Raw genomic sequence first — 283,468 nt, forward strand, 5'->3', positions numbered from 1 at the left:
TGTTACACGTCCAAGCATGCAACTCATTCAGAGGCTGGTGAACAGTGAAGAAGGCGGCGCCCCCGACCTGCCATTGCCAAGGTCGGCAGGGCAAACCACGCGCCACCCACGTGGCGCTGCAACGCCACGCAGCCAACGCCCAGCTGCGCCACGCAGCCATGTGGGCGTGGCTCCGGGCAGCCGGCCACGTGAGCGCCCACGTTACGTGGCAGCCTTGGATTGGGTCCTCTCTTTGCTCGGGCCTTTTTAGGGTGTGATTGTTGTTTTTACGGGTGATTTCGTATATGCAGTGTGAATGAAAGTACATCGAACTAAGTTATACATATTTATTTAAAAAAATAATATTTAGTTGATTGTATCTGTTTGGATAAGTTAATTTGAATTTCTATTTGTTTGATTGAATCTGTATTCGTATGAGCAGATTAAAAAATAAGAATGTGATTGATGGTTCATATGAAGATGATTTTAGGATAGATAAGTGAGATTATCTATATAAATATATACAGAGTATGTATCCACCGGACCAAGCTACGAACGTATATTAGCATCAGTAAAAACAAGCTAAAATAATATATACAAACAACTAAATACGTTTTTTCTTAATACTATAAGTTAAAATAATACATACAAACAACTAAATACACTTCTTTTTAATATTATAATTCTATTTGTCACATCTAAAACTTATGAGTTTTTTTTAAATGGTTTTTTAAAAATTGCTTATAATTTTTAGCGTTTGACTGTTTGTTTTTATGAGAAATTTTTATATTCTTAACGTAACAAAAATAAAAAATTCATTATTAATCAGGTTATCAGTTTTTAGTTTATTTTATAAAATTTTATTTATTTTAATTTATAACTTTAAAAAACAAAAGTCAGTAATAAACTGTAACAAACAGCACCTATATCCGCTGAGCAGGTTACTCGGACCGCAGGCAACCAATGAGACCGCGCTCCAGCCTGGCGCGCGCGAGGGAGAGTAGCTTATCCTGTCGTGGGCCACCGGCACCTGACGATCTCCAGTGACCGGGGAGCGTGGGAACGTGCAGCAGCGTCAATACACGATGGCACTGTCCACGGCCTTACAGCTGTGCAGAGCAGGGAATGGCGCTCGACGCCCTGAGTTCTGAGTCAACTACTGTTCACGCGCCTTGTATCCTCCCACGTATGGTGATATCTGAGAGGGTTTAGGCCATCCCAGGGAGTCCCTTCTCAAACGTTCTGGTTCCTTTAGTATTTTAATATTTTCTTTTTACGATTTCTACCATGCGATCATTTTTAGGTTTTTTTATAGAATTATCTCTCATTTTTCTTCACGAATTATTTTTAAAAAACTGTTAAAAATGAGAGAAAATAAAGTCATGAAGAAGAATAAAAAGAAAATAAAATAAATGGAATATATTTGAGGATGGTCTTATATTCAAAACAATTTACAACACTGAAAAATCGTATGATTTTTTTAGAGAGGTATATTATACGATATATATAACTCATTTACATCATACTCACATCAAACACACACACGTATATGTTTTAAGTATACACATTACAGATAGATACTCGCTAAACAAACACATATATACATACTTCTAATTATTGGGAAAAACCTCTGATGAGACTCGTGGTTGACTCCTGCCACTAGGAGCGAACCAACAAAGCTACCGCTCGGTCCTCAAATCCTATGAAATTTGAATAGGTCTATTCAACCGATTCGTATAGGTTTATTCAACTGAAAAATCCTATGATTGCATTCCTGCTTATTAAACGAAGATGGAAGTTAAAAACTCTTTATCTCAAAAAGAAACATGTAGCGGGTGTTCCACTAATCTAATCTTATGACTAACATGGACATCGCCTAAACCGTTTTCCTATTCATCAAGAAGATGACTGTAGCTAACTCTGAAAAGCTGCCCCTAATTTTCAGTAACAGCTATGTGTTGTTTTTAGCCCATCTGACACTACAAATTACATGTCCATAGGATTACACACGAATTTTTCTTGTGTTTGGTTATTACTGTACCATTAGTCCTATTTGAAGTGTCCAAAAGTATAAAGTTAGGATGCGTGATGTGCATTGCTTCACACTGCCAATCTGAGTCTTATGACCGACATCGTCACTGCCACATAGACACCTGTGAAGAATGCCGTAGGGCAACACCAGCTCAGTCCCAGGATCATCTAGCATGTCAGGAAGCGATGTCTGCACTGGTTCTGCTGGAGGAACACCTTTCTTCAATTGAGATACGTGCAGTCCCGGGTGGATTCAGCTAGTAGTCGGAAAGTTGAGCTTGGAAGCCACGGGTTCTATTTTGTCTGCAACCTGAAATGGATCATAATAGCGAAACGAGAGTTTATGGTTAGCACGATCGGAGATTGAGGGCTAGACATACGGCTGTAATTTGACGAAAACCCAATCGCCCGGTTGGAAAGGAGCGCTTGGATCTCTTCTTGTCAGCCTGCTGTTTCATCCTTTGACGGGCCCATTCCAGGTGTTTTCAGAGTAGACTGAGTTTGAGATGCCTTTCTGTCAGCTATTTTTTTTTAAAAAAAAGAGGCTTATTAATTTGCCAATGTCCCGGCCTTCATTGGAGACTATAAATAGGCTGACTACACCCATGGAGCAACCGAACTAGAAAATCCCGAGCTCAGACATCGAACCCGGGACCGAGAGGATCGAACTCAGTGACCCTCCCACGGAGCTATCGCTCAGTTTCTAAAGACGTACAAGTAACTGAATTGTCCAGACCAAAATGGCGCAGAGGATAACCATATAGAGCCTCGAAAGGTGAACAGGACAGTGATATATGCCGTGCTATGTTGTACCAAAACTCCGCCAATGGCAACCAAGCAGCCCATTGCATCAGACAGGTATGAATAAAGCATCGAAGATAGCGCTAAGACATTGATTGATCCATTCAGTTTGTCCATCCGATTAAGGATGATACGCTAAACTCACACAAAGCTTAGTACTTGCCAGCTTAAATAACTCCCTCCACAAGGTGCCAGTTGCAGTTGCAGTTGCAGTTGCAGCCAGCTGAAACCGGTAAACCCTCGACAAAATCTATAGTAACCACTTGCCAAGCTTGCTCGGGCACGGGTAACGATTGAAGGAGACCAGGATAGCGAACATGTTCATTCTTGACCTGTAAACAGATAGTGCAGGAAGCAATGAATTGTTTGATACAGTTCTTCATACCTGGCCATGCGAAGAGCTTCTTGATCCTGGCATATGTGATTTGAAATCTGGAGTGCCCGCCAAATGCATTGGAATGTAGCTCAGTCATAATTGTGTGCTGCACTGTTGGGTTATTTCCCACCCCAATTCGCTTCTTGTAACACAAAATACCTTTGGACAACGTGAAATGTCCTTCGGCAGTGCTTGACACACAATTTGGAGAGCAGATCCTTAGAGAATTGATCCACCTGATATCATTTAGAATGTGATTGTTTGCCCGCATAGATCGTATAACCATATAGAGCCTCGAAAGGTGAACAGGACAGTGATGTATGCCGTGCTATGTTGTACCAAAACTTCGCCAATGGCAACCAAGCAGCCCATTGCTTCAGACAGGTATGAATAAAGCATCGAAGTGATGTTTGCCCGCATAGATTTGCAGCTGCATTTAGTCATCGAGGGTTTACCGGTTTCAGCCCACGCACGCGAGCCGTGTGATCCACGTGTCGCCCATCTGATGGTCTGTCACTGTGTGAGAAACCATCTAAATAATATTCTAATTAATCATCAAGTCGATTATTTTCATAATCACGATTGCAATAATTAACCAGAATACTTTCCTGATAGTCCCAGGATGTGCTTTGTGACTAAAATCGGAACACACGTATTTCCAACATATATCATCACAACAAAGTTTAATAAAGAGTGGGTAATAACATTATATTATAAGTCTTTAAGTATTAACAATTTTTTACAATTTATAACAAAAGAGAGAGCTAGAGGGACAATAAAACATATCACTACCTAGCAAAAAGAGAAACTACACAACGAATGACAAAATATATTAATAACAAAGATAGGTGGAGCCATATGCCCTTAGGTTTCACCGCAAAAATAACGTCTCACAAGTAGATTGCAATACTCATCCCTGCCATCTACCTCGGCCGACGCGAAGTAGCCGAACACTACTTGCTCCACGTCGGTAGAAACTAAAAGAGCAGCATGGATACGAAGGTACTCATAAGACTTAATTCATATTAGATACATATAAATAACCCGACTCTAAGGATTATGTATTTGGATGAATTAGTAAGGATCGACCATAAGGTTAAGTAAAGTTTATGTGCAAAAGCAGTTTTCAAACAAATATGTGAGCATCTATTCTTAACCACGTGAACCTTTCTACCCTATAATCTTCAACATAAACCTATATGTAACTGGGACTATCATAAACATATTCGTAACAAAATCATCTCAACCACATCTCAACATACCATACCACATTATCCCATATTCGTGACTACGACTACTGCAAATATACAGAAGCATGCTCATAATCGAGAGTGCGACAATTTGAATTGTTCTTACACTCTGTATGGGGTGCATTTTACCCACACAACTCGAGGACCATTCGGCTTTCATGACCACACGAGCCCACACAAAAGGTACTCGTGTTAACCTTTCTCATACCCGAAACTACCCATTTGCACATGCCCTGATGTCACTGGGTTACTGCGAGTGTATCCCAGACACCTTCAGCTCCCCACCACCTGCGTTCTCCTTTTCTTTTTCTCTTACACGTCATAGGGCCGCAAGACAAGTGTTAGCACAACGTATGATAATCAACATATCTTACTATTAGATCGACATGTGGTTAATACGGAAAGTGCTAGAGCCAATTGCAACAATCGTCGATACTTAAATGGTGCAAGCGGTCTATAGCATCCGGGTTCCTCTCCCGACCTACCCCTAGCACCGTTCACATCTTGTCTCATCCTCACAACTCATCTATCTCAATGTAATTATCATTGTGAACCATAAGTAAACTAAGCTCACGAGCAATGGTTGAACAACCACTCAACTTCTGCATTGCTAAGCATTTTAGTTAACCTTTGAAGTTAGACATCAACATTATCATACTAAGTGTCGTGTTTCGAAAACATTTACAAATGAAAGCTAAACAATCCGGGTTAGAAAAGATTTAAACCTCGGATAGGACAACCTAAGTGCATAAAGCTTGAAGCTATTGGCGATTAGACTGACGGTATGATGGCGGTCAGACTAGTGGCATGCATAGAGTTTAGGGCCTTGGCGGTCAGATCGCCGGTACGGTGGTGGTCAGACCGACCCTAGTGATAGTCTGACCTCTGACTATTGGGTTTTATTATGGTTTTGAACTAACCGGCGGTCAGCCCGGCCTGAGCAGTGATGAAAGTGCCTAGAGGAGGGGGTGAATAGGCTTTTTTTGAAAATTAAAACTAAACAGCGGATTAAAAGCTGCCGGATACTCCGGTGAAGGTCGGATACTCCGGTCAGTCTGGAGTATCCGGTCTAGTCCGGAGTCTCTGGTCTATACAGAAAATTAAGAATAACTAAGAATTAAAGCGAGCAGCTAGAATATAAAGGTGATACTAAGTCTACTAGATATCACAAAGCTTAAACAACAATAAATACTAGCAAGATGATCACTAAGACAATTTATATATAAATTCTCAAATCTCCACGATTAAGTAAATTGCACAAATAAGAACACAAGAAATTATCCCGGAGTTCAGCCACTTCACAAAGAAGTGCCTACGTCTCCGTTGAGGAGCTCACAAAGAGCCGGGTCTTTTCCGACCTTATCCTCTTCTAGCGACCACAAAGATCAAACTAGAATTTTCTTACTCAATTTGAAGTCGATTACAAACTTTCCGTGGCACTCTACAAAGATTGGGTGCTCTACGGGCGACGCCTTGCCGTCTAGAAGCACAAAGCTTCAAGAGAAAAGATCACAGCGAATGCTCGATGAAGAACTCAATGCTCAAGTGCCTTAATCTCACTCCAAACCTAAACTCACTAAATTTTTGCAAAACTTAGCACTAGAGGTAGTTGGAGGGATTTTAAATGCTCTTGGAATGCTCTAGGAGTGTAGAGTTCAGCAGCAATAGCAAGCATTTAATGCCATAGGGTGTGGAAGTATATATAGCCCTATCTCAAAAACTAGTTGTTATTGTTCTGACAGACCTAACCCGGAGTATCCGGTGAACACCGAAGTATCCGGTCTCAATTCCAAAAACGGCGTGAGAACGGTCACATAACGTGTTAGAACTAGCCGTTACAATTCTGTTAAGTCACCGGAGTCTCCGGTGAACACCAGAGTCTCCGGTCCTAACAGGGCTATCACTCAGACTAAGTCCGGAGACTTACCAGACCCTCCAGCTTCTTTAGGTACCGGAGTATCCGGTAAACACCAGAGAGTTCGGTCTTTTTTATCGAAAGAGTAAATATTAACCGAGCCACCCTTACCGGAGTCTCCCTCGGAAGAGTACTCAAGACTCCAGTAAAAAACATTTTCTCCTACCGGAGTATCCGGTGAACACCGGAGACTCCGATCTTTTTTTAACAGAAATAAATGCCTAACCGATCGACTTCTGGTGGAGTCTCCCTCGGAGACTCCGGCCTTAAAACTCACCAACTACCCGAGTATCCGGTGAACACCGGAGACTCCGGACAATTAAAAATAAAACGGAACCGAGCACCCTCTGCCGGAGTCTGACTCGGAGACTCCGGACTAAATACTGAGTACCAGAGTATCCAGTGAACACCGGAGACTCTGGACTCAGTGAACTTCTGTCTAACATCCCGATGTCCGTGGGTGAGTGTGTCTCTCAACTTATTGGTTCTAAAGGATATCTTGAGCATTGAGACACTAAACAAGCAATCAAATGCAACCATCTTAAAAGAGCGGCTACCCTAGACTCAATTTCAAAATTAGAGAAATTTAAATTCTATTGAGTACTCTTTGTTGCTTCTCATTTCTTTTCGAAGTGCGTCAAACGTCATATGTCTTCTCAATTTAGACTTAGACATGTTCATGACTTAGATAAATATATTAGATTCTTAATCGTTTTATCATCAATAAACCAAAACCCACTTAGGGGGCCTAGATGCACTTTCAAGTGATTAGAATGCGAGACTCTCCCGACGCCACTTTGCGAGGCCACCGATGAAGGCTCCGGCGAAACCTTCGACTGCGAAGGGTACCAAAGTACTCCACAATACTAGAATATTATTTTTTATGATTGTTCGGACAACATGCACGATCCAAACACGTGAAACCCCGTGGATGAGATTTAGATCTAGGTTTAACTTGGGTTTCTCGATTGAAATCAAAACGGCGAGCGACTAGAGCTAGGAAATGATGAAAAATAGCATGGGAAGGTTTACCTCGGCGTAAGGGAACTTCCTATTGGATTGGTTCGCATCGGGGAAGCTTTGATTTGTGGATTAAACCACGAGGTGGTCGCTAAGCTTGAGATGAAGAAGCCTAAGAGGATGTATGCACATTACTTGATTGGGGGAGGGCAGGAGGCCAATTGGCTGTGCACTACGAGCACTATCCAAGCATGGTGTTGATGAAGGAGCAGATCCGAAGCTGGATTTGGAGGAGAGGGAGAGCTGCCCACACCTAGGTTTGGAGCAGATCCGTGGCCCTATCCTGTGTCCTGCCCCACTCAATCTCCTTGCTAGCCGGACTCCCAGATTCACTCAAGGAGCAGCAAGTTGTTCTAGAGCAGCAGCATACGATGAGTCTTGTCCCACTCGATCTCTCAATCAAATTTGGGGAGAGGGAGACCTAGATTTAGGGAAGGGGGACAGTATGAGAGTGGATTTAGTGGAGGGGGATAGTAAGAGAGTGAATGCTGGATCTAGGAAGATGAGGTAAGCTATGTTGGAGACACGTTCCTTGGACTCCCAGAATCTGCTCAAGAGAGGCGAAGAAAAGGGCCACGTTGGAGTTTTCCTGCGACTCTGCTGATCCGCTTCGCGCCAATATTTTCTGGGACGATGACGCTAGCTCTTTTCTTCCCTTCGCGCGTGTGCGTGGCCAAGCAGTGACGCCAGATTTGAACGCCACGACTACGGTAAAAATTTCTTTGGCAAAGCTACTAGCTAGTGCCTAACTTCTTAGAGCATCCTAAAGTTTGGAAGTAAAACAAATGGTAGGCTAAACTTATATGACACAGCTAACCTGAAATGTGGCATGTTGAGGCTTTAATCCAAACATCCCTTTGATCTAAAATACTACCCCCAGTACCTATGGCAGGTATGCCATGTTTCCCCCCCTCTCTGTCATTACATATTAGATGTCCATAGGATTACACGCCACTTGTCCTTGTATTTGAGGTATTTTTTGCTAAATGTTTTGTGTTGCAACTAAAATATAAATATTGAATATGGTAAATTAAGAATAAACTCAAGGTATGGAGATATGGATACACCATGGGAGCACCGTCGAACAAATACGTCAGGAGCGAACATAATTTGATTTTAGACGTGATCACAAAATAGGAGGAGATTATCCGCTAGTTTCTCTCCTAATTTATTTTTTATTTATTTATTAGTAAAATGAGTATCATATACGTAGCTGGTAACGAAGCGAGAAGACTAGATAACGAGATTGGATGGTTAAAGTGGGTAAATTATTTGAATTTTAGGATTTTTTATTAGATAGCCGAAGAGTAAAGAAAATGGTGATGTGATAACCAATTCATGTTATATATATTTGAGGGATTACTATATTATTAAGGGCACGTATAAAGACTTGCGACTATGACGTCTCACTATGTGGAGGATGGTTAACCAAGAGAGATAATAATATCGTTTCTTGAGAAAAAGGCATTTTGTAACACGTCAAACAAGAACAATTGTCAGTTGTGCTGCTTTTATTATGGATAGAAACCAACAGAAAATATGCGTTGTCTTTTGAGCTATCTTTAAATTACATGAATCGTGTTATATACAAAAGCTGTCTCAACGGTTGCACAATCTGTTGTTGTCCTTTGCTAGAACCTCGAGTTTGCGTAACCCTTACCATTTCTGTGAGCGAGTTGGCAAAATCACATATCTATTGTTGACTAGCCGGTCCCATTTTTCTAGGATTAAATTAATTAGCATGGTTTTATCACATGCAGGTTATGGGCAATTTGTCCAAGCATCTGACCGGATTTCAATTTCTGTCCCACCGTCACCGTGCGTGGCAAAACTTGTGCGTGCTTTACTCCATCTCCACGAATAAACAACGCAACAGACACGAACTTGTTTGTTGTCCCCACTTGTCATCCACCGGAATACAACAGTGCCTACCCTATCCAGCTAGCAGGTGGTTCGCTGCGCCCGCGATCACGTCTGCAGGCGCGACGTATCCCATTCCCACCCGTAAGCAGAGCAGAGGCCGGCAGGCCGCGAAGACGACTAGACGAACGGATACGCAGCGAGAGAGAGGGATAGATCATAGATATGCCCAACCGTTAGGCGACCGCGGCACTCGTCTGTCCATTCGTTTCCCCTACCAGCGAGGAGCAGGAGCGAGCCAACGGAAAATACATAATATTTTTAACTTTTTACGTTTTTCAACGTGACTATTTTTATTAGAATATAACATAATATCTAATAAAATATATTATTATAAAAATATTTTTTAATATAATTCTTCACTTATGTATTTTTAAACTAAATATTTTAAAAACTATTAATGATCAGAGTTTTAAATATTTAGCCGGATCTTGAACAAGATGTAAGTATTTATGACCGGAGGGAGTATGCATTTAGAATCTAATCCAATTTATCGTAAAACTTATAATAAAAAAATCATATATAATAAAATAAAAAGAAAGAAATTACCGTATGTCACGATATAAATTAGGTTTGTACCTAAAATGTACGAGACAACGTCTGGTATGATTATTTTCCGCGAGCCAACCATCCCACACCCACGTCGCGGCGCCATGGGCAGTCCCGTCATTTCCGCCGCTCCGATCCGGATAAGCCCCGCCGCATCGCACCGCCAACTCCCGGTCGCACCACACCGCCTCCCCCTCCCCCTTCGCTTCACACGACAGACGTATCCAGCCTGCCATATTTATACCTCCTTCCCTCCCCGGTCGCCTGTGCTTATCCCCGGAAGCTTCGTCAAAAGTGATCCAACTCCCACCGCACCGCCTCCTCCTCGTCGCTTCGCTTCTCTTCTCTCTCTTCATGCGCCACCGCCACCGCCTCCACCTCTGCAACACCCACAGATAGGAGGAGGAGGAAAGGTTGGCTGGCGATGCCTTCGCTCTCCTGCCACAACCTCCTCGACCTCGCTGCGGCCGACGAGGTGCCCCTGCCGTCGCCCACGCCGCTCCGCCTCCCGCGTGTCATGTCCGTTGCGTCCCCGGCCTCGCCCACCTCCCCTTCCCCGCCCGCCCCGCCGCGCCGCGTGATCGTCTCCCACCGGCTCCCGCTCTGCGCAGCGCCCGACCCGGCGTCGCCGTTCGGGTTCTCCTTCTCCGTCGACGCCGACACCGTCGCCTACCAGCTCCGCTCGGGGCTTCCCGCCAACGCGCCCGTCCTCCACATCGGCACCCTCCCGCCGGCCGCGACCGAGGCGGCCTCCGATGAGTTGTCCAACTACCTGGTGACGAATTTCTCGTGCCTGCCGGTGTACCTGCCCAGCAACCTCCACCGCCGGTTCTACCACGGCTTCTGCAAGCACTACCTGTGGCCGCTCCTCCATTACCTCCTCCCGCTCACGCCGTCGTCGCTCGGCGGCCTCCCGTTCGACCGAACGCTCTACCACTCCTTCCTCTCGGCGAACAGGGCTTTCGCCGACCGCCTCACGGAGGTGCTCAGCCCCGACGAGGACCTCGTCTGGATCCATGACTACCACCTGCTCGCGCTGCCCACCTTCCTCCGCAAGCGCTTCCCGCGTGCCAAGGTCGGATTCTTCCTCCACTCGCCGTTCCCCTCCTCGGAGATCTTCCGCACCATACCCGTCAGGGAGGACCTCGTCCGCGCCCTCCTAAACGCCGACCTCGTCGGCTTCCACACCTTTGACTACGCGCGGCACTTCCTGTCCGCGTGCTCGCGGCTGCTCGGCCTGGACTACCAGTCCAAGCGCGGCTACATCGGCATCGAGTACTACGGTCGCACGGTGACGGTCAAGATACTACCCGTCGGGATCGACATGGGACAGCTGAGATCGGTGGTCTCCGCGCCGGAGACGGGGGAGGTCGTACGGCGGGTGGCCGATGCGTACAAGGGGCGGCGCCTGATGGTCGGCGTCGATGACGTCGATCTGTTCAAGGGCATTGGGCTCAAATTCCTGGCGATGGAGCAGCTGCTCGTCGAGCACCCGGAGCTCCGTGGCCGCGCCGTGCTCGTGCAGATCGCCAACCCGGCGCGCAGCGAGGGGCGCGACGTGCAGGGCGTGCAGGACGAGGCCAGGGCCATCAGCGCCCGGGTCAATGCGCGGTTCGGCTCCCCCGGGTACACGCCGGTCGTGCTGATCGACGGCCCGGTGACGGCGCACGAGAAGGCGGCGTACTACGCGGCCGCCGAGTGCTGCGTTCTGAACGCCGTGCGCGACGGGCTCAACCGGATACCGTACATCTACACGGTGTGCCGGCAGGAAGGGGACGACGCGCCCAAGCGGAGCGTCATCGTGCTGTCGGAGTTCGTTGGGTGCTCCCCGTCGCTGAGCGGCGCGATCCGCGTCAACCCGTGGAGCGTGGAGTCCGTCGCGGAGGCCATGAACGCTGCGCTGCGGATGTCTGAGGCCGAGCAGAGGCTGCGGCACGAGAAGCACTACAAGTACGTGAGCACCCACGACGTGGCCTACTGGGCCCGGTCGTTCGACCAGGACCTGCAGCGCGCCTGCAAGGACCATTTCTCGCGGCGGCATTGGGGGATCGGGTTCGGCATGAGCTTCAAGGTGGTGGCGCTCGGCCCAAATTTCAGGCGGCTCTCTGTCGAGCACATTGTGCCGTCGTACCGGAGGACGGATAACCGGCTGATTCTCCTGGACTACGACGGCACCGTGATGCCGGAGAATTCTATTGACAAGACGCCGAGCAGTGAGGTCATCTCTGTCTTGAATCGTTTCTGTGAGGACCCCAAGAACAGGGTGTTCATTGTGAGCGGGCGGGGGAAGGACGAACTCAGTAAGTGGTTCGCGCCCTGCGAGAAGCTTGGCATCGCCGCCGAGCACGGTTACTTCACCAGGTAAAGATCTCCAGACACTTAATTTTTCGCCGGTGAAGATCTGCTAGTTGGTACAACGTTGCTTTGCTTGGATTCTGGTTCTTACTGTTCAATATTCGGACAAGGTCTCTGGGATGGTTGCGAATTAAGCAATGGTACAACGAGCAGCCGTACATTTAAGGATACATTTTACTACTGACTAACAACAGATCTAGAAGCTGAGCTATGGCATGCCTATGCCTAGTCTTGAATCATACTCCTAACTACTCTTCCGTCCAGAACAATCTTAGGAGCATTCCTACTTATGTTCAACTCACTAATTTAGTCTTAGCATAGATAAGATTGGGGGGGGGGGGGGGGGTTGGTTCCAAGGAGCATTCCTACTGTGTTGGCAAGACGTAGTGTTCATGTACTCTTTCGTGCCTGCAGGTGGAGCAAAGACGCACCATGGGAGACCTCAGGGCTGGCCGTGGACTTCGTTTGGAAGAAGGCCGCCGAACCAGTGATGCAGCTGTACACAGAGGCAACAGACGGTTCCTACATCGAACAGAAGGAAAGCGCGATAGTTTGGCATCACCATGAGGCGGATCCGGATTTTGGTTCCTGCCAGGCCAAGGAACTGCTCGACCATCTCGAAAACGTGCTTGCCAATGAACCCGTGGTTGTTAAGAGGGGCCAGCACATCGTCGAAGTTAAACCTCAGGTAAAAGCGCGTGCATGCTTTTTCTCTGCTCGTTCTGCAGTGCATTTGTTTAATATAATTTGTGCACGAAACATGCCGATCAACTAGACGTAGCTGTCAAACTAAAGGCATCGGCTATGGATTGATCTAATCCAATCCAGTCCTCATCCACCACATGCCTGGGACAATCTGTATCCTCTCTAAAAATTGGATATGAATCAGCATGGAGCCATGGACCATTTGCCCCTGTGGACTGGAATATTCGCGAAAAAGTCTTTTTAATTGTGTCCCTTGGAAAGCAACTTGTCCCACTACTGAACCATCCATTTGTCTCGTTGTCCGCAACCACTTCGAAATTTCAGGATTGGTAGTGGTAACAAGCGAAAAATATCTTATTGTCATGCAGGGCATAAGCAAAGGAGTGGTTGTGGAGAGCCTTCTGTCATCCATGGTCAAAACCGGCAAGCCGCCGGATTTCGTGCTGTGCATCGGCGACGACCGTTCTGACGAGGACATGTTTGAGAGCATCGTGTGCCCGTCGAACAGCAGTGTTAAGCTCCCGGCGACCAGCGAGGTGTTCGCCTGCACGGTCGGTAAGAAGCCGAGCATGGCCAAGTACTACCTCGACGACACCGTGGACGTCATCAAGATGCTGCAGGGCCTGGCCAATGCGCCGTCGCAACGGCCAAGGCCGGCGGTGCAGCTCCGGGTCTCGTTCGAAGGTTTACTGTGAGAAAGGATTTTACTGCACAGTTCTGTAAACCGAGGAGGAATAACCAATGATGGAGATTCAGACGTGTGGTTTAGGATTAGCTGCTGTTACAAGATCAAAAGGTTTTTTTCTTTCTTTTTTTCATTTCAAGCCCCCTTCTTTCGTGCCTGTATATGCCCGTATGTTATATGCAAGAAGGTTTCCGGTCACCTTGTATATGTAGTTGACGATGAAATCAGAAAAAAAAAATTGATTCTTTCACTTTGCCCTGTTGCTTCGCTTGATCTCTTGGCGGTCCCGTTCGTCCACGCTTTTCCCCTTTCCTGCATTACACAGGCCGGTAAGGATACCTGCCGGATAGCACCAGCCTGATCCGATGATAGCTGTGGAAACGACTAAGATTGTCAGATCTCGGTGAGGCGACGGGTCCGGACCGGACCGTATTGCCAACTTGCAGTTATCTATCTATTATATTATATAAAAAAGAAAAGTGTATCGATTATTTATTGTTATAAATATTTAACAGCCTATATAAACCAAAAGTCCATACAAATCTGATTAATTAATAGTTAAATTTAGAAACCAAAGAAATTATATTAAATATGATTAATAAGTACCTAAATTTGGAATTAAAAATTATAAAATTAGCAGTTCGATATACATATAGTTTAGGAAGTGAATTATCTAAATAAAGAGTCTAAATAAAATAAAATTGATAATAATTAAAATTAGAGGTTAAAATAGAAAAAATAAAGATTCATATCAAATATAAAAAATCAAATACCTAAATAAAGTGTCCATATAAAATACAATTAATCAATGGATAAAATTCGTAATAAAAAAATAATGATTTTTTTCAAAATTATTATTAAGGTACTCCCTCTGTTTATATATAGTAGGCGTATTTATTTTTGAAAAAGTTAAACTTTTGTACTTTGATTAACATTTGATCAAATTATAAGAATATATAGTGTGTAAAAAATTATACAACTAGGTTCATGACTTAAAATGATTTCACACTATATAAGTTTTTTAGCTATAAATGATATATTTTATGAGAAAAACTTAGTTAAAATTCAACTTCGAAGACCGAGTTTAAAAGAAATACGTCTACTATTTTTGATCAGAGGAAGTAATAGACTAAGAAGCATAGTGTAAATCAAGATCGTCACATCAAGTTGATAGCTAACAAGGCACAATCTGATTTTGATTAGGTTGCCTACACTAGACGTACAATTTTGACAATTAATCACAACATATTCAAATCAAACCAATACGTATATACGATTCAGATACAAACTTAGAGCATAAATAATTTTTTTTACTAACATAATTTTTATTTATTATTCTAATTTTATGCGTATTGTAACTAAATGACACTAACCTCGTAAAATAATAAAGAGACTAATTTTTAATTAACGATTATCATGATAAAATATTACAATAAGACTAACTACGTTATTAGCACGAGTCATATTGCTAGTTATTAGTAGTAAGTTAGGGTTTACTTTGTAGCTGCCATGATTTTTGTTAGATTATGAAAAATAAGTCTCGGGTCTTTTCACCGTATATTGAACACAGCCTGGTAACTGCATGATTAGAGTGATCTTTTTTCTCCTCAGGATCAGCAGTTTCGTCCTCCTGTTTGTTGATAGTATGATATGGTTGACAAGGTACACGCTGAGACATGATGTCGTTAGAGGGCACAGCGCAACGGGTGATCCATCATTTCACCTCGCCGGCAAGAGGCTTTAGGTGCAATGATTCAGATGTCTGGCTGAACACCTGCATTCTGTCGGTGAACGTACCTGTACATCCAGCACACTTACCGGGTCTCAATTTTGTCTCCTCGGATAAGCAAATTGAAGCAACCTAGAACTTGGTTAAAAGAGAAGGAAATGGCATATGTCCTGAAGCTTATCGGCCGGAAAGAAATTTCGCCGAGTCTGAAGCTGTAGATTTTCAACAGCTTGGCCTTGCCTTTGTTATGACAAACCTTTTTTTGACCCGGTTACGGAGGTTTATACGAATCTTCCATTGCTTCGAGCAGCCTCTTAACAATGCACTAGAAACTCAAGTCAACAAAGGTGGTCCGGGATAAGATAAAGCATCACTACAAACAACGCACGATGAGCTTTCTTGTTCTTCTCGCCACGTTCCCGATCTCCCGTCGATTCCATGGCCGCTTTTGCCTTGCCATAGTGGTACCAAACCCCTCAGCAAATCTATGCTGCCGTGTTGCCGTCTCAGGTTTCGTCGTTTCAGGGTCACTGCGATGCTAGCAGTAGCCTGATCGATCCTCATGCAGCGCACCGAGAAGTTTCTTGGCGGCCAACCTAGCGGATGGACCCGGACGTGGGCGTTGTCTACATCGTCTGATAGGTTGGACGGCCGGTTGCTAGCCAGGATGTGGCATCTGCCCGTCTCTGACCAGGTTCAGAGAAGTTCTGCATCGAGAGGCTCGGCTTTGATGGTCGAATCGAGACGCCGGGTGGCATGGCGCCTCGCCGCCTCGTGCTTTTACCAGTTAGGCAGCATTCCTTTTCCGACCGGGTGACCGGGGTCGCGAGGTTTAGGTAAAAAGGTTAGATCCGGGTTTCAAACACGTTGCTAATTGTCCGATGGAAAATAGTGATTAGAGGGGTGAATATGGGTTTTATAAATTTTTAATGAAATTGATGATTTTTTCTATTTAGATCATTTAACATATCTCAAAATCCAAGTAGAAGTAAAACGGATAGAAACACAATAGCTATAGAAGTTTTCAAGAAAGAACATGATGCTTATAGACGTAGATGAATACTATGTTCTATTTGTACTTGTCTTCTATGTCATTGCAAGATAGTAACTTTGACAGAATAAAAACTTAGGTCAGTGGAATTTAAGACTTATTTATATACATTCGTATGTGAATTTTATATCTCTAATAACAAGAAGAATAATTTCTCGACGTGAAAAAAATTTCAGCCTACAATCAAAAACGAAAATAAAAAAAACTCGCAATAAAACAAGATTGCCAATAAAAATGGACTAAAACAAGATGAACACAAGCATCTTAAGAACCAATCTCTTTATTTATTTATTTTGCGAAGGATAACACTCTTTTCAACATATTACAAGATGTTTGGACCCGATCATCCCATCATCGGGTGCCAAGTTGTATACATCACCTGCACAATATTAGACAAGCAAAAACATATCTTTATTCCATCTACAGTTAGCTCAAAATCAGAATTCTCAGTTCAAAGCATATCTCAGAGAAAACGTGAACGCCGGATGTTCCTGCATATACCCTTCCTGAGCGCCGGATCATCCGACGTGTGCAAACCATCAGACCGACCAACTTTCAATCATCTCTACAAGAAACAGTCCGACATTCTCTTCACATTATCACCAAACCATATGACGAGAGCATTCACCCCAGAACCATTCTGCAGCATCTCTGTAGGAAATGTTCCGACGTTCATACTCAACATCGCCAGACCATTCGGTGCATATAAGTGCACTAAGGCCAACTTGCACCTTCTCTGCAAGGAACTCTTGGTGTTCATAGTGCCCACTATCGGACTATCCGGCGTGTACTTCAATTTTTTCTTCTGTGTTGAAATGCTCCAGCGTGTATAACATCTGAACACCGGATCATCCGGTGAGTTCAAAATCCTAAGCACTGGACCATCCAGCGTGTGCAATTTTCCCGAACTCAGAGAAAAGCATGTCAAACTCTATTTGGTCTGCAACTTTAGTTAATGATGATCATAATTGTAGTACATATACATGCATATACAATCTAACCATCATCAAACTAAATGCACAAACTTTTAATCACTCATCACATATAAATTAAGGCACATTTTAACTTAGTTTGTCACTGATTGATTGGAGTTAACAATTTCACCGGACTGCTTATCTGCTGCAAAAGGAAATGGTTTGGTTTGTATTATGAAACCATCTATGTATGAAATGCATTTTTACTAGCACACGTCTATAGAATTTTCTCGTTTGTAATAGAAGCACTCTACGATAGCTTATGTAAGTTTATGAGGCCGTTTTATTCGTCAAACGCTGCGTTAGTGCATGTCGTTACTTGGAAACTATTGCGGACTCTGCACTAGCCGTTGTTCTTCAAAGCCATATCATGTTGTTATCCCCAAGTGGTGGTTTTTTTTTCGGTTTTCTCTATCCCTTATGTGACGTTTGGATAAAGATTCGGTTAGGGAAAAGGAAATGAGGTGGGATAAGAAGAGGTAGGTAAAAGATAGGGATTGGAGATTTTAACCTAATCCGTTGTTTGCCGTGCACTGAATTTGGTTTAGGATATATACAATTAAATGACGAAAATATCCCTACTAAAGTTAAGTTATAGAAGGGTCATAAGAATGAACAGGGGCAGTTTTGTGATTTCACCATCTTTTCCCACCTTTCCTGACCATAACCCACCTCCTGCCTTGGGTTTGAGACGGTGGAAAATAGGCTATCCAAAACCCATTCCTAAACCAAGCTTATTTCCCAATCCAAAAATCCAAACATTGAATTATATCTATCCCATCGCTCATTTCCCATTCCCAACCTCGATATCCCCATATCCAAACGCCACGTTAGTGTTGCGAGACATTAAAAGAAAACCTTTGATATCACGATCTTATCACGTTATCTGATGGGTGGTGCCGTCAGAAATGTCGACCTCCAGATGCCGTGGTGATCTGATTTCAGAGAGGTCACAGGAGTAAGCTTGCAATACTAATCCGATTATCCGAGAATATCGACTGGTCTAATCGAGGTCTAATACACTGGTCGATCGGTTTGCTACAACGCTAGCTAGGACAGATACCTGGATATGACAAGTTAGGCTTCCAACTTCATCAACTCATTTGTTCTGTCCTCATAAAATCCAACCTCGCAACCCATGCCGCCACTCAGTCTGACCTTGGAGTTTGCAGGTGATGCATATATATCTCCAGTCCGGCAAGTACTGTAGCAAGTAATAAGGCACATGTGAGTATGTGATGGCCGATGAGGACGCTTACATGCATCTACGAGTAGGCGTGTGCGAATAATTAGACCGATGAAGCTAAGAATATCCTTCCTTGCTTCTCGATCTGTTCCATCGTTAGGATCACGAAAAACATCCAAAAATAAATAATATATGTTATCGTATTTGCCAAAATAGATAATATATCGATGTATTTATAAATCTAGCATGTGTATTCGATATCTCAAACACCAAAAATTCGATTTCGGTACTAAGGAACCAAAAAATAATGGCACATACTGTTTTCAGCATCTAAGGTACCGAATGCGGAACTGTGCACCGTATTCGGCACCGCGGTGCAAAAAACGTCCTAAACCAAATATGATGCACAGTGCCGTATTCAGCACCTCAGGTGCCGCATACAAACTAGCATCATTCTTTCGCGTCTCCAAGTCGTGACCGCATCTTGCTTTCGGTAGTTGGCATCTAAATGCTTATTCACAAGGATATGTCACCGCATCGTAGGCCTCATATCATCTGCAATATCATCGGAGATGGCGACTAGATAGTAGCTTTTGAGCACCAAGGCTGACAAACCAGGAGGTACTCCCAGCTCCATAGCTATAAGAGGTGTAGGCAGCCTATAACGAACCATTTCTTCTTTGATCGTTGGGTTGCAGCACAAAATCCTCTGTAGATGGCAGCCAGCACAACAGATCCTCAACTGTAAGATGTCGGCTCATAAGGATGTGACGCGAGATAACTCACTAACCATACAATATGGGGGACGAATAATCGCATACCGTGTTGCAGAACATGATACCTCCCAGTAGGACATACAAGTACACCTCATAGTGTTGCATAACTGTAGCATCGTCCTCATCCGGTGGGCATGGACCGAACTGTGGCAGCCCATCAATCCAAGATATGGAGATGCCAACATCCTTCATGTCATATTGCACACCAAACTAATAAGATGCAAAGGGTCAATTAAGTTTGAATAGCGCTACAATATTTGAAGTGCATTACATAACAAATAATTATATACCCTGAACGTAACCCTTCCACAACTCATTTGCTGGTCACAAAACTACTAACAGGGTGCCCCTAATTGGCAACCCAGTCAGCATGGCCACATCTCTCAATGTTACGGTCATCTCGCCAAAAGGAAAGTGAAACGTGTGTACCTCAGGACGCCACCGGTCGACGAGACCTATGAGCAATGGCTCCTCAATCGGCGGGAGAGGTGTTCTGCCACCACCCGCCATAGGAGCTCCAGCCATCATGAGAGCGAAAGACAATAGTCCTGTCCGTGCGAGTGGCTCGTAGAATCAAGGGTCTAACTCCTTAATTGTGCGGACACTCCGACCTCGCAACGTAAGCAAATGCAAAAGGTATCCAATACATGTACTGAGTTAGTAGCAAATTTTTGTTGCAATTAAAAAGCACATATAATCGTGTTACCTCCTACCCCGTGAAAATCATCTTTCCCATATGGTTCTCGTTGCACCACTGCTGAAGAAGCTTAGAAAGATCACCGTAAGCCATGACAATTATTTCAGGCTTTATGGTTCAATAAGTATGTGAATAATAAATTAGAATATATGACAAGCTTTATGGTATAATAAATAGGTGAATAACAAGTTTCATGGTTTAATAAATAGGTAAATTACATGCTTTATGGTTTAATAAATAGGTTAATAACAAGTTTATGGTTCAATAAGAAAACATCGTTTGTGATATCAGTACCATACGATATATTACAAAATAAGTAGTATAACTAATAGGTGAATAACAATTTAGAATACAAACCATGACTGAGAATAACTTCAAAGAACAAACTAAAATGCAATAACTCTAATACAGTATAGTTCGATAGTGTCCTGATAGTCTACTCCTGGGTCGGGCATGTCCTCCTGTCATGGTCAGGTTATTTGCAAAGTTTGCATTTGCGTAGGCCGGTAATAGCATCTGCTTCAACCATGTCACCTTGCAACCTCGTGGCTCTAGACTTTCTAGGATCTGTGCGTTGTGCTCGGCGGTAAGGTACTCATTTAGGGCCGTCGATCGCTTTGAGCTGCTTCCGATGTTGAAGGATCGCATCTTTGGAAGCCATGTGCTCCTCAATGCATCGATCGTGAAATCCGGTAATACGTATTGTGATCCGTCATTGTTGCTATATCCCTACAAGCGGCTAAGACATACGAGCAAACGATATGGTGCAGTTTTAGCTTATTACATGTGCACCTAACTTCATGAGGCCTAAGTTGATATTACTGTACAGTGTCCCCTACGTTATACCATGAAGCAAACATGGCCAAATGGGCCATTCGGGCCGGCCCGGCATGGGCCCGGCTCGGCACGGTCCGAACGGTCCATCTATTGTAGCGGGCCGTGCCGTGCCGGCCCGCGTGCCTCCCCCTCGGCCCACGGTATGGCCCATCGGTGATCGTGCCGGGCCGGGCTGGCCCGGGCACGATTTTGGCCCGACGGCCCGATCGGGCCGGCCCGGGCACGATTTTGGCCCGACGGCCCGATCGGCCCGGCGGGCCGAAATAGATAAAAAATATATATAGAAAATGAAAATATATAAAAATATATTTATAGAAAAAATATATAGAAAATACATAAAATAGATAAAAATAGATACAAAATTAAATATATATATATATATATATATAATAGAAAATAACCAGTGTCGGTGTATCGGGAACCAGGGGTCCCTGAGTTCCGAGACCGGGCCGACCGTCCCCCACGTGTCACCATCCCGCGAGGGGTCAAACAACTAAGTGCTCGGGAGATAGTGCTCGGGGCTGCACGTGGCAGCCCCCGAGGACTCGGTTCCCCGAAGGGTCCTACAGGAGTGCTCGGGGCTGCACGTGGCAGCCCCCGAGGACTCGGTTCCCCGAAGGTTCGCGCAAGATCGCCCGACGACCTGAAGGGTCCCGTCGGCGGGGTGTCAGCCAGTCAAAGGTCCAATGCCGCATTTCATAGGCACGCGCGGCCTGACATCCTGATATCCTGACATTATCAGCTGCCCATGTCATGGTGTCAGTCCCTGCCATGCTTTGGCAGGGGGGTGTGGGTCAATTAATTGCGTGGGTCCCATCCCGTATCATCCGGGGTACCTCGGGATAACGTTGCTAGGATTAAAGCGTTCCGCCTGCCACCCTGCCCTGACAGAAGAACAAGACAGGGTGGGCGCGCCGGGCGCCTCTGTGGCCGCCCGGTGGGCCCTCTCAACGGCATCGGAGGACGTCCATAGTGGCGGGTGGTCGGATGCGCGCCGCATTTTTCGACCGCCTCTGTCACTTCGCCCAGACGGAATGATGACGCCTTTCTCCATGACGCCTTGGCACTCGCGCCCCCTCTTTCCCATTCGGGGTAAGCCGAGGTCGGCGTATGTATAAAAGGAAATGATGGAGAACACATGAAAAGAAGAGAACAAGGCGACGAAGAAGAGGCTGAAGACACTGAAGAACTGAGATAAAAAAACCAGAGACGAAGAACATCACAAACAAGCTCGAGCAGAGCTAGAACACGGGAGCCTCAAGCTCTCTGTTAGGCAATACACCCTTGTAACCAGACACGTCCTTGAAGAATTCCCTTCAAGGAAAGATATTGCACTCACACAGGAGTAGGGTGTCACGCCCCTGTGCGGCTCGAACCTGTCTAAACTCCGGTGCATTCATCTCTTTTTTGCAATAGGTCGATCATCCCCCACCACCAGCCGTTGCATTTATTTCCGTTTCCATTTATTTCTCCGACGAGCTCGTTCAGGATCATCCCCCCCGCCGAATCTTTAAAAAGGGGTCTCTCGAGATCCCTGCGACAGGTGTTCATCCTCCGACAACCGGGCATTTGCGTGCCGGGCCGGATCGTGCCGGGCCGTGCTGGCTTAGGCTGGGCCGTGCCCGTGCCGGCCCGACTCGGCCGGGCCGTGCCGTGCCGGCCCGTCGTGCCGCGCGCTCGGCCCAGGCACGGCCCGTGGCCTCGTGCCGTTCCGGCCCGGCCAGTCGGTGATCGGGTCATGCCGTGCCTGGACCGTGCCTACAATGTCGTGCCTTGGGCCGGCCCAGCAGGCATGGCCCATTTGGACGTCTTTACCCTGAAGCATACCTACAACGCCACATGACATCGAATTCATTATAGGCCAGGTCGTAGATCCTTGTCTGATGAAAGTGTGTCTTGTTCTCCCTTCTGGATATGATTTCCTCCACCTTAAGTGCGAACTGCGTGTTGCAATTTATTGCAGCATTACCACGATTTTAAAAGTAGTTTGTCATTCTATAGAATGTGATCTCAATGATGACACACAACGTGAGGCCATGTACTCCCTTTAGGATATTATTGAACGTCTCCGCTATATTCGTTATCATGATAGTGTACCTAACATGGGATACAATAACTTTAGAAGACATATTTGCACAAGAAAGGGTAAAATATGATTATTAAAACTCTATGTGCTAACCTGGCATCATGAGTATCATGAATTTGGACCCAACGCTCCGTCGGCTTCCCCGCTATCTACTGGCTAAACATAGCATGTGAATGGCTAACGATTGTTTGTCCCCAACCATTTGTGTTTGCATATAATCCTCCTGTGCTTGTTGCTCTGCCATCATCTTGCGAGGGGTCTCATCTAACTCTCTCCATATCTCGGTGAACTTTCGCCTACTAGTTCTGCAGATACAACCCTTTGAATCTCTTCACAAGGGACTTTATGCGGTACTTTGTGTATAGGTTCGTTCCCAAGTGTCTTATGCACCATCTTCTCTCCACATCAGGCCATGCAATAGAGTAATTTGTGCTATCATGCAGCACATCCAACGCATGCAGAAGGTCCTTGTTACGGTCTGCGATGATTCAAACCCATTCCCTATTGCCCACGACACGTGTACTCACTAAGGTGAGGAACCATAACCAACTATTATTATTCTCACTCTCAACCAATGCAAAGGTGAGATGAATAATCCGATTATTTGCATCCATCGCCATTGTTATCATAAGTGTACCATGGTACTTGCCGCTCAGAAATATGGCATCCGCGCATACAATCAGTCAGCAATATCTGAAAGCTTTGATGCATTATCCAAAGGACCGGAATAACCTAATGAGGTGTCAGTTGTGGTGCTGTATGACCCACCCTCTAGCTTGATCAGCTCATCCGCCATAGCCCACTGAGTTCCTAAATTCGTCATGACAATCTTCTGCAGTAGCCTCGGAGCATAGTTGTAAAACTCTTCAAAACTTTCAAACAACATCTTCAACGCCTTCTGCTTCACTCGCCATGCGGTGTGGTAATTGATCAGCATACCAGTCTTATTCTACACCTCCCCTATAATCGGTTTTGGCAACAAACAAATGTCTGTACCATCAAGGGTGATGAGGAGTTAGGCTATGAACCTCGCATCAACGGCGTGCCTCACATTCCTAATAGCCTCTTCACTGCATGTATGTGGGGTGTGTCTACTGATTACAAAATAGTCATATTTTAGCTTATATGCTCGTACGAAGTAAGGATAATTCGGATGCTTGGTACACGTGACCTCATACTCCGTAGGGTTAGATCGGGCACACTTGTGGTTCCTTCTTGTCATTACAATATAGTTGCTAATAAAGTGGATGACATCCCCATCTTACAAAACTATTATCCGATCTGGATGTCGTTATTCGGGTATCCCCAGTTAGATAAGGTGTTACACTCAACGATAGCACAATGCAGCAGCATAGCACCACAAAAGTACTGGATCACCGGCACCGGGTCATTGTTGTTAGCAGATTCTTCATCCCCACTACAACCGGCTTCATCATCCATGCATCCTACATCCACCTCAAAAGGGTACACTCTAGCTCCCTCTCTATCGAAACTGTCCTCCCTGACATGCCCTCCATCCTCTTCATGCATCATATGCTGGCCTGATCCTTCCACAATAGTCACTGCATCACCTTGGACCAGTTGTGACACTATGTTTATGTACACCCCCATATCAAAGTTCTACTCGAATGCCTTGCGTGAGTATAGAGCTCATGCGTTGTTCTTTCTCATCTCGAACAACGTATGAACAATGACCGAGCTGTTTGGAATAAGTCATGGCCGCACACGCTCTAGGGCAACAGAATGGGACTACTGATTCACACGCAAAAAGGCTCATAACATGTGATTTTAGGCCATTTAAGTCATTAGGAACCTCAACCGAACTCTCTATGTGCTAACACTTCTGAATTATTATGAGCCTCCCGTGCAAAACTACAGTACGTTCTCTATAATAAATATGAAAAGTCATACTGTAACTACTAAACATAGGTACATGTAATAAAATACCTACTTAGATGTATATACGATAGATAACTAACTACGTCCCTCGATAATAATAAATAAATTAACAATATAAATTAAATAGTACTTTACTTAACAATACTAAATATTTAAGTAATTAACATTGCTAAGTAAATCATCAAATAAAATTATTAATACTTAAGATTGAATTAAAATATTAATTAAATAGGCTTACACCACTATACATCCATCATTTACATCACATCCCATCTCTGACCAACTCTCTAGCCATGCAGCTGTTCGGTATGTACCACTATTTTAATGGATTGAATTAAAATATTAATTAAACAGACGCACACCACTATTAATTAAAAAAATTGACAATATTTTGGTGCATTATGATTTTAATCAAATCTTTTTATCCAACAAGTTTTTTAATCTTTCTTATATTTATTTTTTCCTTTCTTTTTCTCTCTTTTCTCTCATTGCAACGATACTCTACTTACACCTATGGAGAGCATGCATGCAGTAGCCCATCACCCTACGCCACCACTAGCACAAAGTGCCACTAGGAGAGGAGGCGCCCATGGGCATATGGGGCCACAACCATGCATCTTTGCTGCTGTTGCACACTATCTTCCACGATTCCACTAAATGAAATGATTAAATTACGTAAATACTCTAATTATACTGGTTAATAACATTCATACAATTATACTAAGAATATCGATCAAATATTGTTCAGAATATCGATCAAACATTGTTCATAATATCTATCACATATTGTTAAGAACACAAAACATAGTCATTTGCATATCACAAGGGTTATGAACATCACACATTTTTCAGAATACATAAACCTAGTTAGCTAAATACAATCCCTAGCTATACGTCATTGGCAAAAAGTAATTGACAAACTTGGATCCATCGATGCCGTCTTTAAAAAAGACGAGATGATAGACACTATCTCAGCCTCCTGTATTTTAGTATAATGTCGACCTAAACATCATCTTTAATGAGCAGTTTGTAGTCATCTGGATCAGACTACATCTTGACTAGCTCACGCATGAGCCAGAACCAGACTGCATTGATGTCAAACCGCCAGAAATGGTTCAGCAAGATATGCGCGTTCAAACATGTCTTGTAATTGTCAAAAATATCTTATTGTGATGAACAACAATGGAGAAACTTCCATTTGGAAGAACGAAATAGAGAACGTGATTCACAACATATATAGGGTCCACAGAGGGGGCCTTCATAGCAGCGAAGAACACGATGTCCACCCGGCCGAAGTCGACGCTAAGCATCTGCACCGTCAAAACAGTCATAGGGATAACCTCATCCTACCACCGTCTGATTGTCGTGAACTGCTCTATTATAGATCTACAATATAAACAAGACATTGACATCAATTACACAGATTGAAGCAATTAAAATATAACAAACTCTAACTAAACTGTGATGGGAATTATATAATACTCACCTTAGTGCGGTGGAAGTGATTCGGCCCCGAGATCGCGCTTTTCTGACCCCAGTATGACAAGTTAGAATAATGTTTCTCAGTGCAGTAGAAGATGTGAACACTGGAATGACAAGTGAGTAGAAGAACACTCATTGTCACTTCATATCGAGGAGAGATGAGTAGGTTATGTGTGTGGAAAGTTAAAAGAGTGTGGAGAGATGAGTGGTTAATTTTAAAAATGTTCATGGATCTTTAAAAATCTATCTGCCGCATTGTTCTTGAGCGCTAAACAATTATAGGTGGTAGTAGGAGAGCTGGTGATCCGCAAGCACGAGTTGGTGATCTTGGTAGCATCTCGTCTAGCTTGGACGACCGATCATTCCCCGGCGTCTTATCCGTGGTACCGGTCGGAGGAGAGCATATGCTCTGGTTGGGAGTTGAAACTGAGGAGCGGCCCCAGGCCGGACGGCGACGGCCACCGTTGAGAATTCATTTTCCTCGCGCCGTGCGCTTTGACGTGCGTCGTCGAAACGTGCCGGTGCCGTGTGTCCTTGTGGCTCGAGGTAGCAGCTGGGCCGGCGGCAGCGTCGCCTCGGTTGGTCCTAGTCGAAGAAAGCAGGGACGGCAAGGCAAACGCGGCGTGTTTATGTTATCCTCGTGCCAGGTCGAATCGTTTGTCCGTAGCGTTGTTCTGTGCTCCGATTGTTCTGGGCGGACGAACTGGCACTTGCACTGCCGAGGCATATTCGTCGAAGTAACGTGTTTCTTTGGTGTGCCAACTTTTCTGTGAAGATGACATCTTTGGTTGACAAGCGCCAAAGGAGATAAACATGTACCCAAACATTTGGCCAGATTTAGAAAGCTGGAATTTCAAACGATTTTTGGGAATTACATTATTTCCTCTCTCTCTTTTAACTTTAGCGAAATTACGGTTGTTTTTTTTTTTTACCAAGTATTCCAATGCAGCAGTAACCTAATTAGAATCAATACATTTTTACCTTTCTGAACATTAATACTGCACGTCATTAGAGTCTTTTCGTAAGTAAAATTCGAAACACTTCACTGGTAGAATCATTAGATATTCTCTGAACAGCACCCTCAGCAAAGCATAGTACCAAGCTATTGTAGGGCCGCCACTGACGTACCGGATGGTGGTGTCTATAGAAATGGGCTCAGGCCTAGTAAAAGAAAATAGCTGGGCCTCCAGGAAAGACTCGAGGATTTCTCGCACGAGAAAGGACCAACCAAGCAGATCGTAGATGCATGGACTCGCGATGTCTCGGCGTTCTCGAGGCCCATCACACATTTCTAGGATTCGTTTTATGCTAAAACTACGGCACCTGTTAGTTATATAAAAAAAACTTCGGCACCGACGACTAGGAGGCACATGAACGTAGATACGGTCAAAGAGATACTAGAGATCCACATGAGAAACTCGTTTTATGCATGGTGGTGGTGATCCACGAAAAAGAAGTAAAATCCTAAAAGGTGTTAGGTTCGAACTTTTGTAACGCAATCTGGTTGCAACGTTAATTGATTTTGTTAGATTTTGCTTGCCAGATACCCCTCCCACCTCAGCGTCATGCGATGCCGCTTCGTCCCGTCGAGTTCGTCGTCTCCAATGAGCGAGCTGCGAGCACCAAGCTACCAACACGCGCGAGCAATGATGCCACCAGATCCCTGATTCCAGCAATATCTTCGATGACAAGGTGCTCCCTCTCTCTCTCACCGGCGAGACAATAGGCATCAGATCTGACCTCACCCCTCTCTCTCATGTGGATGCGGCGGTGGCCGGGCAAGGCCAAAGTGGTGCGGATGCCACACCCCAACCAGAGAAGACATGATTTGTGTGCTGAGTGCATGGCAGCTACTTGGTCTCCGGGGAGCATGAGGCAGCATTGGTGAAGTGCTCGGGAAGACGGTGTGGTCGACAATGGAAGGAACAAGGCGATGCAACGAAGCCAAGGGAGGTCATAGCGGCGGCCATGGTCACCTCAAAGATGGTGCATGGGGGAGGTGGTGAGGAGCACACAGGAGTGGTCGGAGGATATGTCGATGACGTCGGCCTCCGGGGAGTGACGAAACTCTACTTTGAGTTTCCATACTGTGGTTGAACCAAACAAATCCTACTTTCACCCATTCCTTTACATTTCCAGTGTAACTGATTCCATTTGCGTTTACTTTTGCAGATCTTAACCAAACACCATCTAGTGTTAGCGCAGCACCACTCGTGGCGAGGCAAGTACTTTAACACAGAGCTTAATTACGCTGGCCAAATGCACAGATCACATACGTTGACAGTTCGTTTTTTTAAACAAAACGGCAGGAGAGTTGTGTATTATATTAATAAAATAGAGGGGTGCCGGATGGGCAACAGCATGCAAAGAACACCCGAGCTAGGGGTGTTAAGACTACATTGACAGCTTGTTGGGTTGAAGGTAATTGATGGCAGGAAATGGGAAATTAGGGGGCATGAAACGGGAATTTAGAGGTGACATCAAGTTAATCCTACACGGTTAGATGCGCTTGACTTGGGCGCAGCGCATGACACGCTTGCATTAACCACCTCTTTGGCCCAAAAGCGGAATAAAGAAAGAGAGTTGCAGAGATCTAATTATGCAGGGGAGCACTACACTCCTCCAAAGTGCATTAACTGTTGCAACAGCCTGTAACCTGACGGAGTCCACCGTTCCGTTGTCAGCAGTAATGGACTAACAGCTAAGAAAGCAAAACCCAATGTGATGCGCTCGTTTAGTACTTTCCTTGTATGTGACTCTCAATTTCATCCTTTTTTTTTCTCTATCTGTCGAGTAGAGAGCAGCAGGATCGGTTTTCTCGACCACTTTTCCATCACATGATAAAACCATTACCTGAATTAGAGCTCAAGTTCAGATTACTACATTTGTTCTATCTAGTTATACTCCACATTGTAAATATAAATTTTCAGAAACATTTGATACAGAACTTTGAGGATCAAATCCTAAGGTTCAGCACCTCATTTCGGGGGGGGGGGGGGGGGGGAGAGGTATATACATATACAGAGAAAAAGAATCTTTGTTGATCCTTTACAGATCAGGTTAAGATACTACCTTCCTAAAGTTGGCAGCACACCCGTGTTTCAGCTTCTGCAAAACAGAAAGCGATCCTGCCAGAATTCCATATCCTAGCAGGAGCAAACAAAGGAGCACACTGCACACTGGTGGCACAGCACGCTCACATAGTCACATGGCGATCACCACCGATGAGCGACCAGCGAGCCGACCGAGATCAAATGCGTGGATCAAACAAACTCCATTTCCATGTGTGCAGCAGCTCCTTTGTCCCGGATTCGCATCACGATCAGTATGAATTCTGAGAAGCAAGCAAAGCATCACCAGATGTCGTTGGGCGGGGCTCTACTGCTCCATTATCTGCTGGAGATCAGATAAACAATCGTACAGTTTCTGGGTTATGATCAGGAATGGATTTTGGATTGAATTTACCACTGCCTATATCACATTTGTTTCTGGGTTCTGATCAGGAATGGATTCTCACTGCTAAAACAAACCGGAATCAATTACGCAAGTAAAAGAAAGAATTTTTCACAGTTTATGGGGTTTTACAGATTACTTCCTGTTTCAATCGCTACCAATCTGCAAAAAAAAAAACACAAAAACACAAAAAAAGAGAGAGGAGAAAAAAACACAGCTTATGGTGATCAAGAACAGCTCCCGACTCTGTTGTGTTGCCTGCCTCCGACGACCCAGAGCAGGGTCCTCCTCGCGAAGGACGGCCTCTCCTCGGCGAGAGACGACACGACGCTGTTGCAGCAGCTTCCTGCCTCGACGTCCCAGTCCACCTCGCTCCCGCTCTTCTTCTCGTTGCCTTCCTCGCCCTTGGTCACCGGCCACCGGAACGACACCGCGCGCCTCTCGGCGGCCGCGTCAGTGTCTTTCTTGGACGGCACCATCCAAATCTTGGACACGGAGAAGCTGTCCTTGGCGAGCTTCGCCGCAGCCGTGTTGTCGGGGTTATGTTGCTTCTGGGTCGTTGCAGGGAATGGCAGGCGGAGCGAGGCCTCCCCGCGCTTGGACGCTCCGAACTCGCACTCCGACATGGCGCCGCGGCGGCGCGACTTGGAGACTGCTGGCTTCTTCTTGGGCGGCTTGATGGCCACGCGGAGCGACGCGCGCTCGTCCATAACGTACTCGTAGGACCCCATGGATTGGCACCTTCTCTGCCCGAGACCTGCCTTGGCATTGCCGTCGCCATTGCCGTCGCTGCTAGTGCCTTCTCCGTCCCCTGCGTTGGTAGTCGCATTCGCATTGCCGTTGCCTTCCACGCACATGAACTTTCCCAGCTTCACCTCGACCACCTCCTCTGCTCCCCCCTGCCCCAACGCGCCACCTCCGACGCCGCTTGGCTCGCCTTCGGCATCGTCGCTGGCCCGAGTTGCCGACGCGCCCATGTCGCGGGAGCTCTCTGACTCGAGCACCATCACGACGGGGCTGCACGTTGGCGAGAGCTCAGCGAGGAGGTTCCTCCGGCATAGCGGGCACGTGGAGTGGGACAGCAGCCATGTGTCGATGCACTCCAGGTGGAACGCGTGGCTGCACTTGGGCAGCAGCCGGAGCTGGTCGTCTGGTGAGAACTCGCACAGGCAGACGGCGCAGTCGAATGGGTCCATGCCCGCGCCTTGCCCGCTGGCGCCGCCCACAACGTTGCGGTAGAGGAACACCGGGAGCGCGTCGATGAAGGCCTGATCCACGCCGGCGTCGTGCAGGTGGAACAACTGTTGCAGCTGCCCCTGGAACGCCGTCACGCTCTCCGCGTCCTCCTGCGCGCGGCGCCGGCGGTGCAGCCGGAGCAAGTGGCGCACAAGCAGGTGTAGAAGCCCGCACACGAAGAAGACGATCGCCAGAATCGCCACGATGAAGAGGATGCGAGGGTTTATCTTGGTCTCCACGTTGTCAAGCACCGAAGAGGACGCCGGAGGCTGAGGCGGCGACGGCGGAGGCATCAACCACGAAGAATTGCTCATCCTTGTATCAATCACACAGCTCACGAAGTCAGAACCAACGAAATCACCAAACCAGTATGGATCGTAGGAGAGGCTTTGTTTTATGACTAATCCAAAAGATGGAATCTTTTGGGATACAATTCTTGCGCATGTCCTATGAGTTGGGGAAGGATCTTGGCATGGCCATTTAGGATTACTGTTCTCAAATTCTTGGACCTTTTTGTAGGCAGGTGGTGGATGGCGATGCAACAAGACAGAGTGGAGTCTGCAGGTGGTGGATGGCGATGCAACAAGTACTTGCAGTTGCAGGTTTAGAGGGGAGGGAAGCTTTGTGTGAGAATTCACGTTGGAATATAAATTCCAACGCTTAACCTAGTCCACGGATTGGAAAAGGCAATGGTATTAGGTATGGGTTAGCACAGGACATGCAAGAGTGAGTCAGTGTAGTGAGGTCATTGGGAAGGTGGCAGCAATGGAGGATTAGAAAAAACAAATCTGTGGTGCTGCTGCTGATGGCTGTTGATGTGTTAAGATCTGCTTGGTCTCTCTCTTCTCCCTTTTTTTGCTGGTTTTGTCGGTGTCTTATGTTCTTCTTTTTTGCTTCTTTTCTTGATCAAGTCCGTTGAGCTTACAGTATTATAATCACATTGACCTTTGCAGGATTAAGAATGACGCGTGTGATTCTCGCTTTGCCTAGTAGTCCAGTACCGTTCCTCGTGTACCCTTCCCGGAGGATACGGCATTTGTTAGGCTCATGCACTTCTCTTGCACTTTGGTTGCGTTGACCTGCAACCGCTGTTCTGCCAGTACAAATTGGAATCATAACGGATCACGCGATCCTGCTCATGGCGCCAAAACCTGCGAGAAATGACCGTCTCACTCACTGATTTGTGATCGTTTTCGCAGGAAGCACGTTACTGTTTGAAATGGGGAATAAGAATTAAGATAATCTTCTTTGCGTGTAAATGAGAGATGCAAACTGCCGGATCTGGTGATGAGCACCAAGCAGACAAATCGGCAGGCAGAATTAATGGCATGATTTGGGAGTAATGGTGCCACTGCAGTGCAGGCCTGTGAAATTGCGATGGCATTCTCTGTGATTTGTTCAGGTCCCCTAGGCGAGCAGATCAGGGAGACGGTGACAAGGGAGCACTGGCCACAGGGGGGTGAAGAAAAGAAAAGCGGGACGCGAATCCCGAGGCGCCATTCGAATCCAGATGCTGCTGCTTGTGATGGGTGATGGCGACGGTGATGAGAGGATTTACTGGTCACTCCACTGGGATTTGACTTTGCCAGTTTCCAGAATCCTTTCGCCGCGGCAGGCCCGAAAAGCGCCAATTAATCCCCTGCCCGTGCAACAAGATAGAAACCGCGCCTCATGGCGATCTGCTGCTATTTACTAGCAGTACAGTTTACTGTACGCATGAGCTCTGTCTTTTGATACCCTGCTGATCACTAGCAAGTCAGCCACTGTGCCTCAGGTCAAAACTCGGCCAAGTTCAAAATATTTACAGTCACTGTTGCAGTACGCACAAAACTACAGTCCTGCAGCACTGCAATAGTGATAATGTGATATCACTTTCCTGTATTTGGACGAAAAATATCCTCTAAAATTTCTTTTCTTTTCCTGAAAGAGCTTCTCCAAAAATTCAATAGTACAAACAGAAATCAACCACATCTACAAAAGACGGAGCTGAAAACCCAAGCAAGATCAACACGGATTCACCCAGTTTGAGCTCAAACCGTGCTGCCATCTGGACTGACTTTCTAAATGAAAAAGTAAACCAATAGTATAGAAGGAACTAGACGGTTTTTACTAGCAAGAAATAAACATTTAAATTTGCATCGAATATAACTTAAAGTGGGTGATCTAATCGTGCATTCACACCATCCACCAAACCAGCAATTCTCAGTTCCTTCCATTTGGACTCCAGAGTGTCATTGACAAGCTACCCAAGATTAGCTGGCATGCATGGAGGTAGGAGCACTAAGTACTACAGTACGTGGGCGGTGGGTGCTAGTGTTGAGGCCACTTAACTCTGCCTAAGAACAGTCAGGGGAGCCAGCTTCTCTATGCACGGATTATGGGGGGATTTGACGTTGGAAAGGCACCAAAACTGGCCATCAAACCTCGTGCCGGCAAAAATGGGGTCGACGGCCAACAACCAAGGCGACGATGATCCCATTCACGTTCGATTCGCCTTCCAAGGTCTTCTGTTTCTGTTCTGTTCTCTCCTCGGGTTCATGGCCACCCCCATGGGGTCTCGAGACGCGGGAGCCCTGTTTCGTGGGTCCCATCCCACCGTCAGTGCGCGAATCAAACTTAATTGTTCTTGCTGATGACGATGAGTCAGTAATGCAAGGGTCCGATGGCCTTGGGATTATCTACTTCCGCGTTCAGACTGTAATTTTTTGGCGCAGTTCAACGTACCAGTTCATCTCTCTTCATGGAATTTTCGCAGGAATCATATAAAATCTCCCTATTTCCTCCACGAGTTCATGTAAAATTCATGCATACTTCCAGAAATGCTCTTCTTGGTTTGCCGTATACTCGGACCACATTTGCGTTGTCCAACTGAAGTTTGCATGCGTATATACTAGCATAGCCATCACTTGATCTCGAAGTGTCACAAGCTCGCAACAACCTTTGCCGTGGCACAGATTTGGTGTACTACAATTCAGGTACCTGCTTGCGCTAGCTCATGAGCAGCAGCCAGTACACCACCAAACGGGTGGTTCCCGGTGGAGCCCCTTGTGCTTAGTTGGTGTTCGGCACCTTCGTCTTCATTGGAGAGTACTGTCTAACGCGCGCGATTAATTTGTTGGTTCAATAATCGACTTGCGAGCTGCTAATCTTGTTCTCTTCTGCTGCTGCTGCTGCATGCATGCTATCTGATCTGAACAGCTCCAGGGGCCTGCAGCCAAAGCATGCGAGGCCAAGGGAACAGTATAACCGGATACTTGCTCCCTTCAAAATGCGACTAGTCTTTAGACAAGGAGAAGGGACAACAGGAATTGCATGGATATCCGTGCTTGTTTATTGGCTTCTGCCATTTGTGTGTGTCTGTGTGTGTCGACGCAAAGCTGCTATCAAGCTCAGCCTGACTACTGGGAAGGCATCAAAGGCCCAAAGAGGAAATGGTTTTAAGCGGCCCGGCCCATGACCATCCCAAGCTATACTTTTTCTTCTGGTTGGGTTAGGTATCCCTCCTCACTTATCTGAAAAAGAGAGAGAAAGTATTCCTCCTCCCATTCCAATATGAAAGTGATTCTGTTTAAAACGTCAAATTGTCATCTGACGGTGACTTCAATCAAAACAAAAAATGACAAGTTGCTACTTGGAAAATTTGTTTTGTTCAACGTTGAAAAAGGAATTCAACTTGCGGATTATAAAATAACAAGGAAGCGACCGAATGCATATTTGCTTATTTCTAATGAAATGTTAATCTATTTATTATATTATTATTTTATAGGGGAAAAGAAGCAACCACTTTCGCTCGCTAGCCCAATTACCACATTAATTTTAAAAAAGAAATGAATCTAGACCACTCATTGTTATAAATATCTAACAGCATAAATTTAACCAAAGAGTTCATATCGAATATGATTAATTAATAAATAGCTAAATTCAAAAATCAAAGAGCCCATATCAAATACAATTAATAAATAAAATTCAGAATTAAAAATTATATAAAATTAGCTATTAGATTTTCATATGGTTTGGGAAACAAAATATCTAAATGAAGAGTCCAAATAAAATAAAATAAATAATAATTGAAATTGAGTATAGAAAAAAGAAGGTTCCACATTAAATATAGTCTTGAAAAAACAAATTATTATAAAAATTAAATAACTAAACAAAGAGTCCATATAAAATACAATTGATCCATAGCTAAAATTTGTAATGAAAATAATGAAAAAAATTCAAAATTGTTACTAAGATATTAGATTAAGAAACATTGTGTAGCTAAAGGTTATCACATCAAGCAGGAAGCGGTACAATATGTAGGTAATACAAATATATTTTGATTTTGGATAGCCTGTCTATATCTGACGCATAATTTATTCTAATTTTGGTTGGGCTGCCTATATCTGATATACACTTTTGATAGTTGATAAAAATGTATATGAATCGAACTAATACACGTATACAAGTACAATAATTTTTATCTTTTCTTCTAAATTTATGTGTTTTGTAACTAAATGACAGTAATCTCATAAAAAAAACTAAAAAACTAATTTTTAATCAAAGTTTACCGTGATAAAATATTGCAGCGAGGCTAGTCACGCTATTAGCGAGGAACATCTTGCTAGTTATATTATTATTTAAGTGTTAAAAAGAGTCACAAGGTTCACTCTGAAGGTTACAAAATTATCATGTTAATAAAAAAAGAAAATGTCTAGACTACTCTTTGTTATGAACATCTAATGATTTAGATTAAATCAAAGAGTCAATATAAATACAATTAATAAATAGCTAAATTTGAATTAAAAATATGGAAAATTAGCTGTTCAATTTTCATACAGTTTAGGAAAAAATATAAATAAAGAGTCTAAATAAATTATAATTAATAATAATTAAAATTGGTTTATAATAGAAAAAGGATCCATATCAAATATAGTCTTAGAAAAAAATAATTTATATGAATCAAACCAATATATGTGTGTGTTTCGGGTACAAGTTTCGGCTATAAATAATTTTTTATTTCACTAACATAATTTTTATCTCTTCTTCTAATTTTATGTATTTTATAATTAAATGACACTAACTTCATAAAAACTAAAATGACTAATTTTTAATTAAAAATTTTCGTGACAAAATATTACAGCGAGACTGATCATGCTATTAGTGTGGACAACCTTCCTAGTTGTGTTTCTATTATACAGAAAAACAGATCTCACGATCCAACTGAGCATTAAGGATGAACTATATGGACCAAATGAAATCTTTGAGGAAATTACTTATACGTACAGATAGTGACTTGAACAGCTATGTTACCCCGTATGCACCATAGTTACCGGAATTGCCTCCATGTTGCCGACGGATGCCTGCCTGCCGCGGTTCTACCGACGTTGGGGTGACAGCGAAGCCACCCGCCGCGCCACCTTTCTCACTGTCTTTGGCGGCGATCGTCCTTTCTGTCTTTCCTCCCGTTGTCGTCCACCGTCCGCCTACTATTCAATGGCCGGCTGCGTCAACGCAGCTGCCCCGCTCCCAGAATCCAGAGCCCTCGCGCTCCTAACCTTAGACCACCGTTGCTCGATAGTATGATATTGTGAGTCGGGGCACAAATCTTGAAGAAAATCGAAAGGTGAGAAATGTGGTTATTTCTCTGTATCTCTTTTAAGGACTCGTTTGGTAGAGTTTTAGGAGTTGATTCTGCGCTGAAATCGTTTCCAGCGCTGCTAAACGGGCTAGTTGAGGAGTGATTCCGCGCGAGAATCACTTCCTGTTTTATATAGCGAGGTGGGAGCTGAAAAAACTAGTTTTCACCTAATTCTCGATTGATTCTCCTTAATTTTAACACAATATTTTCTCAGGAATCACTTCCACCACTAACATACCAAATAATTTTACAAATAAAATTACTTCCACCCTACTTCCATCACATAATCACTCTCAACACAGAATCAGAGCTCTACTAAAAGACCCCTAAATAGTTTTATGCTTACGTGATAGAAGTGGATCGCTGCGTGCTGAATGCCTAAATCCATATGGAGAAGGGCAAAGAAGCACCTCGGCGACGAATGTGGCCCTTAAGATCAAAGACGATTTCTATGAGTCTACAAAGACAAAACTTGTAGAATACCATTGTAAATTTCACGAACTTGAAAACTACCATTGCAAAAACTGGACATGCGAAATACCACAGAAAAACAACTTTAGTTTGAGATTACCATTGCCGTCACATTTTCCATCAAATGTGAATGGGATGAGAGTCTAGTGAGAGAACTTTTTCACAAATGTTGGAGGTGCTCCTACCCTTTTATTTGTAAACCAGATATCACAGGAGACATAACTCCCTCCTAAGCTCCTAGCAAACCTGATCCACTGTTGATGGAAAAAAAATTGGCATAAGCCTAAATATATTGATGAGTAGCTGGACATTCAAGTTAAATTTGTACTTAGTTTATTTTGGCTGGCAAATGAACAATTAGCCGAGTTAAAAATATTTAATTGGCTTAATTATTAGTTAAAGCTTGTTGATTAATTAAACAATGCAATGGCCGAATTAGCAAATGTCAATTAGCTTGATTCGGTTATTAAATGAATAAGTAGCTGAATGGAAAAAACACATTGAACAATGCATGTGTGAGACTATGTATTGTTCTCGTGTTTGAAAAATGTGTTCAGATGTTGATTTCATGACTACGATTCACGTCAAAAGTGTTTAGTGCTTATATCTGCACGTCATGGCAATATCTGAACAAAATTGTAATGCATTTGGAATGTCCAAAGATGAACTGGAAATTCTCAGATCTCCAAATGAATCACATCATGTGCTAGCAGCCACACACAAGGGCATTTATGCCCTTTCCATGCTTGCTGTTACAATTTCACCCTAAAACTGACGGCAATAGTAATCTCCAACTAAAATTTATTTGAAATGGTATTTTGCAGGTTAGTTTTTTGCAACAGTAGTTTTTAAGTCTTCGAGCTTCGCAATAGCATTGTATAATTTTTCTCTTCTTCTATCAAGCCGTAAACTATTTTTAATCCTAAACCATGAGCTCGAGTGCTCTGGTATTTTTGTCTTCCTTTCTTTAAACTTCTATTTTTATTATTTCTAATCTAATAAAATAGGCAAAGCGCGTGTTATTTTTTTTAAAAAAAAGGGCAAAGAAGCACCAAGTACATGAAACAGCTAAAACTCACAGAAAGGAACAACTGTTGTGAATGACGGCGAATAAACGACGAAAAACACAAGATCAAATCACAGCGGAGACACAAGATTTAACGTAGAAAACCCCTCCAATTCGAAGGGGAAAAAACCACGGGCGCCAGCTAGCAAACACTCCTCGCTATTATCAAGAGTCGGGTTACAACGCCGTGCGGCGGCTTACAAGAGAATGAATGAATCAGTCGCAGTGAAACCCTAGCGACAGGTATATGTACCGTACCGCTTCGCTCCGGCCCAAGCCTTCGGGCGACGGGCCTCCGCTTCGCTCCGTCAGAAGTCGGCCTTTGTCTTGGGCAATGAATTTGGAACATCTTCAACAACAATTGGAAAGTAATTTTCACGTTGGAAAATCTAAATCAAACAGCAAAACATCCATTTCGCCTCCCTGCTTGCTTTTCCTTTCCAAGCTTCGACCTTCGAGTACACCAACAACACTTCGTCCTATAATCATCGCATCTTCTTAATTGCAACAACAACTACTCGTGTGTTCTGGAATCAAAAGAGGGGGGAAACAAGAAACAGATTTGGAGCAGCACACCAGTAATACGGACCAGGGTGACCAGGGGCGAGGAGATTTTGGCCGCTACCTGCATCTCCACGTCGCCGTCTCAATCAAGATCATTATTTCTTTCTCCTTCCTTGTCCCTGCCTAATCGCAAGGTTGCGTTCTTGCAAATCGCCTTGGCTTTGCCCCAAGATTCGCCATCCAGCGCCCTGGCTGGAATCGTGGGCGCTGAGGACTCGAGGTGGGCGTCGCTTGTCTGCTGAATCCCCCCTCCACTCACTTGTTTTCTTGCGAGGATTCGGCCTGATTTAGAGGGAGTTGTCGGTCTCGGTCCCGTTCTGCTCGCTCGGACCGACGATTCGGGGCAGTTCCGAAGGTGCGTTCTTGCGATCTTCCCCCACAATACTGCATCATTTGACTCTGATTTCTTGGTTTACGTGAAAAGTCTACGTTTTGCTCCAATTTTCAGGAAGACTCGTTGCAATTTGACGGCATTATGCCGGAATTTTCCAGTCAGTTTGTTGCTTTTCTTGCTAAATTTTGGGGTTTCGCTGGAAAAAGTAGATCTTTCTTGCCATTCCCTTAAGATTGTCCACGTGCCGCAATTGGGCGTCTGAACCTATTATCCTGGAATGCTGTTTGCGGCAGCCTCGTAGAAGATTGAGAAATTCACGAGGTCTTCCCGTGCGCAGTGCGCTGGACAAAGGTTGCTGTCACGTGAAGGCCTCATCTTGGGCATCCATGGGGTTCCTCAGCCTTGTGGGCAACTCCTTTGGCTGCTCTGCTTCCGGTGAGCGGCTTGTCTCAGCTGCCCGCGACGGCGACCTTCAAGAGGCGCGTGCGCTCCTCGAGTACAACCCTCGCCTTGCCCGGTACTCCACATTCAGCGGCCGCAACTCACCGCTGCACTATGCCGCTGCGCAGGGTCACCATGAGGTAGGGCCATTTGCCTGCTGAAGTAGTATCAGCATTTGAGTTGATGGCCATACCGATCGTATTCACATTGGTTTACTGCTTGCATGTTCAGATTGTTACTCTATTGCTTGAATCCGGTGTCGAGATCAATCTTAGGAATTACAGGGGCCAGGTAAGCTCAATTTCTGGTACATTTACCTTTATTGAGTTGTGCAAGCTAGATGACACATATAGTTCAATATGTTATATCTAAGTGTATGTTTTTCTGATTGTATCTAGACTGCTTTGATGCAAGCATGCCAATATGGCCACTGGGAGGTTGTTCAAACACTGATGCTCTTTGATGCAAATGTAAGCATTTTTCTTTTCATTCGACTGCAGAATTTCTTACAATTTCTTGGATATGTAGTTCTGACATGGCAAAATGGTTTATAGGTTCACAGGACAGATTATCTCAATGGTGGAACTGCTCTCCATTTTGCTGCACTGCATGGTCATGCCCGATGCCTTCGTCTTGTGCTTGCAGATTATGTACCAAGCATACCGAACTTCTGCACCCTGATGAATCATAGATCATCTGAAGAAGATTCATCTGCTGATTTTGATCATGGGTATGTTGAGAACCTTGCATGTTTGCTCTTTAGTTTTTTTTTAGCACACAAATCATGCAATGATGCGTCTGTGTTATCAGTTCTTTGGTCAAGATGGTAAATCAGAAGGCGGATGGAGGCTTAACTCCACTTCATATGGCAGCGTTAAATGGGCATGTAGAGTGCATGCAATTGTTACTGGACTTGGGAGCATCTGTTTCCGAGGTCACTATTGAGGATGGAACTGCTATTGACTTAATAGGTATTTTGCTATGGTTCCTTTTGTTATCTGCTATTTTTCAACTCATTAGTCATTGTCATGTATATACTTGTCTGTTTATCAGTTTTGCCTTTTTGGTAGCATACTCTTGTTGTGAGTGCTTAACGTGATTGGTATGACAACATTGTAAGTAGACAGCAAATGAACACAATATATTATTCTTCGTCTTGAAACGGTTTCAATCATTGTCCTGTATGTGTAATTTGTACATATGCTCATGGCATGGCATGGCATGAGAGGAAATATTTCCTTCACTGACTTGGAAAATCTTTACCAATTTGTCCCTCTTCTTTTCTGCAACATCATTCAGCTTGTACTTTATCGTTCGCTTCTCACATATTGAGATATGATACTTCATTAATTGAACAATTTGTCTCTGATATAATCATTTTGTTCATTACACTGTTTAAAAAGTGCTCTTGCTCCATGTGTCAGGAGCTGGTAGCACCCCACTTCATTATGCTGCTTGTGGTGGAAATGCTGTCTGTTGTCAAGTATGTTCTGCTAGTCCAAATTTCGTTCAAATGTTTGGTTGAATTCCTCAACTATGTGCTTACCAGAATTTTTGTTTAATGCAGCTTCTTATTGCCCGAGGAGCCTGCATTACTGCACAAAATGCTAGTGGGTGCGATTCTGAAGTTCTGATACATTACAAAATAGCTGTCACTATTCTCAGCATATGATTTGTTGAAGTACATTGTTCATTTGTGTTATGCAGATGGACCCCATTAATGGTAGCTCGTTCATGGAATAGAAATTCTATTGAGGAAATTCTGAGTAAAGAACCAGAGGGCCGAATACGCACCCTTCCTTCTCCTTATCTCTGTCTACCACTTATGAGTATCATGAGCATTGCCAGGTCAGCTTGTCCCTAAGATAGTCTTTATTCTGTTAGTTCTCGTTCCTTGGTCCATATGTGTAAAATACTAAAAAATACTGAGCAGTGCTTCTTGAAGGTTTCATGTGACACTATTCATATGTGTACTATTAAGGTGCCTAGTCATTTTTTCTTTGTGAATCACTGCGTAATTATTGCTTTCCTATGACAAGATTAGACAACATGTTCTCCCTAATCATGGGGTATGAACTACAACCTTTTAGCACCCTACCATATTGGACCACTGTGCTTACTTTGGTAATAGCTGATAATTTTCTGGCAATTCATTTTGTAGGGAGTGTGGATGGAAATACCTAAACCAGTCACCTGTTTGTATTGACCCCTGTGCTGTCTGCTTAGAAGGGAGTTGCTCTGTTGCTGCAGAAGGTATGCTGCCAACTGCCAAGTATACATATTGTTTACTTGCCACTGTAGTTGAAGCTAACTGAACATTTACCTAGTTTGAGCTTCATATGAAGTGTATCAATTAGCTTACACTTTGTGCTCTGGTTCATATTCACTTATTGATTCGAAGTCTCAAGATTTGTGTTCATAACTGCTAACCTTATAGTTAACCAGACATACCAACTTCAGCAAATGCTAAACAGAAGCTCTTCTACTATGTAGGTTGCAAACATGAACTCTGCACAAGATGTGCTCTATACCTTTGCTCAACCAGCTACACGTCAGTGAGCCCAGCGGGCGCAATACCATGCCCACTCTGTCGACATCCAATCATATCTTTTATCACTCTTCCTGGTACGAGCCCAATAAGAGAGCTACCAAGAAACAGCCTTTCATTGTCATTTTGCACGACATGCCCAACCGTGAACTCCGATTCTACTGCCTCAATCACTGCCCATCTGTACCGGACTGAATTCCAGTGCGGACGCATGCCACCGATGGGCTCATCCTCCTTCCGCTCCATGAGCTGCCAGAGGATGCCAGCAATGAAACTTAACCCTTCATTTTGTATGGGTGCCATGAATACAAATCCCTGCCTTGTAAGATGCTCAAGGTTCGGATCTAGCTTGCGGCGCTCGGCTTCCCAAGGAGAGGCTAGCAGAAGAGCATGGCCTGTAACCTTTAACCCAATGGTTGCTACTGGCAGCTGATAGAACCAATCACTGCATCTCCTCAGTTTTGTGCACATTTTGAGGTGTATTTTTGGCTATTCTTTTGTTGATTTCGTCTGATGTTCGTCGTTGTGATATGAATGAAGTTGCCGGGGTCCTAAGTCCCAATTCCTTGTTGATATCAGAAGTAGCATGTAAATAACTGCACCTTGGTTCGTAAATAACCCTGTGCTGTATATTTCCGGGAAGCAATGAAATGCAGAGGCTTCAGTTTTTCAATGCATCACCCTGGGCCTGGCTACCCTTTTGTTTGAATCGGTATCGGTATTTCTATGATTGTTAGTGTCAGGCACGAAAGAATCATGTGCTGTTGGTTGTTACAGCCGTGCATGCCCTCCTGTGTGCACTTTTGGTGGGTCCGATAACTGTCCATGTGCTGCTCTTCACGTAGTGTTTGTTTATTGCCAAGTGCTACTTTTGCTGTCATCAGGATGCATCACAGATCTGCCTGTCGCACTGACCGTATTCTTTTCAGCACGAAGAACTTGCCATCTGGACAAAGGCGGTTTTTTTTTCTTTCTTTGTAGGGGCCTGGAACATCGTTTCGCTGTTGGGTTGCCGGTGATTGTTGTTAAGAAATTATCTCTAATGTATAAAACATATTATCTCTTTCTTTACTCGTTTGTCATCTAATAAAAACTCTAAATTTAAATAATTTATCTTTTTTTTTATTTACACTTGCCCTTCAATCTTATCGTCTGGTTACTAACTACGATTGTGAAACATATTTTATTAATAAAAATAAATAAAAAGTTAGAAAAAAAATTAGTCGATAATCTTATTATTTTTTAATCATATCTAAAATTAAACTACGATTCGTATGTTTTCGTTACTATACACGCACACTTACCTAGTAGTACCGTCAAAGCATTGCTTTTGCGAAACCAACGAGCGCCGCGGCCGGACTGTATTGTTTTCGCGAAACGAACGGCCGCTGTGGCCCTAGTATGTATGTACATGTTAGCGGTGAGTGGTGACGGGGGGTCAAGGGTCATCAGTCATGGCTGGGGCTGGGGCTGGAGCCCGAGCGCGCGGCACGTCGATGGAGCACCCGCAACAGCTAGCACGCCACCGCCGCGCACGTCCGGGTCCGGGTGAGCAAACGGTGCCGAGCAGCCCTGCGCGGCCCCGGACAGTGCCAGCTCCCGACGCTGGATCAGCCCGAGCCGCCTGCCGAGCGAGCGGTGCCGTCTGCGCGTCGTCCCACTTCCCCGGCGGGACCGATGTGGTCGACGTCACGCGCCGGGGAACGAGATCCGCACCGCGGCGGCATTCACCACTCCCGTGGGCGCTGGGATCGGGCACGCACTCGATCGATCAGCACGAGCTATTTTCTGACGCCACAATTGCGTTTACCTTTACCACATGGCACGTTCTTGATAGCTCTAGCTCATCTCACGTACACCAGAGTCCGATTGTTACTTCGATCGATCAGGCGATAAAAATCACTAAGCGCCGCCATGCACTCGCAACGTTACAGCACGGTACAAGAATCCTGCTGTGATTCTGTGAACCAGGATTCCAGAGCAGGTCATACGAACAACGGAGACCCCAAAAAAAAAATGTTTCAGAATTTTTACAAGCTTGATGCATGAGTGCAGCAGAAGTTGTGCGGGGCATGCATAGCTGCGCCCTTTTCAACTCAAAATAAAAAATAACAGAAGCTCTGCTAGGCCTCACTTTCGATCGATCTAGCTGATCGGCATTTACGTGCGTAACTCCTGAGTACGACATGACGCTGCAAGGTCTGCGCCGGAGCTGCACACTTGTCAGTGCATTACGTTTCATCACAATACCCTGCAGCTGGAAATGCAGGTCCATTTAGAAAACTTTTAGACAATTAGAAACTTGGATGGGCATGTCATTCATTTCCTCTCTTTATCTGCTCTGTATAGAGTAGAGCAGCCGGAGCCGAACTGAACAGTGGCAAATGAAAATGAAAACGAGAACGACAACAGACACCACACGTGCTAGTACAAACAAGAAGCTACCACAGCTTCATGAACAGAAAGCACGACGCAGAGTTATTTACAGAACAATTTTAGAAGCACAGATGCTTTTTAGCATACAATTAGCTTGGTACGTTGCTTGAATGTAGAGAGACATAATCATTTACAAGCAAGCTAGCTCGGGAGGGATAGACGGGAGGAAAGAAGAGCGGCAAAGTAGGAGGCCGTAGAAGCAAGGACGGGGATGTAAGAAGAGCGTGGCAGCGGGGATGATGCAAGACGTAAGATAAAAGGTCTTGCAAGGTCAAGAATACTAATGAACAATGTCCGGTGAAGTTAAAAGAGAGAAGAAAATGAAGAAGAGGAAGGAAAAGCTCAGTCAGGATAGAACCGTATACATGCTAGCTACGGATGTTACAGTGGAGCCCATAAACCATAGTAGCGCTCGCAGTGTCTCGCCATCTAGCCATAGCTGAAAGAAACGAGCTGATCAGAACAACCAGCCACCATAAGCTAGAACCGAGTGTAGCGTGGTGGTGTGAGAAGCTGAAGAAGCTGGTATGATACGGGGGACAAAGGCCACGGCCTACCTAGTTTGTACAAGCCTGAACTCCAAGTTGGAGCGGACATCACATGAGATGGAGAGTACCTCTCTATATACCGCAAGGTAGGAAAGGCAAGAGCCGAGAGCCTGGAGCTGGAAGAGGAGTAAATGGCCGCGAGCTAACTCGCCGAATCGGCTTAAATGGTGCCTCTCTGCTCTTTGTGTTTATCTTTCAGGCCTCATCAGGCTAGGTTCGAAAATTCGTCCATAACCGGTAGATAATAGCGATAACCGGCCAATTCGCTCCCCATCGAATTCACAAGTCGCCGGTTTTTGAATTTGAATTAAAAAACTCAAATCAAATTTGAAAAAAAAAATACATAAAAAACTAGAGACATCTATCCGTGAAAAAAAAAAGTCAAAAAATATTGTTTACATCAATAAATACATGCTCAAACATTAGTATATCGAAAAAAGATCGAAAAAGTAAAAAAGCCAAAACAGGCCGAACACACAGCACTCTAATGGGATAAGGGAAGAAGTTACTTATCATCTTCTTCAATTCCCCTCACGTCCGGCAACAGCCAATCCACACAACCTCCACGAGCCTAGCTAGATCCACCGTGAAGCTGAGGGAATCCGATGGTGGAAGCAAGAAATTCGATCCTCACTGGGCGGTTACCGAGTGCACTTCAGTGGTTATCGTGATTTGCGGAGGCAAAAAGCGAGCAGCGCATTTCTACGAAATTCGATCGGTAATCATCTAAATCCGAGTAATTTTTTGTGTAATGTGGTCGGTATGTGCGCTTAGGAGCTCGTCAGGGCGGTTAGTTGGCGATTTGGTCGAGTACGACCGATTTATTGCTTGGTTCGCTTGTTTTTTGCTCGATGCGGTCGGTTTTTGATGTCGTGCGCTCGATTAATATCGTATCATGAATTGAAGTAGCATAAACACAACAAAACTACATGTTCAGTGCCACGTTGGTTTGGTCAAGGCAAAACAACAAGTTGTTTTCAAGATTCAAATCAAAATTGCATGGTGAGAAGGATACAAACAGTGATATATTCCTGTCAACTCACCTAGTGACATACACAGTGAACTCATATGATTTGCAATAGCAGTCTGGAGAACATATACTATCACAATAGACTGCTAAAAGTAGTAGATGGTAGACATATAAGAAAAGATGAAGAAGCAAATTACGCATTTAAAGAATGTCAGGAAGATTAAGGGTAAAGACAAAAGACAAGTGTAAAACGATGAGAGTACGGATAGTGGCTCAAAGAATATAATGACATTAGTTTAAAGATAGATAATGGTGACGATGGTAGTCAGAGAGGTATCGCTCCTCAACACCCATCCTCTGTCATTGTTCCCATGCAATTCACTGCTGAGAGTCAGCTTACGCATGCCACACGGAATTAAAACCACGGTGCCCCATCCTCACAAAGGCATATAATATAGGGTGATCATGATGGACTATAAGATAGTATGAGCTATTCCAGCAACTATGGCATAGAGAGTAGTTCTGGATTGTATTCGTATAACTATCATGTCCCCAATGCTTAGTCAGAACACTCTATTCAGTGAGTCTATAAGTGATAAGATCTTGAGTTTTATGTCATATTGCAAGAACAATGACCAACTATTTCTAAATGGACGGGGCAAAGCTAGGCAGAATTTAAGACAAAGTTGCTATCTACACAATGAATAATGCTCATATCCAACAAGTAGTACAATATAGTTGAATTCAATTGCCCCCGTTAAAAACTGATGATACTGAAGGTGATAATAATTTATTTTCTGTAACTATTTTATTTGCATATCATGATATTTTACTATTTTTTTTTATCTCGTAGGCTGTACATAGCGTGGATGTTATGAAAACTATATTTCAAATATAGATTATCACCTTGTTAAGTATTGATGTACGTCATGTTATTATGTTTTTAGCTTTTGCATAGATAATACGACATATTTGTTAATTTAAGATGATACTTACGTAATGTAAGTATATATTAATGAAACAATTATATGATCATGCTCGTATTGCTATTAATATATATTTGTTTTATTGGAAATATCTAAAATATAGCAAATATCATATTAAAAAATTTCGTGATCTTTTACAATGTTTCCCCCTATATATATGATATATGCATGGACTAGATAACGTGATTAAATAAAATATAGCAATTCTCATATCATATTTATTTCTATATTTTTTGATATTTTTTATTTTCCTTGAACTACGTAGAAATTCAAATAATAGGCCTGGTAAATAAAAAAATTCGTTTGAACGTTCAGGTTAAATCAATGTGAAAAATACAGAAAAATCGATCGATAAATCGGTGAATACGCTCGGTTTTTGGTACAATTTGCTCGGTTCCCGCTAATTCGATTTGGTTTGATTTTATCCTAGATTTACAAATTTGATCAAATAAATATATCAGAATTCTCATTAATTTTCAATTGGTTTTTATGATAATTACAAATGTCCGGTTACCTCTAGACCCCGGTTTTCGGGCCCAAACAATTTTGCAAACCTTGCTTCAGGCTGCGAGGAAAGAAAGAGATGGGCAGAAAGAGAGGCAGAGAGGTGAGAAGAAATGGCGTTGGAGCTGTTGATCTCTGTTCTGCAACGTGATGTTACAGCCACGTCGGAAAAGCAATTGGCCGATCTGTTGATCTCTGTTCTCGACATGACATGCGTTTTATTTGGATAGTACAGATCAGGATTATACTGTGCCCCTGTGTTGGGAGTACTATATATGATAAGCTTGACACGTAGGTCACTCCTAATCTTGTCTTGGTGCATGAGGTCTCACTGGGCACTCGCAGTTTTAGGTCTACTTAGTTAGGTGTATATATTTTAATTAGTTTTATGGGATGTAATATTTTGGTGTTTAGTTGTCCGTATTATTTTTGGAGCCTAGTTCATATGATGCAACATTCCTGTGCGAGTCTAGTTCTTGAGAAACAGATTTTAATTATGTTCCTTCAGAGTTAGGTTTACGGGATGCAGACATAGTTCAGCTAATGATAATATTAGTCTATAATTAATGATCATTAATTTATATTAGTACATTTTAAATTAGATTAAATCTTAATATGATAAATTAAGTATTATATAGTGTATTTATATAAAATAAATATCATGTTAACACTTGCTTTTTTATTTCAATATCTTACAACCTATACTCATACAGTCAACCAAAATACCAAACACAATATCTTTTTAGTCAATCAGACTAATCACACGTAACCACCAAACAATTAGTATTGCTTGCACTTAGTCTATCTGAGATGAGCCTGACTCACGAATAAAAGCCAGACTCCTACTTACGAGCAACCAAACCCCCATTAGTTGCTTCAGATCTGCAGCTAGTCCTATAGCTTCTCTTGAATAAAAAAAAATCTTTTTGGACCAAAGGCTAAATAATCCCTTTTTAACAAAAAAAAACGTTTAATCTAGCTACCTCAAATTTGGTAGCATAGCGTGGTAAATGTAAGTAGCTGCAACATCATCTTTTCTGCATCACATCATTGCGCAATGCTTCATGAGACGCTTCTGTGTCGCTGCACACTTTTCAGATTGCTCTACATACATATGCAAAGGTGAATCACCACATTTCTTGTCGCAAGAGATATGTTGTCAGCAGGTTCATGATTCATCTCTTTTCTCGGTACGTCATAATGAAAACCGATCGATCGGCAGGATCGGCTCAGGTAGCTGGCAGAAGTTCAGAAGCCTTTGATGGAAGTCTTTGTGCAACTGTTTGTATGCATGTAGGTGCGGCTTTTCTTTTAAACTTTCACACTCAAATCCTGATCAGAACCAAATTGTTGCATAATATTGCATAATTACATGTGAGATTATCACTGTAATTCCATTCACCACGCTGTGACTTTGCTACTGATTCACACAAATCTTTATGGCGCTTTGGGGCTACTGATGAAAGTCTGAAACGCTCGCTCATAAGTTTCAGGCATGTTACATGAGAAAGTGACCGGCAGATGCAGGGTTCAGGAAGAGAGCATACGACTTTATGGTACCATTGCTGCTTTTGCTCCTAGCCTCCTACTGCCATTAGCAACCTGTGAGAAATCTACTGCATGCTTGTAAGGCTGTAAGTATGGGCCATTGCCTGTGCCTGATCTTGAAATAAAGCTGAAAGAGAGAGGCCAGGGCTAGATCAAACGCTGAAACGCACAAGCAGCAGGGAGAAGAAAGCAACGCGCGTTCACGCACTGGTGAGTGACTGAGTGGTGACTGGTGCGCGCATTGATTGGCAGCATTGCTGCGCTGCGACCTCTCTCGATCGGCGTATGCATGCACGCAGACGCAGGATGGGATGTGACAAGTGCTCCATGCCCATCTGGTTGAGGTGAAAGGAGAGGCTGGGATTGTATTACCTGCAGGCCTACGGCTACGTGCGCGTGTGAGGTGATCTCAACATCGGGTGACTTTGATTGATCCCGGAGAGAGAATGGCTGTGCTCGCTGTGCCGGTTGGTCCGCCGGCTCCTGCACTGCACCGCGTCCCTGTGCTCTGTTCGCTTCTCGCGAGCCGCGACCCTGTTTCGGCGGCACGCAGGCACGTTTCCTTTTGTCCTGTGCTAGCTTACCCAGCTAGCGTCGTGCATGGTCGTGCATGCGTGTCATCGTGACCGACAGGGTTGGGTAGATGTGGTCTGTTCTGCATGGCAAATCACATTGCACGCATAGCTACCATATCATAGTTTTTAGTCAGTAGCCGTTTTTAACTGAACTGCCTGAACTCTGGACGTGCTAGCATGCACCACCCCTGAACTCTGCTTTGGTCGCCCACACCACCTCCTCTTCCCTGGATCGGTCGCCTCACATCACACCTCCTCCGTCTCCGGCACGTCTGCTTCGCCGCCGCCGGGGCTGCCAAAGAGGGTATGCGTTGTATTGACTGAACTCCGGCGCCGATTGACGATGATCCCCAGAGGAAAACGTCCCTAGTGGTGAGAAGGACGGGAAACGGAAGGCACCGCATGCACAGCCCAGGGATGCCACCAACAGCGGGACGGGCGGGCGAACAATTGCCAGCTCCTCTCGTTGCCGCATGTTCCCCGGATCATGCCACCCCGGGCGGGCCCTCCACGCACGCGACCCATCTCTTTCGAGCGAAAACGAGGTAAAGCAAGCAAGCGCGATCGAGTGGATGCACGCAGGGTCGGATCGAGGTGGACAGGAACACGGCACATGCACCAACCGAGCACAAGTTTCCGATCGTTCCAGCGCGGGCACTCTACATTGCGCTGCAGTACGTGTTTGGTGGGTAGCTACCATCTGCTTAAATTCAGTTGATTCAGTACGTACCCGTGCATGCACAGTAGTGGTTGTACACTTGTACCAGCTATATAGGCTCAAAAGTGATCGTACATTTTCAGCTGATAGTTCATTTAGAAGCTAACAAAACATTGTACGTACGTAGCTTATGGCCTATATCAACTTGGCATGGTTCGATTTTGTATAGGAGTTGCTTTACGTAAGATGGGAAGGCAATGTAAAAGGAACATATAGCTGTTCGTTCAAAAAACATAAGATGGGAAAAGGATAACAAAGCCAACTGCATACCTTGGACATGCAGTCACATGCGTGCCACCAAACGCACTCATAATATGAGGGATACGCTAGCCACCCCGCTAATCAAGGGATATGAGTATGACTTATATGCATGTCTAATCCACTGGCCAAGATAATCACAATAGTGTTCATTTGGCTCAACTAACCCTTTCTAGTTTCTACTGATGTCCTTGATAAAGCTAAAGTCGTATATATGCATGCATATATATATGTATATCTGGCATTGTGCCATGGCTGGTTTCACTGGCATTTTCACTGTGCAAACCGTAGCATCTATCAACACTGAAACTCCAATGTACGCACGGAGCACTGATCAATTATATACCGTGTTACTTTTAACTTGCATGGCACATTTTACTGTTCACGTAAGCCGGTAGATCTAGCTGCACATGCATAACATGGGAGGTATATATGTATGGGACCTCTCTAATCTCTTTTTGGGGACATGTCAAGTACTGGTACTTGCAATAATCTTATGCGAGTATTAATTCAAGGGGAGATGGCTTGCCGATGTGGACCTGAGCCTTGACCTCTCCCATAGTCCCATGTGCATGCATGTGCACTGTCTCCTTTCCTCGCCAGCCGCTTAGCGGTTTCAGGCCACCTCCTCCAGATCCTCTCTCTCCTCCCAACCAATGAAAGCCATGTATATATAGCACACACCACATCCTGCGATGATCATGCTAACAACCTTGCATTGCTTTCCCTTTCTCTCTCAACTCACAACAAATATCTCCGTCAGTAGCTGGGAACATCATTATTAGCTTGCTTGTATGTGTAATTAACCAGCCAATTAGCATTCGATCGAATTTCATGTTGCTACTAGCTAGCACATTTGCATCTTCTGTTAGATTCTTGTTCCATTGCAGCCATTTCATCATCAACGTACCGGTGTCTCTTGCATACTCATGTTCTCTTCACCTAGTCTAAGCATGCAAGGTTCCAAGAAATTCAAGAATGCAATCCTCAAGAACCTGCTTCTAGGGCTCAGGAAGAAGGGCGGTGTTGAACCGAGGGACATGAGCTTCGACGAGAGGAAGACTGCCATCAGGCACGCCGCCGACGCCGCCCTCGCCACCGCGAGGGGCGCCGCGCCGTGCTGGAGCCGGTCCCTGGCGGCGGAGCTCTCGCACGGCGGGCACCTTCGTCCTCGTGCCAGAAGGACAGCTTCAGAATGCAAGTCCAGCATGATGACGTGCAAAAGGATCTTGAGAAGGAGGAGCCTCCGGCCACGGCCGAGGACGAAAGCCACAGCGAAGGCGGCCGGCGTTCTTGCGAGGGCCATGGCGAGGAGGAGGGCAAAGGCGCTGAGAGAGATCGTGCCAGGAGGGAGAGGGATGGACGAGTGCACGTTGCTCGGTGAAACCCTAGACTACGCCGTGTCTCTGAAAGCTCAAGTCGATGCCATGCAGCTTCTGTTGAAGACTCTTCAGGCTCCGAAGAACCCTAGTAAGTTTTCTCTAAACTTTAGCCTTCTCTTCTGGTTGTACGCTTGTAGCTAGCTAGCATGATTTATGTTGTGTCTTGTGCTTCTTGCAGTGCTGAAGCAGCAGTGAGAAGAAACTATATACTGAAAGGTGAATGTGATCCAGATCGTTCATGGATTAAGCTTGTAAGATAGAGTCCCCCCCCCCCCCCCCCGGGTTTTATTCTCCTCCTTGTTCTTCTTCTTTCTTGGTTTCACTCATGCGCTTCTTCGTTAGCACTGAGATCATGAGGCATGAAGGATCACGTGTATCTTACGTACAGTGCTAGTACTACTATGTATATACGGCTCCTTTTAATACAAGCAAGCCGGGCATAAGTGCATGTACAGTTATGTAATTATTGTACGATCGTGGAAGTAACTTTTGTAGAGTTTGCGCCGTGTGCAGGTCATATATAGATAGATGCATATCCGGGATGCTATGTATATACGTCCTAGTGTTTGTTCTTATTTATACAAGGAAAAATATCCAACAGAAGAAATAGTAGTTTGTAGCACCCACACGGCCAAAATTGTTACATTAGTCTTCCAAATTTCAAAAGGAGTGTTTATTTGAATTTTTTTTTAAAAATATTTGTAGTTCTGATATTACAGTTCTGTTCAATGCTGCTCTTCGGGCCTGTCCTTTCTTTTTAGGGATGGGCCTGTACAGTTTATTTGTAGTAATCCTAGCAGTGCAATTTTAAGCCTGCAGTTATAATGGTGTCAGCTGTTCAGCATAGAAGCTCGATAACACCCAGAAATTCTTTAGCTAGATTATTTGTTGGGCAAAAAAGTATCCACTCGATAGGGACGGGGAACGATGTTTGTCGGAAGATCTAGCGAAAGAGAAGCTTATGCGGCTCAAGAGATGATGTGAAGCGTCGGAGAAACGCCTCTATAACTGCATTGACAAAAAAAAAAAAGAACAAAAATCACGGAGAATGGTGACACGCATGTTGGCGTAAAACAGTTTAACACTCATCATTTCTTGTGCGTAATGCCTTTACAGGTGCATCGGACGGTCACATGCATGATCATCACGAGATAGCTTAATTTGCATAGCAGTCAACAGACTGGTTGGTCTTGCATGCGCTGTGTTACTCCAACTTTTTTTTTTTTTTTGAAACGGGTGTTCTCAGTTCTCATCCTTTGCCAACACCGGGAATTGCCGGCGGCGTACTTAGGCGCCTTAACACCGCGTTCTCGCATTGGTGGCATATCCAAATCATGTACTGTAACAGAACGATACGTGGCTAATTAATCCTTTGCAGTAGTACGATTCCAAGGAACTTAACCACATCCACGACGACTAGGAGAAACAGAGAAACTTAGGTAGTAACCATAGATGTCAGTAGAAGTGACAGTGAAGTGCATGCATAAACATGCGTTGCTGCAGCAACATAGAAGCAGCTGCGCTGCAGCACACAGTTATAACAATACAAACTGCCTGATCACGATGCCAATCTGAAGAATTCGCGGCTATTATTGTTAGCTGTAGGCGACATAACTGACCGGAAATTCAGAGAGGATCACTAGAAATCAGTCGGGGCCAGCAAAAGTGTGCCGTTTTCCCTCTGTCCCTTCCATTTCCCGATCTGCAAAACCCAGCAAAGCACAACATTGTTCATGTCAAGGCTACTTAGCAATAGAAATACTTATGCATGCACAGGTGGGAAGTGGCAAAACAAAATGGTAACAGTCAAAGTAAAGACTGGAAATTTTGGAAGGATTGCAATGTTGCGTCACAGGAGCCCGTCTAAATGACTGTTTTTTCTTCCAGCATCTGTGGCACTGTCAGCATTATTTCCCTGGACGATTCGAGGATGAATGAACCACGGCAAGCAGGTAATTTTGCAGGTTCAGAAGAGAATAGAGTGACATACGGTCGCTTTGCCCGTATCGGAGGATGATCAGCCATAGAACTAGAACAGAACTGTATGTGACTCGATAACTAAGGATATGTTTGGTAGAGCTCTCAGAGTAGTTTCTCTGCTGGAATCAAGGTAACTCTACTAAACAGTAGTTTTTAGTTTACTGAGTGTAATCCATGGGAGTAATTATCTGAAATGAATTAGAAGTTGAGGAGCTGAAAAAAACAGTTTGTCCTAATTCACTTTCCGTACAGAATTATTTCCTCAATATAGAGAATCACTTTCAATCACGGAATCACTTAAATCAGAAATAGCTCTATCAAACGTACCTAAATATTTCATTAGATAGTTAGCAAAGGTAATTATACCTCATACATACTAGAGATCAAATCACAATGTCTTACCAAGATGATATTTTGTTTCAGTGGTAGATAATATACCTATCGATAATAAGATATCTGTGACTTTGTTAATCTTCAATATCCATATTTTTATTTTTAGTAGATGTTATTACTTAGTGTTGTGGTGTAAGTATGTATACGTGCTTCGACAAGTTGTGGGACATCTTGGTCGCGGAAGTAATCCATTTCGGCTTTCGTGGGACATCTTGGCCCACTCAGCATACAACTCTTGGGCCTGTTTCGACCGCCAGCACAGATCATTATACGCAATGCAGCATGGCCGTCGGCCGGTCATGGACGGCCCAGCGTCGCCCGTCGACCTACAGTACAGTTCTGGGTTTAGCCATGCTAATTGTACGCTTCCAAATCCCGTACGACGCACGTCGTCCATCACTTCTGCTCTTTAGATCTTTTTTTTTTTTTGCTATTCTTTAGATCAGTTCTTTTGTCCCTGCTCAAGTCTCAAGCTCCACAAATACTCTCCAAGCTTACGTGCAAAAGTGGCCGATGCAGCCCGTGTGTATACTTCAACTCGGTGTCGTCAGCATCGCACTTCTGCACGGACACGTATACGTGTGTACGAGAGGCAGGCAGATGTCGTCCCAGCGACAATTCGTCACCGAGATTTCTCAGCGCGAATAAATGTTGTTGCGGTAGGAAATTGGTGAACAGTAGACTAGAAGGTAGAGGGTGAAAAACTTGTATTTATTAATGATGATGTTTATATATTTATATTGGTGAAGAGATGTCAAATACATCTATCGAAAAGATCAGTTCTCCAGTAGATGTCCCTTTATTAGTTACACTATTACAAAGAGTAATTGTAATGACAATTTTTTTCAAGGAAAAAGGAATATATTAATCGTAGCCTGAAGAGATATCATCATCATGAATTAGTCTAGTTACAACACATTCTTCCTGCCCTACTCAGGACCCAAAAAGTACCATTGATACAGATATGATTAGCTAATTTATGGCTAACAATGTTTCGGCTACGATCTACTTTTTTTATCTCTAACACTCTATGGCTAGGGCCGAACAGTCCTTCTCACGTGTGGTAGCAAAATGAACAACAGAGGCACAATCTGTTTCCACCATAATTGGCTTTGACATGTATTGAAGCGCCAACTCAATGCCCACCTTGCAAGCAACCAATTCAGTCTCCAACGCATCATAACAGTATAGTAGTGTTTTGCAAGATGTGATAACTCTATTGCCAAAATCGTCCTGTAGTACCATACTAATACCTACCCTCCCATCCTGTAAGGAAAAGGATCCATCAATGTTTAGTTTTGTGCCATTCCGGGGGTGGACGTGACCAACATTTAATCACTTTGGGCACCGCCGTGTTGGTACGTTGCAGCTTCCAAATTTTCTCTAAGGAAACGCCACTAACCTACTTGCCTCTTGCATGTCCCTATTAGGATGTTGCTTGATTAATAATAAGGATTGTACATAGCTCTCCAGGAAGCGACAGAATGTTTCCACCGATGGTGCCGGCTTATGATGAACCACCTCGTTCTGTACATGTCAAACACGTCATAACAGCATAAGTAGCATCATACGGCTTGTGCAAGGAATATTGTCCGATAAAATTAACAACCACCGCGTACCTGACACTTGAAACTCCTCATCCGATGGCAAGCACCAAGCCTGCCTCATAGCATTCCAAAGAGCTTTGGCATTTAGGCAGCAGCACAATGCATGATAAGTATCTTCTTTTTCCATACCACAAATACCACGAACATCATCCAATACGAGGCAACAACGTAGTTTATTATCCTGAGTAGCTAAGCTGTTAGTAGCAACTTTCCACGCAAAGATGCGAACCTTTTGCGGAATAGGGCAATTCCACAAATAATTCCACAGAGGATTGCTTCCATCCGGATGCAAGCTAGCAGCTTCACTCCCAGCATCCTGCATCTGGAGAACCATGGCCAGTTTATATGCACTATGTACTGTGAAAATACAACTCTTCTCAAGATGCCATCCAACATATCCTCTTCATTCCTCCCAGCAATCTTGATCTTGACAATCGCTGCCACATCAATCGGTAAAAAATTTGGTTCAGCTTATCAAAGTCCCAAACACCTTGCTCATCCAAAAGGGCCGAAACTCGCTTAATCTCCCCTGTGGACTGATGACCCTACGTGAGGAGTCTCTCGGGATCCAAGTATCTCTCCAAATTCTGATCAAATTTCCATTTTTCACACGCCAAATCAACCCTTGCTTTAGGAGTTCCAATCCGTATTCAATCGCACGCCATGTAGGTGAAGAATTACCTGTAAAAATTGTATCCCCCAAGCAGCCATTAGGATAGTAGCGTGCCTTTAACACTATCGCCACAGGTTATTCGACTTCAAGATCACCCGCCACACTTGGCGCACTAAGAGTGCTTGATTAAGCAACTTCATATCTCTAAAACCCATCCCTCCTTTACACTTCAAATTAGTTAGCTTGCTCTAGGAAATCCAGTGAATTTTCCATCTCCTGTTCTCAACACCCCACATGTAGCGAAAATGACTCTATTAGGTCGCAATTATGATTTTTGTCATTAATGACAACATAGTCAATGAGACTAATATGTTTATCAAATATATGTTTTATTAGATCTCATGGATGCAATACATAAAGAAGCTACCGCAACTGGGACAAAGTTTGGTTGAATTGGAGAAGTTACAAGAAAAATGTACTCATCGGATGGTTCGGTACTAGAAGAATTATACGCACTGGAGCTTTGTGTCCAAAGGCAATTTTGCCTCACCGTATGGTATGGTGTTCAAATGGGAAGAAGCACCATAGCATTTCCAGACGAAGGCGGAGGAAGATGACCTTACTAGATGATTCGGTGCACAAGTTGTACTCATCGGAGTATTGCACCGGAGTATTTCCTGCAGAGAAGGTTGCAGCTAGTTGAAGAATGAAAATCAAATCACTAGATAGTCTGGTGATCACAGAGATTATTGCATCGGAGCATTTTTAGTGAAAAGAAGATAATGTTAAACTCACCGGATGGTTCGCTGTGAAAGGAATGAACACCGGATGAATGCACTAGAGTATTTTACACAAAGAGGCTACAAAAGGCTCGGATGGCTCAAGATAATTCACCAAAAGGTCCGGTGTTAGATTTGAAGGTACGCCGGATAGTCCGGTGTTCACAATGGATTTGAGTGGGTTCCAACTACTAGTTTCTGACAATATACTCATCGGATGATCTGGTATTAATACTTATATTGTTACCGGATCATTCGGTGTTAGCTGCTTTTCTGAGCCGTTGGGTTAACGGCTAGTGCACGAGTTTGAGACTATAAATACCCTTTCACGTAGTTATTTGAAGGTGTGGCATGCTACTGAGGTACAAAGAAACACAGAGACACTTAAGAAGACATACAAACCATAAAAGTACATAAGTGATCATCTAAAATGATTAAGCATAAATTTAGAGAGCGTTTAGTGCATATAGACCTAGAGTGAGTTGTAGCTAGGTGCTGCAGCTTGAAGAAATGATCAAAGAGTGATTCTAACTTGTACCAAGTGGTACACCGGGGCCAGATCCTCCTCCTTTGAAGAGGACACCACCACCGTCGGGCTGAAGAGAGGGACAACACCTCGACGGGCTGCCATAATGGGTGGTGGTCCAGAGCCAATTACTGTCATGGTGGTAGGTGCCGCCGTGAAGGACCCCACGCCGATGGTCGGTGCTGTAGGCGCCCGAACTCCAAAGAAGATGGGCGGCAAGGGCAGCGAGACTGGTGGCGGTGAGGGTGGTGGCCAGATGGCATGAGAGGGTGCCGCGAAAAATGAAGCACTTGTAGAGCCGCAATGGCAACCAAAATGGCAACAAGTAGTACCACGACATGAACGATAGTAGGAGCGACGATGGCGTGGGCGATGTGCCTGGACGATGATGAAAAAGGATGATACAGGTATGCCATGAATGGGGCAAAATAGATTTGTTATGGAGTGTTCACCGTTTGAGAGAGCCCTTCGTGCCTCTCTGATCTTGAGTATCCTCTCTATTCTTAATTGTTGTGGCATATCAGTGGTAGAACTTGTGACTGATAATATGTTTTGATAGGAAATTGGTGAACAATAGACTAGAAAGTAGAAGGTGAAAAACTTGTATTCATTGATAATGATATTTACATATTTATACTTAGATGAAGAGATGGCAAATACACTCATTGGGAATGTCGGTTTCCTCAACGAGTGTCCCTTCGTTAATTACATAAATTATAATAACTAATTACAATGGCAGTTAGTGATTAATTTATTATATACTTATTCTTTCAATGTCCAGTCGCAACAAATGCGAGCCCGGGCACGCAACCGTTACGTGCCCTCGCTCGCGTGTCACCACCCTCGTTCGCAGGCGTCGATCTGATTCTCGGCCTGCCCTCGATCGAGAAACCCCGCCCCCCTGTAGGCGTGCTCGCAGTCTCTTCCAGCGGAGACCAGGCGAATCGAGCCATGGCCCAGCCACTCACCGTCACTCGATTGGACATGCTTGCTTGCTTGCTTGCGTTGCGCCTCGAGCTAGGCTACAAATACAGCTTCGAGAAGGCAAATCAAAGAAAACGGAAGAAGGATCAGAGGAAGTTACTCTCATCTCGTGTCATTTTACGTCGCTGTCGACTAAGCTCTCCTGGAAACCATCTGTAACGACAAAGATTCGGAAAGTCGTTTTGTCACTTAATGTCATTTCGTCATCTCCTGTGTCCCTGTCACTGTTTCCTTTTATTCCCTCCCCTCTAGACGTTGCCGTACTATCTCCGAATCTATGTATTATATTATTACTAGCCATTGTACATGGATTTCATACGCATAGAATTAATTCAAAAAATCCAATACCTAAATAAACAGTTCATTAAAATACAATTAATCACTAGCTAAAAATCACAATGAAAAATAATGAAAAAATTCAAAATTTTTACTAAGATAAAAAATTAAGAAGCATAGTGTAACTCAAGATCGTCGCATTAAGCAAACGACAGGCAATACAAATATATTCTGATTTTAATTGAGCTGCCTACACTTAACATACGATTTTGGTATTTGATCAAAACGTATACAACTCAAACTAATATATGTGTATGATTCAGGTACAAGTTTGAAGCATGAATTTTTTTCTCTTCTACTAGTATAATGTTTATCTTTTCTTCTATTTTTATGTATTTTATAACTATATGATATTAACCTTATAAACATATGGATAGATTAATTTTTAATCAAATATTATCTTGATAAAATATTATAATAAGACTAAACACGCTATTAGCGTGTACCATCTTGTTAGTTACCAAATGAAAAAGAAAAGCGAATGAGAAACCAAGTTCAAATGTGTCTTGGTTTTCTTGTGATGAGTGATTGATATTGTCATTTATTTGATTTGATGATCTTCAGTTTTGTATGAGCTTTGATGTGATTTGAATTTATTTGAGATTTCATTTGAGCATAATGATTATGAACTAATTGGAATTGGAGTTGGAGATATGTGTTTGCTTGTCTTATGGTGTGTAGGTGATGAATGCAACTTGGCGGTCGACGGTGGGATGATCGGAGCCAAGCGGAGTGCTTGGTGCCAGACGATCAAGGAGGCCGGGCGGAGTCAAGGGTGATCCTAGCTGAACACGTGGAGGTCAAGCAAAAACATTGAAGGCGGATGGAGATGGCGTGTTGACAAAGTCAAGCGAAGAGGAAGCCGATGCAAGTAACAAGGCTGCCCGAAGGATCGGGAGCAGGAGAGACTTACCGGCGGTCATGATCGCATGACGGAGTATACGCGTCGACATCGAAACGCTTGCTTAAGGTGTAAGCAAGGCGGTGAGTCACGCTTTGAGAAGCGTGCAGGCGGTTTCGCGGTTTGACCTCAAAATCGTGGGAGGACTGTATGAGTATGTGGCACCATCGCGAAGCTTGCGTCGAGGCGAAGCTAAGTCGTGAAGGTGCCGCGGCCGTCCTATGAATGGAGAAGAAAATGGATCAAAATGCCCTCGATGGTAGGTAGAAGTGCACTACAAGAGAGGGGTATTTTGGGGAAAAGCTAGGAAACTTAAGGGCCAAGTTTTCTAGGCCTATAAATAGAGAGGTAAGGCTAGAGAGAGCTTTGAACCAGCCACTTGAGCCTCCTTGTGCCACTCATTTGAGAACCTTAGAGCTAGGTTTTTATAGGAGAGAAGGATGTGTGCTTAGCCTATGTAATATGTGAGAGTTTTGAGAGATAAATCTTTGTAATCCGTTTAAAATAGGGCTGACCTCTTTGAGTAATTAAGTTTATATTTTTGCATATGCTTGAATTCCCCTCCTTCTAGTTTCCCTCTATTGGTTCCCTTGCAAGTTTTTCGATTTTCGGTTTCGATTTTTGTTTTGGTTTTTGGGCTGAAATTTCAACACCTTGTGAGATCATTCTTCTTGTTGCTAGAGGCATAAAAACTCACATACGAGTGTATGCTCATGGGTCTTGAGTACCCTTGCCTCTAGATCATCAACTTGGAGATGTTTCTTGACCGATGATCTTTTTCTTTGAGCTACAGTATTTCACCTTTGCAGGGTTGTTTTTCTTGATGCTAGTGGCTTAAATACTCACATACTCATGTATTTGAGCGGGTCTTGAGTTCTCTTGCCACTAGACTATCATCTTAGAGGATAACCTTGTCTGTTGTCCATCTTATCTAGTTTCTTTGGAAGTTGCGAGTTTTTGTGCACAAAGACATATGAATTGATCCTGAATGTAACCTATGGTTTATACTCCATCTGTGGAGTCATATTGTCATGGAAGTAGTCTTCTTGCTTTGTTTATTTAATTCTTTTGCTTCCGCTTGAACGTTTTGAGGTGTGTTAGGTGAGAAATAGAAAAAGATTATCTATTTCAAAAAAAATTTGTTGAGACGCCTATTTACTCCCTCTAATCATCATTCTTGTTCCTACAGCGAAGATCTCCGAAAACTATATCAACTGCAATTGGATCGGTGTTGTAACTGAAATCAAGGGTGCGCGTGGGAAATGCAGATCGAGATCGGTGTTGTCCCGGGCTTTGCTTTCGGTAGTGTCATCCCAGCCTTCGTACGGGAACAGTCTGGAAGGCTTTGAGGACCCAACCAGAGCTGGAGTGATATGCCTAACGCACCCAGAAAAAGCTAAGCTATTCTAGTACTAGAAAAAAAGTAGCTCGAAGCTTTGAGCTTAAGCGTAACTAAACCTGTCCACGCAGGCACAGGCCATCATTGGCCCAGCCTTACCTATAGCAAACAGTGTCAGTAGGTGCTGTCCCCTGACTGGTACTGTGAGAATGAATCTAACCGTAAGTTGCAAATCAAAACGCATCGAGCAAACTCCAGCTTAATATATTCTACCGACGTCCATCGCCAGGGACAAAGACGGCAATCCGATGCTTTCTGCCTAAAATTTCTGGGACATGAGCATCTGTCTCACTTAGGGTCTGTTTGTTTCAATTAGAGATTCTGAAAAACAGTTTATAAAAACTGGATTGTGAAAAGCTGGATTGTGAAAAGCTGAATTGTGAAAAGCTTTTAGACTGTAAATTCTAAAAAAATTTAATGGACAGTTTAGTAAAATTAACTTTCACAATTTATCAAAAACTAAGGAAAATTAGCTTCTCAGATTCTCACAATCCAACCAGCAGATTTTAAAAAGCTATAACAAAAAATTAACTGTTTGTTTCAGTTTCAGATTATAAAAGTTGAAAGCCAGAATCCAAACCTGAAACAAACAGAACCTTAAAATACACTGTAAATTTCATCGGCGTACGCACGGCAGAATGTACGGTAACAAGTTGTCAAGTTGGTGTCTATTTCTGGACAAGCACAATAGCACATGCACATCCCTACGAGATTTGCGTCTCGGGGATCATGCCAGATTGCCAGGCTTTGACCACCCCACAATCTGGAAACGCGTGGCTCACATTTCCATCACGCTTGAACGCCACGTCAATTGGATCAGTGACGCTGGTTAATCTATCGTAAAGGGCTAGGGAGTAGGAGCTCGCACCAGCAGGTCACAGGCATTGGGTACGAGTCACATGGGGCACCTGGCAGGGGCGGATGCAATGCAGCAATGGCAAGTGAGCTGCCACTTGAGACGAGACCGGCCGGGCCGGAATGAACTGCGGCAGGAATGGTCAAAAGCGCACATGAAACGATCCATTTGCTTGGAAGCGCAGCTAGCCAATGCCAACGCCATCTGCCGCCGTGTGTGCGTAAGACATAGGGAGTTGTATTTCTCTTCACTAACTCAACTAATGCTGCTGGTGGTAGGCCACTCCCATGCGGATCCAGCTGCAGGCTGCACCGCTCTGCAGCAGCGCATGGATCGGATCACCTGACGTCGTGATATCGGTGACGTGAAGGGATCTCAGTCCGCAGCGCATGCGATCGATTAATAATGGAGGACGAGGCCGGCGGCGTCGGGCACCGACGGTGAATTGAGTGGCCTGGCCGCGACCAGCATCGTTGGCAGATTTCCCAGACGAGAGTGGCGCGCGGCAGAGGCTTTTGAACTGCAGAGGGGAAAAGATGTACTGGAGCGGTTGCAAATCTTGGTGATCGAGACACCGAGACGCCTTTGCAAAGGGCTAGTCGGTTGGTTTTGGATGATCCACATCACAAGACTGTGCACCAACCCGAATTGCAAGCGAAAGACGAAAGGAATCGGTGAAGTGAAGAGCGAGCGTGGAGACTGATACGAATAGATCTTTAGATATAATCATGTGATTAATTATTAAAAGTTATATTTATTAGGAAATATGTCTCACTAATATATATATCCTCTCATCATGTACAAATATATAAACTCTACCATCAATAAATACAAATATTACACTCTCTAATCTCTCTATCTCAATGTACTTTCTACTTTTCACTACAATTCACACCACGATATGTTATCCGCAAAGTTGATCTCCACATAGCAATCGCAACAACAAACACAGAGAGGCACGAAGGCTTCTCCGAGAAGGCCACACACACAACGGTAAGCATCACCATGGCTTTATCTTCTCCAAGAGATCATCAATATGCGTTTGGAAGATGGTGAGTGGCCCAGGCGTTGCACCAAATCGGCCACCAATTACACCGTTCCTAGGTTGATCTTCAACAGAAGGCAAAAACCGATAGACGAACATCAAATAAATCGATCAATCATGGTGAGCATTATGGAGCAATTAGACAGGAGCTAAGAGGATGAAAAAAATTGCGCATAAAGGTGAGACACGGAGCAATCTAACCTTCATGCTCTGATTCATGTCTACGACGACAACAGATAAGATTTAATCGAACTAGTGCGCCTCTTGCGTGTGGTGCTTCACGCCATTCACCGTCCACACCTTTACCCTACCGGTGCTTTTCCATATGTCATCTCCATACGATGCCCCGCACAAGGACGTCGTCTTCCACTAGTTGTGGTCCGCGTCTGATCCACGACGCCACTTCATGCAGGGCCACCTGCATGTGAGACAACCTCGGTGGCTACCCCAGTCATCACACCGCATCCGAGGTCAAAGAGCCCAGATCCGACGGATCCCTAATTGGACAACCCTATATGACGACGATTACACTCAAGCAATGGCGGTCGGCATCCAACTAGTGACAGATCCATCACCCTCGGATGGCGCTCCTTCGAAGCGTGATCCAAAGCTGACCGACGAGCTTCTCTCTAGTCGGCACTCCTCTAAGGCAAGGCTTTGCCCGACCAGCAGCGGCCACCAGCCCGAGCAACAGTGGCACTGGATCGGCATGGCATCGGCGATCGCCCGCACTCCAGTGAAGACCGCCCGACATCCCTGACAGCCAAGGCAGATCCACCACGGTGCACCCCATTAGGGCCGGCAGCAAATTCGACCGGGCCAATGCGCTGATGATCGTACGACCCACCACACCACCGCTCCTCGTGACCACCGTCTCGTCCGACGTGGCTGCTCCATGCGACGCGGCAAGGCACCAACAAATGGCACCGCACACAACAACGACGTTGACGCTCCGACCGACGGCAGTCACATTGCGACGGCATGCGAATGTGTGGCTGTCGGAGGGTGAACTCCTAAAGCAGGGATCCGGAGGGACCCCCTTTGAGATTCGGCCGGGGGGATGATTCTGAATCTGTTTGCGGGGGAAGTAATGGGCGTAAATGCGATGGCAGGTGGAACGGAATGATCGACTGCAGAATGCAGTAAATGCACTGGAGGGATTTTTAGACAGGTTCGGGCCGCACTGAGCGTAACACCCTACTCCTGTGTGTATGCTATAAATGCACTGAGAATGTCTCTCAGGGATGTTGCTGGTTACAAGAATGTTTGTCTATCCTAGAGCTTCGGGCTCCTTATTCTTCGACGGTCTCAGCTTCTATGCTTGTACTGGGGTGCTCTTCTATCTTTGGTCTTCGCTCCCGTCCGAGAGAGAGAGAGAGAGAGAGAGAGAGAGAGAGAGAGAGAGAGAGAGTCAGAGAGCTGGATCCGGCCCCCCTCGTTTCCATCGGCTCCTCTTAAATACTCACCAGCGGTAGCGTGCCCCGAAAGAGAGGGCACGAGTTCCAAGGCACCATAAATTGAAAAGCAGCCATTATGCGCTGCTGCGCGAAGTGACGGCGGGGTTGAAAACATGCCCCCCGCCCGGTCTCGGTCGTCATGATGGCGTTGGCAACGGGCACCGCGAATAGGGCCCACCGGGCAGCCACAGAGCAGCCTGGCGTGCCCGCCCGGTTTTGTTCGCTTGACATAGCAGGGCGGCAGGCAGGACGCCTTGGGCCTCGCGATGCTATCCCGAGGCGCGCCGGATGACGCGGGATGAGACCCGTGCATTAAATGTCCTCACGCCCTCCTGCCAGAATATGGCAAGGACTGACACCGAGCGTGGCTGGAGCAGTTGGAAGTGACAGGCCACGCGCCCCCTTAAATACGACATTGGGCCTTTCACGGGCTGACACCTCACCGCTGGATCTCTGTGGGGGCTACCGGCGAAGGACTTCTTAGGCCGTCGGGGAACCGAGTGCTCGGATGTCACTATTCACATCCCCGAGCACTCTCTCCTGGATATACCTTTTCTTGGTCCTCGGGGAACCAAGTGCTCGGGGGCCACTGTTCACGGCCCCGAGCACTCTCTCCCGAAATTGACTGTTCAGATCTTCGAGGAACCGAGTGCTCGGGGGCCGCTGTTCGTAGCCCCGAGCACTCTCTCCCAGAACTACCTTTCTTGGGTCCTCGGGGTACTCGGGTGCTCGGGGGCCACTGTTCGCAGCCCCGAGCACATCCTTCCCCGTACTCAGCTTTTCTGGTCGTCGGGGGACTTGGGTGCTCGGGGGCCACTGTTCATGACCCCGAGCGCCCTCTCCCAGGACTTATTCTTCTCGCGCTTCGGGGAGATCATCCCCGCGGGAGGTCACCACGTGGCAACCCGCTGGTCTGGCCTCGGGACTCGTGGACCCCTGGTTCCTGTGTCACCGACAGCGGCCCGAAGCGGTGGCGGCGTCGCATCCCACCCTATCAATGACAGCTGCATACAGTGGGTGAAAGTGCCTAGAGTGGGGGGGGGAGGGGGGTGAATAGGCTTTTTTGAAAATTAAAACTAAAATAGCGGATTAATTTTGCCGAATACTCCAGTAAAGGTCGGATACTCCGGTCTGGTCCGGAGTATCCGATCTAGTCCGGAGTCTCCGGTCTATACAGGAAATCTAGAACAACTACGAATTAAAGTAAGTAGCTAGAATTTATAGTTGAAGCTAGGTCTACTGGATATCACAGAGCTAAAATAACAATTAACACTAGCTAGATGATCACTAGAGCAATTTGTATGAAGAATCACAAATTCACACGATTAAGCAAATTGCACGAATAAAAACGCGAGAGATTATCCCGGAATTCGGCCACCTCACAAAGAAGTGCCTACGTCTCCGTTGAGGAGCTCACAAAGAGCCGGGTCTTTTCCAACCCTATCCTCTTCTAGCGACCACCAAGATCAAGCTAGAATTTCTTACTCAATTCGAAGATATTTACAAACTTCCCGTGGCACTCCACAAGTTTAGATGCTCTACGGGCGACGCCTTAACGTCTAGAAGCACAAAGCTTCAAGAGAAATGATCGCAGCGAATGCTCAAGGAAGAACTCATAATGTATCACCTAATTTCTTAAGCACATTTAAGAACATATATGTGGTTCTATTCAGTAATTATATGGATCACCTAGGTACTCTATAATGCTGATTGATGTATTAAGAAATAGTCTCACACGTGTCCCTTATACATAAGATACCACACATACCAAACTCATTGCTAAAATAAATTAGAGCAAATTATCCTAGACGCAGGATCACATCCATTCACATGGATAATGGCGTTCCTTAACATGCATTCAATTATTATTTGGTTTTTACGCACTACTGCATTAAGTATATCGTATGTGAACATTTATAATAGTCTAGCTAAATCTCTTATCAAGATAATAAAATCATGTACATAACCAACTGTAGAATTGCAATTAGCTAACATCTTGTTTGTGACATAAAACTTTACATATCGTATCATTAAACCAAATTCATTTAACTACAACCATATGGCTCCCTTCTTTGCAGTTAATGTGTGGAAATTTGGTCTAAGGCCAGCTCCAGCAGACCCCGTATCGGGCCATCATCCCGTATCCACGTCGGATACGGCTTCGCGTGCACCCGCAACGCCTCTCCAGCGGACTCCGTATCCAGGTGATCAGGGTTGCGGGGAGGGGTCCGGCGGCGGCAAAATTGCGGTGCGATGTAGCGTCGGCTTCACTGTGGGTGACGCGACTGGCGAAGGGGTCGTTGGTCCCGCGGAGCGGCGGAAGGGGAGTTGGCCAGCGCTTGCAGAGGCGAGGCGGGAGGCTTCGGTGGCCGGCGGAAACGAGCAGCGTCCGGCGACCCTTGTCCACGACCTGCAGACATCGAGCCCAACGGCCGTGCGGCGACATGAATCCTCCCACAGCAGCCGCGTCCACCGGCGGAGCAGATCGCGCCACGACCGCGCCAGAGTACGCGCCGTACCCGAGGCTCTCGCCGGAGGACGTAGCCCCGCCCCCGCCTCCCCCGTACCATGCTGCCACCGCCGCACCGCCTCCCTACGGCGGCAACCCCTACGTCTCCTTCCTCGCCGGCGGCGCCGCGACTGCACCGAAGAGTGCGTCTCCCCACACCCCAAATCTTGCATCGTTTGGATCATTCCTTACGTTTGGGGGGGGGGGGCTCTTGTGCTATGTGCTTTTGCAGATACGATGGACTCGGTGAAGGACGTGCTCAGGAAGATGGGGAAGAGGTTCGGCGAGGCAGCCTGCAAGACCGAGAACATCACAGGGAACTTCTGGTAGCATTGTGAGCTTCGATTCTATAGTTGTTTGATCTTTTGACAAAATTTGATTCTGAAGTTATTTCTTTGTGTTTTTCATCAGATTGTGAATGTGTAGTTTATAGTCAAGTAGATTTTGTTCTCGTGGTATGGAATTAATTTGTCAGTTGTACTGCTTGTTAGCCGCGATGAATTCTTATTGATAGGGTCAGACAAAAAGAGGGACAACTAAGTTGAGTTGACTCTAGTTTCACTTGATTCACTTGTGTACGTTTCATTTGGAATTTCTGGTGAGCATTGCAGATTTATGATGGAGCTGACTTAAGGTTTAACTGACTTCTTGGGTGTTTTGTACAATTCCTTTTTGTAGCATTGTTAAGTAGTTGAAGTAGACCTGCATTAAGTTCATTGATAGGGATAATGATTGATTATGCGGCTTCTAAGCTCATGTGACTGAGAAGTTTGGTTCCATGTATTTGGTTGTACGATGTGTGATGACATGTTTATGCATAGTTGTTAGATAAATTATGACTACGTTTCTTCAAGTTCTTAAAACGTAGAGAAGCTGAAGTATTAAGATCTTCCTTATATTTTTTAATGAATCAGATCAACTAATATAATTAGTGTTGGAATGAAATGTCACCTTTACATTGTTTGCCGGATACATTGATCCTGCGTAATCTTGTATTGAGTCATAGCACGCGCTTCTCATGTGGCATGTATAATTGATCTTTTTCGTGTTTAAACAGTGAAAACTGGACCAAGCATCACTGATGCAGCAATGGGCAGGATCTCACACATCACCAAAGTCATTGCGGAAGGTGGATATGAAATTTTTTTCCATCAAACCTTTGATGTTGCCCCCGGCGAAAAACTCAAGAAACCATATGCATGTTATTTGTCAACCTCTGCTGGTCCTGTCATGGGTGTTCTTTACTTGTCCAATGTAAAGCTGGCATTCTGCAGCGATAATCCACTTGCTTACAAGGTTGGAGACACAACTGAGTGGAGGTACTACAAGGTAATTATCAGGAACTCAGGAAGTATAAAGTATGTTTTCCGATATACAGTTCATATCGAAGCTTATTTTGTTAGGATAATCAGGCTTACAGAGTTCTCTTGAAATAATACACCATGCTTAATATATTTTATGAAAAGTAAAGTTGCAGAATTCGTAAAATCAGTTTTGATTCTACTTGTCATTATAGTTCCTTCTTTTTTTGCAAAAGGAATATGTTGGCAATCTCATTTGCTGGCATGAGTCATCACTTACTAATATCTGTACTTTATAAGAGAATATGTAACTTATAAACTGTTCTATATCTGAAAACAGGTGGTCATCCCCCTTGCTCAACTGAGGTCAGTTGATTCTTCGACAAGCAGAACCAACACAGCTGAGAAATACATTCAGGTTGTTTCTGTTGATAACCATGAGTTTTGGTTCATGGGCTTCGTGTACTACGACAGTGCTGTGAAGAATCTGCAAGAAGCACATCAGGAGGCTCAGAGCTTACGTCCTCAGTGATGTCTATAGATTAGAGCTACAGTTGTGCTATACTTTGTGTTTGGACAAATGGACTGTTGTCTCGGTTTAGTTGGATAGGTATTGGCATTTGCCGCGATTTGTACCTTTCTTAAAATCAGTTTTTCAATGTGTGACATCGTGTGCATCCTGTCCTGTTTGCTCTCTTCTGTGAATTGTCATCTATGATTTGAACCCATTTTGATTCAGAAGTAGTTCAGAGTACTTTGTAAATATTCCTATAAATTGTCATCTATGATTTGAGCCCATTTACGGTGTCATCTATGATTTGAACATGTGAAAAAACGATGCTGCTATGACGGTTATGGCGGTTGGGAAAAAATAGTTTAATATAGGGGAGAGAAGATAGTGGATGAGATATAGAGTAGCTGCTGGAGATGGCTGGAATGAGGGAAGCTGTAATAGTGATAGGGGATGCTGTAATAGTGTTTTTGAGGATGAAAATTTAGGGTAACTGCTGGAGATGGCCTAAGCCAAGTATTTTCTATTTACGAATCGGTTACGTTCTGCACATATCGATATCACCACCGTATATATAAAAAGGTATTGAGGATCTATATGAGGTACCATTATCCGTCAATTATATAATATCCCAAGTCACTCATAAGGGCCTTATTCATTTCTCGTATGCTCATAATATTTTGAGGACAATTTCAAGCATTAGGGGGATATTAATACTGCAAAGAATAATAAGAATCTTAACAGAATGTCACACACGTTCATATTCATTCATCATATCCATGTACCTAAAATTTGAATCATTATTCAGAACATCTTGTATTTACAACATAATACAAATAATCTGTCAGATGCATTTACTGTTAACAAAAATATCACCAAATGCTAAATTCCTACTATGAGTGTATCGGAAAAAGTGGAGATATCAAACAAAACCACGTAACTCTTAAATCAAAATAAGAGGGAGAGAAATAAAGTCATCAAGAATAAAGCTTCTTGCAAGCTACCGCGAAAACTGAGTAATTTCTCCCCCACAATAGTAAATGCAAACCAACATCAAATTGATAGACACCTTATATATATATTCAATATTCAAACGTCTATGAATATTCAGTATACAAATGCCTAGCATAAACATGTATACAAATTCAGACGTTGGATCATGAGAACACCTTAACTCAATTATTTTTAAAAATACATAGAGTTAAATAGGATAATATTTCTATAAACTATATTGATTCCATATAATCAATCAATATCAAAGAATACAAATTATCGACATATATTTCTTCTCAAATGGCCTACACCTTCAATTGAATTTAGACCAAAAGTCCAAGGCAGAGTGCTTCAGCACTCCAATTGGTCAATCCAAATATGGTAATTAAGGAGAATTACTTTCGCTCAATAACACAATATCGTCCCTATAGAAGCAAAATAGATTTTTATTCTATAAGGGTGAAATAGCGAGGCTTATAGCACAAATATTCATACAGAGACTCAGCATCAATTACGACGCTACATAACCCGATATGTGTGGAAATTATGTTCTCATATTCAATATCATTGGCAGATCAAATGAATTGGATAGATTTAGACATATAAGTCCCTAATAGACTTCGTATTCTGATTCTAAATACAAATCGTAATATATATTGTGACAGTTTAAAGTCACTCCATGACTTCAAGCAGTTAAGTTGAATGTGGTGCAACTAACCAAATGAGTTCCTTCCACAAAAGGGTTACTCCAAACACAACGATTGCATATGTGTGTTTATAATGAAATCCTAATTGGATTTTGTATCATCTCCAAACCATATACGACAAAATATGTAATCATCTTAATAAGAACTTAAGATGAATGATTTGGATAAAACCAAATTTCGCTTAAGTCTACAACTTGAGGATATTCCTTCATAAATATTTATCCATTAGTCCACCAATATCTAAATGATATTGGACAATCATGTGCAACAAAACACTTATGGTCAGTCATCAAAGCGCTCATGTATCTTGCAAACCGCAATAGATCTGATATTGTATTTGCAGATAACTTGCTTGCTTAAATAGTGTAACTCTAACAATACCATTAGACGGGAGTCAAAGAGGATATCTAAAGATATCTTTATGGCATTAAAGATCTATATTTTTTTATCAGAAAAATCAATATATGACTATAATGGGATATCCAGACACTAGCTATATAGTTGATCCCCATAATGTCAGATCATAGACTGTTTTTATAATAATATAGCCATCTCACATGAGTCATCAAAATAAATTTCAATGGCTATTTCCATCTATCATTTTGAAACATCACATACACATGTATGACTTTGCAGAATAATAAACCGCATATAACAATAATATGGTATTGGTTGCATTAAATTACTGAACATTATCTATGAAGATAATGTTGCATACATTTCTCAAATACAAACAGGTTACATAAAAGTAATAAAACCAAATTTATTGCTTCTAAATTATTCTATCATCATAATAGGAATATAGAAATCTTGCAAACTAAATCATGTGATAACCTTGTTAATTTATTCACTAAGTCCTTACCAACTTTTATTTTCCAATATTTATGGAATTGTTATGCGGTGACTTCGATAGTTTATTCCTAAATAATAGCATGTTAATAATCATATTACACTATTTTCCTTTATGAGTTTTTCCTATACGGTTTCTGATATAAGGTTTTTGATAAAGCAATATCTACATAAGATTAGATGTCATATCTCTTATTTTTACTTTCAGTGTTTTTAAAGGAGGTATCAAAGATATATATTGTTCTCTAAACTCGCTTATGAGTTTTTCCTTTTAAAGATTTTCTCATATGAGTTTTTAAAAAGACAATAATCAATATATATTATACCATTCTCCTTATTTTTCTACTGAATTTTAAAGGAGTTTTAACAACATATCACTATTATTCCTCATATTTTTCTAAATAGTTTTTGGAGGTTTTAATATGGTCCATAGATCATAAATTATTGCTCTGAATTTACCAAAATAAATTTTTTCTACCTAGGTTTCTCTCATGAGCTTACAATGAGGCCTAATCAATATATGTCATATCATTTTCTCCTTATATTTTCCATTAAATTTTAAAGAGTTTTAATGTCATATCAACATATTAAAATATCATATTATTTTCTTCTTATTTTTTCCACAAGGTTTTTTAAAGAGTTTCTAACAAGAAGTTTACAATTAGAATAATTGATCAAGAGCAAGTGTTATGAATAGATATATCTTTTAGATATAATCAGATGATCAATTAATAAGAGTTATATCTATTAGAAAAGAGTGTCTCCCTAATAAACATGTCATCTCATCATATTCATTCATCATGTATAAATATATAAGCTCTCTTATATCAACTAATACAAATAATTACACTATTTAATTTCTCCATCTCAATCTACTTTTTATTGTTTATTACAATTCATACCGCAATAGAGAGGAATGCGGATCCGGATCCTCTACCTTAATTACGATTAATGCAGAGAATCATTGTATAAACAGTGTAATGAGTCAACCGCTACAGTAGTCTGTATTAATTAATCAATATTACTGTAGTAAGTACTGTACCAACAACGATGTAGCATACTGTAGTCCCGCTTTTTACTGTTCATAGGTTTACTGTAGACTCTCTGTTTTTTATCGAACAGTACAAGTTCACTTAATACAGAGGACTGTAGCATATCTCTATTGGCTTCTCCAATGCAGAGGACCTCAGTCCGAGGAATGCCTTGTTCAGCGTTCACACCAGCATATAAAGCTCGAGCAACTACGTTAGCAGTTTAACACGTAAGCGGCGTTTGCTGAGTTCAGTACAAAAAAACTGCACTCTCCGTTAGAAACGAATCACGTCGTCACACGTGGAACTCGGCACTCTCTCATCACATCTTGTTTTGTAAACTTTTTTTGCAGTATGTACGATTACCTGATCTTTTTCTGGAGATCTGATCAAACTGGAGCCAATAATTTGTAGCCAATTTTGCTTCTCGTACAGGTACAGCTACAGATCGATCATCTGCAGTTGGAAAAAATTCCAAATCGCGAAATTCCCTTCACGCGCAAAAAACAACCATGCTCATAAACGAGCAATATGTTTTTATTTTAAAAAATTAAAGATCTATACATGTATCATCCGTTCAGGTTTACGTGGCACACCATCTGTAGTATTAAACATGTCCCCGTTCAACTTACCGTGTCCAGGCTTTTTACAAAATTCAGAACTAAAGAATATATGAATAAATTTTTCCGTCCATCCATTCCATCTCTGCACTGTCGAGCCTAAAAATCTAAGAGCCCACACATGAAAGTAAATTTTATAAAATCATATTATATAAAATATTCTCTCTCCGATCTAATTATTAAATTATAAAATAAATAATATAAAACTATCCTAAATAGAGTCTACAGAATTTTATCGCTCCCCCTCCCCACCCCCACCCCACCACACAGCAGAAGGCTCCGTTTCCCAAATCCCAGATACGGCCCGCCCGTGCGCCCCCCTCCGCCACCGCGTTCACGCGCTCCCGTCGCTGCCGGTCCCGCCCCTCTATTTATATCTCCGCCCCCCTCCACGTCTTCCTTAGGCAGGCGCACATCCAGCCCCTGCCCTCCTTCCGCTTTCCTCTACCCGAATAAAATTCCCTCCCAAGAAAACATACCAATCCATTCATCCAGCGGCCCACCATCCGTCCAGGGAAAAGAAGGAATAATCAATCAATCAATCGGAGGAGGAGGAGAGCCGGAAGCCAGCGCGGTTCGATTCCTTGCGTCTCCTGCCCTGCCTGCCGCGCGGCGACGTCTTTGCTTCCTTCCAGGTTGCGTCGCGGAAGAAGAATCTGAGTGTGAGGAGAAGAGGAGAGGTTCTTGGATTGGTATCTCGGTGTGTTGGGTTGGGCTGCGTTGCACGCCAAGACGGCGGCCAAGAAGATGCGGGTGCTGGAGGACGACCTCTTCCCCTCCACCCCGGGGAAGGTCAAGATCGAGAGGGCGGGCGCCATGAACCGGCAGCTGCACCGCTGCTTCGCGTCGACAAGCACCATGTTCCTCTGGGCGCTCGTCCTCGTCGCCATGACGGCGTCTTACCTCAGCTTCCAGTCATTCGTCGACACCTCCTCCAAGTACTTCGCGGTATCCTGGGGCGGCCTGCACTGGGAGCGGCAGATCCGCGCGTCCGCCGCGCCGAGGCGGCCGCCTGGGTCGGCGGCTGGGGCGGGGATGTCGGTGCTAGTGACCGGCGCGGCGGGGTTCGTCGGCACGCACTGCTCGCTCGCGCTCCGCAAACGCGGGGACGGCGTCGTTGGGATCGACAACTTCAACGCGTACTACGACCCCTCGCTCAAGAAGGCGCGCAAGGCGCTGCTCGCCTCCCACGGGGTCTTCGTCGTGGAGGGCGACATCAACGACGGCCGCCTCCTCGCCAAGCTCTTCGACGTCGTGCCATTCACGCACGTGCTCCACCTCGCCGCGCAGGCCGGCGTGCGCTACGCCATGGAGAACCCGGCATCCTACGTGCACTCCAACATCGCCGGCCTCGTCACGCTCCTCGAGGCTTGCAAGGACGCCGATCCCCAGCCAGCCATCGTCTGGGCGTCATCCTCCTCCGTCTATGGCCTCAACGACAAGATCCCTTTCTCGGAGCGCGACCGCACCGACCAACCGGCCTCGCTCTACGCGGCGACCAAGAAGGCCGGCGAGGAGATCACCCACACGTACAACCACATCTACGGCCTCTCCATCACCGGCCTCCGCTTCTTCACCGTGTACGGGCCCTGGGGCCGGCCGGACATGGCCTACTTCTCTTTCACCCGCAACATCCTGCAGGGGAAGCCCATCACGGTGTACCGCGGCAAGGACCACGTCGACCTGGCCCGCGACTTCACCTACATCGACGACATCGTCAAGGGCTGCCTGGGCTCCCTCGACACAGCCGGCAAGAGCACCGGCACCGGCGGCAAGAAGCGCAGGCCGGCGCCCTACAGGATTTTCAACCTCGGCAACACCTCGCCCGTCACGGTGCCCAACCTGGTGTCCATTCTCGAGAAGCACCTCCGCGTGAAGGCCAAGAAGAATGTGATCGAGATGCCTGGCAATGGCGACGTGCCCTTCACCCACGCGAACATCACCCTCGCGAGGGAGCAACTCGGGTACAAGCCGACCACCAACCTCGACTCCGGCCTGAAGAAGTTCGTCAAGTGGTACCTCTCCTACTACGGCTACAGCAGGGGACCCAAGAACTTGCGACAATAATCCGTGCTAATTCTTCGTCTGATTCTCTTCCTCCTCATTTTTTCCCTCTTTGGCCCGGCCGCGGCCACCACTCCCGACTCAAGCATTGACATTCTTGTCTCGATTTTTTGGTGGAAATATGTTAAGGTATTCTTTGAGGAGAGAAAAAATTACTTTGGGGGGGGGGGGGGGATCCTTGGTGAGGAGAGGGAGGAAGAAGAAAGCAATGGAGTGCAACATTTTCTCTTCTTTTCTTTCTTCATCTTCCCTTCTGTAAATTGGACAGGGATCCCTGACTTCATGTCGCCGTGACTCACGTATGAGACTGAGCCCATATGTCAGTGATGACATCATGACGTGAGGAGATCCCGATCCCTGAAAATTGGTTCTCCATTCCATGTAATCTCGCATTCTCCGTGAGCTGATGTGTTGACGCTAACTAGATTAACCGATGTCGGTAATTAGCTCAGATAATGCCAGGTTTAAAAATTTCAAATCCACGCTGTTCGTTTTGCCGTTCGAGTTACCGCCGGAGACGGGGGAGAAGAAATCGGCGGGACGGTCATGGCAGTCCCGTAAATAGCGGCGGACCAGGTGGGCCTTCACAAGGTCCTGGGTGGGGGCGATAGGCGAGCGAGCGGGAGGCGCCTCGAAGCGCGCGAGATGGTTGCCAGCTGGCTCCCGCTTTGTTCGGTCCCTTGCGCTGGCGGCGGGGCCCGGCGCGGCTTTATTGCGTCGTGGGACCACATGGCTGTGGGTCTGGCTGGAATTGGGACCGGTGGCTCTAGTGGTCAGTGCGTGTTACCCATGTAGTAGTCCACATTGGTGGGCCCGGATACGCGGTGGCGTTCGTCTGAGCTGTCGCCGAACTGCCTTTCTTTCCCTTTTATTTGTTTTGGCACAATAGTCAATTTCGTCCCTAAATTTTGCTAGGTTTAAATTAGTCTTTGAATTATCAAATCGGCTAGAGTTTAGAGGCTCAAATTAGTCCTTAAACTATTAAATCGTCTAGTATCTATTTTCAGTGAAAATGTCTTTCCTCGTGAAATATCCATTATATCCTTGCTTTATTGTGGAATATCCATTATATCCTTGCTTTATTGGAATCCAATGTATCTGATCCGACCATACACAACAAAAATTGCTTCTTCTGATGTAGATACGAAAACATACGAAGTGAGTGCAAATTATATTATCCATGTAAACATATGTGATTGTAAATTAATCTTGAATTTATGGACATTCCACAATAAAGCAAGGTTATAATAGGTATTTCCGGTAAGAGGAAGGACGTTTTCAACTGAAAATAGATACTTAATATATTAAACTGATTGATTTAATAGCTCAAGGACTAATTTAAGCCTCTAAACAAAGTTCAGGGATAAATTTGATTCTTGTGCCTTTTGTTTTAATTGCGGAACTAAGAACTGCCTGGAACTTGAATGTGTTTTGTTCTGACTTGTGAGTTCTAGGTACCTAGCGTGGCTTGAACTAGGGTATTTATTTGAAAGGAAAATTTAGGTTTATACCACGGATTCAATTGTTGTTTTGGTTTTTGTCACTGTCTTTTAAATTATTAGGTCGGTATCACTGTTTTGTAAAAAAATATTTGGTTCATGCTACTGGTTAGCATGTTTGGATGGAAAAATTTGTTCAATTTATGCCACTAGTTTAATCTAATTAATGGCACGAGCTTAATAAGTTTTGAAACTAATGACATAACCTGATAATTACAAAAATAATGGCAAAAGATAAATCGACATGATGGCATCTTTGTTTATTTTCAAAAATACTAGAAAAATGTGCGGCGTTTCCGCTCCACTGAGCCCGTCCTATTGGGACGTCCCATTGGGACGTGGCAGTCATATTGTGGGCTTCAAACAATGTCTACTAAGCCGATGACATCTACTGTAACTATACATGTGTATGAGAGACTGATAACATTTTGTTAACATCTTTAATGCGGAAAACGTTCATGTTTAAATCAACAATCAAATAAATCTCTAACATGTACTGATGTAGCCCACTTGTCATCGTGTTTAAGAATGTAAAAGGTGGTTCGACAAATTGATCTTGCAAGTTAGGCAACTGATTCTCCCAATATATTTGACAGTACTAAACAACTAAAGAATTAGATCTATAGAATATTTCACAGTACTAAAAAATTAGATCATCAAATCTGAACTTGAGTATAAACAATAGAGTACATGCCCAATGGTATGTCATGAAAGCTCACCAACTCCATGAAGACCTTGAATCCAATCAGATAGTCGTACTCATTCTACGGAGGTCAGGATAGCCAAACAAGCTAGTCAGCGTAACAAAAGTTAGTTGTCAAAAACAATGGCGAGAATTTTAATGATCACGCATAATGGTCAACTCAATACACCAAATGATCCGAATTGTCCCCTCATCATGAACTATATAACTCAAGAGAACCATTGTTTGTTTTCCGGACTTTTTACTTGGTTGCAAAGGGGAAAATACCACCCCAAGTATCAATTTTGGTTATTGGAGCAGCACCACTGTAGCAACCTCATGCAACACCTGCCAAGAGCAGAAGTAGCTGTTGGTTATGTGCTCTGCTGATCAGGTTAGATGCAGAGCAATAGGATTACCATCCAACTCATCGTATTTTAAAATAAACTTGACAATAGGACTATACTCACAATTTTCAACCTCAGCGAAAAGATGGCATAATCTCCATCTAATGCAGAGCAATAGGATTACCATCCAACTCATCATATTTTAGAATAATACTAACAATAGGATCATACTCACAACTTTCATGAGGGCAAAGCTATCTAAGTTTGAATATTGCTAGGTCAGTAGATTAAATCATTTTGACATGAATCTGAAGAGATTAAAAATGAGTGCACAAATATATTGCATTATCAATGTAATAAGAAGGGAATAAGACTATGCAGCTTTGGAATGGCCAGTTATATTTTGCCTATGTGATTTTGTAGCCACGATGCATTTTGAAGCTTAGGGAACTTGAGAGGGTATGACAGGATCATCTACCCTTTTGTCTAGCATCATAAATTAATGGTTGCAGTCACATGGTGTAACATCCTGAGTTTAAGTATATAGTTTATAGAAAAATTCACTCTAAAATAAAATTTATAATTAATTAAACCAACTAAAATCAATGAAATATACAATTGAATGTATATATATACTTGGGTGTATATATACAAACGAATTGTATTACTTTGGCTAAGTATTCCAAAATGCACTAAGTAATTTCTAAAACTTCTTCGGGCATTAATTGTTTCACATGCATTGGTTTATTGTTTTTATGGTTCTTGAGTGAAGATTTGAATTTGAAATTCTCTCAAATTCAAATCTTTTCTTAGTTTCCTCTCCGCTCAAATCAAATTGAATCCAAACTCTTGAATTCAAATCCTCTCCCAAATCTCAGAATCCAAATCCAAATCACAATTCTAATATTCCAAATTGAATTTAGGCCAAGTCTAAAGTCAAATCCAAAATCAAAAACTCCATTTGAATTTGTCTCAAAACCCTTTTCTTTTCTTTTTCTCTTTTCCATTTTCCCTCCCGGGTTAAATCTCTCTCCCTCTCTCTTCCCGCGCGGCCCAACCAACCGGCTAGCCAGCCCGGTTTTGTTCTCCCCCTCCACCACACGCTTGGGCCGCAGACACGCCGCTGGCCCAACCCTTCCGTGTGCTCAGCCCAGCTCTTGCTCACCCGCTCGCCACGCCCGCGCGATGCACCATCCACGTGTCACCCATCCCGTGGTTCCCAACCGACACCATCTCCTTCCTCCTCCAGCGCGACGTTGAGCAGCATTGTCCGCCCGTACCACCGTGATAACTCGTATAGAGAAGTGGAACAAAAACTCATTTTTAACAGCAGAAAAAATAATGCATTGGTATAACCGTATAATGCTTATAACAAATGTCAGATCTACAAGCAGATACTAATAAAAAGTAACTTCAGGGCACTATTTCTGTGCTCATAATTATTTCATTTCATATGTTGGATGATGGTTACTAAATTTCCCAATTCTATGTATTTAGGTTCTTGAGATGGATACCTACAGGTACCATGGCCACTCTATGCCAGACCCAGGAAGCACTTACCGCACCAGGGATGAGATTTCAGGTGTAAGACAGGTAAGGATGTTTTGATCTTTCAGTTTATGAATTTCCGTTGTGTTAAGAGTGGACTTCAATTAGTTGTGTTACAATGCCATCAGGAACGTGATCCAATTGAGAGAGTCAGAAAGTTGATCTTGGCACATGGCCTAGCAACTGCTGCTGAGCTCAAGGTACGAGATTCTTTTGGAAATATATAAAGTATAAATGTATAATCGAAGCCTAAATGATATTTGATAAGGTCAATAAATAGTGAAATATCATTTAACTTGGTCCATTTTCTAGTCCTTTATACGCTTGTTCTTTTCAGGATATGGAGAAAGAAATTAGGAAAGAAGTAGATGACGCCATTGCTAAAGCAAAGGTCCCTTTGCATTTAGATGCACTATATACCTAAAAAAAAATTCACTTCAAATTAGTTATGCTTACCACTACATTTGCACCTTTCAATATCTACAGGGAAGTTCTATGCCTGATACTTCTGATCTCTTCACAAATGTTTATAAGAAGGGCTTCGGCGTGTAGGTAAGTTGGTGCGAATACTGAAATCTATTTCATCTAGGTCCTTTTAATGAAAGTTGGCTCACCTGAAATACTTAAAACCTAACATACATCTAACATCTTTCTCAACCTGAAAATAGTTGCAATTTCTTAATTACATGAACTGAAAACATGGCGTGCCTATTTGCATTAGTAAGGAGTTGAATTTCGGCAACCTGTATTTTCTGCCGGTGCTTCTATTGTACTGTGTTGAACTATCCAGATGGGAGTTTTCATGATCTTAACTCAAGCTACAAATTTGAAACTTTTTGTTTGAGAGAATGTCTTCTTTGGCAACTACTACCTCTGGTCACAAATGGACATCGACACATCTCGTAACTTTGACCAGTACTTTGATTGTAATATAATTATTATATCAATTACGATATATCACGTTTCCAATCGAAATATCTATGATATTAAATACTCAATAGATTTAAAAGTTTGACTAAAGGTATGTCCAAATCAAACAAATTTTTGTGACTGGAGGAAGTACCACTGATTCCATTATAAATACTAATTTCCTTTTAGCAAGAAAATCACATCACAAGCGCTTGAATGGGTGGGTTTGGTTCTATCAGTTGATGTCATCATACTTCAACCACAATTGCATTTTGATTATACCTGGGCATGGACCAATTCTGACTGACTCGTTTGATTATGCAGTCATTTGGGCCTGACAGAAAGGAATTGAGAGCTTCCCTTCCATAGGCTGGCAACAAGGAAGATGGGCATTCCTTCTAATACGATATGATAGCCCGGAGAAATAATTATTGGTGAAGAAAGCCTCGGGCATTAATGGAATTTTTGTTGCAAAATGAACCTGTATAGAGATGCGCTGTCAGGAGGATTAGCTTGTTATTTGTTTTGCTTCTTTTTTCCTTTTCTGCAATTCAATTTAACAGCTGCTGGCTGGCTTCTTATTGAAGCTAGAGATTTGGCCCGCATAATTGGTCCTGATCGAAAGAACCTAAGCTGGGAATTATAAATTTGCTCGTGTCCAATTTCTCGTGTGTATTGGTTACGCTTGCCTACTCTTTACTTCTGTTAAGGTGATGATGGAGCTACGGATTTGAGCCCCACGAAGAACTAAAATAATCCAGCGAGCGATACTATGCTCTCCAATTTGACGCAAAACATGATGGTCTTTTTGCACTAACGACTGCACCCAGCAGAAATTGCTCATACAAACAATATCATAAAAAAAATATCAACTCATCACGTACCAATTTCCCCCAACAGAAATTTTCTGCTGTCTAGAATCGAATTTTGCTTCACAAAAAGAGCACAGTTCGCTTAGATGCAAAGGTATGATCTCGTACCTTGCTCAAGCAAGATGTCAACGATCTGGGCGTTGCCGATGCTCGCCGCAGAGTGGATCGGCGCGCACCCCTCCTCGTCCTTCGCGTTCACGACGCTGGCCGCGGCATCACGACCGGCCTCCGCAAGTGCGAGCACCACCTAAACCCACCACAGCATCGCAAAATAGTCAGAAGTCTAAACCCAGACACCCAACATATTCGATTCTAAACAGCAGAAGGCCTCTTTGCCTGGTGGTGGCCGGCGGCGGCGGCGACGTGGAGCAGGGAGCGGCCGTCCCTGTTGCGGAGGGAGAGGGCCGCGGCGAGGTCAGCGGGGGCGAGGGAGGCGAACGCGGCGGCGTCGTCGGATTCCGCCGCGAGGAAGAGGTCCTTCTCCGAAAGTTGCCTATGCCCTCCAGCGGCGGCGTCGACGTCCATCGCCGCGGCCATCAGGGGCGAGCTGGCTCATGTGCTGGTCCGGGAGGGGAGGCAAGCGAAGGCGAGAGAGCAAGGCGCTTCGAGATGTGTTTCGTTGATTGTGCCTTCCACCCGAGTAAGCGTCCAGTCTTTCTAGGAGACGACGGCGGCGCAGAGGGACGGGTGCGCGGTGAGGGATTTTAGCGTGGATTGAGGCGGACGTTGGCATGTTGAATCTCCTGTCGCTGACTCCGGGACACCCTTAGGATGGCTTCGAAGGAGGCGGCCACCGATCGGATCGGACGCCGCGCGGCGGAGGAAGTGACGGCGACAACGTGTGAGGGAGGAGCGATGGCGGCGGGGAGGGGAGGAGTTGGGCAGGCGGGCGGTGCGGATTTGGGCGGTTGGAGACGATCGACGAGCCGGGCGTAAACAGGGGAGCGACGGACCGGATCGACTTATCGGCGCAGCGGTTGGGAGATCTGGGAGAGGGAGCGGACTAGAAAGTCCGCCTGCGTGGTGCTGAAATCATTGTATATATTTTTAAGTACTAGGAATTAGTATCTAGTTTATTTTAATGAATTATTCTGGTAGCTAAAAACCTGGACACGTGGCAGGGAAGGTCTATTCTTGAGGTTGGCACTGCTGCCACTGCAACTGAATTGCTTAGAGTTAAAAGAAAAAAATTCCGTTGCCGGGACTCGAACCCGGGTCTCTCGGGTGAGAGCCGAGTATCCTAACCAGCTAGACTACAACGGATCATTGAGACTCGTCACTTGTTTAACTTTGATAAAGGATCGAACAGCTAGTGCGTCAAAAAAGGAAAAGAAAAGGACTCGTGCGTTGAAGACAACTTTATGAATTTGAAAAGGATAACTGCGGTATGATACTCCACGAAGAGAAAAACGTTAAAGCTTTTGGATGACACGTTTCATAGAACAACAATTTCCTTTTTTAAGATGCAACCGATCAGTACGGAAAAACCACGACAAAACGCTATTCAACAATGTTTCAATTTGAAACCGAGAATTCCATTATATTTACGCAAGATCGCTGCATCGCCTGCAAACGATGGTATGAGTTTCCGAGTCACGCCGTGCGGATCATTTCCACGAGGCAATTGCAGTTTCCACATCCTAACGACACATCGCGTGTGTGTGACCCGAAGGCTCAGCAAGCTCACACAAGTCGGTCCATCTGATGCTCGGTCTGCTTGAAACTACCCGAACCAGTGTCCAGCAGACTGAATTCACGCTCCAAAGTCCACGAAGATTCATTTGACTCGGTTGTGCTGATCACATACTCCCGGAAGTGTCCGTCATGTGTTACGATGTAAATTAAAGTCCTGCAAAATATTACAGGGGTATTTTTAAGTATGCGTGGCAGTTAGCAACATGCCACAAAAAAAGAACTCCTGAACGGAGGAGGATGATTCAGTACGATTATTTTCAGAGCGTTCAACTCAGAACCAACTGTGATTCAATGTCTGGACACTTAGCGGCTATGTCGAAAGAGATAGCATCATAGAAATGATGAACGGTTATTCTATTAGTGATTGAGATTATAAAGGCAACATTGATATTTTGAGGTTCTTACCTCAACGCAGGAAGCTTTGAAGAATTTTGGGAATTTTTGCACTATGTACTGCCAGACAGCTGCATTCCAAAGGATGAGATTAGCAAACTTAATGAGTTTATAAAAAGAGTGGCAGTAAAGAGAAGAGCTTGAATGGACCTCTTGATTTCTGCAGGGACAACATTGTGAATAACATGATGATTAGCTGCGTCCAAAGCATCAGTTACTGATCCAGGAATCACTGAACTGAGCAGCTTATTTCCTTGGCTCCTGAAAATTGGATATCGTCATATCAAATCATGTCTGCAAAAATAATGGCTAAAAAATTGTAGATAGCGGAGTAGGAAACGTAACCTTCCATTTCTGGCAGCATCAAGGAAAAACATGTGCAAAGAGCCTGATGAACTTGTGGCAGCAAGAATGTCAGGCAGATCGATAGATTTGCTAAATGGCAGTGAATAGATCGTTGATGGGTATGTTCCCCGCCGGTTACTACGTGACTGTTGAAGTAACAATGTAAAAAGAGATTAGGTTGATGGCAGAGAGCTCAATGTCTAATTGGTTCAAAGGAGAAAGGTTTACAATGTTAACTTCACCTTAGTTGATTGCGCAACAAGATGCACTCTAATGATAGTACCCTTTTCAGAAGCCGTTGCCAGGTACATGCCTTTTGAAGAGAAAACCATTGCCGCTAATGGGGACTGATGAACATCTATCTGTCAGCCAATTACACAAATACAGTGAAAACAGAGAATGATCGAAAAAAGAAGACAACGCATGTAACTTCAAATTGGTAGAGCCCTCTTTGAAAGAATTGGATGAAGGTTTGTAACTGGGAGAGTTGAAGGACTTAAGCTTATAACTGGATAGTCTCAACTCTCCAAATCAAAAGTTTTTTTTTCAAAACCTCGTAAGGTAGCTGAGAATTGTAAAGAAGAAGTCAAATGGAGTTTTTCTCCGTTTTATTGGGTATATCAATAAATATGTTCCATGCTGCCACATCAGCTGCATAATCACTGGCTCGTTTTCCATTTATTGAAAAGAGAGTAAGGGGTCTTAAATAATCACTAAACTGTAATAGGCTTTTGTAGTGCTACATGTCAACAGAGAAACAAGCCAGGAGAATAAAGTAATGATGTTACCAAGCTAGATGTAAGAAAATCACAGTAAGGAAGAATCTAAACCTGCTGGGGCCAATATAAGTATCACACAGGAAACAACAAATGCAAATTCCCAGTCAGAGATATAAGTATCATTCAATTTCAATCAGAGATTCAGATAATCAGATTCAAGAAACCAAACAAAGACCTCTCAGTGACTTAGTCTCTCACCTTGGCAAGGTGGAGCCACAACGCGCACCCATGGCCCGGCCCGTCTGGACTCCTGGCGACAGGTGACTCCGCTGAGCTCACCTCCTCTCACCACACGGTTGGTCAGCACCTCGGCAGCGGCACAACGCGACACATGTGTGGTTGGCGGTCGACGGAGGTTCTGCAGTACAGTGCATTGCGGTAGTGCGGCTCGACGGCTTTGCCTAGGGTGCAGGGTGCCGGAGTGTGGGTCTGCGGTTGTGCCTGTGTTGTGCGGGTGTGAGGCGACAGGGTCGTCTGGCTTAGAGGATGGCATTTGCCGCACTTTTGACCGGCCCAAATAGCAATTCCACCTCTTGGGCTACACAGACCCACCATTCCGGGCCAAGTTGGAGCTCGGGCAGCTGCCCAGGGTGGCCGGGCCATGGCTCTGCCCCTGTGATGGACCATAGTCCCGGAAATTCACAGCTACAACAATCGAATTTTTATTTTTTATTTGTTAAATTCAAAAATTGAAAATACACATATCTATTTTAAAATTTTGCAATTCTATACTTTTATCGCTCGTACATGTCACCCTTTCAACAGGAGGTGTTAGCTGGCTCGGCTTGAGCAATGAGGTCACAATAGCATCCACATCACATGTCAGCCACCTAAGTAGTCTGTCTACCTTTCAACAGATGACAAGGGCTGTGACACCGTGTGGGACCCACGAAAAAGTTGTTATCTATTCGAAGGGCTACAACTTTTTCTATTTAAGGGGCGCGTGAGCCCTCCCGCCAAGCACCATTTGTGCTGCAAATTGAGTGGGAGGGAGGGAGGGAAAAGCGACGAAGCCCTGTCGGAATCCATCTGTGGTGAAAGTAAATGTTTTAATTCTACTATTTTTTACAAACCAATTATATTAGCCATTTGATATAGTTTTGGACATTGGTTATGTATCAAGTAGGATTTTAGAGGAATGTTAGTTGCTTATCTTATTATGTGCTGTTATTGTAGATCCAGCACATATAATCGTTGTAAGCCGAAATAATAATATAATTTTTTTTTATCGTAGATAAGTATGTTAGATAAGTTGCATTACAAGATTTTTATGGGCAAGGGGGTATTGTTTATGGTCCGTAAGGGTATATTTATCAGGGTTTGACTCCGTAGATAAATATATGTCTAGACCAATGTAAAAAGATTTTTATGGTATTATACGATTGGTTAATGTAGTATTTTAGAATAGATTCCGAGCAACTTGAGTTGACCGTTAACGTTCTAGTGAACTGTGGAAGTGAAGATATTTACTTAGGATATCTTCTGAGATAATTGATATCTCGATTTCAAGGAGATACTTAAAGCGGGCAACTGATAGAGAGGTTCGTCCCCTATTGTTTGTGCAATAGAGGTACAGTGAGGGAGTTGGAGAGTTGCAGTTAATGTGGAGTTAGTGAGGGCTGTTTACCATGGCCGCCACATATACCTTTGCAAAATTTTAAAACAAATATATATATATATGCAATTTTTAATATAAAAATAAAAAACTACCGGCCCTACTAGTCACAAGTCTGAACGAAGAAACGGCACGTGCTTTTGCTGTGCTTCTGCTCGAGCCCTGATCGGCATCCTCAGCTCGGCAGCTAGCTGCCCAAGGAAATGCTTAGTTAGCCGATTACTCTCGTCACGTAGGCTCTCCCACAGTACAATTTATCTAATCATGATCTATTTGGAGTAATCTAATCATGAGTGATGTGTGCTTGTCTTAAGTGCAGTTTTGCAGCCACGACCAGGCTATCTCCTCGAGCCACGCACCAGTTGCTTGCTGCAGCTGCAGGGGTCCGGTCCAGCCACTGTACGAGGCACGCAATAATTAGAAGGGCATTATCATTCGTACACCGTGCAGTTTATCTACTAATAATGACTCCAGCACTATGAAACTGGTCCAAGAACCAAGACCACACATCCACAGTTGCAGCAGCTGCAGAGTACCAGTCCCGGCCCCGGGTGGCATGGAGCCACGCCGCCTGGCGCGCGGGTACCAGTCCCGGATGTACGCTTCGCTTTGGTGTGCCATGTGAATTCGCTTTCTGTTCCGGGCTGCTGGTACCGTGCTTTCAAAACGGCTAAGTTTTTAGCCCCTGCATGCATGCAACCATTTTTTCACTGAAACTCTGAAAGCGGGTGCTCCTACAGCTTCCTGCATCGAGATGCAATTTTCAGCTGATTTAAAACACCTCGTGAAATGCATTCCAAGTCCTGGCGTTTTCAGGTACTCTAATTTGGCAGTATTGATTAGCTGGTACTACTTCGTTCTTAGATAGATATCATTTTAAAATTTTGATTTTATTATTAAATAGATATTGTTTTAGTTTTTTAAGTCGTTGTTTTACTAAAGTATCTATATTAAAAGCTATTAGAAAGTTCAGTTTTAATTTAATAAGTGTGGTGGATTGGTAGCTTATACATCATTGATTGAATATTAGAGAAATCAAGAAGGCTAAATAAGTCATACATAAAAGAATTTATTACAACCTTATTCGGTGTGCTAAATGCTAAAACGAAATCCAAAAGAGAACATGATAGTACAACAATAAACTTTCTCCGTTGGAGGAGATTTTAATATTCTTAGATTCAGCTCAGAAAAAACAAACATTTTCAAGGGAACATGAATAATGATGTGTTCAATTCTATTATAAACTCATATAAACTTGAGGACTGTTCATGTATGGGGAAATACACCTGTAGCAGTAACAGAAGAAATCCAACCATAAAAAAAGTATATAGAGTTTTGATGACTAAAGATTGGGAATAAATGTTTCGCCTAACTCCTCTTACAAAGATCCCTAGATATACGTCGAATCACAATTCACTTGTGTTGAACACTGGTAATGACCCTAACAGAAGCCCAAGACATTTTTGCTCTGAATTGTCTTGGCTCTCTCTTGCTAGTTTTAGGCCTAACATTGCTAAAATCTGGAGTAAACCAATGAAGGCTAAATGTAGTCTAGATGTGTGGTCAATAAAAGAAAAAAGAGTTTTAAAAAATTCTTGAAAGGTTGGGCAAACGATATTAGATGAGAGACTAGGAGAAGAAAAAAAGAACTTAATGAAGAATTGCTTGCCCTTAAAATTAGTGAGGAGGAAGACACTTTGGATGATGCTCAACTTAGAAGAAAAAGTGAAACCCAAGTTTAGTTAATGCATATGTTGGAGGAAGATGAAACATACTGGAATAAAAGATCCAATTCTAAGTGGCTCTTAAAGGGGGACAATAACACTGAAATTTTTCAAAGAATTACAAATGGTGGGAAAAGGAAGAATACTATATTTTGCCTCTAGCAGGATGATAAAATTATTGAAGGTGATGAAAATCTACTCCATGCCACTGAGTATTACAAAGAACTTTTTGGCTTTGGAGAGGAACCCCTTTTTTATTTGGATGAGAACTACTGGAACGAGGAGAAAAAAAATAAAGAATGATGAAAATGTTGCGCTAACTAGACCCGTCACCGTCAAAGAAGTGAAGTTTGATGAAAATGTTGAGCTAACCTGACCACTTACCTATTGAATTCTACTAATAATGTTGCGATTTTATTGAGTTTGACTTCATGCAGATGTTCCATGACTACTATGACCATGACCTACATATTTGTAGACTTAATTATGGGATTATTACCCTCTTGCCCAAGCTAAAAGAGGACAACAAGATTTAACAGTACAGAACTACCTGCCTCCTAAATGTAAGCTCCATGATATTTACCAAGGTGCTGACCTTGAGACTAAAAAAAATATGTGCATAGACTGATAGATTAGTGCCAGAATGCCTTTATAAAAGATAGAAATATTATGAAAGGGATAATGTGCTTTCATGAAATACTGCATGATACCAAAATTAAAAAAAAATAGTTTGGTGCTGAAACTTAACTTTAAAAAGGCATATGATAAGATTAATTGGGAGTTTCTATTCAAATACCTTGAACACAAGGGGTTTAATGACAAATGGTGCCTTTCAATGAGAGCTGTGGTGACACAGGGTACTCTTAGTGTAAAAGTGAATGGAAAAATATGGTCCTACTTCCAAAGCAAAAAGGAGTAAGGCGGCAGGATCCTTTGTCCCCCTTCCTTTTCAATATTGCAGTTGACACGCTTGCTATGGCTAAATAGAATCATCTTATTAAAGAGCTGATACCTGACTATATTGAGAATGAGGTTGTTGCTCTTCAGTATGCAGATGATACTATATTGCTCTTGAAAGACAATGAAGAAATAATAATCTACCTAAAATTGCTCCTTTACAATTATGAGGCCATGTCTGATCTAAAAATTAATTTTTAAAAAAGTAAAGTCCTCATGATTGGTAAGGAGAATGAAAAGAAGCATTTTTTGCTAAAATGTTCAATTGTGCCTTTGGGGAATGACCCATTAAATACCTAGAGGTCCTTGTATCTTAGTAGTAGACTCCTTGTGACCCATTGGTTACCTTTGGTTGAAAAATTAATAAAGAGACTGGATGGATGATAAGGAAGCTCCCTTTCCTTGGGGTAAACTTTATTCATTCATGTCAAAATCATAAAGTATACTTTTTCTCATTATACATATTACTCCACAACCCACACGCTATCTAACTATCTCAATGATCTAGCGATTGTTTTGTCTTGCTTTCAGGGGCTTTGTGAAGTGACTCTGATTAATTACGCCCGTCTTCGGGCTACCTGCGATTAAGTTACGTTTACGGTAGTCATATCAAGATCATCTCCGAGTCTATAAGGTTGTAGTCATATGCAACAAAGACCAAGCAAAGTAAGCATAAGCAATAAAGAATAGGATAACAATCTAGCATGAGTTTTTTAGATTGTTTATGTATCCCGGGTCATCATCGTCCATGTATGACATCAAAATTATGTATGTATGTATGTATGAAGAGGTGAGCAAGGAGCATGACACGACGCGTAGCTTCTACCGGAAGCGACAGTGAGGCCATGACCAGGAATTCTGACGATGTTCTTAACTCAATAATTCTCTCTTCGGTGCCTCAGACGTATCCTCATCGGCCGACCGAAAGCAACAAGCCACACAGGAAAAATAACCACGAAGGTGGGGTAATCACTATGGGCCACAAAGGCTCCAGCCACGAGGGCATTCTATTCTTTCTGACAAGTGTCATCGAGTGGCCACACATGCACTATACCACAAGGCAGGGTGATAACATGTGAGCCACAAAGACGTCAGCCACACAGGCAACATATTATTTGTAACTAGCATCAAATCAAGTGAACACAACAAAGGGCTATCAATAAAAGTGCTCTCTCATCAATATTCAACATCATGCTGATAGCAATGTGGCCAGAGGGTGCCGACATAACACCATCTACACTTTTTAGCATCCAGTAATAACAAAGGGCAGCAAGCACTATATTGAAGATGATCATAACCTGCAACATAGGTAATAGAACAACAATCCACCAGGACCATAACCGAATTACTGATGGATCAAGCAGAGGGCAAGCACATCAGCGCCCATCAAGAACAAACGCAACCCAAAGCTTTAACAACACATGGCTGGAGCCCAGGCTGCGATGACATATGGCCGGAGTGCGAAGCTTCAACAGCGCACGGTCGGAGCCTAGTGTTACAACAGCACATGACATAGAAAGTAAAGGGCGTCCGGGGCTTAAACAACATAACAGCATACTCGGGCGGTGCGATGGCAAGCACAAAACAGAGACGAAGCCAAGATAAATCACAACGACTGGTCAAAGCATAGCACAAGATTCCATAGCACGACACCGGTACTGTCAGAGGCTTGCTGACTTGGCAATGGCTAAGGGTCAAGCTGAGCATGGTGCGGCAACGGCCAGTGGCCAGCGGTAGCACCACGACACTATGGCCGAGGACAAGCAGGAGCACAATAAAAACCGTAACCAACATTAGCATGGCATGATGGTCAGACACCACAACGAGCATATGGGAGGAGGGGATCACAGGTGGGCCTCACCTCGTGTTGGAGTCATGGCAGCGATGGTGATGGATCGATGACATGCTCTGGTCAATGGTGATGCGGCAAGGACACGGAGACGGCGAATCACAGCGGAGCTTCTACGTTGTCTGCGATCTCAAGGGGCGGTGGCTGCTATGTGACAAGGTGGTGGCAGCGATGGACTCTCAGTGCGATAGGGCATCCGCTCAACTCCCCAAAGATTTCCCCCTCCTACCGGGCAACCCCTCTTGGCCTTTTATAGAGGCGTCCCGAGGTTCCCACGTGGAGAGATCGAATCGAGGTCATCCGAATTTGGGGGAAGGGATAGAGACGGGGAAGAGATAAGCACGAGCGAGCCCAGAGAGGGTGTGATGCGTGCAGAGCCAAGACGACATGCTTGGGTGAAGCCAGGGCGGCGCATGTGGTGGCTCAGGCCCAGGGAGCGATACGACGCGATGTTGGAGCAGCAGGTGGAGGCGGCACACTCGAGCGGAGCCAGGGCGATGTGTGTGGGTGGCGCGGCTCGGTCGCGATGCAGCGCGGCACGGGGCAAGCGTGGCCAAGGTGGCACGCTTAGATGGCTCAGGCCCATGGAGCATGGAAACGGCGTGTGTGGGCGGCTCGGGCCCAGGGAGTGATGTGGCGCGGCGCAACAACGACAAGTGGAGGCGGCGCACTCGGGCGGATAGGCATGGGAGCGGCGCGACTCGGAGAGGAGAAGAACAAAGGTGCCCTTAGGGCTGGCTCGACGTGAAGAGGAAAAGAAGAGGGGAGCAGGCCGTTTCGGTGGCAAAGGAGAGGAAAGAGGGCTGGACCGGTTAAAAGGAAAAATGCTAGTCGATGCTTTCTCTTTTTTTATATATATGTATATATGTGGATCGTGCATATATATACACACACTACAAAATGTTAGCGTGCAGTTATTTTGTATTTTGCAACTTGAAGCTAATAGCACGTATCAAAGAACACACAACGATGTTTCAACCAAAAGGCAGTGGCAAGAGACGACAGAGAGAGATATGATCCAGAGGTCCAGGTGGTCGACAGAGGTCCAGTCCGCATCTCCGCTGGGCTGGCTAAACAACCATGTACAGAGGTGTAGACCGGGCCAGATGCTGTCGAGAACGGTGCAGCCTAGCTCAGCTAGCCACTGTACTCCTGCTACTACGACTTGCACTGCACATGGAGCAGCTATCAACGACGACCATGCAGCTGTGGAGCGGTCGTCCTCCATCTCCACAGCCGCACGCGCCCGGTCAATGCCAAGAGTGAACCCGTCAGGCGACCGGCCCGGAGCACGTAAGCAGCGCCATAACTGAGCGAAAAGACCAGTCCTCCAGCCTCCAGGCACCAACCTACCCAGCGTCAGGCAACCACGCCTGCAGCACTCTCCATCGCCATCTGCCGGCGTGCTTTCTCTCTCTCTCTTGGACCGTACCGGCCGGCCGGCCCGCCGCGCCCCTCCTCCCGAGGCTCGCTCGCTACTCCCGACCAGCACGCAGCTGCCGCGGTGCCAGTGGCTCAGTGGTGCCGTGCCGTGGTGGTGCACGCCGAGTCTGTGCCCAACTTGCACTTTCACGGCTGCTGCTGTTGCATGCATGCAAGGATTGCAGTGCGCGCAGGGCAGGTACTGGGCGGCTTCCAGGCCGGCCCGGGCCCCTCGGGCAGCCAGCCGTTCGGTAGTGTCCTTGCCTAGCTAGGTACTGCGGCCCCGAGGGGGCATGCAGACCTTAGGCTACAGCGCTCGCCACCTCCACGTGTATACATACGACGCACTCGCAACAAGGTGTCGCAAGTCACAACAACATGAACCGATCAGTAGCCTACCACTTCTACTACTCCATCTGTGTTGCTACATCTCGAGCTGCCGCAACTAGCTAGGGCTTTCCCCACAAAGGACCACGAGCTATTTTGATCTTTCAGGAGAGTGGCGACCAGGCTATTGCTCTGCTTGTTTCTTCCTCCTTGCCCTAAGCCATAGGGAGAGGCCGATGAGCAGGGTACTAGAAGCCTATTAGGCAACTGCTCGTGCATCCTGGTGATGGCAACACCAGATCGAGGTACGTGACATGCATATGCATTTTATCCTCCTTCCTATCGACATAAAGATAGCAGGAATGCATGTCTTGCATCGCCTGTTAACTAGCTAGTCCTTCTTGCTTTGCTGTGACAATGCTTCCTTTTTGTTGTACTCCTATATGCACCCCATCTGTTTTGAACATGCATGGAAAGATCATCACAAGAACATATAGCTAACTCTGTTGTACTACCATGTTGTAGTTCTGTGTGTCTTACATTCTTACGTGCTTTTGCTTCCTGCAGTGCATGATTCATTGGCTTTAGTCTGTACCTTGATAGCATCATTCATTATCACAATTTCACACAAACCATGGTCTGTCCCGTGCAGTTAACTTGTCGTTCTAACGCCGAAACACACACCTACACCGATGGCCCCAACAGTGTCCCCAGCTAGTTTTGACTCATGCGTTGCGAAATATCCGAACTGGCCCTGTTCTTACGTCTCTGCCCCACCGGGACTGTTCTTAGCCACCACTACAGAAAATGGTTTAACTGTCGGCTCTAAAACTCGCTTTACTGCTGATTTTGTAACTGACAGTAAGCAATAAGTAGTAACATTTAGACTATCACTGTTGGTCTCGAAACCAATAGTGAAGGGGTATCACTATCGGCTAGTGGCTTCAGCCGATAGTGATTACAGAGGTATCATTGTCAGCTGATGGCTTTAACCGGTAGTATTGTTATTTTCCAAAAAAATCCACCCCAAAATGATATTAAAAAAGCAAAATACATGAGTGTGCAGTTCGTGGCACTCGAACCAGAGAGCTCTCAGCTCGCGACATACGTCTTTACCATCCCACAATATAAATACTAATGACAGTAATAGCATATGTAGTCCTTTTTATCTTTTATGTGTAAAACTTCAAATATTTTTTTATAAAGTTTATCCTCATCCTATTTAGTATGAAAAAATTATAGATTTTTTAAGATAAACTTGCCGACCACGTCTCCTGACCACATCGACCAAGCTATCATGACCATGCCTCGTGACCACGTACACCATCCCGTTCGTCTTTGCTGTCATCCATTATTTGGGCACATAAAATATATTAAATTAAAATGCTTTCAAATACAAAGTTATAGATCTCATCAAAAACTATAATTTTGGTATAAAGTTTTGTCATATTCGATTTCGTATAAAAAAATTATATTTTTTAAGATAAAATATCATCTATTATCATTATCAATTCATAACACATACCTCACTGTCGGTTAGTAATAAATAGCAGCAGAGATAATGTATATCACTATCAGTTCGTGTTACGAATCGATAATAGTGCTTGATAAACTATTACTACCGATTTGTGATTAGAGCTGACAGTAATAATTAAATTTCATATTTTTTTTAATAGATTTTTAGTGTTTATCCTTATACGAACCGACATTTTCGTCCAGACAAGTCCTGCCAACTTAAGGGCGCGTCAAATCTTTGACAAAGGAATCACCCGCCCAAGAATGGGCGTCGTTTTCAACTGCGTGTAGGCATGGCTCCATGGGCGCACAGATGATTGGCACTAAACCAAATGCGTAGCTAGCGAGTGGTCAACCACCAAAAAATTAGTGTGGCGCGCTTGAGCGTTAAACCAAACATGCCCTTAAAGCGGAAAGCGAGCAACGCGACGCAAATCCAAGAGCGGCCGTCGCACGTCGCATTCGTATAGAATCCAGTAGCACCCCAACTCCTCTCGACGTCGCCCAAACCCGTGTGGTTCCGAGTTTTTAAATAATATTATTTTACTAAAAAAATTAAAAACTAATAGCTAAATTCAAGAAATTGCAAGAATAGTTATTCATCGGCACACGGAATACCAGCAATGTATGTCTTGGTACTTCAAATGATGACAGCTTATGTGGCGCAAGGCCTGAGGACCTGTCGGTATGCGGAATACTGATAGTTTGTGGGTTTGGCTAAACGGGGATGCCACGTAGGCTTTGTATGGAGCATAGTTGCCTGTCGGTATTCAGAATGCTGATAGATGACACGTTATGGTATGTCGGTACATGGAATCCTAACAGCTGCCACGTTAGCCCTGTCGGCATTTCGCGTGCTAATATGTCTCCCACACGTCGATTTCTCTTCCACGCATAATCGTACGATGGCGATGAGCGGCGACGATGAGTGTCGACAATGAGCGGGCGGCGTGGGGAGGTGAGCGGCGTAGGGTGGCACAGTGCGACGGCGGGTGGGCGAGGAGAGCGGTGTTGGTAAGTTTTTTTTCTTTTTTAAAAAATAGTTAGAAATTATGTTAGAAATTTATGAGTTGTTAGGGAGTAGATGTAGTTAGAAAAATTAGGAGTAGTTAGAAAATTATAAAAAAAATTAGGAGTAGGTGACTTAGGAAAAATATTTGAAAACAGTTAGAAATTAGGAATGGTTAGACAAATTAGAAAATAGTAGAAAATTAGTTAGAAAAATTAGAAGTACTTAACAAAACTGTATGAAAATTAGGAGTACTTAAGAAAACTGCATGAAAATTGTTAGAGAATATTAGAGAAATATCGAGTAGATAATTTAGAAAAATAAGGATATAAAATATAGAATAGAGTACGTATGGTTTAGAAATTAGTTAAAGGTACAAAATATAGTATAGTAGTCAGAAAATGTAGAATAGTTAGAAAAGTTTAAATATTTTGGTAATTTAGAGTTAAAATAAGTTATTTAATATGATTTGGAAATTGAATATTATTAGACGTACACATTTTTATCGATGTAGTAATTTTACATTTGAATTGTTGTGGATTTTCACAGGATTGTATTTAGAATGGAAAGGGGGAAATGTGATTGTTTTAAAATTTAGAGTTGAAAAATTTAGATACGTGTAGAATAGATAATGTATCATAGAGCATAGTAGTTAGGAATTTTGCAATAGTTAGACAATCTAGACTAGTTTCAAATCTAATTGTTATGAATATGTAGTACAAATATTTATAGATGTAGGATAATTATAATAGAAATTGAGTAATTTTTTTATAGCAATACATTTAGAATGGTATAGAGTATGTTGGCGTTGATATTTGATGGTTATATAGAATACAAGTTATGAGGTTGAATAGATATTTTGTTCATAACTGTTGTATATTGATTATAATTATTTAATCTGCCAGAGTATAGTATGATTATTGAATCAAGTATGTTAACCATAGTGTGGTTCATGGTTTTTTAGGGCTCTGGATATATCATATATTGTGATAGTGGAGTAGATTTGAGTAACTTCCAGTATGTTGACATAGAATTGTATAGTCCGGGGAGATTAGGCGATCCTAAGTGTTAAGTTGGTTATATAATCTGCTACAACTTAGTCTGGCACATCAGTGATTGACGATGAAGGTTTTGATTCCTAGACGTCGAGCTGGAAGTGAGAGCTCTTGGAGGTTACATGTTCGAAGCAATAGCAACAATTTATATCACTGGGGTTGAGACGGGGTTTTCCCCACTATATCATTGTAGAAGTCAGCGATGTTGGGTCCACAGAAGCCGGACCTAGCACCGTAGAAGTTGTTGGTGAAAATATTATCCATGAGGAGGTGTGGAAGGGTGTGGTTCCAGAGGTACCCTCGGAGACTAGTACACCAGTTGAGCTATAGAGTGCAAGAGAAGAACGTAACGACAGGGAAGAAAATTAGGCCACGACACGTGCTGATCAGGGAGAGCAGGATGAGGCATAGTTGACAAGATAGAGGTAGATAATGACGAGTTCCGCACATTTGTGGGCTTAAGGTGCAGGTATCCCAAAAGAATGGACCAATTTTGGTTTGGAGAAGTTGACGGTGAACGATGGACACGAATCGGCATCGGAGTATGATTCCATCATGGTGACCAAAGGCCAGATGTTTTATGATATGGTCCATCTGCAGTATGCAGTGAAGAGATAGTGTTTCTCGGAGGCGAGGGAGTTCAAGGTGGTAATATCCAATCATCGAACATATGACGTAAAATATTTAGCTAAAGGTTGCACTTGGCAAGTTCATGGATTCTTGTCGAGGTGTGACACAGTATGATTAGTGTCTATTGTTGAGCCACATACTTGCAACTCTAGTCGACCTCTGTGTGCGTACATGAACATGAGTGTTGATTATGTTGCAAATGTGATGTACCCAGAGATTGTGAAGAAGATTAGTATATCTCTGTTTGGAGTTATGCATGCTATGAATACCAGATTTGGGTATGAGATTTCATATGACATGGTATGGAAAGTAAAAGAGAAGGCGCTAGAGAAGAGGTTTGACACATATAATGACTCATACCACAACTTACCTTCACTGGTAGATATTATTCAAGGTAGAAACCCAGGCACCTGCATTGATACTCCTGATTTTGTCAATCAGGATGGAGATCGAGTCCTTCAGCAGGCGTTCTGGCCGTTCGACTAGATGATTGAGGCATTCCGACATTGTTAGTTAGTGAAGTCCGTGAACGAGACATTCCTCATAGGCAAATATAGGGGGCATATACTCATAGATATCGGGGTTGATGGTGAGAACTAGGTTGTGTCTTTGGCTTTTGCATTCGTCGAACGTGAGTCTACGAATAGTTGGATGTCGTTCTTGTAGTGGGTTAAGAGAACCAGGTTGTGTCTGTTCCACCGGGTACCGGATGTCGTCGAGCCTACCACATAGACGAGGTCGTCGTCACGCGCTCGGGCTATGCTGCCACGCTTCCACACGGAACTAGCCTCGTCGTCTTGGCCACCACTGGTGCGGTATCTGCTGACTCCTGGTTTCCGCTTGGGTGCTTCTATTCCAGGTTCGCCACTGTCAATGGTATCACTTGGGATTGTATCTTTCAATTTAACTATACTGTAATGCACGATAGTTATATCATGCAATAGTTCCAGCCTCCTTCGATGCAGTGTCCAGCTCATCGCACTCCGTGACGGATGATTGGTTGCCATTGCCGATCGGCGAGGAGGGCCTATCGTAGACAGCGGGGCAATCTACCGACGTAGGTGACACAGCCTGACTATGCACCCCTTATAAATGCTACACACCCTCGACCCCTCCGTATGACCCCTTGACGTACTCCACTGACCACATACGTCATAGGGTAGCAGGCATGCCCAGCAAGTGCGCCTGTGGCCATGACAACGCCCCTTGACAGCATCGTTATACAGGACTTGCACATGTTTATGTTATTCCTGTTGTATGATTTTCATGTCATGTAGGATGTTTATGTCAGATTTATGTTATCAACCATGGTTTTATTACTCGTGTTCTCCTTCCATCCTAAAGCGTAGCATCATGCAATCTTACCCACTTTCGAACGTATCTGCGTGTCATCCTATCATGCAATAAATCATTGACTTGCACCTTACGAAATCAAAACCATGCGCATTATGAACCCTACTACAATTACGTGTACCGGCCTATTAGGGGTAGCACTAAAAAGACTTTTTCGCTAGGCTGCACCACACTACATCATTGAATAATAGACAGGTTTTTCCCTGCCATTGCAGTAACACACGCTAATGATCTTACCAGAGTATCTGATTCCCCTTCATCAATATAATGCACTGCAGTATTGACTAAAGCATGTCATGAATCATACTTTAGACATGAAGTGACCACATGAAAGATCTTTAATCATAAATTAAATGACAACATATCTATCTTGACTCAAGCTTTAGACACAAAGTGACCACATGACATAGCTTTAAACATGAAATGTCAACACCTCTATCGTGAATCAGCCTTTGGACACGAAGTGACCATACGACTTAGTTTTAATCATAAAATAACAATACATTTGTCCGACTCAGGCTTTAGACACGAAGTGACCACACAAAAGAGCTTCAATCATAAATTAAACGGCAACACATCTATCCTAACTCAGGCTTTAAACATAAAGTGACCACATGACTCAGCTTTAAGTATAAAATGATAACATCTCTGTCGTGAATCAGGCTTTGGACATGAAGTGACCATACGACTCAGCTTTAATCTTGAAATGACAACACATTTGTCCTGACTCAGGCTTTAGACATGAAGTGATCATACGAAAGAGCTTCAATCAAAAATTAAATGACAACCCCTCAATCCTGGCTTAATCTTTAGACACAAAGTGACCACATGACTCAGCTTTAAGTATAAAATGACAAGTTAGGGGTTCATTTGCTAGAAAGCAGTAGTAACAACTACATGTCATTGTAACTTATTGTAGATTGTGTATGAGTAGGGTATGAGTCAGTGCATATTGCCTCATGTTCTACAGCTACAGACATGCACTGAATGCTTACGATGACCCTTATATGTGATATAATTTACTTTCATTGACACGTCTCAGCTTTTAGCATGAAATAAGAACACCTTTTTGCAGCACAACATCTCTGTCGTGACTCACACTTAACCATAAAATGACAACACCTCTATCATGACTCAGATTTTACACATAAAGTGATGACACGATAGAGCTTTAAGCATCCTATCTTATAGCTTTGACACATCCTAACTGCTATAAAATGATGAGGAAACACTCGCCCATGATCTTATCCCTTCTTCTATCATACCACACATCTTTCTCACGCTGTCAGCGAACGCTTTCGACATCCGCACGAAAGAAATCCCTAAGATCCACCCTAGCATCGCAATAAATCTCCCTCCAACACACTGAACAGTTCCTGGCAGTATACCCCCTGTGTATACTCTCCCTCCAACACACTAAACAATCCGATGCTCCAGTGTCACATCTGGTTTTAAGACCAAAACCAAATGTAAATTGTATGTATGTCAAGATCAATTTACACATAATAGCGGTGTCATTAGTGGATGACATACACAGTGCTCATTACAACGTTATCTATTACAAAAATGAATATACGGGTCTAAAGAAAATTACATAGCAGCAGAAAAGAAATACAGCGTAGTGCCCACTTCTTAGGCAGTTGACCAGAAGCTCCACAAGCCAAAAACTTTGCACCGTATTCAGGATATTCTTCATAAGTTTCACCTTCTAAAAAGAAACCATGAGTATTTTCAATACTCAACAAGTAGGGGTAAGCATGACATAAAGACTTAAACCAAGATTTCCAATCCTCTAGGGTTTAATTTGCATAAAGGCCAATTTAGCCTAAAGCTACAGAAAAACAGTTTTATTTTAAAAAGGAAAGAAATACAACAGATCTCCTTTAACCTCCGAGAATTCAACCATTTCTTAAATAATGGAAAACTTCCACCCGATTGATCATGTGAGGGTCCATGCTGCTTATAACCATGAGCACGGCTAAATATTCGGTTTGACACTCTGCAGCTATTGTACACTTTACCCATGAGTCATGACCAACTCTTTTACCGGTACCCATCGGGAGCTTACACACTTCCGAGATATGCGCTAAGAGATCATTACGAGACTTTTTCAAAGAGTCTCCTAGTATGCACTTGCTCACTGAGATTTCACCACTGTACATAAGTGGAGTAACCCTCCACCCTAAAAGCTTCTCCTTCTTATGCCAGGTAGAATCGGGAAGCACCTCTTCCTTCTTTACACATCTAATTGGCTCATACATCACTGGGAAAACATCTATTTATTTAGCTAAGTCATACCATATAGGTCTCACGGTTGTACTGTTGTCATAGGTGGTCGCTCCACGAACCGGTCCTTATTATGGTGTGATCAAACCGCTAGCTAGCCAACAAGGGTAAACACCAATCATATCCATATAAGATAACCATACCTGAAACACATCAACAGGCACACACCAACATACCTTTCTTGTCCAAACCCTAGATTCCTTGTTGCTAATTCCTTTAACAACAACAAATATCATAACCTACTTTTATCTCAACTTTTAATTTCATAGCTCATGATTCATCACCTACATACAACATAAGCATGGCTAAGCCGAAACATGACATTATTGAGAATATAGGCATCTACAAGTGTAAAACCTGTATATAAAGAAAGTGTTTTCTATACTACCCATTTCACCAAAAAATAGTAGGTATATTTTGTGAAACTGACTTTAAATGAAAACAGGGCTCACAACAGGATCAAGACACTTTCCTTCATCAAGGTGATACACGGTTCCTTCAAAGTCTTCTTTTTGGAAAACTACAAATTTTAGTGTTTATTTTTATACTGAAAACTAATTAATGCGCAAGGTATTACTGATGCTGACATCATAAATCAAAAAGAATTATTTTAAAAGGGAAAAAGGGTGTGGACCAGGTCTATATGGCCGTGGACCAAGAAGAGGCTTCAGTCCATGGGTCCATGGTGGACCGGAGCGGCTGGCGGCGGCGCTATGCGGCAGAGAGTGATCGGAGGAGGAAGATGAGCCGGAGCTCGACGGCTTGAGCTAGTCCCGCTAGACAGTGAAGGCGGAGATGGGCCTTGGCCTGGCAGGAGAGGGAGGGGAGGGCGGCTCTGGCTAGGCCAAAGGGAGAGGAAAAGGAGGTTTGGACAGATTTTGTAAAGGAAAACGACCTAAGGGGATTTGAGAATTAGAAAAAAAAAAGCCTTTTTTTTTACTTTTGAACCATTTTCACAAAGGTTTTTTTAATGAGCTCCTTCTAGTAAAATTTTGCAAATATTTTTCACCCATAAAAACCTATTACAAACTACATTAGCATGAATGCATCAAACATGATTATAACATATGGTAAATTAAATTTATAAATTAATTTTCTTTCTAATTGAACAAAAACCTATAGCCCCTATTTAATTCTAACAAAATTTTAACTATTGAGAAAATTTGAAAGTTAAGTTGTTACATCCAGCCCCCATGCAAGCTCATGCACTCAATCTATGCTCTAGCCCTAGCCACTATAAATAACTCCACCTTCATCCATTGATACACTACTCATTCCTCAGTTCTCTCAACTGCAATGTCATCCTCAGCTCCATCAAACCCACTTAAGAAATATTGGAGGATTTTCTCATCCCCTAGGAGGTCGAACTGCCAATGTAATTTTATGGTGACCCTTGTATGCTTCACGAGTCTCAGAACATATCCTACACCTATAGCCTATGCTTCTTCACGTGTGTCAACTTCCAGTACGACCCGCCTGGATATAGACCGTATGAGTACCCACCGATATAGTAATATAGATCACTCATATGACACTTTTCCATACAATTTCATGCACTATCTTTCTATTATCTCCTCTTATTTCATTTGTTCAGTCTCTTTCAACTATCTGTATCTTCATAGAATGTTTAGATATAGAGCAAAATAAACACCAGAAGCAATGGGTCGACGTGGAAATACGGTGGATGCGGGAAACTTACGAACGCCGTGAGTACAAGCAACATCAGGAGAAACAATAGATGAAGCGGCAAGAGGAGGAGCGCATCAGGACGACCGCAAAAGAGTGTGTTGTGACTGAAGCACGCGAAGCAGAGAGAGAAAGAAAGTGAGAGAGGGCCCGTCGCGCCTTAAAAAAGGCCAAATATCTTAGGTGCACTCAATAAAGAGAACCTATTGTAACACGGTATATTTTCATTCCTTAATTCATGTTATGATTAGCAGCGGTACGCTACTAAGTTTGTCTTTACGCGAACCGTATCTGTCATCGTTTGTTATCGTCGTCTCTTTATGTTATTAGCGTATGTAACCTCCATATCGGGTTTTATAATAATTGTGATTCACCACTATTATTGTTTGTAAATTATATTTTATATGCTCCTAACATTACTTCACTAAAAATTATTCACACAAATATAGATCAACTAAATAAATAAATATCGACAAAATCACATCAGACCAAAATTAGAAAAAAATGAACGACTCCCGGGTATCGTTAGCTCAACCTCATTATAAAACATTCGCGCGCTATTATTGCCTCAGCCTCTGTGTAACCATAATTGCTATTTTCGAAGGAGTTTAACTTTTTTTATAGGATATACACTGAGCTATTATTGTGCCTCATTAACATTTCCCAAATGTTTATTAAAAACAAAAAGTAGATATAACATGTCGGCATATAGAATACCTGACATATGTCGATATTCCAATTATCAACAAGTCTGTCATTATTCCACGTGTCAACAGACTTGTCGGCTGTCAACTGGTTCAATACCCATATTGGTGGCTACTTGGAGGTCTGTTGACACGTGAAATATCGACAAGTCTTTTCTACGCATTCCGCGTGATGATAGACCCCCGAGCCTAATATCACCCTGTCGATATATAGAGTACCGATAACTTGTTGGTACTTCACATACGGACAGGTAACTATTTTTTTAATTTTATTTTTTTATTATTATTTTTAGAGTGTTTTAATGAATATTATTATTAAAGAAAGCCAAGGGGTTCCCGTCATCCCGTGCCCAAATATCCGCACGGATCGGCCGCAAGCTCTTCCCTTTAGGTGTGTATGATTATAGGAATCTCACTGATCTGTATTAATAGATCCTTATAATCTCAGACAAAAATGTATTCAAATAATCATATCTATTATCCTAATTTGATTTGACAGATATACATATATGACATGTCAGGTATGATCTATGATAATAATCTTGGATATATCGAATGACAGATGTGTTGATCTGTATTTTATATGTGTATAACAAACTAAACTTAAGAATATCAGAATTTATCTAGGTTTGAATCTCTCGTAGCATAATAGACTTACGTTATATATATTATCTTATAAATTAAATAAACTTGTTAAAAGTCTCCACCTCTTTATATATCAGAGACAAAGATGTACAAACAAATAGATTGTGTAAATCCTATGGCAGATCTACTCTTAACGGAGCCAACTATCTCTAACTCATCATGACGTCGAATAAGCATATCCGCTCTGCTCTGACCGTCTTGCACGTTATGTCCCATCACCAAACGATGTCACGCTCACTCATCAGAACATCTCACGGTATTAAATACTAAAAAACTCCACACAATCTCACAACGATGCTCCCCAAAAGCAAGTGATTGAGAAAGGAAAAAATAATTGAGTATATGATATTAAATAAGACTTGTCCGGTTAGGTGAGTATCTCTCTGTGACCAGCAAAGACTGATCGCATGATCGTACTTTGTGATTAGAGGTCTAATCGCACGAGTTTCGCTCTGGTCACGCGATAGGTTTGTACTCTTGACAATACATATTGCTACTGTCACATAAGGCACCCCTTAGCTATTATACCGATATAATCTAATTTCAAATGCTAACTTGACAGATACAAGTTCTATATCTATTCATATAGTTAGACTCACTTATCATTATTTTAAAATTATTTTTTAATAAATATAGCTCTACTTAACTTATTTGTAGATACAAAACTCACCGAAACCTGTTCACTAAATCAAACACGCCCTTACGGTTTCTCACGGTGCCGCCGCCGAAACGGAACGAAGCTAGTCGGCCGGCTTCGCCTTGGCGCACGGAGTCGCGCTCACTTCCTGCAGTGCAGCGCATCTCTCGTGTGAGCCCCCGGCAGCCGGCTCATGATCCGTCCGCCTCGCGCAAGCGGCGGGGAAGGAAGGGGACGCCGCGTCCTGCCAACGACTCGCACGCGCGAAGGCCGATACTGCGGGCCGCGGCGTGTGATCCGCTGTTGCTGTGCCGCTCGTCTCACACGGATACAGCGGCGGGTTAATAACTCTCATGTGACCAGTGTTCTTGTCGCGCGTGCGGCAAGTTCACCTTGCAAACCACCAAGCCCTCGGAACGCAAGTTCAGACGGCACTGGACGAGCTTGTCTTTATTTATTTTGCATCTGGTGCAGAGCCTTATCGGAAATTGAAGATGTTCGAGGTGAGGTCAGGGGCCAAGCCGGGACCGATCTACGCCGAGCCTTGGTAGCAAACTGCTCAGTTTTTATTTCCCTTTGCTTGTGTGACTGCGCCTGAGTGAGTGCAGGAAGGTGAAGTGGGGAGAGTAGTGACGAGTTTCTTTTAGAAGGATGACGAGTTAAGGGAGCGAGCTGCTGGTCCCATCGATCTGGCGGTCGCGCCTGGTGTTGGGATGCGGTCGCCTGGGGGCAGGCCGGCACATGGGCGCAGCTAGCACACAGCAGCCTGCTCTGCGCTCCACGGCTCCAGTGCCACATGCCCGTCCCCAATCCTCCTCACCGTTTTCACATACACCACCCATCGCTACAAGTTACTCACTGTATTCCAGTAAAAAAAAATACGCGCTAGATGCTCTGTTATTATAGTACTGCTCCATGATTTTACAATTAACATGGGCTACATGACCGAGGTATTTTTTCTACTCCTACGTGTAGTACAGTACTATTGCTGCCTACTAGTGGTAAAAATTAAAAAATAGATAACACATCGTATTTTATTTTCTAAAATAGATAATATATTACCGTATTTATAAATTTTGCATCGTATTCGGTACCTCGTGTATTGAAAATCCGCTTTCAGCACACGAGTCGTCGAAAAACTGTGGGCCTAACAATTTTCGACAAGGTGTCAAATACGTTGCACCGTATTTGACATCTCAGTTGCCAAAAATAATCTGTATATGCCGAATACGGTGAGCAGTAATATATTCGACACCTTAGGTGTTGAATACAGCTAATATCCAGTGCTGTGACGCTCATGAAGAAGCTAGAACCGGTTTATTGTATGTGTTTGCTTATATTTTTATTTAACTCTCGATTTTGTTCAAAGTATAAAAGTAGTCAAAAAATTCTAAACGTTTTTATAAGCAACCTAGAGCTCAATAGCAATCCATTTTAATTGGTTTGATAAAAAAAACCCGAGCTAATATTTAATTAAAAGTCTCTAAATAAGCCTACTTTTATAAATTCTAGCAATTTTTAATACTCAAATAAATTCCTAAAATCTAGAAAATTTCACTAATATTCTTCTCATATGATGTACTAATTTATAAAAATATTTACAACCATAGTTATTTGATGAAAAACTAAGTTCTTTGTACTGCTCTATTTATATACAATTTTATCATTTCATGTGGTATTATCTTTTTAATTCAATTTGAATAAAAAAAATTAAACATTCATATTGATGCATATAGCCCAAAATATCAACAATTCGCTAATATTCTTCTCATGTGATACATGACATGTAGACAACTACTACTAAGATGATAAAGTTAGACACTTAAGAAGCATATAGTCTAGGAATTGCGAATATATATTTACATTCATCTTTTCAAAGCATGTAGTAATATGACAAGTTTTAATATTTATCAATAAAATATAGCAAATGGTATATCTAAAATTTAAACAAATAGATACAGAGCATGTATATGGGGATGTCATCTCTTAAAGCAATAAAAGAGAACTAAAAAAGAAATGAAGCACATAGAATAGTAAGAAGAGATTTAATATTATCTTAGAGGTTGCATGATGTTTTTAGCTTAGTGCCAGCAATAGATTAAAGAGAGCATGTTTGAATTAATCTGAGAAACAATGTTTTTGTGCATATTTGAATTTTTATTCAAATTGAATTAAAAAGAGAATATCATACGAAATGATAAAAATACATATAAATGGAGTATTACAAAGACTTAATATTAATATGAGAACCAATGTTTTGTTCATGTTTGAATTTTTTAATTCAAATTGAATTAAAAAGAGAATACCACATGAAATTATAAAATTGCATATAAATGGAGTATTAAAAAAAACTCACTTTTTCACCAAATAACTTAGGGTTGAAAATATTTTTATAAATTAGTACATCACATTAGAAGAATATTAGTGGATTTTTCTAGATTTTTGGGGTTTATTTGAAGCACCAAAAATTGTTAGAATTTATAAAAATAGACTTATTTGGAGAATTTTAATTAAATATTGGCTGGTATTTTTGATCAAACCAAACACTACAACCAACCCGTTCTACCTTCTTCCTGAGTGGCATATCCGTATTGCTGAGTACATGCCGTTTTAGGCAGCTGAGGTGTCGAATACGGTAAACAATATCATATTCAGTACAAATAGGCTCGCATGTGGAAATCAGGTTTTTGGTATGCTAGGTGTTAAATACATATATTAAATTTATAAATACGTTAATATATTATCTATTTTGATAAATAAGGTACCATATATTGTCTATTTTTTATTTTTACTGCCTACTGGCTGGGCAGCTATCTTGTGATTTGATTGGTTGTCTATATAAAAATAACTCGCTCAATAGATACGTATAGTCTCAAATAAACGTGTTTTGTTGCTCATATATACTGTTTTAAACTAGCTGGACGAATACAAATATATGTTTGCAGTTAGGCTTGATGGATACAGACTTTTGTATCTGCTCGTACAAATAGGCTCATCTGTCAAGATCCCAATTTTTCCATTCACTCATACAGCCTCAAATTTATCAAATAAACAGAAACTCAATTTATTGATATAGATACAACTAATCAAATATATTTTTTAACCAATCTAATTCCACTTATCCTATTACCCTTTAATCTGTATATATACGCGCAAGACTCCTGCGGACAACGCGAGGGGACGGCTGACTCGGCTCGAGCTCCCCACCGTGGATACGTAAAATCCGGGGGAGTGCGCCTTTCGATGCTGCGCTCACCCCGCGCCCGGTTCTGCCCTTGGCGAGTTCACCCTTGTTGGCTTACGGGTGCAGGGGCAGCCCGGTCATTTGCGCCGCCTCTCGTGTTGCCGCAGATCTAGGTGCCCTATTTCAGGCAGGGGAGGCCAATTCGTGTGGATTGGACGCTTCAAAGAAAGCGTAGCTCCCACTGAGAAAAGAGAGGGGTGGGTGGGAGAAGAGAACAAAAACTCACCTAGAGAGAGAGAGAGGCTGTGGCCTTGTGGGGGAGAGGAGAGAGGAGTCCTTTGCTGTTGCAGCAGCAGCCGAGGAAGGAGAGGGAGAGGAAAAGTAGGTGAGGGGAGCTTACTACTCATGAAGCAGTGAAGCACCTCACACCTGATCTCCCACCTCATGCATGTTGCATCGCCTGCATGTGTATGATCTTTTGGTCTAAAGCGTGATCTTTTACATGTCGACCTTGCATACAGGGCTCCTGCATTGCATTGCATTGCATTGCAACATCGATTTGTTTATTGTGCACAAGTCTGTCTCTCCGTCCTCTCGCTCTGTCTGTGCATGTGCTCTCTCTGCCCTGTTCAAAAGCTAGCCTTCAAGCTTTTGCTTTACCGGCTGCTTACACCTGCCTTTTCTTGCTGAGCTTACTGTAGGAGGGGGAAGGAGGACGAGCATGGCGGAGAGAGTTCAGAGTGGAGGTGAGCCATTGGAGGAGGGGAGGGCAGCCAGGCCGGCCAAAAGGAGATTTGGCGCGGTGAGCCCACCCCCCAGCTGAGGAAAAGAGGCGAGGGAGGAGGAAGAGGATCTCCTCTTACGTCGAAGGAGAGGGAACGCATAAAGGGTGGGGAGGGGGAAGGGGTGAGCTTCCAGGCCGCACAGCCCAGCCAAAGCAAGAAAAAGCTGCAGAAAGAAAGAAAGCGAGGAGGAAAGAAGGCTTTAGAGTGAGGCCAAGGGATCGAGTGGGTGAGATATATAGCGACTCCGACCCGAGAGCATCTGGTGCTCTTGCCACTCCTTCTCCCTTTTCTTTTGTTCTCCCTCCATTGTAGGTGTGTTGTTAGTGTGGAGGTCAGTAGCTAGGTGGTAGCTTAGCGTGCTCTTCGGTTCAAGCCGGTGATGGCATTGCAAGAACAGGAAGAGGACGGCGATGATGGCGAGGAAGAAGATGACAAGGAGGGGATGATGGGGGCGTGGGGGAGCTGATTTCTCCTTGTCTCGAGGTGTGCTGTCCACTTGTGGAGTAGTAAGATATTGGCACAATAGGCTCAATCACTTTTTCCCCTTTTCTTCTTGGTTTGATGTGCTTGCCTTTTCTTCGTCTAATTCATCATTACATACCCTTCCTGTGTAAGTTTATTTCGTTTTGCTGTTATTGGTGCTTTGCCCGGTTTAGAATGGAAGGAAATGATTGGTAAAAAAAGAAAAAAAAAAGGAACAGAAAAGAAGCTGGGGGAAAGAATGGAAGCCTCGCTCCCTACGTTGTCCTCTCCCGTCTTGTCTTGTTGAGATCATGTGCGGTGTTTGCTATTGTTGCGCTTCCCTCCCTGAGCTGAGCCAGTGTGAGTGCGCATCAGCAGCATGCATGAGCACGACAGCAAAATGCGTTTGGTTGCTTCGATTCATTGTTCGCCATGATGGCCTTTCCAGGCGTCCAGAAGCAAAGCTCCAAGAGGAAGAAGATGAACCGGCGACGGAATGGAGAATCGGAGATGGAGCCGTCCGCGCTTTCGCCTGCCCGTCCATGCGCTTTTAGCCGTTTCCATCCACGCCTCGTTCCCTCGGCACCGTCATGGGATCGGTGGACCTCTTGCTTGTTTATCTTCCCAATCCCCTCTTCCTGCGTCTCTCGCTTGTCCCCTCTCTCATGTCGTCTTGGTTTGACCAACCAACCTGCGTCATGGCTGCGTGAGGCACTGTGACCAGCACTCCACCCGGCTAGCTACTCGACTCGCACTCTCGCAGCGGCCGTGCCAACCTGATCTCTGGGGCCGGGCACGCAATGTTCGGGCAGCGCCGGCGATGTCAGTGATGATCATCATAAACGCCGTCCAAGTTAAGACCCATTGGTCGCGTGTCAGATTTATGAATCTCTTTAACGTGGGACTCCCTCATGATCATAGTGATTATGAATGTGGGCTGTGCTAAAACGAGCTGCCTGACAGCGACCTCTGCTGCCTGGTTTCAGGCTGCATGTGCCGAAATCAAATGCTCGTATTTAATCTGAAATAGTAGCAGCACTGCTGCTACAGATACAGTCTGTGTGTACGCGTATTATATCCGTATTATACAGATACAGTCTGTGTGTACCCATATTTATCTGAATTCATTCGGATTTCAAACTCAAACAATCCAAATTCAAGCTTCTGAACTCTTCATCTTCAGTGCACGGAAATTGGAGATGGTGGATAACGGGGTATTACCCAACTTCAAATGGCCCATGGGAATGGTGGGCAATGGGAACACCATTGTCCGTTGGAGAGTAGCGGCAACTCTGAGCTTAGATTTGTCAGTTTTTGGTAATCATGTAAGACGCCAATCCGGCGTGTTTAAAGTTAAAAGCGATCATCTGCTCCTATCTCAGGCTCCCGGCAGAGATGGTGGGAACTGGGAAGCAGAAGAGGACAGGCAGCTACATTGCGCCCGTGCGAGCCGTGCTGCGAAGAAGCGGCCGTTTTCCAAGTAACCCAACAGCCAAACGAGTGAGAGCTTTCCCCAGGCTACAGGGCACAGAGGCGGCTAAGGCGATCTTCGTTTTCGGCCAGATCCATTCCCTCTCCCTCGCCGGTGTCGTTGCTGGCGACGAGAGCGAGGCAGGCCGCCTAGTCAGCTGTAGTCTTATAGCTAGTTCTCCTCTAGCATAGGGCTTAGTTTGTATGTGTTTTGTTTCGGCCTCCGTGCATCGTCTGGGCAAGGCTTTCTCCGTGCCGACGGCGAGTTGCTGGGCCTGTCCGTGGTCCCGGCGGCTGTCGTGGAGGTCCCGAGGAGCGCTTCGAGCGGCTTCTGCGAGAAACCTGTGGTGTTCTTCGTGCGGTGTGCTGCAGGTGCATTGTTGCGGAGGGTGCTGGCCATGGGCCTCCTCGTCTCCACCACTGTGCTGGAGGGGTTGCCGTTCACGTCGCCGGTTTCATCGCCGGTGGCCTCTTTTGTTTGTGTTGTCTTTTGGTGTTACAGATGGAGCTTTTGTCTGTTGCAATGGGAGTCTGGGCGGCTTTGCCTGATGTTGTTGCGGCGAGCTATTGCAGATGGTATAGGTATGTTTGTGTGATGCTTGTCCGGATCCACGACGGACGGCACCGGGTTCTTTTTGGCCGGCGAGATTGCTCGGAGGGTTCATCGGTCTCAAGGTATCTTGGTTGCGGGATGCTGCTAGTGGTGGCTATGAAAAACCTTTTAGCCTGTTATGGCCCTTCTCGTCGGTGCAGAGAGCGGCTTCGGTTCCTTCGATTATGATGGCCGATGATGGATCAGAGATAAATCTTGAGGTGACAATGTTAGGACCCATGTTGTTTTCTCTGTTTTTCTTTGACCCAGGTTCCTGTACGCAATATGTATGTGCTACTATTGGTCAATGAAAGTCACCCTTTCTTAAAAAAAAAGAGGCGGCCGTTTTCCTGCGCCTACTCATGCCGCCTACGAGCCAAGGGCCGTGCAGCAGTTCTTGGCAAGAAAAGGAAACATGCAAACACTGAAGCCTCACATTTGCGGACGAGCATGAAGCACAGTGGTAAGACATGATGTTACGAGTCGAATCGGAGGGGGTTTGAGCACTCGTCCTGCATCTCTGGCCTCTAAAGAAGGTCGCACAATGGGGAGGTACTGCTAAAAAAAGTGGAGGGACTCATAGAGCATGCAAGCCACTTAAACCTGCTTACACGAACTCTTTCAGAGGCAAAGGTCTTGTAAACTTGTTTGAAAGACGGGAATTTTATCTAGACTAGTTAATTATTCATGTTTTGTAACAAAAATATAAATATTAGATAAAGTAATATTAAACATACATTTAAGGTATGCAAATATAGATACGTTATGGGAGTGTCGCCGAATAAAAACGTCAAGAGCAATGTTGTAGTTTTATTTCAGATAAGATTAAAAACGAGTAAAAAATTATCCATTAATTTCTCTCTAAATTTATTTTTATTAGTAAAACCGGTTATATATCCGTAGCCTGTAACAAAACGAGAAGTTGAGACGACGAGAATAGATAATAAAAGTGAGTAAATTATTTAAATTATTTATTTTTTATTAGATAAGAGGAGAATAGAGGAAGATATGATAAAAAATAACTCGTATTTTATATTATAGACTGTACAAAAAATCTCACAGGAAACAGTCCAATTTGTAAATGAACTTTTCGTGTGAATTTTCTTGGGTTTAAGAGTACATACCATGTGCCTATAGCAGCTCAGTACAAGAATCACATGGATGTGTTCAATCTTATAGGCAACAGCAGCTCGAGACGGGATGGAGGACTCGCGGCAACAGCAGCTGATCGATCGTGCATGGGCTCGGGTAAGGGTACTTTGTTTCAGGGTAGAACATCTCCAACCATATTTCTTTTATTTTGCTTTTTTCTGATTCTTTTTTTTGCTTTTTTTCTTTATTTTTTTTTATCTCCAACAGCTTCTCTTTGAGTGAAATCGTGAAGGAAAAGTAGAGAGAATCTTGTCCTGGAGGAAATGATCCTGTAAATCCCTTCGTGACGGGAACCGTGAAGAGAAACCGTTAGAGACTGAAGGGAACGAAAATCCCGGGATTCTGGATTCTGAAAGGAAACCGTTAGAGATGGTCTTAGAGACGGTGAATTATTATTTTTCTGATTTTTAGTTAAAATAAATAGGTATTTTTTTAATAGATTATAGCATTTTGGATTATAGAGTGTCACAATCTAGCAATCTATCTCTTACCGGATTGCAGAGTACAAAAGTCTAAAATACCATCAAACTTCCAAGAAATTTACTCCTCCATCACTCTCTAGGCTCAAAATAGCTAAGGGCATTATAGACTTTTAATATCTAAAAGTAACAATCTATCCAATTCAGAATTCAAATCGGCAAATAGCTATCAGTTTTTTACAATCTGGATTATAAGATTACAGTTTTTTTATAATTCATATTTTACGAGCAGTTTTTAACCCTTTGTAGTTGAAACAAGGAGCCTTCATTTGGGTGCGAGAGTGTCAGGGTCAGGACTCTGGACTGGCCATACTAGCAGCTCTGCCTGCACGGCGTGACGCTGAGTGACCACGAAAAATCTGTGCATCGCCTGCTCTGCACGCTCCAATGATCGAACGGAGGCCTCTTCCCGTTGGGAACTCAGGCCGGCCAGGTCAGTCAAAAGGTTGTGGTGAAAGTGCTTTCGCATGCGCCTCATAAAATTTCAAGAGATCACCAAACATTATGAAGTGAAACCATGTAAAATTTTGGTGGCTTCAGTTTCCAACAGGTTGGAGCTGGAGACACGCAGGGTCACTGGCCAAGTAACTGGTCAGTGCCCCAGCGGTCACGGCCTAGCCGTGTTCAGAAAGGAGACGATGCCGCGCACGAAACGATGCGATCGTGTGGCCGGGAGGGGCCGTCCACCGGCCCACGCCTCCGCGCGCTTGCGCCAACCACGGCGGGCGCCTATCAAAGAAAGCCAACGCTTGCACGTCAAAAATAGCCGGAACCACCATGGCTGGTTGCTTTCCTTCCTTGGCCTACCGAACCCGGCTCGCGGACGCGTACAGGAGACGACGTCGAGAAAAGAAAGCCGACGCAGCACCGAGCGCGATGGACCGCGCGACTCGGCCACCGATGGCGATCGATGGAGGCAAAGCAACCAAACAGTGATGGCCTAATTTGTTTTCCTGTCAACTCGAGCAAATCATGGGGGACAACCAAATCCATCTCCTGCAGTGTGATGAGTGCAGCAACAATGGCCTAATGATTGCATTCTGATGGTAAAGTGAAGGCGCTTTTTTTTTTCTTTTGTCGGGCAGTGATGAGGGGGCCGGGCCGGGATTAATCATGGCCTGGCTTGATAGGCTGGGCCTGAAGTACTAGCATGTTTTTATTTGACGGAACGGACCGGATCACTCCTGATATTTCGCGAACTGCGAAGGTTTTTTTATACACGCTTTCTAATCTTAGAAGGCCTGAAAATGAGATAATTTCAGGTGGGTTCACCTTCGATCGGAGTTAGATAAGAGAGGTTCTCTGAATAGTATAATTTCTCATATACCAATGGATGATAAAAACTAAATTCCTGATATACTCTAGTCAGTGATTGAGATGAGTCTCACGTGTAAAAGTCATATCGATTAATATATTCAGGTATTATGAGTTTTTTTGGCATATAAGGAAATGTCTCTTTCTAGATTTGGGAGGAGGGGATGTTCTAGATTCAGGTTTAAGAGGATTCTATGAATTCCAAGTTTAGAAGAAGCTTCAGGAGAGGCAAGTTGTCCACGGAGGAGACAGGTGTGGGTCAGGATGGAGAACGGTCGATGGGAGGTGCCGTAATGGGAGAGTGTGAAAATAGATTGGTTAGTATGATAACGGACGGTGAGGGTGGATACAGAGACGGGTAAGGTGGGGGCTTAATTCAGTCAATGCGCATAGAGAAGACCATTGCCAGGCATCCAGAGTAAGATGAAAGAAGAATGGACGTCTGATCTGAATCTAACGGCTGTGATTGATCAACGGAGAAAAATATTATTTTCAGCGTCTAAAGTACAGTAACACTCTTATAAATTTTTGCTGTAAAATTTATACCCGAATTTCCTTTCCACATGAATTGGACGTGTATCTAGAAGCTAAACGTGCTGTAAAATTGATCTAGTGTATCACAATCGCAGCTAATTCGTCCCGAAAATCGCGTGAAAATGTCGAATTCCGTCCCGGGATGTGCGTGAACTCGCGCCACTTGGACGTGGGAGTCGGGAAGCTCTGGTAGCTGGCAGCTGGAGTCGTCGTCTCCTGCCGGTTTTTATCCTGAGATCGAGCGCTCTCCGCCAACCAAACGCCAAATGGGGCCAACCGCCACACTGCCCCTCGCCTCTTTCCTCCTCCTCCGCCCCTCCGCCGCTGCTCCACGTCTCAAAAATCCGGCGGCGACAGCAGCAGCCCATGTCGTGCGGTGGTCGGGGGGCGGGAGGAGCAGGAGGAGGCTCCAGGCGGCCGTGGTGGAGGAGACCGGCGCGCAGGAGGACGGGGTGCTGCTCCCCAGGGAGGGGGATGAGGCGGCAGCCGCGGCGGCGGGGCCGTACGACTGGAGGGAGGAGTGGTACCCGCTGTACCTGGCGAGTGAGGTGCCCGACGACGCGGCGCTCCCGCTCACCGTGTTCGACCGCCAGCTCGTGCTCTATCGCGACGCAGGCGGCGTGCTCCGCTGCCACGAGGACCGCTGCCCCCACAGGTGCGGACTTCTTCTCTTGCCCCGCTTGATGCATGCAACTCAATTCTTTGAGCATCTTATGGCCAAGAAATCTGATTCCGCTATGAATGATTGGTTTGATTGAGATTTGTAACTGAAACGAATTCATCCCGAAATGGCCATCAGGTTAGCCAAGCTGTCGGAAGGCCAGCTCGTTGACGGCAAGATCGAGTGCCTCTACCATGGCTGGCAGTTCGACGGCCAAGGCAAGTGCGTCAAGATACCACAGGTCTCCCTCTCCTACCGATCCCATCTAATCTGCAATGATTTCCACGCTGCGATCGATCGAATGCCGAAACACTGGCTCAACTACTACATGGATGCAGCTTCCTGAGGGCGCGAAGATCCCGCGGAGCGCGTGCGCGCGCAACTACGAGGTGCGCGATTCGCAGGGCGTGGTGTGGGTGTGGCTGTCGGACGCGAACCCGCCCGACGAGCGGAAGCTGCCGTGGTTCGAGCCCTACGCGCGGCCGGGGTTCACGGACCTGTCCTCGGTGCACGAGCTCCCCTATGACCACTCCATCCTGCTCGAGAACCTCATGGACCCGGCGCACGTGCCCATCTCCCACGACCGCACCGACTGGACGGCCAAGCGCGAGGACGCGCAGCCGCTCTTCTTCGAGGTCACCGAGCGCACGCCACGGGGGTTCGCGGGGTACTGGGGCCGCACGCGTACGCCGCACCTCCGCAACCTGCTCCGCTTCGAGGCGCCATGCGTTCTCACCAACACGCTCGAGTACGTCGACAAGGACGGCAAGGAGCAATGCTTCTCCGCGCACTTCCTGTGCCGCCCCGCCGGGCAGGGCAAGTCCATGCTCATCGTGCGCTTCGGCTCCACCGTTAGGTCGCCGCTCGCCAAGGTCCTCCCGACCTGGTACTTCCACCAGAACGCGTGCAAGGTGTTCGAGCAGGACATGGGCTTCCTCTCGTCGCAGAACGAGGTGCTGCTCCGGGAGAAGGTGCCCACCAGGGAGCTCTACCTCAACCTCCGCTCGTCGGACACCTGGGTTGCAGAGTACAGGAAGTGGATGGACAGGGCAGGGCACGGCATGCCCTACTACTTCGGCCACAGCAGCCTGGCGCCGCCGCCCGTGCCGGCCGTCGTGGAGCAGGCGCCGGCGGGGGCCGTCGCAGGGATCTCGGCCTCGTTCCCGGCCAAGGGCGGCGTCGGCACGCTGCACGCGCCCAACCCGACCAACAGGTACTTCCGCCACGTCGTGCACTGCAATGGGTGCAGGGCGAGCGTCAAGAAGTACACCTCGTTGAAGAACGCCTTCGCCGCCGTCGCTGCGGCGGCCCTGGCCGCGGCCATCTTGGCAGCGACCAGGCAGTGGAAGGCCGTCTTGCTGGCGGCGTCGGCCGTGCTCGCCGCGGCGTCGTACGCGTGTGGCGCGGTGGTTTCTTTGATCACAACCAATTTCATTAGGACACACAGAAGGCTGTGAGTTGGTGGTGGATGTTGATACTGTTTTTGGGTAGAATGGCGGAGAGGGTCTTTTGCCCATGTATATTTGTATCTAAACGAGTGTGTTGCCATTATAGGTTGCAAATGTCAGCAGCAGTTCATAAGATGATTAGAGCTTTTACTCCTATCTCACAAGAAATAATCACTTTCCATGAAAAGCTGAAAACGTAGTGACTCTGTAGAGTCTAGAGTCATACAGGGCGTTGTGAATTTCTGAAGAACCAAATGACATGCAGCACACTTCAACTAATCAACTCTTTATAACATCCTCGCATGGTGGCATTCGTACAATGGAAAACACATCCAGCACTAGGAGACATGAACCAACTCCAATATATACAATACAATCAGAATGTATTCACTGTTCAAATACTGGCACATTTTGCTCACAGCATGTATTACAGACCAAATATTAAGTAGACAGACTTGATAACCATTGACAAACACTGACTTCATGCCATTATTTGCTCACAGCATGTATTACAGACCAAATATTTGATAGGATAGATCAGCTACCGCAGCAGACGCGATTGATGCTCCAAAAGGATGCATTCATAGTAAGTTATCCCGGTTGATCTAGAATTCCCTGTCCGGAAAGAGGATGGGAGCAACAAGGGACCATATGAACAGACCTGCCGTTGCCCACTGGGTTGCAATCCTGACCCAGACAGACGGCCACCCAACATCAATCAGCTTTCCACTCTCACCAACAGAAGTCGACCAGCCAGTCAAGAGCATTGCCGAGTACATGCTGGCCAGGGAGAAGATGAGGTGAAAGAAAGAGTAGGAGTATGACACTGGCCTTGGCACATCCTTCTTATCTTTTTGTTCATCTTCCTTGCTGAAGGGGAGCAATGGCTTGTCGGTGCCTAAAGATTGAAGAAAAGGCAACACAATTAGCGACAAAATTCTATACATGCGCAAAATAAGTTCATTAACCAGAGAATATGATCTAACCAGCACGTGGAGAGTCTGGCGGTGAGAGCACAGTAGCCGAAGAGCCAGCACGGACAGCAGAATAGACCACAGAAAGGACGGTGGCTACCAGTCCCATCGTAAGGCTACCAGTTGACACAGCTTTCGAGTGATTGTGAAGCCCATTGCATTCGTAATCCCTCGGCTCACTAGAAAGCCCACTGTAGCACAGATAGGTGCAGTAGAGAGCAATAACTGATGCGGGCAACAGGCTACCATTGATCTGAAAATCGCACAATTCAAATTCACCATTAGCACAAAAGCCAAGAGTTACATTCAATGGAAATATATATCAGCAACATTTTTTGGGCAGCAGCTATAAGTTCAATTCTAACATAAATCCAAAGAGCATCTAGAATAGCAAATATAATAATGAACAAGCACATCGAGTTCAAATTATCATGGTCCAACCATGGGCAGCACATTCTGGATGAATCAAATACATACTAAACATAGGCAAAATTAGTAAAAGAAAAGGCAAGTAAGACAATACCTTTGGGTGGAGGGCAACAATAGCAAACACAAAAACAAGAATCAATGTGAAGACGATGAAGAACAGGTTTAGTCCACAGTCATGTCCGGATGGAGTGAACCAGTGAAATAGAAGACCTGAGAAAGAGAATGTGGCAATGTAACAGACAACTGAGACAACCAACAGAGCCATGTACCTGCAGTGATAAAGAAGAAGTATAAATAACAGATTTTGAGAAATCAAAGCTCACACTAAATCAGCGCAACAGCAAGCAAGCAACCAACCAGAACTGCTCATCCTTAGCGACCCAGTTCTCATTCCATCCATGCACAAAGTCCAACAGAAGAACAACCTGGACGAGAAGGAACAGCCCAGATCCGAACTTGGATATCGATTCTGCAAAAGTACAGTTGCAGTAAGAATCCAAACTTCATAGTGATGACCAGTCTGCTCAAATAAAGCTGATAACATGGACATAACACAGATGACTGGCAGAATATCTAACAATACATGTTTGACCATAACTGAGTGGCCACTCAATTTGTTCAGGGAACTCAAAGCAATTCATCCTTTGTCTCTGAAATCTAAAACCAAACAATACATTCTGTTCTAAAATCTGATACAACACCTGCCAAAAATTGAACCAAAGAGGACACACTGTCCACTTTGGTTGAATCAGGACACGAGCCACATACACATGAACTAACAATTGGGTCCATCCATTGTAAATCCAGTAGGTCTCTAGACAATGTACATGACCCAAAACCAACATTTTGCTTTGCATATAATTATATTGGTTAGTCTACAATAGCGTATTTCTGACACAGCGATCTCCATACGAGACTAATTCAACTAGAAAATTTCTTCACGAAAGGGATTGTTTGGCTTAAGATGTTAAGAAGATTAGCGCCATCTCCTAATCAGTTGTCATCCTCATATATCCGCAAATCAATCAACCACGACATGTATCAAACAGTCTGATAAGTGACAAATAAAAAACGCTGAACTGGTGGGAACTGGGAAGGGCGTTAGCTCACCGTAAAAGCTGACGACGCCGTTGGGCACGAAGAACATGAGGAAAACGATGACGGCCCAGCAGAAGATCTTGGCCATCCAGCCTCCGTGGTGGATCTTGTCGCGGGGGTCCTTCTGGTCCTTTATCCCGGCCATGATGACGGCAAGGATGGTGAAGAAGAGGAAGTTGCCGAGGCTGACCCTGAGCACCGCGTCGGTCTCGAACCACTCGCGGTCCGGCGTCTTGTGGAAGTGGTTAATCCCTGCAGAAAGAGGGAGAAAGGAACAAAACCCCCATGAGAATTTCGATCAACAGAAGCGTCAAATCGAACCGATCGAGAGGGGGGTTTCGCGGCACGCACATGGGATGGACTGGAGGAGGGGCGCGGCGACCTCGCGGAGCGCCCAGGAGGCGAAGAGGGAGAGCGCGAAGAGGCCGCAGTAGGCGATGCGGGCGGAGCGGCGGCCGATGCTGCCCACCGCCGTCCGGCACGCCTCGCACGCGCATGCCGCGCAGCACGACGCCAGGCACGAAGCCGCCCACATGGTTGGTGGCTGCCCTCTCCGCTCCGCCGATCAGATCGAGTCGATTCGGGAAGGCGGCCGGCTGCCGATTTGGGGATTTTTCTTGGTGGGAGAATTGTGGAACGCGTGCTGGGAAGGGGAACGGGAAGAAGGGGTAAGGAAGTGGATTCGACAGCGAATTTGTTTATGCGCGAGACGGACGGACGGGGCCGGTGGGGTTGGACCGCATAAGGAGACCGAGTCCGTCTGCCTTCTGTCCTGTGGGCCAAACTTCAACGTCTTTCCTCGAATAAATTGATCTTTGATTATTGATTATGATATAACTTATGTTAATAAAATATGGAACTATCTGAATCAATAATTATAGATTAGAGTGACAAATAAACGAAGTTAATTCTTATCGGATACACGGCAAACTTGTTGCATTGACCTGGAATTCAACGAGTTCATGAGCCATGAGTAAAAATATTACATTGCAGGCCTGTTTCTGCCACAAAAGTTGGACATGAATTGTGTCGAATGTTACAAGAAAACAATGCGATATCCTGCATGATTGAGGGGTAGTATTCATCCAGGAATCACATGGAATGGTAGTTGCATGCGATATCCAGCATGAATTGTGTCGAATGTTACAACAGATCAGAGTTTCAAATCAGGAATCACATGGAATGGTAGTTGCATACAGCAGAATAGGCGTAGCATTCATCCATCTGATATACTGAAAGGAAATGAAAATGAAATGACCGGTTGTGTCAAATGATTGGATTCAGAACTATTACAGGATGATTATAATGAGCCAAAAACTCCTCTAAATAGATACCACATCCTTTAATAATTAGTATTACTATTTCTACAACAGATCTACTAAAACCTGACAGGCATAAAAGTGAAACAGCTGATGGAACGAAGAATCTTAAGTTGCATGCATCACGGCATCGCTAGATTCTTATCAGAAGAGAAATAGACGATTCTTATCAGAAGAGAAATAGACAAGCGGCCTGTCCTTAAGTTGCATGCATCACGGCATGCATCACTGGCACATGAAATTGATATCAGAATTTTAACCACTTCTTCTCTTTCTCCTTTCTAGCAATCGCGTTCGTTGCTGAAGCATGAGTAGCTTCAGCATCAGCGAGTGCCTTTCGAGTCTCTTCCAATTTCCTTGAAGCCGCTTCGTACACTGCCTTGTCTTTGCGGTTTCGGTTTTTCATTTCTTCCAGTTTCTCAACTCGAATCCTTAGTTCTTTTACTTCCTCGTCGTATGCGACCAAGGATCTTCTGTCCTCCTTTTTAGCATGCCCATTGGCCTCAGCAGATGGCCCCTTTCTAAATTTGGTGGCCGAACGTTCAGGCACATCTTGGCCCACTAGCTGACTGTTGAGAAAGTTGAAGACAGACCTCTCTGCTTCTTCAGCTTTAGCAGCCCTCGCCTGTTCTGCAAACTTCTTCTCACGCTTCCTTTTCCCACCCCGACTGCGCTTTTTCCCACTGCCAATACTTACGTCAGCCTCGCTAGCAGCAAATGCATGATCAAGTGATTGCTTTGGGGGTAGTACCTTAACCGGAATTGGATCAAGCATGCCTTGACCAGATACACCTAGCCCCATCCCCTCTCGGTATCCCATTTTTGCCATCATTTTAGAGGCAACACCCCTGGTGTGGTGCTCCCATTTTGCAAAGATCACGGTGTCTGTCTGTATGCCACCGAAATTTGTAGATTCTAAAAGGCCAATACCCTGATGAATGGAATCATCCTCTTGATCGCCATCTTCACTGAACTCAGATTCTTCCTCACTGGAGCTTCCTTCATTGACGTCATTGCTCATATCAGCATATTCTGGGATAGAAAGAGAATCACTTGGAAGCCTGGCAGAGCTCCCATCATCTTGAAAGACCACCTGGCCAAGCTTCAGATCATCATCCCATGACTCGAGTTCCGCCCTCCTCCAAAGGCCAGAATGATGCCCAGAAGCTGCCAGTATGCTGGAGCCTACCAAGGATTGCTGCCATCTAGTTGGAGTGAACTGTTTCAAGGCTGAGGTAGGAATTACAACACCTGAGAACAAGTTTTGAATTAGACATGCGTGTCTTTTTGTCTGATGGGACAAAACCAATATAAACATATTCACCACTCGTGCAAAAACAGAAATAAGCAAATATATGGATATTGATACGGTTTCGAACAATAATGCAATATGAATCTATTGAAGGAGCAACCAATCTTATGACATTTACACCACCAAATGGTATGATTATTGCTTTATGCGAAAGGTAAAGGAATGTATGGATATTGATACAGTTTCCAACAATAATGCAATATGAATCTATTGAAGGAGCAACCAATCTTATGATGTTTACACCACCACATGGTATGATTATTGCTTTATGCGAAGGGTAAAGGAACACAAACTTAATAACAAAGCACCTTTTATATATTGTTAGTCCTTTGAAAGGCCAAATAAACACATACATACCATGGGACATGCGGCAGTTACTACCAAACCGACATCGCTGCTGTAGAAAGAACTTGCACATCTGCACTATGGCAGACTTGTGTTAATTTAGTTTGTTCATAACAAGGGGCCATAGTGTTCTGAGCACTATAATCATGTTAACCAGCAGAAAGTTATGGCAGATGGAAAGGTAGCTGCAGGTGCAGGGTACCCACCTGTGACATGCTCTTAGAGTTCTTTTCTGCTTATGTTCATTTATTTTGGGTAGGGGTAGGATGGAAGAGGGCAGAGGGTGGAAAACTTAATTCAGATGGCTGTAAGGTTCTGATTCATTGCATCCATTCTAATCCCTAACCAGTAGCAGCAATAACAACGTCACCATAAAATACCATCCATATGTCAGCAAATCTCCATCAAAGTAATAAGGGCTTGTTTAATGCATTTACACAACAGCTGACAGAAATTATTCTACCTAACAGCATTGCAGCAGTAAGAGAGTTGAAAGAAAATTGAAATTGTTGGTAGAGATACCCATAATGCATATTCTGTGACAATCGGATTCTTGGTTGTTCACTCATGCAATAGCCCAAGGCCATTCCATAAAATAACAGCACAGGTCCAACCATTTGTTAAAGTATACGCTCGAGTGTTTTTGAAGAAGGTAAAACAAAAGAGCAAGTAATTATAGCAAAAATTGAAAAGTAACAAAGAGTTTTCCATAGACTGGTGTACCACTAACATATAGCTACTGGTACCAACCATATCAGCAGGCTAAGGGGCTAAAGTATGGTGATTACCAGGCATAGCACGGCTGGTACCGATAAAGAGAAAGAATGGTATATCAAGTTAGATAACTCACCAACATGTTTTCAGATGTTGGAGTCAGAAATGAGATCCTAGCATCACTTGAACCTTCAAGTCCTATAATACATCCATTGTACCAACGACCATCCTTGTGCCTGAATCTACACTTTGATCCAACTGAAAAATCATGTGGCTCCAACGGTTCTGGCTCAACATCATCTGCATCCAATGGTTCTATAGCAACTTCTGGTGATTGGGATGTCACTTCCTGATTCGGAAAGATCTCATCTATTTGCTTCACTAGCCTAGAGCGCTTCAGGTGGAGAAGTCCCTCCTCTGCATCCTTAATTGCAGCAAGAAGTTCCTCATGAACCTTCAAAATATAAATTCAGTAGCTTAAATTATATAACAATAATAAAAATTGAACTGAAAAACATTACCATGTTGTGAACATGCGAAAAAGAACTTCAGAATTTTATCCAACATTATTACACGGGCACATTCACAACTCAGGAACACAAAGTGCAAAAGGTAGTAATTTCTCCTAAATGAATTGATGTGATGCAGCAACTCTCATCAATGAACACATATATCTGGGTAAAAAGAAAAAAAGAAATAAGTGCTGGCCATGATCAGAAGCTGACAGGAAAAGTTTCTTTTGTAATAGTTTAGCATATTTTCTATCTCCGTTAACTTGTCTAGACTACTCTAGACTGAGTTGGTATGTGTTAGGTGCTCTGAGTACACTCACCATGGTGTTAACTATATCCCTCTGGATCTTATTTTTCTGTAGAAAAGATATGATTGGTGTTTTGTATAAAATAGAAAAGGGGTATCCTGTATCGAAAAAAAATCTGGAAGATATAAGCTGATAAGTGAGATATCACTCACTATTGCTATTACAGAACTCACCACTGAATTCTTCATTAAACGATTCTGATGTCTACAGATGTGTGCAGTGAATTAACAACCTAGATTATCCTAATTCCTCAACTTTGCAGTGATTAAATAGACCATAGATGTCTACAAAAGAGGCTACAATTTGAACAGACAAATAAACGGCACAAAGAACATCTGCCTTACTAAAGCAGGATTACAGAAGAAAATCCGACACATATCCTGTTTCCACTCAATTCATTCATTAGCCCAAAACATACTACCTACTTCCATTACCAACAAGATGGGCACGCAAGCTAACCATCCAAGCACCACTACATACGTACTAACCATCAGGTATATCCTACTCGTACTCCAGTCTCCGACAACTAGCCTCTCCCTTCTCGCTAATGATACGAATCACTGAGAACCCTAGAATCCCCACACCCTATGAGTCGACTCGGGCTCACGAGAGTTAACAATCGGAGGCCGCGGTAGGGGAGGTCACATCAGGGGCCTACGTGGAGGTGATAGATAACGCGGGCGCACCTCGAGGAGGTCGGCGTTGGAGGGGTCGGCGGCGAGAGCCTCGTCGACGGCCGCGAGGGAGGACCGCTGCTCCTGCAGCTGCTGCTCTAGCTGACACTCGATCGCCGCCGCCTCGTCCTCCCCCTCGGCCGCCATGGGTCACCAACTTGATCGGGCGGCGGGGCGAGGGGTGAAGGGTCGAGAGGCTTCTTCCTCCGCGCCGCGGCACCGTTTCTTCCTCCGGCTCGGTGGGTGGGGTGGGGTGCTGGGCGTTGGATGGCCAGCGCTGCGGGGACGATGCGCCTCGGCTGTCCGGGTTCACAAAGAAGGCCCTGAGTTTTCTTGATGGGCCTGACAGGATGGGCCTCAGGCCCTCAGCAAAGTGGTGATTGATTATCTGTATGTATTTTGGCTTGGCGCATACGTATAATCTTATAAATAAATATGTTTTTGTTGTCTACATGTATTGTTCTAATCTGATCTAGAGAATGCAAATGTATACCTATAGTCTAACCCGGCGGATGCAAGTCGCTGCATATATTTATGCATGTGGGCTCACTTATCAGTGTCACAAAATCACCTTCATACGAACAATCAATCAGAATATTAACTTTTACATCCACTCATAAGACATCAGATTCAGTCAATTAAACAAAAACTTATCTCAGTCTGTACAAATAGATACAATCAACCAAACACTATTTTTTTCAACCAACATGACTACGCTCAGCCTGCTTCCACTCACCTTGTGTCTATGATCCATATGAGCAACAACATATGCGGACAACCAAACACATCCAACGAGTTTTAGCTCATTGGATCACGAGTATTAGTCACCACCCTTTTATGTGTAAAACTGAATCTAAATATTTAGGGTTGTTTGGAAGGGCTCTAGCTTCATATTTATTTAATAGATCCACAGTGTAGCAGTTTTATCAGTGACTCAACAGTAAAAGTGGATAATATCCCCTTTGCTCAATTGTCTAGTTAGTTTATATGGGGCAGAACCATATTTAGAGCAACATTTTGATCGCTCCACAGAATTGCACATGGAAATAGGAAAATCCATGGATCGGACTAGCAGAGCTTCACCCAGATTCATCGTGGATCTCAGATCTAGAGTGCTACCAAACACCCCTTACTCTCGACCATACTTAACGATTTTAATCTGGTATATGGCCGGAATTGCTAGAATGTTGGATTCCATCTAGTAAACCTTGTAGCATCTAAGTCCTTAGGTAAGTGGTAAGTGTTTTAATGAGTAATGATAATCATATCATTATGACTAATAAGTGTGTTTTAAAGGGTATCATAAATTTAGTTCACAATGATAATTGAGTATTTTTAGTTCCTAAGATAATTCTATGGATGATCAAAGTATATGAGTATCAAGATTAAGAATTTTTCTTAGTCTTTTGACCGTACTATAAAGAAGGGCTAAGAGTTGTAGCTTGACCTAGATTAGTAGATTTGGTTGAATGCACACTTGTGAAATTCTAACACTAGATAGCTCAGAGGAGCCCTGGATGAGTTGTCGAGAAGTTAGAACTCAAGACTAATTGAATTGGACGATTTCAGAAAAAATTTGCATATGCCGGATGGTCTGGCGCCTAGTAGTTTGATTTCACCAGAATGTTTTGACTCAAAAGGAAAATTTCAAGTCAACACGTCAGATGGTCTGGCGTTAAGGATTAGTATGCCAAAGTGTTTTCATAATATGTGAAATTTCTGAAGAAGATGAAGTACAACATGTCGGATGGTCTGATGTACTTTTAAACGCTTCACCGGAGCATTTCTTACATAGACGATTTCTTAGATGGTTTTTTGTGGTTGTACCCGCCGGATGATTCGACGTGTGAATTGGAGGCTTCGTCGGAGTATTTCAGAGTAGTAACGGCTATTGACAACCGGCATTGATAGTGCTTGAAAAAGGTACACACCGAATGGTCCCACGTGTGTGAGCCGGTGCACGCCGCACCTTCTGACGTTCACAGAAAGTGTGTGTGGTTAGACAACGGCTAGATTTGGACCTCTAGCATATAAATATCCCCTCACCCGGTCTTACTTTAATATCTTGTAACTCAGAAGAGTTCATACACTGTGTGTGTCATCAAGAAGCAAGAGAGAGCACTAGAATGATTTGCAATATCATTAATTGAAGATTAAGGACGTCATTAGTGCTTAGAGAATAGCAAATATATAGCTGAAGTTTATGCTTGATCTGAAGCATCCCGGGTTATCCCCGGTGCTTAAAATCATTATTATACTAGTCCCTGAATCAGTTGCTGGTAAATAAAAGTCTTACAACAGGTAATATCAATACCATACAACTCGAGGGGCGGTAAGCATAATTCACCAACCTAATAAAACATACAGCACTAAGCCCAAGTGCATTATTATAAGGGTCCACGACAACAGAGTACACAACAGAGGCAACATGGAGAACACGCCACTCCACAGGCAACTCAGGTGCAGACGCGACCAAGCCTACTCGTCTTCCTCATCGTCTGTCTCGGTGAAGTCCAGATCATCCTCTGAAAGTATAAGCAAGGGTGAGTACAAGAGTACTTAACAAGTCTCAACCCTTGCCCTACGGTAGGGGTACGAATACATGCTTAAGAGGATGATAAGGATAAGCTGTAAGGTTGAATTTTGCAGAAAGCTAAGTTGTACACATGCATGGTTCATTTTATAAAGCTGTTTATGAAAATGACATCAGTAATAAAATATAGTTGTCCAAGTTTTATTGTTGCTGGATACCCCGTCCACATCAACCCACGGCATACGGCCGGACCTATATTCCAAAACAGGGCATACATTGCCCACTCACTCACAAGGAGAACACACGCAACCCAGCTAGTTGTTGCGACCGAACCATAGTTCGTCCATGACCTAGGACACTGCTATTTAAATAGTTTTACCTCTACAGAGTTATACACTTTACCCACAAACTGAATTCGACAACATTCCACCGCCGTGAAAAGTGTGACTCAACAAAGCCATTACCCACCACAACATCATCACACTAACCGCCTACGGGTGTTAACCAAGGGTTCATGACCTTTATCCAGGCCTCCAACCGGGTCGCCAAGTCTGCACCGCCTGCACCTGCTCCATGGTTCCCCACTGCACACCTGCCTCTAGACGATAGTAGACTAGCTGGGGGGATTTAGACTAAGCCATGTCCATACATGGTCGAGTGGTTGTACTGTATAGACTAGGTAGGATGTCACATCAACTCGATCCTTAAACGAGCAAAGGCAAGCATCTCCTCATGGAGCCTGTCACACGGGCAGCACTCCTCCCGAAGCCTGTCTCACTGACAACGCTCTGACTCCCTAGACATTCCCGAAGGAACCCTGATTTGCCTCAGCTCTAACCCCAACTTAGGAATTAACCCTATCACCCGACCATAACCCACACAACACTAACACCAAGTTTTATACCTTTGAAAAGCTTGATATGATTAAGCATAAAGTAACAGTAAAGATTATCATTCCTAAGCGTACTAGTACAAGATAATCGCCTAGGCATAAGTACTTTAGCTACGACGAGATCCTAGATTTACCAAGATTAAGCATACATGATAATACAAATGGCTGGCTAGGACTACATTAGGTTATAACTAGATCAACAGTTTAAAATATGCAAACTAGTAACACTGCATGCAATATATCGGAGTAAAACGACTGCTACGGGCTGTGTCGATAAAACTGGGTTCAATATGGTCAAAGGAAAACAGATTGAGACTTGCCTTCGTTGAAGTCCTCGAGGGGGGTCTGCTCGAACTCCTGGGTTCCTAGCACCTCCTCCTTCTCCTCAACGAACTCTCCGGCGTCTAGTCACGACAAACAAACAAGACAACACACAATAAATACAAAAAATTGAAATAAATATAAAAATGGTATGAATGGATAGATCTTGAATTTAGAAGAATATCAGTGGAAGAATCGTAGAAATCGGAGTTGAAACGGAGGATTTATGGGCTTTGAAAGTTAATCGGTGGAATAAAAGAAGAAGGGGGGTTATTCCACTGAATTTCGGTTTTCTGGAAAAGGTGAAATAGTACTATGCATGGCGGGCTGTATATAGCGTTGGGCTTGGTGATTGGGCTGGCCCACATCAGCCCGACGGGGAAGCTAACGGCCGGGCTAACGGCGTTAGCCGGCCAGGCCTGTCTGTCGGATTAAGTGAGAGAGAGAGAGAGGTGACGGGAGGGAACGGCGGGGAGGCGGCGCCGTGGCCGGTTCGGCTTGCCGACTTGGAGACGGCGGCGCGGAAGGCCCGCGGCGGTGGCTCACCGGAAGATGGCCGGAACGGCCTTCCCGGTCATACCTCACGATGGCGAGCACACTGGGAGAGAGAGAGAGAGAGAGAGAGGAGATGGTGGGGACTCCATTTTTGCGAAAATCCAGGCGAGGGAGGGAGCGGAATTGGCTAGCCGCGAGCCTCTGTTGATGGGGTATGCTTGGTGGAGGAGATCAAGGGGGGGGGCTGGCTCGATGGAGGGAGAGGGCAGTGAGAGTGGGAGAGAGAGATGGGAAGGGAGCGGCACTTGCCTCGGCGAGCGCGGTGGAAGGCGGTGAGGAGTAGAGGGTGCTCGATCGGGCTTTTATAGGAGGGAGTTTGCTGGCAATGGCACGACGGCAAGGACGGCGTGGCACGCTCTGTGTCCGACGTCTTGAAAGCGGCCGTAGGCGAGAGGACAACACTGCGGCCATGCGAGCTTCCGCACGCACGTACTGGGTGGGCGACACGAGGTAGGAGAAGAGGGGGGCCAGGGCGAGCGGTCGACACCGTGGTGTCCGTCGGTCGGCTTTCCCGGGGATGGTCGCCGTTTGTACTGTGGGAGGTGACAGCTAGGGTAGAGGGAGGGCAAGAGGACGGCACAGCGGCGTGGGCGCGCGCACCGTGCGACAGTGGGGAGTACGGCGAGGTACAATGGCCATGGAGCTCCACGCTCACGCGTGTACTGGCTCGGTCACGGCGCAACGCGAGGAAGGAGAAGGGGGCATGCGCTGGGTGGGTTGATGCAGCGCGGGAGGAAAGAAGGGAGAGGGGAGGTGGGTCGGGGAAGGAGGGAAGTGTTCGGCCCAGGGGAAAAGGAATAACCGGGCCGGGTGGATGGGTGGGCTGGCCGGTGAGAGGGAGAGGAAGGGAAGTTGGGCCAGACCAATAGAAGGGAGAAGATTTTGATATTTTGGAAAAAGGATTTCGAATGATTTTGAATTATTTTAAAAGGTTTTGTTTGAATAATTTGAGTTTGAGTTTTGGCCAAAAACTGGGATGTTACATGGGAGCATATTTCTATCTTGATGAATAATATGGAAATGACATATTCTCACTCGAATTTATTCCCTAAGTAAATACCATGATGATTCTATTCATGTTCATAGCTAATATCCAGTTGCTGCTAGTGCAATTGCAACATACTAAGAGTGTGACGTAAGTCCAGATGGTTGGATTACAAACCATGGTATCCTCCTTCGGATTTTGCCTAGCACAAAAAATCAAGACAAATCCTAACCTTCCCTGAGTGGTATCTTGACATCTCAAGCAAATCCTTTAGGGAACAAGCTATTGCAACTTGGGACTGAGAAATCGAACCGAATCTATAACGATTGAGCTGAAAATTCCAGATCGGATCGATGAATCTTACCGGCAAGCGTCTTCTATATCCCGAATAGAAAACTCATCTTGGATCCTTGATCCCAGGGCTAGGGTTTCGATTGGAGTGGATCGAAAAGAACTTGATTGGATTGGCTAGGATCGATCGCCTTCTGTTCTCTTGGGGAGCGCAATGGGTTGATTTTCTTATTCGATTCTCCAAACTCGTTCTCCTTCCCTTTCTTGTTGTTGACGCAAGCTATGATCTCGACGATTTGACTGTAGTGAGAATCCGCCGGTCTTGGCGATTCGTGCTTGGTGAGGGCAGGAGGGGAGGCGAGATTGAGATTAGGGATACTTGTGAGGGGGAACGGAGGCACGGGAGAACTACCGGGGGGAGAGCGGACGAGATTCGCTCGATCTCGTGATCGTTTGCTTCAATTCGCTTGATACGGATCGGAGGAGGGCTTCACGCGACAGTACCTCACTGGCGCCGTCATTGGACAGGAGAGAGGAGACCGTCTTCACGAGCGCGGAGGCCATGCCTGGATAGTGAGGCGGAAGAGGAATGCGGCAGTGCGCAGATTGCTACAGTTGCATGTTGACGCGCTTGACCGACGGAGAGTGAAAGAGGGTGATGGGGTGATTGACGTATGGGAGGAAGATCAAAAGGATGGAGAGGAATTAAAGGAATAATGGAGGAGCAAGATGGAAGGTGGCTAGATCGGGGTGTGAAATGGGGCAAGCGAGCAGGCGCTAGGCACATAGGCCCCACCTGAGAGAGGAGCAGGACGTGGAGAAGGCGGAACGTCGTACGTGAAAAAAGAGTGGAATGACAACCACTGCTACTTTTTAAAGTAGAGAAGAGATAAAGACAGAGATAAAGATTTTATTATTATAAAGTCCGGAAGGTTAGCCAACCCGTTTTCTGCTGCCATCGCCTTCTTCTTATGCCAACTGAATCAATTTAATCCTTCTTCCATACGGGTATACGACTCGTTTGAACAGTATACCCAATTGCTCAACACTTCGCTTCCTCGTACCCACACGATCGCCACCGCCTCGATGGCCGCCGCGGCGGCGCTGGAGGAGCGCCTCGACGTCCTCAACGCCACCGGGGAGAAGACCGGCGTCTCCAAGCCCAGGCATGCCCGTCCCGCCCGCCCGAACTCCCTCGCCTCGGTTGGATTCCCTCGATCGGATCGCGTGATTCAGCCGCTGATGTTGCTTGTTTTGCTTTCCGCAGGTCGGAGGTGCACAGGGACGGGGACTACCACCGGGCGGTGCACGTGTGGATCTACAGCGAGAGCACCAGGGAGCTGCTGCTGCAACGCCGCGCCGACTGCAAGGACTCGTGGCCCGGGCAGTGGGACATCTCCAGCGCCGGCCACATATCCGCGGGCGACTCCTCGCTCTTCTCCGCACAGTGAGTTCGCTGACCTCGCGATTGTACTGCTCTCTCGAAGAGCTAAAATCTGAACACCGCACGAGGAATTGCAGCGCGTAGAGTAATTTGTGCACACTAAGCAGCGAGCGGTGCCTAAAACATTTTAGCAGCAAGTGGAAACTCTGCTCAAAGCTACCTTTTATGCCTTCGGTAGGCTTAATGCTTCAAGTAACTGTTGCAAATAGCATGTCAGTTGTAATTCTGCTTTGGTTCATTTCCACGGAGTGTTCCTGACAGTGCTTGTACTTTATGCTGTATATTTCTTTTTCCGAGAACATTTATGCTGATGCTAGTTAATTCTTTTGTTTAAATGATGAATTATAACTGTACTACCATCTGACATGGATAATCAGGAGGGAGCTCCAGGAAGAACTAGGCATCAAGCTTCCAGTTGATGCTTTTGAGATGATATTTGTGTTTCTCCAGGAATGGTTAGTATGTTTATCTTGCATTCTATTATATTTTGCAACCAATGTGTGATACCATTGTTACCAGGCTTCAGTATAAGATGGCACAGGATATTCCAATAATAACTTCAGTAGACCTTTTTACCATGTGTTTTAATTGGAACACTGTTGGCCACTTGACCTAGTACCAGTTTGTATGAGCATTGGTATCCTAAGAGACTTGTTAATAGCTATTTCATCACATTTATTTTCACATGAATTTCACACCATCATGATCTACATTCTGGATATCGTAAAATAATGGTATCATCTGAACCTTTGATTCTTTGTTGCAGTGTTATCAACAATGGGACATACACGAACAATGAGTACAATGATGTTTATCTTGTGACTACTTTAACTCCAATTCCACTCGAGGCCTTCACTCTTCAAGTGAGAATGCTGTAATACTTTGCATAATGGTCTTTGGCCTTATATAACTGTATGCTCATCTTAGTCAAGATCACTAACTTTGTGCTTTAGAGGAAATTATTTACTTATGGTTTACCACCATTTACTCGTAAGGAAATATGTCTGAGCAAGTAAATGGCGTTAACATGACCAAAAGAGCTTTGCGTATTGTCCAGTATTTATTTATTTATTATGCTCTGCCTTTGTTCAATCGATGTTGCATTTTCTAAATTTTCTAAATTTCTTTTAAATTTTTAACATGCAGGAAAGTGAAGTATCTGCAGTTAGGTATATGCGTTGCGACGAGTACAAGAACTGCCTTGCAAAAGAAAGTGGGGAATATGTGCCTTATGATGTGAACGGGCAATATGGACAACTATTTAGTATTATTGAAGAAAGGTAAGCAGCATAAATGTTTGTCCAATTGTGCTTTTGTCAATATGCGGGCTTTCATGGTCTAAGAATATAATCTTGTTCAAGTTGAAATGAAATTTGAATGCGAGCGACACGAAACTATTATGAACAATATTCTGATTAATCAAGTCAAGTCCAAGATCCCTCCATGTGTAGGTTTAAACATCCAGAAGCCTGAGTGGTGGATTTGGAGTCTTGGGATTGCTGGGATGCCTACAACTTTATCTTTAACTTGTAGAACACTTTTGAGGTTTTGTGACCTAAAAGGCGCTCTCCGAAATTTCTTGGCTTAGCCCTGCCACAAATAAGTCGTGTGAGGGGGCTGAACTGTTTGGTTACTCTTGCACTTATGCACTGTATGTTTTAAGCAGCATATGCTCCCTGCTAACTGTCACTAGACTTGTAGCTTGGAAGGAATGATTTCTTTGTCTTTCCATTTTTGTCAGTTGCCACTTTAAAGTGGTTCAACAGATCCTAATCCTTTGGCAATACCTTTTACAATACAATTTTATCAAAATTATCTTGCTTCAATCTTTCATGCCATCTTTTTAGGTACAAAGACAATAAGGAGTCCCGCAGTTTAACCTTACAAAAGCAAATTAATCGATACACTCCCATCCATTTGGAACCAGATGTAAGTTTTTCTTTCAATCATCATGTAGCTTGGCATGCTGTTCTCAAGTATTTAAGTGTTTAGGTTTCAGAATGATTGTTTTGTGCATTTGGCAATCCTTAACACCAGCAAATTTGTATGTATGGCAAAAGGTAATCATACACAAATGCTTCATATATCCACATATCTAATTAACAACCGCAGATGCATTACCTGAGTTCATTGAACATGAAATGTTACTTTTAGTTCATGGAATGGATGTGCCACTGATGACACTAAGGATTAAGGAGATTATGCTTCTTTCTACTTTGCAATTACACAAACGATTAGAATACTCTTCATCATTGTGGTGGTCCAGTGTATGGATGGTGGATGGCAAACTGTGTTAAACTGTCAGCCAGTGGATGAAATCTACCAGTTCTCTTCCTCTCCTTTGCTAGGACAAGTCCTTAACAAGCTCTAGTTATACCAAGTACACTGTCCATTTCATCATAGAATTGTAAATTATCTGTGGTCATGTATAATATGCAAGGACCAAAATTCACATATATTTCCTCGAGCACGTCAAACTGTCAGAGTACTCTCATGCAGCAGTATTTTTCCAGTTCATGCAATAGTGTACCAATACATAAGGCCACTGATATATAGTGTATATGAAATTTTCTTGCTTTAGACAAAAATGACAGTTAGATCCCTATGCATCAAGTTCATGATATTTAGTTTGAGTAGCAGGAAGGGCATGGAGGAGATATTGATGTATCACTTTCCGCTATTATATATGGCACCTTGCTTTTCTTGTGGTATGCTTGACTTTTATACATTTTTCCTGCAGTTGACTAGTCTATCTGAAGGAGACAGGGAAGCCTTGGGATATATTCTTAAAGCAGCAATAGTTGTTGATGACATATTTTATGAGCAGGTTGCTTCTTTCATCAAATGCTGTTCAGATTTTGTTTCTATTTCTTATTGGTTGGATGTATCATTAGTCAGAATGCTATCTTCATTGGCTAACCATTATTTTGTAATGCATATTTCTTAAACAATAGTGATGAGGATTTGGTAATTAATAATTAAGGATTTACCATAAATACAATATGTCCTAGAGACGGATATCCACCGTACACATGTTCTTAGTCCGGTACGGTAGGTTTCATAACCGCCATGAGGTAAATAAGGCATGTGCCGATATTTCAGGCAATTCATCTTGTTCTACACAATAACCATTCCTGGATTAGAAAAGAGTCATCTAGATATTCGGAAGTAATACTATCCGGGAAGGTTACACTCAGAGACTCCGAGGACGATACGTTTCCCTGACATGACTATATAAGGTGGGAGGGGGTACATCGAGGGGGGTCGAAAGGAGGCGATTGAGCCAAGTGAAAGGAGAAGCCGGACAAGAAATACGAAACAAGGCTAGTCGGATAAAAGCAGAAACAACCCGTTGAAATCCACAAAAGAATCATGCCACAATTTGATTCATCCGACAAAGGCTTTAAGATTTACAACACGAGTGAACTTGCCGAGATCCTTAAGATTAGATCTAGACACCTCCCCCCCCCCCCATTTTAATTGTCTTTTCCTGAGAATAATTAAGGCGGAACATGACATAGGGCTATTATCCTAAGGAAGGCTTGAACCTGTATAAAATCTCGTGTCCTCCTCTTCAATATGCACAATTGATGATCATGTATCCATACTTTAAAGAAGTATTTGCATAATCGACTTTACTAATCGTCAACAAATAGTCACCATTTAATTTTGATTAAATTTCGCAAAACTACAGATACTTTGACAAAATTATCGCAAAACTACAGATTTAAGAAATAGTTTCACAAAACTACAGATTTAGTGCCAATTTTATCGCAAAACTATAGATCTTTGGCAAAATTATCGCAAAACTATAAATTTAAGCAACAATTTCACAAAACTACAGATTTAACGCCAATTTTATCGCAAAACTACAGATTTTAGAGGAACTATTCCCAAACCTATTACCATGACGATTGGGCCCCGCTTGCAGTCTCACAACAGCTGTCAGCTCATGAAAAGGATCGTCCGGAAGTTCATGAAACTACAAATATTTTGGCAAAATTATCTCAAATCGCAAAATTACAGATTTAAGTAACAGTTTCACAAAACTACAAATTTAGCGCTGATTTTATTGTAAGACTATAGATTTTATCGCAGACTTGTTAACCTGATGAATGAGCCCCGCTTGCAGTCACATGAATTCCCGGACGGTCCATTTCATGAGCTGACAGCTGTTGTAAGGCTGCAGGTGGTGCCTGGTCGTCATGGTAATGGGGCTGAGAACAGCTCCTCTAGAATCTGTAGTTTTGCATTAAAATCGGCGCTAAATCTGTATTTTTGTGAAATTATTGCTTAAATATGTAGTTTTGCGATAATTTTACCAAAGTATCTGTAGTTTTGCGATAAAATTAGCACTAAATCTGTAGTTTTGTGAAATTATTGCTTAAATCTGTAGTTTTGCGATAATTTTGTTAAAGTATCTGTAGTTTTGCGAAATTTACTCTTTAATTTTGTTCTGCAACCTCTTACTACTTTGGTTCTCAATTAGGTATGGAATAGCAACAGAATGCTGAGAGATTGGCTGAAAGGACATGCTGAATCCTCTTCCTTCGATAAATTGAAGTGGGCGTATTATTCTATTAATAAGAGCCCCTGGTAATACCTTTTTCTTGAGTGAAGATTCTCTTGATTGATTGGAATATCGTGACACATTATTCAATGAAAGTTTTTTCATGAATATCAACTACCTTTTAAAAAATAACTATTTCTGATTATCTGTGGCATGCCATCTTGCTTAAGACTCATAACTTTCTCATTGTGTTATGGTGTAGTGCTGCCATATTGCCGTACATGCTTCAGATTGTAATACGAATGAGATATATTTTGTTTCCTAATTGGCACATCCACTGTTTCATCTTACAAAATGAAACATGGTTGCCTGGAGGAATGCATGCTTTCTGAGTTTGATTTTTCAACTCTGCAGTGCTCCATGCATAAAAACGTGTTCATTCCATTCTGCTATCATCTTAGCCATTATGGACCAGTTACTATCTTGTCATGTTGGTCTTCTGAGATCAGATTTCCTTGTTAAACAAGGATATCATTTAATGCAGTGATTTTTCCTACTTACCTTGTTTATTTGATACAACTTTGTATGATTAAATTTATACGTAACTATTATATATTGCTTAGCATCTTGATATATGTTATCAACTTATCGTTTTGATATTTTCCATAACAGGTCCTGCCTTGATGAAAATAAGGCTTTTCTATCGACTGCAGATTCCGCGGTGAAATTACTCACAGATGCCACCAAGCCAGTTTCAGGATGGAAGGGGGTTGAGTATCGAGCAGCATTTCCTCTAGATAAGCCTCCTGGTGCTAACTTCTATCCTCCTGATATGGACAAAATGGTACATTAGCATTTATTCCCTTCTCTGCCTCCCAGTGCTCCATATATCCAGTAGAAAATATTTCTTGTTCATACTGCATATTTCATTGTGCTGTCTGCTTATTAGGGATGTACATTTGATGTACTCTTGATTCTGTACTAGCTGAAGTGGGTTCTTTTTTGTATATTTTTTCTATGGTTGTAGGAGTTTGTACTATGGAAGAGTAGATTGACTGATAAAGAACAAAAAGATGCCACTGGGTTTTTTACTGTCATAAAACGGCATGACTCTCTGTCGTCTTCATCATCAACACAGTCAGATGGATCAGACCAAACCAAGACTTCAGATGATCTTTTTGTTGTTCCATACTCCAAGGAGTACAGATCATCCCTTGAGAAAGCAGCTGAGCTTCTTCAAAAAGCAACAGTGTGCTCTGATTCTCCAAGGTAAGGTAGTACAGTTTTCAATTTTTGAAGTTCTAATTCGTTTGTGTGAAGATTTCATTGTTTTATCTTGGTGTAGCCTCAAGAATTTGCTGAGAACCAAGGCAGATGCTTTCCTTTCAAATGATTACTACGAATCTGATATAGCTTGGATGGAGTTGGTTAGTATCATAGTTCTTTTTAGTCCATTTCTCTGTAGATATAAGAATGCACCACTGGTCTCTCACTGGTCTTGATCCTTCTGTTCTTCAAATGTTTTACGGCAAATTCTGTCAGTTGTTACTCTGTCTTCTACCTTCCATAACCGTAATCATGATTTGGATATTATTGGCAAATATTTCTATAATTGATTTATGAGCCCTGGAAGTTCTCTTACTAGTATATGAAAAGAAAGTGTGTCTAGACTGGTTAACTACTATTTAAGGAGTCACTGAACAACAAAAGGGAGATTCTCCACTGAAAAAAGCACATTGCTTGAATATAATAAAAAAAATATTGAGAAAAATCTTTCTTATGTCTCTACGATTCATTTCAAATTTATTGAAATATTACTGAAGCGAATAGCTAATAAAATTTGTTATTTAGAAAAAACAGGCTGCCGTGTCATACTCCCTCCAGTCACGAATGTTACACTTTTGTTTGTGTGCAGTCAAACTATATAGATTTTGACCACCAATATCTCTTTGCATATTGAGATTGAACATTTGTAAATGATATCAATAGATCTGTCTCGAAAAGCATTTCATAATGTTAGAAGTTTTCTATACTTAAACATACTACGATAGAAATTAGTGGCCAAAGATACATTTTGGTGTCCGTGTCGATGCCCACATCACTTATTTGTGACTGGAGGGAGTATTTAGCAATAGCTTTTGGTTTCCTCTAAGGTATTTGCTTATATTTCCTCTATATTTGGCATGCTTGTCTTGTTTGCAGGACTCCAACTTAGATGTCACCATTGGGCCATATGAAACATATGAAGATGGCCTTTTTAGTTATAAGGTATTTTTCTCAGGATCCTTGTTCCACATGTTCTTGGCATCTTTGTTTGTCTGTCAAGTCTGAGCAACAAGGCATACTTACACCACATACAATTTTGAAGTTTATCATGTCTGTCCTCTTTGGAGCACTCTTCAAATTCACTTCACTGATGCTAGCAAATTAACACTAGTTACACTGAACTCAGCTTTCAGCCACCGCTTATTCCCAACCTTAATTTACCTTTTTAGCAACTTCAGATTGGTTTGCTCTCTGTTAATTTACTACAAGTCAGCAATATTGTTGGGTCGTGAGCTATTAATTTATGTTTTTCTTCTCTGGGTTAATTCTAGGATTTTGATATCTGCTTGGTGCCAGTTTTTTCCCCACTAGGCAACTATTAGCTTTTAGAACTATCTCTTATAGTTGTCACGCTGTACACAGTTAAGGATTACTATTTACAAATGAGTGCAGAATTGTGCGCATACAAAATTCCTGAATCTTGAATTATGTTTATTTTGCATAGTACACATAGAGTTCAATACAATTATCATTTGTTTTTCACTAGTATTTTATACTATTTCAAAGGCAACTTTTGAAGCATTTGTTGGCATACGTGATGACACAGCAACTTCTCAAGTTGAACTTTTTGGTGATCAACTCCAGGTAATCTCACTAAGTTTCTTTAAGAAAATATTAAGCTTCGCTTTACATCAAATTTGATCTGAGTTCAGGATTTGGAGAGAAACCTTCCAATGGATGATATGTTCAAATCAGACAGCGTATCTGCTGCTCCAATTCGCGTGATCAATCTTCTCTACAATTCTGGGGTAAGTTACTATTCTGATGTTGACAGCTAAAAATCTGGATATTTGTAGACAAAGAAAATCAAGTTTTTCTTCTCGTTCTGTTTGGTTTTATACAAAAAATTGACAATAACCTTATACCTTTGCGAATTTTAAGATTCAAGAAAACTGATGAAACACTAGGATTTCATGAGAGGGATTCATCTTGTTTTCTTAGCCTTTTTTCTTTGTCGTTTATGTGGTTGGCCACACATACTTGGATTTGTATTGTCTGTTGGAACCTAGCCCGAGGATCGCTATCTCTCTCTCACCGGACGGAGGTTGAAGATGATGAACAGTAGATGCGATTTTGGCGACGAACGCCGCGGCCGCCGTACGGCCGGTATCTTGGCTGTTATTTTACTCAAAGACTGGAACACAGAACACAACGATTACATCCGGCTTTATAGCCATGGCAACACACCACCCACGCAACTACTCAGCCGATCACCATGCGCACGAACACTTCTTCTAGGCGCCCCCCGAACTCCTCGCCGAGCCGCTGCTCTCCACGGGACTCGGTCTCCAGCTTGACTGCGCCCCTTGTGCATGCCGCATCCCTCCTCCGTCGCCACACGCCGAAGACTTGGCCATCAACCGAACCGACCTCAACTACCTAGTTGACGGACTCGAACGCGAGCAAAAACTCACGCGCCGTCGAACACGCAGACACACACACACTCACGTCCATGGCGCCGGCGCACACACATGCCCCATGGCGTGGTTTATTCTAACAAACTCCCCCTAAACCACGACACCGCCGCGCGTCCCGCCCTACAGGAGCGTCGGCTCATCGTCGGCGTCGGCGAACAACGCCTCCTCCTTCCTTGGCTTGGGGCACTCCCTCAAGAAGTGGCCACGGACGCCACAGTTGAAGCACTTGCCCTTGCCGGAGCTGCGTCGGCGCCTGGTTGCGCCCGAACTGACGCTGCTCCCTCCATCATCGTCGTCGTTGTCGTCTTCATAGCCGCCGTTACGGCCTCCCTTCCTGTCGCCGTCGTCGTGGCACGCGTCGCCGCTGCGTTTGCGCTCCTTCCCACGACGCTGACGCCGGCGCGCCTCCCACTTCTTCTCGGTGAGCAGCAGCCGCCCGGCGTCAGCCGTAGCTTCTTCGGCGTCGGCATCCTTTGCCACGCGCAGCCGCCCGACGAGGTCCTCCACGGACATGGCGTTGATGTCCACAAGCATCTCGATCGCCACCGCGACCCGCTTCATCTTCTTGGGGACCACGCGCAGGACCTTCTTCACCACACGGCTGTCTTCCATTGCCTCGCCAAGCTCGCGCAGGCTGCCGACAAGCCCGTTGATGCGCATCGCGAAGTCGTCGACGGACTCCCCGTCGCGGAACGCGACGTTCTCGAACTCCTTCAAGAGACGTTGCACGCTCGCGGACTTCACGCGATCATCGCCGACCCTCATCATCTTCACCGCGTCCCACGCTTCTTTCGCCGACTTCTTCACGGCGAGCCCGGCCTTCATCTCCGTCGGCACTGCGCGCAAGATGGCGGCCAACGCCCGCCGATCCTTGGCGCGATCCTTGCTGACCGCCTCCACCACATCCCAAAGCTCCATTGCCTCCAAATTCACCTGCATCACAAGCGCCCACTCGTGATAATTGGTGCGTGACAGCACCGGCAGCACCACCGACGAGCTCGACTCCCTGACGACGTGCTCCACCACGACTTAGATACAGGCCGTACGGCGGCCGCGGCATGTTAGAATAAACCACGCCATGGGGCATGTGTGTGCGCCGGCGCCATGGACGTGAGTGTGTGTGTGTGTCTGCGTGTTCGACGGCGCGTGAGTTTTTGCTCGCGTTCGAGTCCGTCAACTAGGTAGTTGAGGTCGGTTCGGTTGATGGCCAAGTCTTCGGCGTGTGGCGACGGAGGCGGGATGCGGCATGCACAAGGGGCGCAGTCAAGCTGGAGACCAAGTCCCGTGGAGAGCAGCGGCTCGGCGAGGAGTTCGGGGGGCGCCTAGAAGAAGCGTTCGTGCGCATGGTGATCGGCTGAGTAGTTGCGTGGGTGGTGTGTTGCCATGGCTATAAAGCCGGATGTAATCGTTGTGTTCTGTGTTCCAGTCTTTGAGTGAAATAACAGCCAGATACAGGCCGTACGGCGGCCGCGGCGTTCGTCGCCAAAATCGCATCTACTGTTCATCGTCTTCAACCTCCGTCCGGTGAGAGAGAGAGATAGCGATCCTCGGGCTAGGTTCCAACATTGTCGTTGCTTGCATGTTCACCCTACTACTCTCAGTGGCATGGTTGTCATCCAGGTGTTTTAACTTTTAAGCTCTGGAATGATAGATTAAATTACTTAATCTTGCCCTAGTCTTTACTATTGGGACCATTCTTTGGAGAACTTTTATGTTTCCATCCCATTTGTTGTCAATTAACAGTTATTCTCATGTTAAAATTGCTGGATCATGCCCACAACTTATCATTGACTTCTTGAAATGTACAGAAAGCCTGTATTTTTTTCTATTTGGAGTCACAGAACTATTTAATATTTCACCCTCAATTTCTTTTCAATAAAATTTGAGCTTCTGGGAACAGTTGGTAGGTTGAGGAGAGAAGAACTTTGTAGGTGTAGTGCAAATGATTTTTTTATTTGGTGTCAATGGTTTCATGTCCCTTGTCCAACAGCTTCATGATGCGCTAACAAGGACTGCTTGTGCAGGATGTGAAAGGTCCACAAACCATTGCTTTCAATTTGCCCAATGATGAGCGGATTGTGAATGAACGAGGAACTTCAATGGTTATGCTTAAAAACATTTCAGAAGCCAAGTATGCCTTTTTTGTTCTTATCTATAAATTTCAATTGCCAGTTAGGTTGCTTACACCTGAAAACAGCAAGGGAAATAAGGTGGGTTCATGCTAATGTTGTCAATTCTGGTTTTCTGTTATTTTCAGGTTCAAGCATATCTTGAAGCCTATAGCCAATGCCTGCGTCAGGGAGGAGCAGAAGGATTATGTTGATTTCGAGCCTTATTATACACATATTGTTTGTCATGAGTGCTGCCATGGAATTGGACCTCATTCTATCATCCTTCCAAGTGGTAAAAAGTCAACAGTTAGATTGGTACGTACTCAAATAGCAATTACTCCAGTTTCCCTCAAAATTATTCCAGTTTCTCAACTATTTTAATTGTGTGGACATCATTTCCAAATTCATCTTGTATGAAAAATATCTAAAAATGATCAAAGTTGCAGGGTATATTCTTGAGAGTAGCGCATTTCTTCCTATATGGTTTTAACCAGAAAAGTCACTGTAATGCGATTCAATATCTTTACTTCTACATAAAGCTTTTACTTCTATGACATTCTATTACATTTTTTAATATTTTGCATTTTTGCATGGTATCTCCTATATTGGTGCCACCAAGTTGAGCTGATTCGATATGTCTTCTTCATGAATGCATAGGAACTTCAAGAATTCCATTCAGCGCTGGAGGAGGCAAAAGCTGATATAGTTGGTCTCTGGGCATTAAATTTTCTTATTAAGAAGGTTAGTTACTTCCATCAATTATCAGGTTATCATGCACTTGTGTTAACCTGACCAAGCATTTGTCATGTTGTTTCTATAATGAATATGGAGAACCTATGACCTATTGGTTGTTTTCTTGTATTTTTTCTAATGCTCTTCTGTTCTATTAGGGATCGCTGCCTAAGAGCCTATCAAAATCCATGTATGTCTCTTTCCTGGCTGGTTGCTTCCGGTCAATCCGCTTTGGACTGGAAGAGGCTCATGGGTAAGGCTATATCTTTCCTGCTAGCGAACCGAATTACAATGGAAAATGAAGGACATGGATATTTTTTCATAGCGTTTTCATACTACCCTGAACACCTGATGATAAATTGACTGTTCTGTATATCCGAATGTAGAAAAGGACAAGCTCTGCAGTTTAACTGGTTGTATGAGAAAGGGGCTTTCATCTTGCACTCTGACGGAACATTCTCAGTTGATTTTACAAGGGTAATTATCTAAACATTCAACTATCTTGTTATTTTTTCTCCTGTAACTGTTCATTAGAATTTGTATTGTGGAAGGTTGAGGATGCTGTAGAAAGCCTTAGCAGGGAGATCCTTACAATACAGGCAAAGGGCGATAAGCCTGCTGCCCAGTCTCTTCTCCAATCCCGTGCAACCTTGACGCAACCATTGCGTGTGGCATTGGAGAAGATAGAACAGATGCAGGTACGTGCCGCTCAAACTTTTGCTATGTTGGTTTCTGCCCTGAGTTTCTTGCTATGTTGTGAGGCGATTTTGTCAATTTATATTCATTTTCATTCAGGTGAGCAGACTTTACACCCTTATTTATGTTCATTTCCAGGTACCTGTTGATATTGCACCGGTATTCGTCACGGCAAACAAGCTGCTTGCAAACTTTTAACCAGTCGAGCTCGGCAATTCTACAAGCGTTGTGCTTCAGTATCCCACAATTCCCGGACGAAACCAGTAGCTGCTCAAGAATAAGGTATCGCTCCATGTCGAGCGAAGCAGACGAAAATTACTGCAATAAGTGAGCAATTTTTCTTTCGGAAGGAACATCGTCAGCGTTCTTCTGTTAAGAGGTGGTGTTTGATTAGCGAGGAGGAGGCGCGCCCTCCATTATCGCTAGGAAATTGTATCCAGCTGCTGCTGGACTCGTGCCACGCTAGTTATAGGGCCGTCTCGTGCGATCTTTCGAACATCGGCTGGCTCGTTTCAGTGAACGGGCATTACCGCACTAGCCAAAGCAGTTGTGAAATACTTTTCTTTTCTTGTGGATCTCGTGGGGTGGGGTGGTTACGCTGTAGTGTAAATAGTTCTATTAGATTATTATGATTTTTATAATTAATAATAATATATTTATTGAGACTAACATATTTATTAAGAATATATGTTAGTAGATTTTATAGATGTAATATATCAAGAAGTCATTGCAATCGGGATAAAGATTGATTGAATTGGAAAAATTCTAAAAAGATTTGCTCCGTCGGAAGGTCTGTTATAGAGAAGTTTGTACTCATTAGAGCATTCTGCGTAGAGGTTGATAGTCTCACGGGATAGTCTGTTGAATATGATATGAACTCACTGAAGTATTTCTAACAAAGGGGAGAATACTAAGGATCTCATCGGATAGTTCGGTGATCTGCATAGGGTAACTGGAATATTTTTTCAGAGAAGAATGCAAGTATAGAAAATTGAAGATCAATCTACCGAAAGGTCCGATGTTTGGTTTGCGTACATGGAATATCGCACTAGAGCATTTTTTGCATAGATAAATGCAAATGTTGAAGAATGAAGAACAATCCGTCGGATGGTCCGGTGCTCCGAAGATCAATGCACAAGAGTATTTTTTTTAGAGAAGAAATGGTGTAGTCTGGTTTAAGATAACTCACTGGAAGTACCGGTGATGGATTTGAAGGCACAACGGAGTGTTCGGTGTTCACAGAGACTTTGAGTGGAAGTTCAACGATTAGTTTCTGATGTTGTACTTACCAGATAATATGGTGTTAGTATTACTATTCTCACTGGATTATCCGGTGTTAACAGTTTTTCTGAGCCATTGGAAAAATAGCTAGTTGGCGGGTTTAAGGTTATAAATACCTCTTTATTCAGTAATTTGAAGGTGCGGCATGCTACTAGAGTCTAAAGTAAGCTTATACACACTTAAGAAGACATCTAAGCTATCAAAATACTTAAAATGATTATATAAGGTAATTAAATACAAGATTAGAGAGTATTTAGTGCTTATAGGCTTAGAGTGAGTTGTGGCTAGGTGATGCAGCCTGAAGAAGGAATCAAATAGTGATCCTAGCTTGTAAAAAGTGGTATGTCGACGTTTTGAAGTCTTGGTGACTTGTCGATATCTTGGGTCTCAGTGGCTCAAGTTTGTTGATCCTCTGATTTAGTGTGGAGTAGCGGCAAGACGATTATACGGGGACATGAAAACCCTTGCCTTTACAGCTTAAGCTTCAAAGTGATCACGACGATAAATAACCGGAAGAGAGGTCAGTGATGAGATCTTGTCTTGATGGTTTGGTGGTTCATCCGGCTTGAGATCTTATCTTGGTGGTTTGATGGTTCAAGAGTTATGATCGGATGCCGACTGAAAGCATATATTTAATGGAGCTTCAATGTGGACTAATGGTTTAGCTTATGAATTTTTAGAGCTAATTTAATTTATATTTCTAAGTGTCCTAATTTAACCTGTCTCTTAGAACGTCATCATTCCTCACACATGTTTTTATCTCCAAAATTTTATGACCAAGCACGATTTTGCAATCCCGTGGGACCGTACTGATAGCAATCAATCACATATATACCAACTCAAGCAGATCATGATTTTCTAGTTATAATGTTATTGCTATTTCTAAAATTTGATCCTACATGCTCGCTATGTTCTAACTCCAAACAGTTTTTTAACTAGAATCGACAAGAGAGTTACCAATCTTGTATTGATAGAGAAGAAAAGCAACGTAAATACAAAACCCTCACGGCCTGAAGAGCGCTAAGAGAAACCACAAAAACAGAAAGAAAAAAAAACAAAGAAGAAAAAACGAGCTATAAGCATACTAGAGGCTCGGGATTAATTTTGCGACCTAGCACGACCTAATTTCAAACAGTTAACCGGACGCGTTGGATTCATCGAACCAAACAGGTCCTCCAATGCGAACGTGCCTTCGGCACGGTGGTAAGGCCAGAGTATTGAGCCGAGCCCACCCGGGCTTCAAGTCCAAGTGACGCACGGGAGGATCTGGTTTATTTTGGATTTCTTCAGTTTCTCCAGCATGATCCTACAGAAGTGATTACGACCTACGGGATTCTCGTTGGGTCTTTGTGATCTTTAGATGGATGCTTTCTTCAAGTTGTATGTAGTTGTAGGGTTAGTATGTGCGTGCGTTAGGTGTGTGTGGGGTGAGTGCGCGCGTTCATATTCAGATACTACAGCTGTATTCAATGGTGAAGAGTAAAAAAAAAACAGGTCATCCGATCTTTCCGCATCATGACCAACGCTGAACAAGGTGGCCAATTGGCCATCCATGCATGCACTCATGTATGTACCTACCTACTCAGAAGTTAGCTCCATTTCGACATTGTGATGAAGATTTTCCGCAAGCACGCACTTATTTGATTTTCGAAACACCTTTCACAGAGATATGATACGCAAACAACACGCAGCCGCATGCTGACCCGCCACATGCTCGGAGAGCTATTTTTAATGTAAATTATCACTAGATTCTATAGATTCTTTTTCATTAAATTGTAAATTGTAAGATTTTATAATACACCTTGGCTTGTGAAATGTGAGAATTAACTTTTAAATTGAGATCGTTGGTTTTTACTTTTGTTTTTGCTTTTGAAGCTAAATCTATAATCAGAATAAATAAAAAACAGAGCCTGATACTCCTTCCAAAGCTTAAAACAGACAACCACCCAGCACAAAACAACATCCCAGACCAAGAACTCAATGCTGAATTTTTCAGATGTAACCCAGCAGCATTCTTCGTTGTTGACAAGCTCGCCGCAAACTGTATCAAGCCGCAGAAGCAGCTTCACGAACCGGATTCCTATGGAAGCTGCTCGCTCTAGACGATCGCCGAGAAGAGGATCTGGTTGGTGCCTTCGTTCCTGTCCTCTCCTGCAAAAAGGGCGAGCCGCCATCGGTTCTTCCCAGCATCATATCAGTTCATCACACAACCCATGGCGAAGCAAAGGAACCTACCTGTGATGGGCGGTCCACTCATCGATCACCTTGTTGAGGCCCGCGTGGGCGTCCTCGTCGGCGTCGGCCATGGGAGGCAATCCGGACGCGGCGAGCAGCCGCTGCGTCGCGCCGCGCTGCGCCGCCACATCCGGTCGATCAGCTCCTGCTCGGAAAACGAGGCCACCGCCGGATCAATCGCGGGAACCTAGGAGGAGAGGATTGGGGGTTAGGGTTAGGTAGGGGAGCACCACCTGCTTCTGGACCGGCATGAAAGTGAATTTTTTTTGGAAATGAAGTTTTTTTAAGAGGATATGGACTTGTAAATGAAGTTCTTTTTAAGGCTAGCCCTAACGGATTTCTTTCGGAGACTAAATTCTCGTTGTGAAGAGATTTTCGTTCTCTTCAGCGCTTCAACAGTTTCTTTTCACGGTTTTTTTCACGATAGGATTCCCAGGTCATTCCCTTCAGGATGAGATTCTCTCTTATTTCCCTTCGCAATTCCCTTCGAAGGGAAGCTGTTGGAGATGAGAAAAAATAAAGGAAATAAGAACGGGGAAGAGAATCGGAAAGGAAACGAAATAAAGAGAATATGATTAGGGATGATCTAAGAGCATGTTTGGTTAACATGGCCTGCACTGTCTAGCCAGATTGAGGAGCTTGTTCAGCCAGAAGCCATGTCGGTTTGGTTATAGCACAAGCCTGATTCTTCCTAACTGCTCCAGTTTCCCTCAATTTAGCTAATCACTCCAGTACTACACTTTCATGCCGGTCTGAAGTATAGGAACTTTTCAGTAAACGGTTTAATTCCCATGCAATGCCCCCATTTCGAATGTGGTAATTTCTCACGATTGCTGTGCAAAAGAGACCGTTTCCAATGAACCTTTTGTGTTCTAAGCACGGCCGCGATATAGAAAAGGAGGATATTGCGTTCCAAACAGAGCCTGAACTGGCTAAGCTACTCCAACCAAACAACCTATAGGCTTCATTGAGAAACTAAATTATACATAAACAAGCCTCAAAAGTCCAAATAAATCTACAGCTCTTTATGTATTATTGTACACACTGAGTCGAGTAACCGTCATAGTGAGTCAAGAATGAGAGTAACCATCAAATTAACGTGCAGGTAAGAGCATCTCAACACTAGTTATAGTGGAAATTCAATAGAAAGCTTTCTTAATTCGATCTGGATGATATACATCTCGGATTAACCACGTTCGCAAGAGAAAGGATAACATCACTTTCTTTACATTTTACATGGTTCAACAAGTCTAATTTATCAAAGAGAAAAAAAACCTTCAAAGACGTTAAGTCGACAGTACATTCACAAAGGGAACAAAATTACGTGCACGATGGGGAATGATGAAATGTTAACAACGTATCTCTTGTTGGTACTTTGCAGTGGTCTTCTTCTCAAAATTCCTCGCAATGAAAAGGCAGGCTGAAACAAGGGCACAATGATGGACATTCTGCAAAATCTTCAACGTTCCAACGACCTTGGAATGCCACACAGGAGAACTGCAGAAGCATGCTGGAGATACTACACACCACGAAATGGATCAGAAAAGCAATTAAGTCTATCAAAAAAGGCAGCATCTCGGTTCACATTAGTATGCTTTATTGTATCTGTGCAGAAGAAAGGCTCATCTGTTTAAAAAAATACAAATTTCAGACTTTTGCTGACTATCTGAGAATCTTTTCCTCAGCTTGCAACCTCTACAGCCTCAACCTCTCCATCACTGTAGTCCGCCCAGGATTTGGGCTGCTCAGTTGCATTTGACTCATTGGTAGCATCTTATGCTCCTTCTGCTTCTTCTACAACTTCAGAAGCCATGGTTTGCTCAGGCTCCATTTCACCATCTTTACTTTCTGTTTGGTTCTTGTCGTCCATGTTCTGCTTTTCACCCCCAGCCTCAACATTGATTCCACTAGATGCATCATTTCCTTCAGGACTGGTCTGGCTACATTCAGAAACTTGTGGGGACGCAGTTATCGGTGTTTCTACAGTACTATCTGGAGAAGATGGAAGGCCATGTGGTGAAGATGGAATACCACCTGGTGACGTTAAAGGACCATCTGGATATCCTGGATGTCCATTAGGACTCTGAGATTGACCTGGCACAAACTCCGGAGCATCAGGGTTCATAACTCTGGGGGCAGATGTGTTTGTTTCTGTAGGGGCTTCACCACTTGGCAGCACAGGCTTGTTACGAGGTCCCCGGTGCCCTGATCTGTTGTAGCCTCCAGCCAGACGTGGACCGTAAGGGACCCTTGCAGTTGCAGATTGGTGAGGGTGCTTACGGAGAGGGATGGACAGCATAGGGGGTACATTGGCTGGTGATGGCAATAGTCCTCCATGCTCTCTGAAACCTGGTACAGCCATTGAACCAAAAGCTGGTACAGTGGATGGATTGAATGGAGCAGCGGCAGCGGAAAGCTTACTGGTTGTCTCTTTGGCACCTTCTGAAGGTGTATCGTTTTTTTCACTCTCAGATGGTGAAGAATTCTCATTTTCACCTCCACTGAACAGCTGGTCTGGTGTATCCTCTCCTAGATCTATTTCATCATCATTGGAGGAAGAATCACTTCCCTCAGTTATAGCCTCAGTTTGCGTAGCTAATAATTCAGATGATATATCTGAGTCCTCAAGATCTGTGTTCTTCTTCGCTATAGATGTCTCTGCTGGATCTGAGATCTTAGGTTCTGTTCCTGATTGATTCGAACCTACCAAAACATCAGTTTGGTCAGATTTGCCTCCATCTGTTGCCTTTGATACTTGTGAAGTATTACCCTTTGGTGACACGTCTATGGCTCCATCTTTCTCTTCAGAAGGGTGACCATTGCTTTCTTTTGGCGGCTTAGCACTTTCAAGATTTGCACCTTGGTTACTTGTATCTTTGTCCTCTGTATGTACATCATTCAATGCTTTTACAAGAGTTCCTGGAGCAGCTATCGCCACTTCCTTGTATGAAAGTGACTTCCTTACTGTTTGACTGGCAGTCGGTGCTGTGGATGGTATCACCTTGGCAGCAGCTGCGGTGATGGTAGGGCTTGCTGGCTTGGAGTTGGGATTGGACGAATTGTCACCACTGTTTGATGAGACAGCAGGGCTACCTGCTTTGGAATTGAAGCTTGAACTCTTCGCCAATTTCTTTGCAAGAGGACTAGAAGCGACAACAGCTGCAGTCTCATTAGGTGAAACTCGAGGGGAAGCGAAGTTAGATGGACCTCTTCCTTTGTACCTTCCATTCTCACTGTGAAGTGCATTGGTATTGATCTTTGCCAGATTTGGCCTCCTAGTGCCTGGACCAGTTTTACGGTTGCTTGTGGATCGTCCCTTTGGAACAGCCTCTTGCCACCCCTCATCAGATGTGTACTCTTCAGTAAAATCATCATGAGGTATGTGGATTGCAGTGTCACTTGGTATTTCATCTTTCAATTTAACATACTCAACAAAGGTTCCATTCTCTTTGACTCCAGAGTTTTCCTTCTCAGTTACCAAATGATCATTAGGTGAAGGGCTCCTTTGTTCTTCATCATTGACTATTTCAGATGGGTTTTGCCCAGTGCGGCCTTTGATCTATGATCCATAATGTGCATGTAATGAGAATGACCATTGGAGAAATATAAATATAATATAGTCTCAATGGAAGACCCTGAAGACGGACATACACATACCTTAGCACGGGCTTGTTTCTTTTGCATTTCCTTAGCCTTGAGCTCATCATCTGGATTGATGTAATCCAGGAGATCTGATACCCTGACAAAGAAAAACAGAAAATCAATACTTAGGCAGAAAACGATCTTCTAAAACACATCATCCCATGAATACAAAGATATTTTTCCTGTTTATTCTTTGGCCTCTACAGAGTACACTGTCCCTGATAGAATCAAGACAAAGGTAAACAATCTCAAGTTTGGAGCAAGCTATCACTTATATAGTCCATGTTGACACTTATAAGATTAATTATTCATTATCAAACCAAATAAAAACCCACTCCTCACTTTTGCAGTTTCTTCAATAGATATATTTGGCGAACACAATTAATTATGACATCTACCTCAGATGGCCTCTGCTTGCTATTGAAGCATCAGGCTTTGGAGTACCATTACGTGCTGCTTCCTGCTGCTCTAGTGCCTTGGACTCGAAGTATTCCAGCCAAGCAACAGCATCCTGTGGAAAATATGGTTATCAGATTTCTTTGTGCAATAAGAAAGGCAAATCATAAGCTGAAATTGATTGCTAAGTGGAAGAATGCATGATCAGGAAGCAGTTTTTGTCTGCTTACCTGTGTCCGAAGATCCTCTGATCCAAGCTTTGCTTGAAGTATTCGTAGAGTAGTTTTTTCATGTTGGACACTCAAAGAGTATGCTTCCATTAAAGACAAAGCAATAGCAATAGCATGATAACTAGCAGCAGTCTGTCAATAAAACATTGAGACATAAGATGACCTTTCAGTGTCAAGCTTTGATTAAATCATGGAAGGGTACTCTAAATGTTAGAAAGAAGCAAGTGTAAACATTGAAATCTATGTGAGAATACACTAGAGTGTGCAGCTGTGTCTTTGTGACAGAACAATACATAGTCACACAAAAATACCGGAGGAGGTTGAGTAGCACACCTGTATGTGATCAGCACCAAGCAACCGCTGGTTGCATTTTAGAGCTTCATGCAGGTAACGGAGTGCAACATGAACGTTACCCAACCCTTCTTCCATCATTGCGACATTGATGTAAGTTGCAGCAGTGTTAGGATGAGAAGGGCCACAGGTAAGGTGCAAAAGATATAGGGCACGATTCACATACCTGGAAGGTACAATCAGAACATAATGTAGTTGAAACTTAAAAAAGAGTAAATGAAGCAGACTCCATAAGTGGAAAAAATTATGATGTCATCCATCATTTAGCATGTCAGCTTAATTAAATGATACTATGCACTTACTTTAGTGCCAGTTCTGTATGTTGCAGGCGATAGTAGAAAACGGCAAGATCTCCATAGCTTTTCATTGTATCTGGGTGGTCAAGTCCAAGTTCCCTCTCATTAATATCCAAAGCCTTCTCTTGATAGATGGTTGCCTGGTCCAAAGAGCATCAACATTTATAATGCTAGCCTTCACAACGCACGATAGCATATAAAGAACAAAAAATCTATGCATAAAAGTTAAACATCGGACAGGTGCATGTCCACTCCAAGTAACTCAGATGAGTAACATTATTGCATTGATTACACTAAAGCAACTTATATGCTACACATTCAGAATGATCATCACGTTTAAGCGTTGGCCAAAATATTATTCCAATTTTATAATGAGTTGCCAATAATCATGATGAAATTCCATGACCAACTAACAATATCTGCACATACTGTGATGCCTATGTAATTTAAATTAACCAATACTGCAGAACACTATTAAAGAGAACTATTGGTGGAAGTCCTAAAAAGATACCTGGTTGAAGTCGCCAGTATGATAAAGCACTACTGCCAGAAGGCTGTATGCTCCTGCTGTCATTCGGTGATAAGGACCACAAACAGCAACAAGTTTTGCAAGAGCCTGCACGATCGGAAACTATCATGTCCAGATTTGTGTGAAGGAAACGGAATGCAGCATTGTTCAAGAACTCGTCACATACACATCTAAGTAAGACAGTATGGAATTTATACCTTTGTGCCATAATTAACAGCATCCTCAAGTTTTCCTTTATCCAGGAAAGTCTTGGATGACTCCAACAGGGTGCGACCATCAGCTGATGAGCATGCAGCATGCTGCAGATAGAAAAAAGAAATTTGGTTAATATCCATGAATTCTTTATGTATTTCTTATTCGACTTTTTAGAAAATCAAAAGGTTACCTTGTAGATAGGAATAACACTGATAATATCCGACTTTCTGAATGGATGTGGCATATCCATGTCATAATCTTTGGTTACTAGCTCAAGTCCTACCTAAATTGCAGGAGCTGTTATCCAAATCATGGTTCCAGAGTTGTAATCTAAAATATTGGACTTCAAGAAAAGAAAAAGGACAGGATCTAAGTTATTACTTTATGGCAGAGACCACGGAGAATGGCATATTTTCTTAGATCAAGGCCATATTTGTCTTTCCATGTCCAGCCAAATCTCTTTGTTAGAAAGACCTCCAACCACCTTTTCCTGAGATTATGATCCTCACTGCACTTGCCATCATTATTTTCTTCTGGAAATGGTCCCAGCAGGATATTTAAAGATGATGCAACCAAGTCAGCCATGTCGTTTATATCATCAACAGCTGCAATAACAGCCCGAACTATGTGCTTAAATGCTCGAACTACCATCTCATGTATACACAGGGACTGTATATGTGGGAGCTTATCAGAAAGTTCAACCTGAAACACAGCAAAATAAAAGAGCACCTCAGTTGTCATATATGAGAGGTTTCTTGCTATCTTAATTGTTCAAATGAATGAACATTCTTTTTTCTGTGGCTCAAAACAAATCTTGAACTTGATCGAACTACATAGTATGTACCACTCGACCCAGTGAGCGCATCTGAAGGCCCCTAGTGTGCATAAAATCAGTCAATGTCCTTCCATCAACAGGGGAAAGCTCAAGCGAACCAAAGTCTGCAACCTGATAACACAGAACACGAAATCAAATTACTGTGTGACTCAGAATATATGTTTGAGATTGCCGCAAGATAAGTATGCTACCAATTTCGGCAGGGCAGTATCATCATAATATTTGAGTGCCATCTCAATCAATTCGTCCAGTGACTGCAATAAAAGCATTGAATCAAAATGCATAATGCAACAACAAAAACTAGGAGGAGCATGTATAAAGTTAGAAAACCCTCCGACCTACATTACCATACCAGTCTGGTTCCTGAAGCAACAACCAAATGGGCTAATTCCTTGACACAGGTGATATGATCAACATGATAGACTATAGTGTACAGTATACACTAATGATGGACTTAGGAGTAAATTTGATGAACAAAAAAAATTGCAGTAAACTAATATAGATTTTCATCTGGACATCTAGGTGATGTGAAGTCATTTGGAGTAGGGGAGTAGTACAGGTAGCTAATTTTCCCTAAAAAGGTTTTAAAAATCTACAAATCTGACATGATGAGGGAAAAACCTTAGCATGAAGTCCAGTTTCAGATTCTCTTAGCCTTTGGAAAGCATCTTCTGGAAGCAATTTCTGCAGAATAGCCTCCCTATTTTCCTTTCCACTGGCAGTGCCGTCTGAATGTGCATCATTAGTATTAGGTGAAGTGTTTTCTTTTGAATATGCACTTTTTCCACTCTTGTCGTCTGTCTTCTTCTTGATCTCCTTTAGCTGGCCAAATTGTTTTCCCAGGCCCTTTACTGTTGGATCTTCCTTAATCTCCTCACTTTTCTTAGTTTCAGTCTTCTCAGAAGCCTGGTTCTGTAGATGCTGTACCCAGCAAGCACCAAGTTCCCATCTGATTGGTCTTGTTACCATTGGAGCCTCACTTTCAAGCTTCTGCAGGCTATCTGTAAGTATCTTCCTGACAAAACTTCTAGTAATCTCATTCTCTTGAGGATCATAACTCTGCAACCGCAGAACTCCTCCAGATGATTGCACACATGATTTGTGAAGCAGCATCCTTAAGCTGAAACAGGGAAAGGTGGTTATTGTATTGGTCTTATCTAAACAATATAACTTGACGAGATGAAAGGTGTTAAAGTTGACATTGATAGGTGCAAAAAATTGACCAAATAGACAGTTGTAGTAAATTACTTAAGACCAATCGGATGCACATATATGTCATGGTTAAACTTTTTCAGATGCTGCATAAGAATATATTTGTAAATCATATCAAAGTCCCAATTACTAACCTATTGACATTGAGAGCATCGCTACCTCCTTCAGGCTGGTCTTCAATGTGAATGTTCTGCTGTGCTAGAGAAGCAGTTGCCAGTTGAGTATCTACTGGAACTTGGACAACAGCTGTATATCCACAATGTTTTACAACAACAACACCAATAGTAGCAGTATCCTGTAACCAATAACTCAACCTCAATACTTAGAAAAAGAAGTAAGATGTAAATGCCCTTATAGAAGGAAGTCTTACATGTACTGTTGCACTCTCGTCAGCAGTGATGCCTTTTAACAAGTTTCTCTGAGCAAGCTCATCAGAAGACATCCCTCGAGCCTGACTTCCATCCAACTTAACATCTAACTTGGAACTTGCATCTGCTTTGTCCTTTGTGACCATTATTTTCATATCACCAACTTGCTCTGTGTGCAAATCTGGACTTGTGGTGCTATTTGCCGTTTCATGTGAACTCTTATGGTTGGAAACCAATTGCTGAATGGCTGCAACAGCTTTGAAGACTGCAACATCTACAAATAAACTATGGAGCAGGAAAGCCTTCCTGTCTCGGACTTGCCTCTCCTCAGCTGTTTTGCAAGGCATGGCAGCAAGGATTGTGAATTCTTTTGCCCATGGTCTATGGTCATGATTTCCATCCCTTCCTTGACCACCACCATTGCCACCCCAAGATTCATCTTCTGTTGGAAGAGGTGGGAACACTGAGGGTGAATCGGCAACAACAGGGGGAACCACCCAGGTGTTTGATCGGAATCCATAAGGAAGATTTCCAAACTGATTTGAAGCGTCAATTAAAAAGTGAACTTCAGTTTCCAGATTATAAAAGTGAGCATACATGCAAACAGTGGGTTAATGCAAAAACCATAACTACAGCAAATTCTTTAAATAAAAACAAATCTCACCTTGTTGTGCTCGACAAATGCCTTCATCAGAGCCTTGTAAGCCTACAGATTGCAAACGAATTTTCATGTCAGTAAGCAGCCGTCCATAAACAATCAGGCCATATAAGATCTAATGTTACTTACTCCATCAAACGCACGGCTCGTCTGCTGCAGCAGCCCGACAAGGGAGCGACTGATGAGTGCACACTTCCCTGCTGGATAGAATCCTGCTTGGGATGCCACAATCGTCACCGGTTTCCCATTACAAACCCTCAGCTGCACATCAAACCCAAATTCTAGATGATTTAGCAAACCACGTACGCCAATAGAATTAGCATGTTTTATGACTACTGTACAGTAGGACTCAGCCACATCTGTTCTATGACATGTAAAGTCATCATAATCAACTTCAATTTCACAGAAAATATAGTCAAGTTTCATCTGGCATCTGTACCGGTACCATCAAATTACTTCAAAAGAATTAACTCGGTGAGAAATTTTGTAGCAAACCCACATCGATCTGGAAGAAGTCGTCCTCTTTCTTGTCATCAACGAATGGGCGCGTCGACCTCCTAATGTCTGCAACCAACCACATTCCACTCAGATCATCGACAAAGCTAGATGCGACGCAAACCTACTCATTTCTGAATCAAATGTGCTCCGAAAAAAGCAAAAAAAAAAAAAATGCTTCAAAAGAGTGGCACTAGCACTCACAATGCAGAGGCGGCGAGAGGTGCGAGAACGTGAAGAAGTCGTAGAACTGCCCCAGCTTCGGCGGCGGGTACATTGGTTCCTCTCCTCCTCCTCCGCCGGGCGCCTGCTTACCGGGCGACCCGGACTTGGCGGCTTTGTCGGCCTCGGGCGCGGCCGCATCGGGGGACGCGGGCTTCTGCTCGGGCTTCCTCACCCCGAACGCGGTGGTGCAGGCGACGATGTCGAGCAGCCGCCGCACGTGCGCGACGGCGAGCTCCTCCGTGTAGTCCTCTGCGCACGACGGTGATTCGCGAGCGGGTTAGTCACACTGCGGCGGTTGTCGGCTTTTTGGGTTTTGGCCCCTGAGGAACTAGGTATTTACATATCTTACCTTGGACTATGGTGAGGTGGCAGGGCTTGAGGGAGGCGACCTCCACCGTGTCCTTGAGCTGGGCCCCACGGACCTGTATTGCGCGCGGAAAACACGAACAGCCGTCAGCGGCGCGAATCTCGAGGAGGATTTGAGCCGCCAGGAATTGGGGCTTCGGGCCGGGGTTTAGAGCCTCTCTAGCCGAGTTGCTAAGCCGCTTGCTATTAATGGATATAGCGATTCATGTTAAAAATAGGTTTTAGCGGCTTCCTATCTCACTCGTCATTTTCGCTAGCTCGTCATCTTCTTTACGGTGCTCATCAAATCAAGAGATCGCAAAACGAGCTCAGCATCAGAGTGTTCCACGGAAGTATTATGCGCACCATCGAAGCAAGATACGTCTTCTCCCCCATCCATCTTACCATCGTCACGTTATTGCTACACCCATCGGAGGGCGGAGGGGAAGGGAACGGGCTCCAGTCCATCGAATCCAGAGCAAACTAGGGTGAGGGAAGAGATGAGATTTGGACGAGCGAGAGGGGGTGAGAGGAGACAAACCTTAAGAGGGGAAGGTGACAGTGAAGGGTAAGGTGGACGGAGGCGGTGTCGTGAACCTCTCAATCCTTCTCATCGATGAGGTCACGACCGTCACAGGTGAGGGCGACGTCTCCTCCTTCCTTGCGTCCTGCCACAACATCTCCTCATCGCCCCTCGACTCGCCTCTTCCTCGCCCCTCAGCTCACCTCCTCACTGGATGGCATGATGACCACGATGGTGTTGATGTGAAGGTGTTGATTTGGTCGGAGATGATGCAGGTGGATGAGATGAGGGAGGAGGGGAGGAGTCAGCTGGAGATGGCACAAGCAGAGGAGGCGACAACACTCTAGGGACTTTGACGAGGCTTAAGAGTGGGCTTGGCCAAATGGATCCACTGTTGGTTCGTGTGGTAGGAATTTCGATTCTTTTAACCGTCAAGCAAGACAGATTGTAGGAGAAGTTTGGTCACGATAAGAGATTGAGAGTGTTGTGTTTCTAGTGCATCGGTGCTAGGATAAGAACTCTTTTAGTGCATTAGTGATATGATTGTTCATTTCGGCACAGGTAAAGATGCATCGTTGCCGAATAAAAAAGTGATAGGTGAAAAATATGTGGATATTAATAAGATATAGGTAAGTAAAATTTAGAGAACGAGATTTATAGTATATTTAGTTCTTTGAATTTCTCTCATCTTGGCTTAACGAATATGTAGAATCTTGGGGAAAAAACCATTTGGTTACTTGCAACCACGGTTATAGTTTGGTTTGGTGTGTGCAAATATACAGTCTCATTCTAGTCTGAGAGAGCTTCAATCTGCAATCTAGCTCGGCGGATACAAGCTCTCTATAACTCATGCAAACGGATCCACTTGTTAGTGTTACAAAATCATCTTTATATGAGTAAATAATTATAATATCAACTTTTACATCTGCTCATACGATCTTAGATTCAGTTAACTAAACAAAAATTCAACTCAAACTATCCAGATAAATACAACCAAATAAAAAATATTCTTTTCAATAAATATGGTTCTACCTAGTCTGCTTCCTCTTATAATTCTTATATGATGTAGCTCTGTAAAATCCCGTTTGAGAAACCAAATACACTCTTAAGAGTCCGTTGAAGCACGTAGACGTCGTTCAATGTTTTGGGGATGCTACTTATATGGAGATATAGAAAACAAGATTTATGAACTAAGCCGGAGATGCTCTTACCTCGTGTGACAACGAGTAGCTGGTGAGGTGGCAGGTGTCCACGTGGACGGCCAGGAGCTTCCGGATGTCGAGGATCCTGTCCGTCGATATGCCCTAGAAACAGCAAGCGGCATACATTGGTCAGCAAAATGGAATAAATTTCATTATCTACAGATTAGTTCGACAAAGTGATGTTCTTTGTTTGAGAAAAAAAAGTTGGCAACGTTTGTCCCTCTCAAATCAGGCTTAGTCGTCATTACTCTGACACTTAAACTGCTTAATTCTGAGTTCACAAAAAAGGGAACTGCTTAATTCTGCATTCAACTACTAAAGCTAGAAAACACTATACGACTCACAAACACGTCTTTTTAGTCACATGTGTGCATGTTCTTTATGTTTAAAAATGTTAGTATGCACATTTATTTTTAAGCCATCTGTTAGTACGCACACGAACTTCATGCATTTGTGCTTACATATTGCAAATTAGCAATTACGATAAGTTGGTAGCCACAGCTCGACTAAAGTTGTATATATATCAGATAGTATTGTGTGTGTATATATATAAATAACACGATCCCAAGCCGAACAGGTGGCAGAACCACCCATATATTGTGAACAATACATACGTGGTGCTTCCCGTAAAATTCGAGCAAGAAAAAAAGAATAAGACGCCTCACCTTGAGCGTGAGCTTCGTGTAGTCCGGCGTCTCAACGGTGACGTCCAGCACGGTGGGCAACACTGCAGCAAGAGTTCCATTCCACGAAATCAAATCAAATAACTTACAATTGCAGGCTGAAACAACAATCAATCACTCGCGACCGATATCTCTTCGTCAGCAATTCAAAACTCTAACTCAATGGAACAGTTTGCTTCTCGTTAATTTGCTTTTCCCTGGGAAAACCATTTCGGACAGACTAAAGTTCTGAATAATTTATCAGTAGGCTGGGCAATTCGCTGCACCTTTCTCTTCCTTCTTCTTCTTGTCCCCCTTGGCCTTGTGCGGCCTGGCCTTCCCTGCCTTGGGCGCCATGTCTGCTCCAAGCTAACCAAGCACTGCACTGAAACCTTATCGCCACCAGTCAAAGCTCTGAAAAAACAAGGCTAAGGTGCCCTTGGCATTGTAGAGAAGCAGAGTTGTTAGCTTGGAAGGAGGAGATAGCGAGGCAGCGGAGAGGTTAGAGGTAGAGAGAGGATAAGGTGTTTTTGGAGATATATAGTAGTCGTAGCGTAGGCTCGTAGCGTAGTAAGCAGGTAGCATGTACTACAGCTCCTGAACCTGAAGGGGTTCGTGCAGAATGTAAAGAGGACGAGAGAGGAAGATACTGAATACTCCTACAGATGGATGGACTGGTTGTAAGAATGGAATGTTTTTGTTGATGTTAGGTCCGTCAAAATAGACTATGTACAAAATATAGCAACTTTGTAATATTATGAAACTACTATTAAGACAAATATAGCTATACTATTTTCAAAACTTCAATCAAAATATTAAAAAGATAATGATGTTTAAAGTTTAAACGTGTTGACTACAAGAAACTCAAAATGAAATTCTTCCGTAATTAGAGGGAGTATATATTGTGACCTTTGTTTGTGAAGTTTTGTTAAAGCACGAAATTCTTCCGTGACTAGAGGGAGTATATACTATGACCTTTGTTTGTGAAGTTTTGATAAAGCGATGCGATTATCTGACGAACACGTGGTGCAGGAGTATCCACCTGCACATTTTTTTTCTTTTCTTTTACGGTGTCTGTGTATGCTCTAGAAGTCGGTCATGCGGGCGACGTTTTGTACTTTGTGAGGATTTTGTTTTACTGGCAGAATGGCAGGCATGCATGAATGATGTGAGCCACATAAACGCTGCTGGTCCTGTTTGCAAATTCGTTTTCTCAGAAAAAATAGTGAATCATCGACAGTTGTATTCGCACCTGCAAACCCAGACCCTTCACTTGACAAACTTGAACCATTAGTTCTGAAAGCAAGCATCATGCAAGTCTTCTCCTGCAGTCTGAGTTCATGAATTTTCAGACCCTTATATAATTAAAAGATGGCAAACACAGTACTGTGTCTGTGCCTACAGTTCTGAGTTCTCTCTGCCATTTTTAGCATGCCCTGTACCTGTAGTGCAGAAGCGGCAGAGCAGGGTGACCAATGGAGCAGAGCCCAGTTGCACTTGTAGGGTTGCGCGCGTGTGCCGAGAGCAACGGATGCGGTGGCATTGGTGGGACGCCCGGGAACCAATGGCCACAGGCAGCCCCTCATCCCGTCGCCCCCGCCTCTCCCTGTCGCTTTCGCGTCGCGCGGCCAATCCCATCTGCCACAACCTTCGCTCGTCTCGTCTCACCTCGCGCGCCTCGGCGCTCCGACGCCCCCCGAGTGGCCGCCGAGTCGTCCCCTCCCCACCTCCTATCTGCCGCCGCTGCTGTTCCGCTGACCCCGCGGGCTAGGCCTATCTCGCCGAGGCCCGTGGCCACACGTTTGTCACCGCGCCACGGTTTTTGACTGCGCCGGATCTGGAGGGTTCCACGACGCCGGCCAGGCCGGGCGCGCCGCGGGCGGGCAGTGGCATTTGACTGCGTAGTGGCGAACGGGAAAGCAAATTTTATATTACGTTATTTAGAAAAATTCTCGTGAGATTTATATTTAAGCTAAAAAATAGAAAGATAAAGTGAACACGTATTATCACAGAGAAAAAATATTTTGTAAAATATGATTCTATAAAATTTGCTTTTCACATACAGGACGCTATGAAATTCATGTCTAAAAAAATCCATCCTGCCTGTGTGACCTGTGCTAGAGCCTAGAGGGGAGCTCCTGCTGATGGCAGTGTTCGATTATCGCCAGGCTATGAAATTCATGTTCTCAACAAAAAGGAAAATGAATTATAATTTCACAGTCCACCAAGGCTTGTGCTAAGGATATGTTTCTGTTTGCTCATCTGTCCAAGTTCAGCCAGTTTCATGCTGAATGGCGTCTATAATTGACAAGTGTGAGTAAATCGCACATAGCAAAACGTCATTGGTGGATCCAATTCTATTTTTTAAGGTAGTGGACCCAATTCTAAGGTCTTATGGGCCTCGCCCCTTATTGCAGGTCTCAAATCTGGGGATGACCTAACAACACAGCTCTGTGTGACCTTTGTCGTTTCACCCTCCCAAGAGTCACTTGGGTCACTCATGAGCGGCGTGGCATTCACGCAGCAACGAACTTTATTTTATACTAATTGAATATCTATGCGCATTGCAATAAGAGCTAAAAATTTATACACGATAATATTATTGAGTCTTCTAAAACTAGCTAATCAATTGAATAAAATTAACGAATAGATAAAACAACTAATAAGAAGGGCTAAGAGTGGCAGTCCAATTTATCTCAAATATTTCCCACCGCAAGTGCAGCACAAGGATAACAAGCTAACAAACAACAACATGATAATTGAATAGGAAACTAGACTTCAGCTATAGGCAGTGTTTAGAGAGAGTAAGAATGGGAACATTTATCATGTTCGACAAGCATGAATCACCAATCTAGGGCACTTGATGAAATCAAATAACTAGAAACCAATTATTATATCACAAAGAAGAGCAATGAGTGTATATCTGCCTTTTTTTATCACCCTGAGTCTTGGATGCTTTCCCAACTCTGTTCTTACTCTGCATTCAAAATGGCTTTGCATGAATTATGGCTTCTTCCCAAAATGGCTTATGTAGCCACATCACATCACATATTTTTTTCTTATAAAATGTCTTATGGCAAAATACAATTCGCATCCAAACCAAACAACAGCATCCAAATTTTGAGAGAAGAAACACAAAAGCTATATTTTTTTACAGAAAAGGCATACACCATGATTAATTGATCATAGACATAAAAAACTGCAATAGATCATCAACTGTTTGTTAGGCAGAGGTTGTAGCTCACCTATATCATTTTACTTGATTAATAGATCATAGACATAAAAACCGTGATAGATCATCAACTGTAAATTAAACATTAAAACGTGATGGAATGTAGTGTTACTGGGAAGCACAATCCAAATCTATAAACATACTCTTTACTATGATAGACTTATTGGCAATGAATGGAATGGAATATCATGATTAACAAATAGGATTTACATGTATGTTAACCAGCTTACAAGGCGTAGAAAGAGTGTTGCATCTGCATGTTACAAAAGAACAGTTCCAAGATGACATTAGACAACAAAGAAACAATCCACTCTACAGAAGACACAAATGCAATCCAATAAATTCTAAAATTAGTGATAAAATATAGGATGAGCAAAATACAAAAAACATATACCTTTGTTACGCACTACACAGTTCACGAAAATTGATTTCGCAAATTTTTATGGGTATATAGGACGATACGACGCCCGTTGATTTCGTCAAAGTGGAAGAAAATGTAGTAGCGCATCGTAAAAGGCTACAAGTTTTTGCGTAGCTCCTCCAGGTGCAGCCACTGCATCTCCCATTCCTTCCTTCAAGATTGGAAATATAAGAAAAAGTAAGATTTATGAATATTGAAATTCTTATCGACGAACCTACATTAGTTTCATCTTACCCATTCCTTCGAGATTGGGTAAGATCTATCAACTGCATATTTATTCAGTCCTAATACGCTCTACATTTCAAAAAGAAGGGAGTACAATTTTGTGTGTCAACAATCACAATAATATTTTTCTATGGCCTCTGTAAAAGTCTGGCTTTTTGCAATTTTCTCTCTCGATATGTGTTTCCAAGTGTATGGAGTTAGATTGACAAAGGAAAAAATTAAGGATACAATGCACTTTTGATATCACTATTTGCAATGCAATTGGTAGACACTTATTGTTAGCTTGAAAAAAATTCAAACAGTAGCCTTCGGATCTCTAGCTCCATTGACAATTGTGCGAGCATAATATTTCTTTAGATAGTAACACGAGGGGTGAAGTACTTATCAGATAACCTTTCAGATGATGGTTGTGTTGATTGGCCTTGATTGCAACCTTGTCAGCAACATTTCACAGCATCTCCTTCCTTGGAATGTCTAATGATCAAGGAGAAAGAAAAAAAAGATCAGCACAAATAAAATAGGAATAAAAGCTCTTGCCTTGACACAGAATGATACCATGAAATGCAATAAATTGGTTCTAATTATGCTTTTGTTAAAACTAGTACATAACAAACAAGTATGATAAACCAAAGCTAAATAAATAGTCATATTGTAGTCATGAAACCAAAAAGAAAAGATAATGATTCCACATGCCCTAATGCCTAGATAATACATCATTTGAGACTGTTGTCCTTTCTTGAATTCACATTATAAAGCAAGAACACGGTGACTTAGTTCATATCCAGATGCATCATTATGGCTTAATCAAAGAAGAAAGCAGAATTTACGGTCACCATACATTATATAGAGAAGATAAGTAAATTTTCGGCTGTAGGACAATAACGATGACATATCACTAGCATCAACGACCTTAATGTCAATCATCGTCCTCAAATGTGCTACGCTCTTTGCTATGCTCCCACAATCACATGCTGCTATTTGGTGCCAACGCCCCTGACAACTCCCAATTTATGATGCTACATGTTAATATGCTCTTAGTCCTCAAAGACTAGATTTGAATATGCTAATGTATAGTTACCTCTACTCACTGACTTGATATGAATTTGTGGAAATATTGCCTGATACCTTGACTAGACAATTCAATTTTAGGGCTTACCTTGCTATAGGCTCGAGGATGGCGTCAAGGCTGAGGAGGACATCGACGCGACATACCCACATCGGCCTCTGGCGTAGGGGAACAGCCGCGGTGTCGGTCCATGAAGAACGGAGCAGCAGCCGACATGAATGGTGTCGAGAGGAATGGAACTGGGCATCAACGGCGGTAGCTGGCGAGGGAGAACAAGATATATGGTGGATGATCTACTGCAACGCTCCTCCGCAGTACTTGGCGGGCACCCATGCCCACGAAGCGCTGTCACGCCCAGCAGCACTGTCTGCGCCACCTTCGTGATGCTATCGAGTGGTAGCACCCTCAACGGTGACGAGATGCCACACCTAGCACTGGCGCCTGTGACGCTGCCCTCACCATCCATGACGCACACCCTCGCCTGGCCCCAGGCTACCTTAGCCAAATTTATGCACGAACCACGCCAATGCGCCACCATGCCCTCCTCGCGCGCCCTCACCTCTGTTCCATTAAATCCTTAGTGATGCACCAATCGCCCCCCACAACCTAGATCTGCCCCTTGTGCGCGAATCGGTAGAGGGTGGTGGTGTATGATCGGGAGTCGACGATGACTAGATCTGAAGCTGGGAAAGTAGGGGGTGAAGCCTGAGTGGACGAAGATGACCACAATAGCGGCAATGAAGCCCCAATCTGTGACGGGAGTGGACAAAAATGACCCAAGAGTGGGCGAGCGGTGTAGACGGACGGAGGAGAGCGGGCGAGCGAGCTAGCGGATCAGGAAAAAAGGACATGGGCATATATATTTAGGGTGTGAGGGATTCACTAGACGTGAGGCTCATTAGATATTTTTTAAGTAGTAGAAATATATATTTTTTTAAAAAAATGTAAATATATGTGTTTATTTTGAAAAAATGTAAGGACAACATGTTAAAAAAATCTCATTTAAAACATTATTAAAATAGTAATAAATTTTTCTAAAAACATTATGTGATGTAAATGATGATATTATCCATCTTAAAAAAACTTCAGGCAAAAATATAATTTATAATTTTTTTTAAAATAGACATATATATATATTTGTAATTTTTATTTAAAAATAGAAAGTTTCCGCAGCAACTCCACACCACAGTCCTCACGCCGCTAGTGCCCATCGCTTCCTTCGCCGCTTCAGTCGCAGCAATCTACGACACCTACCACGCAGCGGTAACCGATCCCCCTTCCCTTCCATTCGCCCACACCGCAGGCGCACTCGATGGCGACGGAGCTGACGGCGGCGCAGCTGCGGGCGTACGACGGCAGCGACCCGTCGAAGCCGATCTACGTCTCCGTCCGCGGCAAGGTCTACGACGTCACCTCTGGCCGCGGCTTCTACGGGCCCGGCGGTGCCTACGCCGTGTTCGCCGGCCGCGAGGCCAGCCGCGCCCTTGGCAAGATGTCCAAGGACGAGGCCGACGTCTCGGGGGACCTCTCCGGCCTCTCCGACAAGGAGCTCGGCGTCCTCGCCGACTGGGAGACCAAGTTCCAGGCCAAGTACCCCGTCGTCGCCCGCCTCGTCGGCGCCTGAACTCATAATCTGAATTGAACCCCTCCCCCCCCCCCCCCACCCAATCAGCCGCGACCACCACCACCTCTCTACCGCGGCAAGTATTACTGTAATTGTATCCTACCTCTTGAGGTTGCTTGATACATTAGCTACCCAATAATCTGAATGGAGGATAAATGTGCTTGCCACATTACTCCCTGTATGCAATGTTATCGGTCAGGATATATGTGCTTGCTTGCTGTATAAGTGTAACTACATGCCCAATAATCCGAATTAGAGATTGGGGTTGGTTTTAGTATTGAGCTGAGTGGTCTTTACAATTGCAGCTTGATTTCAGATGTAACAGACTGGTCTAGGTCTTGATTAAAGTATCCTTTTATGGAAGCAATGCTCAATACCCAACCGTAGAGTACACTAAAAGAAACCACGGAGGTGTTGTTTAAGTAGGCTCATTTCATTGAGTTTAGCTTGGCAATTTCATGAGGATACACACAGCCAGATACTCCTAGATGGGTCAAAATAGTCATACATACACCCCAATTTCCGTTGCCCACCTCATCAATCAACCGCGCCGCCTCCTATTTATACCACCACCCCATCGCCACCCTCCTCCACGGTTAAGTATTGTACCTCTTGTGCTTTTATCTTGTTACTCCCTGCATGCAGTGGTATCAGTCTGGAATCTGGATATGTACTTGCTTGCTACTTGGTTAACTATCCAGTGATCTTGATGGAAGGACTTACTGGGATGGGATCAGGTATTGAGCTGAGTTGTCCTTATATAAGTGCCACTTAGTTTCAGATGCAACAGGTTGTAATAAGGTTTTATGCCACTTAGTTTCAGATGCAACAGGTTGTAATAAGGTTTTATCTAACTCCTGAGTATCCCTGTATGGAAGCATGCTCAATGCCCAATTAACCATATAAATTAACGGTGGTTGTTTAAATATGTTCATTTCGCCTTGTTTATCCTGACAGGTCTTAAGCCAATAGCCAAATTAATCACACAGGCACGTTGAAACAGTTTCCTGCCATGTGTTTTTTGAGGAAACCATGCTTGTTTCTTCAGTTCCCTTTAGTAGCCAATCGATGGTTGGCCATGGTTGGGGGTTGTTTCTGTCTGGTGGATGGCTGGAATGTGATAACATTTGCAAGTTCTTGTTTGCTTTTTGGTGTTTGGGTAATCCTGTTGAGGGCAAGATCGGGGACTTCCATTGAGTTGTTAAAGCTTTCCATTTCTGAAGTCATCTTAGGCCATTGATTCTTGGGGCATAGGTAGCCATTTTGACCATTGAAGCTGAATCAGATATCTTGTCAAATGGATTATTGTTGCTGTTCGTTCTAGCGGAAACCAAAGAGGACGTAACGACTGATGTGGGCGTCTTAAGCTAGCTGATGTTAGCTGTGAATTCTGAAGTTAGTCACGCATGCAAAATGGATTGTCACGAACCGAATCCATAATACAAGCAATTGTCTCAGTAACTAGAGGATACAAATAGTTTTGAAAGGATTGCAGACTGGGAAGGGAAGAATCAAGACTGGGATTAGAAGCAAGCAAAGAATCAAGACAAAATGGATTCGTTGTTTCAAATTTTCAGCGGTCTCAGTTTTCACGTTTCCTTGTGTTTTTGCCAACATAGAAATTTTGTAGAATTCACAAGTGACAGTTTGATCACCGTACGAGCCGAGGGCAAATTTTGCATTCGAAACGGAGCTTGAGAACTAGTGACCATCTCTTATAGACTAGTGGGGTCAAAGAGATAAACTACTAGGTGTACCCATTGTATGGATCGTTGTCTTTAAGTTGTCTCTAAGTTTTTCTGTATCTATACTTCTATAAAAATAGATGAGTTATGATAGATTTGAATTGATTTACAATCAAAGTTAGTCTCTCGTCTTCTTCACTCTCAATTGTTTGGAAATTTCCAATAAATTTGGAAACCTGTAAGTTGGTCTCTCGTCTTCTTCACTCTCAGTTGTTTAGAAATTTCCAATAAATTTAGAAACCTGTAATTAATAGATACTATTAGCATTAAAAAGTATTAATATATCAATATTTTCTTTCATCCATAAGGTGCGTCCTAGCTTTTTATTTTTCAATTATTCACCTAATGGTCATCCTGGTGCACCGTTGCCGTCCAAGCCAAACTCTTTGAGTCGGAGTGATTTTTTTGTTGCAACAGGTGATTTCAAATGTTGAGGATTGTATTTCGAAGTGTAGCAACAACAGGATCTTGAAATGGGATTTTCTTTTCCATGGTGATTTTTGTTGCAGCAGGTTATTCAAAATGTTGGAAGTTGCGTATTAGAATGTTGAAATAGAAATCTTGAAATTGATTTCTTTCCTCGCAGGGACCATATTTTTTAATGTTGCAATAGAAGAATTATCATGTTGCAACCGTGAAATTTATTTCTTTTCTCACGTCGATTTGTTACAAGTGATTCAAAATGTTAGAGACCATATATTTGAATGTTGCGATAGAAGAATCTTGATATTGCAACTGTGAAATTAATTTTTTCTCTCATGTCGATTGGTTACAACAGGTGATTCAAAACGTTGAGGACCATATATTTTCATGTTGCAATAGATAAATCTTGATATCGCAGCTATTCTTACACACGCAAAACCATTTATTCTGTTCCTGCTCATACATCCTTGTGTTTAGTTGCAATTTGATGAGTTCTTGTGCATTGCATTAGATTGGACGATTTGTTGCGCCCAGAAGGATTGATTTGTTACCCTTCCAATGGGAGAAAGTTTACTGTATAACCTTTATACAAATCAGTTTGTATAACTAACTAACTAAAATATCATGTTAGGAGTTGTAAGAAAATCCTGATAAAAATATGATAGTGTAGAGCATGCTATCATTTATCATCTTATACATTTTGAGTTTAAACAACAACTTATATAAGAAGAAAAAAGAGAAATTTTATCTCTGTGGATACTATCTTTGTATGAATCACTGGATTTTATCTTTTTTTTTCTCTATGTACAAATTTTTGTTTGAGCTCAAATTTTCTGTGAAGATAGATGATAGCATTCTCTATATTATCATATTTTAAAAAAAATTATAACTTCTAACATATGGTTTTAATTAATTGGTTACACAAATTTCCTCTAACGGACGGAGAGGAAAATTACTGTTGCTGTGTTGCGGTCCTTTTTTTGAATGAGATTTACTGACTTCATCAACCGGTAAAGTTAGGTAATTTTAAATTGACGTGAATCGTTGGATTTGAGATGAATAGATCAGATCTGATGGTACAATACCGCTATATTACTGGTGCTACAGTATTCCCGACTACAGTATATTTTATGAAGCCACGACAATACTTATCCTCTCACATTTTACTATTCATCTATAACTTCACCGTCCTAAAATTAGAGGATTTTGATCCACATCTGGCTGAAATGGGATGCCTGACTTCACCATAGGTGGCACCTTAGGTCGTGCTGTGCGAATGGCAAATGGGGGATAAAAAATGGGACGGAGAATACGACGCGGATAAAGATGCGAGGTCCACGAGAAAGGCCACCTCTGGGTGGGCCAGTTCAGTTGCAAATATTCCCACCACCACAAGAAAATCACCGCTCGCAACAGAAAAACAGCCGAAAAAAAATCAAAATCTTCTAACTTCAGTACGATAAAAAGTACGATAAAGTCACAGATAAACATTGAAATGTGAGCGGACGTGGTCTCGGAGATTCCCGCCGTATTCCCCGTCCCATTTTTTTTATCCCCACTTGCCATTCGCACAGCACGACCCAGAGTACCCACCTATTTATAAGGATTCCCCACTTCCTCTACTTCACAGCCAGCCAGTGATCGAAATCACTGTGAACTGCCGAGCCAAACCCCTCCGCCTCCGCGCCTCCTCGAGAGCGCTGTCTCGTGGTCTCGCCTGTTTAGATTTGCCGCGCGTTCGCGTCGAGCGGACATGGAGGGGCGGCTGGGGGTTTCGGGGATCCCAATGGTGCAGCTTCCGGGCTTGGGGAAGCGTCGCGCGCCGCCGGCTGTCAAGGTGGAGGTGAAGGAGGGTTTCGGAGACGGGAACGGCCCTCTGCAGAAGCGCGTCAAGCCGCCGCCGCCAGAGGTAAATTTGATGGCCAGTTTCACCCTTTTTTCCCATTTAGAATGATTTAGTTTGTTATGACGGCGCGTAATTTTACGATGGGATTTGTGTTGAGTTGTCGGCGTAGGATTTTCGCCTACGAGTTATGTGGGATTGGAGTCTAGTTGTTGTATGCTTTCGATGATGTACTCCTTCGGTGGCTCGCGGATTAGATGCCCGTACGAGAGAGAAAGGTGGCGCTCTGAAGGGCCTCTTTGGCCGTTGCCCCTGTCGCGGATGAATCTGGGGAAGTTGTGCCAGGTTCTTGTGTTCAGTTTGATGCCGCATTGGTCTTGTTTTTAGTTTTCTGTGCGATTTACTGGGTCGCTGATAGGGAGATGATCCTTTTCAGGTTTCATGACTAGCAGATGCCACGTTGATTTATTGTTCGACTGCTTGCGATCATGATAGTTGCTCGGTCATTATCTTGAATGGAATTCTGAAAACATTAGTTAGCTTCCTTTTTTAGATTGGAGAATGTTCTGTTCGTTTGGTCAAATTGTATCTTCGTTCTTATGAGTCCATTTTCCTACAGTTGAAAGAAGCCATTGATAGGAATTCTACAACACATGAGTAAACTTTTCTTGACAGCTGCCTGTGTGATTCATGTTTTCTAGGCATTTCAGATATGTACCATTGTTCTAAAGTGCTTGCAAAAATATCTCTAATCATGCTAACTAATCATATATTTTATATTAAGTATTATTGGTTTCATCATTTATTTAATAACTAGACCGCAAAGCCCTTTAATTCATACTCTGGTTACCACATGACCTTTTGCAGGACATGTCTTGTGATGTACTCGATGAACCTAGCCCATTGGGTCTGCGACTAAGAAAAAGCCCATCTCTGGTGGATCTGATTCAGATGAAGCTTTCTGAGGCAAAAGCTTCTGCAGGACAGTTTTCTGTAGACAATATTATTTCTGAGCCACCCAAGAGGAAAGAGGTTAAATCTGGGGCTCTCACAGCTGGTGAACGACTGAAAGCTTCAAATTTTCCTGCAAATGTTTTGAAAATTGGTAGTTGGGAGGTAAGAATTTTCTTGTTTATTGTTTCTTCGGGAACATGCGGATTTCCTGTTTAATGTTATATATGTTACTGAAGGAGTGCATAACAAAGTACTACTTTGTAGCTTTCCTGAACAACCTTTAGTCTAACAGTAAATAATATTTCTGAGCAGTACATTTCACGCTATGAAGGTGATTCGGTGGCAAAGTGCTACTTTGCAAAGCATAAGCTTGTCTTTGAGGTTCTGGATGATGGTCTCAAGAGTAAGATAGAAAATCAGTGGTCAGATATTACTGCTTTGAAGGCAACTTTCCCAGAGAATGAACAAGGGACCTTGGATCTGGTGGTAAGTTCCTGGGAATGGCATATTTTGTTATAGCCTTTTGCATCCCATCATTATTTTCTCTGACAACCTTCCATTTCTTTTGTGAAGTTGGGCCGACCACCACCCCTTTTCTTCAGAGAGACTGATCCTCAACCAAGAAAACATACACTATGGCAGGCTGCATCAGATTTCACCAATGGACAGGCAAGCTTAAACAGCTGAAGAACTAGTGCATAATTGAATGTTCCATGTGGGAGGGAATTTCCTACATAAAGAACAGTCTTTTAGTAGTTGTTTCCTGAATGTGATTGCATTCATACACTTTCTTTCTAACTAGATTTGCTTATTTGGATTCAATCACTGCTTTGGTGCTATTCCTTTCTATAGATGTTGATTCCTTTATTTGATTACCGTTGCCTGCCTAAGGAACTAACTACTAAAAGGATCTACATGCAGGAGACATACTTTGCAGTGCCCCTTGACTTTGTTAAGCAAGAATTTCGAAAAGCTCATTCAGTGTGATCAGCGGCTTAATGAGTTGAGCCAACATGCAGATATCATGTTGGAAACTCCAGATTTTGAACATAGGTGCTCTATTTTTGAAAATCCAAATGAACCAAAGGACTGGCATGGTTTTAATAACTTGAAGTATGAACGTGAAACGTCTCTGCCCAAGTTCACTGATCCTGTTTCACCACGTGCCTTTTCCTCACCGTCCAAGAAGGTTGCACAGCTAGAGTTTCCTGCTCAGCCAATAAACATAGGTAATCTATTATGGCAAGCTGCAGAACAGATATGCTCACTCCCCTTCTCTCCCCCTCCATCCCTCCCTCCCTCTGTGTGTGCATGTGTGTATGATTGGGAATAGTTTTGGATTCAATTTTAAAAGTAGTATGATCAATATGACACAAATCTAAATTGCGAGGCTTATTTGTGCTGCATATGTTACCTTCTGATATAGTCGCCTCTAATTAAGGTGTTTCCACTTTCCAGGATCTGGTGCTGCCGATTTCCAGGCAAGTGGTGTTCCTGTTCCTCAAGAACCAAAGAACCCCAACTGGCGGAATCAGGTGAAAGTGCCTGGGCTGAGAACACCCGTGTCTGTGAATGATTTTGTAAACCATCTAGGTAATTGCATAGCGGAGCAAAGGACTGCGGGCAATCCTCCTTTGGCCAATAATGAGGAACAATCCAAAGAAGTGCTGGAAGACCTTGTTCAGTACCTTTTCAGCGACACACAAGGCCTGCCAGCCTCAGATGATAAGTATTTGATGGCAAGGGTGGACTCCTTTTACAATTTGCTTGAGAACGAGACAATGCCATCCGCAATGACAGAACCAGAGGGTAATCACAGTAGTAACATCGTGTAGTCGAACTGGATTCTGATGGCTCTGATGAGGAGCGCAAGTCAGCACCTGCTAGGAAAACTGCAGGAGGCACAGAACGCCTGCCATATCCAGAAAGTATCCAGAAAGGATTCAGTCGGGGATCTGCTGCTAAACCTGCCTCGGATAGCTTCTATTCCACAGTTCTTGTTTGACATACCGGAGGATTCTGATAAATAATGCATGAATGACTGCAGTTCCCGGGACACATTGTTTTGGGACTAGAGCCGCCGCTGTACAAATTGTTAGTATGAGCAATACACGTCAGAAATATGTTTTAGTGCCTCTGTAAATGATTCAGTAGATTGCTCCAACAGAATTGTCTGTTCATTAGTTCGTTGGCTAAGCCTCCACTTGCAACATTGAAATGGTAGTTTATTTACAATTTTAATGGATTTTCTTTTTATATAGTACATCCTTTCCCTCGTCAGATGCCCTTCTGTTTCTCATACTCAGCTTGTACTTGCATATGAGGTGTACATTATAAGCCCTCTCATAGTCAGATAAGTCCCAAGAATACCAGTTTCTTTTGGGATTGTGGTAGTGGAATGTTACACGCAGCTCATGACATATCTGTGACTTTGCTATGCGGGATGCTGCCAGGAAGGCATTGAACAATAGCTCGCCAAAAAACAAGGTTTGGTAAGGGGAAAATTCTTGTGACATGTACATACACTTCCATTCAAATATAATATGTCGCTAGTTTCTCACATACATTTGACACCTAGGAAGGAGCAGGTACAATAAACAAACAACCTTCATCTACAGAAAACAAGCCATGGAATGGAATAGGATAAATGAAATTCTACACAAGATAGATCTCTTGGATACTCTGAAACTGGTACCCGGAGATGCATGATTTGTAATTGTCGGAAATGGATGGTAATGCTTAATCGAAGGGTTCGGGCGGTGGAGCTTCTCCTTCTTCATCAAAGCCCTCATTTTCATCGAGCATATTCATCAGCATGGACACCTGCTCATTAAGCATGGAGTTCTCCTTCTCTATCTCTGTCCGCTTCTTGCGTTCATCTGCAAGCTGCTTCTGGAGAAGCTCGAGCACGCGGGAGTCTTCCTCTAGCTGCTCGTTCAGTCCATTGATCTCACGGTCCTGTTGCACCATTCCCGTGGTAACTAACATGCATCAGTCTATGATGTATATTTAGCAACAACAAAATTGCTTACAATTTACCTCATGCGGTGCGTACAGCAATGCATATATCATAGATTAAAGAAGAGTTAGTGTTTCAGGGTTTCCAGCCTTGATCATCGATGGAATTACCAGAAAACAATAGCATTTCATGCTGCACAATATCATGCTAGTATGTGGAGTCAAACCATTAGAAAGATCATGAACCTTTCTGTTCATCTCTTGGATTGCAATCCTCCGCATGCTCTCCACAACGTCGACATTGACGAGCTTGCGTTTCTTGCCCACCAACCATCCCTTAGGATATGATGCAGGCTCAAAGTCCGGTGGTGGAAGCAGCATTTCAGCAGAGCTGCGCTTGCCGTTGATTGGCTCCAGAGGCTCAAAGAGTGCCTTCCGCTTCTCAGATAAGTTAGGTTTTGAGTCTGGCTGAGCATCGTCGGCCGTAGCCATTGTCGCAGTTGCGTTGTCGATCTTCATGGACTCTTCTTGAGCCTGCTCGTTTGCTTCTTCAGTATCCTCTTTGTCAGGTTCTTGTTGCAAGCTCCGGCCGTTGGCTGGAACATACATATTGTTAGTCAGATCAAGAGTCAGTGGACTTCCTCAGTTAAAATCTAATGCACACATGGCCATTGGCTCTACAATATGATCAGATGGAAGTTCATTCACTTTGACAACCGGCGAACTAGCAAATAGCGAGAATGAGCTTGGCTGTCACGTGAAGAGCTTATGAAGAAGCCAAGGGATCTGTTCTTCAGTTCAGTGTCTTGCAGGTATGCTACATGTAGATTCCATCCTTGACAAAGAAGCAAAGCAAGAAGGGACAGAAATAGCAGAGTGTATTATTTTTCGCGAATACACAGGAGGACTGCGTATCATTGTATTAAGAGGGAGGGACGGTCAATAGTTCCAGTACAAACAGGACACCACATGGGAGTAAAGCCCGCTTAGTGGCTAGAGTCGCGATACATAGGGGATTACTCGCAAAATAAACGACCTAAGTGTCTAGCACCCGCAGCTATCCAATGATTCGCGTCCTCCTTGATCCGCTCAAGGACCTGCTCCATCGAGGAAGAACGATGATCGGAGAGTCTTGCATTGCGCTCCTTCCAAAGGTGCCCACCAATCTTGCAAGGAGGAGCACTGCACGAACGTGCACGAGCGCCGAGCCCAACTGAGAGACTCCCACCACACAGACTTTGCAAAAGAGCATTGAAATAGCAGAGTGTATTGAACATAGTATTCCCCACAAGATCTACTGACAAGCTCCGAAAAGAAGACTGGAGTCCTAATAAGCGCCATACAGTAGGGAATTCCACTACTGGAGTCCTTTAAAAAAAAGCTCTGAAAAGAAGACTGAAATAGCATTGTTTTTATCTATCTGTCAGAGTAATTCCAAGAACGGATTTATTTTGACCTAAGTCAATCGGTAAACATCATATGTTCTTAGAGAACATATTGGTCAGTATCAACTACATGTAACATCAGATTGGCCTGATTTAGCATTCAAATAAGGTTCACAAGGGTGCTGCTTAATCTGACCCACACAAGCATACCGCCGTCCAAATATATGCTATAAAACACTCATATATATAGGACTAGACTGTAATTTACCTGTTGTTGCATAATTGTCTGTGGCCATGCCTAGACGGCTAGAACCGTCGCACCTTGTCTGTGGCCATACCTAGACAGGTTACAAAGCTACAACGGTTGCACAGGTGTCTTTGGCCTTGCCTGAACAGCGGCAAAGAGGAAAAAGAAAGGCAGATACAGAGCAGCAAGCACACAGAAATCTCATTCCATAAACTTGATGCAAAGAGATATTACGAATATGATTTCTTGCTGCACGTATATTCGTGCGACCACTAACTACAGTACTGACAGGGTGATAGCTTCAGTCTTAGGATCTTGGCACATTCCAGGGCATCAGTACCAAAACTTATGAACAAAAAGGAAAATATTTTGGTAGCCAAAGGAAAGGGACATGTTTTCGTGGAAGGAAACTCCATTGGCTCGAAAGTAGCCGAGATTGGTGTAAATCTAATTGCTTTAGGACCTGTGTAATTTCTTTTCTCACAGGAATACAGATAAACTTGCAGACAATTGAACTGAAATTAACCAGAGTTCATGAAGAGAATATTAGAAAGGGTGGATACGTGGGAAGAACAAGATCCTTCGGGAGGAAACAGCACCTAAAATCAGTGAGATTTATGAACGTTTTTAAAAGTTCTAGCAAGGAATTGTGATAGCAAGCACCTGATCTCCTCCTCAACTTCCAGAAAATCCTGGGAGGATCAGCAGGAGCGGGCTCCTCCATGCCTTGCTGCTCCCTTCCTACAGCACAAAACAATTGGCGCCCATCAGCTGCTAAATTTCGCATGGACAAGGCAAACGCACAGCTCTGCTTCCTTCGCCTGAATTTCTCCTCTCTAGTAGCGTAAACAATCGGCAAGCCTCCATGGAAAACAGGGAGCATGCGAGAACAACGACGACGACGAAGTAATCAGAATCTCACCTCTGCTTCTTGGCTCTTGGCTCCAAGCGAGCTGGTTTTCCTACCCTCTCTCTCTCTCTCTCTCTCTCTCTCTCTCTCTCTCGCGGTGCCCTTCTTGGTTGCGTTATCTTGTGGTTCTTGGCTCTGGGATGTCGCCTTGGAAGCTACTCCCGTTTCTCGGCCGTGTCGTAGTAGTAGGCGCCGGTTTTACTTTTGATGGACGTAACGATGGCAGAAACAGCGTTGTACTTGGCTGGTTGACAGGAGGGGGCATCAGTGTCACCCGCCAACAGCCAGTAGTCATGTTCTTCGGATCCTTTGTGGCCAGCAGCTCACTACTCTCCGTTTTCTTTTCTTTTTGGAATCAGCTCACTGCTAATTTGTCCAAATCAGGATGATTCAGTCCTACTAAGCTCCACTTGTATGGCTTACTGGCGTAGTCCGGACCCTGATTGGAACGTCCAGCATTTTCCCAATCTCTATGGGAATTATACGGCTTCATGTGAAATTTCTGCGTGTTGCGAAGGGCCGCAGAGTCGTTCCAAAAGATCTTTTCTAGTTTCGTATATAGCAGCTAGCTGGTTGAATAATTTCCATACAAAATCTTAACACAATTAATTTGGATCCATATAATTACCTAAATTTCATAATACAACAAAGCAATATGGTCAAGGAAATAGGAACACTACAAAAGTTTCACCATCCAGAATGTACAGCTAAAAATTAGAGGCCAACAGCAGCAGCTGCCACCAATTTCGTCCATTTTGCTGCACTGGCAGTGTCACTTGCACGCAACGAATGAATGCGAAAAGCAGAGACCATGTGAATACTAACAGGTACATTAGCCTCGAGCACAACACTTTTCTTTTACGATGCATTGACATTAACAGCCGGGCCACCAACCGCCAAGCTGAGCCCAATAACAAACTGTGGGCTATGCCAGTTTCATTCATGGTATGGACAAGGCCTCACACACCATACAACACAGGCCAGGTTCTATAACAGCAGAAGCCCAAGCCACAGTGCCAGACGTATCACCTGCTGCTCCAACCAACCAATAAGCCGCAAGTTTATGATCACAACATACCATCAGCCACCAGGCAGCCAGCGTATAGTAGATTATCAGGTTCACTCAAAATGGCGCTGTCAATAGACTGCAGATTTCAGCTCCCTATTGAACTCAATGATAGCTAATTCCACCACCTAAAGCCAACAGAAAAGGGGTGTTCAACTTTGATTTCTGCCTCCTATACCAAAGAAAATTTCTACCAGTAGAGATGAGACCTCACCCTCTCTATATGCATCCTAAAAGGAACCTTTATCCTATACCATAGCTCATCAAGCTAAACTGATGCTTCTGGTTAGTGATCAGTGCGCTGCCCCAGAGTCAAGACAGGCGAGACACTGGGAAGGCTCAGCAAAGCCGTAAACAGATTCAATGCAGCTGCTGTGGAATGCATGGTGGCATGCCAGGACGGCGATGACCGGAGGAGCAGAAGCATCACGACCAGCATCCCCTTGTGGTCGGAAAGCGACATCGAGCTTGCAGAGCTGGCACCTCGTTCCCAACGGCTCAACTGGTGGCGCTTCATCGTTCCCTGACAGAACTCAAAATTGCAACGGGGAAGTTATGAAGGTCAAGACAGACAATCACCAACTATATCTGCTACACCATTGAAATACATGAAGAACACTTTGTGTAGCATTCTTGTAAGTACTTCCAGTTCAAGTAATAGAACTTTACCTGGCCCTTTGATGTGGAGCTGCTGCTCCTGCTGCTGTTGTGAACTCCCCAATTTATATTGCTGCAGCAGCTGCTCTTGCTGCTTGATTAACAGTGCCCTCGCGTAAGAAGGATTTGAGAGAACATTGGAGGTGTCCTTCACCTTCCCGATTTGTAGCTTAGCTGGAACCAAGGGAGCAGTTGCACCTGCCAACCCACTGACTTGGTTAGTCATTATGGGTACAATGGGAGGCTTCTTATGATCCATTATGGGTACAATGGGAGGCTTCTTATGATAATCAGTTTGAAGATTCTGCCTGGGCAATGTAACAACCGTAGCAGCCAACCGATTGACTTGACTTGTTTCATTGGTAATAGATTGTGTGATGACACTGGAGTTCTTTGCGGTGTCAGGTTGCAGCTGCTTTGCAAGCAATGGAACAGCTGCAACAGCTGACTGACTGCTATCATTTATATTAGCATCCACAACTTTTGCTGGAACACTAGCAGAATTCTTCCCAGTTTCAGTTTGAGACTTCCCTGTGGGCAGTGGAGCAGCTACTTTACCACCTAGGATTTTGATAGTTGATTTCTTTTTTGAAAGTGCATCTGAAGGGGCTTTGCATGTTTGCAGCTTCTTCGGGGGAGATGGGATGACTGCCCCATCCAACTGATCACCCTGGCTCATGCTTTCTTCATCTCTGTTCTTTTTGCCTGAAACAAGATAAGGTTATTAAGGATTTGGATTAGAATACAATAGTAAAAAAAGAGTTGGCAAAGCATTGAATAGGCACCATTGGGAACATCCGCGTTAGCTTTCGAAGCTGAATGGTTGGTCGAATCTTTGGCAGCTCGGGAGGAAGCAACTCTGGAGCGCTTAGCAGTAGGGTTGATTGTAGTAAGGCTTGCACATTTCTGCGCTTCACTCAGAGCAGCAGGCTGAGTAAGAGGCTTCCAAGCAGATGTTGTCACTTTATGAGGGGTCCGGACACGGGTTACAATCGGTCGTGAGGCAGCTGATTGAATGCTAAATGAAGCATCTGAAGTACTTTTGCGTGTACTTGTGCTAGCAGATCCTCCTTCCTTCAAATCAGATGAAGCCACAATAGCACAAGACACATGGGTCATAGAACGAGTAACAGGGCGAAACAATTGATGCACAGGTGCACTGCAAGATGGGTCAGAGTGGCCAGCATTGCTGCTCACTGTAAATGGAAAACAAGTAAAATAGGATTAGAATACACAATCGGACATAATACATTATCTGGGGGTGTACTATTAGCTGATATTTACTTGATGAAGTGAGGTGTGAAGCAAAAAAAAAAAAAAGCGGGAGAACTTCCATGTTAACAAACTCACAAGATTTCATGGCACTTGCAAGTTTGATTAAAATGAAAAGGGATTACTAAGAACATGCAGATACTCCTATAATAAAGGGCTGCACTTGTAAAGAATACTTCAGTCGAAATCCAGTACGATGCATATTGCTAGATAAGACAAGGAATATAAGAGAAAAAATCAACGCATAAACCACATCTTGTGACATTTGCTAAACAAATCAGCTGGCCAGCAGCTAAGTATAGTACAGGCGTAGTATCAGAGAAAAACAAAGGCACTGCAAGTTGAAACGACAAAATCACAGTAATGATTCCACAAATTTCCATCATTCTGGTATCTAACATGTCCAGGAATGCCAGCACGCAGAATGTACACTTCTATGTGCTATCCCGCAGAATCAACTTAAATATTTAATGGAATTGTAGCGCTGTTATTAAGAAAACACCATATTTGAATTCAATATCAGACCAAACTACTTGTTGGAAGACTCAATATCAGGCCAAATATCTGGACACGGAACTCAACATCAGGCCAAACAAATGGATTTGAAACAAATCAAAGTTCAGCGCATCAACATCTTTTTCACCTAGGAGCTTACGATTAATTTTCAACCAAGTGTATGAAAGACCAAACCAATCCTAAAAAAGACTGGTCCATCAAGGGGGATGAAGTTCAAGAATCTCACATGTCGTCCTATAAACAATTCACATGGACAAATTGCATTCCACAGCAAACGCACAAACCAGTTTTACGAATACTCGCACAAAACAAACCATCACAGCTAGCATTGATTCTGATGTGTTTCCCTATCCCACGGTTAAACCAATTCAAGAAACACTTGCCCAAATTTACAAAATTCTGGTGCAAAACAAAGCCATCAAATGAAGAACGATGTACTATGATGTTTCTCGATTCAAGAAACAGCTACAACACCCCCTATAATCCTAGAGGTGGCAAAATACTAGGATTCCCCGAGCCAAAAACCGGGCTCAATTGCTCATTCCACGGTGATATTTCCACTCGTAGTGTCACTGTCAGATCCAGGCACAATTCGACCAAGGGTCTCATCGACGATCCGTACACCGTATCGATACACCTAAAAGGGTGTGCGCAACTAAGCCAATCAGCCGCAAGCGTACCTAAAGGAAATCCCCGGTGTTTCTTCACCGATCCATCGCATTGCACCGAAAGACAAATCCGCCCGCCCGGAACCCTAGGGATTCGCCCGGAAAGGATCAAACAGCACCCCACCAAGAACCAACCCCAATAACCCGAAAACCCACCAGCGGGATTGGCCGCTCACTTACCATTCTTGGCGGCAGCGGCGGCGGCGGCCGGGGGATTAGAGTCCCCTGGGGCGCGCGGCATTGGATTGGACGAATCGGCGGAGCAATCGCGGAGAGGATCGAGGAGAAAACCCTAAGATTTTATTTTCTCCTTTTCTTTTCCCCTTCTTTTCCTCTCGCCCCTCGCGCAGTCGGCTCGCGGGGAAGGGAAGGAGGAGAAGCTCTGGGCGGTAGGGGGTGCCGGTTATATAGGCTTCGGGGGTGAGGCGTACGCGCCGGGCCCACGGTTCAGGTGGGCGATGGTCTGCGTGCTCTTGGGAGGGGGTGGGGCCCAGCTGGAGGTGGTGCGTCCCTTCGTTCAACCTAAATAATCCAGGGGTCACTTAAGAAAATGGTGATTTTGATCTCACGCTAGCCCAGTGCCACGACGCTCGTATGATATAATGGTAGAGGACAGTTATCGCTAATACGTAGATCTAAGTATGTGGGATTTATATATCAGTGATAATTATTTATTAACGTTTATGTTAGAAAAATCGGTTCTCCGCGTGGAGCTTTTGCTATAGAAACACAAAATTTGCGCTTAACATAAGTACATCCATTAAGATTCTTTACATTGATGACCATGTCGTGTATGCATATGCAAGCTAATGTTCACTTTGCTATCAAAAGAACGGGAAAACATACGTTGGAAATATGATTCTGAAAAGAATACTTAAGTTCATTAACGCTTGGTAATTCCGTAAAAAATTATTGTAAAATGATAGAACAAACAACTTTATTTGATTCTATTCTTCCTCGATGCATTGATCTTTTTTATTTTAGCTCCTACCATAATACAGGGCTCCAACACACACCAGCAGCACCACTCGGCACACACTTCGAATTTCAAGAAAAATCGCTCACTGAGCACACAATACTTTTTTGAAAGTATAATGATGTCGTTTAGACGAGGTGAATAGATGATTTTATAAAAATTCGTCTTCTTTTATTATTGATCTAAATTTATAGTAGGAAAAAACTAACATATTTTTTATAAGTAAAAAATCATAAATATGGTAGACTCAACTAAGTGCACAATCATCTTAAATAAATGTAAAAATTACAATTCTATGATGACAAAGATTATTCAAAACTAGCAAAAGATATGCAATAAAACTTTAGTTGAAAATTCTAAAAATATTGTTGACCTGGATACTTAAGGTTAATATCTCATTGTACAGTATTCAGAGTTTTCAGGTTAAATTCGGAATTTTTGGGTTCAGTAGAGAATGAACTCAAACTGAAATTAAAGTACATATAAAGAGTTCTAGCTCAAATCAAATGAAGTCGTGTGTTTCAAATGATGATTCTAAGTAGATCCACGAAGAACCTACAATTAATTTCACACGAGAAATTAGATCGAGCAATATGTATAAATATTGAGTAAGAACTTAAGAATAAGGAAACAAGAGAGAAAACACACGATTTATTTCTCGAAGTTCGGACACCTCTGCTAGAGGTTCCTACGGCTCTATTAAGGGGCTCGGTCACATTTGAATTGTGTCTCTCTCAACCATTGTTCACATCAACTCAGTCACACTTGAGCTTGGTTTTTCACTCTTGATTTATTTCTTTTCGAAGGTGAAATTGAAGCCTTCACAAACTTCCCGAGACACACTACAACCTTAGCTGATCGCCGGCGATATCTAGCCGCCTAGGAGCTCAAAGCTCTAAGAGTAGCAAATGCTTTGTAAACTTCTTGCCGATGAACTCAAATGCTCAAGATATGATTTAGCTCATTTGCATTTAATCTTTCAATTGAACTCATTTTTCTTCTCAAATCATACACTAGACTGGAGTAGGAGAGAGTTCTTTCGGCTCTAGAAGATTTTTCTTTTGTGCCCAAGTAGCAGCAGACAAGGGTGAGGTGATGGGTTATTTATACCCTTCCAAAAAACTAGCCATTATACAGTTTTTTTTACTAACCCAGAGTATCTGATTCAACCCGAAGACTCTGGTTTGGCACTAGAACGCTTAACCGAGAACCCTGACCGGAATTCATTCCGAAGACTCCGAATAGAGCACAAAAATCCGGAGTATCCAGGTCAACCCGGAGACTCCGGGTGAACTAAAGAAAACTCAAACCGAGACCCTAACCCAAAGTCTCATCCGAAGGGTCTGGAACCCGGAAAATACGGATTCCACTCGGAACCTCCGAGTTCAACACAACTGACCCCTGAAAAATGATGATAAATTTTGATCCCGAAATCCGATTTTGACGATTTTGAACTCTATGTAGCTTATTTAGAGGGCTACATATCCCAACTAAATTCATGACCTCAAATATATTGGATCAAACTAGGAACACTCTGAAAATATAATTCGGATACTTCTAAACTTTCCGTACCGAGCTTCTTAAGCTAACTCTCAATTTAGGTTAGTTAGAAAACTCTTGAGCACTGAGACACAATAATTAACTCTATGTTATATCCCTCTTGATAATGCGGCATACATATACTCAAATTCAAATGTAAAACTCGTTTGAATCAATTCGAGCCTTTGAATACTTTCAAGTACCACTTCTTTCTCTTCAAACCTTGAGGGTTGTCAACTTTCATATAATCTTCACTCCATCTCTTCTTGATTCTTCATATAATTGATGCGAGTCACCCATAACTTCTCATGGCCTCACACAGTCTATTGGCATAAAAAGCCTTCACTCACTCTTCACCATCACCTTAGTCCTTCGGCGCCAAGCCATTTGCTTACCCTTCACCACCGGATGGTCCATCATAGCCGAGTCTTGCTTGCCCTTCATCGTCTTGCCATATAAAACCATTTTGTATCCGACATTTTTAGTAAAATCATTTTATCATATATGAAGTCCAATCTTGTTCTTCACTCTTTGCATATATAATTTCAATTCAACTTATGTTTTCTTATGTATCCTAACCCCAACTCACTCTCAAACACAAAAGCACATGGGTTAGTCCATAAAACTTTATTGTCAATGATATACCTTTAGTTACTTAATCTCCACAAGTAACTTAACCTTCATTCTTCAAACTTCTTCTTCTTCTTATGAACGTCACTAAGATCTCAATGACTTTGATGCAATTCTTTGAACTCGTGACATTTCTCAATGAATCCATACTTCATTTCTTATGCATCTCCTTTGAAATAGTCTAATAATAATTCTCAACATCATTGTTAGTCCATAAGTATTGTCATCACTTACCTGAGCATTACTTAGAGCCCACTGATCTTGATGCATATATCTCCTTCATGCATCACATATGGAATATCCTACTAATAATTCTCAATAACATAGTCAGTCCATAGGTATTATCATTAATCAGCAAAAACACACGTAAGAGTTAAATACACTTTCACGTTGTACTTCGCTCTAATTGGCGCACTCAAAGCAGACAACAACAAAATCAAACAAAGGGAAAGGGAAAGGAATACAAGATCTATCGGAAGCAGAACCGAAGCCATGTGGTGGTAGTTGACTCCTCCCCCTATAGATCCTTCTGTCGTCTTCCTCCTCTTGCACCTCTAGATCCTCAATTCGCCCTCCTCCACCTCTTTCCCCATAGATCCGTCCATTGCCCTCCTCCTGCTCATCCGCCTTAAGCAAAGAACATATCTAGGGTTAAAAGAAAGAGGCTTTGAGAGAAAGAGAGATGGAGAGGAGGAAGCTATCGGTGAGATCATATCAGCAATGAGGCGGTGTGCAAGTCGTTGAGGGGGAGCAATTCGTGTGAGGAAAATGGGGACGTGAGCAAGCAGAGACACTGTTCGAGATTGGAGCGACGAGGAAGAGGAGTTGTAACGTGATGCGATACCAATCAGGTAGGGGGGAATCGGCTTTGAATGGATCAGTGTCAGATTACGTAATAATAGATCACGAGACACGCCGAAACAAACACCTGTAACATATGCCTTACCCCTCTGTAATAATGTTACATTACAAAATGTGAACCAAACACTATCTAAATGTTTGTCCAACACAACCCAAAGGCTCAAGTGTAATATCCTAAAATTTAATATAAATAAAACATGAATATTATGAAAATAAAACGTTGACCACACAAAGCATGAAGTGGGTGAATTTTTTTATCCATAGATTGAATAGAAGATTGGAGACTACAGATGCGTAGAGCTCATCGAAACAATTACATTTGACTATTTAAATGTCATGTTTGGCAACTGAATGAATCCATAGCAAGCCCAATATTTATACTAGAATGCATGTTTTTCTGATTTATTCAGATTATGGATGACGTTTTTCGATGGTGCATGGTGTATGCTATTTTTTGTCTAGTGAATCAAATCCATGCTATTTTATTAATATTAACTACGCCATTGGTCTCATGGATTGGTATGCATTTCATATAGAGATAAAGTTCGGTCACCACGAAAGTATCGTGACTAGTATCAGTTTATAGAGACGCATGAGAGATTGGTATAGTCCAGTATTAAACTATCAAATAAAGTTACATCATAAGATACATATATTTGATAACGTCTGGAGAATACGATATTATGGTTTTATAGGCATTTTGGGTGGATATACCATGAGGAAGTGTACTTTTAATTGTTCATGTCCTTGCCAATCATTGTGAACAATCTTTTGTTTTTAAGTCTAGTAATCAACTGTATGTGAGATATGTGTATATTCATAACTAATGCTTGTTGAGCTTATCTAACCCTCTTCTATCTTTTACAAGTGTGCTTAGACCGTTTTGACAAGCACGTTGAGCTTGGGACCTAGAAGTTTGCATGCACCACTTCAGCGCACTAATAATAATAATCCAGTTCATGGTTTATAACTCAGTTTAGTAGTGTGATGTTTGTACTTGTGGTAAGTTTTTGTTTAAAGTAGATTTATTCTTGTTTATGCTAAGAGGACTTACATTCAATAATATTTTGTTCCCGAGTCATCCTCGGGGGCCCTCGTATTCTAATCTGCCCGGTGAAATGGTCTCCTCGCGCACAAAACCCTACCGCATGTCTACTTTTTCCTAGAACGACAGAACGGCCCGTAGAAAGGTGTACCGTACGTGCGGTAATGTCCGATCGAAGTCTTTCATGGTGGTCGTGGTGTTCGGTCCGCTTTTAGGGTCCCGAGCACTACCGAGTCCCTAGGCGCCCTGGGTAATCCTATCGCTCGAGCTGCTCGAGTAGTCCGGAGCCTAGGCCTCAGGGGCGGGCTGTCGGTGCTCGGTCCGGTCCGTCCTAAGCCCAAGCACCACCGAACCATGGGGACTCTTGGTCGCATTCCTGCTCGCGCGTGTCTCCGGTCTGCTGACTGAGTGGTCGCAAGGCGGAAAAGTGTTCACCGGTCATGGCGTGCTCCGCGTTGGATCGATCTATCTTCCGAGCAAGGAAGTTCGTGCCTTTGTCTTTTGACTTAGCCGTTGCGGACTCGCAAGGGCTCGGGGGCTGAACACACCGAGAAGGACGATCGGGACAACTTCGTTCTCGGGGAAGGAAAGGTCGGGGTCGGTCCAACTGAGTACTCCTCGGGGCATCAAGTGAAAACAGCGGAAACTACACTAAGTACTCAAAATACTGGAGTTGCGACCCCAAAGAAAGGCTTCCATAATATTCACAAAGAAGGATAGCTGTTCTGAGGGATCACTCCCATATTTACATCAAGTCAAAAAGAAAAGAAGAGGGAAAAACTATTACAAAAGCCTAGTCGGAGTCGGAGTCAGAGCCTTCGTGGCCGCTCCTCGGGACTAGGGGCGGCGGCACCTCCCGCTTGAAGCAAGCCGCCACCGCGGCGGCGGTGCTCCGAACTGCCTCCCGGGCGGCCTCCTCCTCGGCTTCAACCACCCCTTTCCGAGCTAGCTCCAGCGGGAAGTTCAGATCTCGGCTCCAGTAGCAAGCCAGGACGTGCTCGGCCACTCCTTGGGCCAAGCCACGCCCCTCCCAGGCGGCGAGTTCCTGGACGGCCCAGGGTAGCGCCTCGAGGCGCTCGCAAACCTGCTGGAAGCCTAGGGTGTACCGACCAGGGCCTCCCCTCTTCATCTCCACGATGAGTTGCCCGAGCCTGGCCGCCGCCACGGATCGCTGCATCCGCCGGAGGGTGTCCTCCAGCATTAGCTGCAGGCTAGCCCGCGCGACCGAGGCGGCCTCGAGCTCCTCCTTCGCAAGCCGCAGCCGTTCCTCGAGCCCCTGGCCCCCGACCGCGCCAGAAGAGCCGGCGCCGGGTGCATGACCCGCGGCCAGCTTTACCTGCCCCGCCAGGATGGACAAGGCCTGCTCGCGGGCGGCCAGCTCCGCCTCGGACTTAGCGATCTGCTCCTCTCTAGCAGCAGCGGCCGCCGCCGCCTCGGCAGCCTCCGCCTCCCGGTGGGTCAACAGGTCCCCCCGGGCGCCCAAGTCCGCCGCCGCTATCTCGGCGTCGGTCTCCCGGATCGCGATATCCTCCTCCCGGCGTTGGAGCTCCCCATCGACGTCCTGGAGTTCCGCCGCCCCGTGCTGGAGCTCGGCGCGAGTCCGGTCAACTTCGCCTTGCTGGCGAGCTAGATCGGCCTGGAGGGCCTCCGCTGCCCTCTCGTGGTTCCCCGCCGCCTCCTCCCGCTCCTGCGCCTGCCTCTCCCTGGCAAGGGCCTCGGCAGCCTGCTGCCGCGACGCCTCGGCCAGGCGGGCAGCGTCTTCCCGCTCCCGCGCAACCTCCGCGCGGGTGTCCTCCAGAACCTTCCGCTCCCGTGCGACCTCCGCGCGGGCCTCCTCCAAGGCCTTCCGGTCCTCCTCCATGGCGCGCCGCTCGTCCTCGTTAGCGGCGCGCGCCGCGGCAAGCTGCGCTCTTTCCGCGGCCAGAGCGGCGCGTTCCGCCTCTCGCCGCGCCATCTCCTCCGCTACGGCCGCCTCCAGCCACCCGATCACCAACCGGGCGCTCCCCAGCACGACCGGGAGAGGTTCCGCGGGTTGGCTGGGCGGCGGCTGGGCGCTGGGTCCCCTGCGAGCCTCCCCCGGGGGGCTCGGGGTCCCCGAAAATTGCCACGCGATCGCCAGGCCCACGCTCGGTGCGTTTGGGGCGGGCTCGGACGGCGCCGAACGCTCGGGCGGCGGCTGCGTCTCTGTCTCGACCCCCTCTCGGCCGCCGCGTCCGCTGGCTTCGGCTCCGCCGCCGCGTCCGTCGGCCTCGTCTCCGCCGCCGTGTCCACTGGCCCCGTCTTCGCCGGCGCGCTCGGCTCGGGGGCTGGCGCCGGCCTCGGCGCCTCCGACCACCCCTGGCCCTCAGCGGCGCCCGTAGGCGGCCTTCAGGAGAAGGACAAAGATCAAAATCGAAATCCAGAACTTAGTTCGGGCGAAGCACGCCCAAGAAAGAATGAAGGACAAGATTTACGCGGTTGTGGGTCTTCGGTACTGCCATCGTGATGCCGGAATCCTGAACTCCGGGCTCGATGGCGCCGGCCCGGAGTCCTCCCTCCTCCTCTTCCGCCGGGGGTTATGCGGGGCCGCCGCGTGGTCTCCGGGCGCCGGATCGGGTCCAAGCCGAACAAGGCGCGGTTCCAGAACCGCAAATGCCGCCCCCGCCGACGACGGTGACTCTGGCACAGGAGTGAAGAGCCGGGCGCGCTTCCCCCGGTCCTCCGGCGCCGGCGCTGCTCCGCTGCCGGCGGTGCCTCCTCCTCCGGTGCGGCGGCTGCTGCCCGCAGCGATCCCACTGCTGGCCTGCGGCTCGCCCCTCGCGGCGCTCGGGTCACTAGTCTGCGCCAGACCACTTGTGGCCCCCTCTCCGGCCGCCTCATCCAACCCGGGGATCTCAGCGACCTCTGGACTCCGGTGCCTCGGCCGGTCGACCAACCCCTGGGCGTCGAACTCCGGCAGCATCGCCTGGATCGCCACCCGCTCAGGATTGGCGTAGAGCGCCATTTCTTTCCACGGGAGCTCCGCCCGGCTCATCTCATCCACCTCGGTCACCACCCGGAGCATGCCCCTCAACTCTGCCGTGCCCAGGTCCTCGCCGATCTGGGTCCGGGTGATGTCCTTAGGGCCGGCGTAGAGCCAGCAAGGCCGGGCCCGCTCCCGCAGGGGCGCCAGGCGGCGGCGCAGGAAGTCCGCCACCACCGTCACCGAGGTGAGCCTGGCGTCGCGCAGGAACCCGATGCGCTCCAAGACTGGCTCCAGCCGCGCGTCCATCGGCGGCGGGACCTCCCAAGTTGCCTTCTGGGGCTCCGTCGCCACCTCCGGCAAGGTGAGACGGTCGTGGGGGTCGACGTCGACGTAGAACCAATCGCGCCGCCACTCCTCCCACTTGCTTCGCAGCACCTCGGGGATGTATCGCTCCCCCAGGCCGTCCCGCAGCCGGAAGCTGCAGCACCCCGCGACGTCCGCGGTGGAGAAACCCCTCTTCTTCCCAGCAGATCGCAGCGCGAAGAAATGCCAGAAGAGTGTACCGATGGCAGCACTCTCACGAACATCTCGCAGAAGTGGGCGAAAACCGCCAGGATGACGACCGAATTGGGGCTCAGGTGCATCAGCTGGATCCCGTAGGTGTCGAGGATTTGAAGAAAAAACGTGGAGAACGGCGGCACCAGCCCGGCCGCCACGAAAGAGATGAATAGGACGATACGCCCCGGGCGGGTCGTCACCGGCGGGAAGCTTGCCGGCGTCACCACCAGGGCCCCTGCTGGCCCTCGGGGACCAACAACTTCCTGATCTTCCCCGCCGCCTCTTCGTTCGTCAGGCGAGACTCCGGTAGCACGCTGTCTGGAGTCCTGGCGCGGCGGCTTCCTCCAGCTCTCGGCATTTCGTCGGGGGGAGGGGGGGGGGAGATGGTCTGGACGGTGGAGAAGGAGATGTGCTCTGATCGCCTAGGGAGATTCTAAGGGCTCAAGAGCGTGAAGGAAGCAAGGGCTGGATCACGAGATGGTGTAAAGAGGAGGGCGGTTCGCTCCCCTCCCCCTTTTATACCTCAGGGAATTCAAATGTCTCCTGCCACAGCACACTCGGCGGGACAGTTTCCTCGATCGAAGCAATTGCCAGGCGTATTTTCCTCGATCTGCGCGGCTGCCGCGCGTGCCGCCTGCTCTGTCGTCACGCATCGCCCATCCCGTTGTCATGCCCTTCGGGAGTTGTGTGGACGCGTGTCCATTCATCTCCCCGTTGGGCCGTACCAAAGGCCCGGACCGAAGGGGCCACCTTCTGAAAGCTTGCCACGTGGCGTCCACACCGGCTTCGGCCTCGTTCGCGATGAAGGGCCCATCCGCAGTCTCTGGGCCATCGCCTGCCAATGGGCCCGGGGGCTACTGTCGGTGTATCAGGAACCGGGGGTCCCCGAAACCCGAGGCCAGGCCAGCCATCCGCCACATGGTGCCATCCCGTGAGGTCTCTCCTGTAGGATGGGAAAAGGTCAAGTCCCGGGAGAAGATGCTCGGGGCCACGGTCGGTGGCCCCTGAGTACCCCAGTTCCCCGATGATCCACGGAATCCAAGTACCGGGAAGAAAGTGCTCGGGGAGGTGTACGGTCACCCCCGAGCACTCTAGTCTCCCGACGATCAGAAGAGCTAAGTTCCGGGAGAGAGTGCTCAGGGCTGCACGCGGCGGCCCTCGAGCACTCGGTTCCCCGAGGATCTGTACAATAGTACTCGGGAGAGAGTGCTCGGGAGAAAGTGCTCGGGGAGGTGAACAGTACCCTAGAGCACTCGGCTCCCCGAGGACAAGGGAAGGCATTCTCGGGAGAGAGTGCTCGGGGATGTAAACAGTACCCCCGAGCACTCGGTACCCTGACGACCCAGAAAGACCCCCGAGGGGCCTGCCAATGAGGTGTCAACCAGTCAAAGATCCGATGCCGCATTTAATGAGCGTGTGTGGCCTGACGCCTCCAACTGCTCCCGCCACGCTCAGCTTCAGTCACTGCCATGTTTTGGCAGAGAGGCGTGGGGTCATTAATTGCACGGGTCCCGTCCCGTGCCATCCGGCTTGTCTCGGGATAACGTCGTAAGGATCAAGGCGTTCCGTCTGCCGCGCTGCTGTAGCAGGGGAACAAGACAGGGCGAGCACGCTGAGTTGCCTGCGGCTGCCCGGTGGGCCCTCTCCACGGCGCCCGTTGCCAGGGTATTTATGGTGATAGGCGACCGGGCGTGCGACGCATTTTCCACCCCCGGTCACTTCGCCCAGAAGAAATGATGACGCCCTTTCCATTTATGGCGTCTCGGAACTCGAGCCCCCTCCTTCACGTCGGGGCATGTCGCGGCCGGCGAGTACTTAAAACAGCCGGCGGCACAGAAGCAAGGGTCGACGAAAAAAGAGGGACGAGAGAACAAGAGACGAAGAATAGCAAAACAGAGACCAAGAGCCGACACGAAGAACACAGCGCAAGAGAAACACTGTGAGGAAGGCTGAGCCCAGTTCCAGCCGAAGAACAAGGAGCTCCAAACTCTTAGATAGACCAATATTCTTGTAACCAGCAACATCCTTGATGGACTTCCTCAGGACAGTTATAGCATCTATACAGGAGTAGGGTATTACGCCCCCGTGCGGCCCGAACCTGTCTAAATTCCGGTGTATTTACTTCTTCTTGCACTAGGTCAACACCCCCCCTACCGGCCGTTGCATTCATTTCCATTTATTTCTCTGACGAACTTATTCAGGATTATCCCCTCGGCCGAATCTCTAAAAAGGGTCTCTCGGGATCCCTGCGACAGGAGTTAATCCTCCGACAGACGTGCTTATGTGTGGTGAAGAGTTCTATTTTACTTCTTATATCAGGTTTGAAATTCTTATTGTCATGCTTGTGTTATTTATTCCCGTTTTGCTACATAATACAAACGGAGATACTATCGAAAAATTACATTCTGACGACTATATTATACTTATCGAAAAATTACACAAGCTCATCGGCGCCACCATCCAAATGACTCTACGCCCTTTCCCTCAAGAGATCAGGCCTGCCCACCCTAAACCAGGCCTCAACCCCAACCCTAGCCCATAAATATGGGCCGTATGGCAGCCCAGATCCCAGCCACCGCCGTAAAACGGGCTGCACAGTAGCCGCCGGGCCACCAAACGCGCGCGAGCCGATGAGGAGGCGGGGAGGAGGCGCTCGGCGGTCTGGGGGATCAGGAGGCGCTGCCGCGTCGGCAACTTCGTCCCCTCTTCACCCGCGCCGGGGACTCATCTGAAGAGAACGCGGAGGCAGCGAGGCGGGTTCAGGTGAGACGCTGGTGCCTGGTTGTTCCGCTTAGGTGTTTGTGCCGCGCTTGTGCCGTTTCGGGGATCAGGAGTGATGTTGATTCGAATTCGTGCTCGGAGTGGCGCCATGGCTGCTGATTAGGATTTCACAGCGTAGATGATTACTCGATCGGGGATTGAAAACTGAATCGATTGCGGCTTTGCTTCGGATGTTTCCCATCTGGTGTTAATCGCAGCAGTTTGTTCAGGTCAGTGGTCAGTCGTTCACGAGCCCGATGAAGCGGCAGTTTGCAGCGAAGCGTCAAATTCCGTTTCCTGACTAAGAGGGAATTGAATAGTCAGGCTGATTCCCTTTATCAAAGCCAGTAGTAGTATAATAGCAGTTGATCATTCAAGTGCTTAGGTGCCTTTCTCTGTTGAACCATGAGGTCCGCATTACTTACGCATGTTAGTGAACATTATCATGTCTCAAGTAACAATCGAGCAACTACTCATCAAGTATAAGTGTCCCACAACTGCTTTTTGCTGGTTATAACTAATTCCTGACACTAGTAACTCTGATGTCTTTCAGGCTGTCATGGGATTCAAGATTATAAATGGTACAGCAAAGTTTGCTTTTGGCAAGGCAGAGAATCACACATTATGGATGAATACAGACATTTATAATGGTGGTCTTTTCAACAGAATTTGTGTTTCAGTGTAGCTATTTTCAAGTGACTTCTAGCTGTTGCATTTTACTAACTCCTCATCTGCCTTGCCAATCTTCAGTTCGTCAACGTGGATCACAACCCCAAGGATGACCAGCCATCTTCAAGTGTCAACATATAGGCCTTTACTGACGAACTGACAAGGTCCTCGCTCCTCACTATTCTTGAAAAGAAACTAAGTACACAGGCGCATATGCACTGGTTTGTTGGAATAGCAAAAGGCTTGAGGTCTCCATTATTGCCTCTTAGGCTGTTCATGATATCACGTAACAATGTTTTAGACGCTATGCTAATGATTGCATGGGTGCTCAGTAACCATAAGTGATAACTCCAAAAAAACTTCCTTTTTCAAAAGAAGGCAAACGTCCTAAACATCTATAATAATATGGAAAAAAGAAAGACGTGTTTAAGTACATAGAGCTTTTTAATCAGCCATGCGGTATCTTGAGTTGAATTAACCTACTCTCACTACATTTTCTTTATATACCACGGTTCATTTAACATTTTTTGCTCGAGTGGCACTCCCTTTGAAACATTCAAGAAGCTCTTAGCTTATTTCCCCCTTGCTGAAGGAAGAAAAGTGTAGGAAAAGTGGTTTAGTACTTCAGTTTATTATTGCATCGGCTTTGGCAAGCCATGTGATTTATTGATTCCATGATAAATGAAACCAGAAAAAAAAAATCTCGTTATCTGTTAGTTTCTCAATCTCCTTGACAATGACCATCCCACCTTTCTGATTGTGATCAGTTACACAAGTTCTTCAGATTTTCTCCTGAAATTTCTTCACCTTTACTTGCCATCTCCCAGTGTTATGGTCCAGTTACATGGCTCCGTTGGACACAATAAAGCCATTCAGATATGCTATTATATCCTACTAGTTATGGGCTTATGACCCTAAATTGTACTATATCTCTTTCGTCTCCAGGCTAGGTAGAGCATAACTATCAAAGGACGTGTTACAGGCAGCTCACATTTGAAATATTTCTGTTCTGTGGTTCTCTAAAGGTGAAATTTATCGTCTCTGATTTTTATATTATGGACTCAATTAGTGATTTTCAGAGCAACATGAGGGTTTTCTTTGGTCTAGCTTCTGCATTCAAGTAGTAATATCAACGACATGCCATAACTTTCAGAGTTTCAGTCTTCTTTCCTGATTTATGATCCTCCTGATGTAAGATGCCGCTCAGTCTGTAACATTGATGATAGGGAGCCATAGGTGTCCGGCACATTTGCTAGCTGCGTTCATGATGACGTATGTTAGACGTCATTATACAGAACTAGGTGATGTATGAATCATTTGTATCTGCGGCGTTACCTTTATACCTGAGATACCCTGCTTTTTTTCGTGTACAGCCAGGAGCTCCACTTTGGCAGTCTGCCTCTTCTACTCCCGAAATTAGCCGGCAGGCAATGCGCGTTGCATTCTGCCAGCTGGAGCCCTTATCCAATCGACGCAGGTACTAAACTCACAAGTGATGGAATGTGTAATCAAGATCATGCATATCTTGTTGGATGAAGATGATTTGCTACAACCAGTAAGCTATGGAATCTGTAAGCAAGACCATACAATATTGCTGGCTCCCCTTCCATAGATATAAAGAAGCTAACAAAGCCATTGATGATTCTGCTAATTTAAACAATGTTGGCAACAGGAGTAGATCTCTAGATGATGACTGTGCAGCTTTCTACTTACCACTTAGGACTCGCCTATTTAGGTCTGATTTACTACTCTTTTTTTTGAACGACGCTTCCGAGACAGCGCAGCCTTCTAGGAGGTCAGGGGTGTGCGACGGGGGGCTCGAACCCTGCCGGTTCGCCTCCTCCCTTGGAATCTTACCACCGGGCTCCATACTTGATTTACTACTCCTAGAGCTGCTGCTTCTGCTCTGCATGGTTGCCATCTATCTTGATGTGTTGGTGTGATGACTTGCCATTGCTGTATCCGTCCATCACGGACCACTAGCTCTTGTGGGTTCAGGTAGCTTTCTATTGACATCTTGCAGCTGCTCTTTTTAGCTGGCCTGAACTGTCCGCCGTCCCAGTTCCCTGGCTCCAGGTACAACCGCTGCTCACTCTGCGTGCTAACAAGGTGCGTACTACCTCTCCTTCTGTTTTCCCTTTCACTTTATCTACTTGTGAGGGTGCAGGGTTTGTTCGAGTCCTTGTGCTGCTTTCTAACCCCATTGCGGCAAGCATCCCGATATGTGTAGTGTAGCCTGGTGATGACACGGCAACAGCTTCCTAAAATATGAGCTTGCTAGGTTTGCAAGCAAGCCGCGCTTATGGACGCTAGTGCAGATTTGGTGCTAAAACATAAAGGGCTGCTGTAGAGACTTAATCATGTAAGGTCACTAGGTTCGGTAAGTGGTTGGTATTAGACTGCATGCGTAAGTTATTTATTCTCGTCAAGATTTACACTCGACCCGACGAAATGCTTTACCCTGTGAGCGAATCCAATTACAAACATGAAAATTGTTGAGAATGTTGCATACTCAAACCCAAATCTGATAATACAAAGATGGTAAATGTAAATAGTAGCATGTTCATCTTTAACAGAAGAGATGTAAATCAAGTGAAGAACTCATTTGGATTTGGGGGAAGGAGAAATAAGGTGGGAAGAAAGCGCTTCTCCCCAACAGCAACACAACGGTACAATTGCAGTAGGTGGGGCAAGGAGAAAAAAAGGGTGGGAAGAAAGTGCTTCGGTTACGAACCAATTATCAACACCGGTAACTTTTTTTAGCAGTTGCTCATGTCCCTTTGGATGAGATGTCCTTTCGAAATGGTTGCCTTCTAAATGGACATGAACTTATCTGTTTATACTGTATAAATTCATAATTCAATACAATAAAATATAACAAATCTCATTTCTCGAGTTCATCTCTCTGTCTATAATGTCTTTACATTCTAGTCTACAATAGCTTCGACGGATTTCCTTTACTCGCTCATCAGCCATCACACTCAATCAATCAAAAGCAAGTAAATTTACTCGCTTGACGCAGGAAAAAAAAAATCAGAACATCATTTCATTAGCCCACCGGTAGACAAGGAGCAATCAAGAAAGGAAAAGGAAAAGAAAAGAGAGGTGGAAAGCTGTACCCTAGTGAATCGTGATCGGTTAATCTCCGGTTTTGTTGTTTTTACATTTGATTAATTAATTCTTCATTAACTATCATTGTTTCTGGACAAAAATCTTCATTTATTACCTCTCTCCTACGCGGAAACAAAAGCTTCCTCCCGATGCTTTACTAGGGAACAGCGAGACACCGTCGCTACAATTCTCTTCTTGTTTTTCCCCCTCCTCGCGTTCCCTCCCTAGCACTCGCTTGATGCTTCCTCAAGCTTTCCAGGTTCTCCAGATGGTAGCAACGACGTGTCCCGATTCTCTGGTGTACACCGAGGATGTCACAGGTCAGGATCAAGATCACTTTTTATTATTATTACTTCTTTCGTTTTTTAATACTTTCACTTTTGATTAAACATGCATATTAAGATAGTGTCAATTTTAAATTGAAAATGATAAAAATGTTCTTAGAAACCAACTCAAAATCCCACCGTAAATAGGTGAGAAAAGATATTATTTTATAAAGATAAAACTGAAAACTACGGTTTGAAAAACAAGAAGTGACAAGTATTTAAAAATAAATAAAGTGGTTAAAAGTGATAAGTATTAAAAATTGTTTCGGACGGCGGCATTTGTCGCTGGCTCGCGGAATCGTTTCCAGGAATCGAAGCTGCTTTTGTTTCGATCGCCTGTGGTGACGGTTGGAATTGGCGAAAGCTCGCGGGATGTTGTGCCGTTTCCCTGGACGCTTGTCTTGTCCGGCACCAAAGCTCGAGAAGAAAACCGTCAAATTCTCCATTTCCCCCCCTCGATTCCCATCATCTGGGGCGCGTCGCTTGTCGTTGCTAGCCCTTGGAATCTTCCAGCCATCGAATTATATGGGGTTTTTTTCTTCTGTCCGGGGCGTCTAGACTTTCTGACTTTGGCTTAGAACGAGGGAGCAAAACGCTGAAACGCGATTGCTCGCGTAGAAAATTCGGAAACCTGACGGAGAATTTGCGTCGCTTTTGTGCATTTTGCTCAGCGGCGACGGAAGACGAGGCCCCGCCATCTGCCGCTAGCTGGATAGCCGTTTTCTTAAGGAGCACCACCGCTTAATGCACTAAGAAGTTGCCTTGTATAAAGGGAAAGATCAAACTCAGTTAATTAGAGAAAATCAGACTTAAAACACAAACAGTACAGGCATACAATCTAGCTAAATTAGGCTAAAAACACCACCGCTAGCTAAACTAGGTTATATGGTCAAAGTCACCGTCAATACCAACGTCGAACCCAAGTCGACGGCCACCTAAATACAGAAAAGGACCTCCAAATGACGCCTCCTAGACACGGCGTAGAAGACCTTTGCCGACGGCGAGAGTCTGAGTGTTCCCGTGTCGCCTCCAGCGAGAGACGATGCGAGGCTTGTTTTCTGTTTTTATTGTTGTTTGCTGTTGGTTCGAGTCCTGGAGGATCGAGGCTGGCTAGCCGTTAGAGTCGCACCAACGGGCACATCTCCTCCTGGCCCAGAAGCCCCGCTTCAATGGCGGTAAACAAATAAAAATGTCGCCTTTTTACCTTGCCCCATTTGTTTTACCACAAAGAAAAGTTCTTTCTCTCCCACTTGCATTAGTTTATGCTCCACTACAGGAGCAGGCAGGCAACCACTAGCGAGACGGTACTCTTAATGGGGACTTGCCTGTACTAATCATCATAATCAAGCCACTGGTTAGTCGTCCTCGTCCTTAACCGCGGTGGCCTGGGCGACCGGGCACCCCGCTCCCCATTTAATCCGCTTCGTGTTCCTCTCTCTCCCCACCATCTCTGGCAGCTCGGCTTCGCCATTACTTGGCTTGCAGGAGCTGGCCGTGGAGTTCCCGTGAGGTGGAGACCAAGTCATGAGTGATTCACTCGCTCTCGCTCTCGCACTCGCCCCTACCCACACCCGAAAGAGACGCTTCAATTCCGAGGCATAAATAGGAAAAGGAAGTAAAAGAATTCGAGAAAACCACCACCTCTCTTCCTTTCTTCTTCTTCCGGCCCTTTCTTTTCTCCTTTTCACCTACCGAATCCCGTTGTTGGGTCCTCGATCTGGTTCGTTTGCTGCGTGATTCCGAGCTCCTGAATCGTCTTGTTGCGTGAGATGGATTGTATGTCCTGACATTGGATTGTATGTCCTGACATTGGATTGCTATTCGTGTTGTTGTTGTATTGGCAGGTTGGGACGGGTGGTAGATTGGTGGTGGCTTCTTGGCGCTGTCAATGCTGGTGGATTTGAGCCCGGGTGGTGGGTGCGCGGATGGACGCCTGCGAAATCCGGGCTCCAGAGGCATTGCTGCTGCAGAAATCTGAGCTGCCGGCGGAGAAGAATTATACAAATGGCCACAGCGATACCGCAGTGAGGCGCAAGGTGTCGGTGATGCCGGCAGCGGCACCTACTACTCCAAGGAGGCACCCGTCGCCGAATGCCGGTCGGGCGTCGTCCCCAGCGCTGGCTGGGTCACAGGCGAAGAGGTCCCAGTCCACCGAACGGCGGCCGGCAACTCCGTCAAGGCCATCTCCCGGCGGCTCGCGGCCGACTACCACTTCCAGGATCTCTGCGCCGACGTCGCCGTCGTCTGCGCCTTCCAGCCCGTCCTCCTCATCGTCCAGCTCGTCCACGCCGGTGCGTGATGCCGTTTCGGAGACGCAAAGTGCTCTGAGGAGGTTGTCCGGTGGCCGGGCTCCTGATGGGTTGTGGCCTTCAATGCGGAGTCTGTCTTCTTCTTTCCAGCTCGAATCAAAGGAGAAAAGGAGTAGCAGTAGCTCTTCTGCAGATCAGGCCAAGACGAGGGATGCAACATCAGCTGATAGGAAGAGGAGCCCGTTGAGAGGGAGGGCTGCCCCCGAGCAATCGGAGAATCCGCACGCAAAAGTGATTGATCACCATCGCTGGCCTGCTATGATGGGTGGCAGGGTGTCTGCAAGTGCAATGTCGAAGAGCGTGGATCTCACTGATAGGATCAGTAGGTCTGCTCTACCATCGGTTCCATCACGTGGGGTTTCACCGAAGAGAACACCAATGTCCTCTGCTGCAAATGCCTTGTCAAGAAGTATCGACCTTGCTGATAAAATCGACCGATTGGTCTCTTCGTCGGTTTTATCACGAGGGGGGTCACCAAGAAGATTACCTGCTTCTAATGGCACAAATGATGTGTCCAAAAGCTTCAGTGTTGGTAAAGATGTCAAACCTGCACCCTTGGCAATTCCATCAAGAAAGGTTTCACCAATAAGAACAGCTGCATCAGATGGTACTAGGGCCCTATCAGAGAGCATAGATCTTACTGAAAAATATAACAGTACACTCTCCTCGTCAGTTTCACCAAGTGCATCAATATCTAGTGTGTCTAATGCTACATCACAGACTACTACAAAATCTTCTGAGAGACTTAATGGACCCATTTCCACCCCGTCTTCATCAAGAGGACTTTCACCTGGAAGAACAACTTCTGGTGGCATTGGTACTATATCTAAAATTTTTGATTTCCCTGAAAAAGATAGGAGACCAGCCTCCTCATCAGCTTCATCAAGAGGGATTTCACCAAGAAGGCGACTTGCCTCTGATGGTGTTAATGATATTGTGAAAAATATGGATTTTGCTGAAAAGGATAGCAGAGTAGTCAGCTCGTCAATTCCATCCCGAGGGGTTTCTCCAAGGAGGAGACTTGCCTCTGATGGTGTCTATTCTGTATCAAGGATCACTGATTTTTCTGAGAAGGATAACAGACCATCCACCTCATCATCTGCATCGCGTGGGATTTCTCCACGAAGAAGGCTTGCTTCTGATAGCATCAGTGCTGTATCGAAAGGCATGGACTTTGCTGGTAAAGCTAACAGATCATCAATCTCTTCAGCTGCATCACATGGGATTTCACAAAGAACTCAATTAGCATCTGATGTTGTTGGCACTATATCCAAAAGCATAGATATTGCTGATAGACATGACAGACCATCAACCTCGTCTGCTGCATTACGAGGTATGTCACCACAACGTAGACTCGCATCTGATGCAAGCAATGCCATTTCAGAAAGCATCAACTTCACCGAAAAGGATACGACAACTGTAACATCTTCAGTTGCTCCTAGAGGTGTCTCAACATTAAGACGACTTGCCTCTGATGGTGTTGAAACTTTATCAAAGAGTATGGAATTTTCTGAGAAAGGTACCAGACCTACCACCTCGTCAGCTGCATTGCGAGGGCTTTCACCAAGAAGACGTTTTGCCTCAGATGGTGTCAATGTGATATCAAAGAGCATGGATCTTGCTGAAAGTACCAAACCCGCCACCACTTTAGCTGCAGCACGAGGAGTTTCACCAAGAAGACGACTTGCCTCTGATGGTGTAGGTTTTGTATCAAAGAGTACAGATTTTACTGAAAAAGGTGTTAAACCTTTAACCTTGTCAATGGCATCACGAGGGCTTTCGCCAAGAAGACGACTAGCCTCTGATGGTGCTAATGCTGTGTTGAAGAGCACAGATTTTGCTGATAAAGACTACAGACCATCTACCTCATCAGCTGCATTACGAGGGACTTCACCCAGAGGCAGGGTTGCCTCTAATGCCATATCAAAAAGCATGATTTTTGCTGAAAAAGATGTCAGACCGTCCACCTCATCAAGTGCATCGCGTAGGACTATGCAGAGTGGCAGGCTCAAACCCGATTGTGTTAATGCTGTATCAAAAGACACGGATATTACAGATAAAGATAGTGCACAACCTATCTCATCAGCTGCATCTGGTTGGACTTCAGACAGTAGACTTGACGGGACTGGTGCTTTAGTAAAAGGCATAGATGTTGCTGAGAAATATGCTGCGACAATGCAAGATGGTGGTGATGGTGATGATCCAGGAAGAATGGATTCTACTGACATAGGTACAGGTGCAGCCTCATTGTCCATTGCATCACAAGAGAGATCGCCGACCAGACCTGTTTCTGATGGCATTAAGAATACGTCAGAGAATGCTGATGCAACTCTAAAAGGTAATGGAGCAATATCGGTGAAGGTTCCATCTCGAGGAACTTCTCCAAGAAGGCGACTTGCATCTGATGGCATTGATACTATATCTAAAAGCATGGATTTTTCTGAGAAAGATAAGAAACCCTTGACAAAATCAGTTCCATCACGTGGAATGTCACCAAGAACTGCAAGATCTGATAGTGCTAATGTAATGTCAAAAAGCATGGATTTTTCTGATAAATGTAACGGGCCGATATCTTCATTAGGTCCTTCACGAGTGGTTTCGACAAGAAAAATACTGGGACCGGATGGTGCTAATGCCATGTCAAGAAGCATGGATCTGACTGATAAAATCAGACAGCATATCTCTTCAACTGTGCAACCATCCAGAGCTTCACCAAGGAAAACACCTTTTGCTTATAACAGAGTAAAAGGCCCCGAACTTTTGTCAGGTGATGCTGGGAGCCCTGGTTCTGCCGATGGAAATGAAAGTCAAGAGGAGAATGCTGCCTCAAGTTCAGATGCGCCTTCAAATATTTCAGAAAAAATTGCACCTCCAAAGCGGTTGGCTAGGACATCGTCGTCACCATCACGTGGTCTAATACTCCCTAAATCGCCATCCAATGCTTCATCAACATCATTGTTTGCCTCTAGGAGGTTGCCAAGCCCATCAAGGACGAGACCTTCAACACCTGTCTCACCATGTAGTTCTGGTAGATCTGATTCTGCCTCTTCTATTTTTAGCTACATCGGTGATGCTACAAGAGGGAAGAAGAGCCCCAGCCACATGGAAGATGCCCATCAGTTGCGCCTCCTATATAATAGGAACTTGCAATGGCGTTTTACAAATGCTTATGTTGATGAAATGCTGTCCGTACAGAAGATGAGTGCTGAGGTAAATTCCATAGCATTACTTCTTCCAATAGATTTCTGATAGTATCAGTGCCCAACTCCCCATTCATCTTCGATTTTTAATTTGCCATATCCAGTTAGGGAGTTGAAAAAAATACAATAATAATATTTTGTATAAACCCAAGCTCCTTTTATTCTGTGGTATCCTCATTCTTGTATGTGTAGTATTAGTATATGTGTCCCAGCTACCCATTTATCTTATATTCTTATTTTAACATATCCAGTTATAGAGTTAGAGAAAATGCTATATGAATGTCTGTCTAAACCCAAGACCCTTTTATTCTATGGCATCCTCATTCTAATATGTGGTTAAGCTGTATATATATATGCTGAATTCATTTTCTTTACTTTTTTGTTTGATGCAGACTATGCTCTACAGTGTATGGGATGCTAACTCAAGTATGTGTGACTCTATGGTTATAAAAAGGGGCTATGTACAAAAACTAAGGCAAGAGGTCAAATTGGGAATCGTGTTGAAGGAGCAAGTAAGATCTGTTGAGATTTCTGATATTTGTTGTTTCAATACCATTAAGGTAGAATTAGATCTATTTGATCTTCATGATCACACATGCACATATAATCGTTTGATGGTTACACTAAGATATTCAACATGAATGTATATGGGTTTATATAATAACTCAAGATACAACGTTCTGTCTAAAACATTAGTTAAGCACTTCCGTCCAAACAGATGCATATTCATTATAGTCACAAAAGAAGGGCAAAAGAAGATATTCATATTTTTACCTGACCTCTTCGAAAAATATAAGATAATAATTTTAAAATTATCTGATCATGTTTGGTTAGTTTAGATATGTAGTTGCTAAAAGATGTTTGCTTTGTTTGTGGAAATTCCTTCCTTATATTTGAGCTACTGAGAACCAAGCGATAGCTCAGTTAGTAGAGCCTCCAGTTGATAGGCGACCACCTGGGTTTGGTACTCCCCTCTCTCTTAGGACAAAGCCAGGGGGACGTCTTCTCCCCGTGGTCAAGTTTTTTAAGTTAAGTTACACACATTTTTTGGACACCCAGTTCAGTAAATCTTCTTGAACCAATTTTCTAGACAACTTTTTTTGTTTTCTTCTAATTTGACCTTGACCGTTGCATTTTTTGTTGTCATGATGTAGATGGATTACTTGGATCACTGGGCAGCGTTGCAAACAGAGCATTCTTCTTCTTTATACAGTGCAACTGAAGCTCTTAGAGCAAGCACATTGCGTCTTCCAGTTACAGGAGGAGCTAAGGTATCAACCGTGACACCTAGGGGGAAATACCAAGTTATTTACATGCTAATTAAGTTTTTCTTTTTGAGAACTCAATTTTTACTGTTTTATTTGCAAAATGTGAAAGTGATACTTATTGTGTACCTCTTGCAGGCTGACGTACTTACTGTTAAGAATGCTGTCAGTTCAGCAGTTGACATTATGCAAGCAATGGGGTCATCCATTTGCCATTTGCTATCAAAGGTTAGTAAAAAAGGCCCTTTTACCTCTACAACTATTGTTGCATAACACCTCTGGTGCATTTGATGTCTTTCAGTAGATGCAAAGTAACTTATTTCTGTCCTGAAATAATGACATGTGAAAACCTCCACTTAGCACTCTTAACTCAATTTCTCAATGCAAACAACACAAGTTTAATATTTAGCAGGGGTGAATAGAATAATGGGACAGGTGATGATTTTTGTGCTTGTGGTTAGGGGAAAAGAGTATCTGTAAGACTGTAAATAGTATGGGCATACTGCAGATAACCATTCAATCAGTATATTGCAACAGATGTCCTGTAGGTTCTAATTGTGGTTTATGCTTTGATATACTGTGTAGGCTGGTGTATTAATTGCTGACACCTTGTGGTTATTAGACATTCACAATTTGGAGCAATGACCTTCAGGTCTAACCATTGACTCGCTCTGCAGTTACAGGCTACACACTCTCTGGTTACAGAACTTTCGGCTGTTGCTGCTAAAGAAAGTACCTTGCTTAATGAGTACAGAGAACTCTTAGCAACAGCAGCAGCACTACAGGTACAAACTTGTTTCTTTTTCTCCATGTCATTTTCATTTCTTTTGTTCTTCTGCTGCTGGGAGCCTAGGGCTACAAAGAATAATCATGTCAATCATAATCAGTGTCCGCTGAGCAAGATAGTACATGATGCCGAGTCACTCAATGAAACATAAGTGCCTTTCACTTTGGCTAGAAACAGTTTTTTTACAAAAAAGAATATTATGGCCCTGACAATATTCATGTGATCACTTGGTGTACTACAGTAAATGTTGCCCCATTTCTGAGCATCCTATCTTTTTGTAGGCAACGCTTGTTCCGCATATGATTGCATCTGACTACTATTTTGTTACCATGTAAAAAAATCACCTTTTTTGGCATCTGCATATAAACATGTTTAGGGAACGTTTGGAATGCAAAAAATTTACAGTAGTTCCATGGGAAGTAGTTCAGTTCCTGCGATCCAGACGGGCCATTTTCTTTGTGAGGATATATATGTTTGTTATTTGTACGAACAGTTTCTGGAAACCATAGTCCTATTTTTTATGAAAAGTACAAAATAAGTTACTTCTTCCTACACTAGAGAACAATCATGATAGATGACTACACAAGAAAATGTGCTTTGATGCTCAATTTGAATTAATACTCATCTTACTCTGAACAGGTTCAAGAGTCCAGCCTAAGGACACAACTCATACAACAAACATAATGAATAGCTAAGGTCCTGTATGTCTAACTAAGAAGGTAGAGGTAACATCATTGATTAGTTTCAGTAACTGTACGGTACATATGTGTATCTTTGATTTTCTTTTCTCTTCTTTTTTGCCCCTTCTTTCCTTTTCTTTACCTTATTAGGTATCCCCACATTTCTATTCACCCGTGTCCTTTTCTATTTGAACAACTTACATGGAAGAGAAGTGAAGCAACACGAAATCATGGATTAAGGATTAATCCATGACGAGCCTGTCAATGTTCCCTTTATAGCAGCTTAAAAACTGAAGGTGTCAGTGTGCCAAAAACTGAAAGCTTCTTGTAAAGTTCAGCAGTTCTATTTCCTTCGTTGTAATGCCTTCAGATCTTCCTTAGATTCCGTAGAAGTCTAGACTCCAGTAGCAGATTGTTTTTGCAGGTTCCCAATCCAAGCAAGGGGACTTCTAACATAACACTGTATAGTAGACGAGGTTTCTGATACTGACTTCATTGCCAGCACTTGTAAGTACCATGTCAGGAGAATACGATATAATCTTCTTCCCTACTTGTATTCTTTCCTTATCGTAAGTTGTTTTGTCTATGCTTTCACTTGCATGTGCAATGCTGCACATGCAGGCACATGTGTGTCCGGTCTGTGGTCTCCTTTGGCTCAGGAGCCTGTGAATCCTGCATTGCTTGCACAGTTGATGTTGATAGCTGAACATAATTTGGTCCCCAAAGAATGTACTAGTTTAATTCTTACGCCATCATGGTGCATTGCTTAGGCTGATGGCTAGTGGCTCCTATTAATTTTCCACATCCCTTTTTGAAGTGTGGGACGCATGATGATAGCAGCACATTTTCATCCTTTATTTTTGCGAGGACATTTTCCTCTTGTGACCTTGGCTCTATCATAGCACATTGTTGGTCATAGCTTGGATTGGATGCCGTCATTCAGGGCGACTTTTATTCGAGCAAATCGGTTAAAATTATCACCTTTATACAGAGAAATCTGGACAACACTCTCCTAGGCTCTTACAGGCAAAGGTCTAAATTTTGAAGTAGTAAGTAAATGTCACACAGATACATTTGATCTTCTCTACAACGACTGGGCGAAAACAAAGCCATGTGCCAAGTACACCGTGCCAAACGATACTGTTTTTTTGGGGTCTTATCGTTACTGGTAGTTGTTTCATCCTCTGGTCGCACGCTTCACAACGAACTTCATTAGTGCAGTGCGAAGTAACTCGTAGCGCTCAAGCATCATCATCCTTCAGTGCTGAAATGGCAGGTTCCGGTTTTCTTTACGAACATCATAGGTCCATTGTTCTGTCTAACCACCTAGGAACCTAACCGAAAGCTTATGGAGATGATGTGAACAGATATAGCTGTGTACAACAGCACTAGCCTGTATTAACAAGAACAGCAAATACAGAAATGGTACCTGCATGATATTGGGCCAACATAGCCAGAAAAATTAGAAATGATCCATGTCATTAACATATAAACCTGGACACATTGTACAAAAGATCAAGAGTCAAGGAAGCATTTAATAAGATGGAAGTTTCTTATGTAAGTACATATAAAGGAAAATGATGTGATTACGAGGAATAAAAAATAAACATCTCAAATACATATCTTTATCACTATCAGTTAACACTTCGAACAGGGTTTAGTGATGTGCGATTTCCATTCCGATTTTGTGAGCTTTTGTAACGACGAAACTCATAAATTAGATTTCTCAATCTGTGCTTTAAGCCTCTACTTTGTTTTTCCAATGTCCAAAAGGATACAAAAAAAATTTAAATACATAGTGCAAAGGTGGACATATGGGATAAAATTCAAAGATAGTATTGTTTGAAAGTATAATATACCTTGTTAAATCAGAGAAGACACCCTGAGCCTTTACAGTTTAATCAAACATTTGCTGAGACTTCTGCCTCAGGTTCCTTACTTTCCTCCAGTTGTTCTGTCAGAGGTTCATCACCGCCTGATTGATCCTCTGTTTGGTATTTCTCTTCTTTCACAGTATCCTTTTTGTTCAACTCATCCTGTTCTTTCTGTATAGCTACCTTATTGGGAACAAGAACCACATATATATTCCTCTCTGCGAAATTTTTACTTCCTTCTGTCGCTAGCTGAAATATGATAACAAAATTTAAAGCTTGCAACTAGCTGATTCTACCAATATGAAAATAGGTACTGTGGCTAAAGGTGGATAGCAGGCATTCGCAATGAAGATGAATGAGTTGATTGCGAGAAAACTAAAAGCAGCTTTGTGCTCTTTATTCCATATATGCAAAATGCAGCAGAGATTACCTCACCAACATCATTTTGGAATCTTCTAATAAGTTCAATAGCTTCTTTTTTATATAAGTTTTCCCGTCCTTTCAAGTTTACCATTATCTTAACCTGAAAAGGCAGTCTCAAGAAATAAGTTACACTACAAAACACACACGTGCACACGCACAGAATTCTTATCACCTTGTCGCCAGCTTTAAGAAACTTTCTTGAAGCTTTAAGCCTCACACTGTAATCATGAATATCAATGTTGTACCTGCCAGGCAAATACATGAAGAATTCAACATCACAATATGTTTTAAATAGTTGAACACACACACACACACACACACATCTGCTGTAACATACGAGCCTTCCGATGCCATAAAAAAATATGACTACAAAATATATTCACCCCAATAACCCATTACATGAAATAGCTCGTGACAATTCCAAACAATCTATCTACGATTTTTTTTAATTCCATAATGTCAAATAGCTCGAACCAGCTCCGACCAAGTCTCCCCAACAGAAAAATAAAAAAGTCTACCCCAATAGTTCTAGTTTTTACAAAGTAGAAGCTACTCAGCTATGCAAAGTGAAAGTAAAATAAGACTTATCCTTCTGGTCCGATCAAGAAGTTCCACAAACATGCAACAATTTAGGTGTAAGGGTGAATAATTGAATGATTTGAAACTAAAGGGCACTCATTAGCTCATGTAACTTGCTGAAAGTAAAACTGACACGATTCATACCCCATTTTCAATTCCTTCAAGCCCATGCGTTTTGCTGCAGAGAATAAACACAACTATAGATCAAAATTCATCACCTTTTGAATTGTTATCAACAAAGGGTGTAGAAAAAAGATCAGGTTACGAAGATTACCAACAGATCTTTTCTGCTGAATTTTCTTCTTCTTCTGTTGTTCATACTTGTGTTTTCTGTACAAAACCAACAAAAATGCATTCATATGATCCTAAAATGAAGAAGTCTGAATCAGAAAAACTGTGTGACTATGCAAATGAACTTGTTTGAGAGCCTTCAAAATACAGGTTGGAACTGTATTAATTGCAACATACTTGTAATCTTTCTCTTTAAAGAGTCGAAGTACTGGAGGGTCTCCATCTAGTGATAATATTGCCTGAAATAAGATTATATCAGCAAAATCCCAATTGGTGTAAATTGCAGCACATTAGTGCCACCTAACAAATGCATGAGTATCTGTCTAATCTAAATGCATGTACTGTTAAATATAAAGGTAGCTTGCATAGTTAGCGTGTGTGTCTGCAGATATTGCAAAGAGCAGGGTACAGAAATCTATCATGAACTGGCGGGCTCCAGCTGCTAATACATTTTGTTACTCCAGTAGCAAGTAGCTGGTTTAAGAGCTAGTGTTTTAGGCCATCGCGTGACAACTCATAAATGTCTCAATCAGCATTGCATTACCAAAGTATGCATTTTTTTTCCTATTTAGAAGCCCTTGTTTGAACTATATTATTCAAACAGTTATTGTATGCTTCGTAGTGAACAGCCTTTCCTTTCTCTTCGTATAGCTTTATGCTGAAATATATGCTTTGGAGGAAGAATAATAAGTACAAACGTCTGAGATAAATAAAGTACCAGTATAAGATCATTGTCATCTGCAATTTGAACCGCCTCATTTACAGATACCACACCAACCTGTTGGAGGAGAAAGAAGTGGAATCACCAAATAAACAGATAGATTGATTACCATGCAATCATACGTGAAATTCATAGTTGGATATGAGCATTACCATTCTTTTCTGTTCATCCAACAGCCTTATAGTTGAGGACCTAGAAAAGAGAATTTACTCATGTAAATAGACCGAGATGAACACAGTAGGCGTGTGAATTTATACTGACGAAATCACACAAGCCTGCAATACAAAGCACAGTTGCTAACTTGGCCAACTAACTCAGTAAGCATTTGGAACACAAGTTCTCCAATTTAACAACCATAATTCGGCAAACAAAATAATTACTACTAGATAGCACCAAGAATTGAAACATTCAAATTCAACTTTTGATGCCACGACACACAGAACCTAGTGAAACCGAGAGCTGTCCATACTCGATTCGTTCGATGTCGAGGGTGGGGTCGTAGTCTGTGTCGGGCCCGCGGTCCCTCCTCCCCCACCGCCCGCCGCCACCGCCGAACCCCTCCTCATCCTCCTCCTCCTGGTCGCTCTCGTACGAGGATGAGTACCGCGCGACCACGACGAGCCGCGCACGCGCCCACGGTCTGGCCGGGAACCGCGCCGACGAAGAGGGCGCAGAAGTGTGCGGGACGGCGCCGGTCCTGTAAGCGACGCGGGACACGGACGGCGCGAAGGCGAAGCCTGCGGCGACGCCGACCATGGCCGGCGGCGGTGTGACGGTGGTCGAGGGGTCGCCTTATCTGCCTCGGAGGTTTTTGCCGCGAGAAGGGGAGGGAGCGAGTGGAGTGGAGGAGGGGATATCGGTGGGGGCTTTGGGCGACGCGACGTGGGAAATGGGGTCTCGGGTTATGGGCCATGGACTTCTTGGCCCATATGAGTCATTTACTGGGCTGGGAATGGGCTTGATATTGGTGGGGGCTTTGGGCGACGCAACGCGGGAAATGGGGTCTCGGGTTGTGGGTTATGGGCTTCTTGGCCCATATGAGTCATTTATGTAGTGGGCCAGGAATGGGCTGGATATTGGTGGGTGCTTTGGGGACGCGACGTGGGAAATGGGTCTCGGGTTGTTGGCCATGGGATTCTTGGCCATATGAGTCATTTGCGTAGTGGGCTAGGAATGGGCTGATCTGAGAGAATTCATGTTCAATGCACGATTTCCAAAGCTACGAGGTTGGCCATAGGCCTGGCAACGGGGTAGGTTGGAGTCAGGTGTAGCAAGAATACACTCGATCTGAAATCCGAATAGAAAAACTAAACCTGCACTTGAAACGTCTAACAGGTGAAAAATCATTCCCAGCCCCGAACCCAGTAAAGACCCGAAACCTGACAGGGACCCCACGGGTGGGAGCTACAAGCGGTGACGGTGCGGACGAGAGCGGAGGCAGGCGCGAACGGCGATTGTAACGAGTAGGTGCGCCGCACGTGAGGGCATGAGGATGGGCTGGGCTTTTCAGGCGCTCGTGGACGTCCCGTGGGCGAATACGTGCCCTTGACTTGAACCCAAATTAGGGCCCGACGTGAGACTCACAGGGAAAATTTATCTCGACCCTACCCTCATCAGATTTTAAATCTGTAGAGACCCGACCCGACCCGCTATATTGCCGGCCCTAGTTGGCCGGCTGTATTTCAACAACAAAGATGCTCGACTGGTGAGGCCTCGATATACATTGCCTGTGACGTATTTGGACGACATGAATGCTAATAGTTTTACTTTTTTCTGGGCGCATGTTAGGTGAAACATTGTATATGCCTTGTCTCAATTGTGATACTGCATTTGTTTTTATGGTCACTGGGTGAGAGCGTCCCCATCTAAATTTTCATCGATAAAGGGTGATAAGCCACGTATTACAGCAGCAACACAAATACAAGCACAACACATACAACAATCTGTAGTTTATCATTCACTCTATCTTAATTATCGTCCATAGGACATTTGGACTCTACTTATGTGTAAATCTGTCATAGTGGTTGTTTGCCTAGCTTTTGGTGCCGGTGGAGATGTGGTCCTAGAATACGTGTAGTTAATTTTAACACATAAAATTATTACTCTCTTCATCCTAAAATATATGACGTATTAGTATTTAAAAAATTAAACTTTATAAATTTTAACTAACAAATAGTCAAATTATACGTATATTTTAATATATAAAAGTTATATCAATAGATCCGTATTTCATAGATTTTTTTAATACGGTATTGATTTTGTGGCAATTGATAATATTGTAAAATAAATTAATAGTCAAAGCATTTAAAGACTTTTTAAAATTCTAATACGTTATATATTTTAGAGGGAAGGGAGTAGGATTTAGCACATAAAATAGTAATGGGAGATTTGTCATGAATAATACTGTACGTTATCGAATTTTTATCGATTTTTACTTAAAAGTAGTTGAAAAAGTAATGATCGAAATGTTTGTTGAAGGACATCCTGAATGACAGGTAGTGGGGTACTACTACATTGCTTGTGGAGGCATTCAACGTCACGGAACTCAACGGTAGTATTAGTCGTTTGTTATTCACTCTCGTCCATAATAAAGGTGTCTGTATTATTGCAGATTTGGACTCAACTTTAGTGTCAGTCTGTCATGCCGCTGTCTGCCTATCTTTTCGGTGCTCGTGAGTCGTGATCTTTTTTGGTATCCTGACAGTCTGACACGCTCCACTTCTGTCCAGCACGATGTGGCTGTCTGGTTGCCCCACTGTTCAGCACGATTCTCTCGCTTGGGCCACGAAAGGTACGCACTACGCATGCATGTCATGCCTGTTGTGAAATAACTAACTCTAATTTAGAGGCACCCTTAGATATTTAACTATATAATAAATTTATCAACTATCCAGAGGTATGTTTATTAGAAAAAATATCTTTTTAATAGATATGTTCATCATATTTATTCAAGATATATATATATATATATATATATATATATATATATAAATATATATAAACATCTCATGAATCAATAATAAAAGTTTTTATTTTCTCTAGTTTTTTTTGTCTCTATACAATTACTTATAATACAATATCATCACTTTGTTCTACTTCTAATCAGCCACACAATAACGAAGAAGAACAAGTAAGCACAAAGGCACGAAGGCCTTCGACTATCGGTGAGCGCCATGTACAATATGAATTTACCTCCCATGGTTCTCGCGTCTGCTCTTCTTCGTGCTTATGCCAAGATCGTTGTCGCCATCACCATTCCCACAGTCGCAGTCACCATGGCCGCCATTTCTACCAAGGTCGCGGTCTCCATGGCCGCCGCTTCCACCATGGACACGGTCATCGTGGTCCTCGCCCATTCTGTTGTCCTCGTGTCGACGCACATGGCACCGGCCCCAGCAATACTCCGATCGTGGCCAACACAGGCGACGACGTCCACTCGAGGTCGCCTCCGCGCACCCTCGGTTTCTGCCTCATCCACGACTTCACGCCGTTCATCTTCCGCCTTGGCAGCACCTCCGACCTGCCACCACCACAGGTTGATGTACCCGTCGACTCAGAACTCCTGTCCCCGACGCCCGCGTTGATCGCCTAGACCGAGTCAGGGTCGAGCCGCATTGCCACCAAGGTGGTGCGCTGCTTGAGCACCGGCGCACCCGCCTCCGGCTGCGGCACCATGGTAGCCTGTTGTGGGGCTTCCCCATTCTACACTAACGAGGCCACCGAATCTACTCACGACGACACCGGTGCTGCCTCACGCGAGTCATCCTCGACTTCGGCTCATCGAACTCTCTACCGCTTCACAACAGCGGCAGCGAACTGTCGTACCAGCCTTCGCTCGGGATCTTGGACCCTGGCCACCATGGGCCTCCCCATCGAGGCCTCCACTGATGGCGGCCACGACGACCCAGCCTCCTCCTCCAGTGGGGAGGAATACACGCCCCGTTGAGCGGCACGACGGCACACAGTGGCGTGACGGTGAGACAGCGCGATGCATTGGCCACATACGCAGTGGTGCTACAACGAGCACAATAATGCACGTCGCGGCAGCACACAGGCGTGCCGGTCACGTCGATGAGGTGGTGCGACGGTGCTACATAGGAGCGGACGATGGCCGGGACGGGGTAATCCTAACCCTAACCGTCGCCCACCCCTCTATTTATGTTGCGCCCCCCTCTGACTGGGCCTGCCGAAAGGCCAACAAGGCCCAGGCCCAAGTTGCATTAACCAGCCACCGAGCCTCAAGCCATTTTGCAAAAGACCCCCCTCGAGTTTCTAACAAATAACAAGATGGTCCAACTAAATAGTACTTTGTATATAGTACTTTTCATGTTTAGGCCCTCGGTGTTTACTGTATTTGTGCACTGTGTAGTTTACTGTTGTAACTTCACATTCCAAACCTTATTTTTCTGAAATATTATGTATTATTCAATGTGTTTGCTTAATGCAATTCCTATAACATGCTATTTTGTTTGCAACTGTGTTAATTTTGCAATTGAGATTATTTTCTTGCAGAGTTACATATTAATTCAACTTAATTAAGCCCAAAGAGCTCTTGTGCCCAAAAGTGCTTAATTCAAGCAGAATTAAAATATAAAATCAAATTAAGTGATTACCTTAATTTAATATTTGTGAAACACAAGATAATTGAACTATGAAATCTACTACATATTTACATATTATCCATCATTACTGTGAAATATCTACATCTTATCACTTTGACTTAATGACTACCTTCAATGAGTTCTTTCAAATATTCTACATAGCATAACACAAGGTAATAGTAATATAGGCATCTACTGACAAATGTTAGATTATGCCTCCTACTACTGCGAGATCTACACTACATTTGGTAATTATCTTTAACGTGTTAACTTCACAATCTGAGGTCTACACTATGTACTTAATGTCCCAACTTAACTTTACAAATTTGCATCATTATTACAACATTACCATGATTCTTCAATTTACCTAAAGTGTAAATTCATTCAATCATTGGTCATTTTTGTAGGACAAAATGTCTAACATCGAATTCGACAGACTCGAGTTAGATGGCCGCAACTATCTAACTTAGGAAATGGACATAAAAATAAGTCTATTATCCCGTGGACTAATAATGGCGATTGATTCTCCTCAAGAAGGAGATCTTCCACTTCTAGATCAAATCAAGTATGTGGCTTTATACTTTATAAGGCACCATCTTCATTCAAATTTAAAATTTGAATACTTGATGGATGAGAATCCTTATGATATATGAAACTTACTTAAAGAGTGTTATGAACAACAAAAGACGATCATTCTGCCTGAAGTACAATGTGAGTGGTCTAACATTCGCCTGTAGGACTTTAAGTCTATTGGAGCATACAGCCATGATGTTCACAAGATCTGCTCTAGATTGCTATTTTGTGACAAAGCTCCCACAGATGCAGAGAATTTTTTTTTAAAAAAAAACTTTATCTACAATACTTCCTACTCATAGAGTATTACAACAACAATATCGTACTAGAAATTACCAACACTATTATGATTTAATTCACACTTTACTTCAGACCGAAAAATATGATGAACTTCTTTTGAAGTATCATCACCAACATCTTATAGACACTGCTCCTTTACCTGAAGTTAATTATAATATTCAGAATAATACAAAGTTCGACAGTAACAAACGCCGCCCTAAGAACTTCAAAGGCAACAAGAAGCGCACCAAAAAATATAAATTCCATAGACCCAATAAGGGGAAGGGTATTTGCAATAACAACAAAGACAAATATGAAATTTTCCGTAAATATGGTTCCTACAACCACACAACTATGAAATGCCATACCCATAGATACTTGATTGATCTCTATCTCAAGTCCGTTGGACGAAGCCGATCAGTTCAAGGCAAAAGATATGAAGTGCATTTCAATCTTCAACCTAACTCCACCAAGAATGCCAGTTGTTCCCAAAGCGTTCCTCCAGAACTGGACAACGACATCCCTCTGCAGCAGCAAGAGGACTTTGAGAGCACCGACAACATGATCGTGAAATTTTCTTCTAACGACATGTTTGGAGACCTCAATTAGTCTCCCAATTAATTATATATTATCATATCTATGTCCTACATAGTGTTGTAATATAATATGTTGTCATAACTTTATTGTATATCACAATAATATATAAGCACCTTTGATATGCAATAAAGTTTGTATGTATTCTATATTTGATAAAAAAAATCATATTAAATTCTTCATTTTTATATATAGATTTCTACAGAAGTTAATCTGATTGAGGAGAAAATGTACCTTATGGACAATTGCACTACAAATTCTATATATAGGGCAAAAATATTTCCAAACTCTTACTAACAGATAAGGAAATGTTTTGATAATCACTGGACGCGATGCAGTGATTGTTGGCTTTGGTCGATGATGCTCTATTGTATCCCAATTCAACCCATACCTTACTAAGTTTTAGAGATATCTGTTAGGCCATCTCCAACAGATACTCTAAAAATTTATCCTCTATAACACTATTACAGCATCATCTTACACTATTACAGTACTCTTTATTTTTTCTATCTCCAGCAGCTACCCTATTTCCTACCTTCTATTACTCTTCTCCTCCCTCCGGATCCACAGTCAACCTCTATGAACAGTATTGCGGTTGCGACAGTGTTTCAGCAAATTTGGAGTACCCGATTCTCTCTTCTCAACACTGTAGCGCTGGATACCGTATCTGCTGGAGAGCAAATTCGAGCACTACAGTGTTTTGCGGGGTACTGTAGCAGTGAAAACCGAACTTGCTGGAGATGGCCTTAGAATGGTTTTGATATTGAAACCCATAATGACAACAAAGAAGAATTTCTCCTCTTAATCAAAATAACGGATATGACAAGCTTCTCTATATACATATTGCGTACAAAATACTTTTTCTATCGTGATCAAATCAAGACTTGTTATAATTGCCTTGGTCACGCTACTTTAGAGATGATAAAAAAAATATTAATAATTCTATTGGTCACAACATAAATTCTCAAAATCTTTAGATTTAAGTGCACCGCATGTGCCGCAGGGAATTCAATTTTTATGTTCTCTTACCTTAAAATTCATAATGCGCCACACAATTTATTAAACGTATTCGAGAGCATACATGTGGCTCTATTCAATAATTTTATAGACCATATATGTACTCTATTCAATAGTTTCCAAGAGGCTATGGAAATCGAGCTTTTTCACAGCACGGCATATCATCCTCAGACAGACGGTCAAACTGAGCGGGTGAACCAGATTCTAGAAGATATGCTCCGAGCTTGTGTTCTCACTTATGGGAAGAAGTGGGACATATGCTTGCCATTCGCGGAATTCTCTTACAACAATAGCTTCCAGGCTAGTATTGAGATGGCACCGTTTGAAGCTCTTTATGGCCAGAGATGCCGAATGTCGCTAAATTGGTCCGAATACGGTGAACGGGCTTTCCTTGGTCCGGATTTGGTCAAGGAGGCAGAAGATCATGTTCTGAATATCCGCAAGAGTCTCCTCATGGCTCAATCCCAGCAAAAGAGCTATGCGGATCGTCGCCGTCGAGACCTCGAGTTCGTAATTGGAGATCATGTGTATCTCAAGGTTTCACCGCTCAAGGGTGTTCGCCGATTCCAAGTCCGAGGCAAGTTAGCGCCTCGATACGTGGGACCATTCTAGATTGTTGCTCGGCATGGAGAGGTGGCATATCAACTGGACTTGCCTCCGTCCCTCTCCGCCGTGCATAACGTCTTTCACGTGTCACAACTGAAGAAATGCCTCCGAGTTCCAGCCGAGGTCGTTGATGTTGCACCTCAGGAGTTGCAACCGGACTTGACATATTGTTAGTGGCCAATCCGAATCTTGGATGAAGCCGAGCGCAAGACACAGCGAAATTCCATCAAATTCATCAAAGTCCAATGGAGCAATCACTCAGAAGACGAGGCAACTTGGGAGCGTGAGGATAAAATCCGCTCCGAGTATCCCGAGCTCTTTGCGAGCTTGTAAGCGTTGTGTGAGTTTTGTACAATTGGGACCTCTTGCATGTCTATGTTCATCACACATGTGGATTAAAGGTATTGCTTTGGATTCCATCACTCACCGCGTGAAAGTGTCCACAGCGTGGTTTCTAGACTCATCACGCTCTTCCCCGACTCGTACCGAATCTCGGGGCGAGATTCCTTTTAAGGAGGGGAGGTTTGTCACGTCCCAAATTCTATAATTGCGTGATTAACCTTAATCATGCATCATTAGCATCATAATTAATTTCGAGATAAATTATTTTGGCGTACTAGGCACTTTGTTTGAAAACAATTGGATGAGAGAAAGAAATTCGGGAGAGAAAAGAATTGAATTCGCAGTTAAAACGGACTCCTTCTCTAACACGTGGGCCCCATTGGTGTCACGTCCCGAAATCCATAATTGTGTGTTTTAATCCTAAAACATGCAATTTCAGCTTCATGTTCCAGTTTGGGTCACTGGAGCACTTCACTTTGAGTCAATGAGGTGGGAGAAGGAAAAACTAAGAGAAATAAAGGAGCTGGAAGCAAGTCTGGACTTTCCTCTAGGTAAATGGGGCCCACTTGGGTGGAAAATATCTCTCTATAAGTGGGCAACAGCTCTCTCTCCCCCTCAAACTTGCCCATACGTACTCCTCACCCACTCCACCATATAAGGCTTTTTGAGGAAGCAAGTTGGAGTTGGCTGTCTCTCTCACTCTCTCTCTTAGGCTCCCTTTTTCCCCTTTGGATCCCTACCTCTGGGAGCAAGATCAAGGTACGTATGTGGTACTCACGAGACCACCAGCTCAAGGACTACTCGTCCATCCAATTCATTTTCAGTTTCCCCGAAGGAATTCGAGCTGGTTCTGAACTTGTTTGGTGTTCTTTGGGAGAAGCAAGGAAGCAGCAGTTTTTCCTCTCTTCTCCAAGCCATTTTCCGTCGTTTCCTCCTTCAACTGGCGGTCACCAACTTCAGCAAAGGACCTTAGGTGAGTCTGCTAGGCTCCCATGGCAAGTATGCTCATTTTTGGTTGGATAGATCTTGAATCTGGAACTAGGGTTGCAAAGTTCTTAAAGTTCTGCAGTCTGGGAACAAATGAGGATTTATGTGGATTTGAGTTAGGAATCATGTTACTAGGCGGTTGAGCAAAGTCTAGACCCTGTACACCCTTCTAGGCATTTTTACTTTTGATTTAGAGAGACTCCCAGGTTAGTTTAGCCCAGTTTTTCCCTTCGTAATGGTTGCTGTTCTGGAGCTGCGCGAGGCTGATTTTACTGTAGCGCCGGGTACTGTTCACCCGAGCACCCCTGGTACTGTTCACCCGACGACCCCGGGTACTGTTCACCCGAGCACGAGCACATTCACCCCGAGCACTCCCGAGCACCCCGGGTACTGTTCACCCGACAACCCCGGGTACTGTTCACCCGAGCACGAGCGCAGTCACCCCGAGCACTCCCGAGCGCTGTCACCCCGGGTACTGTTCACCCGAGCACCCCGAGCGCAGTCACCCCGAGCACTCCCGAGCACCCCCGGGTACTGTTCACCCGACGACCCCTGGTACTGTTCACCCGAGCACCCGAGCGCAGTCACCCCGAGCACTCCCGAGCACCCGGGTACTGTTCACCCGACGACCCCCGGGTACTGTTCACCCGAGAACCCGAGCACGGTCGATCCCGAGGACCCTGGTACTGTTCACCGAGCACCCCCGGGTACTGTTCACCCTCCGAGCACTCTCGAGCACCCCCGGGTACTGTTCACCCGACGACCCCGGGTACTGTTCACCCGAGCACCCGAGCACCCCTGTACTGATTCACCCCGAGCACCCGAGCACGGTCGATCCCGAGGACCCCGGTACTATTCACCCGAGCACCCCCCGGGTACTGTTCACCCCGAGCACCCCCGGGTACTGTTCACCCCGGGTACCCGTGAGTACTGTTCATCCCGGGCACCCCGAGCACGGTTTATCAGGCTTTCCTGATAGCTGATAGCTTGTAAAATTCGTAGTTAATTCGTAGGAACTCCAAACTTTTTGAGACCACTTGGAAAATTCCGGTTTGGACAGTACGATCTTGGAATAATGTTGTCATGTATTGTGGAGCATATTTTTCTTACATGATCGCATTTCATACATGCTCATTACATTGCACGCGTTGCTCTCTGTAGTGAACGTCGATCCGTCGATCCCGGAGGCCGTGGGCGATCGTGAGGCGTCCCACCTTTCTGATTCAGGGCAGCAAGGCAAGCATCGTTCATATTGCACCGTGTCTACTTGAAATTTTAATATGTTATCTACGCTTATGTATACATTGCATGTGTCGGGTACTGAGTTGGGTAGAACCTATACCGATGCATTATCCCATTTCGGTCACGTGTCATGTGTTGTTCCTAGGAGCCTAGTGGTGTCATCGAGGTCTAATTTTAGTTCGCTATGCTTAGTGGTACTTAGGCTTTCCGGTAGAAGTCGACGACGGCGTCCACCGTTGTCGCGAGCCTAGGACTTATTACTTGTTCGCACTTATGGTTGTGTTGATGATGAGTCGGTTTGGTGAGTGGTGAGTTGAGACGAGGTGTGGGCGGTGTTAGGGGTGTCATCTGCTCACGAGGAGTCCTCAGGCAGTTCGGGGAGGGAACCCGGACACCGTAGACCGCTTGCACCGGTTAAGCACCGATCATCGGTGTAGTCGGCTTTAGCACATACCTTACTCACCACATGCTGATATAATGGTAGGCGAGCCGATTACCTTCGCAGACGTGGTCATGTGGGCCTCGTCATAGACGGTGTGAGTCCGGTTTGAGTCCGGGCTTTTAGCGGTATTAGTTTGCTCGGGGAGTAGTTCTAATACCGCCGTGCCGAGCTATGGTTGATCCACATGGTTGGGCCTGGTTGGGAAAGGTTGTCACGGGTACCCCCTTGTGCGCATCTTAGCGGGTGGCACAAGCCGTATGGTCCCTGTGTCGTGTGGGTCCAGGAGTATCCCCCTGCAGGGTGTATTATCAGTTCGAACTGCCGCGCTCTCGGTTATGAGCATCGCTATCGCTTATCTCCACCGAGCGACCATGTTTTGGTCGTAGAGTTTCGATGTGGGTTGTGGCATGGTTGGATTGGGGTAGCTTGGTCGGTATGTGGTTGGTGGTTTGGTGGGAATGGTTTGCTTTTATACACTTGTTGTTATATATCTGTTTTGATCAGTTGGTTGGCAGGGTTTGAGTCGGTGGTTGGTTAAGTCAGTGGCTTTCACCTAGAGTCTAGGTTGCTTACTGCTTAATAAACTTAAACATGTCTTAATCCTTGCTACAGCTTTAAATGCATGATCCTTGGAGTCGAGAATATATATACTCATACTGTGTAAGACTTGCTAGTACCTTCGTACTAAGGGTGCTGCCCTTAAGTTGCTTCCAGGTTCGCAGGTCGGCGAAGAAGAGGCAGTGTTCGGCTACTTTGTGCCTGCCGATCAGGGTGGCGGGCAGGAGTAGCACCTTCTACTCCGAACTCCGGCGCTTTTGGTATGGAGCCTAAGGGCATACGGCTCCATACTCTTTTGTTGTATAGGTTTTTCTTCCGCTGCGTAGTAGTTGTTGTTGTTCCTATTTTGTTGTAAATTGTGGAAGCAGTTGCTTGTTTAACAATGGTAATCCAGTTTAATTATTTGCTCTCTATTAAACTGTGTTGTGATATCTGAGTTGGAAGGCATGTGTTCCGATCCTGGGCACAAAACACGTGCCGGGACTACCGGAATGGTATTCTGGTTAATCGTCGAGGTTGTGATTATGAATAATGATCCTCCTGATGATTAATTAGAATACTATTTGGACGGTTCCTCACAATTGGAGTGGGCCAACCACCCCATTCTCTCTCCCTCTAGAGTGGCAGCTCACTCTCTCTCCTCCTCACTCTCCCCCACGCCACCCCACCGTGCTCCCCTCCCCTCTCACTCTCCCTCTCACTCCCTCTCTTTTCTTCCAAAATCCGAGCTCAAGAGAGGGATTTGAGGTGAGTATGTGGTATCATTGTGATCACAAGCTCATGAGCTATCCATCCCCCTAATTCATTTTCATTTTCTCGGAGGATTTGAGCCGGATTTGGTGTCTTTTGGTGTTTAGGGTTGAAATGTGAAAAACTCTGGACTTCTTCGCCTCCCGAGCTTTTCCCTCTGTTTCCTCCTTCAATCGGCAGTCCACAACCTCGGTAAAGGCCTTTGGGTGAGTCCTCTAAACTCCCATGGCAAGAATCCACCTTTTAGATGGTTGGATTTCGAATTTTGAGCTAGGGGTTTGAAGTTCATGAGTTCTTGATGAATTAGAAGCAATAGCCGAGTTTTGATCGATTTCGGCGTATACATGTTGCCCTACACGGTAGAGGAAGTCAATGTGATGCTCTAGGTCCAAGTCCCCACTCCAAATATCGCAGAAATCGTCGCCGGTGAGCTCCCAAAGTGCCCCCGACGACTCCCAGCGGTCTGACCGCCACCCCAAGGTCGGTCAGACCGCCAGGGGCCAAAATCCTCTACAAGGGGGCGGTCTGACCGCGTTTCCGGAGGTCTAACCGTGACTCTTGGCGGTCTGACCGCCAGTATACCTGCGGTCTGACCGCTGTGTACCCAGATAGCATAGTTACTGCTTGCTGAAACTTGTAAAATTCATAATAAATTCTCTGTAGCTTCAAAAATTATGAAACAATTTTTTTGTTTCATAATAACCTACTATACCTACTAAAAATATCTCCAGCCATGAAATAAAGAATTAAATTTATGAGATTAATTAATTAGGTTAAAGCTTCATTAATTTTCCGTTAATTCATCATAAGTCCAAAATTGATGAATCCAATTTTGCTAGTTTCCTTATGACTTGTTCTATCTAGGAAAAATGTTTTCATCCATTATATGCATATTATGGCATATATTTGCACTTCATTCATACTCATTGCATTGCACGCGTTATTCTTTTTAGAGATTGCCGAACCAACGATCCCGGCGAGCGAGGTCGATCCCGAGGCGCCACATCTTTGTGAACCAGTGCATCAAGGTAAGCATCTATCATATTGAACCTTGTCGTTTGTATTGAATGGAGTCTAAATATTGATAAATTATGCTTATGTATAGGTTTGCATGTATAGGAAGTCAATGTTAGGTTTTAATGGGTAGATCCTATATTGAATTGCATTGTCTCTACCTTGATGTATTGTTGATCCATATCCTTGTAGCTTGGGTTTAATCATGCTAAGGTCTAACTTAAAAGTTATGCAAGATGCTTAGCAATGCATAGGTCCTCGGTAAAAGTCGAGCGGTGGAACGTCCCATCGTTCGCGAGCTGTAGGTTAATTACCTTCACAATGATTACAATGTTGTGTCGATGATGTTGGTTGGTCGAGTGGTGAGTATGAGACGAGATGTGGGCGGTGTTAGGGGTGTCATCTGCCCTCAAGGAAAGTTCGGGGGTAGTTCAGGAAGGGAACCCGGACACCGTAGGCCGCTTGCATCGTTTAAGGCCGATCGTCGGGGTAGTTAGCTTTAGCACTTACCTAACTCACCACATGCAGATCTAATGGTAAGGCGAGCCGAATACCTTCGCAGTTGTGGCTTTGTGGGGCCTGAACAACGACGGTGTGAGCGGGCGGGCTTGTCAGCGCTACTAGTTTGCTCCGGGAGTAGTTCTGGTACCACCACGCCGAGTGTTGCATGTCGCACACGGTTGGGGCTGGTTGGGAAAGGTTGACACGGGTACCCCCTTATGTGCACTTTAGCGGGTGGCATAAGTCGTATGGTCCCCGAGTCATGTGGGTCCAGGAGTATCCCCCTGCATGGTGTATAAACAATTCGAACTGCCGCGCTCTCGATCATGAGCATGCTATTGTTTCATTTGCACCCGGTCGTAGAGTTCTCGTGGCTGGTTCGGTTGTATGGTTCAGATATGTGGTTTGTGGTTCGAATATGTGGGAGGTGGTCGAGATGGTACTTGTTATACATTGATACTAATGTGGTTTCAGTTTCATATGAGCAATTGATAGTTGTAGGGTAATTTCATATATATTGGTTAAGTTAGTTGTCTACTCTTGCTAACAGCTCAATGCATATGTTTTACTTAACCTTGTGGCCTACTCTTGCTAACAGCTCAATGCATAATCCTTGGAGTCGGGATATTATATACCGGATTGTGTAAGATTTGCGAGTACCTTCTTACTCAGGGTGCTGCCCTTAACTTGATGCAGGTTCACAGGTCAGCGAGGAGTGGACGGTGTTTGGCTACTTTGTGCCTACCGATCTGGGTGGCGGGCAGGAGTAGCACACTCTACTCCGAACTCAGTGTTCTGCTATGGAGCCTAAGGGCATGTGGCTCCATATCCTTTTGTTGTATAGCTTTTAGTCTTCCGCTGCTTAGTTTTTTTGTTGGTTAGGAGTTGAGGCGTTTTGTCTCCTCCTAACTCTCTTTTGCTGTAAATTGTGATAACTTGTTGCATGCTTAAGAACTTGTAATATAATGTTAATTACCTGCTCTTTCTTAAGCTTTGTTGTGATGCACATGTTGGGAAGGCATGTGTTCCGATCTTGGACACAAAACACGTGCCGGGACTACCGGGATGATATTCTGGTTAACCATTGAGGTTGTGATTATGAATAATGATCCTCTTGGTAATTAATTAGAATATTGTTTGGACGTTTCCTCACATGTTTCAGCACAAAATGTGTTAATTATGGAGAATTTATTTCGCTCAACAACACAATGTCTTTCCTACGGAAGCAAAATGGTTTTTCATTCTATAAGGTAGTGAAATAGAAAGGCTTGTAACACAAAGGTTTACATAGAGACCCGACATTAATTGCGATGCTACAAATACCCTATGTTATGTATGAAAATTACATTCCCATATTTAATATCATTGGTAGATCAAATGAATTGGATAGATTCAGACATATAAGTCCCTAATAAACTTCGTATTCTGAATCTAAATACAAATCACAATATATATTGCGTACAACTTAAGTCACTCTATGACTTAAGCAATTAATTTGATTGTGTTACAACTAACTAAATAAGTTCCTTCCGTAGAAGGGTTGCTCCAACCACAACGATTGCATATGTGTGTTCATCATGTAATCTCAATTGGATTTTGTATCATCTCCAAACCACACACGACAAAGTATGTAATCATCTTAAGATAAAATTTGAGATGAATAATTTTGGTAAAATCAATTTTCGCTTAAGTCTACGACTTGAACATATTCTTTCAGGAATATTTATCCACCAGTCCACCAATATCTAAATGATATTGAAAAATCATATCCATCAAAATATTTATGGTTATTCAATCCCTAAATATGAATCAAGATCCATTCATACCTTAGGTTAACAATGAAAAGATATTGAACATAAAGTTCTATATTTTAGTGCCATCAAATCGCTAATGTATCTTGCAAACCATAACATGCTTGATATTACATTTGCAGATAACTTGCTAGCTTAAAAGCACAGCGCTAACCACACCATTAGGCAGGAGTCAAAGATGATATCCGCAGATATCTTTATGGTACCATAGATCTAAGTTTTTATATCACAAAAATCAAGATATGAGACCATAGTGGGATATCCAGATTCTGGCTATATAACTGATCCCCATAATGTCAGATCACAGATTGATTTCATGGTGATATAGTGTCTCATAGGAGTTATCAAAACAAATTTCAATGGCTACTTCCATCTATCATCCTGAAACATCACATACATGTGTATGGTTTCGTAGAATGATCAACCACATAAAAAGTCATGTGGTATTGATTCTATTGAATCATCAACTATTATCTACAAAGATAATGTTGCTTATGTTGCACAGATGCAAACAAGTTTCATAAAAAGTAATATCACTAAACATATTGCTCCTAAATTAATTTATCCTCATGAGTTAAAAAAAAATAGAGAGATAAATATCTTGCAAACTAAATCTTGCGATAACCTCACAGATTTATTTACAAAGTCCTTACCAACTTCAACATTCTGATATGTTCGTGGTATTAGTATGCGACGACTTCAATATTTGCAAGGATCATAGGAAGTCTCCTCTTGATTTTTAATATGTTCATACACCATATTGTACCTTTTTTTTTTCTTTATATGAGTTTTACCTACAAGGTTTCTCATAAAAAGGTTTTAATGAGGCAATATCTACATATGAATATATGTCATATCTTCTATTTTCCCTACCGGGGTTTGATCCACAAATCATACATATTATTCTCTACACTCGCTTATGGGTTTTCCCTTTCAAGGTTTTCTCATATGAGTTTACAATAAGGTAATAATAAACATATGTTATATAATTTTCTTCTTATTTTCTCACTAGATTTTAAAGGAGTTTTAACGGCATATCACCATATTATTACTATCACTCTCATATTTTTTTTCCACGGGGTGTTTGGAGGAGTTCTTTTACGTGATGTATACGTATGGCAAAATTGATCAAGGGGGAGTTGTGAAATAACTACCTCTAATTTAGAGACATCCTTTAGGTGTTTAACTATGTGATCAGTTTATCAACTACCAAAAGTTGTTTCTATAGGGAAGGGTTATCTTCCCAATAGATATATCATTTTATCATGTCCATTCAACATATATAAATATGTAAACACCCTATGAATCAATAACAAGAGTTTTCATTTCATCTACTTCCTTGTCTCCATACAATTACTTGTAATAATGCCAAGCTTTAGTCCCTTTCAACAGCAACACCGTAATCCACAGCTGGCGAGTATGTCAGGTAAACACACAGAACACCACCATCTCGCTATCACGGCTGCTCTCCATTAGTCCTAGTGTTCCCGTCCGGTCGACAGACGCGATAGTGATACTCCGCATTTGTCTCAGCTCTTGTAGTGGGGCCCGGGCATGGTCACATTGATCCTATGGGCTCTTAGTGCACAAGGTTTGTTTTGCAATGATTCATCATGATTTCGCCACAATGACACTTTAAGGTATGGATCATTGTATTGCAATTTGAATTGTAATCCTTTTCCTTTTCCCTTTCTTTTCTAAAAGGTTTTCTCACCTATGTATATGCTCACTCTTGGTACACGCAAAACTTCACTCACATAGTACATTGGTCTTTGAACAAGCTCCTGCTTTCCGGTAACTTTTTGTTCCACCACTAATACTGCACTAACGACTTGTCGCATGGCCACAATGTTTTGCATTAGGTGAGGATAGAATAGGAGCTTGAAAAAGATACCTCTTGAGGTCCTGAAAAGATGTCTCTGTTTGCTCGGTACACTTGAAACATTCATGACTCCTTAGAAGCATGAAAAAATGTAGTTCATTTTTGGCTAATCGGGAAATAAAATGACTAAATGCTGCCATACGACCAGTTAGCCTTTGAACATCCTTTGTTATGCTTGGAGATAGAACACTACCACAGAAAGGGTCATCTGTGCCCCCTCTTCACCATCGGTTCAAAAATAACGGACGGTGATAACATATTATGACCAATTCGTAAGTTTCACCCGCACATAAAAAGCTGAGCCAACAAGAACCGGCATTGATAGTGATTAACTCCGCCGGTTAGTAATACGAACCGGTAATGATGTATCACTACCGGTTCTTGTTACTCACCTGCAGTGATATTCAAATTATCATTGCCGATTGTGTGTTATGAACCGACAGTGATACTCAACAATTCGTACGTCTTTCGCGCGTGCGATTGCATTTAAATGTGAGCGATCCTCTCGCTCGCTCTATATATATATATACATATATACACTATTTCCATGCATGTTTAAATAGATGGATGACTAGCTAGATTATAGAGCTGAGAATACATGAAGTCTGAACAATTGGCAAGCTGGTATGACACTGGGATTCAACATTGTAGCTGGCTAGCTCTTGCACCCTTTCTCTGCTTTGCAATCTGCTCATCCATAGTCTGCTACAGTGAATCTGTGTACGTATACCTGGTCAATGTGCACCACTCACATAGTACAGTGTACTTGAACTCTACAGTCGATATGTCCATGGTAGAACCTAGCTTATATACACTAGGGCATTTATGAAACCAATAATCGATTCGATCGAGTTTTAAAATTTTATGTCCCATGCATATGCGGGGTTTGAAACACTGGTTGGATCAATGATGCAAGTGCTTGTTTCCCGGGGAGTTTGAATAGTAGGCTATATAAGATCTCACATGAAATGAACACACCCTAATAGATACTCCTACTGTACTCCGTATTAATTGAACACTAGCTCTTCTCCCGTGCTCCATGCTTAATACACTGTACCTTGAGTTTCATGTCGCCTCATCTGCTTTTTTTGGCAGCCTTCTTCTTATCATTTTTGTCCATTTTTTAATGTTACTCCCTTCCCCCGGGTCACAAAAATACATTGTTTTGGGTATCGACATAGCTCTAACCACTAATATCTATTGCGGTATATTAAAAAAAATCAATATAATTATTAAAAACGATCTGTGTGTGTGACCATATATAGGGAGTAGTAGATCCATGTGTTAACTAGATTGTCGTTGTATATGTCCACATTAACGATGTATGGTTAGATCGAAATAAACATAAGTGAATACTGGAAAACGCACGTAGGGTTGTAGCTATGTATAATACCTTGATGGTGAATGAGTGCATCATGGTGTCGTCGACGGTGCTGACGCTGGCATGGAGGATCTCGAGCGAGGGGCTCTCGAGCGCAGCGATGATCTTGAGCGCCTGCCCTGGCGTGCGGCGCGACACTGTCTTCAGCACCAGGTTCGGGCCCGCGAACTCCACCTTCACGTCCGGGAGGAGGAGCCCGACCGCCGCGGGCCTGGCGGCGTGCGCGGCGAGCTCGGTCACGATGCTATCCAGGGTCGGCAGGTACGGCTGCGACGAGTAGTGCTGCTGATCGTGCGGATAGGATGACGACGACGACGTCGGCGTCATGGCCGGCGACGTCATGTAGGCCGCGGCCGCCGCGATCTGGTGCAGGAGCCTGCCGCCGGCCCTGCCACAGGGCTTGTACGGGCTGCCCGGGGTTGGCGTTCGGGGGCTTATTGGCACCGCCACCCGTGGGCTGAGCGGCGGTGTCGACTTGATGAGCGGGCGCGGGCTCGCCGTCACCGTCGCGGGGCGCGGGCTGAGCACCTGCTCGGCGTACGCCTTGCGGTGCTTCTTGGCCTCCAGCGAACGCAGTACCTGCTGCAGCTCCTTGATGTACTCCACCACCCCTCCTATGATGGACGCTTGGTCTCCCTGCATTTCCATCAAGAATGCGGTCATCACCAAGTTAACAATCTCTCTCTCTCTCTCTCTCTCTCTCTCTCTCTCTCTCTCTCTCTCTCTCTCTCTCTCTCTCTCTCTCTCTCTCTCTCTCCGCCGGCCACCTCCACCTCCCACGCGCGATCCACATGGATCCACTACCACCTCCACCACCTTCTTCGAGGACGCATCCCACACCTGCGTCCTCATCTGAGGAGGAAGAGGCCCCGCTGGACAAGCCCCCCTCCCACCTCCTATTTTGGCATTTCACCGGGTTCCCCTCGTCGGACGACGAGGTATGGGACGTGTTCATCGACGAGCCACCGAGGGCCAAGAAGGTCCGGACGAGCTCATCGAAGGAGGATGAGGACGAGGATGAGGATGAGGAGGAAGATGACGATGACAACAGCGTGGCTGTGGACTTCTGTTCGTGGGTCGAGTTTCAACTCGAGCACAACTAGTTACCTAGGTTAGTCGACTCACGCGTTAGGGTTTTCGCGATGTCGTCTGCATGACAACAGTTTTTGCTGTAATTAGTATAAACTATATTAATATAATCAATAGTAATGCTAATCTCATTTATATTAATATATGAATGTTTAATTTTTAATTTTTGTGTCCTTGATTGAGTATCACTGCTGGTTCATAGATGGAACCAGCAATGATAAGTATGCAAATTGAGCGGAATGAGATCAAGAACCGACAGTGATAGATTGTATCGTGCCGGTTTGTGATACGAACACACAGTGATATCTACAATCACTACCAGTTTGAACCAGTAGTAATAATCATAGATTGTCATTACCGCTTATTCACTGCTAGTTCAAAAAACGTCAGTGATGTGAATTTTGAACCATCAATGATGATATTTTTTGTAGTAGTGGCATATCCTCGACAGCTTTTATCTTCCCAGGGTTTGTCTCAATTGGACACTAAAAACCCTAGTAGTTTTCCTGAGAAGACTCCAAAGACATATCTCTCAGGATTCAACATCATACAATATTTCCTAAGGCTATCGAAAGTTTCCCGTAAATCAAAGAGTAAATCTTCTTTGGTTTTACTTTTTAACAACCATCATTAACATATGCCTCAAGATTCCTTCCGACTTAATCATTAAAAGTAATATGAACACACCGTTGGTAAGTAGCAGCAACACTCTTTAAACTAATAGGTATATTTACTAGCTAAGTATCCATGCGTTATAACGAAAACACAAATATTGGACACGGTAATATCAAGCACAAACTCAATGTATGAATATATGGATGCACCATATGAACGTCACCGAATAAATACGTCTAGAGCGATACCGTAGTTTGATTTCAGATGTGATCTGAAAAAAGGAGATGGGATTATCCGCTAATTTCTCTCCTGATTTTTTTAATTTATTTTCATTAGTAAAATATGTCCGATATCTGTAGCCGGTAACGAGACAGAGAGGATGGAGGATGAGGGTAGATGACAAAAGTGAATAAATTATTTGAATTTTAGATGTTTTTATTAGACAAGAGAAGAGTAAGGGAAAATGTGACGCGAGAATGAACTCGTGTTTTATACCGTAGAGATATAATTATTAATTATTTATTTCGGTGAATTTGGGAATTTAGACAACATACGCGGCCGTATTTGCGAAATTAGACAACAGATGAGCGTATTTGTAAATTTAGCACATGTATTCGGAACCTCAAAATCCGAAATCTTGTTTTTGGTTACTGAAGTATCGAAAAAACGCCGGCCCCACAGTTTTCAGAAACTGAGGTGCCGAATACGGCACTGTGCACCGTATTCGGCACCTCAGTTGCCGAAAACTCTCTGTATTCGGCAACTGAGGTGCCGAATACGGTGCACAATACCGTATTCGGCACCTCAGTTTCCGAAAGCCGTTGGGCCTACCGCATGCGTCGCCTCTGCGTCTTGTCACGTCGCGTCGTGTCGATGCTTTCGGTGTATGCGTGACATGTGCGGGGTCTCTGATGCTTTTGTGCCTAATAAAATATGCTGGCTGGCAGAGGAGATAAGAGCAGCAGCAAAGGAGAGAAGGGAGAAGAGAAGAGAGCAGCAGTGGAGAGAAGAGAGCAGCAGCGGAGCAACGCTAGGAGAAGCAGCTCGAGCAGAGAGGGCAGCCGGAGAGGATCAACGCGAGCAGCAGCCGCGCTCAATTACCTTCAGGTAAGTTCTTAGATTACGTAGTTAATTAGTAATAGTAATTAGATTTTTCTTAGTCCGTTCAGAAGTATATTAGTCCCTTCGTAAGTAGATTGTTAAATTCATTCAAGTACATTTGATTAATTATATTATTTTGATAAATTAGAGTATTTAGATTATTTGTTTAGTTGGATAATATGAATTTTATTAGTAAGTGTGATTAGATTCTTTACTTAATTTAATAACATGAATTACATAATTTAATCAAGGTAATTAGTTTTATTAAAGTAATTTGATTATTTCAATTAACTTGATTAATTAGTTTAATCACTTAGGTTTAGTAGAACCGTAGAAGATAGTGTCCAGTAGCAACAAAGAGGCATATTAGTTGTATATTAGTACTTATTCACAATAGTTGTATATTAGTACTTACGTATTATTTAATTAATATTTTAATTCGATCTTTAATATTTGTTCTTTCATTTAAATTCAATATTGATGATTTAATTAGCATAGTTACTTACTTAAATATTTAGTATTGTTAAGTATTGCATTATTTAATTAGTATTATTTTTTTACTCATTATTTATTACATGTACATTTGTTTAGGAGATACGGTATGACTTTCCATATTTATTATGGAGAACGTCCCACAGTTTTGCACGGGAGACTCGTAACAATTCAGAACTGCCAGCACATAGAGAGTTCGGTTGAGGTACCTATTGATCTAGATGGCATGAAATCACATATTATGCGCCTTTTGCGTGTGAACCAGCAGTCCCATACTGTTGTCCTAGAGGTTGTGCGGCCACGGCTTGTTCCAAACAGCTCGGTCGTTGTCCATACGTTGTTCGAGATGAGCAGGAACAACGCATGGGCTTTGTACTCACGCAAGGCATTGGAGGAGAACTTTGATATAGGGGTGTACGTAAATATAGTGTCACGACTGGTGCAAGGTGATGCAATGACTACCATGGAAGGCTCAGGCCAACAGGTGATGCATGAAGAGGATGGAGGGCATGTCGGGGAGGGCAGTTCTAGTAGAGAGGGAGCTAGAGTGGACCCTTCTGAGGTCGATGCAGGATGCATGGATAATGAAGCCGGTGGTAGCGGGGATGAAGAAGCTGCTGACAATGATGACCCGATGCCGGCGATCCAGTACTTTCGTGGTACTGAGCTGCTGGATTGTGTCGTCGTTGAGTATAACACCTTATCTAACTGGGGATACCAGAATAATTTGAGGTGCTGCTGACTCCATCTCAGCCTGGCATGAATCCACCGATACCCCATCGTCGGCCTTATGTCATCTGCAATGCCATCGGAGATGTGGACTGAGTAGTAGCACTTGAGCACCCAAGGTCTGCAAACCGGGAGGTACTCCCAACTCCATAGCTGTAAGAGATGTAGGCACCATGTAATAGTTGCATTCCTCTTTATTCGCTGGGTTGCATCACACAATCCTCTGTAGGTTGCAGCCAACACTGCAGATCCCCAACTGTAAGATGTAGGCTCATAAGGATGTGACGCGAGGTGGGCCGCTAACCATACAATATGGGGGACGACATAATCGACTGCCGTGTTGCAGAACATGATGCATTCGAGCAGGACGTACAAGTACACCTCATAGTGCTGCATAAGTGTAGCCTCATCCGCATCCAGTGGGTATGGACCGAATTGTGGCAGCCCATGAACCCAGGACATGGAGAGGAAAGCATCCTTCCCGTCGTATTGCACACCAAACATACAAGATGCAGATAGTCAATGAAGCTTTAATAGCACTATAATATTTGAAGTGCATTACATAACAAATAATTACCTATCCGCAACATAACTCTTCCACTACTCCCTTGCGGGTCATGAAACTATTAACGGGGCGCCCCTGATTGGCAGCCCGGTCAGCATGACCACGTTCCTCAATGTTACAGCCATCTCGCCAAAAGAAAAGTGGAACGTGTGTGTCTCAGGACGCCACCGGTCGATGAGACCTGTGAGCAGTGCCTCATCAATAGCCGGCAGAGGTGTCCTGCCACCGCCCGCCATGGGAGCTCCGGCCATCATGAGAGCGAAAGGTAGTAGTCCTACCCGTGCGAGTGGCTCGTGGAATCGAGAGTCTAACTCCTTAATCTTGTAAACACTCCAGGCTCGCAACGGACCCAACTGCAAGAGGTATCCAATACATGTGCAGAGTTAGTTCGAAATTATCGTGGTAATGAAATAGCACATATAAACGTGGTACCTGCTGCCCTGTGAAAATCATTCTTCCCCTACGGTTCTCGTCATACCGCTGCTGAAGAAGCTCGGGAAGACCACCATGAGCAATGATAATGATTTAAGGCTTCATGGTTCAACAAATAGGTGAACAAAAAATTAGAATATATTACAAGCTTCATGATATTGTATCTGCTAAACAAAGGTACACGTAATTTTTTCTAATTTTACCGGATAATGACATTCATATAATTATACTAAGGACACAATGTAATTACAATGCTGAAAGAAATTCATGATATCAAACTAATTAAATAATCTAATTATATAGACTAATCAAATTCATATAATCAAACTAAGCATTGTAATTAATTAATGTAAGTACTCTAATTTATCAAATAATCTAATTCATATAATCTAATTAAATAAACTAAGTGCTCTAAGTACTCTAATTAATAATCTAAGTAATCTAATAATGTAATTAAATAATCTAATTTGTATAATCTAAGTACTCTAATTAAATAAACTAAGTACTCTAATTAAATAATCTAAGTACTCTAATAACGTAATTAAATAATCTAATTCATATAATCAAAGTATTCTAATTTATCAAATTAATATAATTAAACAAATGTAATTGAACGGATTAAACAATCTACTTCCGAAAGAACTAATCTACTTCAGAACGGACTAACCAAATAAGCTAATTACTCTAAATACTATTTCTAACCTAAGTATTAACTAGGTAATCTAAGAACTAACCGGTACGAAAGTGAGCGCTCTCGAAATGTTAAACTGGCGCTGCTGCTGCTCGCGTTGCTCCTCTTCTGCTGCTTCCTATACTCGAGCTGCTGCTCCTCTGCTGATGCTTCTCGCGTTCCTCCTCTGCTGCTCCCTTCTCTTCTCCCTTCTCTGCTCTGTTGCTGCTCCCTCTGGTGCTCTCTTCTCCTCTACCAGCGACCTCATTTTATGCAGCAGCACCGACACCTCTACGCGTGCGGCACCAAAGCAAAGATGAGACATGTTTTGGAATGAGCACATGCATGAAAAAATCACCAGCCGAAAGCATCATGAGTGCTAAAGCGAAAAAATGATTGACGTGACGTGGCCAAAAGACTGGACGGGACGCTCGGTCGGCTGATTTCAGCAACTCAGGTGCCGAATACGGCACTGTTCACCGTATTCGGCACCTCAGTTACCGAATACGGGGAGATTTCGGCAACTGAGGTGCCGAATACGGTGAACAGTGCCGTATTCGGCACCTGAGTTGTCGAAAGCTGTGGGGCTGGGGTGTTTTCGGAATTTGAGTTACCGTAAGCCAAATTTCGGATTTTGAGTTACCGAATACGAGTGCTAGATTTACAAATACGTCGACATGTTGTCTAATTTCGCAAATACGGCCACGTATGTTGTCTAAATTCCCAAATTTGCCATTTATTTCTGGTTGATAAGTAATTAATTATTTTTCCATCCATAACCATAGCTGCACGAACACTCAACGAGTGAACATGGAACCTGACATTTTTGTGTAACCTGTCTAGAGTTCACAACTTGGCTTAGACGTAGCCACCGTTGACACGAATGACTTGGCCGTTGATCCAGCCGGCGGCATCGGTGCAGAGGAAGCCCACCACCGGCGCCACATCCATTGGCTCGCCGATCCGCCCCATGGGGCACTCACCTGCGACTGCCATTATGCGCTCCTCGGACTTCCCTGCGTAGAACATCGGCGTGGCAACCGGCCCCGGCGCGACGCTGTTGGCCGTGATCCCCGTCCCGGCGAGCTCCTTGGCCAGTACCTTGGTCATCGCCTCCACGGCCGCCTTGGTCGCCACGTACGCGCCGTACCCTGGCCTCAGCGACCCCACGTTGGACGACGAGAAGGTGACGATGCGCCCCCCGCCGCCGCGCACCAGGCGCAGCGCTGCCTCGCGGCAGCACAGGAAGGAGCCGCGCGTGTTCACGCCGAACGCGCGGTCCCACTGCTCCGGCGTCGTGTCCGCGATGGACGGGTACGCCGCGTCCTGCACCCCCGCCGCGGCCACCAGGACATGCAGGTCGGGGCCGAACGCCGCCTGCGCCGCGTCGAACAGGAGCGCCACCTGCGCGGGGTCGGACACGTCCGCATGCACCGCGACGGCGCGCGGCCCCGGGCCCGGTGCCGAGTTGAGCGACGCGACGAGCTGGTCCGCGAGGGCCGAGTCGCCGACGTAGCCGACCACGACGCGAGCGCCGAGGGACGCCAGGTGCGCGGTGACCGCGGCGCCGATGCCGCCAGAGCCGCCCGTCACGATGGCCACCCGGCCGTGAAGTGGCTGTTCGCCGGGGGCCGGGCGAGAGGGGACATCACCGCTGGTGAGGCGCAGCTCGTGAGGTGGATTGCTCATCGGGAACTCGCTATCATCTGTTCTGATTACGGCTTGGATGTGCAAGTGATTGGAGGCATCGAGCCGTTTTTATAAACAGATGCAAGTGTGCGAGACGGATCAACTAAATTGCCCGCGACAAGACGAGTTACGTCTTTGAATTGATTCCCCGCGGCCTCTTCAGCCACTGGACTTTTCTCATAATTGCGCGGAGCTCCATAATGCATGCAAGGAATTTGTTTTTGGATTGTTCTTTTTAACATAGTTGTGTGATTGTGTCTCCTGGTGCAAAAACCATATATCCGCTTCCACGTTATGGAGCCTTGGAACGATCTTTTACTGCCATTGGTAACTAACATTACTGCACTTTGCCAAATGCAGCGCTTGTACGTAGTAGCAATGCAAGGAGTACGTGTACAGCAGTAGAAACACAGTGTAAGGAAACACTGACAGCAAAATACATACGCTCCAAGGAATCTGTTTTTGAGATGCATAGAAGCACCGCTAGACATGACGGAAATAGCAGCTCCAACAACGTCAGCAATAAGCAGCTTCTTTCACGCCCACTAGAAGTTGCAAGTGCACAAGGAGTAGTGGAGTACTCCAGTAGAGTGCTAGACCTTGAGCTCCTCGTAGAACAGCTCCTTGAACTTGGCCAGGCTCTTCGGCTCCATGGCCACGACGACGTCGAGCCGGCCGTCGCCGTCCGGGCCGGGGACGAGGTACACGAGGCCGCTGAACTGGAGGCACGCCCGGCCCATGAAAGCAGGCCGGCCCCACCCGAAGTCCGCGTCGTAGATCGGCAGCCCCTGCCAGCTTATGACCCACAGGTCGGTCTCCGGCATGACCCACTCCCCCTTGCGCAGCCCTGCAGCGTCGCTCACCACCTGGTCCAGGTGGTCCACCAGCGACCGGATGTACTCGTCGTTCAGCCCAGCGGTGGCGCCGGAGACCCTGTTCGCGGCGGCGTCGAGTGGCTCGGAGACGATGTCGCCCACCTTGGCCACCGTCGACGCTCGGAAGATGGCGTTGCCGAGGTAGCCGTCCGGGAGCGGCGGGCGGACGCGGGAGCGGGCGTCGGCGGTCATGTACAGCCGGGTGTCCTCTGTTCCGGCGAGGCCGCGAGCCTTGCACGCGCACCGCCACACGCAGGCGACCACGGCCTTGAACGTGGAGAGCTTCTTTCCGCCGCCACCGTCACCCTTGAGCGCGTCGATCTGGTTTTTGGACATGGCGAGGATGGCGGACTCGAACGGAACCTTCTCTTGCTTTGACCCGCCGCCGCGCCGGGAGTACTCGGAGTGGTCGAAGAGCGCAATGGGAGGGGAACGCGCGCGGAGGAGCGTGCGGTCGAGCCACGGGCGAGGCGCGGCCTCGCAGACGCCCCTCGCGATGGCGGCCCACGTGTTCACGAAGTCGAGTGCCGCGAGGCCGTCCGCCGCCGTGTGGTGGATGGCCGCGCCGACGCACACCCCGCCGCACTTAAAGAACGTCACCTGCATCGGCGCACGCACGCGTCAGCATCGCAACCTACTACGCCCCTACAAGCACTACTTGAACGCTGTGCAAGGGCGCGACCTGGAACATGGCCAAGATGCCGGCGCGGTCGCCGCCGTCGGCCGAAGGGACAAGCATCCTCCGCAGCTCATCCGACGGGCCGAAGCCGCCGAGGTCGTCAAGGGTGGCATCAGCGCGCGCGGTGACGAAGAGAGCGCCATCGCCAGTGCAGCGGATCTCCGGGCGGCCAGCTCCGTCCTGCGCTAGCCGGCCGGCGAGGGGGTAGAAGGGAACGAGCGCCTTGGACAGGGCGGCCTTAAGGACGTCCGGCGAGATGAAGGCCGAGCCGGGGCTGGGCCGGTAGAAGTAGACGGTGGGCGTGTGCCCCCTGGCCACGAGGAGGTCGAGGTTGGAGAGCCAGAGCTCGTGCTTGGGCGTCGCCTCGCCGGGCGTCACCATGCAGGATTCGAGGATCTCCACTGCCATTTCTCTCTGAGGGCCAGCCAAGCTACGAGAGCTCGATCGATGGGAAGAGAGGCTAATGTTGGTGCGTAGTTGTCTGTCTGGGACTCTCGGTGTTCTTTCATGCGTTTGGATTGGACTTGCATTTTATTTTATTTCTGCGATTAATTAGTCTTGGATTCACAGGGGGAATTGAGAACGAGTTTAAGGATTTGGGCACAAGTACCATACTGTACTTAAAATTGCAATATTTTTTGTGCCCCAAAGATCGAACATGTTAGTTGAATGTATTGCTGGACATTTGGACTCGACTTACTTCACTATCCGAGTTTGCGTTGAGAATGCATTGCTGTTCGTGTTTATGATTGGAGATGTTCTTGCGTCCATGATTTACGTTGACGGTATTAGACCAAAACTATACTTAGAGAGTTGTGAATCACATGGTTTTTTTTATCCTTACATAATGCCAAGGGATCCAAATTATCTGACTTCAACCTGAAATGGAAAACAATGATTTGTGAGGTAGTAAACAATAGACTTACGTCAAATACTGCAACAATGGTGATATAGCGATTTCACAGTAAAAAAACAAACAATGTAACATCAGATCCTACCTATCCATATACGATCCAAATGCTCTACCATGAAGTCACCGTAACTTCACTCTACCGTGAAATCTGAGGATCCTATTACTGTACCAAAAGCTCGGGACGCAAACAAACACTGTATCATCAAACCCTACTCATCCATCTACGATCCAACAGCTTGTGGTAGAGTGAAATCACTCCACCGTGAAGTTAGAGAATCGCATTACAACGTCAAAGAGCTCGGGACGCTCAGGCCAAAAGAAAGAACACTTGACGGCGTTGGCTACCAAACCAGTTAGCTCTCGTTCCCCAGACACCGGGTAGTGTTGGTCTCCTATGTCCCTAGCGCCTTGAATCCCTTTTTGACTCATCTTAGCAAATTTTTTATGCATCTGAATAAGAATCTAGACCCGTCAAAAGAAAAGAGACACCAAAAGTTCATATTACATATTGGGCTAAAAATCCACTACTTCAACTCTTAAAACTTTTGGCTTCAGAATTGAAGTGTAGCCTTTTTTTTCAGATAATGAAACTAGTAAGGTGGTTCAGTTTATATTACATATTGGGCTAAAAATCCACTATTTCAACTCTTGAAACTTTTGGCTTCAGAATTGAAGTGTAGCCTTTTTTCAGATATTGAAACTAGTAAGATGGTTCGAGCTTTTATAGCATGGCTAACATCAATGTAATATTTTATCACAATAATATGTAATTAAAAATTAGTCATTTTATTATTTATTTTATTTTATTTGGACTTTTTTAGATATTTTGCTTTCCAATCTATATAAAAATCAAACAGCTAATCTTCCATAACTTTTAATTCCGAAATTACTGAATTATTAATTGTATTTGATTTGAACTCTTTGATTAAATCTAGATCGTTAGATATTTATAACAATAAGTGGTCTAGATTTTTTTTTTGTCAGATTAGTATAGTAATTTATGATCTTTAGTGCGAATATAATAGGGTTTTTTTCTCTTAAATATTAAGATAATAAAATGGTAGTGTAATCTACAAAGTGTCCAACAGTGACTTGTTCTGATTACTTGTCACGCTCCGGTAGTTTTCAACATCAAGAAATGGTGGTTGGCCTACTGTCTGACCATGATTGGACCGGCCCATGCTTCACGTGTCCTTTAGTGGCCCTTTGTTTTGCGCACCTGCTATGATCTGGGATCTGAAAGGGATAAATGCAAAAACCCCCCCAAAAGTTACTTGGATTTTGACTTTCCCCCCCAAAAGTTGTTTTGTTGCAAAAAAACCCCCCAAATGTTTGATTTTGTTGCAAAAACACCCCCAAAAATTCAAAAACAAATTTAAAAAATCACAAAAAATTCTAAAAAAAACTAGAGACAATTATAAGAACTTTTGTGAAATTTGTTTTAAAAAATAATATCCTTTGCATCATATTTCATGGAGAGTAAGTTTGAAAAAAAAGAAAAACTTGCAACTCATTTATTAATTCGAGTTAAATGCATAGTTAATTATTTACTAATCCAAAAATCATGAAACAAAATTTTCTAGTCTTCTTACATGATCCTCTATCTTGTAAAAATACATGAAATCTTGAATTAGTTATTGTAACGTGCAGAATTGAGTAAATGTGTTACAGATAGATTAATTCATAACTAATCCATAACACCCCCAAAATTAGTGAAACCACTTTTATTAGTTTACTTAAACAATTATTTGTGTAGGAAAAATAATGGTAGACATGAAAAAGTTAAAATAACATGAGTTAATAAATGAGTTGCACATTTATCTTTTTTTTTCCAAACTTCCTCTCCATGAAATATGATGCAAAGGATATTATTTTTGAAAACAAATTTCACAGAAGGTCTTAGAATTGTCTTTAGTTTTTTTTAGAATTTTTGAATGATTTTTTTAGTTTTTTAAATTTTTAGGGGGTTTTTTGCAACAAAGTCAAACTTTTAGGGGGTTTTTTGCAACAAAATAACTTTTGGGGAGGAAAGTCAAAATCCAAGTGACTTTTGGGGGGGGGGGGGGGGGTTTTGCAGTTTTCCCGATCTGAAAACATATTGATATTTTAATCGATGAAGAACACGTGAGAGTTGAGACAGTGAGGATTAGAAGAGCTTTAGTAAAAAAGCTGATCTGACGGAGGAGGAGATACGGAGACATTATCAGGTGGGCAGTTAGAAGAGTTTTAATAAGAAAAGACTGATCTGATGGAGGAGATGGGTATGGGGACACCATCACGTGGGTCTGGAGATACCATCAAGCTATGAATGGTAGAGTACTATCGAAATGGTCGGTGTCAGGACAGAAAAACTTTAAAATAGAGAGATTAGCATGAGGACAGAATGTGAGTACACATCCAGCGATTGCAACAGAGATAGCAGGAGAAAAGCGAGGTGAGGGACCGAGGCGGGACATATGCGCAATCAGTGTGGCCACCGATTGAAATCAATGTTTAAAAACTAATCACTCTAGTTATAAATATAGTTATTTTAGTTTACTCAACTATTTTCCAAATATAAGTTATTTTCGAATTTCTATATATTTTTTCACTTTTGTTCTCATCTTTATTTTGTTTAATAAATATTACTATTCTCATAAATAAAAAAGTTATTTTTACCAATACAGAATAAATAAAGAGCAACAAGATCATTTGATATATGCTTACTCTTTCATATTAATGAAGAGACTAGATTACATGAGTCCGATATAAACTACACCATTTTAACTGTGCACATAGACTTAAAAGCGTAAGCATATATTCTAGTCTCTTTAACAGATGCAGTACTATCATTTGCAATCGGAGAGGGTAAGAGATGACCTATATTCTTAATTCTTGTGTATAAATCTAAAACGACGTATATTTGCAATCGGAGAGGGTAAGAGATGATCTATATTCTTAATTATTATGTATAAATCTAAAATGACGTATATTTGCAATTGGAGAGGGTAAGAGATCCGGTTTTTACATCTTGTCAGGGACTGACGCTCCGCAAACCGTTCAGCATTAAGATGGGTGTGCTTGTCCTATTGCCTTGTACTGTACATACAGGATTGGTTGCGTAAATGTATATACGTAGAATCTTTTTTCACCGGTGTTCGGTTGAGAGGCGTCCTTAGCAGAGTGTTCGGTTGCGTAAATGTATATACGTAGAATCTTTTTTCACCGGTGGCGCTATTCTACATCTCGTTGTATAAATACTTAGTTATTCTATCCACACAAAATTAATGATGTTATGCTTTGGATTGGATTACTGAATCAGAAGTTCGGATTTACTGAATCGCGTTTTAGAGCACGTATATATATCCAATACAAGCCGCATAAGAAGTTGGCACGTGTTGTCGGTAATTTTCTTGATTGGGTTTATTAGTGAATCTACTTGGATTAGGTGATTTTGAGCAACGTTGAATAATACTGTACTCTAGAACCGGGTGTTGAATCCTACTAGCATCGATGAATCACATGCCCAAGCATTAGTCCATACCACATACATTTTTCCCCATTTTAGCAATTCTAAGCAACTAACTAAGAGCATCTCCAATAGGCTCCTAAATCTCGATCCCCATATCTTCGTACAGAGAGCATCTTCATATGATTTTTCTTTCTGTTTTCCTGTATACTCCAACCGACTAACTAGATTCTATTCACATATATTTTAATAATATCTAACTAAAAGAGTATTTTCAATGCACCGTCGCCTTATCCACACCTCGCCCTGCGCCGCTGCCTCCCCTCCTTGACCATGTTGAGCTCTTCTGCGTCGTCCTGGAGCACATTTTTAACATATATATATGTATATATATATATATATATATATATATGTCCAGCTAGATATCAACTCGATTAGAAATACTTAAGAATCCAAAGTCCATACCACATACATATATTAGTATAAAAATGTACCGGTTTAATTATTTCAAAACTTTTCACTTCGAACTTGAAATGTAGCATATAGAAATGGATGCTTCATGTCCATTAGTATTTAGTGACCTTTTTCTGTTTCTTCTGCCACGATCCGTTACTGTTCGGCATTAATAGGTAGTTGCCCTGTCGCTTTATGTCTGAAACCTGAAAGGCGCATGTCCATGTCAAGCATTGGCCACACGTTCTTAGCAGATGGGGCGTCCCTATTAGAGTGTCCCCATCATTATATAGTATTACTTTTCATGGGCAAAATCTATATTACTCCCTCCAATCAAAAATATAATTAAAACGTATTTTATTTTAAAAAAGCATCAAAAATATTTTTTTAAATAATTTTTCTTATAATATATTGTCAATTGTTATAAAATCAACATCATATTAAATAAACTTTGAAATACAAATATATTGAAACAAAGTTTATATACTAAACATACATATAATTAAGTAAATTTTACAAACTTACAACTATTTGTACCTTTATAACGTAAAATTACAAAAAAGCTATAGTTTTATGTTACAAAGTGAACAAGTAGTTGTAATTTTATGAAATAAGTCTTAAAAATTATAGTTTTGCGTTAAAAAATATAAATAGTTATAGATTGTAAAATTTACTCTATAATTTGAATAATTATCGATCAAAACATGTGAAAATTGGTTTTTTCAAACAAAATACTTCTTATATTCTTAAATAAGAGAGTATATCCATAAAGGTCGGTGCGAATCTGAACGGTCATATGCGGGTGAACAGTAAACGGTTGGAGGAACAGTAAAATAGTGCGCTTGACAGGAGGAACTAAAGATTTCATATGATTAGGCAGTGACTGGTGATAAGCACGGTGTCTCACTCACTCACGAAATGAGTGGTGCAGCAGCATGCACGTACAAACAGATGCAGCAGCAGCATCACTGTCCCCGCCGAGGGATGAAATGGTACAGCAAGGGAATCACATGGGGAACACAGCAAGCGATGAATCACAAAGATGAAAGAGAAGTGATACAGTCCACCTCTCTGTTTTGTTTGGATTCCATTCCATACATGGAGCATCGACCAGTCCATAATTCATGTCCATTAGTGACTTGTCTCGACGTCTTGTCATGGAGCAAACCTGTCCTGTCGCTTGTACTTTACAGGATTGGAAATACAGTAGATGATAGGCGTCCTTATCAGAGTAAATGTATATGTATATATTTAGAATCTTATTTTATCGGTGACGCTATTCTACATCTGGTTGTATAAATACTAGTTATTTTAGCCACGCAAAATTAACGATATTATGCTTTGGATTGGATTACTGAATCAGAAGTTCGGATTTACTCAATCGCATTTTAGAGCACGTATATATATCCAATACAAGCCGCATAAGAAGTTGGCACGTGTTGTCGGTAATTTGCTTGATTGGGTTTATTAGTAAATCTACTTAGATTTGGTGATTTTGAGCAACGTTGAATAATACTGTACTCTACAACCGGGTGTTGAATCCTAGTAGCATCGATGAATCACACGCCCAAGCATTAGTCCATACCACAGACGTTGCTTTCTCATTTTAGCAACTCTAAGCAACTAACTAACAATATCTCTAACCGGTTTTTTAAATCTTGATCCCTATATCTGCATATAAAAAATCTCTCCAAAAGATTCTCTCTGCTTCTCTGTACGCTCCAACTGACTTCCTAAATTCCCTTCACATATATTTAATTAATAGGAGAACTATAGATCTCCCCTGAATTTTAGCCTAATCTTCAAATTTCACTCTAAACTATGAAATCAGATATATTTCACCCTGAACTTTATAATATCACTCAAATTTTACCATGAACTATGAAACCAAATATGCTTCACCAAAATCTTCTTCCTTAACTCATGGACCTTAGGGACCACAAGTCGCGTTCTAAACCACAAGATGTCTTGATTATCCTCCAAAAAGTCTACGGCTTTACCCTCCTTCATCTTGCCATGAATTCGGGCCATATCATTGTCATTCCTTTGTGCTTTCTTGATTTGATCGAAGAGGGTGGATTTGACCTAAAGATTTACAAGAAATCCCTCCAAGACCATATATAGTCAAAGTCTTCGAAATTCATCACAGAGTGTGGCATTTCCGGGCTTGATCATAAGATAATTGCACCGAGCATTTCAGCTCAGGGCATCGGCAACGATGTTCGTCTTGCTGGGATGATAATGAACCTCCAATTCATAGTCCTTGATAAATTCAAGCCATATTCTTTGCCTCATGTTGAGGTCGGCTTGATGAATATGTATTTGAGGCTCTTGTGATCAATGTAGATATTACAAAGATTGCCAAGAAGGTAGTGACGCCAAATTTTTAGAGCATGCACAACGGCGGCAAGCTCTAAATCGTGAGTTGAATAATTTTCCTCATGACGCTTCAATTGGCGAGAAGCATAGGCGACGACTCGGCCCTCTTGCATGAGAACACAACCGAGGCCTATACGGGAAGCATCAGAATAAACGTTGAAACTCTTGTCCACATCTGGTTAATTAAGGACGGGAACAGTGGTGAGAAGATTCTTCAAAGTTTGGAAGGCTTGTTCACAAGCCTCGGACCAAGCAAACTTTACTCCTTTGTTCACAAGACTTCGGTCATAGGCTTGGCAATTTTGGAGAAGTTCTAAATGAACATGCGGTAATATCCCACAAGTCCAAGAAAACTCCAGATGTCGGTGATGTTCTGCGGTTGCCTCCAATTGAGCAAATCTTGAACCTTGCTTGGGTCAACAACGACACCATTTGCGGAAAGGATATGACCAAGGAAAGCTACTTTCTTGAGCCAAAATTCGCATTTGCTTAACTTGTCATAAAGACGATGTTCACGGAGTCTTTCAAGAACGACTCGGACATGCTGGGCATGTTCTTCTTCTGTCTTGGAATAAATGAGGATGTCGTTGATGAATATTGCGATGAAAGAATCTAGCTCTTCCATGAACACTGTGTTCATTATATACATTAAGTAAGCTGGTGCATTGGTTTAGGCAGAAGGACATGACCATGTACTCATAGAGTCCATAACGAGTGAAGAAAGCTATTTTAGGAACATCCTCCGATCGAATCTTTATTTGGTGATAACCCAATCTTAGATCAATCTTGGAGAAGAAACGGGCACCAGTCAATTGATCAAACAAGATGTCAATGCGGGGAAGTGGATATTTATTTTTGATGTTGACCGTATTAAGAGGACGATAATCCACACACATCCTCAAGGTATTATCCTTCTTCTTGACTAAGATAGCCGTGCATCCCCAAGGTGAGAAGCTCGGATGAATGAAACCCTTCTCAAGTAATTCCTTCAACTATCTCTTCAATTCCGTTAACTCATTTAGAGGCATACGATATGGTCTTTTAGACACCAGGGCTGTTCCAGGTGTGAGTTCAATGACAAATTCAACATCCCGGTTGGGTGGCATCCCAGGTAATTCTGTAGGAAAAACATCCGGGTACTCGCACACCACTGGGATATTTCAAAGGTCTGTGGTTACGGCACACTCCAAAGCATAGAGATGGGGACCACCCTCTTCCAAGTGGAGGGGGATCTGGACACCGGTCGAATTTTATGATCCTCCGAGCGTGTGGGGGAACCGTCCAAATAATATTCTAATTAATCACCAGGGGGATCATTATTCATAATCACAACCTCGATGATTAACATGAATATCATCCCGGTAGTCTCGGTATGTGTTTTGTGCCCAGGAATCGGAACACATGCCTTCCAACATGTACATCACAACATAGCTTAATAACGAGCGAGTAATAAACATTTAGATTATAAGTATTAATCATGCAACTGATTTCAGCAATTTACAACAAAAAGCGAACTAGGAGGAGATAAAACCCCTCAACTCCTAACCACAAAAGAACTACGCAATGGAAAGTTAAACTTATAAACAACAAAAGAGAACGGCGCCGCATACCCTTAGGCACTGTCTCAAAAACACCACTTTCAGAGTAAGATGCACTACTCTTCCCCGCCACCAAGATCGGTAGGCACGAAGTAGCCAAAAACAGTCTCTTCCACAGCAGCAGGAGTACCTAAAAGCGTAGGTATGAGTACAAAGGTACTCGCATGACTTAAACCATATAGAGCACATATACATAGCTCGACTCCAAGAATTATGCATTGATCATTAGCAAGAATGAGCCACATGTTAAGTAAAACATATGCACTAAGCATCCTAGACATATATATGAGCGACTGAAACTTAACCCAAACATATAAAAACTACCCTGCAACTAACAATTGAACAAGTATAACTGTAACCAACATGTGTATCAATAAGCAACAAGAACCAACATCACCATCTCCCACATACCGAACCACAAATCATACTCGAAACTTTACGACCGATGCAGATGGATAGAAGCATACTCATGACCGAGAGCGCGACAGTTCGAACCGTTTATACACCCTACAGGGGAATACTCCTGGACCCACACGACACGAGGACCATTCAGCTTGTGCCACCGGCCAAAGTGCACACAAGGAGGTACTCGTGACAACCTTTCCCAACTAGCCCCAACCGTTTGGATCATACATCGCTCAGCGCGGCGGTACTAGAACTACTCCCGGAGCAAACTAGTACCGCTACAACCCCGCCCGCTCACACCGTCGATGTCCACGCCCAAGAAGCCACAGCTGCGAAGGTATTTGGCTCGCCTTACCATTAGATCGATATGTGGTAAGTAAGGTAAGTGCTAAACCCAACAACACCGACGATCGGTGCTTAACCGGCGCAAAACGGTATACGGTGTCCGGTTTCCTCTACCAACCTACCTAGGGGAACTCCACATCCGGGCAGGACAAAACAGCTCCTAGCACTGCCCACACACCGTCTCATACTCACCACTCATACAACCATCTCAACCTCAACAAGTGTATGTAATCATAAAAATGTCCTATGCTCACGAACAAAGAGATGCGCCGTCGTTCGACTTCTACCAAATAACCTAAGCATGGCTAAGCATATAAGTCAAACTCATACCTAAACATTGATAACATCTTAAGGCTACAAGGAATGTAAATACACAAGTATTCAAAGTAGAAGAATGCAATCAGCATAGGTTCTACCCATTGGTACCCGACATTGACTCACAAAATATGTATACATACATAAGCATATTTCATCAATTTTAAACTTATCCAATTACACAAGAGAGATCAATATGCTTAGTTGCTTGCCTTGATGCACTGGCTCAAATAGGTGAGGCGCGTCAGGATCGCCCTTGGCCTCTGGGATTGACAGATCGACGTGCTCTATGAAACATAACGCGTGCAATGATAAGCATGAATAAAATGCAACAATGCATGCCACAAGACGCATATGATGAAATACCCCAAAATATGCCACATTATGCTGGGAAACAATTTTCCTAGATATAACAAGTCATAAGGAGACTAGCAAAATTTGTTTCATTCATTTTGGACTTTAAAGAATTAGTGGCGAATTAAAGAAGCCTTAACCTAATTAATTCATCTCAGAAATTTAATTAACTATTTCATATCTAGGGATATTTTAACGGGTATAGGAGGTTATAATGAAACCAATAAAATTGGTTTCATAATTTTTGGAGCTAAGGAGAAATTACTATGAATTTTACAAGTTACCAGCACAAAAGAAAAAAAGGCGATGAACAGTCAACCCGTCCGGGTTGACTCGGATACTCCGGGTACCGGAGTCTCCGGATGACCCTCCGGGAGGGGTCCTCTGTTACTTTTCGGCTTGGAGTCACCCGGACCCTCCGGGTTAACCCGGATTCTCCGGGTGGCTCTAGAACAGCCCGTTTGAAAGGGGAAAAACTTGGCTAAAATGATTTACGAACTTATCCATATCAAAAGGAAATATCTTAGAGCTAATTCAAGGGTCCTAGAACTAGATACCCAACCTAGAATCTCAATTCCTAACTCAAATTCATCCAAATCCTAATTAGGTCTAAAGCATAAAAAATACCCAAACTTCACCACCTAACTTGAAATTCGGATTTTGACCAACCAAATGCGTATCCAAGCCATGAGAAGCCTAGAGGACTTACCCAAAGTGCTTTGCCAAGGTTAGGGACCGCCGAGAGAAGGAGGAAATGGTGAGAAATCGAAGAACTCTGGTGTTCCTTGAGCTTCAACCAAGAACACCAAAAGACAACAAAATCAGCTTGAATCCTTCGAGAAAACGAAAATGAATAGGAGGAATGGATAGCTTATGAGCTTGTGATCGCAATGGCACCACATTCTTACCTCCACTCCTTCTCTTGAGCTCGGATTTGAGGGAGGAAGAGAGAAAGCTTGAGAGGGAGAAAGGGGGCAGCAACAGCTATGCTGCACGGTAGGAGTGAGGGCACGGGAGAGAGGGGGGTGGGAGCAGGTGGCTGCACGTGAGGGAGAGGAAGGGGTGGTTGGCCCACATGTGGGGCCCACGTTTTAGAGAAAAGGGTCTGTTTTGACTGCGAATTTCATTCTTTTTCCTCCTGAATTTCTTTTCTCTCATCCAATTGACTTTTAACGAAGTGCATTAGTATTCTGAATTACAATTACGTAAAATTAAACATAATGCTTAAAAATATGATTATGCTTAATTGCGTGATTAAGAATTTGGGATGTGACAGAGCGCAATCAATGAGAGCATCATATTTGGTCAACCAATTCATTCTTAGGATGACATCCACTCCCCTAGTATCAAGAATGATCAAATTCGTATAAAATGAAACTTCTTCAATGAGGATCCCAGCCAAAGGAACGACTCTATTGGTTTGCAATTGGGTACCAGGTGCATAAATATGATATGAAGAAGGTAGAGTCTTGGTGACCATATTGTGACGCAAGACGTAACCCTCCTTAACGAAAGAATGAGATGCTCCGGAATCAAAAAGTGCAACTGCAAGGTGGGAATTTACAAGTACCGTACCAATGAGCACGCTGTCGTCCTCCTGAGCCCCTTCGGCGGTGATGTGGTTCACCGAGCCACGCTTGGGAACTTGCTTAGCCTTGGATGCCTGCTAAGAGGGTTGTGCTTGTAGTGGTGGCCTTGGAGCAGTCGCCATGGCTCCCATCTTCGGAAAATGACACTCCCGCACAAAGTTCCCGACATGCCCATAATTATAGCACGGGCCACCAGAACCACTTGTCACACTTCCTTGTGACCCCACAGGCCTTGGAGTCTATCCTGGTGATGAGGAGTATGAATGTTGCACCACCGACATAGGACGTGGAGCAGTCGGTGTCGACATGGAAGACGGAGGGATTTCATTCCCTGTTCGCTGACGTTGATAGCTCCCGCCCACAGAGGATGACAGGACCCTCTTACGCTCCTTCTCCTCCTGATGGGTTTTCAACTTGTGCTCGACGGTGAGAGAGGTGCTCACCAACTTATTGAAATCAGCAAACTCGTCAGGGGATAAACGATCTTGCATCTTGGTGGAGAGACTATTTAGAAAGCGCTCTTGCTTCTGAGCATCGGTACCGATTTCTTCTGGTGCATATTGTGCCAAGTGGTTGAACACTTGCACATATTCCATGACCAAATTACCTCCTTGCTTGAGGTCTAGAAATTCTTGTCACTTGATATCCATTATTCCATTAGGGATATGATAATCACGAAATGCTTGGCAGAACTCCACCCATGAGATGCGATGATCGAAGGCGTGCATGGGGAGATGGTTCGTCCACCACGCGCCGACCACACCTTGGAGTTGATGTGCGGTGAAGAGGGCCATCTCGTAGTCCTCGCACTGAAGAAGAGTGAGCTTTTGCTCGATGGTGCGCAACCAATGGTCTGGGTCGAGAGGATCCTCGACACGCATGAAGGTGGGAAGACTAGTACGGAGGAAGTCTGAATAGTCTTCACGACGCCTGGCTCCACCTCCTCCTTGAGGAGCTGTATTGTGCACGAGCGCCTCAAGTAGGGTGGTCTACGCTTGCCGATTCTGCTTAATTTGCGTGAGCACATCCGCCATACTCGGCGACGAAGGCGGCACGGGATTGTTCTTGTTGGACCCCTCAGGAAGATCACCCGAATTGCAACGGATTCTCATCCTGTTGTCATTTTCCAAAGTTACGAGAACTCCAACATCGGGTATATTTTTAACTCAAAGAAATTTTAAACAACCATTAGAATTAAGAAACACTCATCAATGCTTAACAACTAAACATGATGCTTATGTTGCTTATGATGCATAAATATACATAAAGACATGATTAAGAAATTGGGACGTGATACAATTTCAAATCTATTCTTATATTCCATTCAGCTAAAATCCAATTTGATTCAAATCATCTTCCATATCCCAGAGTGTTACACCCAAATCCAAATGTCTCCATTTGAATTTATGACAAGACCAAACTCGAATACAAATTCAAAAACCCTCTTTTGAATTTATTCTAAAATCCTACCTCTTTTTTCTTTTTCCTTTTTCCCTTCTTCCTTTTCAACCATTTTTCCTCGGGCTCAATCTCCCCCTCCCTTCTCAATTCCTCAACCCAGTCGGCCTGGCCTTCCTCCCCCTCTTTTCTCCTTCACGCGACCCACCGAGGAGGATGTTGTCGTCCCTTGCCGCCAAGGACCCTTAGCCCTCCCCTGAGCCAGCCTTCACGGCGTGTTAGTCACGTGGACCTAGCCATAGGATTGTAGGTGGACCAGAGCGTGCTAGAGCAGGGGAGGTGCAGAACAGATTTCTTGCGACACCGCTGTCTACTTTGACCGCCATCTGGTGATGTTCCGGTCCCTGCCCGCCGTCGATGAGCCCACAGTCGAGTCCGTCGTGCTGTGTAGAAGCCCGGCGACCACTCCTCTTAGAGAACCCTTGGCCGAAGCGTGAATCCAACGAGCTCGTTGGCATGGCTCTGCCGTGATTCCTTATCACAGGTCGATCACTTTCGCTGCTCAGAAGCTTTGCGCATCGCGCGCCCGCACGCACGTGGTCGAGCCACCGTCCGCGTAACGCTTGACTTGGCCAAGTAGGCCGTGGCCTAGGGCTAGCAGTGGCTGGCCTGCCAGGCCGACCCAACCACCAAAGGCCACGCCCTAGTGGGCCAGCCCAGCTTCGTAGCCCGCTAAGCCAGCCAGCCCAAACCCGAGCGGGCCAGCACTGTGTAGCCCAACACTGTGCAGCCCAAACCCGGTCTGGCCCATCTAGGCCCGGACTCAGCCCAATCCGAGCCATTTGGACCCAGATGGCACTATTCATGTGGGTCCCACCAAGTCACTATTCATGTGGGCGCAAGCTACTGTTCAGTGGGCCCCACTCGTGGGCCCCACTTGTGAATAGTGCAAATTCATAATTTTTTGATTTAATTTTATATTAAATATTTCGGGAGTCATAACTTCTCTGTTCTGGCTTCGATTCTAACGATTCTTTCACCAGAATTGATTTAAATTCGAGATCTATCTATCCATCACAATGTGATATTCACTAGGGCTCATTTTTGTTCCTATTTGGTGTTATTTGATTCTTCCCTAGTATAGCTTGTTAATGATCGTACTCACAACTGCAGAACTGCCAGAATTCTGCGAGTGCTACGCGGGAAGCGTCAGGAGCGAGGAAGATCCTGACTACAACCAAGATCTTGAAGAAAAACCCAAAGAAGTCAAGTCCTATCTCCTTGATCATATTGAATCTATGTTTTCAAATAATCTGCATGATCATTTAAAACTAGACTTATATCGCATGTGCTATGTATTACGCTTTTATAAACTGCTTGTAGTAGTTAATCCTATCAACACTTGTCATGCCATAAATGTTATCATCCAAAATACATATCACCCTAGGATTACCTGTTGTTATACATATTAATGATAGACAACGCCTTGATATCTAGCATGCTTAGGATTGAATACGTCTCATTAGAGATAAGATTTACTGTTATCAATGATAACTCATATACCATAAATCTTTGATGGTTGTGAATTCCGTGATGGTTGTGAAATCCTTGATGTCGTGTGAGATATGGTGGGTGATGTGTAACAATGGGTGAAAACTGTTCGGCGGGGTAGGTGGAGTAGTACTTTAGATGAGGATGCTCCTGAGGGCTTGAGTCATCTCTGTGGTGTTCATTGTCAGAAGATACATGTCCTGACCATTTAAGGACCGAGTCATTATGCCGTCATGGTTAGCCACCCCGTACAACCATGCGTCTTGAATGGGTAGGACTTTACTTCTCCTTCACCAGACTGAGTTGGGCATCATACTAGGAGGCTGAGAGCAGCGAGCAGTTAAGTGGTCATCTGTCCCTCTGTTTGAAGGTTGCTAGTACTTGTCTAGGCTTAAAAAGGGGACTGACCTTCAGTACATGGACTCTGGCGCTTGGGGTAAATCGCATAGAAAACCCGACAGAAAAGGTGATTGAAGTATCTCGGTATGATTCGCTCCTCCGCTTGCAACGGTTGGAGGCTGAGCATATCGTGTGTGTACAGTGTACACCCTCTGCAGAGTGTAAACCTATTCGAATAGCTATGTCCACGGTCATGGACATGCGACAACAGTAACCGTTTTGACTAGACTCCGAGTGCGTGTTTCTTGATGAGTGAGTGTGTGGGCTAGATGTCCGTGTGATGAGGTTTCTGACTTGATCCGCCAGAAGTTGTGTGGTACTAGAGGCACACCAGATGTGATGATAGGGATTATGGAGTGAGGTGTAGCCCTTTTAGGACCGAAAAACCCCAGATATAGCTTGTTATCTGGTTTTGAACTACTTAAACTATTTTATGGTCATATAATTGAATACATGCATAAATTGCTTTACGCTTAAAAATAAACCGTAAAGCCTCATCTTTCAATTACCCCTTTATGGATCTATCAATACCTTGAAGTAGTATAGGGCTTCCTGAATACCTTCCGTACTCACTCTTGTTGTCATTCTGATGAGGAAGCCGATGTGAACTTTGCTAAAGGTGAAGGCGGGGATGAGGAGTAGTCTTAGAAGTCATGTTCACACCCTAAGCTGCTTTTGGTTTAAGCGTTTTCTTTCCGCTGTGTTTTGTTAGCCTTTCGATCAGGTTTATAATATAAGTATGGGTTGTAAAATTTTGTACTCTGAACCTTAGTAATTATGTACGAATTTTGTCTGTGATATTACAATTGTTGTATACTTGATCCAGGGACTGATACAGGAAGTATAGGAGATCCCGGGATTGGGGCATTACAGATTTGGTCCAGTTCACCGTCCACCTCACGGAGACGTGGCAGCACAGACACTGGCGGTAGCCCTTGTTAGCTCAGCTAGACATATAGTTCAGACTTTCGGATTTTTTTAAAAAAAAATTGGACCCCACTGGTAAGGCCGATATTTCTGATTTCAGAAAATTCCGGTCTGATTTCGGTCAAATTTGAATATTTTGGCTGGTAAACCAAATATCGGGGTGGCTGATAGAACCGAAAATTGTCGATTTTCAGTGAAAACTGTCCGAATTTTTTTTCCATGGCTAGACATTGAATGATAATGAAGCAACATGACCGAGTCAATACATGGCAAAACCACTTAGAAAAAAAGGAATAAAAATAAGATTAAGTGACATATAGCACAGACCCTGGGGGCAGCCTGTGTTAGGTCAGCTAGATATCGAATGATGATGAAGCAACATGACCGAGTCGATACATGGCAAAATCACTTGGAAAAAAAGAAGAATAAAAACAAGATTAAGTGAATGTCAGTCTGCATAGCTTAACCGTCGAAGCATACTTTCCACATAGGCAAAACTACCCTCCAAAACCAGCTAGGGTGTTATTTGAGTGGTATTGTAAAGTTCATGGTGAAATATATCTAGTTTCATAGTTCATGGTGAAATTTGAGTGGTATTGTAAAGTATAGGGTGAAATATATCTAGTTTTGTAGTTCAGGATGAAATTTGAGTGGTATTGTAAAGTTCATAGTGAAATATATCTGATTACATAGGTCAAGGTGAAGTTTGAAGATCAGGCTAAAATTCAGCTTGTGATCATTAGTTTCCCAGTATTAATATCCAACTAAAAGAGTATTTCCAATCCACAGCCGCCCTGTCTGCACCTCGCCTTGCGCCACCACCTCCCCTTCCTTGACCACACCGAGCTCTTCTGCGTCGCCCCCACCCACACGAGTAAGGAGGTGAGGCTGCCCCCACCCATGACGGCCGCATCATCATCGATGAGGAGGGCCGAGAGGTTTCACAATTTGACGAGTTCGTTTGCAGTCTCACTATTTGGGAAGGGACGGTGTCGGAGGGTGAACTCCTGTCGCAGGGATCCCGAGAGACCCCTTTTTAGAGATTCGGCCGGGGGGATGATCCTGAAAAAGCTTGTTTGGGAAATAAGCGGGAACGGAAACAAATGCGATGGCTGGCGGGAGATGATTGCCCTAATGCGAGGAAAAGATGGGTGCACCGGAGTTTAGACAGGTTCGGGCCGCACGGAGGCGTAACACCCTACTCCTATGTGAGCGCTATATTTATCCTTGAAGGGAATTCTTCAAGGATGTATCTGGTTCTAAGGTGAGAGCCGTTTACAAAGAGCTTGAGGCTCTCGTGTTCTAGCTTGGCTTGAGCTGGTTCGAGCGTCTGCGTCCTCTTCTTCACACACTTTCGATTCCTTCGGTCTTGTTCGTCGGGGGGTCCTCCCTTTTTTAGTGTTCTCCATCCTTTTCTTTTATAGGCGCGCCGACCTCAACATATCCTGAATGGGAAAGAGGGGATGCGAATGTCAAGGTGCCACGGAGAAAGGCGTAATCATTTCATCTCGACGAAGTGACAGGGGCGGTGGAGAAATGCGGCGCGCATCCGACCACCCGCCACTGTGGAAGCCCTCGGGTGCCATAAAGGGGGCCCATCGGGCAGCCTCAGATGTGTCCGCGGCGCCCACCCTGTCTTGTTCTTCCGCCATGGCAGGGTGGCAGACGGAGCACTTCGATCTTGACAACGTTATCCCGAGGCACCCGGATGAAACGGGACGGGACCCGTGCATTCAATGGACCCACGCCCCCCCTCCTGCCAGTGCATGGCAGGGTCTGACACTGGGGCGTGGGCAGCTGAGAATGTCAGGATGTCAGGATGTCAGGCCGCGCGTGCCTATTAAATACGGCATTGGGCCTTTGACTGGATGACACCCTGACGACGGGACCCTTCGGGTCGTCGAATGATCTTGCGCGAACCTTCGGGGAACCGAGTCCTCGGGGGCTGCCACGTGCAGCCCCGAGCACTCTCCCCCGAGCACTTGAGTGAGACCTTCGGGGAACCGAGTCCTCGGGGGCTGCCACGTGCAGCCCCGAGCACTCTCTCCCGAGCACTTCGGTGGGACCTTCGGGGCACCGAGTCCTCGGGGGCTGCCACGTGCAGCCCCGAGCACTCTCTCCCGAGCACTTCGGTGGGACCTTCGGGGCACCGAGTCCTCGGGGGCTGCCACGTGCAGCCCCGAGCACTCTCTCCCGAGCACTTCGGTGGGACCTTCGGGGCACCGAGTCCTCGGGGGCTGCCACGTGCAGCCCCGAGCACTCTCTCCCGAGCACTTTGGTGGGACCTTCGGGGCACCGAGTCCTCGGGGGCTGCCACGTGCAGCCCCGAGCACTCTCTTCCGAGCACTTCGGTGGGACCTTCGGGGCACTAAGTCCTCGGGGGCTGCCTACGTGCAGCCCCGAGTACTCTCTCCCGAGCACTTCCTTCTTGGTATTTGGGCTCTGCGGATCATCGGGGAACTAGGGTGCTCGGGAACCAGAGGCGGCGGCCCCGAGCACCTTCTCCCGGGACTTAGGTTCTTCTTACCTTGCAGGGTGGTGACATGTGGTGGATGGCCGGTCTGGTCTCGGGACTTAGGGACCCCTGGTTCTGAATACACCGACAGACGAGAAGGGGATAACGGGGTGATGAAAATGACGAGGGGTAGAGAACTGACTAGAGCTTTTTCTTGACATAAATAGCTACATCTAGCGATGCCAAGCTGGATAGCAACTTGGGAGATGTTGCAAGAATCCAAAGTCCATACCACATACATATATTAGTATAAAAATTACCTGTTTAATTATTTCAAAACTGTCGACTTCAAACTTGAAATGTAGCATAAAAAAATGGATGCCTCATGTCCTTTAGTATTTAGTGACCTTTTTCTGTTTCTTCTCTCACGATTCGCTACTGTTCAGCATCAATAGGTAGTTGCCCTGTCGTTTTACTTAGGTGTCTGAAACCTGAAAGGCGCATTTGCATATCAAGCACTGGCCACACTTCTAAGCAGTTGGGGCGTCCCTATTAGAGTGTCCTGATCTATATATAGTATTATTTTTCATGGGCAAATCTATATTACTCCCACCAATCGAGAATGTATGACGTATTTTATTTTTTTATCCATTAATTTTCTTTATAATATATTATCAACTGTTATAAAATCAACATCATATTAAAATATTTTAAAATAGAAATCTATTGAAACAAAATTTATATACAAAATATGCATATAATATGACTAATTATCAATTAAAACTTGTGAAATTTAACTTTCAAAACAAAATACATCTTACATTATGAACGGAAGGAGTAGTATATCATAAAGGCCGGTGCGAATCTGACTAGTACCGACACGCCGCGTTAGAGTTACTAATAATTATGCAGTGACCGGTGATAAGCACGGTGTCTCACTCATGAAATGAGTGGCACAGCAGCATGCAGCGTGCACGTACAAGCAGATGCAGCAGCAGCATCACTGTCCCCGCCGAGGGATGAAATGGTACAGCAAGGGAATCACATGGGGAACACAGCAAGCGATGAATCACAACGACGAAAGAGAAGTGATACAGTCCACCTCTCTTTTTTGTTTGGTATCAGTTACTTGATCTAGGGATTGATACAGAAAGTACAGGAAATCCCGGGATTTGAGCATTACAGATTTGGTTCAGTTCACCGTTCACCTCACAGAGACGTGGCAGCACAGACATTTGCAGTAGCTCTTGTTAGCTTAGCTAGACATATAGTTCAGATTTTCGGATTTTTTTTAAAAAAAAAAATTAGACCCCACCGGTAAGGTCGATATTTCTGATTTCAGAAAATTCTATTCTGATTTCAGTCAAATTTGGTTAAAAGTTGTCAAATTTGGGTCAAATTTGAATATTTTGGCTGGTAAACCAAATATCGAGGTGGCCGATAGAACCGAAAATTGCCGATTTTTGGTGAAAACCGTCCAAATTTTTTTTCCATAGCTAGACATTGAATGATGATAAAGCAACCTGACCGAGTCAATACATAGCAAAATCACTTAGAAAAAAAAATAAAAATAAGATTAAGTAACATATAGCACAGACCTAGGGGCAGCCTTACCGATGGGGTCCAATTTTCGGTAATTTTACATTATGAACGGAAGGAGTAGTATATAATAAAGGCCGGTGCGAATCTGACTAGTACCGACACCCCGCGTTGGAGTTAGTAATAATTAGGCGGTGACCGGTGATAAGCACGGTGTCTCACTCATGAAATGAGTGGCACAGCAGCATGCAGCGTGCACGTACAAGCAGATGCAGCAGCAGCATCACTGTCCCCGCCGAGGGATGAAATGATACAGCAGGGGAGCAGGAGACGAATCACATCGGGAACACAGCAGGCGATGAATCGCAAATATGAACGAGAAGTGATACAGTTTACGCGGCGTCGCCATGGTCTGTTGTACTCTGTAGCTGTTTCACTTGAGGCTGCCGAACAGGTCGAGGTAAAACGCGCGGAACGCCTCCATCTCCGCGCGCGGCAGCGCCAGCCCGACCTCGATGCCGCCGTCGCGGCCGCTCTCCGCCAGAGCCAGCGCGCCCGTCCGCTCCACGGACGGGATCTCCACCTTCTTCGGACGGCCCCACAGCGCGCCGAAATCCACCGCGTACACCCCCAGCTTCGGCGACCCGGCAACTGTCACCGCGCGCGCCGACGCGTACTCCCGCACGCACCGCACCCACCCGCGCGCGTCCCGGAATGCTCGCCCTTCCTCCACGAGCCCCTCGATCACCCGCCATATGGCTGCCGAGGCGGCGGCCGCGGTGAGGCCGCTCCGCTTGGCCTCCACGCGGCAGAGACCGAGGCAGTTGCCGAAGTAGTTCGCCGGTATCGGCGGGCTCGCGCGGGGCTTGCACCCGGTCACGAACCCGAACCGCGCGTTGGATGCGGCCGCGCCGTCCGTGCTGCCGCTGTCGCGTGCGTGCACGATGCCGGCCCACGCGGCGCCGCATGCCAGCGCGTACGGTGAGCACCGCACCGAGGTCTCAGACTCGACGTGGCTCCCGAGCCTGTGGAGCTGTATCTCCGTGAACCGGAACGTCGCGAGCAAGACGCCAGGGCGCCGGCTGAGGTCCCAGTCGGCGAGGCGCTTGTCGCCGGCTACAAAGAGAGCCCGGTGGTCGCTTACAAACGCATCCCGTAGCCCGGCGTCGTCCCGCACGACGCCGCGGTCGAACAGCGGGGGCGACTCCGGCCCCACCGGTTTCCTGCACTCGAGGCTGAGGCGGTGGATGGCAGCCCAGGTCTTCATGAAATGCACGTAGCTGGAGCCGTCGGCCACGGCGTGGTGCAGCGTCGTGCCGATGCAAATGCCGGCACGAGGGAACACGGTGACCTGAATGGCGAGAACATCCTGCGACCGAGAGCCACCGTGTTTTGGCAGCGCGGGCAGCAGTGGGCGGAACCTCGCAGTATCGCGCGCGTGGTCGCCGGCGAGGTCATGGAAATCGTCGCTGCTGACCGCCACAGTCAGCCGCACCGAGTCGCCGTCCGAGAACACGACCTCCGGCGCCACGCCCTCGGCCATTTCGCACGTCAGCTTCCCGGCCAATGGATAGAAGTGGTGCAGCGCAGCGGCGAGAGACTTCTTGAACCGTGGCAGCTCGCGGAGTAGGAAGTCGCGGACGTCAAGGAGGTCGGCATTGTCGTAGAAGAAGAGACGCTGCACGGGCGGGAAGTCCCAGAAGACGAGGTCGAAGAACGTGAGCGGCAGCGCCCGTGGCTGCCCGGCCACCGGCGCCGGCGACGGCGAGACGTGACATTGCTCCAGGACAGTCACGGCGTGAAGTGGTCCCGGCGCCATCATGGTGGATAGCGTCTTAGCTCTGCAACGGTGTTTTCCTCTGGCTATGTTTCAGTGGTCACTCTCGATTCTTCTCGTAGTCGAATAATTCGTGCTCTCAAATCACACCGTTGTGCGCGAGCGGGAGGACCAGCAGAAGGAAGGCTGCTCTGCCAATCAGCACGTCTCTGCCCATTTGATGTGTCCAAACCGACAACAATAATACAAATAGAAAGCTAAAACTAAACAGGATCTTTCCTTGCTTCGTTTATAATGTTATATTATGCTTCCTTTTCATTAGTGAGTGTCAAAGTTCAGATTAACTAAAAGATTCAATAACAAACAATACAACTTTTACTCATTGAGATTTATTTATTTTAAATATAAAATCTGGTTGACAATATTAAATTGAATATGAACACTCCAAAACACATCCAAATGATACATATAAACACAACACCACATAAAATTAATTACCTTATAATATATAAGGCTAGCTAATGATAGCTTTACACCACATATAGTATTAGGAAGCAGATCTATAGATAACATAAACAAATAATCAGTGATAACATAAAAAGAGAGCCAACTGGTCAGCTATTGTGTTAAACTGGTAGTAAAATTTTGGATGAATACAGAAAGATCAATCAAATTTTCAGGACAGACAATTTTACTGATACTTTTATACTGTTATACTCTAATCTTATAAAAACAGCAAAAGAAAATTTACAAAGCATAAAAACAGCAAAAGAAAATTTACAAAGCATCACCAAAACTGTGGCCAACCATCATTTTTCCACCCATATCACGATAGTCTCTTCTAGCACAATATTCATTATTAATTCAACTAAAAACACTGACCATCCAATTGTAATTTACAGTTGATAAGTATAAGGAGTTTTAGAACTTCAGATATAACTTACTTGCAATATTTCCCCAAGCCTTTTCATTGCCTTTGCCTGCAACTGCAAAACATCTTTTCAAACAATGTTATCACTCAGAACATAAATTAACAAAGAAATTAAGAAAGCAAGGATGAGGCTTGCAGGCTGCAGCACAATTCATATGTGCAAGGCTGAAATGGAGATGCCTAACAGATAGGGTCTCGCCTGAATATAGTTCTTCATTCCGCCTAAAGTGTTTGGTCAGATCAAAATATCCAAACAGGAAATAACGTCCTTGTTGACAGCTGAGAAGCCCATCTGCATGAAACAGATAATTTTGATGACTTGTCTGAATGTATTCTTACAGGTTTACATGGAATTCGTGAGCGCATTGGCTATACTTCTTAATCTTATTGGTTCTTCATCTGGAATGCAAATTTAAAATTTCTCTCAAAGATGTTATTTTTCACAAAACATAAACAAAATATGTCATTGTAATTCATATCAGATTCGAATGATAGCATTAATCTAGATGGCACAAAATGAAAGAACATCAAAAGGAGGACAAGCCTCACCTTTCAGACGCAGATTGCCAAAGGCGCCATCGACTCATGGTGGAGCGATGAGGAGGCGGCCGGCTGCGTGTGGAGCCGACGGTGGAGGCGGATGCAGTAGAGTTTTGCGGGGAGATGGAGGCGGCAACGGCCGCTTCTCCCCAAGCGACGTCAGGAGGCGCAATGCGGGAGGAGTCAACAAATGCGCTGGGAGGCGAAGCCAGCAGCAACGGTGTGGGGAGGAAAGGAGGGCGGAGCAGTGAAGGGGAGGAGCTTCGATGGAGGTGGGCACAAGGCATGAGGGATTGGGAATTAGGGGAAGTCAGTAAGTGACTGGCTCCAATTTTTGTGTGAGGCAAAGATTTTCTCCCCGAGCCATCCACCAGCTGTTTCTAGAGATTTCACCATGGATTGGTAGACTAGTAATGAGAATCACATGACATGGATCAGACGGTTAAACTTTTTTTTTACCGACGTGGATAGCGTGGCTGACCATCGACACTCCCGACTTTAATATATAGTAATTTAATAAGACGAGCTTTCATGATCAAGCTTAGTATAATAAGATCAACTTTCGATTTGCAATAGGATTAAAAAAGAAACAAAGATATAGTAAGAGACGACTTGCGAGAGAGGAGGATCGGAACGTGGAGGACAGCCTTTGGATCGTCGGATCGTCATCAAACGACCCACATATGTCAACGGTAACACTACACCAAAACACCTCATCAGTGTCGGTTCAAAATCATCATCAGTGACGGGTTTTAAACCGGCACTGATTACTCGGTACTGATAGTCACTGACTATCAATGGCAGGTATAGAACCGGTACTAAAAATCACTATCAGTGCCGGTTGGAGTCACCAACCGGCACTGATAGTCGGTCTCAATTCAACGTTTTTCAGGTCAAAAAAACTTTCAAATTTTTTTTTCACGGCCAAAGGCACCCGATCAGAGGCTGCCCACCCAACCACATCCAATATTCGCAAAGTCACATGATATTCGCTCGCATACGGTAACAAAGACTCAAACTTAAGACCTTATAGCCTGTACATACGTATGACCCCTCTAACCATCTCAGTTATCGTCTGTTCGTGAGTATAGAAACAAAATAAATCTTTTTGACATCTTTTGATCAAACATTTAAATAGCTATTTAGATATCTAAATGATCTCAAATAAAAAGTGATCAACTAAAAATTTTTAGATTTCGTCGAGAGCTACAATTTTCATATAAAGTTTTTCCCCATCTGACTTCGTGTGAAAAAGTTATGAATTTTTTAATGTAAGTTGTCATCGACAACTGCTGCAACTTTATTATAATTATTTGAGAATTTAAATGATCTGAAATTAAAAAGTTTTCAACTACAAAGTTGTAGATCTCATCAAGAGCTATAATTTTTATATAAAGTTTTTCCACATCCGACTTCGTGTGAAAAAGTTATGAATTTTTTAATATAAGCTGTGACACTAACAATTATCAGTACCGATTCGTAACTAGAACCGACACTGATACTGATTATCTGTGCTGGTTTGTGACTAGAACTGGTACTGATATAGTTAAGAACCGACACTGATAGTCACTATCAGTATCGGTTTTTATCTGCTCAGCTGTTTTTCGTGCACGGGAGTTTAAAAGCTGTCACTGATATGTCTTTAATGCCAATTACTATCGAACCGGTACTGATAATAAACTACATATATGATGTTATATAATAGTATAAAAAACGTCATATATATATATGGTGTTATATAGTAGTGTAAAAAAAGTCGGAAAAGCAATCGACTGCTATGTAGTTCCTCCTTTAACTACTCTGCCCGGCCGGCGCGGCCTCTTCTTCCCTGAGGCACAGAGCCATGCGAATAACTGATGCGATGTGGCCATATACCGCCCAAGCGCGCGCTTGTCGACGTCCGTTGTTCATCAAAGCTTGCCATCACTGTTAATGGGAGAACTAGACGTGTCGCCGTCCGTCTCGCCATCACTGTTAGTGGGAGAGCTTGGCTACGAGCGAGCACGGTGGTGCTACCTCAACGCTGCTTGTGGGTGAACATGACGCGCTGCTGGTGGTTGAGGGCAGAATCGCCTTCATTCTCTCCACTGGTGATGAGCATTGAGCAGCGACAGATCTGTCACGAGGCACGCGTGCCCAGATCGAGACCGCTCACGAGGGACAAAAATTCTATGAGACCCACGCACAAAGTACCCCGACGAGACCCATCCACGCCGTGCACGCTCGATCGCACAGTGCATGCGTACGGATCTACATGTGCGTGGGCACGTGTCGCGACACGACACGGGTCTACGTGAAGGACCCAGCCTCACTGAATTTCCTTCCCGCCCACGAGCTCCTGCTGCTTTTGCCCGTCCAGCACCAGCAGTGTGCACCTTCCAATGCCTACTGTAATTTCACAGAACGCGCTCTTGATTTTTGACACAGGAGCAGACAATGATTTGCCATGGTGCCAAGCGAGGAGTAGGGTCAAGGTGCCAATAGCCAAGCCCTTTTAAAACGCGGCGCTTCGTCCAGCTGATAACTCGCACAAGTTATTCATAGCAGCAAGGAGCAAAGCTTCTGCTTATCTCACATCACGCACGCTCTGCAGCGAAACATGTCGTCCACAGCTTCCCACCTCGCGGGCGCCGGCGCCGCGCCGTTCCGCGTGTTCGTGGGCTACGACTCCCGCGAGGACATCGCGTACCGCGTGTGCCGCCGCTCCCTGCTGCGCCGCTCGTCCATCCCGCTCGACGTCATCCCGATCGTGCAGCAGGAGCTGCGCGAGGCAGGGCTCTACTGGCGGGAGCGCGGCCCCACGGAGAGCACCGAGTTCTCCTTCACCCGCTTCCTGACGCCCTACCTCGCCGGCTACCGCGGCTGGGCGCTCTTCATCGACTGCGACTTCCTCTTCGTCGCAGACGTCGCGGAGCTGGCGCGCCTCGCCGACCCGCGCTACGCCGTCCTGTGCGTGCACCACGACTACACGCCCAAGGAGGCCACCAAGATGGACGGCGCCGTGCAGACGGTGTACCCGCGCAAGAACTGGTCGTCCATGGTGCTCTTCAACTGCGGGCACCCCAAGAACCGCGCCGCTCTCACGCCGGAGGCCGTCAGCACCCAGAGCGGCGCGTACCTGCACCGGTTCATGTGGCTCGACGACGCCGACGTCGGCGAGGTGCCGTTCGTGTGGAACTTCCTCGTGGGGCATAACCGCGTCGACCCCGCCAACGCGGCCGGGACGGCGCCGCGCGCGCTACACTACACGTCCGGGGGGCCGTGGTTCGAGAGGTACAGGGACTGCGAGTTCGCCGAGCTCTGGGTCCAGGAGCGCGACGCGTACGAGGCCGAAGAGGAGGAGGATGTTAAGGCCGCCATAAACGTATCACCCGCGGTTTCGGTGGACGCATGAGATCTGCCTGCCTCATCTACTGCCCACGCTGAGGCCGCAGGCTGCAGTACTGTCACGTATTTTACGCGCGCTTCGTGCTATTTTTCTTGTCGATGTGGTACGTATAAGTCGTGTACGGTGATATCGTGCTCTAGGTACGCGCGTTTCGACACTGATCCTCTCATGTCCTGGTGTTCGTCCATGTTCGTTGTAACGTAGCTTCATTTCCCCTGCTCTTCTCCCCCGTTGTGTTGTTTTGCTAGCGCGCCGCTCCTACGCAAAATGTAACAGTTTTTAAGTAATATTAATTTAACGAAAAAATACAATAATATTATGCATTTTTTGAAAAATTACAAAAATAGTACCATGTCAGCAAATTAATTGCTGATATGTCACATGTTGGCAATTGGCCTGCCGACAAGCACCTATCGGCAACTGAATTGCCGACACGTGGTGGGGAGCCTGTCAAGATCATAGAAGTACTTGTCGGCAAATCAGCCTTATCATGACCTCTGTCCTGAACAAAATCTAGGGCCATATACTCAATAGTACCACACATTAAGTTTAATATAGTGTTTTCATCAAATTCTTTTGCCACGCCAAAGTCGGTTAGCATGGCCTAGAAACGTAGAAATGTCCAAAAAAATCAAAATTCTAATCAGTACATGAAGGGGGTTACGGCTGATACAATTTTAGCAGCATAGATGCGTGCAAGTTCCTCCCTACCAGATAAAAAGGTAGCTTAATTAAAATTTAGTACAACTTGATAGCCACAAAAATAGAACTACGAAATTAAATTGCCTAAACAAACCTTGTTTGTAAAGCTAGAAAAAGAGATGACCCCTATTTATAAAGTCCGGGACAAGATAAAATCAGTACTTTGTCAGACAAGTGTAAAAAAAGTACAATGTTTAATATTAGCAATAGGATGCCGCTAAAAATATAGCATCCGAATTTGGCAGCAAAGAATGAACACATAAATGGCAATTGCCTACGTGAAAGAAGTTTCAAAGGATGATCAACTTTTGTCAGTATATCTCTCTTGGCTTTCATATACTCAGCATGATTCTTCTCTAAAATCTTGTCCTTCTTCATAACTTTCATTACATATATTTTTGAAGTATCTTTCTTTCTCACCTGATAGACTTTGCCAAATGCCTCTTGGCCAATAAGCTTCAAGACTTCAAAGTTATTGCTTGAAGTCTAGCATTCACGTTCTTGATCCCGGGCGGAAGTCAAGGATGTCGTAGAAGGAGTTGGCCGCGTGGTCGGCCGCGTTGGCGGCAACAGTGGATGAGGAGAGGGGAGAAGGAGTGGAGAGTGGATGCACGGGGACGGGGCGGCGGCTACCTAGGGTTTCATAGGGGGAAATACAGCTGCTGTCACCCGAATTTGAGAGAGAGAAACCAACACAACTTCAAGTCATATATATAACTAACTCTATTCAATTATTCGATATATATCTAACAAATGCTATATTCCAACCAAAACACAACCTGACCCACCAGCTCCAATACCTACGCCATCTGTCCCATGCCCACTCTCGACTCTACGTAGCCAACGGGACCGAATAGAAGCAAAATCACCTACTCTGGTCCAAGGATTTGTTTGTTTTGACTTTTGATTATAGCTTTTAGCTTTTATAATTTAAAGCTGGAACGAACAGATATTTTTTTGTTGTAGCTTTTTACAATTCGTCTGTTAGATCGTGAGAACCTAAAAAGGTGTTTTTTCTTAGCTGTTCACAGATTGTGAAAGTCTATTTTACTAAATTGTCTATCAATTTTTTTAAATCTATAATTCAAAAGCTTTTCATAACCTATTTTTTTATAATTCACAGTCTATCAGCTATTTTTTTAAATAGCCAGCTAAAACAAATATTCCACCACGTCTATGCCTCCTCTCTGTGTCCATCCCAGACACCAAAGCAGCGGGCCGCGGGGCCATGCGCATGCTTCTCTTCACGCCTGCCTTCCTGCCCACGCACTCCCCGTACAGGACCACGCCCACATGCACATGCAAATTTGGCCAATGCACAGCACCTCCTAACCTTCCTTTTAAGAGATAAATGCTACGCAGCCACCTGTGCTTGGTCCACCTATGCATGGCCGCATGTGCTACCCGATGGAGATCCAACGGGACACGGCCCCCACAATCATATTGAAGGACAATTGACAGGTTTTGTGTATTGCACACTGTGTGATAATCCATCGATTACATCATACAATTCATCCTCTAACACATCAGTACACTAAACCAGGATTCTCCAACCACCACCTATGGAGACAGCAACCCATCCTTGGTTTGAGTGATGCCATGATTTTATCCTCATGTCTCTCTTTAGTCTAGTGGGTTCTGAATACAATCTATTAACCTAGCCAATTATGTGCTTTCCTCTCAATAGGTCCCTCCCATCATTTTGTGAGATTTGCAACAGTGAATCATGATAGCTACATAAGTTGTGATAAGTATTTGACAAGTTGATTTAGAGCTAAATTGGATTTTAGGAATTGCATGAGCATATATATGTTTCACAATGTATGGTTATTATTTGTGACTAACTAGAATAGGTGAATGTATTGAAAATATTGGAGAAGAAAGAAATGTGTCTTCTAGTTTATCTCTCTATTGACTCTCTTTCTATTGTTGCAAGTTTCTTGGATTTCTTTGGTTTTTGTGATTCAAGTTGTTCTCTTTGTTGAGTGATAATGTGAATGATCATATGTTGATAATCTTGAAGTAGATCCACAAGCTAAAAGTGTCTTGGTTGAGTTTTTGCCTAGTTTTGGCCTCGTTTTGGTGGTTTTCATTTTCCTCCTTGTGCTACGATTGTAAATAAATTCATGTGAGTCTACCAGGTGTTCATGAGCACCATAAGTTTAAAGCTCTTGTCACTTGTTCATCCCTCACCTTGGTTTCTTCGAAAATTGCTAACTTTGTGTTTCTTGATCTTTTGGAATGGATACTTTTTTTGGTGATTCCCCATGTGTAAATGTACCTCTGGTTCAAATTTCGTTGAATTTGAGGGTTGTTTGATTGGATTTCACCTTTTAGGTCTTGTTAGCTCGAGAGGGCTTTTGCTATGTTTTCTGTGTAGCCAGAAGTCATAACGCTAGAAAAGGAGTTAGACCGTCAAAACCTATGGTCAAACCCTTAAGAGACGGAGTTTTCAAATCTCTCTGCTCCCCTCACGGTTAGCTCGAATCAACCCACTCTTATTTGTTACTCTTGTGTTCTTGCTTCCACTTTGCAACAAGAGATCTGTAGTTTGGTTCCTTGGTCACTAGTTCATCAGTAAATGCGTGGTCTTTGGTGAGGCTACTATTCAACCCCCGATCGCCTTGTTCCATCCTTCAAAATCTATGTAAGTTGCTATCGATCAATCATGTCACAAGGTGGTATTTGCATGTTACGTACAACGCTAGAACTGGAGAACCTATTTTAGCGAATGGATCACTGCAACATGGACTTATGACTGAGAAAGTGCAGTTAATTGTATAGCTTTGAATTGTTTATGCCTTTCATCTCTGTAGCTTGAAAGTTGCATCTTGGTTTTGAAAGCTCTTGCAGAGTAAGGCATATAACTTTTTCTTGCTTTCTGCGTAGAGGTTCGGTTGACTATCAGTCATATTTAAGGCTCAGCAACCCTCGAAAAATGTCCAATAAACCTTTCTATTTTCTTTTTAGTATGTTGTTGCACGTGTTTTGCACATCAAATACGGGAACGTGTGGAACTCACACGGGAGGGTGCGTGAAGCCGTGGGAGCATGCGGGACTCAGAGTAGAGCACGCGGGAGGCAGCAACACCAGCCGCATAGATGGGAGCCAACGGAGGCGGCTCGGTGGCGACGCCCTCCCTATGAAAGTGGAGGAGGAGGCGACGGCGGCGACATGGATTGAGCGGGCGGGGATTGAGGCACGGAGCAGGATAACTTGTAGTGGAACAGCGAGTAGGGGGCGGCAGCAAGGAGGGGGAGGAGGGGTCCGAGGCGCGGGGCGGGGAGATGGGGAAGGAAATCAAGTATTTATCGAGTGGCATGAGATGAGTAAATTTTGTGAAATTTAAAGGTAGTCTGCAGGATGTGGATGTAGACCATAGGAGATTGAGGACGAATGACTGCGTATTTTTTAAGTAGTAGAGATAATAGTTGAATATCTGTAGATTACAATAGGAGCCGAAATTTCTCAAACACAAGACTTGAGTTGTTAGATATTATGGAGATCACATGACAATGAATAACACAATACATAGGTTGCAAGGCAAAGATAAACTATAATCTACAAGGAAAAGGAAAGAAAGGATAATAACATGGCCAGTAATCACGGTACTACTCTGAACTACACTTCCTATACGAACTCTGCTAGCTCGTGCTCCAAGAATGACAGAGGATGCCTCAAGTTTCGACCCACGGACAACAGCTTGAACAAGATATTTGCACGGTTTCAATGGCATGGTGTACTGCAAAAGGAAATGTACCATGTTAGGTTGTCAGATTCACAGGGTAAACACGGATAGATATCATGAACGAAAAAAATGAACATACCGGTGTAAGGAAATCAATCAATGTATCCCATCAAACAAGAGTGCGTAGAAGATTGTGTAAATACCACAGAAGAAACTGTGAGGGGGACATATCAGAAACATTTACACCTCTCCAGCATCAGATATGCACAGCACAGGCAGCGCACTAACATAGCCACCGCCCACAGGCAAGCATTGCATCAAGCACATTGTGGACATGCCGTTTGTCTAACTCGAAACATCAACAGAGCTTGCATATTTGAAAAGCATATCAAATCTGATTGACCAATTGGTATGCTGGCCGTCCTGAGCATCTCTTGTCCTGATGAACCCAATACAAAAATGTATCATCGGTTGATCATACCACACAGAGCAGACTAAGCGAGAAGACAGTAATGGCAGGCGGGAACGGAGCACGACAATGTACGGGAACGGTCTTGTTGAACCGATGAAACAAGCCAAGCACATCCTGCTCGATTTACTCTCATGCGCGACGCAACAAACGGAATGGGGAGCAATCTGTGGTCGGGAACGAGTCCTTACCTCCCACGGACCTCGTCGGGGTCCTGCCTAGTGAGCAGCTCTGGCATGTCGTCGAAGCCGCGGTTGGCGCCGCCGTTCACGCACAGCCGCACCGCTGCTACTCAAGCCAGCCACGGAGGCAACAGCAAGAGAACAGGGAGCGCGTCAGCATTACCGCCAAAGAGATCTGAGAAGAAGGTGGAGGGAAGGGGAGAGGCACCGGCGTGGGGGCGTTATCGCGTGACCAAAGGCGGGGCGCGAAGCGGGGCAGCCGCTGGTTGAGGATGACGAGCGCGAGGCTGGAGCAGGTGTCGTCGGGTGGCTAGGGCGAGGAGGGGTCGAAGAAGGCGGAGGAGTGGCGCATCATGGGCCGCTGCGAAGTGGGAGCCATGGCGGCTGGCTGGCCAGGTTGTCGGCGCGCGGACATGCATCTGCTCTGGTGCTGAAGCTGGGCGTGGGTTGGTCAAACTCGGCCCAATCATCGCTTCGGTCCAACAGCACGTCCTCTCGCTCGTCGCCTCGTCCTGTAACGCCGCCAACAAAAGGCCGTCTGCCAGCCAGGCCCAAAGCCTACCATCTTGCTGAAAGGGAACCACGAGGAATCCATCGGGCGCCCATCTGGACGCGCGCTGGTACCAGCATTGGGGAGGTTCGTGTTGAGAGTAGCAGCTGCTCGTATTTCGACATGAGCAACTGCTAAAACAATTATCGGTGTTGATCATCGATACAGTTTGGTAGACTGTTAGCCTACAAAAATTCTACTTACGTGCTGACGTGGACAACAACTACAATGTATGCTCCATCACGTGAACCCTTTCAATCGGTAATTGCAAATCAGTATGTATAGTTTGTTGTTATTCACGTCAACATGTAAGTAAAATTTTTGTAAAACTTTCTGTAGGTGTAGCATTACTCTGCGCTATGCGGATGTGGAGCAAGTAGTGAGCAGCACAGTGGAGTGGAGTGGTGGTTGAGGTGGGGAGTTCACGCGCGCGCGCGCGTGCCGGTGCCACCGAGCGCCCACGAGAACGTGCATCAGATCTGCGCAGCTTGACGCCGATCGTGCTAGCTCAACTTGCTCGCATGCCCACGGCGCGCGAGATGCGGGATCTGCAGATCGATCTTGCATTGGGACCAACCACTGCCACGAGCATGCATGCACGCACGTACGGGCGCAGATCGAGCTGGGACCAAATACACATATTGGAGCATGCTAGCTTCGCCAGTGGTCATCATTGCTCGTAAGCCAAGCAGCAGCTAGGGTGCGCATCCTTCCTCGTTCACAAACCAATACACCGACTCCAAGCACAGGAAGAGGTACTCGCAATCACCATTCACCTGCAACCATCCTGTTGAATCCCTCGATCGCGATCGCAGAGCACAAGATGCATGCGCATGCAGCAAAATGAAATTCTCTCGTCATGTCGAGCTCCCACTCTATGGCACTGTGTGGACACTGCAAACTGGCCACGCGACAACCGGATGGAATCAGTCAAATCAAAACATCTCGTTCTCGCGCACGCATATGTGCAAGAGAAGACTGACGCGCGACGACATGATTCCCAGCCACGTCGATCGATCGACATATGCGGATGTGCTAGAGTTGGCACTGTCAGCTGTGATCGATCGCGATGGCCATCCATGCATCCATCTCGATCAATCAACCAGCCGGGCAGGCCACAAGCACAAGGTCCTCAGCTGGCTGTCCGCCTGTCCTCGTCGGTCCGGCTGGCCCCTGTCCCTCGGTCGCGCGTGTTCTCATGTATCACTCGCTCGACCCCTCCCTCCCCTCGGTCATATGGCGCCATCCGGACCGACGGCATGCAATAGCGGAGTTAGAACACCGTCGGTATGAGAATTTTGAGTGTTTCTGTGATACTAATCTATATTGGTATAGTATCTGTGATTTTTTACTCAATAAAGAACTACTCTATATTGACATCGAGGTATTTTAGGTGTCACTAAAATACCCCTGTCTCTGCCCCTTACGGCGAGGGCTTCTGCTGCTGCGGAGCAGTGGAGGCTTCTGCTTCCACGTCCGAAATGTTGTGCTGATCCAACGCGGCGCAATAAGCTACACCTACATCCCTGGATGGAAAATGACTTTATTATCAATAACTTGCTAGTTATATATTGAGGGTCAAATTATAGATAAGTTTAACTACAAATTAAGACATGGTATATAATGAGTGACTTAGGATGGAAAGCGTCAAAGAGTTAATATGTGGCTATCAGTTTGAGGCCATGATTAATTGTAATTTTGTCGTATATATACAATATTGTTTAATTTTAGAGTTATTTCTAGGTATTATAATATATAAATCTCACTCAAATATGTATTTTAAAAAAAAATACTCATTGATGGCTATAATTTTTTTCCATATATTAGTTCAATGGTTTAGCACTTAAAAACACTTTCAAAAATATTTTGTTATTAAGCCCCAAATTTGGTCAAGCTCCATCACTGCCGACATCTCCGACCCTTCCCCAGTCGCTCGCTGTTGTCGATTAATCCCTGAATCGTTCGGAGAGGAACAGGAAGGTCTCCTTTTCAGGATTGTGGATTGTCTGTTCCTGCTCCCCTCCCGTGTGCCCTGTGCCCTGTGCCTCTGGATTGGACGTGTCGTCGCAGGCACCGCGGTTTTCAGGCTTTCAATGACGGTAACACCGTGCGTACATCCATGTCCCATCGCCCATGTTCCTTCTCGATCTGAAGAAATTGGTGGCGGCGATCTCATGAACCTCCACGCTGCAGAACGCTGTGCCACACGTACCGGAGTAAGTAAATCAAAAGGCCCCTCCTTTCTTTCTCGTGTTGGCTCTCCTAGCATAGAAGCATCACACGTAACGGGAACTACACTCGAGTTTCTTGCAGCGGTAAACTGAATTCCCAAAGAAAATGGAAATTCAATTGAGCGGCATTGAATTCATGCGCCAAACATCGGCATACGGTACTTGCTACGCTACTCGAAATTGAAGCCCCTTCACTCCCCTTGGCCTTCGCAAGCAGAAGGCAAGTTTCAGCTACCCAAAAAAAGTTCAGAGATAGTATCTGCACTCTGCAGTGTTCCTACTCCTTGCTCCTCTCCTACCCTCATCACAGGCCGACCTCACACCACCAATTCCATGCAACGACTTCAATCCAAGAGCTCGCATTGCAGTGCCGCGCCCTCGAAGCAATCCACCCTACTGCCGTAGCATACGGCGCGTTACATGCTGTCTGTCATGCAAAGCCTTTTATTCAGGGTTCCATCTATGTATCCACCTGTTTGTTGCTGCTTGCCTGGCTCACTAGTCTTGTGTAAGAGCGCAAGTCTACTGGTAGTAGTAGTAGTAACCAAGTAGAATAACTTAACTTGTGCCTAATTGTTTACGTTATATGGCTTGGCACCTCAGGTAATTAGTAACTTGAACATATCATGTGTCCGTTGTAGGTATCCTAGGGGCCTTTTCAGTCGTCCAAATGGCAAAGACAGAAGGCCCAAGCATGGCGAGTAAGGCCGTGAACATGGAGAAAATGACAGTTTACACACAGCGGGACAGGCACACAGTGCCATGGCATTGTTCTGAGAGCAAAACAAACATAGCCGTCCCTGTTCCTGGCTGGGGCAGTGTGTGCGAGGCCGGCCCCAAGATAAGCAGGATCTACCTAGGGTAGTTTAGAAGAGATGGATGCATACACATGCACTATTTGATGCAGTTGAAATTTATGAGTTTTTATTAAAAAAAAAAAAATTTGCTGAATGTTGTTTATGGGTTATGTCTAAAGCTGTTGATTTTTACGAGAATTTTTTAAGTTCTTAACATATCAACTTTTCAGAAAAGGCACTCGCAGCCACAATTTTTAATTTATTTTATTAAAAATCAGTTTTTTTTAAAAAAAAGCTAGCAATAAACCAACTTGCTTGTTTTAACTTATAGTTTCTGAGAAACAGAAAACAATAATAAGCTATGTCAAACAAAATTATAATTGCATTTGCAAAAGCCACTATGCTCCAAGAGATAAGTACTACCTCCGTTCTCAGTAAATGCACGTAATTAAATTTTATAAACTTTGATCACTAATATACACAAAACTATTAGTATTTGGCATATAAAAATAATAGTAATGAATTTGTCAAAAAAAATACATTGATATCATTTAATTTTTTATTAAAAGATAGTTATAAAAATAATGATCAAACTTGTTTGTTGTATATAGTATATGTCTTAAACGACCAATAAAAGAGTGCCGTTGCATCTTGGAAGGGGAGACCGCTCCCCTCTTTCGTTCTAGCCTAGGCACCATTAATCACGCAACCACATTACTGACGCCCCGACAGGCCTCTCTCTGAGCAGAGATGCTCATCACTAGCTGCAGCCTGCAGGTGAGCGAGTACTTCCATGCAGGAAACTGTTAAGCCGTTGATGACAGAGCAAATGCATGCATGCTTTGCTCGATCCTGTATATGTATGATTAATCTATGATTTCCAGGAGTCCATTTATTATACACATACACACCACGCCAGCAGGATGCATGAGAGATTAATCTAGTACGGGCTGTCAGCGGCATCATTCTTATCTGCTTCTCGCGAGGAGACAGCGGAGGAGGGGAAAAGATCAGGGTGTGGGTGGTACAGGAAAGAAACTATTGGGCCCTCATGGCGGCAGCGCGCAGGGTTTTTTTTATCGAGTCAAATTGTCAAACATCGGAGAGAGCTGTCGCTGAGCTGCGACGGCGACGCGAGAGCTTGCTTTTAGTCCCAGACCAGGCGGCGCCGCGCCGATCTTGTGAATGTCCAGTTGCAATATTATGCTGCGTGCCATGAGTCAGTTATTTTCCCTCCGTTGATATATGTAATTTGTGATCACCCTCGTTTAACGAGGTGAAACCCTCTATTGCTCCAGAGGATCGTTGTTGGGTGTCATCTCTTCCGCTGATTTTTTCTTGTCATCTTAACTTTTCTTTCCTTGTTTAATAAAATCGACAGATTTTTTATAGTTGTTTTGAAAAAAAAAGGAGTTATTTTTGCATCGCAGCCCTCACCATTAGTTAAATCTCCGATTTCTGAAGCAGAATAGATCATGGTTTAAATTCTCCTGCATGTTAGCTTAAGATATTAGTATCTGTTTTATTAGCAACTAGCAAAGTGGCTTGTGCAAATTATGTGGCTAGATTTATTTTATTTGTTTAGAATTGCTATGAAGGTTTTAACTTGATAACGTTTGTAAGGTTTTCTAACGTGTTTTGCATTTCGTATAATTAATGACTATCTTCACTTAGGGTGTTTTGTTTTATGTAGTATATTGTCTAGTGTCTACTTAACATTCAAATACATTATTTTCTTTTGTAAATCATCTTTACCTTGCTCGGTTATCCACATTGACATAAGAAAATGTAAATACCTCTTAAACTCAAACTTTGACTTTAAATTTATCGGCTTATTCTATAAATCACATACTAGTAATCTAGTTGGATTATTAAATTAAACAATTGTATACTCATGTAGACCTATACTTTATGATAATGCTCTAAGGGCTTGAGTCACCTCTGTGATGTTCGCTGCCAGAAGATACATGCCCTGACCATTTAATAATCGAGTCATTACACCATCATACTTAAGCCACCCTGTACAACCATGCATTCTGAATGGGCAGAACTTGACTTTTTTTACCAGATCGGGTTAGGCATAATACTATGAGGCTGAGAGCAACGAGAGGTCAAGTGTCCATCTGTCCCTCTGTTTGAATGCTTTAAGAACCGGCCTAGACTTAAAAAGGGACTTGACATTTATTACATGGCATCTAGGACTTAGGGTGTCTTGTAGAAAAGCCCGACAGGAAATATGTTTGGAGGGTCTCGATATGATTCACTCTTCCGTTTGTAACGGTTGGAGGCTGAGCATATCGCGTGGGTATAGCTGCACCACCTCTGCAAAGTGTAAACCTATTCGAATAGCCGTGTCCGCGGTTATGGACATGCGACAGCAGTAACCGTTTTGACTAGACTCTGAGTACGTGTGTCTTGATGAGTGAGTGTGTGGACTAGATGTCCGTGTGATGAGGTTCCTGACTGGATCAGTTAGAAGCTATGTGGTATTAGAGGTACACCAGAAGTGATAATAGGGACTGCAGAGTGAGGTGTAGCCCCTTTCAAGACCGAAAAAGCTCCAAATATAACTTGTTACCTGATTTTGAACCATTTAGACTATTTTAAAGTCAATAGTAGATGATACAATTGAATACTTATATAAACTGTTTTACACTTAAAACTAAACCGTAAAGTCTTATCCTTCAATTAACCTCTTTATGCATCTATCAAACACTTAAAGTAATATAAAGCTTGTTGATTACCTTCCATACTCACTATTGCTGTCATTCAGATAAGAAAATCGATACCGACTTTACTAGAGGTGAAGTTGTGGAGGTGAAGCCGACTTACTTTGCCGTAAAAGGATTGGAATGTCCGTGGTCGAGTAAGGTCCTGTTTGTTTCAGCTTCAGATTCTGGCTTTCAGCTTTTATAATCCGAAACTGAAACAAACAGGCAGCTTTTGGTTATAGCTTTTTAAAATCTGCTGGTTGGATTGCGAGAATCTGAGAAGCCGATTTTCCTTAGCTTTTGATAGATTGTGAAAGTCCATTTTACTAAACTGTCCATTAATTTTTTTTTTTGAATCTACAGTCTAAAAGCTTTTCACAATCCAACTTTTATAAGCTGCTTTTCAGAATCTCTAGCTGAAACAAACAGACCCTAACAATTGCTATCCCGCTACGCCATCTTGCATGTGGACCTCCATTTCCAAGAAATTCTCCTGCGGTCGTTTGAAGCCCTCAGCTGGTAGCCAATTGCAGGCTACACGGCTAGCTGCATCTTGACTCTACTTCCTGCTCCTTACCAAGGCGATCGACGATATAGATCGATCTCATCTCACGCTTCCTTGCTCTGTCAATGTTGCTTGCGACGTACCACTGCTATCTTCTTTTTAACTAGCTGTACCTGGCAATTACCCTGCATATAGCAATACCTCCTACATATCAATGGGCCTCAGAAAGTCAGGGTTCAGTTCGAGCTGCTTCTTGTTTATCCTAAGCACGTCTAATTGTGTTGTAAGTTTGTGACTCAATATCCATCTTCTAGTGTCCGGTAGGAGGTATTTGTAACATGTGCATTCTTTCTTCTTCTTTTTTTTTGGGGGGGGGGGGGGGACGATAGTAGTACGTAGTTTCCACAAATGGCTTATGGACGTCAAACAAAAATCATCCAGTACGCTATAGAGGCAGGGGGTAGAGAGTTGCGCAAATGCCAAGCAAATTACGGGAAACCATCAGTAACCAGACCAGCAGAGAGATGCCTTTGACATTTGTGCAGCTTTTGTTTTGATTGAACCATACAAAGGCCCAGCTATAATGCCGTGCCGTGGGTAGACAGAGAAGGTGAGAGGTTGGGAAGGAAAAATTCCACTAATCTTTACCGGAATTGTTCATTTGCATGAGATTGTGTCGTAGTGATAGTGAAAAAAATTATAAGATTGATGCGAAAATCAATAAATAAATGAATATAAGATAATATGAATAGATAGGCAAGATAACCTATGTATCCACCCCTTATGCCGAGTTACCTTTTCCGAGAGAGAGGTAGCTAGGGATTAAAATTTCATCGAAATTTTGTGAATTTTAAATGAGAATGTAATATCTAATTATGAAATTTTTTTACTGGCATATATGAGACCTATAGAGCAGATGACGAAAAATAACTAAAATTTTACTAATTTCAGTCTTTACTCTGTGAACGAAAAAAATTATAAAACGAAATTAAAATTCTGGGAGCCGCTGCGTTGCATTTAAGGCCTTGGCCATCTCATCCCTACGGCCCCAGCCCAGCAGGCGGGTGGCTCGGCTTTCTTCTTCTTCCTATCGCTGCCAAGCTGCCAAGGTCGGAGGACTATTAATGGCGGCGTAGCATGACTCACCTGCCCTCCGTCCCCTGCCCCATGCACGGCCTCTTCCGAAGAGCAGGCTTAAATGCTCCCGATCCAATGCCCCATTATTACCACGACGACCACTCCACTAGCCATTAGCAGCAAGCTGAGCTCCAATCTCCAAGGATAAATACGCAGCTCATGTGCTTCAGCTTCTCCCATAGCTAGTTACAGTACCATTCTCGCTGTTCCTTGGTACGCCTGAATGGCGACGACACGGCGGCGTGGGGCGGCGGTTGCCGTGGCGAGCCTTCTGGTAGTGATCATCAGCTGCGTGCTGGCTGGAGGTGCTGTCGCTGCCGGCGCCGGCGTGGAGGAGTGCGAGGAGAGAGCGCGCAGCGACCGCGTCGAGGCGCTGCCGGGGCAGCCGCAGGTGGCGTTCGCGCAGTACTCCGGTTACGTGACGGTGAACGAGGAGCGCGGCCGCGCGCTCTTCTACTGGCTCACCGAGGCCGCCGGCGACGCGGCCAGCAAGCCCCTTGTCCTTTGGCTCAACGGAGGTGAGTTACCCAGCAACTACACCCACTCCATCTTCGTAATTTGATCGATCTGTGCATCTTTGCTTACTTCATCTTGCTGCAAGCCTGCAATGATCCTTCGTTTCATGCTAGGTAATACTAGTTTATTGCTGGTTTTCACCGATCTTGGTATGATCTTATCATACGCCTCAGTCCTTAGTGGTGTTGACTGGTGAGTGGTGACCAGTCATTCCCTGGCTAGAGTCTTTTCATGAGCTCTTATTTTTGCAAGTTTATTGGAGTTCAAAAGGATCAACTTTCCAAAGCTTTTGACACAAACTTCAAAGTTCGAACTTCTTGTCACTCGCCTAGCTAGCTGGCTGGCTAACGGAAAGCGCCATTCTCTCCCTTTCTCTCCTCTAATCAATACGAAAACACCATCAAGGAGGATAATGTGTTTTGATCAGAGCATTACCGTGCAACTGGTCGCTGTTTAAGGAGGCACGGGGTGCAGTGCAGTAGTAGTAAATTCAGGGGAGTAAATGTGTGAGCAGACGTGACCACACCCTGAACAAACATGAGCGAGGGAGCAGGAGCAGCAGCCGGCTGCCATTCCTGCGTGCAGGGCTCGGCAACATGACAAGCTCTATCCTTTGCCCTTTTTGTTGTGCCTTTTGCTATGAAAGCATATGCCAGTGTGGGAGAGAGGGGCAAAGACCATCAACATTAGGGCAAGGAAACTTCATGTTTGGTACTGTGATTTTTTAACATGATCTTTGGCAGAGTTACGTTTATATATGCCACACTACTGCTATGCCACCATGGACATGTTTACTCATAAATAACTGACACTGACATAACCTAAGTACACTGCCTGCATTAGTAGGTCCTATGCCAAAAGCACTGCCCAACTTTTTCATTTTTATCATCAGACAACTGCACTCCTAAGTCCTAATGGTGTCGCTTCTACAGTGTTTGTTTGTTGCTGTACCGGATGCATCTGACAACACTTACTTGAATCCATTCAGCCCATGCATGTATAATTTTTTTCTCAAGCAATGGCCATGCATGTATATGTTTTGTCCCTTTCTCGTGTCTTGCTGCCACTAAGCTCCTACCATAAGATCTAAACCAAGTAATGGCTGTTGTACTCCATTGCCTTGACTTCTTCTCAGTGACCTTCTGCTTGATCTATAAGCATCAAAATGCATAACAGGCAGGTTAGTTTCTCGGTAGCCACCAACAATCATGAACATTGTTTTAACACAATGACAATCATGAATGTGTACTGAACTACAGAACCACACAGTTGTGGAGTACTGCATGCTACGCTAGTTAAAGATCATGAGGTGAAAATCAGACTAGAAAGTAGCTAGAGATACTAGTTTGGCATGTTGCTGGAGCATTTGGATCTCGAGTCTTGAAGAGTATGAGTATTCAGATATATGCAGTTGACTCCAGCTGCGAACAGGGCATGCATGCATGCTCGTTGATCCCAACTTTTGGACTCTAGACATTAATTCCTCGCCTCCCAATATCTTCTGTCGTCCTGCAGCATGTGGTGGAACCGAGATCGTGTTCACAGTGTCATGCTCATGCCAATTGCCATGCATGTTCAGGTCATTCTTTTATTTTCATCGCTGACTACGAGTCCATGACAAGGTCACTTGCAAGGGATAATAAGATAAGCAAATGGCTTAGGCTTCAGACTCTTATAATTACCAACCACTAAGCAGGGTCTCTTGGATCCCAAGTTGGCCCTTATCATCAGCAATCTCTCTCTCTCTCTCTCTCTCTCTCTCTCTCTCTCTCTCTCTCTCTCTCTCTCTCTCTCTCTCTCTCTCTCTCTCTCTCTCTCTCTCTCTCTCTCTCAACTGCTTGGGCTGCAATATTTAAATGCCCTTTGCTGCCGCACGTACCTGCTCGACTGTGCAGGGTTGTCCTCATCACCCGGCAGCAACAGTAGGAAAATACCTCCGGATCGGATTCCCTCTCGCGATGCTGCAGGACTCATGGCTCGTCGGCCGATTCAGAATTGCTCTGAATCTGAAGGCCGCAAGCAGGATCAGCCACAGCGTCGGCGGCAGGAGCCTCACGAATTCTGATGAACGAACCCGTCCTTTGAGATCGACGCAATCTTGGGCTCTTAGCCACAGGGTGGTAGTGACTCAGCCTCAGGTCACGTGACTGCAAGCCTGCTGCTGCTGCAAGCAAGGGCCCAAGGCGAAATGAAATGAAATGATGAAGCTGCGTGGTGCCCGAAGCCGCTGCAGATGTTTGTGTTGTGACCCGCCAAAAGCTGCATGCATGCAAGGCGCCACCTTTCCCTGTTGTTTTATCGTAATCTTCCGCTGCTGCTCGCTCACACCACTTAGTCTTATTCCCTTTGCTTCGTCTCTGGTCATCATCACCCACTGGGTAAAAGCCAGGGGCTAAACACCAAGAAGCCTTTGCCCCAAGAACAGGGCTGGGCTGGGCTAGGGCAGTGTGGTGAGTGACGACAAGCCTCTGCATCGGCATTGCAAGGCACAGCAAGTTCCAGTGTTCCTGTGTTTGTGTACGCATGCAGAATTGCAGATGCACTCATTCAGGGACTGTGGCCTTTTCCTGGCCTTGGGTCTCCTTACACATAAAAGGAAAAATAATTATGCAATGCGATCAGCTATAAATGAGAATGACACACACAGACACACTACCTGGGTTCCACTGGCACCATGGCTTGTCTTCTTTGACTTGGTGCTTCGGGAAATGTGGCTGGGCGCAGAACGGGCGGTGCACGCTTCTGCTGCGACTTGGACCTTTCATGGATTCTCCGCGTTCTCTTTCTTAAGATATACTATCTTATTAGTAGGACATTTGGTCAGTGATACTATGCTTCTGAAGCTAGCTGCCTTACTTGTGTAAGTGTGTAAACTATCGAGTATGCTCCACATCATTATGGAGGTCAACTTTGAATCTCTGTCAGTCATGCCATACTGCAACGATACCTTGCTGAACAGATGATCCAATCATTATCGATTTGAATGTTGGCATGCCATCAGTCCGTCGAACTTATATCTGTAAGATCGAAACATCGTATATAGTTGTTATTTTAGTCATTAGCTCATTCTTTTTTGTTGCATCTGCATTTCTCATGGCTGAAAAAGAACACCATTGCTGATCAGTTTTTCGAACACCAATTTTGATCATTTGCCAGGTCCTGGATGCTCGTCGGTGGCGTATGGAGCATCCGAAGAGATAGGTCCGTTCCGGATTAAACCAAACGGGACAGGGCTCTTTCTGAACAAATACTCATGGAATAGAGGTAAGATAGCCTGGCCTCAGAAGAAACTGCTCTGATGCCAAGTGTTGCAGCGCCAGTGACTGATGGAAAGAACGGCAAAATTTGTTGCTGCAGAAGCAAACCTTCTCTTCCTCGAATCGCCTGCCGGAGTCGGCTTCTCCTACACGAACACCACCTCGGATCTCAAGACATCGGGCGATGAGCGAACGGGTAATCCATCACTGGTCCTTTTGGGTGCTGTAACTTTTGTTGATTAAAAATCTTGTAGCTACTTCATCACTAGGTGTTGCAAAGTAAGCCTACATTGATGTCAATGTGAATTTGGTGCAGCTCAAGATGCATTGCAGTTCTTGATCAATTTGATGGCACGGTTCCCGCAGTATCGACACAGGGACTTCTACATAGCTGGAGAAAGCTACGCTGGTAAGTCTCTGTCATTGGTGATCCGTATGATCTGACAGTACCACTTGAGAACTCAACGGTGACTTTTCATCCAAATTATTTCTCTCCGTTTGTTCTTGTTCTCCCTTCGATTCTAGGTCACTACGTCCCCCAATTGGCAAGGAAGATTGTTGAGTACAACAAGGCTTCACCATACCCCTTTATCAACCTGAAGGGAATCATTGTGAGTATCATCATACAAGAGCAGCCTACAAACTCCAAGATGCTACACTTCACCTCCTATTCACATCCTGATACGGATTCAACCTGAAAAAGTCTATGCCTCGCCTGTCCTCAGGTAGGCAACGCAGTCACTGACAACTACTATGACAACATCGGCACGGTCACCTACTGGTGGACGCACGCCATGATCTCCGACCGCACCTACAAGGCCATCCTCGAGTCCTGCAACTTCACCAGCGCCAACGTCTCGCGCACCTGCAGCCGCGCCATGAACTACGCCATGAACCACGAGTTCGGGGACATCGACCAGTACAGCATCTACACGCCGTCCTGCGCCGCGGCCGCGGCCAACGCCACCGTGCTGAGGTTCAAGGACACCCTCATCCGCCGGCGGTCCTTCGGCTACGACCCATGCACGGAGACGTACGCCGAGAAGTACTACAACAGGATGGACGTGCAGAAGGCAATGCATGCAAACACCACGGGGATTCCCTACAGATGGACTGCCTGCAGGTTTCATAGATTCTTTCCTGACACGTTCAAATCTTTTCCGTTCTTGTCATGGTTGATTCGGCGATCGAAGAGTAAAATAAGATGAAATTGTTTTGAACTTGCTAACACTGACAGTGATGTGCTCATCAAGACATGGCAAGATTCTGAGTTCTCCATGCTGCCGACATACAAGATGCTGATGAATGCTGGGCTTAGGATATGGGTGTTCAGGTAATCCAAAATTATACTTGGATGGGGCAGATAAGTTTTCAGTTCGCGTAACCCTTTGTCACTTGACAAAATGCAGTGGCGATACGGATTCGGTAGTCCCGGTTACGGCTACCAGGTTCGCCATCAGCCATCTTGGATTGAAGATTAAGATTCGCTGGTACCCATGGTACTCAGGAGGACAGGTACTGAAGTTGCCAGAGCTGTTTGGCACTTGCCAGAGCTGTTTGGCACTTGCAGTTTAAGCAGTAAGCCTGTTGTTACCGTAACATCTTTGAGGTGCATATGTGTGTGTGCAGGTAGGAGGATGGTCTGAGGTGTATGAAGGGCTCACATTCGCTTCGGTGAGAGGTGCAGGGCATGAGGTGCCATTGTTTCAGCCCAGGAGGGCGTTCAGGATGTTCAAGTCGTTCTTGGCTGGGGAGCCATTGCCCAAAACCTGAAGGTTCCTGGCATGAGCTGATGTGTACCTCATGTCTAGCTACAAGTCTGAAGAATATGTAAAAGATGATGAGAAGGTGATGGGGAGTGTTTGCAAGTAGAAAATAGGCGTGCAGTTCATAGCTGAGGAGTGGATTGATTGGTGTTGGGGAAAAGGATGATAACAGAATAAGGATGGTTATGCCATGGAAATCATGAGCATTGCGATGATGAGCAAATAAATTTCGAAGCTCTCACTGTCAACTTGTTTTATCACTACAAATTTTCACATTAAGATGTTTCTTCCATGCCATTCCAAGAATAAAAGTCATTAAGTAAATTACTCAACATGACCATATAGTCATCACTCATCAGTGATTTTATTCTGTGCGAAAATTGGTAATGGGTTCTCTGATGACAGTATGCAACAATATGGCAACTAATCTACTGAGTCCCGGTTGCATCTCACATGCCCTGTAACTTTTCTGAAAGAGAACGTAACATCTTCAGCAGACTAGAGAAGAATCAGACCTTAAACCCCTCAGCACGGAGGCATCGCTTGTGAGCTTCGATCCATTTTGTGCAAGCAGATTCCCCATGTTCAACGATGCACTCATCTCTCAGCCTCTTGGTATCAGGGCACGCGCAGCATATCTTCTTTTTTGGCTTCGAGTCAGCAGCAGGAGCTGCGGCAGCTGGCCCTTCATTCACGGCTGAGCTTTCAGGTGATGGCACAGGCACTGGGATTTCTGTGCTACCCATTTTCAGCTGCAGTACTTCAGGTATTATCTGCAGAATGCAGACAAAGGGAAATATTCATTCTGTGGATCACCAGCATATTAGATATTTTTGGAGCCTGGTCTCTAGAGGCTACCACAAGAACAAAGCTATAGCAACAAACATCTCATATACATCTGAAACAGCCCTGAGCCTCTGAAACAACCAGTACAAGGAAAAAAAAAGGAATCATGACATGCTAATGATGTTACAATCACATAGTGCAATACAGAAAAAGGCATGTTGAGCTATACTTTCACTTTCACATAATTGTGAGCTGGATTATTCGCTTTGAGTAAAATTTCAGCATTAGTGCACCACTATCTTGTTCTCCATAATTAGATATATATTTTTTCCTGAAAGATTATTGTGATCTTATTTTGTAATTGCCACAGTTGGAAATAACTTCTTGCTGTCAATTTCTTTTCCTTTTTACTTCTGTGTTTCTGAGTCAAACACACATTATGGTGCTTGTATAGAGTGTGCGGGTAGATGTAGGACTTAGACGTGGGACAAGACGTGGGTTGTACTATGTGCGACTTTAGTATCCTACAATGGCTGCGACATGCGACGCAACACAAGTTGCGGAGCATAAGGTGCCTTTTGTAGTCCATGTGTAGGAGTTCGAGTCTATAAATAAGAGAATAAGACAACTTAAAAAGTCACGGTGGTTGGGCGGCACAAATATCTCTCTTGCATCTGTGTGATTCCATTGTTCCCGTGACCAGTGCTAGAAGGTGCTTGTGTGTGGTCGCTAGTATTCGTGGAGTGTTTATGACTAGAAGAGGACTACTCGTGGAGTGGTTGGGAGTGGTACAGGAGTGATTGTTCATCTTCTTCCGTGTGTTTGTGAGTGCAAGAAAGGATCCATAGGCCAACAACCACCCTATTCAGTAAAAGAAATGCATTTGGAATTATTGCCCACTCCAAGGTAGTATGAAAAAAAGTTGGGTAGTCATCAAAGGAAAAGGCAAGAACATGCGGAAACATGCAGCATCAATCTTCTTATGAGTTTTGACATTGCAGCATCACATATTAATCAACAGAACGTTGTGTTAGCACTCTTGTGCACAATACCAAAATCACCTGTCACTAAAATTCACTCCTTTCTTAACCAAACATACTACCGTGGTCCTATCAACAAGCAGTTCTTGATATCTCAGTCCTCAGAACTAGACAACTAGTGGTAAAAGATTTGCCAAGGATGAACCCTGAATGCCCTCTAATCCATTGTAAAACAGTTAACTGAACTAAGTGTATCGCACCACGAAACATCACAAATTGCCAAAAACAAACACCCAGGCAATAATGAGACATGCAGAACAAGATTCCAACACTGATGGCTAACGCTCCTGCAGAGAAATCCAAGCCCAGATAGCGTAAACCATGGCGCGATTAAGCGGGAGATGGTAATCAAAAGGGCGGGCGAGAGGGGTCTGCTGGGAAGGGTGGAGGAGAAGAAAGAAGCTGCTTGCCTGGACAAAAAAAAACCGAGGATCTGGCGAGCACCGAGCGTTACTTTGCTCGTGAACCAAGGGGAGGGGCGGGGCAGCACGGCTGCGATGCCTTCGCTGTCGTGCCGTGGCTTCTCTTTTGTTTGCGGCATGGCGGCTGTGCGCGTTTCCTCTTCTCCCCTTCTTGGGGCATAAGAAAGAAGGTTATATTTCTTTTAAATTTTTTTGCAAAAAACCGCCAGCTTTGGGGTACATTTATCAAATACCCTCTTTGACTGCATGATTCGCTGCTTGCATGACTTTCAAAATAAAATTATGGCTTCTAGAATGTTCTTAGTAGTCTTCTAAACTATTAAATTGGATCTATGATCCTAGTTTTGCACACGTATGTGAATAGAGAGACCAAACAATGACATGATAGGCCAATTTAAATAGTTCTAAGGTGTAAAAAATGAAGCTAGATATCACCATGTCATCCTAGGGAACCTAGAGAGTCACGCAATAACCATATCATACAATCAACGGTTCTACGAGAGTTTTTAACAAACTTTCAAAGTTGCAGGTAGAAGGTTAGAGAAAAAGAAGTTGTAAAGAGATTTTTGACAAACCACCAAACTCCGCCGGTAAGTTTTTACTATTTTCCCTTCTTTTTTCGCCGGCTAAGTATCGCGCGAGACCAGCAACATCGCAGGAGAAGTGAGTGCCCTCTCAAAAAAAGAAAAGAAAAGGAAAGGCAGAAAATGAAACGTGAGTGCCTGTGGCCGCGAGAGGCGAATCGTTGCGCACCGTGCCGGCGGCCGCGTGTCGCCGGCGAGCGTCGTTTACATACACGGCGGAAGATTTTCTTTCCCTCGCCCTGGCCGTCAGTCCGTCACACTCACACTGCTGTATGGTCTCATGGACTCCTGGGTCGCAGTCTCACAGAGAAGACAAGCAGAGACACGCTCGAGCTACGCGCTCACCCCGCGCCGGCACCGCACGCCCTGAGAGAGACGCAGCAAGACCGCTCCGCCGGCTTCAGACGGCCGGCTCGAGCAGTGCAGATGCCGCAAGCAAGAGGTGACCACGACTCCGAAGAATCAAACACGATCACATGAGCGAACGCGTTGGTCGTTTCGCCGGTGCGTCTTCGACTGGTCGGCACTCCCGGCCGGTCTTGCCCTTCGTAAATAGATTTCTTCTAGACAACCTCAAACGTCTATAGACCACAATAAGAGAGTAATGTGCTCGTCTATAAACCATAATAAAAGCGTAATGTGCCCTTCTGGCTTCATAAATCTCTTTATGCATAGGTTGTATGTCTAAGATATGTACATATATAGAATGTAACGTATATTCAAATACTATAGCTTGTAACCAGTGTTAAAGCTCCAACATGAACGAGAAGGCCAATAAAAAAAGGCACTTGGTTTGATGCGTTTTTGTGGTGTGCGTCATGGCACAAGCGAAAGGAACAATGTTATTTCACTCGACACACAGAATGTTACACGGCAGCAGCACGACGGCTCGACCCTTCTGCTTATTCTATCGCACCCCACTTGGGGTGCCAAAAGCGTCCGCTTTGCTCGTAAAATGGTACAAAAGGAACACCGAACATC

At 44.3% G+C, this 283,468-nt stretch overlaps 25 protein-coding genes, 3 long non-coding RNA genes, 1 other non-coding gene and 2 pseudogenes across 49 annotated transcripts in view; 14 read left to right on the plus strand and 17 right to left on the minus strand.

Moving 5' to 3' along the window:
• The first annotated feature begins 10,071 nt into the window (after positions 1–10,071).
• Positions 10,072–13,836, plus strand: LOC133919964 (probable alpha,alpha-trehalose-phosphate synthase [UDP-forming] 11). 2 transcript variants are annotated; one of them, XM_062364556.1, is made up of 3 exons: positions 10,072–12,202; positions 12,611–12,884; positions 13,226–13,368. In XM_062364556.1, the coding sequence occupies exons 1-3, from the start codon at positions 10,266–10,268 to the stop codon at positions 13,232–13,234; spliced, it is 2,220 nt and encodes a 739-aa protein (XP_062220540.1). In that variant the 5' UTR covers positions 10,072–10,265; the 3' UTR covers positions 13,235–13,368. The 2 variants fall into 2 exon arrangements, with proteins under 2 accessions (XP_062220540.1, XP_062220539.1); XM_062364555.1 differs by having other exon boundaries at positions 10,073–12,202; positions 13,270–13,836.
• Positions 13,837–29,777: 15,941 nt separating this feature from the next.
• On the minus strand, positions 29,778–31,870 carry LOC133919966 (RING-H2 finger protein ATL13-like). Its single transcript, XM_062364563.1, has one exon. It carries the CDS (start codon positions 31,304–31,306, stop codon positions 29,984–29,986), a length of 1,323 nt encoding a protein of 440 aa, XP_062220547.1. The 5' UTR covers positions 31,307–31,870; the 3' UTR covers positions 29,778–29,983.
• Positions 31,871–38,514: 6,644 nt separating this feature from the next.
• On the plus strand, positions 38,515–42,716 carry LOC133919965 (probable E3 ubiquitin-protein ligase XBOS32). Of its 5 annotated transcripts, none has more exons than XM_062364558.1 (11): positions 38,515–39,068; positions 39,162–39,628; positions 39,720–39,779; positions 39,887–39,958; positions 40,043–40,218; positions 40,299–40,459; positions 40,913–40,971; positions 41,056–41,102; positions 41,196–41,336; positions 41,650–41,741; positions 41,982–42,716. In XM_062364558.1, the coding sequence occupies exons 2-11, from the start codon at positions 39,434–39,436 to the stop codon at positions 42,467–42,469; spliced, it is 1,491 nt and encodes a 496-aa protein (XP_062220542.1). In that variant the 5' UTR covers positions 38,515–39,068; positions 39,162–39,433; the 3' UTR covers positions 42,470–42,716. The 5 variants fall into 5 exon arrangements, with proteins under 5 accessions (XP_062220542.1, XP_062220544.1, XP_062220543.1 ...); XM_062364560.1 differs by having other exon boundaries at positions 39,341–39,628; XM_062364559.1 differs by having other exon boundaries at positions 39,385–39,628.
• Positions 42,717–51,192: 8,476 nt separating this feature from the next.
• On the plus strand, positions 51,193–52,389 carry LOC133917749 (transcription factor IBH1-like 1). The gene is made up of 2 exons (XM_062361613.1): positions 51,193–52,049; positions 52,140–52,389. The coding sequence occupies exons 1-2, from the start codon at positions 51,509–51,511 to the stop codon at positions 52,154–52,156; spliced, it is 558 nt and encodes a 185-aa protein (XP_062217597.1). The 5' UTR covers positions 51,193–51,508; the 3' UTR covers positions 52,157–52,389.
• Positions 52,390–57,965: 5,576 nt separating this feature from the next.
• Positions 57,966–69,410, plus strand: LOC133918120 (putative GEM-like protein 3). The gene is made up of 5 exons (XM_062361863.1): positions 57,966–58,098; positions 66,916–67,489; positions 67,579–67,680; positions 68,444–68,675; positions 68,988–69,410. The coding sequence occupies exons 1-5, from the start codon at positions 57,966–57,968 to the stop codon at positions 69,177–69,179; spliced, it is 1,233 nt and encodes a 410-aa protein (XP_062217847.1). The 3' UTR covers positions 69,180–69,410.
• Positions 69,411–73,751: 4,341 nt separating this feature from the next.
• LOC133919967 (UDP-glucuronate 4-epimerase 1-like) lies at positions 73,752–75,846 on the plus strand. The gene has a single exon (XM_062364564.1). It carries the CDS (start codon positions 74,106–74,108, stop codon positions 75,423–75,425), a length of 1,320 nt encoding a protein of 439 aa, XP_062220548.1. The 5' UTR covers positions 73,752–74,105; the 3' UTR covers positions 75,426–75,846.
• A 1,911-nt stretch (positions 75,847–77,757) lies between these two features.
• Positions 77,758–82,268, minus strand: LOC133919970 (uncharacterized). Its single transcript, XR_009909980.1, has 2 exons — positions 81,388–82,268; positions 77,758–77,951 (listed from the first exon to the last, which is right to left on the minus strand). It is a non-coding gene; the product is annotated as an uncharacterized LOC133919970 (long non-coding RNA).
• On the plus strand, positions 78,818–81,004 carry LOC133919968 (pyruvate dehydrogenase E1 component subunit alpha-1, mitochondrial-like). Its single transcript, XM_062364565.1, has 5 exons — positions 78,818–79,543; positions 79,627–79,698; positions 79,836–79,889; positions 79,985–80,050; positions 80,732–81,004. Exons 1-4 carry the CDS (start codon positions 79,457–79,459, stop codon positions 80,048–80,050), a joined length of 279 nt encoding a protein of 92 aa, XP_062220549.1. The 5' UTR covers positions 78,818–79,456; the 3' UTR covers positions 80,732–81,004.
• A 201-nt stretch (positions 82,269–82,469) lies between the features above and the next one.
• TRNAE-CUC (transfer RNA glutamic acid (anticodon CUC)) lies at positions 82,470–82,542 on the minus strand. The gene has a single exon. It is a non-coding gene; the product is annotated as a tRNA-Glu (tRNA).
• A 420-nt stretch (positions 82,543–82,962) lies between these two features.
• On the minus strand, positions 82,963–97,571 carry LOC133918121 (autophagy-related protein 18b-like; annotated as a pseudogene).
• A 9,715-nt stretch (positions 97,572–107,286) lies between these two features.
• On the plus strand, positions 107,287–108,507 carry LOC133919971 (uncharacterized). Its single transcript, XR_009909981.1, has 2 exons — positions 107,287–107,557; positions 107,791–108,507. It is a non-coding gene; the product is annotated as an uncharacterized LOC133919971 (long non-coding RNA).
• Positions 108,508–114,090: 5,583 nt separating this feature from the next.
• Positions 114,091–116,142, plus strand: LOC133919972 (protein TIC 55, chloroplastic). The gene is made up of 3 exons (XM_062364566.1): positions 114,091–114,532; positions 114,677–114,779; positions 114,877–116,142. The coding sequence occupies exons 1-3, from the start codon at positions 114,144–114,146 to the stop codon at positions 115,993–115,995; spliced, it is 1,611 nt and encodes a 536-aa protein (XP_062220550.1). The 5' UTR covers positions 114,091–114,143; the 3' UTR covers positions 115,996–116,142.
• Positions 116,143–116,325: 183 nt separating this feature from the next.
• Positions 116,326–119,206, minus strand: LOC133919974 (uncharacterized). Its single transcript, XM_062364568.1, has 6 exons — positions 118,839–119,206; positions 118,500–118,739; positions 117,747–117,858; positions 117,484–117,658; positions 116,973–117,213; positions 116,326–116,884 (listed from the first exon to the last, which is right to left on the minus strand). The coding sequence occupies exons 1-6, from the start codon at positions 119,020–119,022 to the stop codon at positions 116,592–116,594; spliced, it is 1,245 nt and encodes a 414-aa protein (XP_062220552.1). The 5' UTR covers positions 119,023–119,206; the 3' UTR covers positions 116,326–116,591.
• A 440-nt stretch (positions 119,207–119,646) lies between these two features.
• LOC133919973 (zinc finger CCCH domain-containing protein 18) lies at positions 119,647–123,962 on the minus strand. Its single transcript, XM_062364567.1, has 4 exons — positions 123,684–123,962; positions 122,314–122,631; positions 121,476–121,536; positions 119,647–121,057 (listed from the first exon to the last, which is right to left on the minus strand). The coding sequence occupies exons 1-4, from the start codon at positions 123,816–123,818 to the stop codon at positions 120,054–120,056; spliced, it is 1,518 nt and encodes a 505-aa protein (XP_062220551.1). The 5' UTR covers positions 123,819–123,962; the 3' UTR covers positions 119,647–120,053.
• A 6,251-nt stretch (positions 123,963–130,213) lies between these two features.
• LOC133919976 (nudix hydrolase 3) lies at positions 130,214–143,157 on the plus strand. The gene is made up of 21 exons (XM_062364570.1): positions 130,214–130,414; positions 130,516–130,695; positions 131,070–131,147; positions 131,459–131,555; positions 131,839–131,972; positions 132,540–132,621; positions 133,433–133,519; positions 135,182–135,288; positions 135,875–136,046; positions 136,230–136,471; positions 136,548–136,629; positions 137,405–137,470; positions 138,035–138,112; positions 138,181–138,276; positions 140,970–141,076; positions 141,203–141,371; positions 141,714–141,797; positions 141,947–142,041; positions 142,175–142,265; positions 142,340–142,486; positions 142,623–143,157. Exons 1-21 carry the CDS (start codon positions 130,335–130,337, stop codon positions 142,680–142,682), a joined length of 2,334 nt encoding a protein of 777 aa, XP_062220554.1. The 5' UTR covers positions 130,214–130,334; the 3' UTR covers positions 142,683–143,157.
• A 3,975-nt stretch (positions 143,158–147,132) lies between these two features.
• Positions 147,133–158,791, minus strand: LOC133919975 (protein REDUCED CHLOROPLAST COVERAGE 2-like). The gene is made up of 23 exons (XM_062364569.1): positions 158,452–158,791; positions 158,168–158,229; positions 157,512–157,604; positions 155,782–155,854; positions 155,412–155,681; positions 155,212–155,276; positions 154,842–154,973; positions 154,719–154,760; positions 154,057–154,590; positions 153,821–153,981; positions 153,096–153,594; positions 152,666–152,728; positions 152,484–152,585; positions 152,021–152,341; positions 151,830–151,922; positions 151,642–151,743; positions 151,427–151,531; positions 150,922–151,055; positions 150,602–150,785; positions 150,269–150,400; positions 150,041–150,153; positions 149,658–149,739; positions 147,133–149,559 (listed from the first exon to the last, which is right to left on the minus strand). The coding sequence occupies exons 1-23, from the start codon at positions 158,519–158,521 to the stop codon at positions 147,775–147,777; spliced, it is 5,217 nt and encodes a 1,738-aa protein (XP_062220553.1). The 5' UTR covers positions 158,522–158,791; the 3' UTR covers positions 147,133–147,774.
• Positions 158,792–164,287: 5,496 nt separating this feature from the next.
• On the plus strand, positions 164,288–165,013 carry LOC133919980 (probable steroid-binding protein 3). The gene has a single exon (XM_062364577.1). The coding sequence runs from the start codon at positions 164,421–164,423 to the stop codon at positions 164,730–164,732; it is 312 nt and encodes a 103-aa protein (XP_062220561.1). The 5' UTR covers positions 164,288–164,420; the 3' UTR covers positions 164,733–165,013.
• Positions 165,014–168,249: 3,236 nt separating this feature from the next.
• LOC133919981 (uncharacterized) lies at positions 168,250–171,960 on the plus strand (annotated as a pseudogene).
• Positions 171,961–172,201: 241 nt separating this feature from the next.
• LOC133919978 (protein HEADING DATE REPRESSOR 1-like) lies at positions 172,202–175,380 on the minus strand. Of its 4 annotated transcripts, XM_062364575.1 has the most exons (5): positions 175,210–175,378; positions 174,951–175,028; positions 174,309–174,867; positions 172,902–173,251; positions 172,202–172,655 (listed from the first exon to the last, which is right to left on the minus strand). In XM_062364575.1, the coding sequence occupies exons 3-5, from the start codon at positions 174,334–174,336 to the stop codon at positions 172,437–172,439; spliced, it is 597 nt and encodes a 198-aa protein (XP_062220559.1). In that variant the 5' UTR covers positions 174,337–174,867; positions 174,951–175,028; positions 175,210–175,378; the 3' UTR covers positions 172,202–172,436. The 4 variants fall into 4 exon arrangements, with proteins under 4 accessions (XP_062220559.1, XP_062220558.1, XP_062220557.1 ...); XM_062364574.1 differs by lacking the exon at positions 174,309–174,867 and having other exon boundaries at positions 174,951–175,024; positions 175,210–175,375; XM_062364573.1 differs by lacking the exon at positions 174,309–174,867 and having other exon boundaries at positions 175,210–175,375.
• On the minus strand, positions 175,253–179,745 carry LOC133919977 (uncharacterized). 3 transcript variants are annotated; one of them, XR_009909982.1, is made up of 5 exons: positions 179,557–179,745; positions 177,706–178,116; positions 176,933–177,625; positions 176,478–176,795; positions 175,253–176,391 (listed from the first exon to the last, which is right to left on the minus strand). XR_009909982.1 is itself a non-coding variant. In XM_062364572.1 (4 exons), the coding sequence occupies exons 1-4, from the start codon at positions 179,615–179,617 to the stop codon at positions 176,557–176,559; spliced, it is 1,395 nt and encodes a 464-aa protein (XP_062220556.1). In that variant the 5' UTR covers positions 179,618–179,745; the 3' UTR covers positions 175,253–176,556. The 3 variants fall into 3 exon arrangements, 2 of the variants coding, with proteins under 2 accessions (XP_062220556.1, XP_062220555.1); XM_062364572.1 differs by having other exon boundaries at positions 175,253–176,786; XM_062364571.1 differs by having other exon boundaries at positions 175,253–176,795.
• A 10,774-nt stretch (positions 179,746–190,519) lies between these two features.
• LOC133919982 (uncharacterized protein YMR317W-like) lies at positions 190,520–203,595 on the plus strand. 10 transcript variants are annotated; one of them, XM_062364584.1, is made up of 11 exons: positions 190,520–190,692; positions 191,243–191,339; positions 191,440–191,522; positions 192,585–192,659; positions 192,732–194,789; positions 196,640–200,314; positions 200,697–200,816; positions 201,459–201,575; positions 201,708–201,797; positions 202,247–202,354; positions 202,996–203,595. In XM_062364584.1, the coding sequence occupies exons 6-11, from the start codon at positions 196,721–196,723 to the stop codon at positions 203,038–203,040; spliced, it is 4,074 nt and encodes a 1,357-aa protein (XP_062220568.1). In that variant the 5' UTR covers positions 190,520–190,692; positions 191,243–191,339; positions 191,440–191,522; positions 192,585–192,659; positions 192,732–194,789; positions 196,640–196,720; the 3' UTR covers positions 203,041–203,595. The 10 variants fall into 10 exon arrangements, with proteins under 10 accessions (XP_062220568.1, XP_062220570.1, XP_062220565.1 ...); XM_062364586.1 differs by lacking the exon at positions 192,585–192,659 and having other exon boundaries at positions 202,996–203,075; positions 203,187–203,595; XM_062364581.1 differs by lacking the exon at positions 192,585–192,659 and having other exon boundaries at positions 192,732–192,835; positions 193,138–194,789.
• Positions 203,596–204,000: 405 nt separating this feature from the next.
• On the minus strand, positions 204,001–207,792 carry LOC133919984 (translation initiation factor IF3-4, chloroplastic-like). Its single transcript, XM_062364589.1, has 10 exons — positions 207,394–207,792; positions 207,077–207,116; positions 206,922–206,981; positions 206,381–206,442; positions 206,187–206,242; positions 206,057–206,090; positions 205,506–205,578; positions 205,341–205,433; positions 204,896–205,159; positions 204,001–204,465 (listed from the first exon to the last, which is right to left on the minus strand). The coding sequence occupies exons 1-9, from the start codon at positions 207,678–207,680 to the stop codon at positions 204,938–204,940; spliced, it is 927 nt and encodes a 308-aa protein (XP_062220573.1). The 5' UTR covers positions 207,681–207,792; the 3' UTR covers positions 204,001–204,465; positions 204,896–204,937.
• Positions 207,793–210,150: 2,358 nt separating this feature from the next.
• On the minus strand, positions 210,151–226,167 carry LOC133918122 (transcription factor SPEECHLESS-like). Its single transcript, XM_062361865.1, has 2 exons — positions 225,517–226,167; positions 210,151–210,444 (listed from the first exon to the last, which is right to left on the minus strand). The coding sequence occupies exons 1-2, from the start codon at positions 226,165–226,167 to the stop codon at positions 210,151–210,153; spliced, it is 945 nt and encodes a 314-aa protein (XP_062217849.1).
• A 5,690-nt stretch (positions 226,168–231,857) lies between these two features.
• Positions 231,858–232,989, minus strand: LOC133917750 (NADPH-dependent aldehyde reductase-like protein, chloroplastic). Its single transcript, XM_062361614.1, has one exon. It carries the CDS (start codon positions 232,884–232,886, stop codon positions 232,056–232,058), a length of 831 nt encoding a protein of 276 aa, XP_062217598.1. The 5' UTR covers positions 232,887–232,989; the 3' UTR covers positions 231,858–232,055.
• A 174-nt stretch (positions 232,990–233,163) lies between these two features.
• LOC133919985 (putrescine hydroxycinnamoyltransferase 1-like) lies at positions 233,164–235,104 on the minus strand. The gene is made up of 2 exons (XM_062364590.1): positions 234,444–235,104; positions 233,164–234,361 (listed from the first exon to the last, which is right to left on the minus strand). The coding sequence occupies exons 1-2, from the start codon at positions 234,846–234,848 to the stop codon at positions 233,480–233,482; spliced, it is 1,287 nt and encodes a 428-aa protein (XP_062220574.1). The 5' UTR covers positions 234,849–235,104; the 3' UTR covers positions 233,164–233,479.
• Positions 235,105–254,614: 19,510 nt separating this feature from the next.
• Positions 254,615–256,456, minus strand: LOC133917753 (anthocyanin 5-aromatic acyltransferase-like). Its single transcript, XM_062361615.1, has one exon. The coding sequence runs from the start codon at positions 256,328–256,330 to the stop codon at positions 254,942–254,944; it is 1,389 nt and encodes a 462-aa protein (XP_062217599.1). The 5' UTR covers positions 256,331–256,456; the 3' UTR covers positions 254,615–254,941.
• Positions 256,457–260,217: 3,761 nt separating this feature from the next.
• Positions 260,218–261,458, plus strand: LOC133917754 (protein CDI-like). The gene has a single exon (XM_062361616.1). The coding sequence runs from the start codon at positions 260,356–260,358 to the stop codon at positions 261,148–261,150; it is 795 nt and encodes a 264-aa protein (XP_062217600.1). The 5' UTR covers positions 260,218–260,355; the 3' UTR covers positions 261,151–261,458.
• Positions 261,459–265,335: 3,877 nt separating this feature from the next.
• Positions 265,336–266,571, minus strand: LOC133917755 (uncharacterized). The gene is made up of 3 exons (XR_009909719.1): positions 266,195–266,571; positions 265,674–265,973; positions 265,336–265,588 (listed from the first exon to the last, which is right to left on the minus strand). It is a non-coding gene; the product is annotated as an uncharacterized LOC133917755 (long non-coding RNA).
• Positions 266,572–274,014: 7,443 nt separating this feature from the next.
• LOC133919986 (serine carboxypeptidase 24-like) lies at positions 274,015–279,873 on the plus strand. Its single transcript, XM_062364591.1, has 9 exons — positions 274,015–274,634; positions 277,789–277,896; positions 277,990–278,085; positions 278,206–278,298; positions 278,415–278,500; positions 278,615–279,012; positions 279,127–279,222; positions 279,299–279,404; positions 279,519–279,873. The coding sequence occupies exons 1-9, from the start codon at positions 274,340–274,342 to the stop codon at positions 279,660–279,662; spliced, it is 1,422 nt and encodes a 473-aa protein (XP_062220575.1). The 5' UTR covers positions 274,015–274,339; the 3' UTR covers positions 279,663–279,873.
• A 124-nt stretch (positions 279,874–279,997) lies between these two features.
• LOC133919987 (cytochrome c oxidase copper chaperone 1-like) lies at positions 279,998–282,055 on the minus strand. Of its 2 annotated transcripts, none has more exons than XM_062364593.1 (2): positions 281,892–282,055; positions 279,998–280,428 (listed from the first exon to the last, which is right to left on the minus strand). In XM_062364593.1, the coding sequence occupies exon 2, from the start codon at positions 280,399–280,401 to the stop codon at positions 280,165–280,167; it is 237 nt and encodes a 78-aa protein (XP_062220577.1). In that variant the 5' UTR covers positions 280,402–280,428; positions 281,892–282,055; the 3' UTR covers positions 279,998–280,164. The 2 variants fall into 2 exon arrangements, with proteins under 2 accessions (XP_062220577.1, XP_062220578.1); XM_062364594.1 differs by lacking the exon at positions 281,892–282,055 and adding an exon at positions 281,752–281,871.
• Positions 282,056–283,187: 1,132 nt separating this feature from the next.
• LOC133918123 (formin-like protein 7) overlaps positions 283,188–283,468 on the minus strand; it is a 16,903-nt gene continuing 16,622 nt past the window's right edge. The window contains exon 27 of the mRNA XM_062361866.1: positions 283,188–283,468. This exon is cut by the window's right edge and continues 175 nt beyond it. The gene's annotated coding sequence lies outside the window, so the exon portion shown is untranslated.

This window comes from Phragmites australis, chromosome 5 (genome assembly GCF_958298935.1).
Source record: "Phragmites australis chromosome 5, lpPhrAust1.1, whole genome shotgun sequence".
Lineage (NCBI taxonomy): Eukaryota > Viridiplantae > Streptophyta > Magnoliopsida > Poales > Poaceae > Phragmites > Phragmites australis.

Coding starts and splice junctions, on each gene's coding strand:
- LOC133919987 (XM_062364593.1), bottom strand. CDS start 280,401: ATGGGTAGCACAGAAATCCCAGTGCCTGTGCCATCACCTGAAAGCTCA.
- LOC133918122 (XM_062361865.1), bottom strand. CDS start 226,167: ATGACCGCATTCTTGATGGAAATGCAGGGAGACCAAGCGTCCATCATA. Junction 210,445..225,516: donor TGCACTCATTCACCATCAAG/GTATTATACATA, acceptor TGGTGGTGGCAG/GTCGGAGGTGCTGCCAAGGC.
- LOC133919968 (XM_062364565.1), top strand. CDS start 79,457: ATGGATACCTACAGGTACCATGGCCACTCTATGCCAGACCCAGGAAGC. Junction 79,544..79,626: donor AGATTTCAGGTGTAAGACAG/GTAAGGATGTTT, acceptor CAATGCCATCAG/GAACGTGATCCAATTGAGAG. Junction 79,890..79,984: donor ACGCCATTGCTAAAGCAAAG/GTCCCTTTGCAT, acceptor CAATATCTACAG/GGAAGTTCTATGCCTGATAC.
- LOC133919980 (XM_062364577.1), top strand. CDS start 164,421: ATGGCGACGGAGCTGACGGCGGCGCAGCTGCGGGCGTACGACGGCAGC.
- LOC133917750 (XM_062361614.1), bottom strand. CDS start 232,886: ATGAGCAATCCACCTCACGAGCTGCGCCTCACCAGCGGTGATGTCCCC.
- LOC133919975 (XM_062364569.1), bottom strand. CDS start 158,521: ATGGCGCCCAAGGCAGGGAAGGCCAGGCCGCACAAGGCCAAGGGGGAC. Junction 152,586..152,665: donor ATACTGCCCTGCCGAAATTG/GTAGCATACTTA, acceptor CTGTGTTATCAG/GTTGCAGACTTTGGTTCGCT. Junction 151,532..151,641: donor CTGTTAATTATGGCACAAAG/GTATAAATTCCA, acceptor CCGATCGTGCAG/GCTCTTGCAAAACTTGTTGC.
- LOC133919967 (XM_062364564.1), top strand. CDS start 74,106: ATGCGGGTGCTGGAGGACGACCTCTTCCCCTCCACCCCGGGGAAGGTC.
- LOC133919982 (XM_062364580.1), top strand. CDS start 196,721: ATGGACGCCTGCGAAATCCGGGCTCCAGAGGCATTGCTGCTGCAGAAA. Junction 200,315..200,696: donor TACAGAAGATGAGTGCTGAG/GTAAATTCCATA, acceptor TGTTTGATGCAG/ACTATGCTCTACAGTGTATG. Junction 202,355..202,995: donor CAACAGCAGCAGCACTACAG/GTACAAACTTGT, acceptor TACTCTGAACAG/GTTCAAGAGTCCAGCCTAAG.
- LOC133919973 (XM_062364567.1), bottom strand. CDS start 123,818: ATGGCGGCCGAGGGGGAGGACGAGGCGGCGGCGATCGAGTGTCAGCTA. Junction 122,632..123,683: donor CCAACGCCGACCTCCTCGAG/GTGCGCCCGCGT, acceptor TATATTTTGAAG/GTTCATGAGGAACTTCTTGC. Junction 121,537..122,313: donor CAACATCTGAAAACATGTTG/GTGAGTTATCTA, acceptor GCCATAGTGCAG/ATGTGCAAGTTCTTTCTACA.
- LOC133919972 (XM_062364566.1), top strand. CDS start 114,144: ATGGGGCCAACCGCCACACTGCCCCTCGCCTCTTTCCTCCTCCTCCGC. Junction 114,533..114,676: donor GAGGACCGCTGCCCCCACAG/GTGCGGACTTCT, acceptor AATGGCCATCAG/GTTAGCCAAGCTGTCGGAAG. Junction 114,780..114,876: donor AGTGCGTCAAGATACCACAG/GTCTCCCTCTCC, acceptor ACATGGATGCAG/CTTCCTGAGGGCGCGAAGAT.
- LOC133917754 (XM_062361616.1), top strand. CDS start 260,356: ATGTCGTCCACAGCTTCCCACCTCGCGGGCGCCGGCGCCGCGCCGTTC.
- LOC133919966 (XM_062364563.1), bottom strand. CDS start 31,306: ATGAGCAATTCTTCGTGGTTGATGCCTCCGCCGTCGCCGCCTCAGCCT.
- LOC133917753 (XM_062361615.1), bottom strand. CDS start 256,330: ATGATGGCGCCGGGACCACTTCACGCCGTGACTGTCCTGGAGCAATGT.
- LOC133919978 (XM_062364574.1), bottom strand. CDS start 175,011: ATGGAGGAGCCCGCTCCTGCTGATCCTCCCAGGATTTTCTGGAAGTTG. Junction 173,252..174,950: donor GAAGTTGAGGAGGAGATCAG/GTGCTTGCTATC, acceptor TGTATGTTCCAG/CCAACGGCCGGAGCTTGCAA. Junction 172,656..172,901: donor TCCAAGAGATGAACAGAAAG/GTTCATGATCTT, acceptor ATGGTGCAACAG/GACCGTGAGATCAATGGACT.
- LOC133919985 (XM_062364590.1), bottom strand. CDS start 234,848: ATGGCAGTGGAGATCCTCGAATCCTGCATGGTGACGCCCGGCGAGGCG. Junction 234,362..234,443: donor GCATCTTGGCCATGTTCCAG/GTCGCGCCCTTG, acceptor GCGCCGATGCAG/GTGACGTTCTTTAAGTGCGG.
- LOC133919984 (XM_062364589.1), bottom strand. CDS start 207,680: ATGGTCGGCGTCGCCGCAGGCTTCGCCTTCGCGCCGTCCGTGTCCCGC. Junction 206,091..206,186: donor TCAGCAGAAAAGATCTGTTG/GTAATCTTCGTA, acceptor TATTCTCTGCAG/CAAAACGCATGGGCTTGAAG. Junction 205,160..205,340: donor TCCAAAATGATGTTGGTGAG/GTAATCTCTGCT, acceptor ATCATATTTCAG/CTAGCGACAGAAGGAAGTAA.
- LOC133917749 (XM_062361613.1), top strand. CDS start 51,509: ATGTTCTCTTCACCTAGTCTAAGCATGCAAGGTTCCAAGAAATTCAAG.
- LOC133918120 (XM_062361863.1), top strand. CDS start 57,966: ATGGGTGGTGGTCCAGAGCCAATTACTGTCATGGTGGTAGGTGCCGCC. Junction 67,490..67,578: donor CGCCGCGACTGCACCGAAGA/GTGCGTCTCCCC, acceptor GTGCTTTTGCAG/ATACGATGGACTCGGTGAAG. Junction 67,681..68,443: donor AGGGAACTTCTGGTAGCATT/GTGAGCTTCGAT, acceptor AGCAATGGGCAG/GATCTCACACATCACCAAAG.
- LOC133919976 (XM_062364570.1), top strand. CDS start 130,335: ATGGCCGCCGCGGCGGCGCTGGAGGAGCGCCTCGACGTCCTCAACGCC. Junction 138,113..138,180: donor TTTTTGGTGATCAACTCCAG/GTAATCTCACTA, acceptor ATCTGAGTTCAG/GATTTGGAGAGAAACCTTCC. Junction 141,077..141,202: donor AAAAACATTTCAGAAGCCAA/GTATGCCTTTTT, acceptor TGTTATTTTCAG/GTTCAAGCATATCTTGAAGC.
- LOC133919977 (XM_062364571.1), bottom strand. CDS start 179,617: ATGCCGCGCGCCCCAGGGGACTCTAATCCCCCGGCCGCCGCCGCCGCT. Junction 178,117..179,556: donor CGCCGCTGCCGCCAAGAATG/GTAAGTGAGCGG, acceptor TTCCATTTACAG/TGAGCAGCAATGCTGGCCAC. Junction 176,796..176,932: donor GCTCCACATCAAAGGGCCAG/GTAAAGTTCTAT, acceptor TGCAATTTTGAG/TTCTGTCAGGGAACGATGAA.
- LOC133919965 (XM_062364558.1), top strand. CDS start 39,434: ATGGGGTTCCTCAGCCTTGTGGGCAACTCCTTTGGCTGCTCTGCTTCC. Junction 40,460..40,912: donor AACTGCTATTGACTTAATAG/GTATTTTGCTAT, acceptor TCCATGTGTCAG/GAGCTGGTAGCACCCCACTT. Junction 41,742..41,981: donor TTGCTCTGTTGCTGCAGAAG/GTATGCTGCCAA, acceptor TCTACTATGTAG/GTTGCAAACATGAACTCTGC.
- LOC133919986 (XM_062364591.1), top strand. CDS start 274,340: ATGGCGACGACACGGCGGCGTGGGGCGGCGGTTGCCGTGGCGAGCCTT. Junction 278,086..278,205: donor ATCGGGCGATGAGCGAACGG/GTAATCCATCAC, acceptor AATTTGGTGCAG/CTCAAGATGCATTGCAGTTC. Junction 278,299..278,414: donor AGCTGGAGAAAGCTACGCTG/GTAAGTCTCTGT, acceptor CTTCGATTCTAG/GTCACTACGTCCCCCAATTG.
- LOC133919964 (XM_062364555.1), top strand. CDS start 10,266: ATGCCTTCGCTCTCCTGCCACAACCTCCTCGACCTCGCTGCGGCCGAC. Junction 12,203..12,610: donor GAGCACGGTTACTTCACCAG/GTAAAGATCTCC, acceptor TCGTGCCTGCAG/GTGGAGCAAAGACGCACCAT. Junction 12,885..13,269: donor TCGTCGAAGTTAAACCTCAG/GTAAAAGCGCGT, acceptor ATTGTCATGCAG/GGCATAAGCAAAGGAGTGGT.
- LOC133919974 (XM_062364568.1), bottom strand. CDS start 119,022: ATGTGGGCGGCTTCGTGCCTGGCGTCGTGCTGCGCGGCATGCGCGTGC. Junction 117,859..118,499: donor CGGCGTCGTCAGCTTTTACG/GTGAGCTAACGC, acceptor GTACTTTTGCAG/AATCGATATCCAAGTTCGGA. Junction 117,659..117,746: donor GCTAAGGATGAGCAGTTCTG/GTTGGTTGCTTG, acceptor TTATCACTGCAG/GTACATGGCTCTGTTGGTTG.